At 31.7% G+C, this 260,153-nt stretch overlaps 11 protein-coding genes and 2 long non-coding RNA genes across 14 annotated transcripts; 8 read left to right on the top strand and 5 right to left on the bottom strand.

Annotated features, from left to right (window-relative positions):
• Window positions 1-42,526: 42,526 nt before the first annotated feature.
• On the bottom strand, window positions 42,527-145,207 carry LOC121131882 (uncharacterized). Its single transcript, XM_040727279.2, has 13 exons — window positions 144,731-145,207; window positions 120,077-120,233; window positions 59,611-59,732; window positions 58,653-58,755; window positions 57,812-58,350; window positions 57,565-57,705; window positions 46,673-46,797; window positions 46,480-46,608; window positions 46,073-46,420; window positions 45,819-45,986; window positions 45,512-45,754; window positions 45,105-45,239; window positions 42,527-45,039 (listed from the first exon to the last, which is right to left on the bottom strand). Exons 1-13 carry the CDS (start codon window positions 144,828-144,830, stop codon window positions 43,141-43,143), a joined length of 4,209 nt encoding a protein of 1,402 aa, XP_040583213.1. The 5' UTR covers window positions 144,831-145,207; the 3' UTR covers window positions 42,527-43,140.
• A 2,168-nt stretch (window positions 145,208-147,375) lies between these two features.
• Psf2 (DNA replication complex GINS protein PSF2-like protein) lies at window positions 147,376-149,215 on the top strand. Its single transcript, XM_040727277.2, has 2 exons — window positions 147,376-147,927; window positions 147,997-149,215. Exons 1-2 carry the CDS (start codon window positions 147,542-147,544, stop codon window positions 148,190-148,192), a joined length of 582 nt encoding a protein of 193 aa, XP_040583211.1. The 5' UTR covers window positions 147,376-147,541; the 3' UTR covers window positions 148,193-149,215.
• Window positions 148,169-150,355, bottom strand: LOC121131881 (methionyl-tRNA formyltransferase, mitochondrial). Its single transcript, XM_071894056.1, has 4 exons — window positions 150,008-150,355; window positions 148,987-149,110; window positions 148,744-148,922; window positions 148,169-148,696 (listed from the first exon to the last, which is right to left on the bottom strand). Exons 1-4 carry the CDS (start codon window positions 150,324-150,326, stop codon window positions 148,278-148,280), a joined length of 1,041 nt encoding a protein of 346 aa, XP_071750157.1. The 5' UTR covers window positions 150,327-150,355; the 3' UTR covers window positions 148,169-148,277.
• A 984-nt stretch (window positions 150,356-151,339) lies between these two features.
• On the top strand, window positions 151,340-154,553 carry Epp (Ecdysteroid phosphate phosphatase). The gene has a single exon (XM_040727276.2). It carries the CDS (start codon window positions 151,752-151,754, stop codon window positions 153,654-153,656), a length of 1,905 nt encoding a protein of 634 aa, XP_040583210.1. The 5' UTR covers window positions 151,340-151,751; the 3' UTR covers window positions 153,657-154,553.
• Window positions 154,554-164,257: 9,704 nt separating this feature from the next.
• On the top strand, window positions 164,258-167,526 carry LOC121130707 (uncharacterized). The gene is made up of 4 exons (XR_005868793.2): window positions 164,258-165,200; window positions 165,329-165,408; window positions 165,587-165,880; window positions 165,956-167,526. It is a non-coding gene; the product is annotated as an uncharacterized lncRNA (long non-coding RNA).
• Window positions 167,527-167,999: 473 nt separating this feature from the next.
• On the bottom strand, window positions 168,000-169,146 carry LOC121131878 (uncharacterized). The gene is made up of 2 exons (XR_005869186.2): window positions 169,040-169,146; window positions 168,000-168,988 (listed from the first exon to the last, which is right to left on the bottom strand). It is a non-coding gene; the product is annotated as an uncharacterized lncRNA (long non-coding RNA).
• A 1,945-nt stretch (window positions 169,147-171,091) lies between these two features.
• Window positions 171,092-172,304, top strand: LOC121131877 (uncharacterized). The gene is made up of 4 exons (XM_040727275.2): window positions 171,092-171,315; window positions 171,419-171,532; window positions 171,592-171,994; window positions 172,061-172,304. The coding sequence occupies exons 2-4, from the start codon at window positions 171,421-171,423 to the stop codon at window positions 172,194-172,196; spliced, it is 651 nt and encodes a 216-aa protein (XP_040583209.1). The 5' UTR covers window positions 171,092-171,315; window positions 171,419-171,420; the 3' UTR covers window positions 172,197-172,304.
• Window positions 172,305-172,370: 66 nt separating this feature from the next.
• On the bottom strand, window positions 172,371-174,624 carry LOC121131876 (uncharacterized). The gene is made up of 4 exons (XM_040727274.2): window positions 174,319-174,624; window positions 174,154-174,248; window positions 172,990-174,087; window positions 172,371-172,932 (listed from the first exon to the last, which is right to left on the bottom strand). The coding sequence occupies exons 1-4, from the start codon at window positions 174,487-174,489 to the stop codon at window positions 172,422-172,424; spliced, it is 1,875 nt and encodes a 624-aa protein (XP_040583208.1). The 5' UTR covers window positions 174,490-174,624; the 3' UTR covers window positions 172,371-172,421.
• A 9,390-nt stretch (window positions 174,625-184,014) lies between these two features.
• On the top strand, window positions 184,015-186,246 carry LOC121131875 (uncharacterized). Its single transcript, XM_040727272.2, has 2 exons — window positions 184,015-184,763; window positions 184,828-186,246. Exons 1-2 carry the CDS (start codon window positions 184,103-184,105, stop codon window positions 185,196-185,198), a joined length of 1,032 nt encoding a protein of 343 aa, XP_040583206.1. The 5' UTR covers window positions 184,015-184,102; the 3' UTR covers window positions 185,199-186,246.
• Window positions 186,247-202,738: 16,492 nt separating this feature from the next.
• Window positions 202,739-204,473, bottom strand: LOC121131874 (homeobox protein engrailed-1-B). Its single transcript, XM_040727271.2, has 3 exons — window positions 203,716-204,473; window positions 203,170-203,645; window positions 202,739-203,079 (listed from the first exon to the last, which is right to left on the bottom strand). The coding sequence occupies exons 1-2, from the start codon at window positions 204,104-204,106 to the stop codon at window positions 203,260-203,262; spliced, it is 777 nt and encodes a 258-aa protein (XP_040583205.1). The 5' UTR covers window positions 204,107-204,473; the 3' UTR covers window positions 202,739-203,079; window positions 203,170-203,259.
• Window positions 204,474-226,446: 21,973 nt separating this feature from the next.
• LOC121131873 (uncharacterized) lies at window positions 226,447-229,400 on the top strand. The gene has a single exon (XM_040727270.2). The coding sequence runs from the start codon at window positions 226,690-226,692 to the stop codon at window positions 227,986-227,988; it is 1,299 nt and encodes a 432-aa protein (XP_040583204.1). The 5' UTR covers window positions 226,447-226,689; the 3' UTR covers window positions 227,989-229,400.
• Window positions 229,401-248,051: 18,651 nt separating this feature from the next.
• On the top strand, window positions 248,052-251,512 carry LOC121131871 (uncharacterized). 2 transcript variants are annotated; one of them, XM_040727269.2, is made up of 4 exons: window positions 248,232-249,044; window positions 249,101-249,193; window positions 249,305-250,412; window positions 250,666-251,512. In XM_040727269.2, the coding sequence occupies exons 3-4, from the start codon at window positions 249,318-249,320 to the stop codon at window positions 251,245-251,247; spliced, it is 1,677 nt and encodes a 558-aa protein (XP_040583203.1). In that variant the 5' UTR covers window positions 248,232-249,044; window positions 249,101-249,193; window positions 249,305-249,317; the 3' UTR covers window positions 251,248-251,512. The 2 variants fall into 2 exon arrangements, with proteins under 2 accessions (XP_040583202.1, XP_040583203.1); XM_040727268.2 differs by lacking the exon at window positions 249,101-249,193 and having other exon boundaries at window positions 248,052-248,342.
• Window positions 251,513-255,764: 4,252 nt separating this feature from the next.
• On the top strand, window positions 255,765-257,887 carry LOC121131870 (3-galactosyl-N-acetylglucosaminide 4-alpha-L-fucosyltransferase FUT3). The gene is made up of 4 exons (XM_040727266.2): window positions 255,765-255,910; window positions 255,978-256,207; window positions 256,329-257,279; window positions 257,560-257,887. Exons 1-4 carry the CDS (start codon window positions 255,890-255,892, stop codon window positions 257,576-257,578), a joined length of 1,221 nt encoding a protein of 406 aa, XP_040583200.1. The 5' UTR covers window positions 255,765-255,889; the 3' UTR covers window positions 257,579-257,887.
• Window positions 257,888-260,153: the final 2,266 nt, after the last annotated feature.

Genomic DNA, 260,153 nt, shown 5'->3' with positions numbered 1-260,153 from the left:
AAATGACATTAATTGTCTCGAGAGCGTGGAAAGATATTCATATACTCGAATTTCATATTATACAATTCAATTACAGGTACTTAAAAATATCATCTTTTCAACAATACTGTGTATTCATTCAATTCTCTTGATGTTTAAGAAAGTTGTATTGTTTTATTGAAATATCATATTTTTTAAGATCACAGATTTTGGTGTAGGTTATTTCATTAACAGATTTAAAGCTACGAAAAAAAGGCATAAAATTCTGATGATAAATTGGTCATAATTTCCTTAATATTGAAGCTAGAGAAATGATTTTGGTATCAAAATGTTTTGTATCAAAATGTTTAAAAGGAAAAAATTGAATTTGAAATTTTTTGAAACAAAGACATCTTTTACTACAGGAATTGAATATTAATTTTATTGTTGTAAAATTATTATTAAGTACTTATAAAATATGCTGATACTATTGGCTTAGAATCAAGCAAACAAGATTATATTATAATTATGTGAACAAAATTTCTTAGGATGGTTTTTTCCGGATAAGTTTTCGTGGACAAATAATGATTATTAAATAGAAAAGAGTAATTCCAAGAAATTAGGCACCAGGTATAATTCTTGTTGTATCACTTACATCGAAGCTCATTAATGAAATTACTATAAAAATACCAAAAATTTGAGGTCACAGGATGGCATGTAGATCTTAGCCTTCAAATTATTATTTAATTATATTTATTGTGTATAATATTATAATAGCATGTGTTAGTTATTTTTCAAACGACTAATATTTTCATCTAGGACATGTCTATATTATCATTTTTGGAGTTTAGATATCCACTGTTATTGATAAAGCCTTCGTTTATTTTTTGATGATTTTTTATTGCTATACTGTCATTTGACCATCTTCTAATCTCTGATTGCATTTAAAAAGATCCTTATGAATTTGTACAAATAGTGAAACAAGCGCTGCCTAATATTGACATCAACGACACTCATAAAGATGTCAAAATGTAAAGGAGTCGCCTTTTACATATCAGGATATACGTAGCAAGGTCCGTTATATAAGTCACAAAATGCCACGCATGTTATAAAGTTCTACCCCCTTTTTATTTATCTAATGATGTGTGCAAGTTGATAGAGCTCAACAATTTAAAAGAAATTTGATAAAATATACATAATAGACGTTGATTAGTTTCACCTTCTAATATAACTTATTTATCTTGTGTCTTCACTATAAAACTTTGTATGGAAATAATGAACGATGATGAAACATGGGCATTATTTGTTTTCTTTGAGTCAGTCAAATGACTTATCTTAAAATATATATATAAATCGAATTCAAGACCAAACGGAGTTCAGTTCCATATTAGCAATTGTATCAGATAAGGATCATCCTTTTGTAGAATTATTTCGATACATATCAAATAGAAATTCTAAGTTACAAGTATATCGTAAACGAACCTGTTCACAAGTAACTGTTACGACCACTAGTAGAATTTGAATTATTGAGAAATAAGCTGCAGATCACCTTATCAGAGTGAAGTCTCAATTTAATACTCAAGTAAATTGAAAAGTCTTATTAAAAAACATTGTCGTATATCTGACCTGAAGATTTCTAGTCGAAATCAAGCCTAGTCAAATCTGAAATTTATTTTTCTAGTCAAATCAAATTTGAAATTTCTTTTTTCTAGTCCAAATTGAGTCCTCCTAGAGTTCGAAGTCCCAATTTAATGACAGTTAACTACATCGTGTCTGAGACTCCAATTCTGATTAGTGAGTTATAATTATAATTAATTGATGACCAAATAAACTGAATAATATTTCCTTCACTTCACTTCTATGTATTGAATGTAGCTAACCCATTCAAGTCCTAAAGTAAGAGAGTATTTGCTACATAAAGAGTCGTCAAGTTCAAATATGAGCGAAAAAATCAGCACCGCCCATTTTTCATTGAGCGAGTGCGGGAGCGCGCTCATGCCTTAAATTGGCCATTTTTAAAGAAAAACAGACTGATTTTATATTTTTATTTTCTCAAGCTTTGTCAATCTTGGGAGATGCAAATTACACACTTCTGGAAGATAAATGAATGCAGGAAAATTTACGGTTGTGTTCTTGATAACAGCAAAGCTGTGACTGTTTTCAAGTGATTGCAAAAACTGTGGACGAATATATAATCATATTATACACCCTTTTGTTGACTATCCGATTCTTTCAACAATAAAGTAATTTCTTGACTATCCGCTCCTTTCAACAATAAAGTAATTTGTTATGCTCAGTAATATGTACATAAAAACCTTTCAAGATATATAGAATATAAGAATCATAAGATGTACCGCTGTTGCAAGAAATGGTGCACTTTCATTGACGATCCCTACCTTCCATGATTATCGTGGAATTATGCATCGGATTTTTTTAAAATACTTCCCATAGATGTCGGTGCGACATGATAAGGCATTATAATTTAAAATTTGTCAATATAAAAAGAACAGAAATGAATGAAATTGAATGTTATTCTGTTTTTATTTATTTTATTGTTTTGTTGTAGTTTTAATTCTTTGTTTTTTTGATAAACGTTTTATTTAATTTTTGTTATGAGTAATGAGGTTGTATTAGAGGTTATTAATTTTAAACAATAATGTATCATGTTTATGTAATTATGTTTGTATGTGAACTCACATATTCTTTAAATAAAACCTTGCTCATAATTTAAAAAAACAAAAACAAGATCAAATATAAATAATCTAGCCAAATTATTTGATGTGAATTTTCAAGGGTATTTTTGAAACTCTTTGTACAAAACTGCAGCTCTTAAAACTTCCTGAAAAGAAAAGTCATGTCTATAAAAATATGTAAAACCTTACCAATCGTATTTGGGAGTGTTTATTCACACAAAAGACTAAAATATTCATGTAATACCTTGGGTGTATCAGATGTTTACTCCACTTTCTCAGTAAATTCTTAATTTATTATATACTTTGATCTATTTCCTTAGTTTCTATTTTATTGACAAATTTTGAAATTAATTATCGAGTGTTAAAGATTTTTTTAAAGCACTTTTATTACACACCTTCACAAAAAAAATTAAATTAAAACAAGAAATGGAAAAAGGGGAGTGGAAGATGTCTTAAGGTGGGTTATCTATCATACATGTACACTGTGCGCGGAGAGAGGGTTATTATTAGTGAGAACCGAAAACCAAAAAGTTGGAAAATCGAATGTATCTAATTATATTTTATTGTTATGCATAAAAATATGCATAGATGGCAAATTTCAGATGGATGGGAAAACATCTTTAGCTGCCCACATAGATAACTTGCTCACCCTGTACTTACAAAAATACTTTGTCAAGTAACAAAACTTAAGTAACTTATAAAATATCATTTCTTTTTAATATGCTCTTTTTGATTATGAGGCTGTTTCTCGTCACTTTACTACAAACTATGAAGTTTTTCATTGGGATCAAAAATGAGGAATTTATTAGAACTCCACAGTAAAATTTTTTTTTCCTACTTTTTTGTAGTTACAGGAATAATTATAACTTTTTTTAAATTTGGCAATTTAGACCGACAAATTATATAACATATATGCTCTTTTCTTTTGTTTAGATCTTTCAAGGTAATAAAATACAATAAATCTTCTAGATATATTATTTTTTAAAGGAAATTTTCGGATTTAGTTTAAATAGGTAAAACTTAAAATATATTGGGATATTCTTAACTTCTAACTCCAATTACGTCATTATATAGTAACACTACGAGGAGTTACTGTCCTCATTTCTACTGCAAATATCCCATTACATAGACCTTGTTTTACATCTTTCAAACTTCGTTACCTTTATTATATCTTGCAAAAGTGACAAACTCAGTTGTTAGTTAGACAGTTATTCCCCACGGGGGATGAAGTAAGACTTTTTAAACTACTCCATTTGAGTTAGAATAAGTCAAGGTTAATAGAAATACAAGTTTAGACCTTTATATACTTGGGGTAGCTAGAATTTTCAATTTGATGTATCGTACCGACTGCTAGACAAGACACACAGCCTTCGACGTCATACATACTAACAGCGGTACTCTAATAATAATATTCAAGATGGGCGATATATAGCTACTCTTGATAACATTTATTCTCTATGACGTCACCATTAAAAAGCGTCGTGGAAGTGAAAAATCAGTCGAAAAAGCGTTATGGTATAACCTTGTCTTTCTATTAATCTTGAGATTACGTAACAAAATATTAACAAAGATTAGCAATATACAATTTAGATTTAATTCGGTTCTGGTAATTACTTTTGATTAAAAGGCTTGGATTTTGATTCGTATTATTGCTTATTTATAATGATCTAGTCAGGAAAAGCATTCAGACTGAAAACAATAAAAGAATAATGATTTCCACCGAGTTTCAAAAAAGACTAGGTAACAAATCCATTTGCTCAAAATGGTATAATTTAAACAATTGGAGTTGCCAGCTAGAATTACTTTAGAATATGGGATTGCAGATCAAAAACTTAAAGGCATGAGTTCTTCAATATAATTTACTACACATCACTGCTACTTAATGATAGTGTTGTCATAGAATGAGTTGTATAAAATATGAGTTGGAAAATGCACAATACTTTTGGTAGCGGCAACGTAAGCAGGGTTTGTTTGTTTTTTATTCCAAAGCTGTTTTCATAATTCTTCAAAGAGAGAGCATCCAAGTAATTATTATTGATATTATTACAGCATCAACTAATTAATATACATTAATGTAAACATTATACACACAATTTATATATATATTCAGGTAGTAAGTACAAAAACCCTTCTTCCATGATAATATTACTTTTATCTAGGGCAGTTTCCCTCTGCCCCAATTTTGGGGAACTATAAATATTCATAGTCTGGTAAATTCTCGCAAGTAGGAGGGTATATTCGGGGTATATATATTTTTTTAAAGGAACGTCGTTTTTAAAATATTAAGAAAAATCCAAAAAAGTCAAAAATGTTAAAACAGAAATGAAAGTCACAAATATTTGGCAAACTTTGAATGTACCCTTTTACAAAAAACTGTTTTATATTATAAGGGTCAACACATTTGAATGAATAACAGCAGCGCCCTTGATAAAACCTAATTTTGTCCGGTGTTTACACAACCATTTCTTTAGAAAGAACTCTTTTTTTTTCAGAATTCGTCAATATAAAATCACAATTCTTCGTCAAAAATGCTAACATTCGAAAGCAAAACCATTAAGTATTTTTTTCTCCATGAATAAAGAATATTATCATTTATCCCAATACATAACTATGAATAAAAATGACTTTTAAGAGTTTGAATTATAATTTATTAAATACATATACATAAAGTTTTGAATCATACACATTTTTCTTAAATATGCATGATAAACATTCCTCAATGTTCATATCAAATAAATATAACAGAAATATCTCCTTAATGTTCCTAGAGTCGAAGCCCTGGAAACTCTTCTGAATGATCCTTAATTATATTTTCATTTATTAAAAGCACCATTTTACGAATCTCCTTATCCTTCATGGTACTTCCCTCTTCAACCTAAGTACATAATATATATAAATATAATCAATGTTTGTAAAATCTCAAAATTGACGTCGTTTATCAAATGTGTGTAAACAAATCGTACTGCACCAATCCGTGCTCCATAGAGCTTGCAATCGATGTTAGATTATAAAAAAAGATTTTATTTTTTTTCAAAATTAAATAGCTTTCATACTCTTGTATTATTGATTACAATACGTCAACAAGCCACCAAAATGGAAGCAAAAAGGCCACGGATTGCAGATTTTCTCCGCACCAATAACTTTTTAAAGAAGAGCGTAGACATTTTGCTCTGTTCAGCTTGTTCGTAAGATCAGGAGGTCATTAACATTGGCGAGAGCCTCTTCAGGAAGACAATAAGTGAAAGATACAATCAGAGTGTCACTCAAGACTTTTTGATCGATGTGGCCTTTGAAATTGAAGCCTCTCTAGCGAGGACTGTTGGCAACAAGACTCAGTCGTCAAAGTTCTTAAGAATTTAAAGATTAGTGTTGTATGAGTCCCTATTACGGGACTTAAAATACATCTGGTCCCACGTAGAATCCAGTTGCTATGTCGATAAAAATACTAAATTACTTTTTACATGACCTATTATTTAGTTTAAAATTTGAATTTGTTCAATAAAACTCTAAGTATCTTTAAAACATGTGAATATTTCGCCATTATTCATAATTAATCCTAATTAAATTCTAACTGGGGCTTATTAAAATTGTAGAAGATTGGTTTATGATGACGTCAATTATCAGGGATTGTGCAAGGACGGATTTGCATCCAATTTGGATACGTCTTTCAAATTTAGGATGGGTGGTCAAAAGTTTTAGAATGATACACCCCTAATAAAGATACTTAAAAGAGTAATTTATATCCATGCAGAGTTTGGAATGAATTATGAGTTTTAAGTTGAGTCGCTAGTCTTATTTTTTGAGTCCAAGGGGAGTCCCAAGTCTCGAGTCCAAGTCCCCACCACTTATTATGGCCCTCGTTTGGTAATTAATCCTAGACTTGAGTACCTTGAGTCTAACTATCCCAAGTCCTTAAAGATCGACTCGAGTCGAATAATTAAAACAAGAAATAAAAAGTAATCATTAATATTCAATCAAATCCATTCAGATATCATTTTTGTATTATTTATCTAATTTTCATGTCATATTGTTGTAAAAAGAAATGCTCCATGAACACTTTTACCAACTGTGAAATCGTGCAATTTGTTACAAGACCGTTGTACATGCCTAGTTTGTTTCGTTATAGATGATTAGAAGAACTTCATTAGAAACTGTGATTGGTAAGAGTATCCCTTATAGCTGCTGAAAAAGTTTGCTTCCAAGACTTGAGAATACCGAAGACGTTTCATCCAATCCCCTGGAAGCTCGTTGAAAGTTGAAATAACGACTGAAAGGTGTGAGAGAGTGAAGCTACTAGTTTCTTTTGCCTTTGTCTCTTCATAGGTTAATAAATATAAGTACATATTATGATAGAGTTGAAGGATAAAGGCTTTTTCAACTTACCAATGCTGACTTGTTATTCATATTCTACAGAATGGGGAGTCAAAACTTGCAGTAATTAAGATTCTATCCCTATTTTTTTTTTACTACGAGATTTAATTACATAAACAAACCACAGCTGAAACCAAATTAAATAAGTTTTGTTTTTATGCCCTGTCTCCAGTGTCTATATGGCTCCAGATTCCGTTTTCATCTCCATCCGGACTGGCTACATCATCAAGAAGTACATCCCATTCGGTCATAGCAGAAATCGAAGCCCTTTGGGATCTGAAGAGGAAAAGAACAACAAATTGAGGAAAATAATGGAATACAAAAACAAGGGTGATTTGATAAGAGCAAAAGCTGAGCTGGTTTAAAGCAACAATTCTGGTAATGGCTAATTTAAAGGGATGGAAAAATACTCTCAAAGTAGAAAATTAGAAATGTTAAGGTTATCCGTAGGCTTAGTATCCAACGATCCAAAGATTGTCTCAAAACTGACGAACCAATTTTTTTCGAACTTGTATTAATGCAAAGACTGCAACGGAGACAACAAGTACAATTTCTTCGAAAATTGACGACAAAATAATTTAAGCTATTGGTGGCAAGTTTTTTGGCAGAATAAATACTCTAATTCAGGGAGGAAGACTAAGATAAATTTTGAGGGAATAGATGACCCAAAAAAATTGTGCAATGGAATTTAAGAATACTTTTTATATACAAGTAATTTAGACAATAAAAAACACTTTTTTAAGTTTTGTTAGGTTTCCGTATTTTCCCAATGCTTTGACATGAGAGAAGAAAGAAAATCATTTTTTGGGGATTTTGAATACACCATAGACCCTCGCACTTTGTGCTTAAAGTTTTGAAAATTGTCGTTTTTTTCGAAAAATAGTACTTTTTCGTCAATTATTGGAAAAATGGTTGGCAGTACAGTTTTTATGAGTTATAACTTTTAAAGACGAGACAGTTTACGTTTAAATTTATTATTGTTTTGTTGCGAAAAAATTAGAGTCAGTGCTATTTTTTTGGCAAGATATTAGCTAATTTGTTGAAAGCTCAAAATATCATCCGTTTTGATTGCAGGCTCTTAAATCTACAAAAAGAAGAAATCACGGATTTTAAGGTTTCACACACTGTATTTCTAAAGTAAATATTAACCAACAAATTTATTTGTCCGGATAACTCTTCCGGACTGTCCTGGTTTTTCATGTTGAGATATCCTTATGAAGTAAAAGTTATTTTCTTATAAACTAAAATTTAAAAAATGTAGAAATAAAAATTATTATTTAAGATATTATAAAAGACAGTAATTCATTATTTTATAAAAAAAAAGTGTTCAGTTTGTAAGGGAGGATTTTATGGAACTGCCATTTTACAATAAAAATGTATAAAATCCTAAAAATGTGTAATTTAAATACACTTATACGGGCTCCAGATCCTCGAAGTACCTAAAACACAAGCTCTTCAGCTTGTTTAGAGAAATACGAATGATAATTTCAGGAAAAAAAAAACCTATTTTTCACGAAATAATATCAAAGACTACACTTGATTCATTGATAGGCCCGGAATCTCCTCTTTTGTTGGCCACCCTTAATTTAAAAATAGATTGGATTAAAAAACCTGTTAAATCATGGCCCGGTATCAATAAATATATTGAGGCAAAAAAATATATAAATACTCATTGCGTTGTCAATGATATTACAGAGAGAGGAGTTAAAATGATATCAGACTACGCAAATGATCCGAAGCAAAGAAAATATATTTTACAAGCAGTAGAATTAAATAGAAAAAAGAGACTGAAAGTTTTCAGAAGGATATTCTTAATATCAGTATGAATAAATAAAGTTCGTATAAATAATTTCAATGATTTAATAATGTTATAAAACCTTTTTTGTTATAACTGTTTGAGAATAAAGAAAATATATACAGTCAAAAGGAATTATTTTGATAGCTTTCAACAAATTTGCTATTATTTTGTGACAAAAAGAATATAAGAGTATCATTCTTATTTGTCTAAACAAGCTAAAAAGCTTATGTTTAAGGTACTTTGAGGATCTGGAGCCCGTATAAGTGTATTTAAATAACATATTTTTAACATTTTATACGTTTTTATAGAGATAGGAGGTTACGCCTCCTGGTTATATAATACAAGAGGCTATAGACAGGGAGATTGCTTCTCCCTTTCCTTATTCCTACTGTTGACTAATAACCTACACAAGGAATTAATGAATAATTACCAGATTAAAGGTCTCAGATATTTAAACAAAACTTACAAATCATTATGGTACGCAGACACACTGATCTTTGAGGGTACTCCAGAGAGTCTCTAATGGCAACTTTCCAAATACTAGTTAAATTTAAAGTTGACTCAGGCATAAGCATAAATCTCGGCAAAACGAAGGTCCTTCCGTTAGATGAGGATGTATTCAGAACTAAATTTCCACATCTGAAGGTTTCGCCATTCTCCTCTTTTTTGGACTTAAAGATTGACATCTCAGGGGGAGATGCTGCTATAGAAAGAAACGAGATACAAGTCATTTCAAAATTAGAAAATCTGAAGCATTTTTACTCATCCCTGCAGTTGATTCTCATAGACAAAGTCAAGGTTTGGAAGACAATTGTTATTCCAAGGGTTGCACACCTGCTGAGATTCATTCCATATAACGAAGGTACCTGTCGAAAAATAGATCGTATTCGTGATGACTTCTTCTGGAGTAAAATAAGACCGTACATATCAAAATGTAAAATTGAGGCCTCCATTCACGATTGGGGGTTAGGATGTTTTAACACTAAATCCTTATGGAATTCCTTATGACATTTGTGGTTTCTAAGCCTGTTAAAAAGTTAGGCCCTTTGGGCTCTACGGATAAAAACTAACTTCTTTATGCAGACAGGATATCAGCTGAACGAAAGAACTCATATGGATCCATTAGAACTCACAAAAACAATAAAGACTTCAGACTCCTTCTGGTCCAAAATAGTTTGCTCTTTGAATTCTGTTTTCCCGTCAGTCCTTCCACACGAACCCTTAAATTATAATTTTAGGATACATAGTAATGAAGAACTATACATATCATGTCAACTCACCTCATTCGGAAAATTAAAGGGTAGGAAGCCCTCCTTGACTTCCAACAACTTCTTGTTGAGAGGTTGTGCTATTAAGCAACGACGTGAGACACATCGGACTACCTGAAAATGCGACCCTACACCCCAGGTATTATTGCTTTGCCGATATTGAGCATCAAGAGAGTCAGGAGAGCCTTTTCTGGAAGAGTCCTGGAGAATAACTCGAGATATTTAATAAAAAGACGTCTGGAGCAGTTAGGAATATGCCCTGTCCACTCTATTCTAAATCATGCGGGATGCATTCTTCAATATCCCTTCAAAAACTCGAAAAAAAAGTGGTTTAATTAGTTACTGGATCATTATTTATAAATAATAAGTCCTCGAACCCACTAGAGAAATATTGTACATTCTGTAAAATTGAAGTAGAGTCCTCTCGCCATCTATTTCATAGTTGTCCTAGGGTGGTCCCCTTCTGTAAGGCAACAGAAAGTTTAGAGTTTCTGTGCTTTTGGAGAGAGATTTTGGAGAGCGACTGGCTCATAATGATGAACCCGGCAAGGGAAAAAAATATAAATTGGATTGCCTACTTCCTACTATTCATTTATGACCCTAAACAGAGTAGCGGCTGCCCCAGGCTCCTTTTATTAAACACATTAGAAAATTATATTAACATGATGACCATTCTTTGATGCACATCGCTTGTTCTGTCATCTGATTAAGTTTATAATATTTATTTTACACACATTCTTGATTACCTGTTGTTTCTTACTTGTATTTTTTTATATCCTCGCATAGGAGTCTTTGAAGTCTTTAAGGTAATGCTGTATTGAATTATTATTATGGTTCCACATTTAATATAATTAGAGTTGTTCTATTCTTACTTTACAATTATTAATTTATTTTATCTGTTTTGTATCAAGTTAATGATGTACCTAAATAAATAGTAGTTGTGAAAAAAAAGAAAGAGTAAATTACTACCTTATGCAGCCAAAAAGAACCAAAACTTATACCTGACTTCAACCCCTGGAATTTTCAGGGAGACAGGGTTAGATAAAAATGTCTGCTGAACCTATAATCCAAGTTTAGATTCACCCCAGCTGCTATCATCACAGCGTAGTATGCAATGGGCATGGCCTTCATCGTCATAAACCGTTTGTCAGCGTACCAAGGCTACTATAGTCTGTGAGAGAGGACATATTGAATAAAAATATATTGTTTAAACCTATCACTAATTGGCTTTCCATTTGCTTTTCTTGATGCCATAAAAATCACGTTATTTGTAATTTAGTCATGCTGATTAAAGTTTTGGGTCCCCACTCTGTGTATTAGTTTTTCGAGCACCAAGTTTGAACATTCTGGATGGTATTAATAGACACTCCATTCTGTTGGAGGCTAACCTCTTGGTTTAAGAAGGCTTTACAGACCTAATGCAATATATTTGTCTTAAAAAAATATACGATGATTCCGTGGAAGATCTGAAAGAATTTATGTATAGGACGATTATTAACGAGATCAGAAGTCACTAGTGTCAAGACACCTTAATATGAAGCGGTACCTGCACAATGAACGATCTTTCCATTAAAGGAGATGAGATCCACCGAGTGTAACACATGTTCATTGGATCTCACCTTAAGAGTGGAGATCCCTTGACCAGACCATGACATTCAAGAGCGTTATATCATCCACCACCTTGATAAATTCTCAATTCACGTTGTTATATAAATATTATTTTTTTCATTTTTGAGTGAATGCAACATATGTGCCGTCACTCAGCTCAGCCAATCTGAATCCAGACACTAAGCGACACACCTATATTATCCACTACTTTGCTTTATTTTAAATGTATAAAGCAGGGGTCTCCGCAGAGGGAGGGCTGGAGGGCTGTAGCCCCCCACCCCCAAATTAAGGAGTTTGTGATTCTGACTAGAAAATTTAATATTTGAAATTTAATTTAATTTTTCAATTTTTTCCCCAAAAAATTAGGTGTAATATTAAATGTAATTTATGAAATTTTATTTTAGAAAAATTTCATTATTTAGAAACAACACTGGATTTTTAAATTTTTTTTTCGGAAAATTTAATTTTTCAAAATCCAAGCCTCCCCTCCCCAAAAAAAAAAAATATATATATATATAATCCTGCGGACGCTCTTGCAAAGTTTATGTAAAATGGTCGAAATTGGCCAGGATGGTGATTTGATCAAACGTTATGCATCTCCCCACACTGTTTTTTTCTGGTAATATTTCCCATTGGGATATAATACCAGAAAAAACCTTATACACTTTAAAAATATTATATACTCAAGATAATTGTGGGCCCAGTTTGGGAAAAAGTGTTTAGTTCAGTCTATAGAAAATCCCTGGTTTAATCACTACAAGAACAAATGGAGTAATTTGAATAAATACCATACAAAAAACCTCACTATTAAAAGATTATGCTTGAAAGGAAAGACGGTAAATTATTTAAAGAAGATGGATAAAATTTTGAAATCAGACACATCTCCAAGAACTCTTTATCAAATTAAGGCAGAACTCACTATAATTTTATTTGGTCTCTAGGTACTCACTGGAAGAAACTAGGAGCAATTCATCAAGCACGATGGATGACCATAAATATATACTCGCAAAAGATGCTTTTATTAATTGAGGAAAGCCAATATGTTAAAGGTAGAATGAAAATGCTGGAAATGATGAACAAATTCCTAACTTTCTTTGTATACCAATGTGGATGACTTCAGCATTTGCAGGGGAAGCTCCTGTATATGACTTGAAATTTTCCTAGAATTGTTATTGTTCAGATGAATTGACAAAGAAGTTTCATAATCACATGTGGTTTTTGACCCAGGAGTTGGATCTGTTGGCTTAATTCAGCAATGTTTTAGATGATGATCAAAGAAGGAATATAGCCCTGAAATTATATTTGACTAATAAACGTAACAATTTTATGAAAGGCAAACCTATATTTTTGGATATATTGATTGTTTGAAAAATCATGTCTTCAATAAATTAATTTATAATAAAAATAATCACTTTTTTGTGATTTTTACGTTTTTTAATAGAAGTTTAAAAGTTTAAAATATACAAAATGTATATCACTCTGATTTTTAAATGGGTTTAGAAAAATTATTCATAAATAAGAAATTGATGTAAGTGTATAATCTTGCGAAAATATTATAATAGTTTCCGCAAAAAAGGCTAAATATAAGAGAAAATAACATTGATAGATGGGAGTATACAATTTTAGTACTGCGGTCCGCTTAGTTTAATGTTTTTTTACTTTTAATTCAATATTGTGTTTTGTCCAAAAACTACGCAAAATCATCAAAAAAAGGGAATTTGGAAAAACGTTAAAGCCGATTAAGCAGGGTATAGGACATACTTAGATCCCTGAAAAAATGATTTTTGAGCTTCTCTTATCTTAAAGCATGGGAAAAAAATGGGGAAACATATCAAAATTCAAAAAAGTATATTCTTGAATAGTTCTAATGTCCAAAATAGCTTTATATAGACATTTATTCGCCCAGGGGTGCTATTTTTTATGAAAATATAAAATTATTATTCATCATTCCCATTACTTCTTATTAATATTAACGTTTCAGCATTCTATCTATATATTTAGGCTCTTTCAATATATAGATTTATCCATCAATATAAATATGTATTGATTGATGTATTTTTTTCGGCATTAAATTCATTTGTATAGTATTTGACGATTCAGCTCTATTCATATTTTTCCCATTAAAATATGCTCCATTAAGGAGTTGAGTTACATATTTTAAAGTCAATTTTTACACAACTTTAATTTTGTGTTTCATTTTGATTTTAATATATAATAGAAGGATTCATAAATTTATACTGTAAATCCAAAAATAATTTTAAATTAAGTTATAATTACAACATTTCTAAAAATAAAATCAGTTTCAATTCAAATGCTTATTTTATTTTGGAATATGTTTGATGATTGACATCCCTGAACATGATGCAGAATGTGAAAAATATTATAGAATATATGTGATGTATCAGCATAAAAACAATCCTGAAGAAAATACACGAAAAGAGAAAATCACAATTAATTTTTTTACTTCATATTCCTATACTTAGAGTGTTTGCTATTTTGTAAAGTATACAAATTTCAAAATTATCGTGGATCAAGGGATGTATTTAGGTGTTGGTAATGACCTCCTAAAAAAAAATTATGTGCCATCAAAAACCGTTATCATCCCTCCGGTCAAAGTTCCAGTGTACCGAAAGAACTTCAAAATGATCTTTACAATTTACAATCTTATTACAATTATGCCATATGAAAAGAAAAAAATATTCCATAACTTTTTTGATTTTGTCTGTATTTTTTTTTTTTGTTTTGACTTTTTATGTAGACAGCAGATCTGTAAGTTATTGACGGTATACAAACATAGATAAATATTTATAGATTTTCTCATTATTCAGCAATTTATATTATTAATTTTTTTCAAGATCAAGATACAAATGGGCATAAACAAATATAGTTTTTATTTTTTTTTTTTTTCCTCCTCCGGGAGTTTGGTCTTTTGACAGAGCCCTTCTTCCTCTCCAACGTTTTGGACTTACTGGCGGCGTAGACAGGGGTCCTAGAGACGCCCGACGGCTTGGAGTGCGCGAATAGAAATTTGTCTATCATGTTCAAGTGTCATTTTCTCTACTTGTATATAAGATTAGGTTTATGTTGTTTTGTAACTAATTGTTTATAATTTAATATATTGAAATATGAATTAGTTTCAATCCCTCAACTTTAATTAATTATTGAATTAGTAAGTGTTCAAATTTCAATGGACCACACGGTATTTTGAAATTAGTGTAATATAAAGGGCATTTAGAATAAGGAGTGTTTTTCAAGATGTAATTATAAGTAACATATTAAGGACCTATACAACATTAGAAATTGTACTTTTACGTTTCTGAGTTTTTGCATGACCCCCATTTAAAAAAATTCAAGACCTTATTATAATCTTAAGAGTAAACTAAATTATGAGTTTTAATTATATTTTTAGAGGTAGAATCTCCTATTACAATTGTTATTTTTTTCTTTCTGTCCACTTCTCATGAAAAATTAACTTTTGGAAATGAATGTTGATAACTGAAAATTCATTCATTTATATTTTACAAATCAAAATGACACATAATCACAAAGAATATTTGATCAATTACAATATAATGACTGTAACCTCCATTATTATTCAATCATAATAATATATACTTGTAATCAATCCTTAAAGAATAACAAGGCTAGTAGTCTAACTTTCTTTACTTTCAAACGACTTTGATCAAGTATAACCTTGTTTAGATCTCAAATTAATTCAGTGATACTTCAAAGTATTGCCTATAAATGTTTAAATTTTGATTGAGCCGTATCTTCATCATGGAGCATTAATTCTAAATTTAAAAAATATTTTTCAAATTTGACACCCTTTTTTAGTCATGAGATTCGTTGCAATACCTATTTTTACTGACAGCAGAGGTCTAAAGCACTGTTTGGTTGTCAATCTATGATAATTTCTTTATTATTTATGATTAAGTTGATCTCAAGAACTCAAAGGAAAGTGAGTAGAGATAAAATATGAAGAACAACGCCATATATCAAATGGAATAGGGTCCTCATGTATAGTGAAGAAATTTGTTTAGCATTTTGGGCATGTTTAAAATAAATTTGATCAATGTTTCAAAGGAGTGCAGATTAGATGTCATTACGTTCCATTAGATCAGTTACAAACAGCTGTAATGAGAAGAGGAGAGGGAAAAAAAGAAAATTAACATAGACATTGCAGCAGAAAATGACCCCAGTCAATAAATTAGGAAGCGGGAATGAAACACAACACAAAATCCTCAAAGTTAAAAAGATAGTTTATAATGTTAAGGTTTTGAATAACATCGACGATATATTATCATGTTTTCAAAGAAAATTCAGGCCACGATGGCTGGGCAGAGAGTTTGTTTTCCTGAATATTGTGAGAAGTCTACGGCTCCTGTTTTTTTTGTTTTTTCATTACAAAAATAACTTAAATGACAAGAAAGCGTCTGGCCCTGATGGAACAGGAGGAAAAGTGTAAGCTTCTGTATCAACCACAGAGAGAAAAATAGTATTAAATCCAAAAAAGGGAAATGGGACTGACATTGGTCACTGGAGGTTGATAATAGTACTAAATGAGACATATCAAATTATATCTGGAGAAATTGCCGCCGATCGATTCAGTCAATATTGAATAAGAAGATCGGTACACATCAGAAAGGATCCTAAAAGGAAGAAAGGTGTCAGATAACTCTCGAAATATCCAAAGTGCGATCCATTCTTCAAAATGTATGGAAAAAATTAATCGCCATTGATTTTTGTAATGCATTAGATACAGTAAATCATAAACACATTCGCCATACTACGAAGAAGCTTCTTCCCAAGCGTTTTTACAACCCTGTTTGATCTTTACTTTTTAACGGGACCTCTACAATTGATATAGATGGAGAAAAAGTTAACCATATAATCCTAAATATAAGCTGTCGTCAGTGATGTCCAACGACTCCCCTATTGTTTGTTATTAAAGTATTACCCATAAAAATTAAGGACAAGTATGGTGCCTGTGGTATTTTATTTGATAAAAAATCCTATATAATTATTATTTACGCCAACGATGTGACTTTGTTTATAGAAGCTAACTCATTAGGATGATTGAGGCTATTTTGTCAAAGAAAAACTAGTATTCTTCCAAGGTGAATTGAGTCCAGTTATAGGATTAAAGTTTGTGAGGTGCACTATCAAAGGAGAAACTAATATATTGGGGATTGAGTAGGAATGTCAAAGAGAATTTGATTCAAATTGGAGTACACTTAGGGCTTTAATATATAAAATAATGTCTTTTTGTCAAGGTTTGAATCTCCAGAAGCGTATTAACTTATATAACACATTTATTATTCCTTTAGTCCTATATAAGGCATCACCTCTAACGTTATTGGCATATTTGACAATCAAAGAAGACATCAAATGGATTTTGTGTCTCTTTCACAAGACCTATATTCCGTCTTTTAAAAGATTCAAAAAACAACTTGGTTGTGGATTTGTACTCTTAAGCTGAGTTTTACCCAATATATATAAATATAAATTATAAATTGAAATGTCTAATAAACTAGATCTTAAATGGAGATCGCCTGTGTCTAATTTTTGTGTATATTCTTGGAATTTGCTCAGCTCTGACCAATTAAAAAGTTTTTTGAGTTTATTTTTCAAGTTTGGGCAGCTGTACAAATAATTATATGGCACCGAGATCCCTTCTTAAATTTTACATCATCAGTGGATATCGTGAGACAAAATGAATACAAAATATATTTTTCAGGGGTATAGAAAATCCTATGGACTTAGAAATAGAAGCAATAAATGTTAATATAATTACCGTTCATAACCTGAACATCACCACATATTCAATATTAAATAATGTAAAAGATCGGTTTCACCTTATAAAATCTGCAAGACATCATTTACATTACAAAGACGAAAAAGCTTTGAAAATCGCACAATACATTTCACTCTTTTGAGAGCCAAAGCTCTTATTGCCAATAAATTGGAATGTTGAGAACCAATTCTTAGAGAAAACTTAAAACCAATAGTTTTGTAGCTAAATGTTGTGTTTTTGTTTGAAAATGCCAAGGATGGGTGATGATTCCTGGGCTATTGACATGGTCAAATATAAGTTATCAGATTCATCTAGATATATGACTAGTTTAAAAGCAATTGTTCGGGTGTACGAACGCTTTCATCAAGGAAAGTCAACGGATTGATTGTTATGTTTTGAATTGTTTAGCGTGTGATTGTTTATGTTTATTTATTTTTAGGTATATGTCTTGTCTAGAAGTCTAGAAGATCTATTGTTAGGCTAAAATACATATTTATGTTAATATACACAATTCCTCTTTGCAATTTCATATTGTAATATTTTATATTTTGTATCAGTTATCATGTTGGTTGGAGTCTAATGTTTACATTTGACGGTATTGCTCCATTCTTTATATGTCTTTTGGAAAGCAAAATATTTTTATAAACGAAATTCTTAGATACCTTAAGAGGATCGATTTTTTACAATGCGCTACACATAAAGCAAATATTGGCTAATTATATTGAATAAGGAAATTAAGGGTTATATATACTAAATAGAATAATTTACAATTGAAACAAGTTGATTTACTATATTTTTAAAGATTAATTCACATAATAAGTACTTAAGTAGAACCAAAGCTCCTTTTTCTATGGAAAACTACGAGAAAAAGTATAATTACTGAGATAACCTACCTCATCTTTTTGTGGAAACCTACCCAATTTCAACTTTTCAAACTGTTTTGCAAATAAGTGTCAATTTAGTACATTTTCAGCAAAAAAGTAATTCAAAAGAATGAAGAAAAAAAACACTTCTTCTCCATATTGAATGAATTATGAAATATATTATTTAAAAGATAAATTAAATAAATATTTCATCCTATTTGAATTAACCTATCTGCATTATTTTATACAAACACAAAGTGAAGTTGATACTTAAATTTTAAAGGATAAATTCATCCGTTGAAATAATTAATTTGATACATTTTTGAACTTATACGTACTTTAAAAAATACTTGAACAAATGTCTATTTAAATATGCTGTGAGTTGTGGCTCAAAAGAAATTTTGGGGGATTTCAAGTCGTAAAATAGAATGTTTGATTAAAATACAAAGTGATATTGATATTAAAAAAATAATCGATAATATGTATCATCGAAAAGGATTTTTTTCATCACAAGAGGTTCTAATCTACTAATCAAAGTGTCTTTCATCATTTTTTTTTTTTTTATAAAACTGTATTGCATAATTGGCATTTACTTTCTGTAATGCCCTCCTTTCTATATACAATTATTATCAAAAACAATAAGGCTTAAATAAATCTTGTGCATTTATGAAAAGCAAAAATTGTTTTTGCAACTATTTATTTTTATTATTTTATATCAAATCAAATGCCTAAATCCTTAATATAACTCCATCTCCCATCGTTTATTTTCATCATTTTGATGAGTTTGACTAGGATCAATGATTGACAAAAAATATTTTATTAATACTTTTAATCAAAAATGTTACTAACTAGATGTACCGGCTGATTTGATATATAATTGAACATATAGCAATACAGGGTGCAACCAACACAATTTTTTTTAAATGGATTTTCTTCTACACTGACAATCTTAACTTAATAAAAACCAATGCCAAATAAAAGCTGAATAATAAAAAATACTATATTCAATATAATCTCCTTTGGCTTCAATAACAGCCTCGACTTGACCTCAGGAACGGGAGCAGGTCCTGATGACAGTCTCCATTAACTGATTCTGAAATTCCTCCCGGACTCTAGACATCAGCTCAGATTTTGTTTTGCAGGAGGATCTGTTGTTGTGTCTCTTAACAGTACCCACACATAGAAGCGCATGGGGTTTAAGGTTCGGTGAGCTTGCAGGCTAAGCACTGGGTTGAACAAACTAAAAAAAAATTATGCCAACAAGTCTTCTTCGGTAGAAGTTGAGCTCTTCACATAATGTATTATTTGTATCGCAAATCATCTCCCACATACTTCCTGATCAGCTTTTCAGAAAGTCGATATCCCTGGCAATGGCTGGCCCAGACTTATTTTGATGGATCAATGATTCTTTTTGTAATTTTATAATTTTGAAATCCTGATACCTTTGACAGTGTGACATCATCTACTCATCAGCACGCTTTGCTCTTGATTTGCAATCCCCTCCAAACTCTCCCAATTCATTCCTTACTCCAGACAAAGTGTCTGTCCAGGCTTAATAAGTTTTGCAATCTTAACACTGTTTCGTCCGGTGCCAATCGACAAAGATATTATGCCTTTTCCAAAATTCGTTGATCCATGTGATTTTTTTATTGTTGTACGTCTATTTATTGAAGTCTAAGAAAATATATTAACTATTACAATAGATGTATCATTCTCATTTTCAAATTGCATTGCAAAATTATAATAAAATAAGAGATTAAGGTATTTAAGAAATCTTTAGAAGGCATTGTACTTTTTTCCCAAGAAACGGGTAAATATAAAGGAAGGTAACATTGATATGACTACATTTTTAGTACCACTATTCGTGTGCCTAGCTTTTAATCATTACCTATACTGTACTGGGAAATTTCGAGACTTAGATAATAAAATAATTGCCAAGTATAATTAAAAAATAATCTTGTTTTAGTTTAATGTCTTTTTTGACATACATTCGCGTTTTTTATCTATATTTTTTTGTTAAAGACAGGCCAAAATCATCAAAACTATCTTTTTAAAAATCTATGAGGGCGACGTGGCAGATTGCTGGACCTATTTAGATCCCTAAAAAATGATAGTTGAGCTTCTCATATCTTAAAGCATAGAAAAAATGTGGACAGATTTCAAAATTCAAAAATTTAATTTTTTGAAAAGACATTTACTACACTTGTAGGTCGACCTATATTACAGCACTACTAGTGAGTCTAACGGGGCAGCTGGTACAGTGCAATGATAAGAAACTTCTAGAAATGTTCAATACAGTCCTATATATGAGACAAAGATGGTCGTTTCCTGTATCTAGACTAAAATATGTCTCTTTTTTTCTTTTCTTTTTTTCATAACTTAGAAAAGTAATTAATAGTTCAGTAATAAATAATAATGCATAAGAATCGGAATAAGAGAATCGAAATTACAACTTATTTGCCAGATGCCGATTCTAGAAAAAATACCTAATTCTCTGATTCCGGTTAATTATTCATCACTAATAATTAGAGTTGTAGAAAATATTAACTACCAGTATGCCAAAAATTACAAAATTACCCAGTCACCCATACAATTTAAAGACTATTTGGGAGAGGAGCAGATTAGTTGTTACGATGCTTTATTAGATTGGCTGTGAGCAGCTATGGCAGAAAGAGAATAAACTCATAAAAATTATCCCTTGTTTAAAATTTTAAAAACTTGTCCATATTACAATTCCATAAACCAATTGCCACCCATTATTTAATTAGAGGTTACAGATATTGGGTTAGTAAATATATAATTTAGAACAAGTATTTTTTTAAATGAATTACTTAAACTTAGCCATTCACCCACTTTACCCGCCCTATGAATTGGGGAGTGGGCTACAGACTGAAAAAGAATATCACACTTAATGTTTTTAGACTAAATACTACTTATCTAGTTGAAGAAAAAATAAAAATATGTGAGTTGGTGCTCTCCTATGACCGCTAGTGCGAATTCACACTGATTCGGTCATAAGGAGGCTAAAATAAAATAATAGCACAAGTTTGGGTATGGCAAGTTTGTGTTAAAATATGTATAGATTGGCTTCTGCCCCTGGCTAACAAATTTTATTTACAAAACTGTACTAAAATTTACTGTTATTTCTCCTCCCCCCGTTCACATCTACACTAGTGTACTGGGTGAGAGCTAATATGAATAAAACCCACGCTTGGGAATACATAAATTCACTTTAAAACAGAACATATAGAAAAAAAAATAGAAAAAAAGGAAGAAATATTTTGTAACTTTAATATAACTTAATTAGAAATATTAGTTACTTGTTCATAGACTTGGGGATAGAAGGAGAGGAACTCAATGTACGTTAATCAGTTATTCTAAAATCCTGGCCTCTGCATCATATTATGATCCATTCTGTATAGAGGTTGTTAGGAGTATTAGTTTCTATCCATTTAATGAACATTGAAGGGATGCCCATAGGCCTTTAAAGGCCTGTTTAGACATTATTCCTCTCCAATTTATTACTACAGGTATTACAATTATATCATTAGGGGTCATACTTGTCACTGAGTTCAAGATGCGCAATTATTTATTTTTTAAACTCGTCCGTCCCGTACTTTTCTCTTTTTCTCGATCTGCAAGTTCACACACATCCGATACAATGGTCGGATCCGCCAAGTAAACCTTCTCACCCTTAAAAATTATAATATCTTGCTTCAAGCACGATCCCTCATTCGGCACAATGTTACTGTTAACCCCCACTGGCTCAGGGAGCTCACAATCATTCTTTGAATCAGATTGTGTCTTTCTGTCCGTGGATTATTTAATTTTGGACATGACAGGAGGATATGAGCCAAGTTTTTTTACTTTTTCCGGGCATAAGTTGCATTTATTGCCTCCTTCCAGTGTCCCGAATCTGGACTGCATTGCTTTAGTGCTGACGAACCCAGCCATTATTTGCACACCAGAGGCAAATTCTTTGTCTGAAACATTCATATTTATATGCCATGTTAGCAAGAAAGATAAGTCTTGATGTATTATAAATTGAAAACTATGAACTGTCTTCCATACGTTTACCTAGGAATTGGAGATAAAAATCGCGTGTATTTTGGGCATGTTAAAAGAAAAGAAACCGAGAATAAATCTGGTAACCCTCACAATTTGAAGAATGTTTGGAAGAAAAACAATTTTATCTGTCAATAACTCTGCAACAAATTTTCAGAGTAGCTCTCAGTCTTTTATGATCACAAATGAATGTTCAATCCAATTTTAAATATAATTGAATGTAGTGAGAAAACAATTTCACTACTTAGGACTTAAATAATAATCACAACAGCTAAACAAAAAGATTACCAATTCCAAACAAAACAACCTGCACTTGTGCTATAAATACACATTTTTTACACGTGCGCCGAAAATTTCCCAGGGGAAAATTGCACGTGGAAGATTGTCATGGAGTAATTGTATGACATTCATTGTATTGCAATAATATTACTTACACTTGAAGGTACTGCCTTGGGGGATGGAACAAACAAATATGTTTAGATATTTGTCCTAAATAATATTAAGTGAATTTATAATGTGTTATTTATTATTTATCATAAAGTTTGAACATATAAAGGCAATTTTTCTAACTGGAGATTCTCCTCCACGGCAATTTTCTCCAGGGCAATCTTCCTTGAACAATTTTCCCCAGGGTAGTTTTACATCATTACTGAGAATACCATGTCAAACCTTGGCATACTCGTACTAATACAAGTAAGGCTATACATATACGATTGATTGATTTCACAAAGGATAATAAAATAAGTGGAAAAGTATTTTATTGAAGTAAAAGTTTTGTTTTTACTTTAAGGTTTGTTATACATGTAAGGCGAACATTTTACTTGGAATTGATTAAATTATATTAACAGAGAACTAAACATTAAATGTATGTACTTAATTGATTCTAGTTAAAGCACAAAGAAGGTGGAAATGGCCATTAAGTATGAAGAGACGCAATTAATCCTCTATACCTACCTTATATTTAGTAAGATACAAGTACTTAGGTATGCAGATACTGAAATACCTGTATAGATAATTAGTTGAGTGTCAATCCATATGTAGTCAATATTATATTTTAAACTTTTGGTTGGTTTTATCCGCAAATTTGTTCAGACTTGTTGTGTGAATCTGAGTATCAATGGAAAATAAAATAAAATTTGTAGGTGTAGTAAAAAGAAATCTATTATTTATAATGAATCATTTTTTTCCTATGATGATTATTTCCTTGGCAATCAAAATGGTGTAATGCATCTCTGACATCAAAATTACCGAAACAGAATCAGCAAAACCGAAATGGTGTCATTGGACTGTTGCTATCAGGACAATAAAGACTATTCATATTTTCTGCCAAATTTTAATTTTGCTGATGTCCATCCTTAATGCACGCACAAACAAGACTGTTTAACAGGTTTTTTAGTACAAAATATTATGTATAATACCATCTAGCGTAAAACGATTGCACTTATACAACGCAAGAAACACATTACAAAAGACATCTTAATGGAAAACTAATGGATTTCTGTTTCCTACGTCTATTATTTTGAGCTAACTCCACTTCTTATAAATTAAAAAAAAGATAGCCATAATTTTTAAAGTTTTATCGGTTTCAATGGCGCCAAAATTATACGGATAAAGGGGCCACTACCTCCCCCCTCCCCCACTTTTGTGCCAAACAAATTAATAAAATCATGAAATAATTTATTAACTAAGAGGGAACGTGAAAATAAAAATCATAAATAACCATTATATTAATAAACTATCCTCTCAATTATAGCCCACCAGGCTATTTGTATTCCTTTGAAATATACAACATTGTTTAAGAATGTTCATAACAATTTTCTAAAAATTCGTAACGGTTGTAATCATTTTTTTAAATTTAAAAAAAAAGTGATTTCTTCAAATTGTATCCCTTATTTCATCTATAAATTTTTTCAAAAAAGTGTTTTGCTTCTTTTTGACGTCCCCATTATATAATATGACGAATAATTTGCAAAATACATTCCGGCGCTTATGATTGGTCCTTAATATAAGACTTAAAATTGGTTCGTCTCGCATACCATCTTCTCCTCCTATTATTATTACTTGAAAAATTCACAAATTTTAAAGTGATAGAAGAACAAATGAAATTTGACCTTCAACCTATCATAAATAATCGACAACTTATAAATCCCTACGCTTTTGGTCCTTTTGAAAAATTTAGTAAAAGGCATTGTTTTGCCAGATAAGGACAGTATAAGAAGAAGAATTTTCATCCCTCTAATATTTCACTAAACGTGGTTGGTTAATTTTCATTTTATAACTGATTATCAAGAAATGGTTAGATTAGACAAAAGGGAGTAGATCGATGGAGACTGTGTTGTGTGTAAGGGAGAGAGAGAAGATGCTATTCATCTTTTTCAGAAGTGTATTTTCTTGCAAAAAAGCAAGAGAGGAGATAACATAACTTTTAGGAAGCCCCCTTGATAGCTGGACAACAAATTGAAGGGTAGAAAATGATTTGAAACAGGAACTGTGTATATACTGGGACAACCATTATTATTTGCTCGTCTTTATTACGAAAATTTTGACTGGTTAAGAGTTATTTTTTCCAATTTTCCAATGAGCAATGTTGTAGAACACATAATTCACTGTTGATTGCTAAGAAAAATATTATCTTAGTCCCCACCATGACACAAAAGAAGTGGATTGAGATAGTCCGAGAAGGCCATCGGGGAGTAGACAAAAGCCTCGAGGAAGACGATTTACAATGTATCCATACATCTTTCATGGAGTCCTTCTAAATATTTTGATTTTTAATTTGATAGATTTCTGCATAAATGTACATAATAAAATAAACGAATATAGGGGGTAATACCAACGGAAATCTTAAATGAATACTCACTACAGTGTTCAGTATTAAAACGAGAAATTGACTTTCAATCAATCTAGATTACTTTAGGTGGATATTTTAAAATAATAAGTTGTGTTACTAAAAGAATGGACTATTCCAGTTAAAAATAAAAAACTTTCAATAATCAAAAGTTGTTAGTACTGTTGAATCGGTCCCTATTTATTAGGTTCATTCCAGTCTAAGGACCGGTCCTTAAATGTCGATTCTTAGAATTTTCCCTAAAAAATGTCGATGGTTTATTAAGCCAAGTAACATATATGGGATATTTATCAAGATTATTGCACATATCTTCCAATAAATATTAATTTTTTCATTATAATACTATATTGTTGTATAGTTATAAAATGTAATCTATTATATTACTGAATAATTAAAAAAGGAAAAACCACTTCAAAGGGTCGATTTTACTTTCATTAAGGACCGAAAAGTGGTACTGAACTGGACTGGACCGTGGTCCTTGGTCCTAAATAAGGATTGACACTGCCCTAGTTGTGAGTATGGAGGCGAAAAATCAAAGGATGTCTGATTTGCTCACGCCCAAGTGAGTGTCGAGGAGATCATGAAGGCCACAGGGTGCTCCTGGAGTCTTGTTTACAAGATTTTAGAGGTTAGAGCCTTGAAAGATCCTTTGGCAGCGATAGACATCCTAAAATCGGGATCATAGAGGACGTAGACAGTGTGATCACCAGAAGTCCGACCAAGTTTATGAGGCAGCGATCCAAGTAAATAATCCCAGTGATTGGACTGTTTGGAGGTATGTGAAGGATTTTGGGAAAACCTCTTTGGTACGACAACATTTGCCACTGCTTTTAACAGCGACCAAAAACAGAAAGGACAGAAATGTATGAAGTGATTAAAGTATAAAAGTCAATTTGGTCAGTCTGTTCTCTCTTCAACTATGTATTTTGTGACGTAGTCGAGAAGAGAGCTCCTCACAGAAATTTGGATGACCTTAAGGTTTCCGTTGAGTAGGAGTGGTGGCCATGTCCGAGGACTTAATTAAGATGTACTGTGGGGCCCTTAAGCCTAAGACAGAGGCCATGGTAGCATTCAAAGAAAATCATTTTGAAAAATAAAAAGATATATCGATAAAGAAGTCTGTGATAAAAATAAATCCCCACCAGAATAAACACAGTTTTGAGAAATATTTATATTATAGATAGATAAATCTATTTTAATCATTTCTTATGTTGATATATTAAAGTATGTTCAAAAATTATTTTATTCTAGAAATATGTAAGATCTTCTGTAAAGTAAATTATAAAGCCTCAATCTTGTACTCCTTTTCATTCTTGAAAAAGTGTATCCTATTTGATTGTCATCAAAAAGTCCACACTGTTACCTCGCACACTATACCTAGGGGTTGGCATCCTAATACATAGTTATCATACCATTGGAGTATTTAAATACGAAAGGTTTTTTTTTTAAATACATATATTCAACCCATCGCAGGAACGTCCTTGAGATATTATCAATAAATACATAAATATTTATAAACTGCGTTTTGAAACAGTTATTTGTAATGTAAGTCCCTTTAATTAGTCAATTATCATTAATCATGTCGTGAATGTTGACGTGAATTTTAAGGTTATAATATATGTATTTATTGTCCATTAATAAAAAGCCCCTAGGTTATTAAGCAATTATATAATTGTAAAAATATGAGATAGCACATCTATCCAAAAATCTGGAACTGTGAACCTCGATCTCTGCTCTACATAGCAATAGCACAACCTGGATTATTGTAAGTATTTTTTAACGTGGGGGTACTTTCTATTTTCCAAAGCCATTATCCTTATTCTTTCAATCTTGGGAAGTGAATATCTAAGTATAAAGATTAATCACGAGTTTTGTGCACATCAATAACAGAGAGTAATGCTGATAACCTGTTGTGGAGTTATAGCTATAAGTCCCTGTTGGACTCAGAGTAGGATTAAGGATATAAAACAGAGTAGTTCATGCCAATCTACTTTCTTGATACAAAATTAGAATTGTGTTTATCTCCTCCATCTTTCAGCTGTTCACAGGTAATTTAATGAAATGCCTAGAAAGTTAAGCTACTCTCCTCACATACATTATTTAAATGGTATGTGTGACAACGTTAATTTTCAGTTACTTTCAAATACTTAAAAATTTAAAGTCCTTCTAATACTTATGGACAATGATGGAGTGGCTCAACTTTCACAGGGACCTCATTACTATTCTCTTATTAATAAAATACATTTATGGATTGTTTTCGATAAGCCTAATACTCACGGCCTTCTAAATTATGGCACTGTTCAATATTTAGAATTTTTAGCACTTCTAAACAAAGGATTGATACAAATGTATGCCTCCTTTTCTTCTAAAAATCCATTTCATTTTTTATAAATATAGAAAAGTAGAGATCACATCATTTATATAGATATGAATCAAATATTGGCTACATTGTAAACTATGCCAATTAATGCACTTCAGTTTGATATTGCTGCATAAGAATTGATTGCATAATATACTCTTGAAATAATTGCAGTAATTTATTAATTATCAGAAATGTATCACGGGAAGCGGAAAACGCGTTTTATATTCAAAGGTTCAATCATTTATATTTATAAAATGACAGGCAATATTTGAAAGAGATATTACGGTAAATTACAGGATTTGAATTCAAATTTCTGCGATGAAATTGTCTTAGAGATATAATTTATTAATTTACTAATTCTATAAATGTGCCGGTGAATTTTGGCTACTTTAAGTACAATTTGTGGTGCCTCCAATGGATTAATCAGAATCATTTTTTCATTTAAATGAACTATAATTTGTTGGAAAATGTATTCCATGTTCAATTTTGAGAAAAATTATCTAGATTCCTTTTGGGTGGACGTACTACAAATATGTAATTTTATTATAATGACTCAGTACTATTATGAGTTGGTCATAAGTTACATATATATAATAGATTTTAATAATTAATTATGACTTAATTCATCTATATTTACATATATGATTGGTGGACGGTTGAGTAAGGTTTTTTTTTTGGGTCCGCTGAAGCGGACAAAGCGCAATACTAACGTACGGCCCTGCTAGTGATTGAGAGGTATTTACTGATCCTGACCTCCAAGACTATATGACAAGGAGATATGTATGGCACTATCCTAAGCCATGGAACTGTTTTTTCATTACATTCAGAAAATAAATCGGAGCCAAACCATTCCAAAGACCTACTTTTTGTCAATTAATTCCTGATTGGGACCATCAATGTCAGCAGCAAATACAGTTTTCATGTAATATTAAAAAAATGGAAAAAACAAATTGTTTACTTTTACAACACACAACACAAAGCAAAAATCTCTTTTTATTTGGTTACTTATTTAAGGTTTTTCTTAGGTATTTTAGGTTAAAATCATGTATTTATATTCTACAATACAAACAGTGTAAATAATAATGAATACACATAAAAATAAAAGTAGATAAATAAAAAGCAACAGGACAATTACGTTAAAAAAAAACATAAATGAACATTATAGTTCATATTTAATGTCCTGAAGTAAAATAACCTGATATAATATTTTTTGTACAAAATTCTAAACATCAGCTAAGGTTAATAAAAAACGACGATGACTTCTTATTATTGACTTGATTAGATTAAAATATTGCACGGACCTCGAAGGAACAAATTTGAGGATATTTCCGGCCCATGCCTACAACGAAGATGATGACAGAGGGATTTTGATAGAAAGTGCTGAATATCGAGTATCTCCGCTCATCATTATAGCTCTTAATTCTTCCACATGTAATGGAGAGTTAATAGTTAATTTTTTAGCAATCAATGATTTAATATTTAATAGAGCAAACTCCACGGCTTTGTGAACAGAAGAAGGATTTTTATTTCTCTTATGGCCTCCAAATAATATATTTGCCTTTATTAAGTTAGAAGTAATATCTTTTGTCACACAAACGTTGAATGGGATAAAATATTTGACTCCTCTCAAAACTGAACAATCAGCAAAAGCGTGTAGGGTAGAGTTGAACATAAAACCGCAGTCTTTGAACGGATAATAAAATTTGATATTGTCAGTGGAAATTTGAAATTGTGCCGTAAATTTGGTCCTGTCTGAAATTCCAGAAATTGATCGGTGAATTCTTCGTTCCCATGAAGGAGGAAGATCGAGTAGTACCATAAGTTTATCTGACACAGACTTCACTTCCACCGATGAATTGTGACAAAAGCTCATTTTTAAAAACCCTGGTTTTGAAGGAGTAAAATATTTAAGAGAGCTCTCAAGAGGAAGACGGAATCTTCCACCCCAAAAGATAGATTCCTGGCTTAAGTCATGATAACTTAAAATTTTATGATGGAGAGCAGTCTTCTCTAATTAAAACGGATTCCCACATTTATTAAAAAAGGCATTTTAGTCCTATTTTCGTGAATTATATCAATCGTTGAATCTGAATGATAAGTAGGTCTTCCTTTCCATAAATTTATCTAAATAGATGCTAGAAGTGGTGAAAAAACTTCCAAATCCCGAATAGTTAAGGGTGTTCCCATTTGAATCCACTCATAATATTTAGAGGACGTGAAATTCGGCCTCAAGTCTCTCAACGGGTATACATCTAATTAATCCACAACCTTTTTGTAACATTTTGGAATTATACTAGATAAAAGGCAGATCCCACCGCCGAATTTATCCTTTGGACGCTTTTAAGCAGGAATATAATTTTTATGGAAGAGACCCTTAAACTATACATCATCTTGCATCATTGCAGATTCTGCTAGAGAAGGAATGAAGGTAGCTCTGTATAATACAAGAGGAACAACTCTCAAATTGTATAAATCAATTCGTTTTTGTAGAGACAAATGACGCATTTTGTTGATGCCAGCAACATATTAGGAAGGATCAAAAGGGTGAATACAAGATTAGAGGAAACATGTCCTGCCTCTGTGGCTGTCCATTTCAAAAATAACCCCGTGGATTTAGTGTTATAATAAATGGCCAAAGAAGTGTACCTTGTTACTGATATTCAAAACTTATTTCCAGAAGTCACTGTTATCGTTCATGTTTAAGCAAGAAGACATTCTTATACCAGTCTTCTTTTGTAAGTAGAGTAGAGTCAACAATCAAGCACAAAAACGTTTTTATTTAGTCTGGTAGGTTTTCCTCTATAAGGACCATTATAGAAATATTTTCATTCTGCCACCTAAGTCTTCAATAATTAGTCCTTTTCCGTATCTTGCTCACTTGTTTAATTCTCCTCCTACTATTTAATAATGAGTACTTTTTCATTGTTATTTTGATACCATACATGTATGGGTATAGTAGAACATTCGTGCTGCATCCTGTAGTATATGTCATTAATATTTTTTAACGTTCGTGATAGGTTTTTTGAAGATTAAAGAAAGGTTTTAGAGGCTCTTAAAAACTCCTCTGGACATTCTTATAAGATTTGCAAAATATTTTCAGGACGTCTTTAAAACGTCAAAACCTTTTTATAAAAAACGTGAATAAAACATATTTTAGAAACGTCAAGAGTTAATACTAAGAACGTACTAAAACGCTTAGAAAAAGTCCTTTTATTATTTAGGAAACCTGCTTTTCAATTAATCTATTGACTCGACACAAAATCCCTTCCCACTCCCAAAAAATAGTTTTTACTAAAGATATTATAAAGGCTGATTCATTCATAGGCAGTTGCCTTTCAAAAAAAAACCTACTATGAGCATATTTCGTAAGGTTAGTTCTAATTTTTCCTGATGGTAAACATCCCTCAACCTATCATCTAAGTAAATAAGTAGTAAGAAGATACTGCGTTCATTTTAAAAAGGGTTGTTGGTGGTATACCGGAAAGGCCTACGGGTAACATGTTCCTAGTCATAACATACGATGTTCAAGTTCGAACCAATTTCAAAAATCCAGTTCAAATAACAATGAAACAAAAAAACATTTATCTCAATTATAATCACTCATTCACGCAACCTCGGACAAAGAATAACTAGGGGGGAAATGCGGGGAATATAAACTCCAAAGTTTCTCTAGAAAATCACAATTCCTAACAATGATGCTAGTCAAATAAACAAATTCAATCTGATACCTTTTTTTTTTTAAATATGGTTTGAGTGTCTCTTTAGTCCTTACACCCTTGCCTGAGATACAAACGTTTGAGGAAAAAGGAGTTTAACTCTAATAATAAACTCAGTTTTACTTTCAGATGTGATTGAAAGTACGCTTTAACTATGTACCATGTAATATTAATATACTACTTAAGGCATAAAATGACTAATTACTGATGAACTTGTATTTTATTAAGGAGGTTAAGTACTCTTACGCATAATTAGAGGGTCAGAAATCTGGGAAAGGGGTTTTAGATACCAGACAGTGTCAATACAACAAGGGGAGGGGGGTAGATTATGGATCTACTAAGCTTGTCAGGGCCCTATTCTATGATAATTATAATACTTCAAAGGGCATGGGTCCCCAAACTTCACAATGCAAAGCTCCCCCCACTAATACATTTTAATCACAAGCCCTTTTATACGAGTTTTCGAGACCCCTGTCGGAACTTGGGGTATTACGCACTCTTCGTATAATGTAGCTGTGGCTCTTTTTGTATAGAGTATCATTTCGTGAGCCCTCATTTTCTAGTGATGCCCCTTGCTTAAAGTGGATGTTACCAAACTGATCTCGCATTAAAAAGAACCGATACTGAAGACTGGAACTGAACAGACAAAGCTGAACCGAGACCAAACCCGATGAAATGAAAGAACCCTGCCAGGGCCGATAGAACCACTGAACCTGAACCAGTCACAACGGCAATTATGTAAATCCAGTGTGTTTTTTAGCTGTCCCGTCAATTTGTAATCGTAAATGGTAATATAAAGAATGAATTTTCTTTCCCTAAGCAGTTGTCAGTATCATTTAATTCCTGATTAGTGAACCTCCTTACCTGAATAGATTCAAAAATATTCAAACCCTGACTAAAAGTTCGCGTGTACTCATAAAAGACGGACCGTAACCCTGAGGATTTTTTGCGGAGTTATAATTGTATGTATGTATTGGACTCCGAGTAGAATTGGGGATCGACATCGTAAAAATTATAGTAATGTCCTTTTTTTTTCTCCTTCCTCTCTTGTCACAGCTGATTGTAGGTGATCTAATAAAACGTCATGAGCATTATTCTCATATATCCCGCCCACCTTTCTCCTCACACTCTTATACAAATCCCATCTATAATAATGTCCAATTACCTCTCGATCATAAAATTAAGATTTTGAAAAATCATAAAACATCGAACTTTGTCACAATAATTATTATAACATTTTGTTAAATTCATGACAAATAGTTTTCGTTCCCTTACCCCATAGAGGAATGTCTTGAACTATAAAAAAATCCTATGTATCTACTTTACCTAAAGAGAAGAAGTCACCTACCTTTTTAAAGCTGAGAGCTATTTTATAGTTCTAAGAAATATATATATTTAAATCAGGAAATCAAACCCGTACAATATGTTTAGAACAAGTCCACCGGGCGTCTATGAAGAAGCCAACGGGTACCATTGGGCATAAGGTTGATGACCTCTGATTTAGGATGTATTTTATCGTTCCGGACAGTTTATTATTAACTTTAATAAATTTACATTTTTATTGAAATAAAAAGTTACTATGTTTATATTTATACTTTGAAATTATACTACATTTGATGATTGATTATGTTTCAATTTAATGGATTTATAGTTATATTTATTGTATATATTTGCCAAATATAATACAAAAAAATAAGAAAATGCCGATAAAAAATAAATTGATAGGTTTACCTTTTTTCCCTTAAGGTAAACGATGAGTAATTTGTTGTAGAAAGAAAAAATAAAGTTACATTCGCAAAACTTCACATTTTATTAATTTATTTTTCCCTCGATAAAATTATCCATTTGCCATAGATATATTTCTGTTTTAAATATATCTCCACGAACATGGTACCAGGTGTCAAGGATATGTGGTATACATTTCGTGATATAATTCACTCCCTTATTGATAAGTATTGATAATTGCACATCTTTTTAACGACTTCTTTCACTCAGTTTACTCAAGAGATTCTGAGACTCCCTACATTGATCAACCACTCCCAGATAACTGTTCTCGCCTATCCAAGAATTTCTTTGCAGAATCAGTTGTCGTAAAAGCCATTTCCTCACTCAATAGTTCTTTCTCATCGGGTCCTGATGTTGTTTGTGCTTTTTTCTTAAAGAAGCTTAGTAACGTTATTTACTTCCCTCTTATAATCATATTCAACAAGTCGACACAGGAGGGAGTGGTGCCGTTTTGCAGGAAATGTGCCAATATTCTCGGAATACACAAAAAAAGTAAGCTGTAAGGATGTTCGTAATTAACGACCAATTTCCATCACAAGCTAATCAATTCTGAAGTGAGAAACTTTTTGACAAATACAATTCCATATCTCCCAGACAACACGGATTCCGAAGGGAAGGGACAAAGGTCTTGTGACAAAACCACTGGGTACATATGTCTTATACTTTGACAAAGTCCTGCATGGTAGGCTCGAACACAAACTATATTGCATTGGGATTGGGGGCGAACTCTTACAGTGGATTTCATCTTGGCTCAGAAATCGAGAACAGCGAGTTCTGATAAACAGTATTGGATCAGCTTCAAAAGGTGTCCCATCTTCTGTACCTCAGGGGAGTGTCGTTAGAACTACCCTCTTCTCTGTCTATATTAATTATCTTTGTGACAACCTCAGATCCAAAATATATATGTATCCTGACGATACAAAGCTTGTTTGCCATTCAGAAGATGGGGGCCAAACATGACCTCAGAGATTTTCTGAGCTGGTGCGACCGTTGGAGAGTTCCTGTAAATCTTGAGAAGAGCTCCTTTATGATTTTTCGGGGTGATGCTATTGATCTTGGAGAAATGAAGAATGTGGGTGTTTTTAAGGATCTTGGAGTGCTGACATCTTCTAATATGAAACTCAGCACTCACATTTACAGTATTGTTAGAAAAGTAAACACAGCGGTTGGATTTATTAAGAGGTGTTTTAAACCCGTAAATATGAAGCTGATGAAGAAGCTTTATGAAGCATTTGTTATGCCTAATTTTAACTACGCTTCTGAGTTGCGGAATCCAATGTATAGAAAGGATATCAGAGCTCTTGAAAATGTACAAAAACCTTTTATTAAGATGGTATGCGGCGATATACATATCCTATGAGGTTGGTTTACATCTAGTCGGGCTGTTGTCGCTTGAAAAGAGGAGGAAACTTCAGGATGTGGTTATGGTGTTTAAAGTTATTAATGAACTGACTCATTGTATTATCAAGCCCAAAGTATGTAGTAAGGTTTTTTAATCAAACTATATGGATATAGAACAGCCTCCCCGAAGAGGTGAGAAGAACGTCTTACCTTTGCAGTTTAAAGAGACTATTAAATAATGAACCACTTGTAACTCCATTGATATGACCTAGATTAAGATGATTAAGATCTGACATAAATTAGTTGCTCTTAAGTTATAAGAATAAAAAATAAGTCGGTTTATTTCATTTGGGAATACTTGAATTACCTACATCCAGTCATATTAATTGAGTTATAACTCATAAGTTCCAAGTCTGATATTGTTATTCGAGTCTAATGGCTTGCTAAATCTAATACTTATATTAATCTCTAAAATGGAGATGATAGGTTTTTTTCCTATTTAACTAATTATCAAGAGTTATCAACTCTTTAGTAACATAAACAATAATTTATTTATAATCCAAACAAATTCGGAACAATAGTTTTTGTTCATCACTCAACCTTTCAAACGTTCTACTATTAAGGAAGTATGTACAGACTAATTGTATATACCATGTAAGAAATCCAAGCATTTTTGAGTGTTCCCACCCAAATATCCTAACTGTATTTGTGTATGATGATGATGAGTCCATTAAAAATACTCCCTACATTCTTCTTTATAATATTAAAACATGTAAATAAAAATATCTAACGACAGACAGTTAGATTTGCTAATTCCTTTTCACATCTCATCTTCATTAATTACTATAGAATTATCGTTATTTTTCTATCATGAGACAATATAAACGTGGGAATGGTTTACTTGCTTGTTATGCGTCGCAAATAAAGTCCCTTAAAGCTGGAAAATTACCAACAGCCAAATGTGGGTAACGAGGGGATTTTTTTGAAAAAAAATGCAAAAATTAAAAAAATTCAAGAATCTATAGAAATTCTTAAAACATTACATTTTTTGAAAAAAAAAAATCCAAAATGTTCGCAAAATATTAAATTTTTTTGGCAAACAAATTCAAAAATCTAGAAATATTCACAAAAAATTAAACATTTTGTAAAAAAATTTCAAATATTAATGACGACATTGGAGAAAAATATCAAAAAATCACGCAACCACTCATAGTCTATGACGTCACTATTGCTACAATTTTCAATTTTAATAAAACCACCTGCTGGGCAAGAAAAACAGATTTTGAGAAAACATACAACCACTCACAACTATGACGTCTATTTTTAAAAGCGTGGTGCAAGTCAAACATCAGTCGTACACGCGTTACGGTATAAGCTTGTGTTTCTATTCACCGTCCCTCTACTACATCCATTGATTAAAATAATAATATAATGAAAGAGGGGCGGCTTATTGTAGTTGCTACCTGAATATATGTTAATTTTAAAATCCACAAATATTATCATTATTCTTAAAAGAAAGTCCTTGTTGAACTCAAAGTAGAATTGTGGATTGATATCGGAGTAATGCCTACCTTGATCATTGCTATATAGGTACAGAGTGGGATTTGAGGTTATTTTCAGCATTTCATATTTACTTGCAGCTAATTTAATGGAACGTCATAACAGCTAAGCTGCTATCCTCCCAAGCATTCTTCAAATATTCAGGGTGACCATATTAATTTTTTTTTTTCTTTTTATCATACTATTAATGATTAATCGATAAGACTATTTTCAACGAAGACTATATCCATTTGGTCCCATTTATGAATTCTTAGTTTAATCCAACGCAGCAATTAAACTATAGAAACAACTAAAGGAATTAATGGAAAATTTAAGGGATTAAGCGAAAAAACGACACTGTTCATATATTCCTTAGTTTTGTTTTTTCCAAGAAAATATTTATTATTTTTAAGTATTTGAGTGCTTGAGGGGCTAGACCAGGCTTGGACTCGGTCAGCCATTCTTTGCTAATTTTATTAGACCAAATGTCCGTTAGATTTCAATTCTTGTCCAAATTAAGCTACCTACGAAAAAACTTTGAGGAACCAAAGATGACTTCGCTTAATCATTTTTTCCTTAAGGAATTCATGAATGTTGTGAAGTTGTTTATAGAGTAATTTATGATATCTTTAGCGACTCTAGCGGAAAAAAGTATTTTTGTTGCCAATTAAACTTTGGAAAATATAGATTATGTAGTTGTAAAGCGTCACTTGATTTTTGCTTTGGTGAAAACGTTAAAATATGTATTTCGAGACTAATAACAAAGGAACTAATAAATGAACTCTGTTTAAAGATTTTTCACGTGCACACGTTTAAAAGTGAACGAAATGCATGAATGGCACTCATTTTTCTCTCAATATGAAATCTTGGACTTAACGGAAATCTTCTTTGAGCGGCATTCATTTCTTTACTCCTTTTAAAAAGTTAGGGACTTATGTACATCTTGAAGTTCAACCAATCAACATTTATAACACTAATTAGGAGTAGGGTAGGAGAAAAATCAACAGCTTTTTATTTTATCAGGATAACACCGTATTAGATCAACAAAACACTTTTCTTTGTTATCTCAAAACCTCATAACTTTCTTAAAAAAGAGTTGCTATAGTATATATTTATGCATATCAAAAGCCCTTCAAATGATAAAATCCTCAGGGTCGTTTCCAAAAATGACGAACCCAATGACCAAATAGGGGTAAACGATACTTTACATACAATCATTATTATTAATGCCTTCAAATATATTTTATTTGCTTTGAAAAAGATAATTTCTTTCACAGATATACATAATATCTTGAATAAGCGGCAAATTAAAAATTCAAATTTAATCACCACATTGATGAGTCATAAAGAAATGTAAAGTTCCTGCAGTGGTTACAAAAAACCTAGTCTCATTGAACCATTAATCTACATATATACCACAACCATAGGCACGTAGGTTGTACGCGTATGTCTACCTCTGTAAAAATATTGAATTTGTATAAATAAACAAAAAAGATATATTTAAACATTTATTATGTAGATATATTGATTTTCAATACGCTTTCACATGTAGTAGGTATAATATGGTGATTGAAATCAAGTTGATTTAAAATGAGGTTTAGATTTTCAAAGTAAGAAAATACAGTTAGTACGAGTATATACATAACTCTTCCAAGTAAAGATTTAGATAAAGCTGTATTTTATACATACTTTAAAATGATCATCATTACCTCGATTCCACCTCATTGCATCGAGTTCAATAATGTCTTCGTTTTTTAAAACTATTAATATATGGAATATTTGTGGCTTCGAGTGATTGAATAAAATGGGATTATAATATGTATTGAGTCACTATTTCTTTATTCAAGCATAACCTACACTAGAGTTGTTACAAAAAATGTGAATTAAAACGAGCACAATGCTGTCAAGAGGTACAACCAGAGTTGTGTCGGTCCTTATTTATTCGTTCAAGTCCAGTCTTATGTCCGGTTCTATTGATCCTGAAGTGTCAGTACAGGGGTATCCGCAGGATTAATTAAATTTTTCTCAAACAAAAAATTGGAAAATTTTATTTTTTGGGGAAAAAATATCAATTATTAAATTTTAGAAAGAAAAAATTTCAAAATTCACAGCTATTGACAAGCAATTAAATTTTTTGAAAAAAAATTTAAAAAATTGAATTTTGCATGCAAAATTTTTGGCAAAAAAATTTCATTATTAAATTTTTTGGAAGAAAAACTTAAAAAATCTATAGCTATTCACAGAAAAATTGGAAAAAAATTCAAAAATCCACAACTTTTTCCAAAAAATGAAAAAAAAATTTCCAAAATGAAATTATATATATAAATTTTTTTAGAAAAAAATTTCAAAAATTTATATCTATTCACAGACAATTAAATTTTTTGGAAATAAATTTCAAAAATCCAGAGCTGTTCAGAAAAAACTGAAATTTGAAAGAAAAAAATTTCTAAAATTAAATTTCAATTATTAAATTTTTCGGTGAAAAATTTCAAAAAATCCATTGCTATTCACAGTCAATTAAATTTTATTTTCTAAATTTGAAAAATGTAATTAAATTTCAGGTATCAAATTTTCTAATAATAATTAAAAAAAGCCTTAATTTGGGGGGACGCTACAGGCCTGTACTACTTGGATTTTCCGTTAAAAAAGTCGCTGGTTTATGATGTTCTTGACAAGGTTGCTTGATTGATGTCACTGTTGTAAACAAAAATATTGCATATGTCGCGATGGAGGCAAGAAGAGCCATCATAGGCAATTTAATCCGCGCCGGGAGTACCTTGAAGGCCTTTAACGTTAGCAAGGCCACAGTCTGTCCGGTCAGAAATCGTTTTACTGATAGGGACTGCCTTAAAGACAACCCAAGAGTGGAAACCCCACAAAAGTGAAGCCTGAAAACATCAAAGAGGCCTTTAAGGTCACCCCAATGGTGAAGATGTCATAGTACGCCAAAACGAAAAAGGTGCATCAGTCTACTATGTGTAAGGCAATCCGAAAAGCTAGAGGAAGGTTGCATAGAAGAATTGGGCGATTACTCTTGTCCCAACGCCAAAAAGAACTCCGTCTTCACTGATGTCAACAACTTTAGAATGATCTAAAGCACAACAGCAAATGGGTATTTTTTTTTTTTTCTGATGAAAATATTTTTACTTTTGAGCCCGTCCACAACAAGCAAAAGGATTGGGTGTTATGCTTTGGCAAGGCTGACAGCAGCATTAGGACATTCACCAAGACCATACATCCGGCCTCTGTGATGATGTTGGGGTATGAAAGTTAATGACGAAAGATTGATTTACCTTCTTTATGGACCAACAAGTGGGATTAGTTTGGATGAGGCCAGAGTTGACAACAGTCCTCCGTCCTAAATAATGACATAGTTATAACCTAAACAGTGTGTTGTTTTTTTTTTGAAAGCTTATTCTTTAACTCTTGAGAAGGGATCATCTTAGTGTAGAGTGTGTGTATTCATGAATAACGGAGAGTAACACTAGGGAGCTGTTGCAGAGGGATGAGTGTAAGTCTTGGTTGGATTCGAAGTACGTAGAATTGACGATTGACATTGGAGTAATTATTGTCTATGAATTTACTGGATATAAAAATAGTGCTTATTTGGTCAAAAAAAGAGACTGTGTTTCATGCATAAAGTATTCTTTAGATATTGTGTAGTACTTTGTATGTAGGAATTTTGCGTAAGTGAGTCCGGGGGCAAAGATGCAAGGCATTTTTTTAAATATTGTCACTTTTTTAGAAAATAAAATGATTACCCCTAAAACTAGCCCTGAGTGAGGGATACAATTGAGATAATATTATGATATTCATATTGTAATTTTTGTGAGATTGTTCTCGTGATGAGATTTATCTCTGTTGTGACCATTATATTTATGTAGAGCAACAATTAACATTAACTTGTGCTGCAGGAATAAATATTTCATTCTGTGTAAACATGCTATCTCAATTCTCCTACATGCAAATAAGCTATGAACATTCAATCGATAATTTTATTATATACTAAAAAGGTTAAAGAACATTTATTTGAAGTATAGAGACATCGTTACTATTCTCTAAACAGTAAAAAAGAAACGGATCACGGCGTTACTCCACAAATTTGCACTCTGTTTTATGTCAACAGTGTTTTCCTCTTAATAGCATTCTGAAGCTTGATTGGTTGAGCTCATATAAGCTAAATTTAAGCTACTGCATACAATTTTATTTTATTAACGCGTCCTTGAAATTTTTGGACCAAAAAGGGACTGGGACCGAGTACCTATATCTCAATAGAGAAGGGATATATGTAATGAAAAAACTAAGTTTAATGATAAAAAAAGAACAACGGATGTTGAGCGCGCTCTTATTTCTTTTTTGTTCATTATTTAATCAGTTTTACAGGGCTAGCTTATTTTGGGTTAGATTTAACTTCTTCTTTTTTTAATTGTTTTGCAGGAAAAGGGTTAGTCTTCAAATTTAATCTCTCCCAAAAAACTGAACTCTCTTGCACTCACTTCTTTTGTAGACAGCCTCACGGATTTTCTAATATTTTTAAGCAATAATGTATAATGTTTTTCGGAGCAGCACTGTTGTCCCTTTACAATTTTGGAGAAAGATAGATATAAAATTTAAAACCCCTTAATCTATATATATGTATATATTTAGCCGATTTTTTAGCCGTTTGTTGTTTAAAACAGACAATTATAGCTATTTTAGATGTAAATATAACCGATTTTGTTTCAACCCACCTGACAACACTGTATTAGGTTGTTGTAGTTCTAAATTTTAATTCTGAAGTAAGCATTCTTGTCTATCTTTGCAGTGAATTGTTTAAAAGTGCAATTTAAAAATGGTATTTATCATAATATTTTCCCTCCACTTATGCTATTTTAAAAGGAGTAGATAATTCTCTTCATAACAGTAATTTATTATGTCTCGCTCCCGCCTTTTCCTCGCACTCTTACAAAAATCTTACCTCTACTCATGAACGCTTGGGTATTATTTTGTGAAATTTCGGACACTTGCTAACTATAACTAATTGATTTTGGGAACTTTTCTATTTTATCTTATTGAAGGATAGGTTGTGCGATAGAATGCAGATTAGAAATGTGTAATTTAATGTCAGCTATTTTTTCTAATAAGAGTCATCTTTCATTTTGTGATTCGTGCTTGATCGTTGCTTTTCCTAAACAAAAACTACATTTCCTAAAAATTGATGCAATTTCATGACTTTTTTTCTAAAGTTTTATTGATGAAAGGTTGAATATGTAGCAAATAATTAAGTGACTTACCTGGTTTTCCTTCTATTCAAATACTATTGCCTAATAAAAATTGAATAGCTCTCTTTGATTTGATAAAAATGATTATTATAATTATATATCTATAGTTCACGTTATAAGTAGATTATAAACTTCAAATGTGGTTTTTATTAGCTGGTTATCTCTCAACCTCTCACGTCACAGCGTTGAATCACAAAAATGTCAATTAAAAAAAAAAAGATAATTTATTTATCAGCCCTGGATTTTTTTAGCATTGGCATCTGTAGGACCCCCCTCCACCAAATTGAGGCTACATTCCATTTAGTTGATGACGTCACTAATATTTAATTTGTTGAACTCAAAATAAATCTTATTTAACAGTGAAGATACGGATTTAGAGTCAAATACAGAATAGTCCAATAGTTGGGAAGAATTAATTTTTTAACTAACTAGCTAACAATTAATTTCGGACTTTTTTTTTCTTTTTGGAGTATTTCCCACAGAAGGACACTTAATACACAAGGATCTATTTTAGAAAGAAAAAAAAGACCACACACACCTACATTTTTTTCTTTATTATCTGTAAACTCTGTTTTCTCTACAAGAAACCCATACCTATAAATATTGTTCTCTCTTTTCTTTTTAAATATGACGTACTGAGATTTAGCTAATAAGGATCGTTTTTATATTGTTATTTATTAAATCAAGTAGTCCCGCAGTTCTAAGATATTAAGCACACACTCAACAAAAGACGTGCAAACCATGTTTTATTAGAAAATTTTAATATAGATCTCTTAATTTTCATCTTATCTCCCTACCACTCGTTACAACAAAAGTGCACTAGAAGCTTTTTTATTCACTCGTAAACTCAACTAGCAAACATCGGACTAAACATATGTTATGAAATAACTGGCTTTCTGTATTTTTCTTTCTACCAACTGCTGCTTACGATGAGCGGATTTGTAATTTAGATATTATCTCACAGAATAAAATATTTCATACTCAATTAATATTGGATAAATATTTATTGAATTAAAGTTCTTGATTTATATATATTAATATAAAAATCTCAATTAATATTGCATAAATATTTATTGAAGTAAAGTTCTTAATTTATATTAATTAATATAAAAATGAAAATCCTAGATAATATCATTTTTGAATTCATAATGGATAGAGACAGCTGCTTCAAATCATTCACGATTCGTCTCCTCATGAAACAGCTGAAATATTTGTTCATTTCTAAAAGCCAATCCATTAAAAAATAAATAGAGAAATTTAAATTTATTTAAATATTTTTATTTGCAAGAGTTAATGTATTTTTTTTTTTTTTTTTAACTTAGAGTTGATTCTGTTTATTACAAAAATACACGACCTTTGAAAAAATATGGTTGATATAATAATAAAAAATAGATACGAGCGAAGGTGACACAGGGATAATGGGAGACACATTATAATATTTACTTACATGCCTTCCAGTCTATGCATATTGATAAAGGGGTTACAAAGAAGGGTAATGAAACGGCGGATTGAGAAATGAAATTAAATAGAACAAAGGCTAATAATATGAATATATAATATGTATATATAAATGTGAATATATGTATGATAATAATAATAATTAATTAATTATTGAAAGTTATGAAAGATTATTAATAATAAAAATATGCTAAAGAGAAATAGACACTAATGAAGAGAAGGAGGACACAGCATCAGGATTGATTCTATACCTATGTATCACTAATAAAAAATATATTTATGAATGTATGCATGTATAAATGTAATGGATCATAGGACCTCGGACGGTTGGGCAGCATTAAACACATAAAGCTCTATAGAAATAAAAAAAAATGAAGGGGGAAGCCCCCAGAAGATTTGTTGTAATTGTTTTTTAAGTAGGGGATTCACAGCCTATAAATGCCACAGTATCTTCTTGAGAATGTTGATTCTCAACGTTGCTTTCATTTTGTTGTTGTTGCTGCTGCTGCTGCTTTGATGCTGTTTCTAATGCAGAGCGCAGTTTTTCGGCTTCCTCATTAGCAATACAGGTTTCAAGGATGCGTTGTCGAGATATACTCCTTTTGCGTTTCACTTTTTGTCTAGAGTCCTCTTCTTCATCCTCTTTGAGCTCCATAGAGGATGAAGACTCCTCACTCAAGCTCTGGACTTGAGTCGGGGGAGACAGTCTTTGTTTGGAAGAAATGTCGGATAAACTTATGGAGGTAGAGGATGAGGAAACTTCTCCATCTTCTTCATCATCGTCATTTTTCATTGTTTCGTATTGGTTGACTTTAGAACCGGAGGAGGCACAGACTCCCTTTCCGCTGGAAGTGGAATCGAACAATTGCTTCTTGAGTGATGAAGATAATTTAGAGAGCTTATCTACGGGTTGAGATGTATTTTTAGAGCCGCCCCCATCATAGCCTGGATTATCAAAAACATGGGTTGATGGGGTCTCAATGTTTAGAAGGAGTGCTTCCTTATGAACGACCCCTAATCTTCGACTCCGTGAAACAGGATTACTCTCGTCTGGTGACCGCTTTTTGGTGAGGTTATTGGAATGTTTAGTGGTGCTTAATTGAGGGACGATATTATCAGATACAAAACTGTAGTGTCGCTGTTTAACAGGAGCTGAAGATGGGCCATTTGCATCTAATGCATTTGAGGCCATTCCAGGCTGACTTATTGAGCGTGTAAATTTAGAATTGGCTGCATTCAAATCTAATCTATAATCCCTTTTGGGACCTTTAGCAAGAGGACGATCAGGATTTGGCTTTTTTGAAACAATCACTTCGTCTTTTGAACGATTATGAATATCCTCCAGGATCGGGGGGGTAGGCGGATTTTCTGGAAGCTTTGGTGGAGAAACTGTATTATCAACACTTAAACTTCTAATATACGCTGCTACATCCTCATTTTTACTACGACGCTGCTGTTTTGCACTCAGAGGGGGAGGAGGTCCTTTGACATCTAGTTTGTGCTTGGAGGATTTGCGAGCTTTGGTCTCAGTTTTTGATTTATCATTTGAGGCTTGTTTCTCGGAATTATCTGCTTCAATCGTAAATTTAAATCTGCCTATTTTGGCAAGAGTAATTTCTTTTGAAGCAGAGCTTTTTCGTTTGTTTTTAGACTGATCTTTATTAGTGGGGAGGTTATCTATAGTTGTTTTACGCCTTGTCCTCTTTCTGGCAGCTGCTACAACCACATCCAGTTTTTCAAAGCTCTTGCTAAGAGATGTAACGGATGCAGCTAGAGAAAACCTCTCAGGATTAGCTTTTCGACGATAGCGAAGATTATTCCCTGTGAGCTTTTTGCCTCCAGTGTATTTGGCAAATACAGTTGAAGAAGAGAGTCTCTTATTTTGAGTCTTTAATCTGGAAAATCTCAATTGCTGTTGAACTGCTTCGTCATCCACCTCTTCTTTATCAACGACTCCTTCTCTATCCTCTGTTGGATGATGGACAACGAGTCTTTTACCAATATTGGCAGCCAGGGTTGCAGCAGCATAACCTAATGCTGATTCAGATCGTTTAGAGGATATGGGTCTTGATCTGCTTCTTTTGGGTCTAGAGGAGGATTGTTTTTTCCTTCTTCGACGATTTTCACCCTTACGAACTTTCTTGCCGATGGGTACAAAAGGCTCTATTGCCTCTGGATGAATCTGCATTTCATTTTCATCCATACCAGTTTGACGCACATTATCTTCATTATCATGATGAATTGTACGTTTCCTTCGACGAGGACGATGAACAAGGGGAGTTTTCTTACCACATATTCTCACAATGATTCCCTTGAAAAATTGATAACATAATTAAAATATAACTTAGGACATGAAAACCATAAATCCCCTCTTACCATTAGTCCAAGAACAGCTATTCCCACAAAAATGACTGTATACCAATGACGAACGAGAAACAATCTTAAAGTCTCAATGCTCTCTTCTGAGAGCAATAATTTCCGCAGTGTGGCTAGGGGCCCAGATGGATCAACCTATTAAATGATAATTATATACTTATAATGATATATTATTCATCTACAAATTACACAGTATGAACTTAATATAATTATAAGCAATTAATTCAGAAATGACAATCAAAAATAAATCCTACTACATAAATAAATGCAATGGCGTCGTCTTTTGTGAATAGCTAGTCATTAAAATATGATTAGCGAAATACTTAAATAATATTAAAAACAGTCGAATAACAACAGTTACGTTTTAATTAAGTACATAAGTTTGCTTATTCATGTTTGAGACATACTTCACGACACTTTTGAAAAACGTCACAATAGCCTTTATATTCATTGCAAGGTGTTCCTGGCTTTGAAAACATGTCTGGGACGTCAAATGGAGGATCGTTCAGTTCAAAAGAGGATAAACAAGGGTTTCCTTCTCCAGGCTCTTTGCAACATAGCTCACAAGCCTTTGTATCTGGGTCATCAGGACCTTGTTTACATTGACAAGATTCCATTCCATAAGCTAAACAGATTGACCCTGTACATTCCTAAAAAGCAAACGACCTGCATGAAGGCTCTAAATGATATTAATAATCAAATTACAGTACTTACTCCTTTATAACAAACAAACTCCTTATTGCAAACAGTCTTGTTTGGCTTCACTATGGAATCTGGGCATGTAGAAGCAGTTCCATCGCAGTAGCTCTCAGCACGACATCCATTGTCATCCCTACATTTCATTCCTACTGTATATTCACATTGATTATTACAACATGGTCCCTGAGGAGAAAGGTGAAGGGATTTGTTGGGGTTATTTGTATATAGAGTTATCGAACGAAATATTAAAAAGTAATATTTGTACATACCTGTGTAGGACTACACATTTTATGGGGTCGAAGGGTACATGGCTTTTGATTTGGACTAAAGTTACTTCTTTGAGGCCAGCAACATTTTTCTTCACAGTCCTCTTCCCATCCACAATCGCATTCCTCTCCTTCTTCCACAACTCCATTTCCACATAGAGCCTCTTGAGGCTCTCTAAAACATCCTTTTTCGGTTTGAGCTTTTGTTTTTAAAACATTTTTGACTATTTTCAAGCTACAAGGACTAAATGCCCTATTATTTTTCTTATCCCCTGAGGTGGCACGAGCAAACATGATGTAATTACCATCCTCTCCTCCAGGAACACATTGCTTATCATCTTCAGGATCATGCTAGGAACAATTGTTTTAATCAAATGCAGACACTCGTCCAATATAATTATTATAATTACCGGTGATCCAAAATTGTGGCCCATTTCATGAGCCATGGTAACGTGACTCACGGCAGGAGGAACATGCTTTCCGTAATTGAGTAGAGTGATAATCCCAGTGTTTAAACTCTTTAGACTTCCTCTATAGTGCTATATTTATGGAACATGGATAATATTATTTATTTGAAAGCATCTGCAATTAATAATAACTTACGCCATTCCGCTCACAAACCCCTCCAGCATTCTTTAAATCGCCTGTCCAGGCGAGTCCAAGGGTTCCTCCTTCAAAATCTCGATAGGTAAACATGTATGCCAGGCAAAAGGCATCATAGTTCTCCTCTGTAGAAAAAAAAGATTGCTATAAATATATATAGGGTATCGTATATTTTGTCTATTTTTAATCATGAAAGATAGCACACACTACATGCATAAGTCATGAACAGAAGAGAAATTAGAAACATAACTGCATAATGAGACTCGTATATACAAGTATGTATAATATATGTACTTGCAAAAATGAGTGGTATAAAATGTATAGTATATATAAACTAAACAAATGCACTATAAAAAGGGTGTATGGTCGACATACACTCATTTGAATATTTAAACTTTGATGATAAAAGTATATTAGACTGTTCTGTTGTCCGGATAATATTTTTCCCCCTCTGCACAAAGATTTTTTCTGCTGGGGGCAATAAAAAAAATGACTTTGGCAAAGTTACAAGCCTCTCAGGCCATTTTACGCGTGGTGCATACCATTTTAGCTTGAGGGAACAAAATGATTCTTGGGTCAAAATAGGCCGTCTTGAAGATTCATCTACCATCCCAATATGATAATAAGAGTATAAAATTGTACTTTAAATATATTTTTAGTATTTAAATATGAGTTAAAAATATTGTGCCCCTTGTTTTCAATATTTTGTGGGATCTAAGATGTGCTTAGTAATGATTTGCAGTTTTTCTATTTTATCAAAGATAACGTTCCTTCTTTTTCTTCAATAATTACCACAGCAACTAGTGGTTTGAAAAAACAAAGGTATTTTTGCAGGGCTGAAAACGGGACAGTCTAATGCACATTGTGTAAATATAATATATATATATATATAAGTAAATACTTGTGTTTTTTTTAGAATATATTTTTATAGTCATTTCTGCGCCTCCTTCCCCCCTTCCTCCCTCTCTCCAACGACTGAACGAAGGAGAAGAGAAATGTAATATATGCTGGCACAATGCACTTGCTTGTATCACATTAGCTATTACCAAAATGGTAGTTACTTTTTCCTTATTCTGTATAACAAGTCATAATATACTACAATGTAACTACTGATGGGTTGTAGGTAATTTTGCCGCTAACATTTTCACCGTATGTTATTTAATCCGTTAGAGATTTTCCCATATCACGTATGATTTGATCTCAGAAGCTCAAACTTTACCTTTTACTCTTGAAACAAATGTTATGTCGTCCTTATTTAAGTCTGAAAACTAAAGTTCCGTCCAGTTAGATCTCGGTCCGGTCAAGTTAAGTCCTGTATATCAGTCCCTAAACTTATAAAGGTATGTCCTTGATTACGTCACTCCACTTTATTTCTTTTTTTTTTTAAATCTCTAACATTTCGATGCCTTTTTTATAGTACGATTTGTAAAGTCCCTCAAAATAGGCTTGAGTTTCGGCAATCTCTTCATCGTTCGATCCATATCTTTTTCCTTGGAGCATTTCTTTGAGTTTTGAGAAGAGCCAGTAGTCGCTGGGTGGCGGATCTGGAGAATACGGGGGGTGCTGCAACAACAAAGAGCAATTCGTGTATTTTTGCCATTGTTTTTAGAGACTTGTGACACGGTGCATTGTCTTGATCAAACAGCACTTTTTTTTTTCTTCATTTGGGGCCGTTTTTCCACGATTTCTTCCTTCAAACGCACCAATAACGCCATATAATATTCGTTATTAATGGTTCTTCCTTTCTGAAGGTAGTTGATGAACAAAAGTCCTTGAGCATCCCATAATATGGAGGCCAAACCTTACCAGCTGACCTATGCGTTTTTGCTAGCTTTGGACAACTTTCTCCAGATGCTGATCATCGGTTTGACTCTGGTGTGTAGTGGTGGATCCAAGTTTGATTTATTGTCAGATAACGCATACAAAAATCCTTTTTATTCCGGTTAAACAGCTCCAAACAGCTCTCGGAATCATCGACACGTTGTTGCTTTTGGTCTACTGTGAGTAAACACGGTATCCATTTTGGAATTAGCTTTCTCATCGACGAATGTTCATGCAAAATGGTGAAAACACTGCCTTTTGATATCTTTAAGATGTCAGCTTTATCAATCAACTTCATTTTACGGTTTGCCAAAATCATTTTGTGGACTTTTTTGATGTTTTCCGGTATAATCACCTCATTTGGACGTCCAGAGCGTTCAACATCACTGGTGCTTGTTAGGCCACGTTTGAAGTCAGCAAACCAACGTTCCACTTTTGCTTTCGATGGAACAGTTCCTGGATAACACTTATCAAGCCAAGTTTTTGCTGTGACGATATTTTTTCCCATCAAAAAGCAATGTTTTGCCAAAACACGAAATTCAGTTTTTCCATATTTTTCGAAATAAAAAAAGTAGTGGCACTTAGAGCACTGTAATTTATAAGAAAATGATCAAATTTTCTTTCAATTTTGACACATGACGTATGAAGGATGGATATTTCCAGATATAATATGTATTTTGAATTAGTAGTCCCATCTATATGCCAGCCTTGGGACTTATTATTAATTTACATTTTTATATTTAAAAAATAAATAAAAACAAGAGCATTTTTTTTTCTAAGGAGGCCTTTATCAAAAAATTCCCTCATGCATTTATAAGTAAAATCCCAATGGAATATAAGTAATCGATAAAACCCATGGTTGTTTTTTGGTTTTTTTCTTCTTTTGTACAAAATATTTTTTTCAAAAGCATAGGCTTTATTTCTGTTAGTGATGGGTAAAACTAAAAGAAACCCTAAAGAAATAGGCGACAAGCATATCGATTGAGCAAAAAAATGTCACTTTGAATACTTTTTGGATGGTCTCCTACAGCAAGTTGTTCCATGCAGACACTATAGCGGCCTTCAAGTCGTCGACGCTACGGTAGGAAGTCACACTAACTTTCCTTTCTAGAATGGACTATATAAAAAAGTCCATTACGTTGAGATCTGGGGAAGAAATGGGCCAACCGTCCTTGCTCAAAAAGTGCTCGAAAGTGGTTTGGCAGCACTCTTGCTCAGACTTTGCAATATGTGAAGGTGATCCGTCCTTTTTGAAGCACTAAAACCCTATCTAGTGCTGGCTTTGGACCCAGGGAAGTACTTGGGACTGTAGCATGTCCAGATATGCAAGTTGATTGACCTTCACACCCTCATGAATGAAGATCAAGGGCGTCTTCATCCCGCAAGAGGTGACGCCCCCCAGACCATAAACAATGCCGGCTTTTAGCCCCTAAAAACGCTGGACTTATTCAAGGGAATGTCCTCGACACTTCTACCCAGCACTTTCCTAGATCAACATAAGTATCCTTATGGACCTCCGGCGACCACTCCTGGTCATGTCATCGGCTCTCCCGGTCTCCTTGTACGGCTTGATGGTGTAGTGGACCGATGATTTGGACACATTGAGGTCTTTCAGGGCCTTGACAATGGCCCTACAGCTCTTCGCTTTCAAATGAAGCGAAATGATGGTACGCTTTGGATTCATGATGTCGTCGTTAGATGCTCAAGAACACGTTTTTGAAAAAAGCTTGTTTTACAACAAAACAAATATGTAGGTTGCATGAACCATATGCAACAAACTCGCTTAAAAAATATAAGAGAAATATAAAGTTGAAGTTGTGGTCCGAAGACTTAAGGGTCACCTTGTACAAACCACAGATTTATGTTTTCCACAGGCTCCCTCACGCTAAAACTGATCCTAAGCGGGCATACTTAGGGTTGAGGAGATCGTAAGCATCTTCAGTATTTACAATATAAAAAAACGAAAAATGACATGTAAACCCTGGCAATTTGAAGAATAATTATGAAGAGATAGCAGCTCAGCTGTTATGACGTTCCATTATATTAGCTGTAAACAGCTATGAGTAGTAGCTAATAAACGCAAATCACATTTCTTAAGTAGAAAGGATATATAGGGTGGAATTACTCTAATATCGGTATTCAATTCTTCTCCCGAACCTACAAGAACTGACAATTATAACTACTAACCAAACCCACATTGTTACTCTATGAGCACGCGCACTAGGGATAACTTAATATTTTGTATTTCTCCACGCAAGAATTAAACAATAATGTTAACATTAAATGCCTAAAACTTTGGGGAGTAACTCGCAACAGATGCTAGATAGATTTGACTAGCTTTTAGTTACAAGTGATGCCATCTTCATGTTGAGGACGGAAACAATACCAGACCATCCTCGTATACGAAGTAAAATAATAAATTGGAATTATAATATATTGATTTTCTCCTTTTCCAAGGTTAATAGAATTACAAAGTTATACCCGAGGTTAATAGAAATACAAGGTCATACCATCATGTAATCGGACTTGCTAGAATTTTCAATTTGATGTATCGTGCCGACTGCTGGGCAAGAGAAGGAGATTTTGACGTCATAGAGAAAGAAAGGGTACCAAATACAAATTCACAAAAGGACAAAATTAAGAACCGGGACTACGTTGTGGGCCAAGAGAGAGAAGTTTGGCATCCTCGGAGTATGATATTATATCTTATTTACAATTAAACCAATGTAAAATCAACTCAAACACTTGTGTTAGAAAAGGTTAACGCATCAAGCATGTGTATCCCGGATTATACAAATTAGTAGGGCTTCTAATACCAGAAAAGATCCACTCATTCTAGAACTCGAGTCACTAAGGAAATAGAATGCAGATTTACACGAAAAGTGAAAATCCTTCAATCGGAAAATAGATTATTAAAATCCAAATCTAATTTTAAGGAAGCGATGAAAGGAGAACTGGAAAAGAGATTTACTAAATCTCAATGTGAACTCATTATCAGTGGGAAGAGGTTTGGGAAATGAAATTAGGAGGATTTTGATAAAGGACTGATACTGAAGTCTCTTTCCTCAAAAGCCTACTGTTACATTCAATCCAGTGGTCTACTTCCGGTTCCTAGTGTAACAACCCTCAAACGGTGGATCCGAAATTTTAAAACAGCTCCTGGAATACAATCAAATATTATTAAAATTATCGCTCAACAAATCAAATCCAACGAAACTCCAAATGGAAACTTAGCTGTCTTGTGCTTTGATGAGATAAAGCTCCCGACCAATATCAAAAAATGGACTTTGGATGTGCCTATGGAGTAAATTTGGATATACAAAAGGATATTCTCCAAAGTATGATAAATGTGATTTGAACAATGAAGCAAATTAAGAGAAATAAAAATGGTGAAGTGGTGTTGCCTAAGTCATCTACTTTGAAGCCCTACCAAAAGGGCATAAGTATTTCTTCAAAATCTTAGATATCATTGTATCAATACATAAATAATGAAATTGGCCTCCCATATATATTGACATCTGTTTAAATCAAGATTGTCTTGAAAACTTTTTTTCAAGAATAAGGTATATTGGACGAACCCACTGTCATCCTAATGCAGTAGAGGTCATGGATCGATTTCGGATACTCGTAATAAGTGGCTCGGGAAAAATGGTTGTTGAGAATGCTCCCCTCAGATCTGAAGGAGACCAAAGTTTTGTTTCAACAAATTACAGTATCATTAATGCACTAATGTATATTTCCAATCATGCATCTCCTTTTAGGCCTATTTTGAGCGAAGCAGAATCAGAAAATAACATAGAATTTTATCAAGACTTTGATGACATAATTTATCCTCAAATCACTAAGGGTGAGATTGAGGAAGATATAAATAATGATGAAAATACAATAGAACAACCGTCTAAAGATTTACATCTTCCTAAAATCTGTGAAGATGAAGGATTTATTTATGTTGCTGGATTTGTGGCAAAATCGTTACATCAAAATTTCTCACTCTGGGGTGTAATAATTCCAGCATCCAAGTTCCTCCAAGTCTTAAAACATTGTCAAGAGGGGGACTACTTCAAATCGGAATCTTTTTTGGAATTTTGCAAAAAAAAATAGAGAAGCATTTCATTGTTTGATTGGAATTTTTTTGATACCGAACCATATGCTGATGGATTGACTCATCAGCATAATTGTGGAAACGTATTCTAAGGAGGAATATGAAGTTATAAAAAAAAATTATCTGCACCCGTACATTCATTATTCTGAAATATATTAATATTGTAAACAAAAGTAGCATAAAAAGAAAAATAGCAAGTAAAGTGCGAAAAACTGCTCATTTCATTAGTTAAAAAATAGAGACGGAAATTATATACACTTTTTTAGGCTCATTATTTAATTTTAAACAATAAACTTTCGAAATGTGAGTGCCTGTGTTCTATCTAAGTTTAAAAACATTGTCAAGCAATTCTTCGGAAATTGGATGGCCAACAATTTTTTCGAAGTAAAAGAGTTCTTCTTTAACACAACTGTAATGCTATTGGGAGGGAAGTTTTCTTCTTGTGTCAAATCCACAAAGAGTCCATATGGGAACTGTTTGACTGTGGATTAATCAGTTCTATTTCAATTAAGTATTCATTTTAAGATACTAAAGTTTAATTAAATCATTACATAACAATGCATATTATGATGTTTTTTTAAATTATGATCCCTAGTATATGTAATTATGTTGCACTTTATCACAATGACCTATTCTTTAATGCCAGGAGTGACGAAGTAACACGATCTTTTGATAGATTAAACTCCATACATTCTCCAAGGAGTTTGCATCTAGTATCTTCTATTTGATGAAGAATGCTTAAGATAATTTATAGCCATCCTAACAAACGACAGTCAATAGAAATAACTTATAAGTAATTATAATATATATGGATTGATTATATTGTTCTTGGATTGTATGATAGAATTGATGATGACTGAAGAGTGAACACAGAATAACTAATAAGCCTTCAATTTTATTTTCCTAATGGATATGAGTGAAATACGACAATCTTCTTCGCTCCTCGCTGTAGTCCACTATGGCAAAGTAATGCTCTGTAGAAACTGAAACTTAGCTTCATATGCTTCACTACGACGTGGAAGATCCTCAATGGCTTTGAATGTCTTTTAATAAAATGAAGAACTTGTCAAATTGTAGAATCAAGAATGTAGATTGTTTTCTTTTTTTATACGATGGAAAATGTAAACAAAACACGCAACTACTTATACACTATGACGTTAAAAGCGTGGTGGAAGTCAAACATCAGTCGTAAACACGTTATGGTATAACCTACTATTTCTATTAACTTTGGTTATACCATAACACGTGTACAACTGATAGTTGACTTCCCCCACGCTTTAATATTGACGTCATAGTAGATGAGTGGTTGAGTGTTTTGTCAAAATCTGTTTTTCCTGCAAAGCAGTTGTTACGATACATTAAATTGAAAGTTCTAGCAATAGTGATGTCATAGACTATAAGTGGTAGGGTGTTTTGTAAAAATCTGCCTGTCTTGCCCAGCATTCGGTACAATACATCAGATGGAAAATTCTAGGAAGCCCGATTACATGATGGTCTAACCTTGTATTTCTATTAACCTTATCCTTTTCTTTATTTATGTGTATGATTGTTTCAGGCAATCTACCTAATGGCTGGAGTTATATCATAGGATATTAGAAGGGTTCTTTATACTTAGGATAGCGGCGGCGATAGTTTTTGATCCCTCTTGGGGACCAGCTGTCCAACTACCCAACTTGTTTGGCCAAGGTATATTTTGCAAAATAAAATGGGATGTTAAAAGACCATTTCTTATTATACAATAGTCTCATTGTCAGAATACAATATAAATTTAAATGACAATGCACATGATTATCAAATTACTTGAATTGAAATTGTATGATAACACTATCCAACAAAATTACACTTTTTTTATGCACTAGAACATCACATGCTCAACTTTGTACAATTTGATCCCCTGATTCCAAATATGGCCTCATTTTTTCTCTCATAGCCTCGTGTCCTTCAGAAAAAGGCCATATATATTTCTTTTTGTTATTTTTGGCTACTTTTTTGGTTCAAAGCTGTTTTAAGCCCTCGGTGTTGAAGATAGGGATAAATTATGTTAATATACTTTAAAGCCAAATGTTAAAAAAATCTAAAACCATTTTGAAAATGTCAGCATTATACTTATAACTCGAGTTATCTTTGTTCAAAGTGGAAAATAGGTACTTTATTTTTAAGGCTCATAGGTTCAAGACAACTAAATTCAAAAAGTTTTCAAGTATACCATTGGATAGTTGAAAGTATGAACTTTAATTTTTTTTTTGAAAGAGCCTCACCAAAAACACTCTATACCGTTGTCAATTTGAGATAAGGCCACTACAATATTTCTAGGATAAAACTCATTTTTGAATTGATCTCATAATAAAAGTCCATATATATTGGTATGCCTCAGCTAGAAGAGATAGAAATTATGAAAGAGAAGAAGATAAGTGATAGAAACAAAGAGAGAATCAAGAAAAAAGAGGGGTGAAGAATAAATATAGTACTAAACTTAAGGATTTGATTATAGTCAAATCCTTAATGATCAAATTGCTTGCAATGAATTATTTAACAATCAAATGTATCACTATCCTTTTACCTGACAATTTCAATGAACGTAAATTCTATTTGAATTTTTTTAGATCGCCCAGGCATTTTGTAGATCGCCTGGGCATTTATCAAAATGTACGATTTTCCACATTGTCCGTAACATATATATATATATATAAACTATTATGCATTTAAAGGACCCATGTCATACATTGATGCTTCACGATGGTATGATCATGATGTAGCAGGATTAATGGCATCAATTCTGTTTTTTTATTACTGTTATTGTTGTTTTTATTATTCAATTATATTTACAGAAAATAAGGACGTATATACATTATACATACATAATATAGTTATTGCAATAAACAATATAGAAAATATTATGTACAGCACTTTATTTTGCACTCATAAGCAATAAATTTTACTTGTGGTTGTTTATAAATTTCTATTCTAAATCTAAAAATCATTTTATTTACATTATGCATGGAGGAAGATAATTTAGGAAAGTTGAAATTACTATTTGTGTATTGTATTTAACTTCTTGCTCAGATAGCGAACAATAATTCACGCATTCGCCTTTTTCGAAGGATAATATTGATAATCATTATCAAAGGAAAATGTTTCCTTTACTTATGTGCATGATCTGATGAGTCAATCCCTGACGGAGCTCCGCGACTTTATAAATAACTATACTTATAGGGATTATAATAGAGGCAAGGTCACCGTCAGCGGCCTCTCCAGGGAGTTCAACGTCAGCAGAAGGAACATGGACCGGCTAGTTAAGAAATATCTTAGCCTTAAGGTCTACGAGAGAACCCCTCGTCAAGCCCTCAAGCCTGTGGACAAGGAAAAACGACTAAAATTTATCACTACACAAGGAGAACAAGTCCCTTTGAAAAGCAATAGGGAAAATATACTGTCCAACAAATCCAAACATCGACAGCTGACAAAAAAATACACCTATATATTTGTATTAGTAAAGTAAATAACCCCATACAATGTATTGGGCAATTGTCTTTATTTTTGTTAAACTCTGTTCTAACTATGGCTTGACCCAATGGTTGAAACATCTTCATAATGAAATAAATCAATGAATTATTAATGAACACAGAATCATTCAATTTGTGATAAATAATTAAACAGTTCACTAACATGGACCGGAAACCTAATTACATGGTATTGTAATCATCATGAAATGTATTCTTTCCGGTAAAGTGTACCACATCAATGTTATCTGCAAAACACAGCTCGTAAATTCACAGTATTGTAAACATATGTAGAGCATTATTGAGGCATAGTCTAAGTTTTTGAGTAAAAAGTACATTTTATGTACATAGTGAAAACATATTAGGAAAGTACTTTCTCTTACACATAATATGAAAAATGTACATTTATGTACCTATATGAAAGGTAAATTTTTATTGAAAATAACTGTATTTACAAAAAAACGTGGTTAAGTTAATTTACGCCATATCAATAAGACAAAGAAAAATTGCAAATAACTATTTTATGAACATTTTTATAACTTCCTATTACTTTTTATTATTAGATTAATTTCCTGGTATCCAAACAGATCTTAATTAAGAGGGTGGTAGGAATGTTACATACATACAATGTACCAAAGCAAATCATACCGCGTCAATTAGAGCTCCATACAGACATTATTACTTGTAATCTCTGTTGGGTTATTAAAAAGAAATTGTCCCAAAATGTATCAGCTTTCATAGGATGTATTCATTTGGTTGCAAAACAACAACAAACAATGACAATAGAGGAAAAAAACACTCTTCGCACCCATTACTCTGTAAAGGAAGTTGCGGATATTGTGCATAGCTCTGTTGAACTTGTCTGTATGGTCAGGAGGCTCCTTTATAGCGGCGAGAGCCTTTCCAGGAAGTGGAAGACACAACTAGATAGTCATTAAAGACGCCTGGTTCCTCAAGGAGATCAGGTTGGGTGATGAAAGAGAATGTGAAGCCCTGTTTGGATGCCCACTACCCCAAAGAGTATGACTGTTGCAACAAGACCTGGCCGTAACAACTCAAACTTTATGCAAGGAGAACGTCACCAATTTCTGGGCTCTAAACTTGTGGCCCCTCTCATCACAGGACTGCTCGCCACTAGACTAGAATATGGGGTTTCGGGGATAACAAGCCAGTCCCCACAGCAATGTTGATTCTTTAAGGCCTCTGATGAGAAGGAGTGGGCTAATATGTCAGATAACTACACCATAAACTTGTATAAGGCCTTCAGACCCAGATAGGAGCTCTATGTGGCTGCATATGTAGGACATTTTGGGAAATAACTGTTGATATTATAAGGTATAATTAAAATAATAAAAAATACTCCTGTCGATATGCACATGCTGTTCTTTATTAAGTTGATTTAAATCTTACTATCAAGTACGGTAAGATTTGTTTTAGTTAAAAATGTTAAAAAAGAGGAGAAGTCTTACCTGAAAAGAGCTCCAGAAATTTTTCTACACCATAGTTCTTTGGAAATCTATATTTTGGATCCTTTAGAGCTTCCAGGGTGTGTACTTTGATTCGTTTAATCATAAAGGATATGTTATCTGCCTTCCCATCCTGATCGAAATCTATAAATAGAAAAAATATTTGCAAATTAAATATCACTCGAATATTTTATTATATATATAGAATAAAATAGGAATATGTGTATTGGATGTCTGTCTAGATACTTACCAACAGGTCTATAAATAGAATTGACTCTTTGAACATGTCTGGTCATGATTTCTATGGCTGCTTCCTCACTTCCAACTTCTTGATAAAACAAATGATCCGCTTGTAAATACAACATACAAGTCGTTTTCTTGGGATCAATCTTTCTTCGTGCGTGAGATCGTCTACGAAAATGATGACGAATGTTCTCGGGGATGTCACCCCAATTCTTTACTTGATATGTTGTTGACAAAGTTTGTTTAAGGGGCGGTGAGGCTCTTTTGGGAGGTGATTCATCAACCCTTGGCAGTATCACAGATTCAAATTTGAAAGACTCGTTCATCATGTCCTCGCGTTTATCACGATGATGCTCCTTCAAGGAGTCCAACATCCTTTTGAGATGAAGTTCATGGCTTTTACAAAGTGTTGAAGGTGAAGAGAATGGAGAAGAAGAAGAAGAAAAAGGGAAGGAGGCACCTTGAGGATGCTCCACATCGGACTCTTTGTATATCACAGAATGAAAATTGGAAGAAGTGTCACGTTTGAATCCGTCCTTGGTGTATCTGAAACAAAACAAGAAAAGGCACAGAATATAAAGAAGTAAAGAGGTACTAGTTATAATGAGGGGTCATACATTTATGAGGTCTAGCTGACGGGGCGATTTAAAGATTTTTTAGGATGAGGGAGGGGATATGGGAAATTTCAGAGTTCACTACATAGAGAACAGATAACTGTTTCACTGATCAATAAAACATTTTAAATATTTTGTACATCACCATGGGCTTCCACAGGGTACGGCTGTCAAAAAATGTGTTTTTTCTGGACTTCATAAATGTATAAGTGACCCTAAGTGAGTCAAACCTACCGACTCAAAGGCTCTATATAATAATTCTCTGACGGAGTAACGATATGCCCATCAAAATATCCATTTGATGTGATGATTCCATCAACAGATGTTCCAGGTGTATCTATAGAAATAAACAAATAAGTTGCTATACTTTTGTAATTAGATATGTGACCCGTCAACACAAAAACCAAGCTTCATGACTTTTCTCAAAATTGAGGCAGGATTACATTTGTATTTTTCAAAGAATCATCATCAATTTTTATCAGCAAAATATTTCAATATTTTGTTGGAGACGCTGCAAATTTCATTTTAAGTAGCAAAATGAAATAATTATAATTGATTGACTCTATTCAATAGGGACCATATCGAGGACAAATTAATCAAATCAAAATAATCAATACAGATTTTTAACTGTCTTGAATATATCATGTAATCCCAGAAATTTGAATACAAGCCTTATAATTGATCAAAATATGTCAATGAAATGTTGAACTGTCAAAGGGTATGTATACTGAGTGTTCGAAAAGTCTGGAAATGTCATTACAATGAAGAGGTTTCGTAGGCTTTTTTTAAGCATCCGGTTCAAACTTTTTCGCCAGATGTTTAGCGGTAAGATCAGCTGTTTAGGTCAGATTAAGTAATCTGAAGTAGAAAATGGAAGCCAAAAGAAAGGAAGTTGCCGTTCTAGTCCGGCTGGTCACGCCAATATCATGAACATACTCTCAATCAGATTCCAGACGGTCTGGAGGTTCAGGAAACGGGTTTTTCTCTCGCGATTCTCCTTTGTCCGGAATATATTAAGATAAAATTCACTACGAAACATCATTAATTTTCAACTGAGTAACATACCAAGACTTTTCGAACACCTGGTATATGATGTAAAAAAAATTATAAAAAATATTTATTTTCTTGATTTTAGATCAAGATTATTTTTGTGTTAACTCACCACATATATAAATGTTAATTATATCCATACCTGCAAGATCCCCAGAGTAAATATTATTCATAGAATAAGAAAGAGGGCCTTCCGTGCTCTCGAACTCTGCATCTGGTGCGAATACATTGTGAGCATCATTACGTAGACGAATTTGAAATAACCTATGGAAAAATATAAAATATTTAAATTTTAGGAGTTCTTCCTTTGTGGAGCATAAACAAATCAAGTACATAATTAAATATTTAAGATGTTTGCAAAAACCCACAAAAACAAAGGAATTCAAAGAAGAAGATAAATGAAAAAAAAAAAAAAAACAACGACGAATGTAATTTAAGCAAAGCTTATAAATAAATAGAAATAAAAAATTGCATACACTTTTTAACAAAGTAAAAAGGCTGTACACGTGTGATATCACATATCATTATTAATAATGTAATATAAATAATCTATAAATGAGTTATGAATTCATATTAACTAAAAATTCATTATTTTACTGATATATATAAATGCTTATACGGTTTTTTTAGTTTTATGAATTAGATTGAAGGAGTAGGGTAGAAATAATATTAATAATTAATGATAAATATGTCAAAACTTCAATATTATTCCTAAAAAAGATGGAAAATGTATCTACACCGTCAATAACGAATGCCAAACTGCATTCCATGATTGCCCAAACATGCAAAATAATATGCATAACATTCACCAAACACGGCCTTACATCACAAACATAGAAATGTATATGATATTTTGTTGTCAGCTCTGGGTTTTTCTACTTTTGAGGAGTTATTTATCCGTTTACTGAATTTTAAATATATTTATAAGTCTATTTTTGGTGTTATCACACATAGAATCCAAAACAGTCGAACAGATCCGTCTGAAATTTAGAAAGTAGACGTATAGAATAACCGATCATGTTCCTATTGTATTTTTTGGGGCCTCCGAGGTCATTTTTCTATATCTCTCTCCTTCTCTACCCTCTTCTCTTCTGTCTCTTTCTACATCCCTCTCTCTGTTTCTTTCCTTCTACCTTCATTCTTTGTTTTTATTGAACCCAGCTACGCGGGCACCCTCTGCTAATAATTGATATTATTCAAATTAACTCTTGTAAAGCTCTAAACAATTTCCTACTAAATTGTGACAAAATGATTAGCAATTGGAAAAAATTGCCTATTTACATTGTTACACTCAGTCAAAGACCGAATATTTAGTGCAGTTTGGTCGTAACTGTAGTGCCGTGTCGGTCCTTAATTCGGTCCAATGCAGTCTTAGGACGGCTCCTATCGGTCCTTAGGACCGTCAGTCATTGGGACCGGTTCTTAATTGTCGGTCCTTGGAATTTTTCATGAGCATATCGATGCTCTATTAAGGCAAATAAATTATATGAAATATGTATTAAGATTACTGCACATATCTCGGAAAAAATATTATACGTTTCAGAACAATGCAATATAATACGAACATATTATATTGTTACTTAGTTATATAATTTATCTTATTATTTAACAGAATAATTAAAAAGAGGAAAAAATACCCATTGACGTCACGAAGGATCGATTTTACCTTCTCTAAAGCCCTACAAGTGGGACTTGATGGGACCGAACTAGACTACGGTCCTAAATAAAGACCAACAGAACTCTAGTCGTAAATGATTTTTTCTATATTAATATGGACCTTTTTTTCTGTACAGACCACGGTTTGAAACCGTGGACCGAAATTTCCTTTACTAAAAAAATCAATACTATGTGAGTTTCGATATCAAGACCGATTTTTTGTATAGTCCGAATTTTATCACAAAATTCGTCCAGGCCGAAACTTGGATATAACTAATTTGTTCTTACAAAAATTATATGTGGCTCACTGATTTTTATACCAAAATCCAAGACTACTATTTACCAAGGCTGTGGACTCGTGGTTTTTTTATATTTTCTTAGGACTCGTATAAATTTAGTATAATTCCAGAGTCCTTCCTTCTGTTTTGAAAATATATAAAAGTTTATTATTTTTAGTTTTTTTTAAATTTACTGTACCTCAAGGTAAATAGAAATAAATTTTAGACCATCATGTAAGCGGACTTGCTAGAATTTTCCATCTGATGTATTGTACCGACTGCTTGTCAAGACAGGCAGATTTTGACAAAGCACGCAACCACTCATAGTTTATGACGTCACTATTGCTAGAATTTTCAATTTAATGTATGGTACCAACTGCTGGGCAGGAAAAACAGATTTTGACAAAACACGGAACCACTCATCTACTATGACGTCAATATTAAAAGCGTGGTGGAAGTCAAACATCAGTCGTACACACGTTATGGTATAACCTTGTACTTCTATTAACCTTGCTGTAGCTCAAGAAAAATAGCATTGAAGGATGCAATCATCAATGTTTAGAACAGACCTCAATAATGAGGAAAACCAGCCTTTGAAAAAGATCCTACCAAATATTCTTCGAACGTGCGTGCCCTTGTGTATACATTAGTGCGAATGGTATCTTAAGAAGTGAGTGTCAAACGATTGTTCTCTGCGTTGAAATTCTTTTCAGTGACCAGAGGGCATCTATGAAGAAGGATCTTCTGAATGCAAACCTTTTCTAAAGAGCAAACTGGGATATCTAAATCCTTGTTTGTTGTTTGTTTCTTATATAGTATTTGTAAATATATTTATACAATCGAAAGGAACATCTTTAGTTTTGAAGATAATGGTGAAAATCAAAACTATATTACTTAAGTTTCCATTACTCATATACTTTTTCATATGTATAGCTTTGCAGAGTAAGATAGTATTGTAGTGTTGTTTCAAGACAGATATTGTAATATACGTATATATATCCAAGGGTGTGACTTGCCAAAATCGGTAGACTCGGGACTGGGTCTTGAAGTTCAAGTCGGACTAGGACTCACCCTGAAATTTAAGCAAGTCTACGGCCCTACTATTTACCAACGGATTGTGGGACTTTTTTTATATTTCTTTTAGAATGAAAGGTTGCAATATGCAATATAAGTAACTAGGTAATATATATATTCCTTAAAATGAACGAGGGTTCCTAAACTCTTTAAAATAAAACCTTATAAATAGCCTACTTTTTTAAATTAATAAAACAACTACTTATTCACGACGCCTTTAGCAACGAGCATTTCCTTGAAGTTCGTAAGAAAAAGAACTACTGATTTTAAATTTATAATAAATGGGTGGAATAAAAAAACCATTAGCTGGGCCGGTAGTGAGGTTATGATTATTATGCATTGCTTTGGTAACCACTCTAAAAAGACAGAGGTATAAATGTGTAATAGACTATAAACATTAATTGGAAGAGCATTATATATTTATCCAACAGAGAGAGAGAGGGCATTAAAAAGAGGAGGGGGGGGGGAGCCATTAAAAAATTGATAAATTAATAATGGTATGATAGCTATCTATCAACAGCAATAACAAAAATAAAAATTATGAAAGAAACGCATATACCATGGAGGCACATCTATAAATATGTACATATTAAGTGTCTATTATTTTATTGAAGAGATCTCTTCAATTTTGATTGGAGGGGGAAAGTTTTGAAGTATACAGAAACTATATTTATTTACATATAAAAGGTGGAAACACATAAAAGCAGGCCAGAATTGTTCTTGTGAAAATTGATTTTATGCTCTTTGATTATACTAACATTTTTTATTTTTTTTTAATGGGTGAAAGGCACAGTTTTTAACTGTGTTATTACGTGTGGGACCAAAATTAATTATACAATATTAATGTTAGAAATATATTGGCTTTGATTTTAAAAATTGCGACTTTTATTACCTTAAATTTAAATGAAAAAGTTCATTATCTATGATAATCCTATAGCAACAAATAATATTTATCTGATATACGGCTGCATAATGGCCTCTAACAACTCATATAAAGTAAAATAACTAGAAAAGAACAATTCTAATTTCTAATAGGCTCCTGTAATGTTGACAAGTCACACTCTTTTTAATAATAGTTGTAGTAAAAATAAAATATATTATTTCTCCAATAGATGTATTTACTAGTGGGTATCTCGTGTTGTTTAAGTGCAATACGTTTACGCTAGCTGACGTTGGGAAGATAAGATTTCGTACTAAATTTTTTTTTATTACTAAACAGAGTGTTGTGATTGTTTCACTACATATTGTTTGAGCGCACACGTCAAAGATGGACACCAGCAAACATAAAATACGCCATATTTTACAGTTTTGTCTTCAAACAAGGCAAAAACGCAAGCCAGGTGGCTAAAAATGTTAAAAGTGTTTATGGTCTTAATCAATGGCGTCGCTGGTACCCCTTTTGGGGGGCTCAATCCCTCTAAAATTTTCTGATGCCCCACTCCCAAAAAAAAAATATATATACATATAATAAACCAATTTAAATAAGTTATTGTATAACAGTGTTGATAATCTTTGGGATGAAAAATGATTAAGGTTAGCAAGGCCCCTGGTCCTGACACTGCAACAGCCAATCAAGTGCAAAGGTTATTTTTGTCTATGTCGGTCCAGTAATTTTGATTGTCAAGTAATAATGGAAAATAAATCCCAAAAAAAAAATCCATTAAAAATAATAAATTACTTCACCTTATATCAAAGTAATTTTTAAAATGAATTCAATTATTATTAAATTAATATGCCTGAGTATTACACAAATGAAGTGTTAAAGCTTCAGAGTTCTCAAAACAATCTTATAGGTTTATAATTAATCACTAATATATGTACAACTACTGTCAGAAGATAGGCGGAACTCTTTTGTGACTACAACGTAAACTGGTTTTATTTATTGTATCTATGAGAAAAAGATGCCATGTCTCTCCTTCTCTGGTCATCATCCACTACACCGTTTATTACCTTTTATCCTCATCCTGAACATTGTCAATATGTAGGATATATATTATTGACAACACTGAGCAGTACTCATGCCTACCTGCATATGGAAATGCCATTAATTTGTTCTATAAACATATTGTATTAAAAACGAGCGCCCCCTACTGTGAATAACACAAAATATGATGTTGAGTAAATGAGTTCATTTATTGATTGAAGATATATGTTATAGGAAGCTAAAGAATACATTATATACCCATATATCCTTGAAAGGCAAAGGGTTTAACTAAAAATACTTTAAGGAAAGAAACGGCAAGCACATTAAATTATGATAGGTTTAAAATATATTTCTATGCGCTTGTCATTGTTAAAGAGAGGATTTATGTAGATAAATATTAGAGGTACATTAGCTTCAGACTCTATACAAATTTTTGTTACATGATTGCTTTCTTTTCTGAGAGTATCTTTAGTTTTAATTACTCCTCTAATAGAATTTCAGACGTTGTTACTTTTAATGTATCTCACAATCCTTCTACCAAAAAGAAACAGATAAAAAGGCAATAAATGCGTTGCTACCAACTTATTAATTATTTGCAACTTTGCAATAATTATTAACAGTAGTATAATGAGGGCCAATTCGAATTCAACCAATCAACGTTCGGAAAACTGATGAAGGAGGAAAGAAGCATAAAAATCGACAGCTCACAGCAAAGTACATCAAATTGTGTTGTATTTTAATGTATGTAATTTATACAAGTCTGTAAATCCTAAGGATTTTTTAACGTCCGAGTTTTTGTTGTTGTTTGCAGGACGAACAGTGTTTTTCAAGCTTCTACATATATCTGCTATCTTTACTTTTATATTCTTGAGGAGAGAGAGAGAAGAACATCTAAGTGTGATTTCGTGTAATGTATGTGCTCATGAAAGGCTGAACGTAAATACTGAAGATTTGCTATGTGGAGGTATAAGAGTAAATCTTCGTCAGACTCAAAGTAGAATTGAGGAACGGCAACGTAGTAATTCTTCCCTATGTACTTACTATATGGGGAGTGGGATTATTGTTTATTTCCTTCATCTGACAGTTGCTCGCAGCTAATTTAATGAGGGGTCATGAAAGCTCAGCTTCTCTCATCCCCACATTCTACAAATTGTCAGGGTTACCATGTTAATATTAAAGGTTTATTTTATACATACCGAAAATGCTTACGATTTACAGCCCTAAACATACAAAGGAATTCCCTTCCTACCCCTCTCCTCCGCCTTCTTAACCGAATGGATATGAGCTATTCTAACTCTTAGTCCCTTTCCCTCATGCAAAGATTCCTTTGTCCTCATAAGATAACTACTATTATATATGCTAATTAATCATTATAATGCGTATAATAATTTGAATAAATTATGTTGACTCTCCTACATTAGACATTTTAACTTTAAGTACAATACGTTATAAACTTCCTTCCTTCTTTTTTTATTCTTAGAAGGAAATCCATAAAAAAAAAGGTCAGTCAGTCAGTGAACAAAATATTGGATGATTCAGAAACAAACCACTCGGAAAGGATAGTACATCTTTTTATATATTTTGCATGACATATGTACAGTTCAAAATAATGGATGAAAAAGATGGTTGCAAAAATATGTCCTTGTCTCATATATGTATGTGTATATTAGTATAGTCATCACTTCATTCGTGCAAAACCAAAGTTATCAAAGCATAAAACTTTTTCATTTTACTGAAACCAAATATTGACGTATAAATGTATACACAATATGTATTTGAAGTAGAGTACCTAAGTAGGTAAATGTCGACTTTATTTAATCGTATCTCAAGGTACACTTTCAAGTGTGGTTATATCCAAAAACGCGAAATTCATCTTTGAAAAATTTGCGTAGGTAAGAGCAAATAATCTAAAATACAGAACCGTGGGTGCAAACATTTGATACATTTGCCATCAGGCGGTTTAAGGGGTCAAGGGCTAGAATAACTTTGATAAATGGTAGAGAAAGAGGTTTGGTTTGCCTCCATATTCGGGATACACATTTATCAGAGGGGATTTCGGTTGTGAATACTAACAATTGATACATCACTGGAAAGTAGTGGTTTGCCAATGCTTATTTATTCGGACCAGTCCAGTCTTCGTAGCGGTCCTTCGAACAGTCAGTACCAGAACTGATTAAAAAAGAAGAAATAAAGTTGAGCTACGTCAGCAGCAAGGACCAAACTTTATAAGTTTTACGACTGATATGCAGGGCTAAACTGTACGGGACATTAGTCTTCAGTCCTAAATAAGAAACAACACAACACTACTCTAGATATGGGTTTTAGTGGTCGAGGGTCTGAAGAACTTTTATAAATGGGAGACAGAGAGGTTTGCCTCCATTATTGTGATCCTCATTTATCAGAGGGACATTTGGTTGTGAATAATAATAATTGATACATCACTGAGTGGATAAACTGTCGTAGATGGGACCCCAGGGATTTGTATTGCCTCCATCAGACTCAGTGGTGGAGTGGCACGACTTCGACAGGAGAGGCCATGTGTAAACTTTAGAACCCTTGCGTAACATATTTTTCAACAAATTTAGGATAATCTTGTATTTACTTTTGTTTAGGTACCTCTACATCAAATAAACATCATATTTTTTGACGGGTCACAGGGAAATTGTTTTGAGTTTTTTTTTCTTCAGAAAATAAGAAATTTCGAATCTTATTCTTGTTTCTTTAAGTCTTTGTCGCCCTATAATAGTAATCTTAGAAGAACCATATACCTTGTGCCCCTACCACTGAGATCACACTCCCCAACTCTCGTATATTCCGATTATGCCTTAATAGCTGAAAGTAAAATCAAATTGAGGGTTGGGGTAGATATCCACATTTTCGGATTACAGATTCAAATTCAAGTATTTATTTCAGTAAAACATCAGATGAAATTATTGTTAATTCAGAAACAAATGTTTCTAAAATGGAGATAAGTAATTCGGGGATGCAAATATTGTATGAACCATTATCACTAGAATGTATGTTGCAGAATCATAATCGAAACATGACTTCATTATTTAGAACACACTAAATGATATTTATACACAATAGGTCGATTTTGGGTAGAAGAAAGGGCAAAGTAAAACTATGCCTTATTGTCCTCTGGACCGATACCGACAATTGGGAAGATCCATAGGGCAATGAGGGATAGTGCTACTATTCCCCGTTGATCCACCAAAAATTGACCTAATATGTTATTTCGCTAGCACAAGAACAAAAAAATAAACTGTAGTTTTTCTCAGCAGTCGACGTTGATGTTTTATTTTCTATTTATCTGTTCGAAATGGTGATTGGTTGAATTAGAGTTAGTATTTATTAAGATGTGAACAATTTCCAACAATTATTGAATAATCATTCCATAGGTAGGAAGAAATGGCGAACATCCACCCACTGATTTTGGTCCTTTTCCCTCCGATTTCTTTTTAGATGAAAGGTTGTGTGATACAATCAAGGTGAAGACGTGATATACGACGTATGTACATGCACATGTGGTACCTCATTCCGGACCTTGAAGACTGTATTGCTGCATCCACGTATTTTCCATGTACGATGAAAAAAATAACAACAATTATTTAATAGAATTGTTCAATCCAAAAAAACATGTTTTAAATATATAATTTCCACAAATTATATTATGTACATCAATACATCTGTCAGAGAGCGTTGTCCTTCATTCTGGTTCACCCTGAGTATACTTATATATGTATTATATCATCATCATCATCATAAGTAGTTATTTAAACGCAAGCGTATTGTTTCATGTGCATAAAAAAGGCTTGAAAAGAAGAAATTGTGAGGAGCATTTCATACTAGTATGAGGACCTAATAACTGAGCAACTAAGATGGAAGAGGAGGGGGAATAAACGACGTGCATTTATTTCTCACTGCACTTTCAAGGTAAGTGTGTAGGTGGCGTACCCTCTCATGACATTTGGTTTAAAAATACATACATAGTACATTCGAACCACGGAATGATATACCTACCAATATTTATCCCGTCTATTCAAATACCTCTTATGCTAGGGGAACAGTCAACAAACTCACATGTGCAAAGTTCCAGGACAAAATCCTGTTGTTGTTTTTTTGTCAAAATATGTCATTTATAGGCCTCTTGTATCCTTGTTCCAAATATGAGACTATGAATCAAAAATTGTACTCAATATATTTTTTAATATTTGAGTTAATAGTTAAAAATATTGCGCACATTGTTTATAAAAATGTCCTCAATGCAGTTTCTCAGTTTTATACAAAACCTAAGCAAGAGTTATTAGGTTCTGTCTAAAATACAAATTTTGCTTCAATAGTATACAAGATAACTCCGCAAGAAATCCTGGGTGTTAATCTCCGTTTTTCATGAGAACCAGAAAATGTTTTTGTGCAAAAGGAGACAAATATAAGCCCAAAAACGGGACAGTCTACATACTATACTTATGTTTAGTATGAAGCAATAAACACAAGAGTTCAAGGAAGAAGTTGGAAGAGAAGATCCATGACTGCTGCAAAATCCATGTCGATTTCCTTATGGATGCACATTTAATTATACATCAAAACATGTATTAAATGTATATAAGTTCCAAAAGAATAGAAATCCATTACAATTACTCTGATGCAAAAACATATACTTGCATGTAAGAAGAAGATGATAGTACATCCATATATTGCATCCAAGGTCAATTTTGCAGCCAGTGTATGACGTAATTTCAGACTATGTTTGTGTAGGATCATTGTGTTATAGAAAAAGTAACCAAGGACTAAGTTACTTATGAGTAGATAGATTAAAACTTCCATTTAATCATAAATACATATGACAAAAATCCCTCACCATTAAACACAAATCCAATCTACCTAAAGATACCATTATTTATGGATTTAAATAGATTTATTTACATATATAACAAAGGTGTTCTCGAGTTAGCTGTCGCTGGTGGTACTACATATACCAACAACAATAAATATATATTATTAGTAGATAGAAAACAATTGGATCTACATATCCATAAGTTATCATTAATTAGAAAACTTCTCAAATCAAAGGAAACTTCCAACTTTTTTAATTAAATATAATTAAAATAGTACAGAAGAGATCATGATGGACAAATTGATTATTTAATAATTTACAAAAAATGGGGAGACTGTAACAAGAGGAGAATTCTCCAAAGTCGATACTAAATTCTACTTAGAGTCAAACAAGGACTGCAACTTCTAACTCCACAATAAATCCTCCTTGTCTTTCACACTAGTGCTTACTTTATATTTATTGTTTTCTCTTCAAAAATAAAATGATAACGATGACAGCGTTGGAAAATAAAAATCCTCTTCAGGTTGCAATTAAAAAAAGAGGGCGATCTTAAACTTGGATATTTTTAACTTATGCATTGACTTCTCCACTTTCAATAACGGTGCACTGGGTCTGATATATGTAGATAAAATTAAATTGGTTCTGAATAGGAAATACGTAATATAATGTGTGCAAGTGGAAGGGAAGGAAACCCCTCCCTTCCAGAGTGCAAAGAAAAACACACAATCATAATGCATTAAACCTGGGCTATAATAACACCACAAAAATAAAAATAAGCAAACACAAACAAAATCCAAAAACACTTGTGGCAAAATTACTTGCAAATAATAATAACTTAATATTTACCATTCTAAACTAAGTTGATAAATGAACATGGCTTAATCAACAAACCAACTGTTTTATGTTCCTTAGGATAATGACTGTTTTAAAATTTAATATCCATATATTAAGTTCTAAAACAGTCATTACTCTAAGCAACATAAGATATCTTTGAATGAGGTTTATTTAGAATTTGAATATAATCTTATTTGAAAAGTAATTTGAGCAAAAAACGTCACGCATGAAATAATTTTCAAAAATTCATTACTCTAATGGTCTGTTAGAGTACATTGCTTTTTCATTACAAATAAAGAATCATGAGATTATACTGATGGAATTAAACATTTTTACATATAATATAAAGTAGGTAGTTCTACGTGAAATGTATACAAAAAAAAGTTATGAAACCTTTTTCCTGCATGTATATACATATCAATCAATCAATTAATTGAAGAATACAACAGATTATTGGTCCAATCTTTCAACTTTTAATTATAACAAGTGATAAAAATATAGTCTGTACTAAATTTCATTGTGCTACGATGGTATCATAAATGTATTTTTCCTTCTCTAGGAGCAACCGTGAATCGAACCTACGATGATTCACTTTGAATTGAAGATAATAATATCTCCCAAGCGCGTTGTCTACTCAGCTACGTTGCTCTAATAGAAATTCTTTATTAATTCATTAAAGATGAAAATAATGCATTATTTCACACAAAATAAATATTATAGACATTTTTCTAATGTATAAAAAATATTATTGGTTTTTTGTTTTGTTTTTATTCCCTCTATGGAGCAAAAAGGAGAATAACTTGAGGAAATGCTCACTATATGCAGTTAATCCAAATTTCCTTATGTTAGTATCCCTTTTTTTTCTCCACATAGGGACTTTAAAATTTAAAAAATTAATCTGTATTAATATTTTTTTTTAAATTAGAAAAATCCCTATCAAAATAATTTAATGCAAAATAGAAACTAATGCTTTATTTTAAGCTTTATGTACTTTTTCTTGTTTCAAACTTTGACCAAGATGTGCCATCGTAATATAATATCTGAGAATAATGAAATTTTGCGTAGGTTAATTTCTTGCGACGTGACAACATTTATTGGAAAAAAAAGTTAGAAAATAAATCGTTTAAAACACCGGTACGACTTGTCTGTAGTCAGCGGTGCTCGTATTGCAGCAAAACTTAATAGAATTTTACGCGATAATTCTGTGTGAAAACATTATAAAATGTGAGAAATCCACGCTCAAAGCAAAGATAATGATGCAAAAGAGTAATTTAAACTTTTCAACGGAAATTTCCAACCAATTTTAGTATTTAAAATCCTGTCAAGTTTTGATTGGATAAAGGGCGCTCTAGAGGCTATTCTCGTACATCAAAGGGTACCTATAGGGAAGTATAAATACACTTATGTACAAAGAACCATTGTTTATAAACATTGCAATCCATGGTCACTTAAACGAGCACGTGATCATGAAAGGATAAAGAGGAATACTCGGCCGGTTCTTGGTTATTATTAAGCTGATTATATGTTTTGACTAACACATACATTTTAACAATGGAGCTAAGTGCTAATAAAAGTTTTTTTATAATTAATATAAAACACTATTAGAATGGATGTTTCATTCATAGTTAGACAAAAAAAGCCTTTTAATTATACTTTTTTATTCGTTCCTATATACATCATAAATGTATTTATAAAATAAAAGAAAAAACTTATTGAATACTGTATAAAGTACTAAAAATAAATGCTTTATTCGCAGAAATAATTTTCAAAAAACTATTTATAAGAGTTTTACACTTATTCATTTCCTTTACAATCTACTTTAATAATGTACGAGCATCGTATGGATGAAATGAAAGTATTAAACTTGAATTATCTTTGCAAAAAGGAGCATTTGCTATACATGTAGTTTATTAATAAAGCAAAATTTGTCAGTTTGTTAATTTTTTTTTAGCTAAAGCTCAGCACGTTATATTAAAAAAGAAAAGAGGAGTACAGATATATAAGATTAATGTTACTTAAGATGAGGCTTAGCAAAGAGTTTATGTTGCTTAAGCTCAGCGCGTCATATTGGAAAAGAAAAACGGGGAGGGGGTTCATATACAAGGTTGTAGAAAATAAAGTTAATAAAACTCAAGGAATTGTTCCACAGCCATAAATTTATCATTGATTAGACTTTTGAATTGAAAATTGGTAAATTGAGAGTTTAATATCTATTATTTTAGGTATACAACGGGTTGTTTTTTTTCTTTCAGCTGCAATGACAGCCTCGACACATCGCCGAAATGAGAAGCAACCTGAGGCAATCTCCTCCATGGGAGGAACCTCCCATGCCTTCCATATGGCTGACTTGAAGGAGTCAATGTTGTTGGACTTGCTCTCCAGTGTTCTCTACAAATAATAGTGCAGAGGGTTAAGGTCAGGAGCTGAAGAAGAACCAAGCCTTTCTCTAGACCCGAATTTGTCAAATCTGAACTTGAGAAAGAGTAGCAAGGCTATTCGATTTTGTTCTTCTGAATTCATTTTCAAGCTATTTAAACGAAACGTGGCAGAAAGAAAGAAAAAAAAAACCAGTACTCTATGTGTTTACTTTAGCAAAACTGGAAAAAAGGTTTAGCAGATGTCGTAAGTTAGCATCAAACTCATTTTTGTTTATTTAGTACCACCCTACATATGTATATTATTTAAGCATATTTTATCGACTCCCTAATACCTCGGAGCAAGATCTGGACTCCCGCTAATTAAACATAAATAAAACTTTCTTGGTAGACAGGCAACCTTTTTAATTCGTAACAAAATATGTTGTAAAAGTATTATCGCAACCTCTTATGGCGAATAATTGGATTACTGAGACAAAAAAATATCATAAAACGAGAGCACTCAGCAATGAAATAATTGACAAAAGGACAGCTGATTTTTTATAAAGAAAAGAAAATTTGAAATTAAAAGATTTTATTTAGATGCGAACTAGACAAGATAAATCATTGTAATAAAAATGTATGGATACAAAAATTGAGTCTTAATTATCCATTTTAAAACCTTTTAATCCCGTTCTATTAAAATGCAATCGCCTATATCTATGACACAATATACTTTGCCCCTGCTGACGTGCTTTTGGAAGAGATCCATCTATGTAGTAGTTTTTCCTCGAGACGCTACTAATTACAGCATACCAATAAACATAGGTAGACGTCGTTAATTTTACCAAAAAATTGTAGGGCTGAAAATAGTATCACTCATTAGGAACCAGAAGATTGCACATGACATTGAATTTTCTCAAATTTAAAGTATTTGTTGGAATTCAAAATATAATTAATTGCCTCGTCGTATTTTGTTATACTCCAGGAACTTGTTCATAATTATATTTTCTTATAAAATTAGGAAAAACTTGTTAGATGACTTCTACTCTAAGGTATTATCTCTATGAACGCTAACCCCATTTTTTCTTACGCAATAACCTCGTATTCTTATTATGCAATAACTCATTTAGCAAAAAAATCTTCAGTAAGTCCACCAAGGGTTACACAAAATCCAATTATATAAGTGTGGTAACAAAAAAAAAAGGTGCAGTCAAGGAAAATTAAACTATGTATATCTAGGTATATATTTCAACTGAAATACTATCAACTATTATGGCTATATAATATATAAAGATGTTATGTATTTTAAATGAAGAAAGAGCCTCCTGATGAATAAAACAAAAATAGATCCATTCATAAATGTACTGATGGACTTGCAAAAAATAAATATGCAATAATGATAGTTATAATATTATATGATAAAATAAAAAAATGCTTCAAATCCCCCCCCAAAAAAAAAAGAGAATAGCGAGTTCTAGCTATAATTCATTATTGTTTTCGTTTTGATATTCTTCAATTCTAGCTAGGAATGAAGAAAATAAAAAGATAGCAAGGACCGAGTAATCGGTCTTTTTTACCATTGATTGGTAAAAAAGATTGGATTGATAAAAAAAAACTAATTAAGAATTCAGTACTAGGACTGATCCAACACTATCGACGCCTAATAACTCCGGGCAATGCCGGGTACTACAGCAAGTAATAAATCAACAAAGGTGGAAGGTTAGCGAGATATCATCCTTAAAACTTGAGCACTCCTTAAAAAATTAAATGGGAGATTGGAAATGCATTTACTTTTTACAAAAATATCATTTGAAAAGGACATTTTCAAAAGAAACAATTAAAGAGTGCATCCATGTACTGAATAGATCCTATTTTATAATATGACAACCACTTTCTACATACAATAATATCCATCTCCTTCAACAGAGGGGATCTATTTCCTACTTATTTTCTTGATATATACATTGTAAATGAAAAGAGGATTATGTACATACTACGATATTATTTCAGTCAAGATGCCTTAATTATGAGGAGGAAGAGAGTTGGATCACTAAGTATATGTATGTATGTATTTATAAGCCTATATTTTTCTTGACAACTAAATGATAAGCCTGTTTAAAACACATTCAAATATAAACACTCTTTCGCTCTTATAATTCAAGATAAATTAGTTAGGGGATTCATCATAGCATGAAAAAAAAAACATTTCCTAATTCATCTCAGTGATGGGCTATTGGTTAAAACTGTGTTATTAAAGATTTATGAACTATGAGCACATACAGGAATTGATTTGGATTCAACGTAAATGCTCAATATTCAAAGTTCAATAGTATACAAATACCTCAACCCCACGATTTTCTATCTAAATAAATCGCATTCTTCATTGTATTTTTCATTGTAGAGAAGCATTACATGCATATCTATATACCTAAAACAGGATTTGAGTGGAGGTTGAGCTACCCATGACTCACTCACTCACTCCATGTATTGGTGTACATAGGTATATTTGATCACCTGTAAAGAAACTACCGTCTAAATATAGTATTTTTCTTAGAACAAAGAAGGACTATTAAATCGCTGGAAGTTAAGGAGACGTCGTTTAGGTTAGAGTTACAAATATTCATTACCTAGTGATCACCAAATATCCTTTTCTACAGATGTGGTGCGTTAAAAGAAACACAAACACTTGAACAAAAATCAAGAAACCTGAAAAATTGTGACAAACAGTCCAATATTTCAAAAACATATTTTTCAATTGTAGTCTATGTATTCAAATTTATATTAATTTTTTTTGGAAAAAATTAACATAAATCCAAAGCTACTTAGAGAAAAATGAAAAAAATAAATTCCAAATATAAAATTTAAAAAAAAAAAAATTATAGCTTTCTATAGTTTAAAATCTTCGTTTGATTGATGCAACTGAGATTGGCGCCGATATGGCCTCGATTAAATACTTATAATCTATAAAATTGATTATTCTTTCATTAATAATGGTAGTTACCATTAGTTAGTTCCTCGGCATGCTGGTCATCGTCTCCTTGATGGCATGAGATGTTTGCTTTGTTTTAGATTCAACGTAGCTCAAAAAAATATTCCATCAGATTAAAATCCGGACAGCTGGGGGGGGGCGTATTTCCTTCCTTCCTTTCATTCCTATAGCTTTTACATATCAGGTCCTCCAAAACTCAGGTTCTCACGGTAACTTTGCTGGACACAAACACTTCAGGAATGGAGTTAAAGCTTCTGAATAGGTTATCATCGATCATAGTCCGTACTTTTTGGATGAATTCACTTGTCCTGATATTCTAGGACTTTCCTCCTGATATACTTTTTTGTGGCTAATGATGGATCTGGGATCATCAGTCTCCTAAGGAGACTGAAAAATCTATTGCACGGTACAGATTGGGACGCCAGTCACATTTGAAACTTCCATACTCTTGTAGGAAAAAACCATCCTCGCGGCAAAACGCCATTCCTCCTTTGTAAATTCAATCATCTTTATATCTGGAGCAGCTGTTGCCATGATGATACAAAATCGTTTTTACGGCCAAAACAAGAGATCCATCATACAGCTGCATTATAGCAAAATCGACGGAGCACACAAGCTCAGATTTGATCTTAACGCACTGTAGTTTAAAATAATTTGGCCTCGACATACATAGTATACTATAATTATTTCGTTAATATGGAAAGTTGTCCTGCTTTAAATACAATTTGCGACGTCTCCAAAGGAGTAATCGGAATCATCATTGTCAATAGAAATGAACAGTAATTTAATCCAGGATCAATTAATAAAAAAAATCATTCTAGCTTGCTTTTGTGAGATATAAGATGAAGCATACGAATAGATTTATTTTATTCATTTAAACATTTTGCAAAATCCCCCATCTGATTATTATTATAGTACGCACAAAAGGATTTGATGTATGGTCTTATAGATAAAAACAGAGGTAAGTAAAGAATGTACGTATGATGTGTGATATTTGGGTTGAGCCATCTTTTAATCTATTAGTCAAATGTACGTACATATATAAGAACCTATGTAATTTATTGCAATATATTATTTAATCTCCTTCTATGTATGTTATTTCGGCATCAGTTCCGTATTGAGAACTCCATTATATAAACAAATAATAGATAGATAGATAGTATCTTCATTTCCTCGTGGTTTTTGACACTTGTAGAATCTTAAGGTAGATATTTTCCATTTCAAATGTTGATTCCACTTAGGTTTTATATTTTCCTGTTGTCAACCGCAAATGCGAAGGCGGAACTACAGAGCAACATACTTATATACATATGTATACCTATATTATTAATTAAATTGAGAGAGGAATTTTTTTGATCTCTTTTGCAAAAAGATAAAAAATATAATTGACCCCTTAAATGTATATTGTAGCCATCTACTGTGTGAAAATATGGGAAATAAAGGAGTAAGGCACTTAGATTAGTACGTACATATCTATCTATTCTTGTCTATGGTGTCTGTTATTCCCTTAATAAAAGTTTTATACTTAAGCAAATTTCATTTCTGAACGGCGTTTAATCACTATCTCCAACCCACGCTCACTTGTAGTTTGTTGACCTTCTCAAGACTTTATGAAAGACTACATAGGTAGGTTTTGACGAGGGTATGAGTCTTAACGGTTCTTGAAGAAGAGAATAGGAGTGTTTCCAAACTAATTCACTAAGCACAATACTAATTATTCATCCATAATAAAAAACGTTACAAAGACTATTAGGATTTAAAACATTAGGTTGAACTAGTATTGGGTTCCTCCTAAGACTGATTTCCAAGTCAGTCTTTTTTATCATTGAAGGACACGATTTTAGCTTTATTTTTAAGTTCTTCAATCCTAGATAGGACTGAAGTTCTTAGTAACTAATTCAATTAAGCTGTCATTAGTCATCATAATTTATGAAAGAATGCTAAGGACCCGTCCTAGGACTGATCAATTTTACCTTTATTGTATCTTGCAACCTCTCATCTGAGAAGAAACCGGGGGGAAAGGCGCAAAATAAGTTGGTAATTGGTCAATCCTTCCCAAAGATGGAATAATTATTGATTAGTTGTTAGGAATTATTCTCAGCTTAACAATAACTAATTAGAATTCGACCAATCAACGTTCAAAACACTCATTAGGAGGAAAAAGGAGAAACATTGACAGCTGACAACCAAAAATAGTACTAATTTTTGTCTATGTCAGCTAACGCTCTGAAAAGGAATTATAGGACTTTTTAATTTTTTTAGACCGATCCAAAACTAGGTGGTCTAACACACCAATGACTTAAAAATATATATTAAATCACTAATTTATTTACTGATTGATTGAAAGAGTTATTCCTTTAATTGATTTCTCTACTAGTATAAATTCATCCCAAATAGGAGCAAGTTCGTTATCGCTTTAAGCAAAAGGATATAATACCTCATTTAACCTAAGAAGGTGTTATAACATCGAAAAGCCTTGGAGTGTATCTATACATATATGTATCCAAGATTTAAAAAAAAAGGAAAAATAGAGGCAGATGAGATGAAAATCTTCTCGAAAGTATGTACTGTGTTGCAATCTCCATGTGCGTTCAACGTAAGAAGAACGTTCAAGCGTCTTCCTCTTGCATATAGATATATATAGATTTCATTGCTATGGAGCAAATGACAAAAGATGTAGGCTGATACTAACGAAGCATAGTAACAAAACGTGGGCACCACTCAAATCATAAATAAACGATCTTGATAATTTAACCTTATACTAAAAACAAAACAAACATCTGACACGTCTTCAAAAGTATATTGTATAAGCATATATATATATACATACATATATAGAAGCCTACCAGGGACGTCCGCAGGATTATACTTAAGGGGAATGGGGCTTGGTTTTTAGAAAAAAAAATTCGAAAAAAAAAAAAAAAATGAAAGTTAAATTTTTTAGAATTTTTTTTTCGAAAATCCATAGCTATTCTCAAAAAATTTCAAATATCAAATCTTTTAAAGAAAAATTTTAAAAATCCACAGCTATTCAACAAAAAATTAAATTTTTTTGAAAATAAATTCAAATATTAATTTTTTTGTATAAAAATTTCAAAATCCACAGCTATTCACAAAAAAAAAGTAATTTTTTCGAGAAAAAAATCCAAATCCAGGGCTATTCTTAAAGAATTTTTGGAAAAAAATTTCAAATATTAAATTTTTTGGAGACAAATTTAAAAAATCCATAGCTATTCACGGAAAATTAAATGTTTTGAAAAAAAAATTGTATATATGTATATATATTTTTTTTTTTGGATAAAAAAATTTGAAAATATCAATTAATTTTTTTGTGAAAAAAAATCAAATATTAAATTTTCTAGTAAAAAATCAAAAATTTCTTAATCAAGGGGAGGCTACATCCCCTCCAGCACACCTCCTGCGGACGTCCCTGCCTACTAATCCAACGATTTATCATGACTGTAGGAATTAATTAATGTATTTTGTGACCTTCTTAGGATGAATTATTGTTAATGATCCTTTGTAATTCATAATAACATGTTATCATATATTAATAGAAAACAAAAAGTATTACAAATACTGTTATTATCAAGGTCCAATGAATAGGTCGATCCTTCAAACCATAGGATCTGATGATCTTTGAAAAGAACCATTTCCTGACTATGAGAAATTATTTTTCATTTCTGTTATTGTATGAGTGTGAAATATGGAACAAAAGGCAGGAGAGGTACAGTAATTTACTCTCAAAAAACATTGCATGAATGGGAGGACATGCGAGAAGGCTCAAACTTTCATTAATGTCATACCCCAGTACATAATTACCTACCGCAATGGCTACAGAATTGTAAGAAAATCAACAACATAGAAGGTGAACCCTTTGTACTTTTTGACATCATCAAAACATTGAAGAGATATCGAATGGTATATAATAGACCAGCTTTTCTCAAAGTGGGTGCCCCTTACTATGTCAGGGATTCCCCCAAAAATATGTATTCAACACATAATTTTAAAAAATCTGACATTAAATAAATTTGAAAGGATCAAATTTAAATTTAGATATACAAAATAAACTATAAAAATCTGTCTCAAATACCTATTGCCAATAACGTGTCATGTCAATGGACCACCGAGGTGAGCGTGATCTGCAGTGCCCAGCATATTTTTTCCCCATTAACCCGTCATAATTTAAATACATTTGATTCCAAAAGGAGGAGGGACAAGCAACAATATCATGGATCGTTTTATAAAAAGAAAAGTCCCATAAAACATGACTGACTCTTAAATGGAGCATCAGAGTACTTCATACGAGCCTTCGTCCACCAGTTCTGAGTCTGCACCAAGGGTCACAAGGGTAGATACTAGTCAGACTAAAAAGAGGACATACAACGACAATTACCTCAAATTTGGCTTCATCAGTACTGGGGATGCAGGATTTGTGGAGGAAACATCCCGTATGAAATTGTCAAACCAAGAAATGGTTCCGAGCAAACTGAAGCTCATCATTATTATTATCAGTTTGTATTATGCTCTCTTCATTCCTGTCTCCTTTAAATAAACAGGATTTTGCACTATGCAACCTCATTTTCTGTAATATTTTACAGTACCTTGAGATTTTGTGCACTTATAAAAGTTGAGTTGAGAAACACTGCAATGGACCATAATGATTATGTAGTCAAAGAAATACACTACCTTTATTGTCTAAAAGTGGTTGGAATAGAAGAGGATACTGCTCATAGGCCAGTAGTGAGGAGACGTCTACTATAGACTACAGTACATATTTTAAGGAACAAAAGAAGAATACCTACGTCTTTACTTCAAGTACCTTTCTGTCTTTCTTAATAGCAGCTCTACTGTCTACACACCTCTTTTCACTTTTTATGAAGAGAAAATATTAAGAAGAAAAAGATAATATATATTATGTAGAATTTTAATTAGGATAAACTCTTTTAGTCCATACAAGACACAAAAAAAAACAAATGGTAAATGATTGTGCCTATTAATAATGATGATATTAGTATTCTCTTGTTTTATAGGGGTTGCCCCTCTGCCCTTCTTCTTCTCGATCAATTCTCAGAAGAAGAAACAATCAATTATGGATGGGATCGCTCCTGATTACATATTCTCTGGTTGATCATTTACAATCATAATAATGTATACTTCACGCATTTTAAATAAGTGCATTTTGAGGAGCTCACAATAACTTTTCAAAAATAATAAAAGTATGTTAATCGTAAGTGTATTATTCAAATCCACATATCATCATCACTAATAAATGTAATTTAAACGCTACGTTTACAGTTAAGAAATCAGGTAGTGAGAGGGATTTTACATGCGGGCACATACAGCAGTACTCGTGTGTACATAGGTAGACTCATGCCTTTTTATATATTATATATCATTCTTGTTGCTCCGGTAATTTCTCTTTGAAAACATGTACTTAAACGTCTACAATACATGTACGGTTATACCTATCTGATCATTAATACAATAGTATGTACTTACATCCATATGACGTAATCCATTTAGCAACAGCTTAGTCTTACTATAGCCTGACTAGCTTTTTTATCCACTCTCAACCTCGACTTTCAAAAGAGAAAGGGAAAATTAGAATAAACATATGGCCTTCTGTATTTTTCTTATTACCAACTGTTAATTATTGATTAGAGAATTATCTCATAAGGGGATGGTCTGGAAAGTTATTTCTTAGGTTGGAAATTTTTCAGACCACCCTCGTTCATGGGATTGAGAATTTTATCAAGATAAGTATCAATGGCAGAGTATAAAATGACACGAATTCTTAACAAAGGCCCTTGATTGATTATAAATTAATATCCAAATTCTATGTAATACCTTTTTGAGTTCACATTCAGCTCCGTACAATTATACAAGAGTCAACCATACAGATGAAATAAATAAAGTGATTATGCTCAGCAAAATCAAGGGGAATTTTTTTAAACCGAAAGTTAGTTTTTCAAAAGAATGGAAAATATAGTTATTTGAACATCAATCACTCCAGATATTGTACCTATGTAGTCGAGAATTATCCTATACTTCTATCAAAACTGAAGAGTTTTATACAAAAATATATTATCAAATGGTGAATGCAGGAATATACACCAATTTGAAGCGCCCTCTATGAAGTTAACATACCTATTTATTACTACTACAATTTGAATGCATTTGTCAACACCAACGGCGTTAACTTCTTCTTTTTATCATCAATCTATATTTTTCATTTCTATGGAGTCAACTTATGAAAATTAATTAAACCAGGTTAGAGGAAAATGTGCTACATTTATTTCAAAAATCGAGCCGTGTATAGCTATGGAATAAGCTTTAAAACAAAGTGCCCCCAAAAAAAAAAAAAACCAGAAGGCCACGTGATCAATATTCGTGCAATGTAGTGGTCGTAGCAACAATTTTTTTGTCTGCTACGGGTGTCAAGTATATTTGAATAAAACTGCATAATCTCCATGAATTTACCCTTTGAACTACATTAGCAAGGTAGAATAATAAAAGTATAATACGTCATGAGGGAAATGATAAAGTGACATCATTTGCTACAACATAAAAAGTGACAAGTTCAGTATGATCAGGAATCTACTCAATTTAACAGTTGCGTGTCCCCACTTTATTTTAAAACATTAGCTATGGAGGGATGTATCTGTGTTCCCAAGAATTGGGCAATTTATAGCAACAAATTTTACAGTATTAAGGTGAAAATATGTGAGCAAAGAAGTGGACAAGTAGTCCTCCAAGTACTTTTTCGAGCCCGCCAAAGAGCTTCTATGAAGCGTTATAACACTTACAATTCTATAGTTGATTAATTTTCAAAATAAATCAATAAAACACATAGTAAATTGTATCTCTGAACCTTTCTTTATCCAAAACGAGAAAGAAAAATAGCTAAAAATTAACGGGTTATTGGTCAATTATCCACAACTATAGGAGTATTCTTCCCTTAATAGAAGAGAATTGTGTGAAAGATTAAACAACAGCTAATTTTAGTTAAACGAGTAAGTGTTCAGAACAATAATAAGATTAATAAGGTATAAAAAAAATAGCAAAGGATAATCTGGGAATTATATTGTAAAACATCGCATGTTCTTATCTTTAAATATTATATTATAGTTATTTTACATATAAAATGATTTTGTTAGTATAAGCCGTAAAAAAAAATGTGATCCCTTACAAGTTATTATTTAATTAATAATCTGGTCCTTTCATTGAAAATTTACTAACTCTTTGTCTAACAGCTTAGTGTTTCAATAAAATAGAGCGCCCAGATGCGCTTTAACATTTATATTATAATTATAAATATATATATGAATAATTCTTGAGCAATTTTTAGTTATGCGAATTGAAATAATTGATTAGAAACTTATTAGCATTTTATTTATATAAGAAATAAAAAATTAACTATCACGACTTTTGAAGGTTAGACTTTGAAATTTTATTCATTAATGAAAAAGACATTTTTAATGAATAAGTTAAATTGAATACATAATACTTTGGGGATCAAATTTTGAAAAAAATTCTACTCTAAAACATAAACCATTTTTGCTATACAGATATTGCGTTTACAGTAGTATATTTAGTATCTATAGAATAGAGGCTCAAATTAAAAAAAATAAATATTGAGAGGATTAAAAGAGTTTTTTCTAAAAGACATGTAAAACAGCAAAACATTTATTGATCATATTGTGTTTTATTGTGAGAAAAAATATTTTTTTTGCTAAATGAAGGAATCCTCTATATATGAAAAGCAAACCCTTTTCTTTGACCTACTAAAAACAAATTTTCAATTTTTATTAATATTTACGAAACGAACGAGGGAATTGAATTAAAGTAATGGTGTAATTAATGTCTTACGGAATTAAAAAACTTTATGTATTATTATTTTGATTTAATAAAATAAAGATATTAACATTCATTAAGAGATTCATGACACGATTAACTATTCCACTAACATAAAAATTAGGATTTTAGACCAACACTAATGATCTTTAAAAAAAATATTGTGTTAAATGATATTAAATTAATGTGGTAAACATTTTCAAGACGATATTATATACATTCAAATCCGGATATAATAAAAATACGCTTATACTCAACGTTATCTCAAATACCAATTTTAAACAACATAAAATATTTTGCATAGAAGAAATATGAAGTATCAAATCCGTAGATAGTCAACTTTTTATTCAATTTTTTGTATCAACTTCATGGGAATTCATGAGAATGAAGATTTCCCATGAAGATTTTTCCTCTTTATAGGATATAAATCGCAAGTTGGCGGCACCAACATTTATGTTCTGTATGTTTCTTCTAAAGCCATTTCACTTTTTTTTTTTTCAATCAATACGGTTAATTGTCACCTCCCAAAAAAAAAACACTTTCACTGAGAGATAAGCTAAAAACCCTGGATTATCTGTCTAAAACATTATTTAATCAGCCAATGGTTGCCTCAAAAGAGGGAGCTGACAAATTACTAATTTACATAAACATTCAAAAATCCGGTGGCGTCCGGGGGAGGAACAATTAAGGATTTTTTTTTTCGTCATCGGGAAAATTATGCGCCAGAGCAAAAAATTTAATTTTCTATTAGTTTCAAGGATTTTTTTCAAACAAAAAAAAATAATAATTTTCTGTGAGTTTTTATAGATTTAAAAAAAAAAATTACATAAAATTTTTTCAATTAATTTTTTTTTTTTTAATTTAAATTTTAGGATTTTTCTCAAAAACCGAATCCCCTCCAAAATATAACCCTGTGTACGCTCCTAACTTCGTATATAAGAAAAATTCGGATTGTTAACATATTTGATTGTCTACGTATAATGAAAGAAATAATAATGATTTCAGCGAGTTTTTTAGCCATTTACTGATAAGATAAGTAATAACTTTGTGCCACTTTCAATTCTTTTCATAATCCATTCTTCAAGAACAGAATGACTATCCGATTTGATGTCATTCACACAAGGATAAAAGAAGAGAAGAAGAAAGAACTCCCACAGCCACCAAATTGGAATAATAGATATATTAATAAATATACACTTAAAATTTAATATTATTATTGTATTTTTCCAAAAAAAAAGGTTTGCACGTTTGTTATCATTAAAGTAGATGTTGATGATTATCACATCAAAGTTACATTTTAAGGATGTACATTCATAAGGAAGTACATATAATTTATTATTCCTACTCGAATGATTTGAAAGAAAGAAAAAGATGAAAGGACATTGCTAAGTGAAGCGAAGCGACGCGTTACGAAGCGAAGAGTAAGAAAATACTTTTTTGAGACATTCAGAAAATAAGCACTTTGGGAGGTTCAAGAAACTACATAGATAGAAGGTCTCATTATGTGGAAAATTTGTGTGATTTTGCAGGGACGTTTTCTACATAATAAGGCCTTTCATCTACTTTTATGATCCTCCAAAGTGTCTTAATATCTCAAAAAAGTTGAGATCATTCTTCGTCTACTTCAATAGTTTTACAGTTTGCTTCGCCTCACTACGCTACCTTTGTATTAAAGGATAGAAATAATTGAATTTCAACTTTCAAATATCGTTCTCTCTCTCTTTAATTTCGAAATAGAAAGTATGACGTCCCGGCAAACTGATACAATGTACCAAAAAAAAAATATTTTAAGTCTATCATAAAGGAGACAACGTTGTCGTTGACTAAATATTATAATATTTCCGTGATTGTATAATATTGTGTGTACATATTTGATTCTGAGGGGGGGAAGAAGAGAGAAAGGTATGCAAAACTTCCGTATCCCATTATAGTATATTTTAAATGCTTAATTGATTTGATGATATTTAAGAGTCCGTCCGTCCAAAAAGGATGACTCTTTCATATGATATAATAATTTCAATGTAACCACACGCCACAATACAATTCAAAGAGGAAGAAAAAGAATTGAGGAAAAAAAAAGACAAAAAAAGAGACGGACATGATTTCATCCAAGGGAAAATTAGACACAATATATTATAAATAATGTCTTGCCACAGACAACCAAGATATTACATATGTTTATGTACATATAAAGAAGAAAACTGTACGAGGATCCACTATTTCTTAAAGAAATTTGTGTAAAATAACGGTAGATAGTATAAATATATGGAGATGGAGATTCAAAAGAACAAAGAGAGACCTTTTTTTTGTATTATATATAAGTAGAATGTCTAATCCATCCAATGATCATCAGGCATACATACAGAAAAAGACCATTGTATGAAAAAGTGAAAGAAAATGGATGTATCGTATGCAAGACATTTTTTCCCCGACTCAAATATAATTTGATTCATTTTTAATCAAATGACTTTTTTTAGAAGATAATGTTTTACTTTAATTTTTTAATGACATGTGACCAAAAAAATCGGTAATTTTGACCAGATTTAGCTGATAACTATGATGCTATCATTTAGCAAAGATTGGTTTTGCGTCCAATTCGGACACATCTTGAAGATTTAAAACGGGCAGGACCGGATGTCAAAATAGTGGGATCTATTTATTCACTTAAGCTAAGTCTCCCCTTTTTTGGAAGTCAAAATATGGTCACCCTAATTACAATGTTTTCTGTTATGATGATATAAAATGTATTGTAAATTTATTTCTCATTTTTTCACTTATTCAACATACCAAATAGGCGAATATTGTAGGTGTCGTACATGTGACAATACTCTTTACACCTTGTGAACAATATACATTAGACTGTCCCGGTATGGGGTTAAAAGATCTATCCCCTTAACAAAGAACTTTTCTCCCGGGAAGAATCGTATAATAATGATAAAAGATAATGTTCCTACTTTTTTGATCAACAGCTACAAAACTCACTTGAACCAGGGCAAGGAGAACGTTCTTGACAAAGGTCAAATTTAGATTATCTAAATCGATAAAGTAAAGTTTATCTAAGCACACATATGAATAACCCCTCTTGGGAATTTAAATATAATATGTAACATGAACCCTTGCTTCCTTCAATAGAAATGGATGTTCTAATAGAAGAATTAGGGCCTATTATTATGTGGTCATGAGATGCAATTTGAGTATTCAGTGAGTGAATACAATTTGACTGAATTGAGTGAAACATCTGTTCTTTTGCAAAAACTCTTTCTATTTAATATGAAAAAGTATTTACAAGTAACATTGATTCAACTGAATAGCCCTCTAACGACTAAAATATAATATGTATTTATGTTTGTAATCCATTCACTCATTTTTACTCATTAAAAAAAAGTATGAGGAAAGTACATATGTGTGTGCTCTAAAAAGATTCCGAACTCATTGTGAAGAGGGCAGCACTCGTACATAAAAGCTAATCCAATCTAAAGGACTCAAGGGAAAGATCGGTTATGGGGAAAATAAACAATTCAATCTAAAAACAAGGAAGACTAGCACCGACCTATAATATCGTCTTATTGTTGTGACGTAGTCGTCCTTATTCTTCTCTTTTCACTAGGGGGAAAACGGCCGGTTCAAACTGGTTAAATGCCTAGAGGAACATGTAGCAGCTTCTAATTTTAAGCCAATCAGAATTGAGAACTACCTAATCCTACCTTCCTTGCCTTGAGTGTCCACCCTCTGCCTAGAGTCCTTTACCTTCACATCTATTTGACATCTGTTGAGAGTTACTCACCAAAGTTTCACCCATTTTGGGCGTGCAGTTGCTGTTAAACAGTAGATACAATTCTGAATTATTATTTTTTAACATAGTTTCCTTGTTACACAACAATTGCGAGTCCAAAATGGCTTAAACTTTGTTGAGTAACTATTAATAGATACTAGATGGATGTGACTAGATTTTATTTACGAGTCTTCCATCTTTACGTTGAGGTTAAAAACTTTTCAGACCACCCTCGTATAAAAAATAATAAATGTGACGTTAGATTTCAGCACAGCCAGTGAGCGCTCTAGAGACTAAAGTACTCCCTAGTTCATCACATCAAACTAAAAAAAAAAAATAATCCCTGAAGACCATATAGATAGATTCCGGAAAAGTAAAGAATGATATTAGAAACGTCTTTTGGGTTATTTTTAACTCTACAATATGTATTAATATTATATGAATGATCATAATATAAAGTTAGAAACGTGGTAACTCGTCACACACACACACATTATTTCCTACCGTTTTTTCACAAGCTTAGAGTCATTTCTTTGATCATCAAGTGACATACTACTTTCTAATATTCCACATGAGCCAAAAACAGACAAAGTTATAGAGAATATCTATTTTAGATTAATAACCAATTTTCAAACGTTGACATATAGTTTTTTTCCACCATAACGATAAATAAAGTATTGGCGTACCGCGTATAGCACTCCCTTTTTTAGTCCTCTATGTATAAAGTCCACTCCGTATCAAGAATTCTACTTTACTTTTGCAGAATGCATATTTAACAAAAATGTAAAATAATTTTCTACACTATTAATAAAGCAAAGTTCATCTGTTTGTCATTATGGTAACCAGTCACGAGGTGCACTGTATATAGTGACCCTTGATGTATATCATAAACATATTTTGGTCTAAGAAATAACAAAGTAGTCGCATTAATAAACTATTGCAAGCGTCTGAATCGAAAGTGTACAATATATATTTTCTCAAACTCTTTTTATTGATAATTCATTACTAAGGACGGAAACCGTCATATGAATGGATATAAGTATTGAATAGTTACGTGTGAGCGTGCTCGGTACTACCACTAGTTTATTATAAATTTATTTATTTTGACTTTTGACTATTGCTAAATAAGATATCTATTTGTTTTTGTGCCTAAAATTGTAAAATTTACAACTTCAAAGACTCTGTGCAACCTCTAAACATTGATCAATAGCGCTGAAACCTTATATTTGTCCATTATTTATCAAGGGAAAAATTGATGGACTACATATTATGTCCCTCCAACATGGGACTGTTTACCATACAGACAGACAAATATACTTTGTTTTATTAATAATATAGATAATTATTTAACATTTAATAATCTAAGAATCAGTTTATTGTACATGGTTCATCAAGAGGAAATCCAAGATTGTTCTCAAAATGCGTCTTGATTACTAGTTTTGTATTCTCCAACTAATTTAACTTCCATTTCTAATTATAAACTATTCAAATTAATCATTTGGAAGTGTTGCATATTGCACTTAAAGGTCGTACAAATTCCCAGTCATAATAATAAAAAAAAAATATATATAATTAAAAAAATATATATATTTGAAAGGCGAAACAAAGTCTCATGAAAGGAATAAAAGCTCTAGTGTATTGTTTTTAAAACTTTTCTATCCTTTCCCGCATTAATAATTAGATAAACTTAATTTTTTTTATTTAACAAAAACAAAAAGTTTGTTATTACATCCGGCCATTATTCCATAATCAACCGTTTTCAGAAATATGTAAACTATAGCTAATCTCTCTGTTTATATTAATCCATCCCTAGGTTTTGAATAAATAAGTCAGTATTGAACAAAATATGAGTTTATGCCGTGAAAAAATACATAAGCATAGTTTTTTTTTGTTGAAGATTGTTGCTGAGTTGATTCATAAAGGCAAACTAAAGGTGTATCATTTCCCGGATAAACATTTTTTTTAAGTAATACATCTAAAGTTGAAATATTTATTTCCATACTTTGTAACCAGATCCGACCCGTAATGAAAAATAATTAAATAGAAAGTGATGAACACGCAAATATTTGGTGGATTATATATAATTTAATGAAACTTACTCTAAGTGTAAAACCGCAAAAAGACCCCCGAAAAAACTAGATCCCAAGATACTTTACTAGTTACTATATTAATAACGAGCGGTAGTAACCGGCATTGCCCGAAGTAATTAGGCATCGACAAACAGACAAACATTGCTATACTATCGAAAATAACTTTCCAACAAATCCTTAGGGTAACTCTCCCTTTTTCATGAGGACACTCACACGCTGTAACTCAATACTCAGATGTTCTCTCCTCAAGAATTAAAGAATAATAATGATATGATGGGGATAAACCAAAGATTACTCTAGTCTCTTGTGCGCTCACTGGCTTGACTTTACCTATACACACTCTTTACTCAACCTCATCTAAAGTAACATTTTTTATTTTATAAACAGTGTAAAACAACGAAATACGGTGCTTTTGATCTATCTACTAAAATGAACATGAGATTGTCATTTTTTAAGATTTATTCAAAAAATAAAAAATGAGTAGCAGATACAATCATTTAATGTACATATATCTTACTCAATTGGCCTCAATAAGCGCTCGATTCGGGTCTTGAACCGTGTGTAGGCCCTGGAAACTCGATCCCCATCTTTTTTTTTTTTTTTTTGGTATTCCAGTACTACAAAGTCCTTGATGTTGTGAGGACCTCTGTTGACCTTTGACTCCAGATAGCTGCAGACAAAATAATACATCAGATTCAGATTGAAAGAGCTAAGAATCCAAAATTTATTTGGACACCCAGTCGTAGCAATGCTCCTGAAGCCGATCCAGAGTCATTAAAGAGGTCAACTCAACTCTGCAACACTTTTCCAGTCAATCACTGTCATCTTTAAGATCTCAGCGTTCCTTACTTCTAGATCGTACTTCACAAAAATCATCACTACAGCAAACCTATGCTTTCCCTCTGAATATGTAATAGGCGGTAAATTTTCTGTTGTTGACTCAATGGCGGATTTTTGGATACTAAGTGAAAGGCTTTTATATATATTTGACGTACAAGTTAACAAATACTATTTATTAATATTGATAATATGAAAATATTCTTGTTCGGAATTATGTCCAACGGGAATCTATTATGTGTGTTGTTAAATTAAATTATGGTGAGATATCGGTTGGACAATACGTACTACAAATTATATACAATAAATAAATATATATATATATAATATGTATTTCATAAAAAATTGAAAGTGGAGGATATTTGAGAGGAGGATACTTGTTCCCACGAATATACATTGATAGATAGGTAGGTAGAAGAAGGTATGTACTATATACTTATATACACACATTATGTATCTGTATACATAAAAGGTCACCTCCTCTTGTTATATTATTACCGCCTGATATTTAAAACTATTTGTTAACTAACTCTCGTTTATTCAAAATCCATCTAATGTAGTATTAGTAATCCTGATTAGTGTAATAAGTAGAGAAAGAGGCCAGCTCAAAAATGCAATTTGACAAAATATATTTTATTTAAGCAAAAAAATTAATATTTGAATTTTTTTTTCTAAAAATTTAATATTTTAAATTTTTTACCAAAAAATGTAATTTCTTTGAGTAGCTCAAGATTTTTGAATTTTTATTCTAAAAAAATTTACTTTGTGAGAACAACTATGAATTTTTGAATTTTTTTCCCCCAAAATTTAATTTTTTGTGATTAGCTATGGAATTTTGGAATTAATTATTAGATTCTTTTTTCCAAAATATAATAATACAATTATATATATATATTAGAATATAATCCTGCGGATACCCCTATTGAGGAGTCACTAGGCGGTTTTTGTTTTCTTTTTGACAGAGCACCTAATGCTGTCTGAATATTTCGATCTACGATTTTTTTTTTCTTAAAAAAGGCATTTATTGATGACCTTGATAATCAAGTAGAGTCTTAAAATCTGCAAACCATATATTTATATATATGTGGGTACTTGCCTTAGAATTATCGGGGCTTTATACCTACAAATCCCCAGGAAATATTTATTTTCCAGGGACATACCCATATTTAATGATTTCATAATACAATCACATACGGACAAAAGAAACTACTATTTTTCAGATGGAAAGTAGACAATATCCGGATTTTTCTTATATCCAAAGTATACAAAAACTACAGTTTTCGGATGCTTATGTAAATTAGTAATTTCGAAACTCTCCATTTTGAGGCAACCAGTCTTTGATTAGATCATGTTTTTAACAGATACTCCATGATATAATTCCGCATTGATTGAAAAGCAATGTGAAACGACTTGAAAAATATACATACATACAAAAATTATTGGGGCTAGCTCACGATTTGTCCCTATAAAAAGGAAAAACGCCCATGCAATTCTTGTGAAGTTGATATAAAAAAGAAAAGAAAAAAATAGTTGACTATATGTGGATTTTTTACTTCGTTTTTCTTCTATGCGAAAAATTTTATAATATATTATTTAGTTTGTATCTGAGAGAACGTTAACTATAAACGTATTTTTAGTAGGTATATATAATTTTTATATTAGGATTTGACTGTATTTCTATCTAATTCTAATAGTCGTATATTTTATTCTTTTAAAGAGCCTTGATAGACATATTTTTTAAGTTTTAAGTTTCAAACCGGGACCTCGACGGCAATATCGAGCTAGCAAAAAAAACTCACCTAAGACCAAACTGTGTGAGAAAATCTGTGTAGGACCGAGTCTTAACACTACTAAAGAGTAGTGTTGTATCGCTCATTTTTTAATCGGTCCAATCTAATCATAATTAAGAACCGACACAGCACTATTAAAGTGTACATTTGAAATAGGTTTTATTATATTTATTTAAGTAAATAAGTACGTAGGTAATACCTACTTAAGTAAGTAAAACATAGTAGTACACCAATCCGTCTTAAAAGTTTGTAAGTTCATAAGTTAGGTTAGGCACATACTGCATACATACACATTAAATTGCATAAGAAAAACTCTATCGTTTTTTATTTATTTTATGACTTCATATCATGATGCACCATGCCTGCCTATGATTACATATATAAAATAAAGATTTATTGTTTGCCTATCATCATCTGCTTGACTTTATATATATATTATATAAATCTAAGTATGCAGTGTGTCACTGATGAAAGCCTGCTTTAATTATAAATAAATAAATACATAAAATAATTTTAACTATAATATAGTTAATACGACTTCCTCTTAAAACCTTTACTTTTTTTACATAACACTTGACATGTTATTTATGAACGTTGCAGTTTGATATGTCAAATAGTAGGTACCTACTAGGGTGTCTCATTTCCCGGGAAGTTGGCTTTGGTCGGGAAACCGGGGAATAGTGAATATTAAATACTATGATATGTAAGCATTTTTTTCATATGTAGAAAAAAAAAATAGGGCCTGAGTAGATTCATATATTTTGTCCTCTCAGGATGTTGCTTTTTATTATACCACAGATGACGCCCCTTGATCCTTTCGCATCATACCCAGGGCACGACAGACATGCTGAGAAATTGAAAACAAATATGGGTGATTTTTAAGTAAAATGTACTTTTATAAGACACATTTTGCAATATTTCACTTTTGGTATTCTGGGCTTATAGATTTTTCACAGGGCTAATAAACTACTACCACTAGCTTGTACAAATATTGATCATATGGTCTTTGTTTCGCCATTTGGTTTTATCCATCATATATTCTCAATTATCGAATTGTCAAATTTCCATATAATAAAAATTAATACATTGAACAACTTACTACATAAAATACTTGGCATAGAAGAAATAATAATTAAAAAATCCGCATAACGTCAACTTTTTATACTCTTATTGTTATCAACTTCATAGGAGACCATAAGTATTTTTTTCCTTCTTATTGGTACAAATCGTACAAACACTTATGTTATATATGACTCATGACATACATATCATGAGCCTCCCCCCCCCCCACTTAAAAAACTCAATAGAAGAAACACGATATAAAAATCCTGTATCTCATCTGTTTATTAAAAACAATATCTAATGGTTGCCTCTAAATGGGAAGGTTCAAAATTAGTTAATATCAAAAGCATCCAAAAACTGTGGTTCTTGTATAGTTTGGGTATAAGATAAATCCGGATATAGTCATCATATCATATGTGAAACATAGAAGTTTTCTTTGTACGGATTTGACTGTTTTACGTTTAATACAATTAATAAATTACTTGTGAATAATGGGACCTGAGAGTTGTTTAATTATTTTAGTTTGTAAATAAAGCAACAGAGGGTGGTGCCGTCTTTTAGGAAAATAATACAACTCCTTGAGTGATGATATGATTTTATATAAATTATATATGTATATTACTCACATAAAGGACGCTGTGATAATTCTTCTCAGCATGCGCTATTTTTTAATCAACAAGCTACATATTGTCACGCCACCATACGGATGATATATTATTTTGATTTGTTCAAGACCTATTATATTTATACTAATATTATCAAATAATTAAATGTGGGCTTTCCTTGGGATGTCCCGTAGCTGTAAAACCCCGAAAAAAAATCCCGAGAGAGAAATTCTAGTCACAATATAATAAATTTATCCACTTTTCTTTACAGAATAGTCATTTTTGAGGGATCGAATACATACAATTGTTTTTCTTTTGCATGCAAATGAAATTTTACAAAGAGACTGGTCCAGACCGAAGTTGGGCCGAATTAGTTTTAATTATAACGATCTCAAACCGGTCTAGGAATTAAAGACCGAAACCCAACACCAGTACTCTTTTTGAACACTCGTGTGAATAGTGCTGTGTCGGACTATTAATGACAAAGGACTGCGCTCCAGTTCAGTCACGTCTAGTCAAATCTCACTTTGTAGTCCTTAAAAAGAAGGAAAACTCAATCCCTCGTGACGTCATTGAAGTGTTTCATTAAAATTAGTATGATTCAGTTGTATTTAAGGACCGGTCCTTGAAACTGCAATAAAAAAAGGGAGAGGGGGGAAGAGTAGAAATCTTTTAATTAAAACTTCTTTGTCAATTCATTTATATGTTAAAATAATTTCGAACGGGTTTTATTGCGTGTATAAATCCTATAGAACATACATAATAATATGTAATTTATACCACACAAAAGCAAGCTGGAATGATTTTTTTTTTTAAATTGATTGAGTACTATATTTGTAATCTTGGGCGAATCATCATATCGATCGACAAATTATCCTCATTAATCCTTTGGGCGTATTGCAAATTGCCCTTAAAACAGCCACAGTTGATTGTCACAATATAAGAATGGTACTTTTATTTGAAAGATCATATCGGGGATAATAATAGTCTTCTAAATCAAATAAAGGTTTTAAACTATAGTTAAAATTCTAGGGTATCTTATCTCAGCCCATAAATTTGAATACAAAGCCTATAACTGAATCAACTATGTCTATGAAATATTGGACTGTATATGAAGTAAAAAAAATAATTGGGAATTTTATTATGTTGAGACACCACATATTTAGTAGTCGATATAACAGATATTTACAGCTCATTAGTTTAATTTTGTAGAGTTTTAAAGGGAGGTCATAGTCCTTTTGAAAGGCCATATGTGGTCCCTTAACACAAAAGCAATAAGTAAAAGAGTCTGAAATATACATTGATTGTATTATTCTAATAACTATATTTTTTACTGCTCATATCAATCAATATATTTTTCTAATTAATCCTTCGGAAGTGCCTCAAATTATACTTAAAGGTCACAAAAGGGACTAATTTAATTTTTTTTTTTAAAGAACATATTTGAAAGGCCACGTATCGGAGTCCCTAGATCAGTGCTTTTAAAACGTTTGACAGTATTAACCACCTCTGAAAATATACATATATCTAGTCCATGTACTGCCATTTACTTTTTGACCAAACTTTTAAAATTTGACAGTTTTTGACAGAATATTATGCAAAAGTTTATATACCTTTTTCGGATGACTTCATTTTATATAGAGATATAAAATACATGTTTTATTATGACTTTGTCATCATTTTAAAAATGTATTTGAAATTTTGACAAAAAAAAATCTGTTATTAAATATTGTCTATTTAAAAATAGTGCTTTTAAAAATGAAAAAAATATATATTTATCAAATATAAGGAGAGGGCCACAGGTCGTGAACAAAATATTTACCAAGAGCTACTCCTTGGCTTCGAAAACTCTTTGTAACTTGTCCAACAATACCTTTACTCATAATAGTTTAGTAGATCTGTCATGGACTAATACTCTTTGCCCTTAAAAGTTGAATATTGACCCACGTAATATGTCTCTAATATATTTTTGTTCAAATTATTGATGAAGTAAAAAGGGAAATGGTAATTGAGAACTTTTTATTTTCTCCATTTTTGATCAAGATGACATTTGTGTTTGTTGAGTGCTGACACAAACAGATATAATATGTTTGCTATAAGCATCAATGGATCTAATCAAAAACTTGCAGTAGCATGGCTTAATTACGAAAAATATGATTTTTATCAGATGTACTATGAAGTATGTCAGTTGAACTTTTATTTTAATTTAATGTATCTACTTTTTCGTCAAAATGAAGAAACTATTGATAATGGTGATATTCTTAGTTATGTTCTAACATAACTTGTATGCGTTATTGATGGGTAGGTAGCTTTAGATGGATGTATTTGCCTCATGCTAGAGAGTTCTATGAAGAACTTGTCACAAAGAGAGAGATTCACTCTTTATTTCTGTACAAATATTAGGGATGTATTCGTTCACAAATTTTGACATTCCGCCCAGTCCATAGTTTTAAGGACAGGTTCGAATCGGATGTAAAAGTCATATCATTAAACAATCTTTGCTTAATGACGTCATGGCATATATCCTCCAGTGAGATCATCATCATTCAATCTCGACAATGAAGGATCCAATATTGATCAGAATAATATATACTTCTCTAGTTTACTTCTATATTTGGCTATATTTTTAAATACTATAATTAGCCATATTTTTAAATACTATATTTAGTTATATTTTTTATTCAATATGTCCTCCTTTACAAGAAATAAGAGCCTCGACACTCCGGCTAAAAAATGGACAACATTTGACAATGATGGTCTTTATTGGAGGGAATCCAAATTTGAATGAGAGGTCCGGCGGTTATTCTTCTCCGATACATTCCAAACTTTAAAGTCCAGGGAGTCCAAGTCAGGGCTTGAGGAGGTTCACATGGAGGCAGAACATTCTTGGCACTAACACCGGTGCGTAGGAGATCGCACTCCCGTTGCCTTTTGATGTTGTTCGTACATTTTTACACTTGTTTATTTTTGTTTCTGCTGTTATTTGGTTGAATAAGGAATTAAATTACGAAAAACGTGATTTTTAAATAATCAAGAAAGGACAACTCCAAGTCATTTTGTGATATGTTTAAATACTTTATGAAGCTTTATTTTTTATTCAAGATCTGCTGTAGACATTCTTCTCTAAAACGCCCAAACTGTAAATCCAGGGGTTTAGGTAAGGACTGAAGGAGGGCTACATGGAGGTAGGCCAGATGCCATATTATTGCTGAATAAGTTTTGTTCTTCTTGTCTATATGGGGCAGTAATGAACTTTTTGATGTTATAGGTAGTCCGGAGGAGGGAAATGCCAAAAATGACACTGGCGTGAAGGGATAAAGTCGAACATTTTTACACTTAGAGACATGGGATACTAGGGAAAATTCTTTAATTTTGTTTAAGCTGTCGTTTCCTTACGTAATGAAACTTTTTAATTAAAAAATAACGGGGATAAAGTCGTAATTCAATACTATTGCAAGTCTTGGGTGCCGACTCTGTGTACTTGTCTTGGATATAATAACTTTTGAGTGCGTATAATAATATGGACAATGTACAATCATACAATATAAAAAAACTTGAGAGTTGTAAGCCTTCAATCAACTTAATTGTATGAGAATCGCACCATTACTTACAAACAATATATTATACAATATACATAACACGAATTATTCCTCATGATTTATGCTGCCTTGTTCTCTATGAAAAGCCACATGTGTACTCCGTACCTTATAGGTATAACATGAAAGTGTGTTTAATGTAGGCATATATACATACATACATAAGCATTACTACTCAAAGTTTTTTAATACTAACATGGCCTCAATATTGCTACGTGAATACAATGTGTAAATGCAAGTAGACGTGTTGAATACAAACAGTGCATGTCCCAAAGTAGTTTGAAGTCATTTTCTACATATATATAAGAGCAATAACACCATATCAAGCAGCATATATATGTGGTCCATCAAAACAAAACAAGGTAGAATATTTTTTTTTTAAATTGAGCCTATATTTATATTCTTCAAGAATAATCATCGCTTCTCTCAATCAACAAATTATTCTGATTAGTCCTTTGGCCATCTTTTGTGCATAATAAAACTATTATAAATATTTCGTCATCATGAGCTAGCAAGAAACCAAAAGGAAGCAGATCTCAGATCTTCAAGGTGCTGACGCGTTGAGGTAGTGAGGATTATGGAATTGGGAAGTTGTACAAGTTGAGCCTGGTTTTGCTAGCCAACCTTCTTTTTGATGATGATTCATGCTCCAATACAATGTAAATATTATTCACATTCATATTACTCCAATTTTACAAAAAAAAAAATGTTTCATTTTTTGCCACGTATTTCATTGATCCATTTCAATATAAGGATACTTTAAGAGTTAGCTCGAACCGCTATTAGAACAGTTGTAACAAAAATCATGATAATCGCCCAAGAATTAACGGCATTAACTCGCTTACACAAAAATATACAATGTATTTGGTGATCCTTTAACAATGTTTGGATTTTTGGGTAAATATTTATGTATTCCTTTTCAAAGGGACTTGTTCTCTTTGCGTAGTGTAAGTCTATCATGGAATGACGAAACCATCTTGAGAATGATGGAGTCAGAGACGATTATTGATTAGTTAAGACTTAACTATAGTAATTCGTGGAAAATGATTAAACATTTTATCTTGGAGTAATATTAATGGAAATCATAAATTATCAAAAAATTTCCTCGTAAACAGTCCGTTTAGAAAAATGGCCTTTGGCAAAGTGTTCTAGAACCCCTTTGAATATTGGTAACTTCAGTGGAAAACAAGTACTTTTCATCGTCACAATGGAATGATTATATTATTTTATTTAAAATCCCAAATCGGGGCCAATATAAGTCCCCTAAATCTAATATAGGCTTTAAGTTAGTGCTAAAATTATTGTATATCTTCAATCATCCCAGATATTTGAATACATGGTCTACAATTGAATATTTTGTATTTTCTTGACTTTTTAATCAAGATTGTTTTTTGCTTACACGCCACATATTAAAATTTAAAACTTGAAAAATACGCGTAAAAATGATGTATATACATAAAAAGTGGGAGTCAAACATCGCCATATTTGATATAAACTTATTTATGAGTGCAAATAGGATATTCATTATTTGACAGCAAGGATGATGGGGTGTTATGTTACAAAAATAAGGATTCCAATGCCCTACACATTTAATCGTTAGTGCCTTCTGTTACTTTATTTTTCTCGTTTTATAACTATTTAAAACATTAAATAAACCAACATTGTTAATTTATCTTCATTTTCGTTCAGAGGTGAAATGAGAAATAATATGGAAATTAGAACTAGATAATTCAACGTTTCATGTTGAAATTACAACAACAACTTGACGGAGATTAATATATTATAATATATGTAATGTAGGTTAGAATGTCCCTTTTTTGGGTTAGTATTTTTCTCGTCCTGCACTAATACCTTTCCTGCTAAGGAGAATAAAAACAACTTATATTGACAAAGTTTGGGGCCTCAGAGACCATTTATGACGTGGTACAGGACATTTTATTTTGGCAAAAATAAGATGTGCTCAATGATTTGTGGTTTCTCTCATTTATCAGACATATCGTATCAGAATACAACCTTAGTATAAGTGATATTTGTTGAACAAAAAGAATGGACATTATTTTTTGTTAACTTTGATAGAAACCTCAAATCATTGATCACATCTTAGGTCCCTTTAAATGATTAAAAAACAAAAGTCACAAAAAGCCCTATTTGACCACAAAAATACCATTTTTTTTTTTCCAAATTAAAATGGCCTGTACTACCCCAAAAATTGCCTGAGTGGCCTCAAACTTTGCCAGGATCATTTTTTTGATTGTGTCCAGCAGATAAAGTATTTGTGCATGGAGGGAAAAAATATTAGCCCCAAAACAGGTCAGTCTAATGTAGCTAACCCCTATATAGTTTATATATGGTATAAGAACTCTGAATTATTATTTTAGTGTATATATTCTCTATGGGTTTACTTGGCAAGATGAACGCTTTAAAATCATGGATTATACCAATTACATAGATTTAAGACTCTCCTATATAGTATGTAAGACAAAATGACATCCATACCCATTATATAATAATTAATGAGGTTTGAACATAGGAGAACATAACTGTAAAGTATTTCGTCTTTCGGGGGAAGAAGGAAGAGTACAACACTCTATGCAAATCATTGTAATTTGACCCAAAACTAGTGTTGTGTCGTTTTTCAAATGAGTCGAATTTATATATTATTCAGTCGGCTCGAATTTTATCACTACACCTCAACCAAAAAAAAAAAAAAAGAGTTTTGTACTGTTGTTCTTATTATTTTGTTTTTTCTTTATCAATCTACATTTATTATCAGGTTCTATTCATCCCCAAGGAGGTAGGCTAGACCAGTGGCATCTTAACCTGGGTTAGGTGGAGGTCAAAATAAACATCCAACTCAACAGATTTGGAATGACACGCTCCGCTTGACCCATTAAGAAGGGTTCAATTAATTTTCATATGAAACTGGTGGAGTTGAGTACCTTCTCCAAGATTAAGAACCACTCTACTACACAATATACACCATGGTTTTGTCACGAATTGCACGATTTCACAATTACTAAAAAATATTATTTTATTACTGTGAAAAAAAAAAAAAAAAAATATCGCCACAATATTACATGATTTGTAATTAAGTAATCTACACAAGTACACAATAAATGTATTTCATCAAATATAAATTAATAAACGAGCAGTTGATTCGATTCAATTAATTCAAACGACTCAAATCCACACAACACTACCCAAAACAATATACGCATCAACATTGAGCTGTGTTCCTTCCTCTTATCAAAAATGGGATTAAAGAATCAATAATTATTGATTCTTGAATTGAACTATAGTCAGAATAATCTTCCAAATCCATCATTAATATTTTGAAAGGCTAAATAAAATTATATTTAAATTAAAAAATATATGTACGTCATAAAATAATCTCTTTACTTTATTAACCTATTGACATCACTAAATTCATATAATTATGGTTAATGCATATTATTACGCATAATAAATATTTGAAGTGCCCTCTTTGTTATTAACAAATTATTTTATATTTATCAAGTAGATACATACTAAATTTTATTATGAATAGTGAAATGGCATAATAATAATGTATAAAATTAAGAATTAACAATAAAAATGTTGCCTTTCAAATAAAGTGATTACTGCCTTATGTTTGACACTAACAGCAGCAACTAAACATGGTCTTACATGCAATCCAACAATCACTTTTATTCACCCAAAGTAAGTAAACAAACAAGCAACCACCACAACCTTCTTGAGTAGTCAGTCACGAATAAGTTTTCCTGAATAAAAGTATGATAGATTCAACTAAGTTAAAAATTGTTATTTTATTCTCTATCTCTTTGTTCTCTCAAGTAAGGCACGAATACATACATAAATATTAGTGTTGAGACTTGGTCCAAGATCGAATTGATTTTTTGGTTGAGTCTTTGGGGAATTTATCTAGAGCCATGTGGACTGGTATTTTGGTCCAGACGGTAGGCCGAAATGTAATAGTTTTCAAATCGTGGACCAAATTTTTGAGTTCTACAAATATGACACATTTAACTTCATATGACGTAATTGTAACAAGGGTAACAATTTTAAAACATGCATGACGTCATCAATAGGTTTGTGTCCAGGGGCGTCTTAAGGGGGGACTGTAGCCCCCCCCAAAAAAAAAAAATACATATATAATCCTGCAAATGCTTCCGGTGTCAATCCTTATTTGCTTGCTTTACTCACGTATAGTCTTAGGACCGGTCATTAAGAATGTTGGGGCTTGGAACGGCATCACAGACTATTAGTCTTTTGTCCCGGTCCTTGGAATTTCCCGAAAAATGTCGATAATTTATTAAGTCAAATTAGATAATAAGAGATATCTATTAAGCGCATCGCGCATCCCTTGCAAAAAAGAATCATGTTTTCATTTTAATACGAAAATATATTATTTTTACTCAATTATATAATGTATTCGATAATATTACATAATTATTAAAAAAAATTAAAAAACTCAATTACGTCAAGAGAGATCGATTATCAACAATTCATCTATAGGTTCGGTATTTTTGGTTGTACAAGTATGACACATTTAACTTCATATGATGTTATTGTAGGTGGACGTTCATACAATTGACGTCATCAACAATTCATCTGTAAAATTGCTCTAGACCGATCCAGAATATTTTTTCTTTTGGATTGATCTAGAAATAATTTTTGGTTTGAAACACGTCCACCCCGAATTTCTTTAAGAGACCAAATTAGTTGGGGACACTAAAAATCATCTGACTAGGATTTTTATAAATAAACCCATCCCAACCCTTTTATGAGCATACACAAATCAGGTTTTGAGTTTAATTGATTCTTCATGTTTACATGGGTATATCATCATCATCAACCAATCCATGGATTAGAGGGGAATACAAAAAAGAAATTGACATATATGTGAGTATGTATTGTATTAAGTATATATCCGTTATAATAAATTATATCCACCCACCTTTAGCCTACTACTCTTGTCATCAAATGTATTCGTTATGATCAATAACTTGAAGAAGAAAAAAAATGTATATAATTTATGAATATAATTTAATAGCTTAAAGGCATCAACTTCTCTTAAATATATGTACATACAAATGAAATCATATGGGTAGGTACATAATATATACGCTTTTAAAATTATATACATAATATTTAAAACATAGGTTAACCAACTGCCTATATATATGTGTGTGTACAATGTACATTGATATATGGTTTATGTACCTATACTGTACAGTGGGCGCAAGGATAAAGGTTAACATAGTGAATTTTAGGATAAAAAACACAAAATTACATCATATGTTTATTATATACATATATACCAGGATTAGTACCCGGCAACTTCCCTAGAAATTATGAATTTTACTCACGGTTTTTCATAAGCAAATTCGCATGTAAGTAATTAGTAGATGTTATCCCTTTAAGAAAGAAATTATAATGATAACTGCTTGAGAAAAAAAATTAGTCATGTTTTATGCAACTCCATGCAGTAATGAGTTGACTTAAACGCCCGCGAAATATCATTCATATTTACATACTCAAATTTTATACAATTCTTAACATATACATTAGAGAGCACTGTATACAGTGCTCTATGAATACATATTTCCTTTTCTTTTCCTTTTTATTATGACACAATCAGTAATAACGCTCGTTCTTAAATTGAGTTCTTTTCAGAAAATCCAGCAATTAAATAAACTGACAGGCAGGCAGGCAGACAAACTTTGATATATTAAGTACTAGCGGTAGTATCCAGTATTCCCAAAGTAACTAGGCATTGGCACAAAGATTAACTTTTCTTAAATAACGTAGAAGAACGTTCTATACTCAAAAACAAAATAATAACAATTTGAGAAAAAAAAATTCTACGTTGGGATGACTGCACACTACTTTAGTCCTTAGAGCGCTCGCGCTAATAAAAACACCCCCACCCCCCAAAAAAAAAAAAAAATCATATTAACACATCAGCGTGTATATTGAATTCAAATCTTAACATAAACCGAAAATGCATATGAATTATAATTTATATAACCGACCAATAAGAAAAACGAATAGAAACAGTCATCTTGTTTTACGCGCATGCCTTCGATATTTCATTAATACGACTACATTATCATTTATCATATCAAAAATATTTATATAATTTACATCAGGGAGCACTATATGCAGTGCACCCTGTAGACAGACACTTTCGACGTATATACGCACGCCTGCAATATTTCATTATTATGACTAGATTGACATTTTATAAATCAAAATATTCTTATAATATAAATCATAGAGCACTACATATATGCAGTGCACCAGGTGACATGATGTCATATATACAGACAGATAAACTTGATGTTTTATTGCTTTATTAATATCGAAGATCAGTGTAAGTTTTGACTATTTTATGAAAATTACAAGGGATGTATCGATTCCAAACTTTTAACGTAGCATCAGGTCCCGTACTAAATATTAAGGACACGTCTTTGAACGTAAACGTTGTCCCAGAGAACTCGCCTCTCTAAATAACCTCATCATAGATATCCGCCAGTAACGTCATCATCAATCAATTTCAACCATCAGGGGTTCAATGATTGTAATAAATATATTAATCAGTACTAAATTACGATCAACGACTAACTATTAATTGACTATAATATTAGTGAAAAGGATAGGGCCCTTTAAAATTTGGGATCTTTTTAAAACTGATAAAAGGGGTGGGACGGATTTTAAGTCCCATATGAGGACTGACACAACTCTGAAATTACTAATGGATTTGAATACTGCGGTACATTATAAAGCATACATAATGAATGAGTAATTTTTAATTGACCCAAATGAAATAATCAAATAATATTCGGTAATTAAAATGCTCCCTGTTAAGATCATTTTAGTAGAAAGGAATTGTAACTTGTATATTCAAATTGTGAAATTTGCAATTTCTTTGTCTTGAAATGCATTACTTAATTACAACATTAGTCATTCTAATTATCAATTATAAATTGATACTATCATTTCATTTTGATCTACTAAAATTAGATGGTTATTATATATTTATGAGGTATATAAGTTATAATTATGGGCTTTTAAACTGTAATACGTATCACGGAATACTTGTATTTTAGTCATTTGTATTAAACTAGTCAAAAATTACAACATTAATATATCAATCATCCATGGAATATTCCATTTTTGCATGATCCTCATCCAATACACTGTAAATCCTTCTTTTAAAATTATTCCTCTATTTGTTGGTTGCATCTTGTATACAATATATATATATATGTAGAAATTAGTGTTGGATTTCGGTCTGGAAATCCTAAGCCGGTATGAGACAGTTATATTTTTTGTTGGACGGAACTAATTCGGTCTTACATAAAAGCTCGGTTTGCATCGGACTCATAAAAAAATTCGGTTCAGATCGGTCCATAGGAAAATTCGGTCTAGCTCGGTGCCAAAAAAATCGGTATCAGCCGTTTTTACAGATAAATTGTTTATAGCATGACATGCTATAGTTTTTTTACAAGTACGATGACGTTGTACGAAGTGTAAACAGAGATATCCAATTTTGACCCCGCCGTCTCTTATATGTAAACAGTATTTGTTCTATAACTTATCGTGTGCTTTTGAAATTTTTTTGAAAAAAATGAGTGACAGTGGATCTAGAAAAAAAATGGTCTCTCACAAAAAAATCGGTCCATAAATTGAGACCGAATCAAAGTCGGTCTACAAAGTGAGGGAGAAAAAAAATCGATCCACAGTCTCAGACCGCGGTCTGGACCGAAAAATCGGTCCAAATCGGTCTAGATAAAATTACTTAAGACCGAACCGAGAAAAAAATTCGGTGCTGGATCGAGTCTCAACACTAGCAGAAATAAACATATTATTTTAAATAGTGGAATGATGGTTGGTGTCATATGAGGAAAGAATGATTTCTTCATCACACCAAATCAAATAATCCTTAGCACTCAAAGACTTTAATTAAGTCTAATCACCTTAGACAAGGAAGGCATATTATCCTCACAGAAATAAACAACATATACTAGGGACTGGGAGTGCTGTGGATGAAATGAACAAACAAGTAATGATGGCATTATTAGAATATTCACAAATAAGATACCGTTAAAACAAGGCCTGGCTGGATACCTCCTCACCAATTAAATTTCATGAGAAAAAATCCCTATAAATCCAAAAAGATTTCATAGTATTACATCATATCATAATATTATACATACTCTGTTTGGCAGGGATCAAAGCCACTCATCATGACGTGGTTTGATACTCTCTCAAGGTAGATGCAATCATCTCCCTCTCTCGCTCACACATACACATCATTATTCAAATGGCCATAAAATAATTAATTATTAATAATAAAGTAAGAAATCCTTTCAAGGTTAATGTAATATGACGCTCGTTCAAAGTGTTTATTTCTCCCTTAGAAGGAACTCTCTGTGTATTCAAACAATTCAGAGGCATTCAAGTAAGTATTATGCATATGTATACAGGGTCGTGCACTCCAATTGTAACAAACTCTGACCTCATCCAGATCCTGAATAAATGTACGTATATGATTTTTTTTTTTTTTTGGTTTTATTTAATAGCATATTAATTTCCAATGAAATTTCCATGGGCCTCAACTCTCCCACGGAGTAAACATTCTACTCCATAAAAAGACATTAATCTTGCATAAACGGTTTCAGAGTTGGTAACATTGATTTTACAGCCAGACATCACATTTGCAGATTTTTTAAATATACATAGTTTTGAATAAAAAAGGTTTGCATAGTCTGATCTAGCTTTCCATTTTTCTCTGTGTGTCACTTTTTCAAAGAATAGAATCTTACAATTTCAAAACTACATTAGGCCATGTGGTACCATTTGAAACTATTGTTACTACAGACATTTTATCATATTTCAACTCTTACATGTCGACATCTGAATTTATATATATTCATAAGTAAAAACGATACTTTAGTTTGTTCCAATTACTTGATCTGTATCAACTGCGCCAATTTAGAATGATTGAATAACGGAAAATCGGACAATTCCAATTATGGAACGCAGGCATAATTAATTCTGAAGTTATTTGCGTTCAGATAATTTTATAAAATTCAAATTAGCAAAACTCTACTTAATGACTGATCGTGTTTCTCCATTTCGACAACTGACTCAAAACAAAAACAAAGGATATGTGTTGTGTTAGTCACCCAACCTCTTGTATGAGCTATGGAATAGATACACTCATACGGGATCTGAATGATATCAAAGTGTGTTCCATTTGTACTGCACGCCGCTCTATAAACTATGAGTCGAATGGGGAACTCACAAATAGTTACACGATGAACAATAGCCTATCTTCATTAAATAAAAATAATTCTTCACCTTTTTTTAAAAATTATTGAAAAAGCAAAATTACAACGAAGACGAGAAAAAGTTTGTAAAAGGATTTATAGTTAAAGTTAAATTTCTAACAATGAACTTAGTTTTTCTTTCTTCATTCTTCTTTTTCTTATTTCTAAGGTGTATTGTATGTATATATTAATTTTAAGAAGATAAATTGTTCAAATAATCATGATAAAATCGTTGTCTGTGTTGCAATAAATATAATTTTACCTATATAGTGCATAGCATGTCTATTGATGAATCTTCAAAAATGGTTCTATGTATATAACTTAATATTTAGATAAATGTACAGGGTGTAGCAACATAATCTTCTTTTTTACAAAAGGTATTTTATCTCATAATGATAGTACACATTTAAAGGCTTGCTTTACACAGTTTTGAACCTCGTATAGATAGCTGATGTTCCCCAGTGTCCGCACACTGAAGAAACCGAACTTTGGTATTTTGATACCAAAGTTTCATATTCATTAAAGCCAGTCATTTTTTTATTGTTGATAAAGTAAATACTATTGTATTTCAGAATTTTTTTTTATATCAAGATTTAGGTCATAAGAAATATAGATATTCTACTTTTTAATTTTTATTTTTTTTGCATTTTTTGAATCCTCACACTTTAAAATAGTTAAGTAACAAATTTCAAGGATTAGCTCTTTTGAAAAAAAAAATATACAGGCAAAAGTAGTGTCCGGTAATAAGACATTAGAGCGACGTTGAAAATTTTGGCCTGAGACGAGTATCTATATCTCAAAAACAACTCAAAATGATGTGCTGAAATTTTCCACACTTAATTAATTCATAAACTTGAGCTTGTGTGCCAAAAATCATTCAAATCTGACAGGGTCAGGTGGCATTACCTGAATTAACATTGGAAACATATCTTTTTATTTCATAGTAGATGATTAAGTTATTAGTTATTGGCGATTCCGTAAAGGTATTTAGAATGTTTATTTTTCCTTAATAAATCCGGCTCCAATTACTGCATTTATACAAATGGTGCCACTTTAAAATTAAAGAGTTATTTGCCTTTAAAGAGTTTTGCAAATTACAAATTATGGAAATGAATTTAAAAAATCGTCAATTTTTTTCTATATTTGAAATTGAAGTAATCAAGTGATTTTCATAAATTGAGAACTAATCAGAGCTAAATTGCAATTAGTTAAACTTAAAAAAATTAAAAAACAATTTTTTGGCAATATTTATTTTTGACGCTCCGAACTCAGCCTTTTATTAGTGATGTACCATTGTAAAATATATACACCCTTACCAGGAAAAAGCATTTTTAGCTTAAGTTCACAGGATTATATTTTGGAAAGGGTTTTTTTTTTTTTAGAAATCCAAAAATTCAATGGAAAAAAATTTCAAAATATTTTCAAAAGAAAATTCAAAAATCCAAAGCGAATCACAAAAAAAAATAATCAAAAATCCATATCTATTATCAAGAAATTAAGTTTATTTTTGAAAATAATTTAAAAATCGACATCTATTCTCACTTTTTTTGGAAATCAAAAACCACAGCAAAAAAAGAAAAATTTCTTAATTGATGGGGGCTACAGCCCCTCCTGCCCACCTCCTGCGGACGAAGACTTATAAAATATTCTTTCAAAATCTCAAGTACCTCTTGGAGTGCCTCCAAGTACCCCAAGGGGTACGCGTACCCCCATTTGAGAACCACTGCCTAAAATAACTAAAGGTAGACGTCCACATCTATCATCTGTGAACACGTATACTCGTGAAATGAATTGCTTGTACACCCATTATAGATGTGATAACCCAACATAAGACCTATTAACCCTTTACCTCACCAAGATAATTTCATACCCATGATAAGTTATTTCTAGTCAAATCAAAGTAGTTTTTCAAATATTAATTGAGATAAAAAGCTGAATCGTGGAGACAAAATTATAATGAATAATTAGTCAATTAATTCACACGACGTACAAATAATGGTAAATGGCTATTATACCATTTTGACAATATCAGAACAATGTAATTGTTGTTAAATAGTTTCTAGTTAACTTGAATTCTCTAGAAAATAACTAAAGTTAATAAAATATCCAATCATTATTTTTAGGGGTAAATGTTCAAGGCAGAGCCGGCTATAGTCACTTTGGTGCCCTATCTAAGATTTTAGGTTGTGGTATATCCACTTAAATTTAACTTTCATTTTTTTAAATTAATAAAATATAATTTTCCTCCTTTTTTCTAAAATAAAAACAATATTTTGCACCCAGTAATTTGTTCGGTGCCCTTAGCATTTTCTTTTACTGCCTATGTATACGACTGGTCACCTTGACAAATTTGATTGATGAACGTACATCAATATAGTTAGTAGTTAGGTATCGTACATGTTATGTACAAATTATCATTTGTATGTCATTTAACGACTTATTTAATTACAACATCAGTCATTTCAATTACCAAAGTATTAATGGCTGATATATTTTCATTTGGATATATTAAAACGTACATTATTATGTACTTAAGAGAGTATTTGAACTTTATAATGATGGTTCCACAGAATACTTTATTAAAAAAGTCAAATATTACATAATGAATACATCGACCATACAAGGAATATTCCATTATTATTCTCTTTTCAACCCAACTTTCAAATAAATTCTTTATTTGAAGTGATTTATCTCATTTCTTTGGTTGAAACTTGTACTTGGAATTCCTTCTTGATCCGACTGCAACAACAAAGACTGTTTGTCTTTGTTGTTGCAGGGGGTTTGGTTGGTTTGTCGTGCGAACACAAAAATCCATCGGATTTAGATCCGGCGGATTTGGGGCCAAAGGTCAGATGAGATGAAGTCGTCAAAATTGTCCGGAAGCGAGTTGTGACTCATTTTTTCAAGGTGTGACAGATAGCCAAATTCTTTAGAGGCCTCAAATTATCTCTTAAACTTACGAACTGAGTCACAGAGCTCGTACAACTATTATTCTCTCGCTCCTGGTGCGGATTTCAAGGAGGGCTTCGTGCCTTTTCCAAATTTTTCGGACCGCAAATTTGTCAATTGATTCAGTTTCTTTGTAACTGTTGAAGGTTTGAACAAGCTATCTAACAAAACAAAACAAAAAGTTGCCCAAGTGCCAGCGTTGGCCAAAGTGGCAGCATAGATAGCTTGCTCAAACTGTACATCCATGGAAAGTGATAGATTTTGTTGCCCCTTGGGCAGCTTTTGCAAATGTTACGTAAAAAAATACATATATCATTCACAGACTGAGTAATAATGTCTAGGATAACATAAGAAAATTAGTTCACATGAACAATTTTTATATTTATATTTTGAAAGAAGTTACCTTCCTTCCTCTCTAGAGAAATAATGATGCCCCAGGGCTTTATGTTACCTTGCTTTGTTCCCTTTAAAGTTATACACATAGATAAATATTTTACAGTGGAAAAGAAACTTGTCAAAAAAGTACAAAAAGCGTGTCCCCAGAGACCAAATTTTGGTTGTAATGAACAGAATGGGTTAATATCATTTTATCATACATGACCATATTTTTAAGCCCTACAATTTCCTTTCTTCTTTATTATAGTTCATGAAATCCCTCGGAAAGAATTAAATATTGAGTACATAAGACTTGTATCAAGTCAGTACACTGTCGAGTAGAGCGGTTTGTTTTTCAACTTTTTTCAAATTTATATTACAGCTAGAATGGAAAAGTTGCTATATGGTATGACAACTGCCAATGCAAAATTACATTGTCCTAAGAGGTCCTATTTAGGTAGCACATCACGATCAAATAATGAAAAAAAAGCAAACACTCTTTACTTAGTGATTATAGAATCTAACAAGACATTTTCAGTTATTTTGCATAAAGTAATTTTGATAGACATTTTTTTAAACTAAAAAAGTGTTTAAAAAGTTTTTTTTCTAAAATTGTTCTATGGAAAAAATAGGAAAATTGGATGATGTATAATCTCTCTTTATGCTCTACAGGGTAGCTTTAGGAAAATCTTTATGCTTTTTAGAGGTTAGAATAATGTTTATCATAGTCAATTAATGTAAAATAATGATTAATGTTTTGTTTGAATCTTTATTGACGAAATAAATTATTTTTGTCACCTTTCAAACTTTGAGCAAGATATGCCATCAATAGATAACATCGCAGAGTAATTGAATTTTGCATAAGTTATTATCTAACTATATGAAAACTATACCAAACCAGCCGTAATCGAAATACGAAAAAAATGAAAAAACAAACCACCCTACTCTACAACTCTGTTCAAAAACATTGGCACTCTTAAATATTTATTTACATAAAGGCTTAGACGAAAATGTTCGTTTAGAAACTTTTTCCTCGTATAAAAAAATAGATGAATATAAAAAGTTGTTCATACCTTAGTTATCTACAGTTTATACCATTTATATTTAGATCGTTGACAATCTTGAGTGCATGTAGAGGTTGTGAGATATTTTGTGTGAATGGTTGGAGAAGGATACTCAAAAACTCATTCTGACAATGAATAAAGAGCAGTTATAATAAACTGTAACTACATACATAGAATGGGTATTTTGTAGAGCGCAAAACCTCTTTTATACAATAAAATGAGTTATGTATATTTTATGTGAAAAATCCAAGCTTAAAGCTAAGTTTATGTCATAAGAAAATGAGCCACGGAGTCATTTGAATATTTCGACAGAAACTTGACTTCCTCTTAGTACTCATAAAGCTAAGATTTTGCCAGGTTTTGATTGGATAGAGGGCACCCTAATGGCTATTTTTTTTTACAGAAAATAGCGATTGTAGTTGTTGGGAATATTGCAGAGCTTAATATAGGATAATTCTAATTCAACCAATCAATGTGTAGAACAACACTGATTAAGAGAAAAGAAGTAGAAACATTGACAGCTGACAACCAAGTACACTTGATATTTGTTTGTTAGTGAAGTAACACCCTGTCATCTAATGAATAGGAAATTAAGTCTCTCATATGATAAAGATCTTGAACGAAATATCTGTTCAAACAGATATAGAAACAATCAGTTAAAACTGAATTATGGGAAAAGAATCGGGCTCGGACCGAGTAACAATACTAATATAAATATATGTAAATTGGCATACATATAAATAAATAATATATAGCTACATAGTACAAAATTCAAAGGCCGCCTATGGCTCTCACATCTTATGTAGGTATATACTACAATCATTTGTATTTTGTAGCACATATAATATGTAATATAGTATGATGTCCTTGAGGCATTCAATAAGATGAGGAGGATGTTGAGAGACCCTTGTCGTTGTCCTCCAAAAGGGTCCAATTTAAAAAGTATGTTTGTATATATAGAGAAAAAAATAATAATAAGGATAATTTAATCCTTAAATTAGTTTTTTATCCGTCGTTTTCTCATTACAATTACGTTCAAATAAATAGCATTTCCTTACAAGTAACAGAAAAAGGCATCTTTATTACTTATGTATTTATAGTATACATACATATATTGAAGTATAATTAAATTGGATAGTGTATTTATATATTGAATCCCGTCCTTGGTAGTCTCACGAATAGAGAAGAAACATTATAATGATTCTGTATTGGAATGAAGGTGAAAATTTTCATATACCCTAACTATCAAAATTGGCTATTAACTATGTAGAACCTTCCTCCAATTACCTAAGTTTATTCGGGAGAGTCTATCAGAGATTGAGTTTAATAAAAAGGACCAGAAAGGTCATGGAATCTACTTCGTCTTTTGAAACAAAGACTTGGCAAAGACGAAATATACGTAAAGTGATGGTGATCACTGGCAAAGAGGAAGAGAACAACTCTATTGTTAGGTAAAAAGTGTGGCTTCTCTTACTTTACTGGGCATTTGAAGGAAGCAGAAATACTTCTATTTGTGCTGCATTAACATAAAAACGTACTTGGAAAAAAAAAAAAATCAAGTACACAATAAATATATACAAGGGTGTTTTGAAAAGTTTCCGACCTCAACGTGTTAGTAGATGTAAATAAAAACTAGTCACATCTATCAAGCATTTGTTGACCGTTACTCACGGAATTTTCAGCGATTTCGGACGCAACGTTGTTTGAGGTAGTTGATGTGAGTGTTTTTGTAAAAATGGAGTATCGAGTATCAAGAGTAGTCTCCTTGTAGCTCTAATCACTTTTCCCAGCGATGCTCCCAACTCTGTGACCCGTCTCAAGAGTACTCGACTTTTTTTCTCTGCAAAATAACTGCCTCGTATTTTGACGAGAATTTTTTCACAAAAACACTCACATCAGCTCACTCAAACGACTTTTACATAACGACTGTCTGTCCAAAATTGCTGCCCCTTTTGTACATAACTGTCAATTGATGCTAAATAGATGTGACTAGCTTTTATTGACGAGTGCTGTCATCTAGAGAGATGCGCCTACAAGTATAGTTCATATCGTATTCAAATATTAGATGTATATAGTAACTACTATATACATAGATCAAAGCAACAACAGAGAATAATCTTCCTTTCACCGTTGTTGCTTCTTCCTCCCACGGAACACTAAGTATCATGTTATGTACTAAGAAAAAGAGAAAATGACGTGAAACTACATACATTCATAAGACCTGAGGAGTTGCTACTTCGCCTACACAAATGATAATTACTATTATACTTATATAGGAAGGTAAAAAGAGCAAATATGACCATAAAAGGTGAAAGAACCCACGATAAATGAAGACTCTAACAGTAAGGCAAGTAGAATCTATGATCAAAAGTCAGTCATATTAGGTACATCATTGTTTTAGGGCTTTATCAGTCCTTAATATATAACTTAAAATCCGTTCCACCCCTGTTATTAGTCCTGAAAAACAGTCTCAAATTTTAAAGCACCCTCCACAAGACATCATTTTACCAATTGAATTAGTTAATAGAGTGGGAACTCAAAATACTTAATTATAATTTTGTCCTCCTAATTTTTAATTACAAAGTTTCATTACTAAACCAACGACAGCAGAAACAAAAAAACCTATAAAAATGGAGGAGTAACATCAGGCAACGCGGATGCGATCTCCTCCGCGCCGGTGTTAGTGCCAAGACTGTCCCGCCTCCATGTGACCCTCCTCTAGTCCTAACTTCAAGTCCCTGGACTTTACAGTTTGGAAAGTATTAGAAGAATGTCTGCGCACCTCTCATCCAAATTTGGATTTGCCCACATAAAGACCATCATCGTCAAAAGTTGTCAATCTATTAGGCAGAGTATCGATGCCCTTATTTTTTGTAAAGGAGAACATATTGAATAAAAAATATAGTATTTAAAAATATCACAAATTCACTTTTGGTTTGGTCTATTCATGATTCCATAAAAATCACGTTTTTCGTAATTGATTCATGCTACTTCAAATTTTGGCTCCCACTCTATAAATAAACTTTAAGTATCTTTCATGGACTAGAATAATTTGCCGTTAATCTTAATTTAGGTCTAATAAGAAGTAATTATTATTCTGATTCAATATTGGATCCTTCATGGTGGAGATTGAATGATGATGATGCCACTGGATGATATATACAATGACGTCATTAGGCAAAGATTCTTCAATGATATGACTTTTACATCCGATTCGAAACTTTTGAATTTTGAAACTTTGTCAGAGAAAAAAAAAAACTCAATGAATCCTCCTCATCCTCCCGGTTAATTTTAGAATTGAACTACTCCAAAACATGGAAACCATTTAAACTAATGTTCAGGTATGTATCATCCGAGAGTGGGAAGGCAAGCCATACAGTAATTGTAGTGGTCAATTGACTAGCATACTTATTCTCTAAAATTACTCTTGATATGGTCTAAAAGCTCATCCAATCCCTTGAAGGACAAGTTGTAGAACTGTCAAAGTAGACCCTTCTCGGAAGACTCCCATTCATTCATCTTATCACCTCACATAATTTATTACTAAAATGACTAAACTATAGTTAATAGTTATTTATTAATACTAGAATTAGAATACATTCACTATTCTACTTTCTACACTTATGACTCAAATCTAGCTATTTTTATAAATACACGAATACATTCTAGTTTATAGCTAGAGTTGTTATTATAGAAATAATAGTCAAATAGTGCCCCTGGTGGATAAAAAAAGTAAATTCCGACCAAGACATTTTTCACCTGTTTATTGTTTTCTTGCTCGGTTCGTTACTTGGTTTAAAGCTTTAGGACTTTCTAGCATGAGGGAAGTAAATCCATCTAAAGCCACCTTCCCATAAATAATGCATTAAACTTATTTTACAATATAACTAAGAATATCCTCATTATCAATAGTTTCTTCATTTCGACAAAAAGTAGATAAGTTAAATAAAAATAAAAATTCAACAGACATCATACCTCAAAGTACATAGTTCTATATACGTTTTTTGATAAAATATCTTCCATTCGATTATTAGGTATGTATGTCTCCTTTGTTCCAAATATATTTATAGGTATATTTCTTTAAATTTATATATGTATATTGTAGTTTATGTACATGAAGAGAATGAAAGGCAAAATCCTTTAACATAAAATACATTTTTATATATGATATAGGTATATGAAACTCTTTTCTGCATGAATAAAGCGAATTATCATGCTGTATAACCCCTCCTTTCCATCTACGTCTATATATTCATTCACATGACCAAGTGTGAAAGTTTTACAATATGTGTATATTTTTTTCCTATTGTCATTATTAGATTCCTTAGATTTCTTCTGATTTCCATCTCCCTAATAGTAATAATAATAAAAAGGCCTGAAAGGCCTTTGAATCCCTGTCACTAATATGTATATTTGTATATATAAAGATATATACTAGTGTTGGGTCCAACAAAAAAGCTCGGTCTGGACCAGCCTCATATAAAAATTCGGTATGCCAAAAGGAAAAGTTCGGTCTAGATCGGTCCAAAGGAAAAAATCGTTCTAGTTCGGTTCCAAAAAAAAATGGTCTCGTCCGATTTTACAGATAAATTGTTTATAACATGATATCAAATGTTTTTTCAAGTACAATGACATTATACGAAGTTTATACAGATATAGCTTGGATTAATTTTGATCAAACCATCTCTTATACAGTTGATCTAGGAAAAAAAATCGTCTCTCATAATATATGAAACCGAAAAAAATGGGTTCATTAATTGAGACCAAAGAAAGAAAAAAAAGTCGGTCCATAGAGTGAGACTGAATCCAAATGGGTCTACAAAGGGAGACCGAAAAAAATTGATCCACGGTCTGAGACATCGGTCTGGACAGAAAAATCGGTCTACAAAAAAATCACTTAAGACCGAACCGAAAAAAAAAATTGGTCAAGGACCTAGTATCAACACTAATAGATACAGCATACGTATCGCCTTAGAGATGGTGCATAGACAAAGTCATAGGTGAAGAAAAAAAAAAGCCAAAGGGGTTGGTTTCCATTGGTAGTGTGGCAATTGGCAAGAACTGATCATACAATTTTCACAATGCATCATAATTTTATAATAATTTAGCTGAGGAAAAGGGTGATAATTGTAACTGTACAGGCATTGTCTAAACAGTAGAGACACTACTAATTTTAGGGGCGCATTGGTAGTGTTGCCCAGGTTCTTATTTATTCAATACAGTTCACTCAAGTGTTATGCCCGTCCAGTATGTCCTTGGAACCGTTCCTTCAGCCTTACGTTCTTTAGGACTATCAAACAAAGAAGAAATTATATTGAGTGACGTCTTCAAGGACCGAACTTTATAAGTTTTTAGGATAAGCAGGAATGAACTGGATCAAACATTTACTTAACTGGAAAGGCCTGCAGCTTTAGGTCCTAAATAAGAAAAGGCCCAACACAAAGATTTGGTAGATTTGTATAAAATAGTACCTGCCGGAATGTTGAACACAAAGAAACTCAGTGTTACTTTGCTTTATCAATTAGCATACACATATTTAAATGTACTCTCTTCAATAACAAAAAAATAATGATAACAGCTTTTTTAAATAAATAAAAAACTCTACAGATTGGTCACTATAAAAAAATATCTTGCGCGTTTAGGTGATATTTTATACAATTATAGATCCTTAGCCCTGCATATTGTACATATTCTGAATAAAAGGCCTAGGTCCGTAACTTCGGTTGTATATAGGTATTTCAAAATAATAAACGTCAAAAGGAGGAATAAATTTTGTCAAATTTTATTGATAGAATAAAATAGAGGAAAAAATTGACAGTGTTAAAAAAAATCTGTCAAAAATGTCAAATTTTCTATTATAACAACAAAGTCATTCAAAATTTTCTCCATACAAAAAACCTCTAACTCACGGCTCTAAAAGATACAACATTTTATCCTTAGCCGGATATGTAAGAGATTTAGTTGGATCATGTAAGTGCTACCAACTAAGATTGTATCCATTATTTTTGGAGGTAAGTGGTGGATTGTATTAGTAAAAGAATCTTGAAATGAAAAAGATTGTACTTTAGCGAAACTTAGACTGTTGAGATCTGCTCGATATAACTGGCAAATTTATTTATATCCTTGGATTTGAAGCATTATTGAAATTTGTATTTTATATTAAAAAAATAAGATAATTATGTCTTTCTAAACTAAATATCATTTTACAATCCTGATCCGTTTAAACTATGGATTATCAGCTCGGATTTTTAAAACAGACTATTAATAGCTCTGCCTTGAACATCCCCTCTCGTCAGGTGAATTCAATGGCTCTTCCTGGTAAGCATCTTATATCCCATAATCTTTATCTTTTATTTTTCTTTGGTTTGAGCTGATAGAAATCTCTTGTAAAACCATAGTAAAATGCATTATAAATGAAACACCAATATCTGCCCCATTACATAGGTATCACATTCCAATTCATTTAATCAGATAATAAGATATTCGTGTAGCAGTGATTATAATAATATTATTGTTATAATGTTATTATTAAATAATAAATTTCCCAGAAAAAAAAATGAATTAATATTTTAAATTAAAGCAAAATTTCTTTTAAAATAAATGTTTATACTTATGTACATATTACTCTTATTTTGCTTCAGAATAATGTATGTGTGTACTTAATTGGAAAATTGCATTAATGGGACTTGAGGCACATACCTAGGAGGTAAAAGAGAAATCTACATATGTACATACAATTGTTACTGTGCAACAACGGCTTGTAATACCGGCAATCAAATTCGTTAATTATGTAAGGCCAAAGGCAGGGGCATCCGCATGATTATATTGTTCTTTTTTTTTTTAATCAAAAAATTAAAAAATTTTTGGAAAAATATTTTTTTAATACTTAACTATTCACGAAAAATTTATTTTTTTGGGAAAAAAATTTAAAAGAACCATAGTTATATACAGAATTTTTTTTTTTTTAAATTAAAAAATCCACATTTATTTACAAAAAGTTTTATTTTTTGAAAAAAAAAATTCATAAATTAAATTTCAAATATTATATTTTTTTTATGAGTAAGAAAAAAATTCCTTCATTTGGTGGGGGCTATATGACTTGTAATAGTGTCCATAGGCATTTTTTCCCCCTGCCCAATCAAATTACAACTTCAATAATACAACATAAATAATACAAAATAGCATAAAACACCCTCTAAAGGATAACATCATCCACTAATATGCTTTTTCTATTGACGAATAATTAACTGAAAAGTCTTTTCATGTCGTACGAAAATTTGTGGGAAATATTTCATTAAATCGGATGCCCGATCGGAGGTTGGTATCTTCAAAGAAAATTTAGCGTACTTTACAGCAGCGGCTATAAGTATAGATCTTACATCATTAAGATGAACAGCCCGGTATACAGTACTGGGTTGTGCCATAAATGACTTATAATTACTAAGAGACGTGTTTATTGCCTTCTGTTCTTGAGAAATTTAAGTTCTTCGAGAGGAAACACACAAACTCTCATGGCTTCTTCTTCTTCATAGTTCTTGATAAATATTTGATTAAGCACAATAAACTACTTAATATAATTATTGAAAGAACTGGACAACCTATTTTTTTTATTTTTTTTTTCTTTCGGTTGGGTCTTAAGTTATTTTTATTATACAGATATTTGGCCCAGGCCACGATCTCAGACCCTAGAACAAAATGTAATCCTTTTCAAATCATGAACCGTTTTTTAGGGGGTCTCCACTCCTGATTTATGAGTTGTACAAATATACTTTGTGTAACAGATTTAACTTCCTGTTTTCACGTTATTGTTGGTCTATTTTCATCATTTTGCAAGACAGCTCAATGTTAATAGAACAAGGTTAAGCAACACGAAAATCGTACAGCAAGCATAGCAGATTTACTAGGTAACTTTTCCTTTATTTTTGGTATCGGCATTCGACGGATTTGTTTGTATGAATGAATTATATAAATAAATATCCCTTTAATTTTTTTCCCCATCGATTCCTTATTTATTCACGCCATTTTTAAGTTTTTCAATAATTATTTATCATTATATCCCTGTATTTGGGATCCCAATGACGTCATCAGTTATACTAGTACGTTTTCAGGGGGAATTGAAAATCGTGCCTGACTAACTTTGTTCTAAAAACATTGACAGAACTGACCTCATCAACAATTCACTATAAAATTGCTCTAGAACATATTTCAAATGAGACTAATTTTTTTCTTTGAGACCGGTTCAGACCGGACTTCTTTTAAGAATCAAATTATTTTGGTCCACAAAAATCATTAACAGTCTTAGATCGGTCTATGTTTTTCAGACCAAAGCTTAATAGTAATGACTATATGTATATTAAAGTTGAAATTTGGTCTGAGACCAAAAAAAAAAAAAAATCGGTTCGGTGTTAAGAGATTTTTTTTCAACCGTAGAAATAATTTCAGGAGAGTGAAATTCAAAGCGTGGACCGAAATTAAAATTGTAGAACAAAATTTCCGATTTCTTTTTATTTTAAACTATTATTTATTCTACGGGACCGATATACATCGATTTTTTCTTTAGAACCGGTCAAGGGAGAAATTCTGTAAAGGATCAAATTTGTTGGATACGCAGAAAACCATAATGGTCTAAGACCAAAATATTAGTGGTGTTGAGTTTCGGTCCGAGTTCGTTTTTAGTTCGATGTTATGTCATTTTTTACAATGGTAGATATCAATTTTCGTAGTGCAAAGTTCAGGCCGTGGACCGAAATTAAAGTTGGTGAAGGATTTTTTTTTTAAATTTATTTCTTGTCAAAAAAATATCATTTTTTCCCCTCAAATTACATTTCAAAAATTGTGGAACATGATCAAGACCAATTTTTTTTTTATAAAACAAATTGGACCGTCCCAGACCGAGTTGGACCACCGAATTAGTTCAATATAATAAAACACAACACTGATGTATATATCTATGCCTTGTTTACAATGCCATATATGGCTATATGAAGGTACAATTTATATATTTACTAATATTTACTCAGGCGTCTAAGAAAAAAAAAAGTAGAAAGTTTTATGATAAAAAAAAATCCCATACTTCATATTGAAAACCAACAACAAAAAACCAGTGAGAATTGAATCAAAATCCATTAACTGAAGCCTTAAATAAAGTAATTAAAAATATCTCCCTTTAAAAAAAATATTCTATACGATCCTAAGAGTTTGGCCATCTCTTCGATAAGTAAAGGAGAAAGTTGAAAAAGATGAAGTTAATGGATACATTGAATATTTACATATTATATAGCTGTTATAGAATGAACGGAGTGAGAAAAATGATTTTGTTCTTACCTATTATGCGCTGTGAAATTGAATTTAATTTCATGTGACACTTTGTTCTCGCCAGAGTCAAGTGATCGTTTTATTCGAAGGTGCTGCGTGTTTAAAAAGTCTAAATTAAAATCCGCGGGTTCGAAATGTCGTATAAAATCATTTAATCTTAGTCCATCTGCAAAGGAAGGATATATATAAATATGTTATTTGGAGATATTCAAAAAAAAATAGTACCTAGAACAAATATAACTATTAGTTAACAAAATAAAATAAATATATTTTTTTTTGAAATCTTCCAAATTTAGAGCGTTTTAGTTCCCCGAAAAAGAATGATTTTTATACATAAACACATGAGGAAACAAATATTGTTTAGTTAAAGAAAATACTCAGAATGTCTCACTACCCATTATGTTGGAGTTTATTTTATAAATGTTAATATATTTAAGGTTAATTTTGAACAATTTTGAAAAATAATTGGAAGTAAATCAAGGCCCCTTAAATTATTGAAAATTAGATAAAATTTAGTTATTTAAGTACTCTACACCTTTGAATAAAAGAAATTAATTTAATTTTAGAGCCATTTATCTAACTCTAATTATTTTTCCAAATTGTTCAAAATTAACTATAAAGAAAAAATTGTTGATCTAAATTTGTTATTTTAAACTGAAATCTATAATGTGTACCATAAATATTTTTTCCTGGAAGTGTAAAATTTCAAAATTTAGGGTTGAGGAGGAACGTCCACAGGGGGTGCACTAAAGAGGCTGTAGACCCCCCCCAAAAAAAAAAAAAAAAAAAAGAATTTTTGCTTCTTGCTAGAAAATTTAATATTCGAAATTTAATGTAATTTTTCAATAAAAATAAAAAAATCAGTGAATGCCTGTAAATTTTTGATACTTTTTTACAAAAAAATTAATACTTGAAATTTAATATACTTGAATACTTGAAATCTTCAAGCCTCCTCCCTAAATATGATCCTGTCATTGCCTCTGTTAAGCTACCTCTAAATATTTTTCAAAATAATTCAAAAATAGCCAATGATGTTAATAGACTACAAGGAACATTTTAAGATCTTAAGGGTCATATTTCGAACATTTAAAAATTAGCTCCGCCCTACGTCCCATTTAAAGACAATGAGTTACATAAATACCTATATATCTAAGCATGTGACTTGGATATGCATGCATATTAATATGTATATTATTCACAAATTAAAGACAAAGGGGCTCCTCTACGCGCATTCTCTTTAATCAGTCATGTTTAACAAATCTATAAATAGTCTCATACTTTTATCGCATGAGGGATCTTTGTCAAAAGCAATGATGAAAAAATATTGATGATACATCTCGTAATGATCCCTAAGAAAACATTCTTCAAATGCACTAATGTACTTTGAATTAGTACCTCCAAATGTCGAAGCAACGCATCTGCATAAGATATATAATTATTTTTTTTGTAACTGGCAAAGATCAGGATGGATATTCGTTAATTTATTCATAGGTAAACAGACAAGGAGTGCATAGTTGAAATCTTACAAAAGCGAGCTATAAGAAACACACTTGAGAGGAATTGATCATTCCTCGGTTCAGCTGACAAACTATGTGTGCTGAAAAATTACATAATTAATCTAAAAATGGCCTCACAAAGATACAAAAGAATCGAGATTGCTGCACTACTTGGAGACGAACACGCATCAACAGAGATCCGAAACTTGACTTAGGCAAGAAAGCTGACTAATTTCTACGCTAAGAAAGTTGACTAATAACGGCATTGGTATCGATTCGAGCTTCAAAAAGATGGTACAATACCACACACACAGCAAACGTTCAACAGGTTTTCTTTGTTTTTTTAAACAAAATTCTGTAATGGTGCAAATCCATGTGACCTCAGATGGCAACCCGCTAGAGTTTTCTTTTTGGTGACATGTTGAGACCAGGATCTGCCGAACATCTCAATGAGTCCCAATGATATTAACCCTTGTACCCCCTGTCAAAGCTTGCAGCATACATCAAGGCCATTACAAAAATTATTGGAGGCTAAATTGAATATTAAAAATGGCAACACATGTGCCAACCTCTGTACAAAGCTTAGTTAATGTGGCTCCTCATGTTTCCGAAATTAAACTTATTCAAATTCCAGATTCAAAAATAAAATAAAATAAAAGTTGTGAAGTTATATAATTTACCATTGATTAAATATATTATATTATTTTTCAACTTCCCATCACGGATCACATACTTTAATATTGACTTGTGATTATTTTATATACATATATATTTAACATTAGAGACACGTCCGCATAAGCACGATTATTCCTGAGAAACAATTCTTTAGCATCATATAAGTGTAATAATGTTTATTATTAATATATTTTCTTGATAAGAGCTACTTTAAAGGTTACCCTAATATACCTACATTTTTTTGAGAAAAAAGATACATTGCTTGAATAACGTTCATATAATATATGCGTATCAAACTTTTTGACTTGCGTCTCTCTTCCTCCTCAGATAGCCTTTGAACATCCTTTTAAGAAAAAGAAGTTTCAATATTTGGATTTGTTAAGTAACCTGTTCAAAATCGTTTCGTGTCAGTAGTACGATTTTAAAAGAGGAGATTTGTGTAAATTTTAGTGTATCTACAACGTCGTTATCTTGATTGTATCATGCAACATTTATTCGAAAAAGAAACAGGGGAAAAGTCCCAAAATCAATTGGTACATAACCAGTTATTCCCACCTATGGAATAAATATTCAGTATTTGTTAGGGATTGTTCACAGCTCAACAAGCTAAATTATATCAGAACGATAGATAACAAATTACTCGAACGGACATTTCACCAAAAAGGATATTAAATTTGTTGATATATACGATTCCATATTTTAATTCAATTTAAAATAATAATATTATTTAAATAAGGATTGCTCTTTTATTATAATTGTTATATAGGTAAATTAATGAGTGTTCTTTTGCAGAAAAATAATTTAATATCTCATTAACTAAATGCGAATGTATATGTGTGTCCAGGAATCATTGATAAACCAATCTATGGATTTTGCTGACATTTTTTATGTAGGTCCTGAAGGATGAAGAAATAGTTCTGGTAAAAAAATGACCTTCAAGGCCATGGTGGTCTTACAATAGCATTTTTAAGGGGGGGGAAATGTTGACTAACAAAGGATTACTTCATTTAAAACATAAAATAGAGAGCTTAAAATTATAAGAATTATTTTGATACCTTTGCATACTTTTTTCGAAGGAGATTAATAAGCTTATAGAAGAAAGAATAAGACAAAGGATTTTTGTCAATAAAATGAGTCATGACATATGAGCTAACAGTTCAACGGTTATCTCTCATTTTTTTTCTTATCGAAACCTCGAAAATTTTACAATCTTTATTTTTTGTTTTATATAAAGCAGAAGAGTTCAGAGTTTAATTTCTTAATGTATTCTAGTATTCAGCTAATGATCGTTTTACTATCACAACACAGTAGTATGTGGTTCGAATATAGTTCGAATATATACCACTAATCTTTAAATAATAAACAGCGATTCGAATGGAAGAATTGCTAATCACTTTTGCGTTATAAATTAGTTATCATTCGACATGATGGATTATTCATATAGAAAAATACTCATGGATTAACGAACAAAGAGTTTTCTGATTGTTTGAGCGATTGTCCAACAATGGACACCAGCAACGAGAAAATATTCCATATTTTACCGTTTTTCTTCGAACAGGCCAGTTTTCGAACATGGGGATAAAATAATAAAAATGTCGAGTCCAACAGATGACTGTAAGCACTGCTTTGATTGCCAAGAAGATAAGAATTAAAGGGTAGGAAAAAATAATTGATTTCTTTTTAATACACCTATAATATTATTGGTTGAGATATTATGAAACCAATCGTGGAATAATTGGGCCATCCTTTGAAGCCAATGACTTTAGAAACATTGGTAGTGTTAAAAGGGATCTTCAAACAAATTCCAGCCACTTCCCCCTCACAAAAAACAACAAAGCACCTTAATGAATGATTAATGAAGTTTATCAGTGTCAAGTCATTTTCAGTCTCGCTATGAACTGCCACATAGATCCCTCTCCCTTAAGTCAAAGGATATACGTACATTTTACGTAGTTATATTGTATACTTTTAATAAGAAGAAGAATTGTTTGTTAATTATTATTTTACTATCAAACAGAGAGTGTGGGAGGACGTGGCATGGAAACTGTGCTTGATGTTGTATGAATCAAAGCAACAGAGGATGTACCTATACCTAAGTAATTGTTAAACGTGGTTCCAAATATTATATTATATTATATTATATAATCAAATCATAACTCCAAATTTAATGACGTGTTGTCTGCTTTGTTTCTCATTTAAGCAAGGCTTAGTTTGAAGTAAATTCATGAAAAAATAGCTGTTATTCTATAATAATTAGCATGTTATATTTCTGAGAATATTTTTATGTACATACTCTTAAATTATAAAAAAACAAAACAAAATTGATAACAACACCCACAGACTTTCAAACGATTTATGTAATCATCCATCAAAAACATGTTTACCTCCCTTCTGCTGTTGCAGTAAAGGTAATCCTGGACACATTATACCAAAATACTAGTAATACTAGTTATAGATAATCCACGATATCACCTTTAATTTAGAAAATGGCAACCTGTCCTTTAAAAAGATAGAAGAAATAAGTTGGTAGTTGAACAATTCCTCATTTAATATGAGGGAATTGCTAATCAGCTAAATGACAGATAATGAATTCAAGTTTAAACATTATTGTGTGAGTCCTTATTCATTGGGTTCAATGCAGTCTTAGACCGTTCCTTAAGACTTTCAGTCCTTCGGCCTGTCAGCACTAACACATTGGGTGAAAAGTATCGGCCTTAACAAAGAAAAAATGCTGGTTTTTTTAAAATTATTATTATCATTCGCTTTATAGAGCGGAGTGATGATGAGACTTTTCAAGCCATTGCTCAGCTTGAACAGTAGTTTTTTCCCATCAAGAAAATAGTTTAAAATTATTAACACAAAATTGATTGTTTTGAATCAATTGTTTGGAAAATATCAAAATAGAGTCACACTTAGTAAAATAACTCACCAACTAAATAACAAATTGTCATGAAATTTTAACAGCTGTCTTTTGAAGGTTGGTACTAACTGAAAATGAGATGAATTGAAAAAAATAGCACCATCTATGTGATAATCCAGGGAATTTTCAGCAAATGGAAAGTAGTGTTGTGTCAGTCCGCATTTATTCGGTACAGTTCAGTCTTATGATCGATCCTTCGTACTGATCCTTAAAGACAGTCGATTCTTCGTACTGTCAATACTAGAACAGATTAATAAAGATCTAGGACCGAACTTTATAAGTTTTAGGACTGAACTGGACCGGATCGAGACTAAACTGGACGGAACTACAGTTTTCAGTCCTAAATAAGGACCAACACAGCACTTATAATAAGATTTTTTTTTTCCAGAGAAAAATATGTATGAGATGGTAAACTCAAAGTCAACTGGCAATAAGGCAATTACGCCATTTTCCCATAGGGTTTGACTATTGACTTCATGTCTAAAAAGCTAAATATATGTATGATTTTTAACTTCACTGTAAACCAATCCTCAAAACTCCAATCTGAGGTGAGTGATTATAAATCAGCAACCGACAAAAATAAATTGGAATTGTTGATGTTGTGCATAAAATATGTGTAGGGATGTCGTTTTTGAAATAAAAAAAAACTAAGTTTAGAAATTAGAATAGGAAAAACGGTTGTTGTGTGTGATCTTTCTTCTTCTTTTTTTTCTTCATTATTTAACAGATGGACGTGGTGTTAACTTCTCCCTCTTGAAGTAAGCATTCTTGCTTATCTTTGGTATAAATGGTTTCAAAAACGCATGGTGAAATAAAAATATATGAATTTAAATATAATTATGATATTTTCCGTACACTAATGCTATTTTAAATGTAAAATATTATCTCTTGAGAGCAGTAATTGATTTTCCCCTCCAAAATCCTATTATCTATTAGATGATGGAATGGAGCCATACAGCCAAGAAGGGTTTTAATTCAGTAATACCTGGCCAAGTATCATACCCAGCCTGACCTCAGCCCCCTAGACTTTGCAGTGGGTTTTTAGAGAAGAATTTATCTCACAAAATGATATCCTGCCATCATACAGTTGTGAGAGCAAAACTTCATTAGCAATTAAGCGTCAATCTGTTCGCCGGCGTGTCGAACTTGTTCTTGCTTGTGAAGGAGAACATATTAAATAAAAAATATAGTACATAAACATATCCCAAATTGGTTTGGAGTTGTCTATTCTTGGTTCCATAAAAATACCGTTTTTTGTAGTTAGTCATGATATGTCAAGTCATTGGTTCTCCCTCTGTATTTGTAACACATCTACGTATAAAGAGGTTACAAGATGCAATAAGAAAATGTTTATACTTTTCTAATTGATTTTTTAGTCTAGAATAAGGCCATTAGTCGAACCTTCATCAAAGAGGAATGATGGTTAGAAGGCAATGTACATTATTTAATTAACTCATCAACTTTTATTTGATTTACACATTAACTAACTAATTATCCATTAATTAATTAAACTCCATAAACAAATAAAAGAATTAATTAACTTTTTTTTTTTTTTTTGGAGTGATCCAACTACTTTCAACATTCAAATATACCTATGTATGGATAAGAAAAATAATTTAATGGTAAGCAATAACAAGGAGCATTGCATGTTATCATTGTAAATTACACAGCGTCTGACTAACTAGGGTTGCTGAACCCTTATACCTATCACGAATGTACAATATTATTAATTCACATTGATATATCAACCCTTGAAATATTTATTTGACTTTTTGGGCGTGGGGAAGAAGAAGTGATGAGGTAATACTGCACCCATTAGTTTATGGTGAGTGTAGGTAGAAGGTGGAATTCAATCTTTATTGAATGCCATAGCAGGAGAGGGAGACTGAAGGATAATTGTAATGTGGAAAAACAGTGAGCCTTGTTGGGTTGACCTGACATGACATGACATGTATATTACATCTCTTGTATTATAAAAATCGCAAAGAACGAGGAATTGCTCCAGGCAATGCAGAGTATTTATTAAACTTACAATATACAAACATCATATTTAGGTATGCATAACTACAATCATCGAATTACTTTGCATTGTATTTATACTGGACATTGCCAAAAAAAAACAAAAAAAAAACCACCAAATTATAATATCTATTTATATATTGCAGTGGTTGTAGCATTAAAAACCCACAAAAAACCTGGACGATCAATTAATCTTAGTTGAAATTCTAAGAAAATAAATTACCAGGTTACATATCATGCAACTATATGATATATTTCCCATCTTTAGGCATATGTGATGGAACTGCTTCAATTGACGTTTATTCTGTAGTTTTACTTTTGAAAGGAGTCAAAAAAAGGATATTGCAACCCTTTGGGAGACCTTCTTAAACATTAGGGCACAGAGGAACTCCATGATCATCAAGTATTTTTTGAAAGAAATGGAAAATGTATTTTGATAGAATGAGGCAGGAGTTCAGTTTATGCTCAAATGCTATCGAGAGCAATGTTATTATAACATAGGTTAGTAATCTATGATTTTCAGTAGTGAATGAAAATTTACTCAGATAACAAATGACGTCATTGGGACAAAAAAAAAAGAACATAACGATAGAGAATAATTAAAAAACCTAAATATAGCATGAATAAATTAGGAATCAATAGAAAAAACAAATCTAAATGACTCTCCTTTTTTAATTTTTATGTAGTACATTTACCCAAACAAATGAGCCTAATGACGTCACAATAAAGAGAGAGATAGTTAGTTAATAAATATGTTGTGTTAGCCCTATGTTTTTCTTGTTGCCTAACCTTGCTCTAATAACGTTGATTGGGAGGGAAGAAGTGAAAAAGATTGAGAAGCATTGCTCAATAGTAATCTAGAGCATAATTTCATTGTTGTGGAGCGAATTCATAATTTCATATGATTCTTTCATAATCTTAGGGATTGTCCACCTTCCTTTGACGTCTGAGAATCTTTTAAACTAGTGACATATAATTCTGAAGTGGGGAATTAGGTCTTGTTTAAAAATGTTCCATTAGAAATCACTTTATATACCTATACGAGTATATATTAAAGGATAAAAATTGTCATTTATAAATAAATAAAAAAAGAATTTGGGTAGGGATAGCTCTATCGAGATCTGAAATTGAGTAATGGAGGTAAAAATACCACTGTCTCAAACCAAACCAAAAAAAAATAGAGATACTTATCACCATACAGATAGGAATGGTTTGAAAAGTGTGATTCATTAAACCTGGTACATGAATAATAATTAATAACTTTGATATTATTATTGACATATCCACTATGTGATCTCACTTTATCTCTCAACCTTTCCTCCCAAAAGAAAAAGGAAACAGTAGACTGAAATTCACTCATAATTTATTAATTACGTATTTTTTCTCATTTTTTGGACTATCTTTCCTTTTTTCCAATAAAATGAATATATCGATAATTTAACAATATTTAATTCAACTTTACACACGGTTTTGCCTATCTACCAGTCAAATTTGCACTGTATTTTCTATTAAGCTATAAATTTTTCTCCTTCTTTTCCCCTTATAAGTGTTGTGAAAGTTGATTCGTGGAATTAGAATTAGACCTTCTACAGCTGCTGAGAATAATTCCATAGTTGGAAAAAATTGATTAACAACTGAGTTGTCAATTTATTGTTGTAGTCTTTTAGGAGCCAAGATTGCAAGATACAATAAAGGCAGCAACGTGACCAGTAACAAGTAGAAAGAGGAGAAAAAAATCGAAAGCTGGTAAAAAAATTTAAAATATTAAATTTTTTGAAATTAGCTATTCATAAAAAAATACATTTTCTCGGTCTGGTCCAGTCCTGCATAACTTGATGACGTCACTCATCCGTTTGTTTTGTTTTTAAATCAGTTCTAGGAATGAAAATCTGAAGGACTGACGGTCTTAAGGACCAGTCCCAAGGCTGATAGAAGCCGTCTAAGGCTGGACAGGACTAACAAAATAATACAAAAAGGGTAATACAAAGGATTTGGAGTTATATATTAATCAAGGACCTTCGTTCAGAATTTGCGTCATTATACTTATTTTGATAAAATTATCAATCTAATATATACAAGGTGGAACGTTAAAATTATTGCCTTAAAGAAAACAATACTACAGCTTTAGTTTAAAACTTTTATTGAAAAAAAAATACGGGTAGCTTGATAATGTAATAGAGCTAACATCTATTATATAGCCGTCTTCAGCCTCAATCACAACACCGATACGGTTCCGTAAGCAGGAGCATGCTTTTTCCACAAGCGTCGGTTGGAGATCGGCGGATTGCGGCAATCAGGCCGACTTTGGTGTTGTGGGAGGCCATGGTGATATTCTCGACGTATGGCCAAACAAAGTAGTTCAGTAGTTCAGGTCAGGGGAGGAGGAGGCCAGTGAGAGAAGTGTATAGAGTCGTAGCTTCACCACCTCCAAATGCATCCGATGCATTGAGCTGTGCCCTCAAGCGTTGAAATGTCCAAATTTGCATTTTGAGGGTGCTGGTAATGGTTCATTTGTCATAACTTGGAACGGTAGAGAGCATTAGTTGTACAGCGGCGCATCTTTGATCTCGTTCGTTGAACATTGTGTCTATTTTAGACATGATAGAAGTCTCCTATCGACTTTGGAATTTGTATTTTTTTATTATAATTTATTTTAAAAGCCGAGGCTGAAAGTTGAAAAAAAGCTAGTTGGGATTTGGACTATAATGTGATTCACGCTGACAATTTGTAAATTATATGAAATAAATTAAAGCTCATTTTCCAAACCCTTGTAAAATAGTCATAAATGTATGTACATTTGCAAACATATGTGGCCTTCAATAAAGGCTGTATAAACAAAGTATAATTTCTATATGTAGAAATAGATAGTAATAATAATATTATTTAAATTCAAAAAAGTTTTGCGCATGTATATTTTCAGTCGTAACTTTTAAGGCACATAAAAAAGCCTTCCAAAAAAAAAAATTTTAATAACTTTATTTCAGAAGAGATTACATTTTTTTGTAATACTTGGCAGAGCTTAATGTTTAGTTATTACCATGTTCCCAGGAGGGTAAAAAGTAATACTAGAGGGGATTTAAACACACAAACAAAGGAAAATATAGAATCATAACTTTGATTCTATATAACTCCATGATTAAAATAATTTAATCATATTACTCTCATCGTTTTTGTACATATATTTGTACTTCTTAAAGAGACTCCCAACACGTTGTTACCTTTATTTATCGTGCAACCTTGCCTCCCAAAAGAAACCAGGAAAAACGCCCAAAATCGCATTATAGTTAGCAAATTCTTCTCAACTATGTAATTTTTATATAACAAATATTGGAAATTGTTCACAGCTTAAACAAGTGATAAATCAATCAACGTTCAGAACAATGATTAGGAGAAAAGAAACAGAATAACATATCAATGGAGAAAACAAATTATCAGCTTGAATATATTGATACATGCTCTACCAAAATTTTAAAAAAAATCGATTCTGCTGCATGGCTCTACATACTCTAGTTAATGGGGATCCCATTAAGATCATTTTGAAGGCTGCACCAGAGCCCCAAACTTTTATTTTTGATTAAAATAAGCTTATGATTGAATATAAATTATAGTTTATGTTCTTGTTCATCCTTTGACGTAATTTTTGCTAGAATCAGCCACTATGAAAGTAATTATGGCCTTCTGAACAACACTGTTCCAACACATTAGGCCCAACTTTGAGCGGGACTAGAACGGCCGAGATGAGTCACAGAACCCTAATATTTTACACACTCTCTTTTTTCATATAGAAAAGCCAGCTAACCAAAATCATCAAAATCGGTGATGATCATGCCGTGAATACAATTGACGTGGAATGACCCAACTGTGAAATATTCTGTAGTTTATCTTTGCCGTTGTCCATCTTTGACGATCGCTCAAATAATAACACAACTGTCAAATAAGTTTTTTTAATACAAAATCTTTCTAAAACTATATAGCGTGAACCGATCACACTTATACAACACGAGATACACAAGACTAAAATCATCTATTGGAAAACTAATTGATTCTTATTTAATACACCTATGATATATCGACAATGCTTATAATTTCCAACTCTAGGAGACAACATATCTGAATCATTTTTCGTTTCGTTATTATTGATAATTCAATTTAATGTATGACGTGAGTAAAAATACTCTACATAATCCCAACTGGGGAAATTATAATCCAATATGATGACGTTATAAAAAGTGAATCAGAGCTTTTGGAAAGATGGAGGTAGTCAACAAGAAAAATAGAGCCAATTTGGCCCAATAATGGTTTGGAGAAATGTTGAAAGGCCTCATTTGACCGAACGACAACAATAAGCATGAGGATACTTGAGTAAAAAATAAGTTTGATCCGATTTATTTTGTCAGACTGGGCTATGATAGTGATTCTACATCAAATATACCACATATTATTTCAACGGTTGGATCCTACTTTATTAAGTAGAAGTATTTGTTCATTCCTAAGTTCAGTAGATCAATATTTACAACTCTAACACACAAACATATACAATATACTTTTGCCTTGAACTATATAATAATAAAGTAATAGACAAACTTGAGTAATTTGTATGTATAAAACTTTGACTAGTTTGGATATGTTAATTTATTATTTATATCAGAAATTGAATTAGTAAAAAATAGTCTAATTATGAATCTATATTTCGCCATAGCCAATTGCTTCTTCCTCTGACACATACTGAGTCATAACGATGTGGAAATATCTGATCTTGCCTGATATTATGATTGTTCGTCAATCAATATACTTTAGACAAAATGGCTTTAAGGGGAAATGTAGTGGAAAGCACTCATTTTACACTCAGTATCCAAGCCATTTCCGTTCTTATTATTATAAGAGGAACGTTTGAGGGATACAATAAGACTCCTATTTGTAATCAGGGCACCAAGGAAATACAATTGTAATATCTATTCGTGGAACTGGAATAACAAGTCTGTAGACAATTTGTCGCATAATGCCCATGTCAGAAGGAGGTCCTCAAAAAGGGAAGTGATTTATTAATAAACATAAAAAATGTATAACCAGGTGCTAAAAAATGCGTGCCTCCCCCTTGTAATTATAAAAATGAACAATGAAAATAAGTAGGTATATTCATATAGTAATTAATCATACTAAAGTCACATTGGTGACTCAAATGGAATGGAATAAAACAAAAAGGAATGTTGTAAAGCATAAGAACAGTTCATTTTAGTTGTTCTAATGCGTCCTTTTTCCATCGATAAGCATAGATTGCTTGAGGAGCTGGGTTCGCATAAGTTCTCTTCAACTGGTGTGTTCTCCCGCAGTATGATATACTTAGAGATGGGGTTTGTGTAAGAGGGCATGGAGAAGACGGAATTACGACATATGATATGACCATTGTTAATATCAGCTGCTTGTTACATGATTTTGGAGAGGAGAAAATAAATTAGTGCTAACCTTCTACATTTAAAATAGCATTAGTGCAAGGAAAATATTCTAATTAAAATATATAGATAAATCCTATAACAACAGCTGACGTCAACTTAAGTCGATAAAAAAAACTTTGTCGCTCTATATGTGCATTATTATCTATGGGACTATGGCATGAACGCATATAATACCAGGTATGCGCCTATGAAATAAGACTTGAAAAAAACAACTGAACGTTTATTGTGAAAAAAAGGTTACAAATTTAATTTTCTAAGTATGCGCCTTCGCTAGCCAAACATTTTTTTCCATCTTTCAGGCAATTTATGGATGCCTTGCCAAAAAAATTGTTCGTCGTTGTCTGCAAACTAGTCGTCTATCCATTTTTTGGGTTCAGCGTGAGAATCGATGCAAACAAGTGATAATCGGAAGGCGCCAGGTATGGTGAGTAAGCTGCATGAGCAAGAGGTTCCCAGTTGTACGCTTCAACATGCTAGCGGGTGGCTATAGAGCGATGCAGTGGTGCATTGTCATCAAGGAAAATATTGGCTGGCTTCATATTTTGGGGGTTTTTGGCGTATAGTATGGTTTAAATCGGCCAATTGTTGTTGGTAGCGATCACCATTAACAGATTGACCGTGTTGTATGCTTGCAATTTGGCATCTTCAAACTTTTTCGGTGGCCGGCCGCGCCCTTCATTTCTCACATCAAAATCACCACTTTAGAATTTTTCAAACCACCTGAAGCACTGTACTTTGCTTGGAACATGCCCACTGTAAGCTTCCACAAGCATTTGATGGTCTTGAGAAACGTTTTTCTTCAATTGGTAACAGAAAATCAATGATGTCCGCACATCGTAGTTTGTAGGCACAAAATTAGACATTTTTACAAGCGAAAAAAGCGCGTTGTTGAATGAAACTATAGCAACAATGAATTAAATATTGTTGACACATGTCGAAATAAGCATTTAGATTTTTGGACAGGTTTATCATGTCTATCTGGCGACACCTAGGGACCAATAGCCGAAAGTCTCATTTCATAGGTGCATACCTAGTATGTAGGTTAACGTGACTATTATGACTTCAGAGAGGACGCTGCAGTGCGATTTTTGGGAGTTGCCTGATACGTCCAATTCTAAGAAGAGGCAATTTATTTCTAAATCTAAGTTAGCCTTTGTTTCTTTACCGTGCAACTCATCGTGACTTCAGCATAAATATGTAGCACGTAGTTCATATTTAAATTTGCAATTCACGGAACTCAATCATTCTCCTTTATCACAAATAATAATAGCATCATTACTATGTAAGGAGTAGATAAGAAGTTGAGAATAGCGAATAGGACAATAGAGATCAATTAAATCAAATCCATAGAATATAGGTATGAGAAATCAGGTGGAATGGACAATGGTCATACAGAGCATTTTCACTTGATCGAAGGAAACGCCATATTGGAAGCTCAAAGTTGCTATTTTTAAGAAATTAAATGGACAAATTTCCGATAAATCTTGATTAATCTCCATCAAACATCGTTAAGAATAAAAAAGACCTAATAAATCTAGATGCCAATGATAAACAGTGATATTTGAGTACAAATATTAATTGTCAATTAAATTAATAGATAAGAAATGTCTAAATTTGTAGAATATATTTTCTATTTTTGATCGATTAGGGCCGAAAAAGTAGGATAATTATAGAAAAATATCTTATTATTTCCATTGTAATAGATAATTTTTATCTACTTTATGGAAATTAAATTGTGTAACGATGTAATAGCCTATTTTTAATACATTTTATGATCAGATATATAATCAAACTAGTAGGGAATAGAGGGATATATTTTTTATAGGCAGTAAGGTGTATGTCCTTACTATTTATTGGTCCCATTTTGACATCCAATGGTAAACAGTTTTTCTTAATATTAATATAAAACTAGGTTGTTTTGTCCCGAAAAATGGCGGACATCAACAATAATGACGTCACATAAAAACGTGTTCTGTTGGTATGGTAAATCAGGCAGAGTAGGCATATATAAAATGTTATATGTATCATGCATCTCACCAAATATACCTACATTTTATGACATTTTGTGCTCTAAGCCTATGCTTTTAAAAAGGTGATTTTAGGGGGAGGGGATCAAATTATTTATTACTTTTTAATAGCAACAAAAGACATTTCGAATAGAGGGGATATGGTATACATATATTTAGACAAAGAAAAGGAGCCATGATACTATAATATGAGATATGTAAACTTAATCACACTAAATAACTAGATCATATATAATAAGTTATCATGTTGCCCTTACGTATTATATAAATATAATACGCAAAGATGAGTATTAATAAGTAAGGGAGAGCAGTTTCCAAGAAAAGATAGCTTCACTTCCATATGTACATCAAAGTAATGAATTAATTAGTTATATACACAAATTGTATAAAATCATCATTGTAATGTATAATTATTACAAAAGGAGCTTTCAAACTCAGACCAATGAAGAATTTTTTGCACTCCTTTAGAGATGGAAGGTATATCTAATAGATCACATATAAATGAGGCTTTCAAGATACATTTCATCCACTGAATAATCACTCATCTCTTTCCTTCCTTTCTTCAAGGATAAGACCTAGCACATCCATCATCAGGTAGTAGACATTATGAGTAGTTTAGCTTGTCTAAAAATGATGCACGGAAACGAATGGCTCTTTGAGCAACAAAGAGTAAATCATACAAACATATTGTACAATATCCAATCCTGATGTATTCCTACACTTGGATAGTCCTGCATTTACAGCATGCATCAACTGTAGATACAATAAATTAATAAAAATGACTTCCCTCTTTGCCATTAAGTCGGAATCCTTCTACATAGTGCATTTCTGTATCATAGGCAGACATTATTGGTTAAGAATTATGAGGTCCAAAGCACAAGCTCATACTTACTAATACACAATCATCGACTAATCAACGTAGTCTAAATATTATACCTATATGTATAGTATAAAACAACTCTCTTTAGAATACTTAACACAATGCAAATTTACATCTATTGTGTGTGTATGAGAGTAAGAAGGAAAGTAAGCAAGAGTATGAAAATAATGTATTTATGAGAATTTTGCATATGAATTATTATAATGACTTTAATAATAATAGAGAAATGATATAATAGAAACCCAATTTGATTGATTCATTTACACTTGATAGATGGTCGAAAGAATTACTCTTTAAAAAGAATTCCCATGGGATCTCTTGAGCAATTTATGAGTATCATTAGTGATTAAAATCGTGTGTATTTTGGCTATGTTCAAAAAACCGAAAATCAATATGGTTACCTTGAAAAATTGCAGAAGGGAGGAGAGAAGCTTAGCTGTCATGATATTTCAATATATGAGCTATAAGCACCTGTCACGAGGAGGGATAAGGATGGAACTAAACAAAGACATTGACAACAATTACTCCGACGTTGATCCTCAATTCGACTCTGTCTCCAACAAGGAGATACATACAATTATAACTCCGAAACAAATCCTCAAAGTTACTCTTCGTCTTGTTAGGAGACCACACGAATGAGGCTTTGAATATAATTGAATTGAAAGGAAGTACAAAATCAGTTGGTAGTCGGGCAAACTAAAGAACTATTCTTTATTTAATAGAAAATATTTATTCAAAGCTTAATAAGAACTTATTCGAATTTAACGTAAAAAAAGAGCTGATAAAAAAGATAACTGCTGTCGTTACCTCTATTGTATCATGCGAAAAGAAACAGGGGGAAAAGGCCCAGCTGACAATAAAATACTCTACATTTTTGTGTTTGTGAGGTAATGCCGTGGGAGCTGCACGAACAGTAGAAAAATCGACAGCTGCTAAATAATACAGTCTAAGTTTTATTATTAGAGGTATAACACAGTGTTAGATAATTAATTCAAAAAATTAATAATAATTGTTTGAATGCGAGATTTTTGCGATATATTAAGTGCAATATCATACAAAAGTAATATCGAGTAGTATATACAATGATTAGTATTAAATAAAATTTAAGCAAATCATGGCTTCAATTTACTCCAGAGTATCATATTCTGCTTAAGTAAAAGAAGGGTTAGTAAGGGGGGAATGATTGTGAAGCGCAATTTGTAATCCAAATCCTTTCAACCCATCTCCAAATATGGAAGATAACGATTCGATATACATTCCAAGGTATAGTAAGTTCCATTCACATACTCGGTATGTATATGATAGATTATATGGATTACATAATACGTATTATGTAGGTACTTAAGCCTGAAGAGAATTTACCTTAAGACGATCTCACTTTTTTTCATTTTGCTGTAAAAAGGATGATGAGTAATTGCGTTACCTTGTTCTTAGTTTTATAATAATAATTATTATTTTGATACTTTTCGGAGTATAACCATACTAATGTACTATAATATAGGCAGCTAACTAAATAACGTTACAAGCCTTCACACGCTCACACTAAAGAGAAACACAAAGTTCCTGTATGTTGTGTGCTTTTGGCGTTTTTTCCATTTGATTTCTCGGATTTTGACCTGGTATTTCTTTACTTTCTTAAAGAAAATAATTATGCATATGTATAATATATAATTTGAAAGAAAAACAAAGTTTGGACTTTGTTAGTTAGTATGAAGCGGATTTGTAAAATGTAATTATTATTCTTATTATTTGTTGAGCAAGTTTATGTTCCAATCGTGACAGTCATTTATTTAGAAAGTTTCTTTCTTTATATTTCATATATTTGATACTATGAATAATTGCAAAGAGTCAAATTATGCAAAATAAAAACGTCAAATGAAATTCAAGTCTAAGTTACATACACCTATCGAATAAAAGCATCGAGGAAATATTGTACTAATATATATGGGCCAAGGAGAGAGTTATTGGCCAAATTAAGGGACCAGCTCAACATATCTAGGTACACATGAGTAGTGATAAAAATCGTGGGTATTTTGGGCATGTTAAGGAAAAAAGAAATCCAAAATCAACATGGTCAAATTTCAAGAATGTTTTGGAGGAGAGCAGCTAGGCTCTCATGACGTTTCATTAGATTACCTACAATCACCTGTGACTAGGTAGGAGGGGTGAAATACATAGGCAAGAATTACACCGGTGTCAATCCCCAATTCTTCTCTGAGTTCAACAAGGGCTTACAACTATAACTCCGCAACAAATCCTCACTTGGTTACTTTCCGAGCAAAGACGAATGTTCAATCAGATTTTGAATATAACGGAATGTAGTAGGAAATAAAGTTCATTAATCAGGAGTAAAATAATAATTACGACAGCTTAGGAAAAGAAAATCGGTTACCATAATATGGGACATCTTCCCTGTGATCAGCCCTTAAAAATTCACAAATTTTAAAACACCTTCTACAATGTATTATTTTTACTTAGAATATAGTAAAGCATCTCAGTTTACAATTAGAATTAATTTAGTAAAACGTATTAAAGTATTTTTTAAACACAGCAATAATTTTTCATTATCCTTACATAATCTAGGCAAATTAAAGTAAATATTATTCATATACAGCGTGCGGCCGTTGTTTAACAACGTACTTTGAGCACATGCGCAGGTTTTGTTTTGTTTTGAAAGCTAGCCAGAAGTAAGTATTTGGCGTCAATTTAAAAAATATACCATTGATTAACAAAGTATTTATTCCAAAATCGTGGATTACAACCCGTACCGGACGAGCAATGTAGAGATTACAAAATTCTTAATCCTGAGCAAGTCCTTTGTTTCGGTCGGAATTAAGCGACACATCAACAGATCCTCCTGCAACTCAAAATCTTTGCAGATGTACAGGATTTGGAATGAATTCCGGAATCTGCCAAAGGAGACGTGTTACTTGTTAAATAGAGGTCCCTGTACAAATTGGTAAAGATGACGTAAATTACCAAATATTGTTTAATAGGACGATTTTATTCCGATTCAGGCGTGTCATTAAAATTAGGGGTGGTATGTCAAAAATTTGGTAACAATACAACCCCACAAGCTGGCATGAGTTATTAATAAATTATTCTGATTGATCCTTCAAAGCTACCACCAATCACACTTAAAAAGTCACAAAAAATCAGTCACAATTAAAGAAAAGGAACATTACGGATTCTACATATGATTTGAAAGGTAATGTATTACAGTCAAATAAAGTCTCATAAACCAAATAAATACACTTTATTATATATACATATATATAAGATTCCTATACATCTCAGCTGATACTAGATGACTGAATATAAATCCCATAGTTGATCGTTATATTATGTCTATGAATAATTATAGGGTTGTTTATATTATATTTATGAATTAAAATAATAATTTATAATATTTTTATATGCTGTATGTATATATTTACTTGATTTTCATTCAAGATCTTTTTTATTGATTTATTTATATTTCATATATCCTTTTAAAATAATTTAAATAAGATAAACTTCAAGGTAATAATTAATAACAAGACGAATAATCAGAATGACTATAATTTTATAGATGATTGACGAAACACTTGATTTATATGACGTCATTAGTAGATAGATATAAAATGCATAGAGATACTTTATTAACCCATTCAAATCTCTATGTTTCTAACTAATAAAATTCGAATGATTAGGTCAAATATTTCTGCTTTTTTGGCGGCCTCAACTACTTTTCCACAGCATCACTCAATGTATTTTATCTCTATGGAAAAACCCCTTTGTCTATTTGTAATAATAATGTAACCCAGTTTACATATATTGAAGTATGTGTATAATAATAGCATGCATATAAATGACATCATGACCTTCAATAATACAATTTAAAAATTTGTATTTTTTGGCAACTAGTACACTTTTTCATTTTCACTCATATGTGATGCATTTTGTAGTTATTTTAATTAGCTCTTATTGATGTGTATTTTAATAATTACTATTAATTATTGGATATATTATGAGACTAAATGGATCTATACTTTTACCTATGGGTCATTACCAAATATGTACATTGGAACACATGCGTACATAAATAGAAATAATGCCTACTTATTGAATGGGATTCAAGGTCAGCTTATAGAAATATGCATTTTTTGTAGGACTATACACTCTATTTAACTTCAATGATATAAACTATACAATACGAAAGTGAGAGTACAATATACATACTTTAAATAATCTGTAATTCAAGAAGGATAATAAAGATTTCAAATAGTACCTAAGCTAGTATGTCTACATATTACTAACTCTTATAATATGCTATTATCATCTACATATATTTAATTAATTCCTTCACATTGCATTTTGGTCAAATCTATGTAACTGCTGACACAAGATTGAAATATCATTGTCTCCATTTTTTTTTATACCTCATTTTTTAGCATACATTCCATGGTAATTCAAAAAATGCTATTTTAATAGTTAATAAGTTATTTAATTATTAGTTGATATCTTGCTTAGAAGACTTTCAAAAGTATAGACCAGTCGTTCTCAAACTTTTTTCATTGACTTAGTCCCTTCCAAGTATACCCAGATTAAGACAACGTCGTGTGAATACATATTTAAAGTGTCAGAAGAAAGTACAAATAAGAAAACGAATAATAATTCTATATTATTTTATTGCCATCGCATATTCAACAAATCATTATAAAAAGCTTTGTTAACAAGAAACAATGATTTGAATAATGAACATACTATTAATCAATAAGATATTACAATATAACTTCTGGATAAATGGTGCAACAATATAGGGTCATTATGCCTTTTCGAAATCAGTTACTATTAAAAAACTGACGATCAAGTGATAATTTATTTTAAGATTTGTATTAGCATAGAATCGTTACAACAACACGTGTAAAATACAATTTTCCTCTTTTTGAATATGTTTGTGACTGAAGCAAAACCCAACTGCACTAAGATATTAAGATGTGATCAAGTGGGTGTTATGGCATATAAACTAAATCCTTAACTACAAAAGAACCTTCTGTAAAAGAAATAAGCAAAATTGTAGCGACCAAAGTCATAAATATCTACCAGACAGCTTCAATCCCTATATTTTGCGTAAAAAGAGATGCAAATCAGATAGGATTATACCAAGAAAAATATAGAAATTACATGAAATCTTTTACTAAGAAAAGATTGATTCATTTATGGACGAAACACATTCTTTATTCCATATTTCATCAAGAAAATGTAGATATTTTACAGTGAAAGTCTATTGACTAAAAAACTTCCTGTTATGGAACAAGACTTCCTGTCTGATCCAAGAAATGAAGGAAAAATATTTATTGGTGTTCTAGAGAAGAAAGCAAGCCCTGCAAGAAAGAGAATTTAGGAAAAATAGAGTGGAACATTCCCAGAACTCCCTTCAATTAATAAAATAAATCCAGATTATGCATTTTCTATCGAAAGTAATAGTAGCAGCGAAGATATTTTACAACCAAAAATGACTCTTAAGTGTATAATATCCATTTCAATAACGAAAAGTATTTTTTAAATATTGTTAAATGTATAATATATGAATAGAATATTCCTATAAGTTATTAGAATTAAAGAAACTTCACAATACTAGTACGAATAATAGGTTTTCTTTGATCAATTCTCATGAAAAGGGCTGTCGTCAGAGCCGGTTTTACATTTTATAGGACCTTACATAAAGATAAAGTACGGAGATGCTATATTTTACGTAAAAGTGCGAGGCCTAGGTCATGTCCCCCTTAAAACCAGCACTGACTCTAGTAATTGTTGTTAAAAAGCACTAAAATCATGCTTCCCAAACAGATACGGGTATTACTATATAAAGTCAGAAAAATATTCGTTTTCGGATTAATTGGGGCTTAAAACGTATATTGTTGTCGATTCTATTTGTTACTAAATTAATAAAATTTTATAAGAATCTACTTATGAATATAATTAACAATAAACCTTAAAAATACAACTATTATTTTTGTATATATATATATATAATAAAAGTCCTCATTTTTGTAAAATTAACATAAGGAACTTAAATCCAATGCTGGCAGCTAAAAAAATAATTTTTATGAAGTGAAATTTTGCATACTGTTTTTCAACAGTACGTATCATCCTTGTATAATTTGCCACAAGGCTTTGTATCGCCACAAAACTCAATCAGATTTTAAAGGATTATTATGACAAAACTTTAGGAAATGTGAAAAATCCAAGCTCAAATCCAATTTTATATATCAAGAAACTGATGCACCGGGGAGCAATTTTAATTTTTCAACATAAGTTTGAATTGCCCTTAGTGTTTAAAATTTGAGATCCTGTTAAATTTTGATTGAATAGAGAGGGCCCGGATGACTATTCTTGAACATCAAACAGTCTCTATAAATAACTATATTTCCATTTCTTGGTCAACGAACTTTAGGCTTCAAAAAATGGGCTTTGCTTTTACTTAGTATAATCATTCTGTATTTCATCTCTGAGAATTGTTCACAGCGTACAAAAGCTTATACAAATTCAACTCATCAGCTTTCAGAACACTGATTAAGGGGGGGAGCAAATAAATCAACAGGTGACAACAAAAGACAGTTTAATTTTTTTTATGTAAGTTATATTGTATCATGTCGTCGTTTTGGGACTTTTTAAAGGATCGACAACAGCGATTTTAAGTATCTTATATCATGATAGAACCCAATATTTAAGGAATTTCAATCATGGAAGAGAGGCTCTATATTATAGATATATTTAAGATATAATATTTGTATATTATGTACCTATCCAAGTAACTAAATATCCACTAAATATAACAAAGCATCTTAAAATACAAAATATGTTAGTACAAGAAGAAGAAGATAAGTGAAAAGTCAGTCGGAAAGGCAATGGGGGGAAAATGTAATAGATATTGATAATATGAAGCAAAAGGAAGTTATTGAAAAAGAAAAAAACAACAGAAATGCAGAAAAGTATCTCTTATACTTTTGGACTAACTCTATTTTACTTTGTTTTTTGTTGGAGGGATATTTTAGATAGATTGAAAGTAGTTACAATGTACATACATTTTAAGAAGGTAGGAAGGAAACAACTTGCTTAAGTGAAACGTTCGAAAGCATTCTACATGATATCTACATATATAATTTGTAAAATAAATAAATAATTCATTAACTTTCAATTGCTGTACATGTTGTATAAAACATTTTAAGACTCGAAGATGAGATGAGTCACTTCAATATCGATGTATTAAGAGTATGTTTTGTAGGTAAACTCGGATAGGCCATATATTTCTTATTCTAAAAGGGAAAAGACATCAATTCTAACCAGAAAGAATGAGAACTTTAAATCAAAAAAAAAAATGTCATGGTCTTAAATTGCAATAAAATGATGGGGGGAAACTCCATTAAAGTTGCTTTATCAGATTTAAAGGCTATAACAAACGTTATTTGATGTAGCCTTTTCTTCCAATTTCAGTGATCCCAATATTTCCTTAATTATTAAACAGCGACGAATAATTTAATTTTTTGATAGAAATAACTACTTCATTTTCTCGCCTTCTTTAATTCTATAGTATGATTTTTCAACATATATCACATAGATGGATCATGTCAGCTTGATAGTTGAAACATTTTATTATGTGAGAAAATTTAAAAAAAAATAAAATACTTCAAAAATAAATGGAAATATGTAGGGAAAAAAAAATCCCTATCTTTCAAGAGACCTAAATATTTGAAGCGCCCTCTATCTTGTTAACATTCGTACTTAAACCTACTAAATATTAGGGCTAAAATCCAGAAGAAAAAACTAGCCTATTGAATTTATGCTTGTTTCAACGAAATTATTTCTCCAAAGCGTGCAAAAGTTCACAACTGAAGGCAATATAACAGTCTTTCCAATACTTTGTCATCTCTATATTTTATTTATATATATATGGGTGTACTAATTAAGTTTCTCTCCTGAGATCCTGGGATTTTAGACCTGCAGGAAATCTTGCATCTAATTACATCATATTATAAGCTTCATTTAATTGTATAACACCCATTAAATTAAACTTTACATCGATATTAAATGAATTATCACTCAGTTTAAAATTTGGACGATTTATAATTTTGCAAATGATGTAGTACATGTATCAATAATAGCTCGTTTATCACTTCGCATTTAAGTTGGGAGGTTTTTGCAAGTTGGATCGGATTACAGAATTAAATCAAACGAGATCAGTGGACTCGAAAAAAACAAGACTATTAGTTATAATGATAAATATTATAATATAATATGGCTAAGACTAGCTTAAAATGATTTCTGTCTTCTTTAAGTATGAAAATAAATGATTCAATAATAGAATATTTATTATTTACTAAAAGGATCCCGTTATTTCATCTGATCCCGCTCAACGACTATTTCCCGGGGAATGAGAAACCACCCTAGTGGCTATGTATACCTTTCTCTATAGAAAAGTAAGGAAGATGTTGAAATGAGTATGGTTGGGTTTTAAGGGTATTTTTCTAATAGTAGAGAAATATGTACAGATTTTTATCAGATGCCTACATATGTGTCCTGCATACACAAAAGTTATAACTTATAATATTGCTACAAACAAACTTCATCTTTGTGAATATTATGTAGGGATTTAAGTACGAAAAACACAAATGTATATATTTCATACTACTACGAACTATGTAGGTACATATATTATTATGTAGAATACCAACTAAGCTAAGGTATGGAAAAGTAGAAAAAGTAGATAGAATCATAAATAACGGGGTCCTAAGTATTTTTTTTCACATATATTTCATTTTTACGTTCCATATAATATTATAAATAATATGAAATCATTCTAATTAATCGTCGAGAAGGAATTAGAGTGTCTAGAAATGTTTTATTAGTGATTTAAAAACAAGGCTAGATATAAATTAGGATTATTATACTTAATTTGCTGTTGACAAGAACAGATCATTATGACTTGAGACATAGTTAGTTGATACATAAATAATATAAACACACCCAAAACGTCTGCGGAACGAGAGTGAGTGAAAGATTTCAGTTTTTTTATACATATTATATTGTATTAAAAAGTCAGCAATCAACAAGTTTGCAAACTTTTCTGCATAATATCTTATGTACATATAGGAGCATAAATTTCATATAAAATGTTTAGTTAACTAATAAATAAAATAGCTGCTCTGACCCTTGTCGGTCGCGATTCCAGATATGGATGGCGGAAGACACCAAAGGAAGAAGAAAAAAAGGAATGTAGTTTCTACTAAGATGTACTTCATGAAAGTCATGTCCTTGCTCTTTGAATCTCAAGCAATCCTGCATTTTTTCATTCTCGAATCTCTTCGTACATGACTTTGGATCGAAGACGTTTGTTTATTAGTACTAAACTAAGGAAGTTTATTGAATTTAATTATAATATCTTCCTTTGTTAACTTTTCAATTCAAGGAGGAACAATAACTATTACTCAGACAACCCAATGAACACTCTGATCATCTCACCACTAACTCACTCACACTGACACAACACGGAACGAAAAGCGTGTACCTCACCCTTAAAACTCTCCACAATGACTGATGTAGTTGTAGTAATAAAGAAGAAGATGTGGTTCAAGAAATGAAAAGAAGAACGAGGGAGGGAGTGATCGCAAAAGAGCGATACTACAATACACACAAAATTGTAAAATGTTATATATATAAGGTATATACTTGTAGTCTGTATACACATATATATATATATATATATGACAATTACAGAGCCCCCTCTACGTTCATGTATCCAATGGTTGGCTTATTATAAACCTTGAACAAAGTAATGTATACATATTCTTTTTTTAAATATATATATTCAACTGTAAAGGAAGGCCTGTTAAGGCCCAAATACATTTTTACTACTACTACGAAAGAAGAGTAAAATATAGGGAGAATTATTTTATATGTAGTAGTAATTTCTTTATTTTTTGAATAGTAGTTTTTAGTTTAGAAGTTAAGCATCACTAGAAAGTACACATCCTATTATTCATATACACTTTCCCACCTGTTTAAAAAGAACATACATATTATATAGAGAGTCATGGATTTTTAGGTTCTAGTAGTATGAGTTGAATATTGACCTTTTGGAATGGGTTATATTTAAAATGGTTACATATATATTATATATGTTATAAGTAATAACTGAGTACACTATTATATAAATGAACTGTTACCTTCAAATACCGGACAAGCCGTATGTTACACAAATAACTTAACCTACTCCTTATTTCTTAAAATGTGCACTATGATAAATTAGCAAATATGTAAAAATTTCATCCATCCATCTCGTACAAATTGTGAAAAGAAATGTTTATATAAATAATTTATTTGGATACATTATTTTAGCAGGATTCTTTAAGGAATTTTGATAAACTCTGGCTTAAGAAATATAATAGTTATTATTGGGGCCCAACATGCTTAGTAGCGGACCTGGATCCATAATCCAACCCACCTATTCCTTCTATTATTTACACAGTCTGGTGCGTATATAAACCACTTTTCCAATCCATAAGAATGCATTAGATATTTGGAACTCAGATACAACTGTATCACCCTGGCGATGTAAAAAAAAAAATCATTCGAGAACGCTGTAATTACACACAAAAAAACTCAGAAATTTGACTTATTGATTAAAGCTAATTTATAAAATATAATATATATACTGTATTTTCTTTATATATTCTATATAGGAACAAAAGCATAGGGACCGAGACCGATAAACAATATATTACGGTCTCGGTTCGACTTTATCGGTTCAAGAACCGGAATCCCTAGACCGATAAGAGCACAACCTTGGAACTAATTATAATTCGGCCAATCAATATTCAGAAAGAATGAGAAACATCAAGAGTTGACAACCAAATACAGTGTACACTTTTTGTGTATTAGTTGTGGGACTTTTTCAAGGATCGATAAGGGCGGTTTTAAATCTCATATTAAGGACCTATACAACCCTATATTTAAGGAACTTGAAACAAACATAATATGGGCTCCATATTATGTACTTAAGTTACCAAATATCGACTACAGATACATTCAGAACACTCATAAGGGGAAAATAAGGAGAAACATCGACAATTGACAACCAAATATTGTTTAGATTTTTGTGTTAGTGAGGTAACAAATTTTGCGCTCGGTTCGGTCTTAAATGATTTTTATGTGAAGTGGTCTGCAGAGGGTGGGGCTTGATCTCCTCTCCATATCGAGAAATTTTTCTCGTACCACAAAGATATTTTTTTATAATTAAAGGTTGACCCAAAAATTTTAACTCTAAATTTTTCCAAAAAGGTTTTTGTCTCTTTTAAAAAAATTAAGTCCCATCCAAAATAAAATAATGTGAATAAACCTGAGACTATTTTAATCCGATAGTTTGGTTCAGATTGCGACTTTAGACTGAATCTATAGACCAATTTTTTTGGGTCACAATCTATGAATCGATTTTCCTCCGCTACTGATTTATGAGCACTACAAATATGATTTATGCAACACATTTAACTTAATTGAACGTTATTGTAGGTAGATGTTCACCATTTGACGATTATTATAATTTTATAATAAAAAATTATTCTTTTTACAAAATAACTATAGATTCTATATAAGTAGACTGTAAAATTGGTCTAGAATTTGAAATGAGACAGATTTTTTTTCTAAGACCGAATTAGTCCACTAAATATCAAAAAAGATCTCATGGAGACCGGTCTAGGATTTTCAGATCGAACTCTTAACACAAATATTTTCCCTATTCGTATTTTTTAATATAATCTATTCGAGGTTTCGTGTATAACATAAACGTAGGCAACAGCTACTTATTATTAGATTTCATTCCATATACAGCTGCTAAGAATTTGTAATTTTTGGCGGATTTCTGCTCCACCGAATAATACGAAAAAAACAACTAACAATAGGGTTTCCTTTGGAGGAAGATGTGGGTTGATTGAGGTGGATTGGAGTCTATATGAATGCATAGAGTATGGATTCAGCTGAGATCGAGTTTCTTGCTGAGACTGAGTCTATCAAAATTGTGCCGAACTTTAGTCATGGCGTCATTTACTTATTCCAAGGAGATATTGGACCTTTCCGAGCGGGCATTCCCCTTGAAGTCCCTGTCTGGTTGGGACTGAATCTCCGACAGCGACAAAAGTGTCGTTTAGTGCAGCCCAGTTGGATGAATCCTCAAGAGCTGACGGAAATCAAGGAGAAGGAAAAGGAGAGTCAATTCTTCACTCCCATGCCCGTTGCCAATGCATTCGTTTTGACGCAGCTCATATTAGACGTTGCCACTTCGGACTTGAGTGAGTCGGATGAAATACGGACCATTCTCAAGGACATTTGGGACATTCGGCAGTCCAAATTGAGGTTCCCAAAACACTCATTTAAACCTTCATCTTTACATTTCTCATAAAAATCGATTTTTTATTTTTACAGAAAGTCCGTGGATGCTTTTGTCAGAAGTGGAATGTTACATGCAAAGTTGGACCATCTCCATTTAATAGAACTCAATACCGTACGACCACTCCTACCCGCTACACTAGATCAAATAAATAGATTGGAAATGGCATCCGCCATTGCTCAGTACAATTCAGACAGCAGTCGAAGCTTCTCAAATAATACACTTTATTAGCAGTCAGGGCGGTTATGGCATAGTTTTATACGCATACTGCATATCTATATTTTTTAGACACTAATATTTAATTCATGGATTTTTTTTATTTCATAATAAGACTCTTGAAATAGAAGGGATATTTGTGTTGATTCAAATATCCATTAAAAAAGTCCCTCGGTGTAAGGCCTTTTTTCCCGATATGAAGCTCTGAAAAAGAAATCCAATCCTCTTTTGCTTTAATGGCTATGGAGTTGATACTTTGAAGATATAACGCTGCACCAGGTTGAACTAGGCTGAGATCCTTTGCTGCCCAAGGAATCCATTGTAGAGGAATTTGTGAGTCGTTAAGAATCAAAGGTCGATTTTTCGAAAATTTAATTATAATGTCTTCTTTTCGCCTGTTCTTTCCAATGGAAAGAAGCCTTCCTATATCATTGAGAGCTCTCCACTGATTGTATATTTCTTGGGATGTCTTGTTAGGCCAGTCAATGAAGAAAATGTCTTTTGATTTAATGACAGGTGCTGAAAGGATAATTAATTATTTGAGTAGATTTTTTTAAACCAAATACCTTTCGTGGCATCGCATTGTGTTTGAATTTGAGCATTGGCTTTGTAGTGGGCATAGTCATTTAAAACCTTCACGACCAAATTTCCTCCAATGATCGCTAAGCTACAAAGCAATTCTTTTGATGTCATATCTGGACCAATTGTACACCTCTCGTTCGCCAACATTCTTCCTTGATCAAATCTGAGTGCATAAAGAAAGAAAAAAAGTTAAGTTATCTGAGATTACGTCGAGTAAAAATATTTGCCTATGTGGCTCCACGTTCATGATTGTAACGCCTGACTCCTTGTCACCATTGAGAATTGCGTAGACAACGGGTGAAGCACCTCTCCATCGAGGTAAAAGACTCCCGTGTACATTGATTATTCCGCTATAAAGGAATAAGTGGTAATGGATTTACGAAGTAACTATCAAGACATTTTCACCTACTATTCAACTACTTATGGTATTATATATATAAATATTAAATCGAAATACTTCTATAAATTATTAGTTTTTCTTTGTCAATTATATCCAACAGATGAATGTAGTATATCTACATAACTGGCGATATTGGATAAAAAATGACTCATTATTTGAATTAATTCTCTCTTTTTAAGATTTTTAAACGTCTATAAAAAATCAATCAAATTTTAATCCATGACTTATGTAAGACAATTATTTTTAAGAGGATTAGAAATTAAATATGCTGTTTCATTTACATATTATGTTGCCCATCAAGACAAAAGCAAGGTAGAATGAGTTTTCTCAAAATTGAGGATGAATTACATATTTCCTATTATGACGAATTATTATCATCATTTTCTTTCAGGAAATTGAGTGTTATTATGAACCCTCTAGGTGTGTCACAAATGGCACTCACATTAGCCAAAAAAGATCTTCATAATAACAAAAGGGGTAATTGATATATTTTATTAGAAAAATGTAATGCCAAGGTCTCTTAAATCAAATAAATGTTCTTAACTATAATTAAAATTCTTGGGTATCATAACTCATCCCACAAATTTGAACAATAAGGCAACAACTGGCTCAAGTAGATTTATGAAATTACTATGTATACATAACGTAAAAAATGAATTGGAAATTTCTTCCTTATTTGCTTTTTGTTCAAAATGGATGTTTTCATGTTGACGTACTCCACATACAAAGTTAGTCAAAAAATCGACCAAAATGAAAGATTTTAGAGGGATTTAAGGAGTTAAGTCTCCTAAAAGTCATGATTGTATATCCCGTGGCAATTCATATTAAATAACCTTAATGATTTTTACAGGGAAATTTAGCGATGAATGTCTTGGGAAGGAGATGTCCAAAGGAAGCCACTACCCCCAAGTCGAACTCGTTTTTCTGAATGTATGAGCAGGGCCAAATATGAGTTTTGAGTCCAGCCTGCTTTGCATAGTCTCTAATGGGATGACGAGATCGATTCGAATCAGCATAAGTCACTTCCAGATCTTTGTATTGTACATGCTCTTGTATGGCTTTTAGGGAGGCAAGAGAGAACTCATCTGTCCCTAAGAATAGAATCCGTCGTTTAGAGAGAGATGAATAGGCTAATTGACGAAAAAAATACCGAAGTGGTATCCACATGACGTCATAAGTAATCTTTGTTAGTAAATAAATGACGTTGAAGGAGGAATAAGAGAAAAATATACAAAGGGTCAGCTGATACTATAGGGTAGACCCCAGCAGGTTGTAATAATAAAGATATAACATAAAGGAAGTAGGTCATTTATTTCAAAGATGTAATTTTATCTTTCTATAACGGACCTCAAGCCATACTTTAAAATATTCAATAGTAAAAATAATTTAATTTCGTCTTTTTCATTGGGGAAAATCAATGTTACTGGAATATTTTGTAAAAATATTTTCCCTAAATATTTAGTATATTTCATTTTAATAACTTTTAAAAATATTGATACAATGCGTTATATCTATGGAACTATTTCTTTAGGAACATATTATTCAACAACATATATTAATTATTTATCAGTAGTCACGCATGTTATGAGATAGGACTAGTGAATGTCATAATTACATATCTTTTGCAACTAAAATCAATATAATTTCAATATAGACTTATCTGAGTGACTATATTAATTAGTTATTACTTATTTAAAAGCATAACACTTCAAATGATAAATTTATGGATTACTGCAAACCCCTGCCCTGGTCTTCCCTAATGATTATTTCATCAATTTGAATTGCATGTTTGATCAAGTTAATTTAAATATATTTTCTTTGGATGCATTTTGATTAAATGAAATAAATTATAAATGTTTTTTAGCCTTCAAATAAAATTACAGGGAATTTATATAAAGCTGTGATGATGAGCGTACATATTATTGTATTATGTAGAGAAGATGATTCTTAGTTTTACTATATTTTTGTGAATCCCATACTATTTGAACAATGATAATATTATGTAGGTATTTATGAATGAATTTAAGATGGTAAGACATAATAAGAAATGATTTCTTTTCCAGGTTACTATCATAATTATCATCCTAGGTCCTAGAGTAATGAATGTGCTTACTGCTTACATTATTTTGTACCTGTAAGCAATGTGAAATGTCTGTACTCCGTAGTTTATTTATTATTCAAATAATGTAGAAGCTAGGAGGGAGAAGTTTGCTTTTAAGGAGATAATAATATTCATGGAATTTGTTCTCTCGCTATCACGTATCGTACTATATTGAGAAAATCATACGAATTACAATATTTATATAGTAAATGCTAATACATGGATATAGCTGGGCCAAGTGAAATTCAAGTGTTAGATGAAGTCTAAAGTGCATGATAAATTGTTGATATGATGGACGATGATGAGAGAATGCGTGCGTGAAGAAAATGTGCCCTCGCTCTTGTTAAATAGAGTGAGTGGTAAGTCCTACTTTGCGAAGAGGGCGAGAGCTACACAGTAAAGGGGAAGGGAAGGAGTGAGCTGCGAGTCCCTCTTGCGGAGCTCAGAATAAATTCAATGACGTTATTATTAAAAAATAAATTAGTGGTGTGATGAGAAATAATAATATAACTTTTAATAGTGAATCGAACATGGAGCCATCGGAGCCTCTTCCTCCAAGAGACACATCACGTCGAATGAGTAAAACAAAGAAGGAGAGTCCTTCCTCTCTCCAGACACTCCTAGCTATGGGTTTTCCTCGAGCTCGTGCCGAGAAGTCCTTGGTCGTGACAGGGGATCGTGGGGTTCAGGTGGCATCGGATTGGCTCCTCTCTCATGTTCATGACCCCAGACTGGATGATCCGAGTCCTCGTAAGTTTCTTCTCTACCTTGTTCCTCGAGGAGAGTTGGAAGATCGCCTACAGACATTTTGGGACGGAACTCGAACTCAGATCGGTCGGAATGGGGTCCATGAATGTTTTCCACATGTGACTCTTGTCAATCCCTTTTCCGTTCCCTACCACAAGGTTCATCACTTGAGATTCATCCTGGGTAAATTCAAATTCCCTGTTGACAAGGACACAGTATGGAAATTTGAAAAATATACGTCGCACAACTTCATGGGATTGTTCTTTGCGAAGCCACAAGAGTCCCTCCTTCGGAACTGGGTCCAAGACATTCAAATCATTCTCAAAGACAAACTAGATTTACATGTCACTCCCATTCCCAATGGATTTCACGTCTCTTTAGCCTATCAATTTGCAACAAAACACTTCTCTGCACTCGAAGATCTCCTTTCCGCTGTAGATTTAGAAAATGTTCCTGTGGACATTTCCTCTTGGGAACTACGTATCTATTCCTATGATCCCAAGGCTCTTAATGCAGATACAGGTGTCTACAAGGTCAATTATCCACTTGTTCCTCGTGAGGAAGATGAATTACCCCTCCTATCTGGCGACTACGTTTATATTGCCCATGCTGACTATGCTGCTTCAACAGATGGATGGGTGCCAGGTGTGTCTTGGTTGACTGGATGTTCAGGATATCTACCAAAGAACTATGTTCAGAAAACTCAGGACTCTAATTCATGGACACTTCATTCCAGCATTAAGCTACTTGATACTCTTCAAGACAATGAGGAAGAGGAAAATGAGAATAAAGAGTCGTCTTCGTCGTCAGTGGAGCCGATTCAGATACCTTCACAACCCCGACAAGTGTATATTGTACGGCATGGAGAAAGAGTAGACTTCACCTTTGGTTCCTGGATTCCATTTTGTTTCGATGCATCAGGTCGTTACTCTAGGAAAGATTTGAATATGCCTCGAAGCTTGCCAATTAGATCAAAAGGTCCTGAAGGCTTTACTCGTGACTGTCCCCTAACTTGTTTAGGAGAAACTCAGGCTAAATTAACGGGCGAAGCAATGCAATTAGGTGGCGTTTCAATACATCATGTGTACTGTTCACCCTCTCTTAGATGTATTCAGACATGTCATAACCTATTAGAAGGATTAGGATTGTCCCATCTTAAAATACATATAGAGCCAGGTCTATTTGAATGGCTAGCCTGGTATCAGGATGGAAGCATGCCAGATTGGATGACTAAAGATGAATTGGTTGAAGCTGGGTTTAATATAGATCTGAGCTATAAGCCTTACATCTCTGAAGATGAACTCCAAGACACCCAAGAATCTGCAGAAAATTTTTATGTTCGTAATTGTTTTGTAACTCAATGCATTCTACAGGCCACAGAGGAGGTTGGAGGAAACGTTCTCGTAGTGGCACATGCTCCTACTCTTGATGCTTGCTCGAGACAACTCGTGGGCGGCGAGGCAAGAACTGTATCCGAAATGATGAACATCATCAAAAAGGTCTCATATTGTGGTGTAGCTTTAGTAACTCAAATCCCTTCTCCTTCGGAATCTCAAACTCCCAAGTGGAAATTAGACAAACCTAATTTTCCTCCCATGACACATTGTAGTAGTAATAGATTTGATTGGACTATTTTGTTAGATAAATAATTATAGTTAATTTTATGACATCATTAATTGTCCATCCTCATCTATCATTATTACTCTATGGCCAGATGAGTCGCACACATTCAAAAAGGGTTATACATTCTTACTTATTTATACATATTTGCTACTCTTTAAAAGACAAAAATTCATTGTAGTCAGATTACCTCGCTTCTCTCTAGCAGTGTTGTTGTTTTTTGAACAATCCCCAGATACTTGTGATGTTTTATTTTTATTTAAAGCACACAAAATCCATCCTATAAGATATATAACATTATATATACATATACCTATATTAAAAACCATATTTTATTATTCGAGCTTTAAAGCTTCTTAAATCGTTAATATTTATCAAACAAAAATGACTCCTAGGTTGTTAACAATTCATACAAAGTTATTTATTTTGAATATTGTATTTTATTTGTTTAAGTTGATGCAAAATATTTTTAATCCTTGTAATTTGACTACTTTTTTTTTCTTCATCTACCATACAAATGGTACAACTCATTATTTTTCTGTTAATTTAAAAAATAAATATCTCGTGAAGGAATTATTTAAGTTGGGCTCTTCTCTTTCTAAGAAATATCTATCCCCTTTACCAATAGTTAATATTCCAAAATTCTACAATACAGTATTATTGCAATTACATCTTTAATTTAGAAATAAAGCTTGTTGTACTATTGAGGCTCATACTGCTACCTACTTCCATCTTCTTTCCCACTATGTTTTTTACTGTTATTCATTTTATTTTATTTGCAAAGATTTTTCTAAAAAGAAAAATGAAATACATATAACATTTAAACTATATGAACTAATTATATTTTTTAAGTGATATTTTATTTTTAATTCGTTGTATAAAGTATTATTGATTTTAGATATTATAAATAAATTACATTTATATAATATTATGTACTCAAAAATCAAATGCATGTTAGTTAGGGGTACTTCAAATAAGTCCTCATTATTGGTCTGGAATTGATTCATATAAAGCCTTTTATTATTGATTATTTCATCATTTTACTTAAAACAAACTCTCATATAGATAAATCAAGGTAGTCCGGATAAAAGCAACGCCACGGTTTCAGCAAAATTGTTGCTTTTATCCAAAGTAATGGGGGAACTATTTTTTAATTGTCTAGGTACGTTGATGACATATACACATTGAAATAAGGTAGTTTTATATTCATTTAAAACATTATTAATGTGTATTATATTACACAGTCAGTTATTTTGCTTAGGAAGATTGATTAATTATCAGGCTTGTTGTCGTTCATCTTTTTTAATCGTCAGTTAACTTAAATCGTTCACTTTTAATTATAATCAAAAAACGACTTTTCGCTTTGTTTGACCAATTGCAGAAAAATAAAATGCTATCTTAGTAAATCAACAAATTTCCAACATCTTTTAATAAATATAGAGTTGAATTTTAGTTAATATATTATGAGTTATGAGTCTAAAGTTGATAATATTGTAGAGAAAAACGCGTGCAAGGAGAAGGGGGAAAAAATACATATGGTATCATTGTTTAAAATACTGATGTGATTATCAGCTGCCTGCTTTATTATGATTTTTGAGGGTATAACGAAAGTATTTATTAGCAAAATGTATAATGAAGATATACTACGTATAATTGACTTAGACGTTTTTTATCCTTTACAGTAGATTTGATAACGTCACACTCCATAAAATTGTAATTCATTATGAACCATATTCTCAGAATAATAACGAATGAAACGACAAAGTAGAGTATTTCGAAATATATTTGAAGTTCCAAGTTTAAAAAGAAGGCTTAAATTAAACATAATCTACATACTAAAAAATAAACGATCATACATTTATGTTAAATATACAAAATTAAACAATTTTAATCATATAACTAATAATAATAAATTATAAATACAGAATATTGAAAAAATAGATTGATCTAAATAATATTTTCTTGTTCTGATATGAATTCAGTTAAATATGTCATAACTTTAAGTTGCTAAACACAAGCCAGACGTGGAGTTTAATAAAAAAGATCATCGCCCTTTTTTCCTAATGTGGAAGTTGCTATATACAATTGTGCACATGATAGATATATCTCACCGGATGAGATCTAAATAATTATTAATAATATAGTAAATGTAAAACTCATAAAATTAGACAATAAATATACTAATAAAAAAATGTTAGAATTAAATCCATCGTAAAGATTTAGTGCAGAAGCTAATTATGTAGTAATGTCCGGCGATATTACTCCTTATTAAGGGCATCAAAAAAGATTTTTTCCTCGTTATTTATGCTTGTATTACAGCATACTATTATCATGAAGGATACGCACAATTGCTAATTCTAATGCTACACCCAATGTAACTACCCCCGTTGTTGGGACTATTTAAGCAGTTGTTTTTGCCTTTAATGAGTTTTTTGAACACCATTTCTTGGGGCTTATCAACCATAGCTAATCTTTAAGTGATAAAAAAGTAATATTTATTGACTATGTAATATTGGAAAACCTAATGATCATACCCAAGTCTTTAAGAGAAGAAACTAATGTCAGACAAACTAGTTGCAAACCATCCAAAGCTACTACTCCCGTTGTTGCGACCTATTTAAGCACTTGTTTTTGCCATTTAATGAGTTGTGTATCATAATTCTTGATAATTTAAGCTATAAATAGAATCATATTTTATGATTACATTTTAAAAAAAATGAATACTTACTGTTAGATGGTACCAAATTCAGAGTTCCATTTCGTAATTTGGTGTGGATAACTCTAAACAGGCTGAAAATTATCTTAACTTCACAATTTACAATGGAGGTATTTCTATAAATGACATCATTACCAACATCCTCCGTTAATTAATGATGGTTCCTCAGGAAGGGAAGAATTTATCCGTGTATTTCTCCATAATTTTTTTGAACGTAGGATGATTAACAATGGATAAGGTTATATTACATGCAATAAGCATCTTTGTGAGATCAAAGTTAAAGTCTGACTTGATGTATTCATCGTTAACTTGATTTTATAGATATCCATACTCTTGTTATGAGATGAGGATTATGAGTGGCGTGTAATTCTAGACAGGGGACTAAAGGCACATTTATATCAATAAATCCGACAAACCATCTGTTTCTCATCCGGTAAGTATTTTCCAAATTCCTGGGCCTCCATTTTCAGAAATCCAGACAGAAATCGACGTTATTTTAGGCATTTTATTCAGTTCTCTATCGACTATCAGCATCTAATATTATATTAATATTGGCTAATAAAGGCGGGAATGATAACATTCTTGATAGAAGATGTATATTATTTAATCAATCTTGCCAGAAGTATTTCTTCTCTTCTCCTCGCACGCTTTTGTATTCTTACCAAAATTATCAACCTTATGAACATACTCCCATTCAGGGAGGAGAACAATTAGCACAAGAACCTATAAATATAGGGTCTCTCCTAACATCAGCAAGCTTTTTAATGAAAAAATAAGCTAAATTTTTCGTATATGGGCTTTAAACTTCTTCCGCACAGTTCATTGTTATCACGTAATTTGACTAAGATTAATCTAATGTAATTTAACAGAAGTCAACGTTTCGGACAAGGTTATGTATTTTTCTTAAGATTTAACTAGAAACCTAAAGTATTAATTAAAAGCATAGTTTATAGTTACTGAAACATAATTATGATCTAAAAAATTTTAAAAGTTATTTTAAAACAAAAATACATTACCTTAATCATTCTATTTATATTTGTTGATCGAGGTTACGTGAATCCTGAACTTAATTCATATACATTGTTTTTGATTACTTTTTATTTTAACCATCTTTTCTTAAACAAAAAATATAATATAAAGAACTAAAAGGGCAATGCGGGCAGTCCAGATGAATTGACAGTCTTCTTTTGTAGTGCGTTAAACAGCTGACATTTAGAACAACAAATATATATCATGGACGTCTCTAAGCTTCTGGACTGCACTCTTCAGAAGAAAAGACGCACGCCGGCTCCATCAAGCGACTGGATGTTTTGCCTTGTATTATTAAAATTATTCACCGTATAGAAGAAGAAGTACTTAGTTTTGGTGTGACGACGTTATTGTTTTCAATAAATTATATAGTGATTTTTAATTATTTAATTGTTTTTACTTGGAAAAGAATGGGATGGAAATGCTGTGCACCAGGATGTAGACAGGGGTATGACGGTACCCCCAAGAACCCTGACATTAGTTACCACAAATTTCCTGGTTTCAATGTACCCCCTAATCCTCATCTTTAGTCATGCTGGGAAAGGGTAATACCAAGATCAATCACGGATCTTCAAACCAAAACAACCATTTAAACAATAACAGAAAATTCAAGGATATGTTGCCTACATTTTAAAGAGGAAGACTTCATTACTAATTCCGTTGACAAGCGACATGGCAAAAGCCGGGAGTATAGAAGGCAACTTCGTAGTCGGCAAAGCAGCTCAAACTTCTCATAATTGTAGTACTATTTGTTAGTTTATGACTTGCAGACGCTTGAAAAATGATGATGTCCCCTCAGTTTTTCCAAAGCAAAGCAATGCCATCCTTAAGCCTCCGGACTACCTTTCCTTCTCATCACCACCACCAAGGCCAACTCGAGCTTCCACTAATAGTCAAAGACTCCAACTTGAACACCAACGTCAAGAGGCCTTGGAGTCTGAAATGTTCAATGAGGAAGAAGTGCACACGTCAACTGATATGTTTGATAAGTTATCACGGGAGACATTGCCATCAGGATTTCTTCTTATAAAAGCACCCAAATTGTCGTTCGTAAAACTTGAAGCTACTCAGAACAAGGGCCTAGAAATCAAAGCAGGTTTGGAAATCGAGGACAACCTCACCTTCAAAGTTTTTCTACGACATGAGAGGATCAGCAACACTTCAGTCTCTCACTGTCTTGGATTAAAACCGAATAAGATCAATTCCGTGACTGAAGCTATTAATATTGCTGCATATCTTGGATCAAAGGAACAATTGACTCAATATGACACCTGTGAAGTCATTATGAGCTTGTTGTATAGATTGAAAGAATCCCATGACTTGGAGACACGCCAAACATCAAAGTTGGAACTTTTAATAGAGCAGTTGACACTACTCTTCAGAACCCAAAAGCGAGGAGGTACAGTGCAGGCCTTCTTTCTGTTGCAAAATATGAGTACTGCCCTCTACGTCTAAATTTATATATCAAATACTCTCACAATTCCATGACCCCAGCATCTTAGTGCCCTTTCAAGTACTGTAACTGTGGAGGCAAGTTTGCCAGTTTCAACTTTAGAATATTTAAGTAACAGAATAAAAGACCTGAACAGAAGAGAACGAAATGTGACTCTCATAATTGATGAGGTCTACTCTGCTCAAAGAGTGGAGTTTGTGAGAGGCAAGTTTCTAGAAACTGAGAACAATCAAATCACTAAAACGGTCCCACCTTTATGATAAAGTCTCCTGGGGAAAATACATGGATGTTGCATCTCTTATCCCCGTGGCAAAATTTGAATGCCGAATTCATCTTTATTCAGTATATAGTCATCAGGCAGCACTATACCAAATTGGATTTATTGTTGTAGCCTTATCTGTCGATAACCACCCAGCCAACAGGAACTTTTACTCGCAGCTTCTTTGTGCTGGTCATATACAAACATCCATAATTCATCCTCACAATAATTATCTCAAGGTGCATCTCCTCTTCGATTCTGTGCACAATTTCAAAAATATCTATAACTGTTTTCAGCGGCAAGAATACTTCAATATCCCCTGAACTCTCTGGGTGTCAAAACGTTTTTACGTCCCAATTTTGCTCACATTAAAGAGATCTATCACAAGGAACCCACGTATAAAGTAAGACATGCTCATAAACTTACTCTCAAGTCTCTTCATCCGACAGCAATGGAAAAGACGAACGTGCAGTTAGCTGATTCTATTTTTTATGAATCAACCATTGGAGCCATTAAGTTTTACTTCAATGAAAGACCTGAGTTCATGGACACAGTTGAGTTTCTTGAATTTGTGCGGACCATGTGGAACATCTTAAATGTAAAGACACAAACAGTTGGGCTGAGGAAAAATGACAATATTAGAAAACCCATCACAAAAGAAAATCGTGCTGGTTTGTCCTTCCTCAAAGAGTTTGCCATCTTACTCACTGTTTGGGAAGATAGTGGTGAAAGAGAACTCACGAAAGTTACTTTTTTGGCAACTAAGTATACTTGTTTGGCTGCAGCAGATCTTGCTGAGTACTTGCTGGATACTGAGAATAAGGACTTCGACTATATATTGCTTGCCATATTCCAGTCTGACAGTATAGAGGGAAGATTCAGCTCGTATAGACAACTATGTGGAACTAATTATTATATTAGTGTTAGACAGATATTGGAGGCAGAAAAGAAAATCAGGTTAAAGTGTCTCGTAAAATTCATTTGTATGACTATCTTTGAGATTAAGGCTGATGTAGACGGGAATAAAGTTGAAATACTTCCCATTGATTGGGATCCTTCAGACCTAGAGAAAATGAGCAGTATTGGAGAAAGTAATGGATTGTATTTTGTTGCTGTTTCCATCACATTCTCTCTCAATAAGAAAACGAAGTATTCATAATGCAGTTCTCTTTTGGTTGGCAATGACTCTCCATTTAACACTGGCATAAGATTGATGGCTGAATCCGAAGAGGAACAAGTTAATTTGGATTAGTTGATAAAAATTATGAATAGAGGAGGTCTCTCAACTTCAACCGATATCGTATTTCTTACTTGTCGTTACACTCATTCTTTATTTAACTTCATCACCAACGTACAGAAAAGAAAGGATTCACTTCTTAACACCTCGAATCCAAGAGCTTCTTTTGTAATTACGTTTCGGGGGGAAATGCTGGATAGTTCTGATTCAACTATTGAAGCTATGAATGCTATTGCTTGCAGACAAGGTCACAAATGGAGTAGTTTGCACGGCAAGATTTCCCTAATTCTCTTCAATGTGATGGGCAAGAATTTGGTCAGTCAAATAAATGATAGGGTCCGTCAAGGGAGCAGAAAAAGGACTCTAAATCAGAACACAGCTAAGAATGTCAAGGCCTCTTCAATAAAGATTTCGAAGCTTCAATCAGGCCCCACTTAATTATGTACATGTTAATATATTACTTGAATTCTCTTTTATTGTCTAATAAAAACAATTACAATTATCATATTAGTTATAAAAACTTCCTATTCCTTTTTAAGACTGTCAGCCACTTTCTGTAGCGCGCTTTTACAGTGAGGTGTCCATAGAGAAGAGACGTCCGTGTGTATTTAAAAGATTAAGCAAGATTAATAGATATACAAGGTTAGACCATAATGTAATCGGGCTTGCTAGAATTTTCAATCAGATGTATTGAACCAAGGACTCCTTTAAGAAGGACAGAACACTGCGCTCACGCGTTTTCAATATGGGTATTTGTTTATTCTATATCAATATGGAATGTCTCTCTTAAAGTGTTTTGCTACAAAATAAAGAGTTTTTAAAAGTATTTTGCTAGGGAAAATCATCAAAATAATAAAAATGAGGCTATATATTTCTAATAGAAGTGGTATTTTATTTGTACTTTAATCAAAATAAACATTAAAAACATATAAAAAAGAAAAGGCACTATCAACAAGTAAAAAGTTGGTCCAAGTCTAGAAGTCAGAAGATTTTGATTGAAATCTAGCTTTTTTTCTATTAGCTTCTGAATTCGTAGATCCCATTCTCTTTTTTGTTAAGAATCGGATGTCATCATTCAGTTAAGCACTTTAATTTTTACCCATGACATTAAACAAAGCGAATGAAATTCTTTGAAGAAAAGCTGACCAGGAGTGTCCTTCCTTGCACTTTACTCTCACAACGGCGATAATGTCAGAGTTTAAACTGGCTTGCATCCTGTCAATGAATGTGGTAACAAATGAAGCTCTAGGATTTGGGGTGCGAAGTAAACATTAATAATTAAGTATTATAAAATATCTACCATTATGATTACGTCGTATTTATTATATAATAGATTATAGTTAATAGTTACACCGTATAATAATTTATGTTGTATTGATATAGTCTGATAGAGCTTTATATATTTGATATCGTAACAAACACTTCACAGGAGCCACTATACACATAATAAAAATAATCATTATTACAATCACGATACTAATGATTGCTGTAATAATATTGTCGTATAAGTAGTTACTAATTACACCATTATTTCCTTTAAAATCTTCCATATAGCTTAAAGTTAAGCTCTCATTCAAAAATCAATTTATTATTGGAGTTTTTTCAGTAAGTAACTTTGTAATATAGAAGGGGATTTGATATGAATTAAGTGCTGATTTATTGCTTCAAGAATTAATGTTTATAAATTAATAATGTTTTAACTTTTATATAATTTACATTCCCATGTGTGAACCACATCTACAAATGCATATAATATTTAATATTACAATCAAATTTTCTTAATTAATAGTTCCATTTTCGCTACTTAACTTCATCATTGCATTTTTAAGTAACTTGTTTATTTCGTTATCTCTCATTATTTTGAATGTCTTTAGATTATAATTTTTTATGCTCTAACTCAACAAGATAAATAGTTTGTAGAAGCCTTATTAGTGTAATTATTAATATTAAGTTTTTCTCAAAATAAGTCATATTTAGTTTTAAGTAACTAATTATTATGATATGAGGTATCTGTTATGGCTTCATAGATTTTGGAAACATGGTTTTCAACAAATCCTTGTAATAGCTCGGGCACATTGCTAGTGGGAACTGAATTTAAATGCATTTATAGGCATATAAACTTCAAGATTTATAATCACATTTTTTATCCTTATTTACAATGACAATTGAAATTAAAATAAAATATACTTTATTAGTTTATAAAATGTTAAAACTTTTAATATGAACAATGTCACTAATGTAAAATGTTATTATAAAATTAAAAATATGATAATCATTAATATAATAAACAATGTTTTGTAATTAATTAATAATCATAATATGTAAGAAATATTATATTAATTCAAATTAATTTACAATTATAATATGTATGAAATATAAAATAATTAATTTTATAATTTTACAACAAATTTTTTTCTTCGCATCGCATACATAAAAAATATTAAATAATAACACTGTCCAACAGAAAAAAAAACAAAAAAACAGTATATGCTCTATTTAATAGAATTTGATCCCCTAATTCCAAATATGCCTTATTTTTTCTCTCTTAGCTTCGTGGCTTTCAGAAAAAGGCCATCAATTTTTTGTTATTTTTGGCTATTTTTAAGGTTCAAAGGTGTTTTAATCCCTCAGTGTTGATGATAGAGAAAAATTATGTATGTATATTTTAAAGCTGAATGTTAAAAAATTATAAAACCATTTTTAAAATGTCTGCATCATACTTTTAACAAAGATAATTCGAGTATATAAATTATGGTTACCAGCAATATATTTTGACTCACAAGATCCCGTAGAACTATTTTTTTGTGCTTTATGTTGCAGATTGGGACAAAATAATATTCCAACATCATGTCAACTTTAAGTAATTTTATAATACTTCTTAAATTTTAAATATTAATTAAACAAACACAAATTTCTTCTTAATTTTAGGCAAGTTATAAAAGGCTCTTTGTCCATCAGGAAGACAAAAGAGGATATGGAAACTGATTGACTGTGGATGACACTATTATACTTGCTCCTGGAAACTGTAAGTAGATGGACTCTGGAGCAATTTCCTTAATTAAGTAGTTAGATATTCCTCCACTTAAGGAAGAACATGATTTGTGTGAGATTCAACCTCCCTTACTTCCTACACTCTCTTCATTTAAGGAATCTGTGATCAGCTATATCACTGGATTTGTTATCCTCGAATTACATAGACGTCTTTGTTGCATATCTTGCAAATGCAAATCAGCTTTAACAGATTCATCCAAAGTTGATCACAGCAATTTAGCATTGATTAAAAGAAAAGATTTAGGAGGCCTTATCTACCCTTCACAAAATGCAATTGCTGTGTGTCATGAAACTGAACAAGTCTATTTTCAATTGATTTTAATTGACAAAGCTGCTCTTTTTAATCAAAAATGAATTCATCTTTCAATTGACAGCCAAGTATTAAAAAGAATTAGTTAAAAACAGAATGAGATTTTTAATGTTCTTAATCAACATTTATTAGATGGAAATCCAATGAACAATCACATTTTTCTATTGATCAAGGAGTTGGCATCAATTTATTCCAGGATCCGACTTTTTCATCAAGGGAGAGTTGATAATCTTAAATTGCACTCGAAATATGCAAGGAAGACAAATTGCAAGGCAGTTTTATTCCGTGGACAAAAGTTGTATTCATTTCACTATATACGAAATTATTATATACATTAAAAACTTGAATTTTATTTACGCCAAAATAATATTATAGAACAGAAGTAGCACTTATTACATAATACTTAAATAATAATATCATAAATAACTAAAAAATAATTAATAAATATGTTTACAGGACCCCAATTTAAAAAATTATAACAAAAAATAAAAATGAATAATACAGAAATGTTAACACTTAACTATTTAATTCGGGTAGATAATTTCTTGTTCTCTTCTGTTTCTCCTACTCTTCATTCGGGAGACGCGTTGCTATTCTAGTTCTTTGATATATTTTTGTCTTGTCTCCTCTTTCCATTTTAGTCTCTTAGATGTGTACTACAATATTGCTAATCGAAACATTGTAAAAAAAAAAAAAAAAACTCTTAATCTCTCAAAATTTACATAAAAAGTAGAGTATTTTTGAATATAAGAACGGGGCATTTCTATGCAAACAAAAATAAATAAATCAATTGTGACGTCACGGACGGGATACAGCTATATTCTTTAAACGTACAAAGTATATAAATTATTGTTCTATTTCTTTGACATTTTTCTACTTTTCAAGCAAGATCCTTTTATGACATAGGTGCAATAAGTTAAAAAATATTAGGGAGATGAAGTAACATATCAGGGGAAGGTGGCAAGATTCTCCTTGGGGAGGGGTTGCTAGCCATTTTAAGGATTTCAAATTTCCTGTGTCACCGTTATTGGCTTCCTAATAGTTACAAGTAATAAATATTACTATGAAATTCTTGGGAGGGCCTGGGCCCCATCGGCTCCCCAGTTCCATCAACTATAAACAATATATCAGTATATCACTAATATGAAATTTAGAGGCTTGTGTATTATACTAACGATTATATAATGAACAGCAGATGTGCTTCACTTTTTATTGAAGGATAAATTTATAATGCAGAACATAGGAAATAATAAGAATTGGTTTTTGCCGTAGATAAGTTATATACTATACATATATAAAATAATCTATTTGGTAATAATTCATATTATATTGAATATTTGGATAAATTATAATTAAACTTAAAAATGGCCGATTTGCTTTTTTCCTCTTATTTTTTCACTCCCTCCAGTATAAAAATTCTAATTGTGCATTGAGGCATCTTATTCGTATCATTGTCCTTGTTTTGGCAAAGAGATTCAGAACAGCCTTGTCATACTTGCCTCCAACGATCTAATAGAGGTAAATGGAATTCACTCTTATTTCCCCTACCAATGACCTTAAATGTATTCAAAAACAATTCAATTTTATCCAATGCAATAAATTGATCTTCTTCCTAATTTTTTCTCTCTTAGCCTCGTGGCCTTCAGAAAAAGGCCATACATTTTGGGTTATTTTTAAGGTTCAAAGCTGTTTTAATCCCTCAGTGTTGATGATAGAGATAAATGATGTAAGTATATTTTAAAGCTGAATGTTAAAAAATTATAAAACTATTTTTAAAATGTCTGCATCATACTTTTAACTTTTAACAAAGATAATTCCAGTTAAAAGTATGATGCAGACATTTAAAAAAATTTCAATCTTTGGCTGCAGCAGATCTTGCATGAGTCCAGTGTGGTTCTCTTTAGGATACTGGCTAAAAGCTGATGAGTACGTCCAATTTTTGGACACCAAAATTCTCCCATGGATCAAATCCATTGTTGGAAATTCTCCTTGGGTATTCCAACAAGATGGAGCACCTGCACACACTACAAAGAACCCTCAAGAGTGGCTCCAGACCAAAATGCACTTTTTGGCAAAGGAATTCTGGCCACCGCAGAGCCCAGACCTTAAACCCCTAGACTATTCCATCAAGCGCCGAGTAAATTCAGAGTGTCTGCTGCAGCTTCCGCTACCACCTAGAACTCACCATCAATTCTGAGGTCGGATACATTGACTAAAACATTTTCTTTGGGTTTCAATTAATAATTAATAAACTTGTTTCCTAATTCACCCAGGATCCTGCAATGGACTTGAATACTTAGTGTGTTAAAATGGTTAAATAATAACGGTATGTATGTGAGAAAATATATTAAGCAAGAAAAATAGAAGGACTTCATGAAAAAACTTATTTAATAATAGGATTATAGAAGATATTGAAAAAACTAGGGATCTGAGTTAATTTATTCTAAATAGACCATGAACAATTTACAAGTGTATTTTTTTGTCGTTCACTTTTTTTAATTCATTCATGAAAGATTTTTGAATGATGAACGATTAGCACATTTGAACTATTATTAACATGCCTGATTCTTATTTTCAATATCTTCAACCTTGGGATTGTCAAGCCAATTATTTTGAAGGAATCTTCTTCCAACATTATTATAGAATATAAAAACGAGACTAAAAAAAATATCCGTGCAAATCAAAACATAATTTTCTATTCTATAATTTTTGAGTGTTTCTATGATTAAATTACGACCAAAAAGTTGCACTTTTCCAGGTGTTTTAAGCATCATGTTACTCTCATGCAAAGTATTTTACAGAGTGACAGAGAAAAAGTAGCTTTTTAAGCAAATTTGACTGTAATTATAGTTAAAGGAGCTGATTCATTTCAACTGTTAAATAATACATAGATCATAATATAACTGTGAATCTAGAGCAAAAGTATAACAAATACAATAGTTATTATTGTTGAAGATATCGGCAATTAATCTTTGCAAAATCAATATTTATTAGGTAAATTTTTACTCATAATTACATCTGTTACACAATTTGTTAACGTAAAATTTAAAAATTAATATTATTGAATATTTCAATAAAGTATTCGTCTTTAATATTAATGAAAAAAATACTTTCATCGTTGTAAAACTTGATTGTTCAGGCCCCCAAAATAGCCGATATCAGCAATGTTACAAGAACAAGGTTAGACAACAAGAAATTTCAAACGATTTTGATACCTGACATGATTTTATAAGTTTTAAATCATTTAATATTTCTTATGAATCAATCTGGGGGTTGAGCTCATCCATATATAAATTATCATCCATTCAATTCTACTTACTTCATTCTTTAATAATTACGAGTATTTCATTTTAAAATAGTTTCATTACTTATAAGGAAGTACTTCAGGTAAGAGGGAACAAATTGACTAAGTATAATTTTACAAAAGAGCGGATGCTCCGTGCTCGAATGAATGAGCCAACTGGATCCAAATACAAAAAAAAAAATCATGGAAACATACAGTTCTTTAGAATTCCTTTTCCAAAAAATACAAGATAACTAATTAGAAGGAGACAATGATTATCTAACCTTAAATATTCCTCTAATTGGAAACCAGCTCCGACCTCACTGATTTGTGAAAAACATTTTGAAGACAAAATGTTTCTTACCACCGGATAGTAAGAATCGTCAATCCAGCGTAGTAGAATTAGACTTGTCAGCCTTTAATTCTGAAGACCAAGTGATATGAGTTCCAATGGAAATGTTCAGCCCTCTAACAATTTCATCAAGTTTACATTCAATTCCATTTAATTTTAATATGCAATAAGTTGAAGTTAAAAGCATATGCCATGACTGGCATTTATACTTAAAAGAGATAAAACATTTAAATTATTTTATATCTTCAATAAAATAAAAAAATTGAAATTATGAGTAAAAAAATTAATTGTCTTGAAGACGAAAGTATTTCAAAACTTAATTTTTCAATTCTGATTTTCTAAATAATTTGAAATTTAAAAATTCAACAAATTCAATTATCACAATGACTTGATCTTTAATGCTGGGATTGACGAAGTAACATGATTTTTCATAGATTCAATTCGCCATGGGGTGACAGTCAATACAATTTACTAATAACAATACATATGAATCGACTATATTTGGCATTGGATTGAATTATAGAATTGATGATGACCAGGCTAAAGAGTTAACATAGAATAATCCTTCTATTTCATTTACCAAATGGGTTTGAGTGAAATCAAACAGTCTTCTTCGTAGATTGTATTGACAGACTTGGAGGAGGGGGAGGAGGTACTGCCAATTCTTTGAAATAAAAGAGCATTTTTTCTTTTGAAAGTCTTTCATTTTTAATATATGTTTAGTATGATTTAATAGAAGATACAATAACTATTTATATGTAATAGCAGAACATAATATACTTTACAGTCCAAACTATAGAGAATAGAGTCCAGCTTTTATAATTGACCTTGTAGACCGTACATCATGGACTCAACCTAATAAATGGAATTAATGTAAATGTGGTGAAGATAAGTTATTTCTGCGTGATCTACATCAAGGACACCGAAGGACTCTGATGATTGAAATAGGTTTCTTAGAGACGAAGCAGTGTGTACTTAAGTAGGAATGGGCACACGGATTTCAATGAAGGAGTTGAGGATGGAGGGAAATAGTAAGTAACTCTTTCTGTTTCTGAGTTACACACAGTCTTTAATTAAGTTGGAGTGTTTTTATGGAGCTTCTTGTTTCTTGAGAAGTCAATGATAAGCCCGTAGGAGATCTGTAGGAAATGATGTATTCTTGAAGATAAAGACAATGAGTCAATAGGTGAGAAGTGACACAGATCGCAGATGTTGATGTGTAGGGCATCTGTCCTCTCAAGGATCCTTCTCTACAAGGAGATAATATCCCATCCAGGGAGTGAGGAAGCAAGAAGGAATATCCCTTGAACAAAAACAGACGTTGTAGAAAGGAGATGAAGGCATTTGACTCGCCTGAAACCATTTGAGGAATGTGGATCTCTATATCATATATGTGAATGCTTTTTAGGAAGATCTATTGTATGAAATCCCTCTGAAAACAATGTCTTTAGGATCCAGGGAGTTCTCCAGTTCTTTTAGCTCGCATTCCTCCTTCTCCTGAGTAATAAATAACTAATAGACAGTAATAATAGTCGCTATAATTCCAAGTCGTAGCTACTAGTGTCTATAAATTGTGCGAGGGAAAAAGAAGTCGTAATCCCTCCATTATATAGTTCGTGTCCTAACAATTACTCATTAGTATTACTAGTCTATTACACAATTAGCCTATTACTTTTAAATTTGAAAAATTAAATTGGTTTTTCATATTTATTAATTATTTACCTACTCAGCTGTTGCTTCATGAACGCACCCTAGCGGGGGGAAATGCATCTTGTTTCGACTCAAATAATAAAAAATCATGACGAAATAGTCTTTAATACGCTACTTTCTTTTAACGCTTTAACCTAACCTTGTTCTAGTAACGTTGGGTCTCAGCCCTGGTGACGTCATTAGTAAACGTTTTATTGGATGATGGTTTTTCTATATCTTATGAATGTTATGATACAATTTTTGCCTCATGAGGGGAATACTGATTGAAGCGGTGTTACTGTATGCAGGGAACACTGAAATGAATATGGAATGCGCTCTTTTTTGTTTTTATTTTACAAGAGTGCAAAGAAGAAATGAATCATTCATTTTTTACATACATATAGTCATTCCAAATGATTATTCTAGTTTTTACTGATATATCTTATATTTATGTATAATTATGTATGTACATTTTTGTAAAGATGTATAATTACCAAATAAAAGTAGATATATAACAATTAACAATTGTTGAAAACAAAAATACGTTACTAACTTTAACCACAAAGTCTCTAAGTACAATAAAATGATATATTTATTATATTTTCACTGGAATTATTTAATGAATTTATTAACTATTTCATGTAATAAATTGATATTTTGCATTTATTATTTAGACATAATTATTTATTGTTTTCCAGGTTGTAGGACTGGTTATCCTAAGAAAAAAACTCATCAAAATCATAGTGAGGAAGAAATTGTTGAAGAAATGCATTAGCTTCATAAGTTTCCAAAAGATTCTGAACTTAAATTATTGGTCAATTCCATCGAAAGAAAAAACTAGGAGGCAAATCAATAATCTGTAGCAAGCATTTTCCTACTTCAGCTTTTATTCATGAAAGAACGGATACAAATTCAACTCGGCAAAAATATTTAGTCCACTTAAACGACATAAATTAAAATCGGATGCTGTTCTAACAGTATTTCCAGATATTCCAAAAAACTTGTGAAAACAAACTTTTCCTGAAAAGACAACAACCTTATCTACTTCTACTAAAAGGTTATACTTAAGAAAAGGCATATTAACATTTTAAAGTAGTTTAAAGTGCATTGTATCTTTTCAGATTTGAGTAAGATAGACTTTGTCTTAATTCTCAAATTGAATGTTTATTTCAAGAAGATGAAATAAAAAATTTCACGGATATATAAAAAATTCTGGATAAATCGTGTTTACCCAAAGGCATTAATTTATTATATAATGAAGACTTCCGTCATGTTTATCGTCTTATCATCACATGATCTTGTACCTTACATTTTTTTTTGGTTTAAAAATGAATAATGACCTCTCTTTCTCAATTTTTTCAAAAGGACTTCCTATACCTATTGTCGAAGTGAATCATATATGTTCATCAAAGAGTCTGAGCTGTTATTCTGATATCAATAACTTTTTAGCATATCTAAAAAATAAACAAAATGAACACAAACTAGCATCAAACATAAATTATGCCATTGAGATATTGCAAGGAGCCGTACATCATTAAGACTTTAATTCGAAAAATCATATTAGCTTTATTATGGAACAACTTCATCTTCACTCTGTAAGTGCGAAAGGACGAAGATACTCTCCTGAATTTGTAGGAATTTCAATACTTTGGTACAATACAAGCCCAGCTTTATATAATCAAATTAGAGAATCTGGAATTCTTCTAATATTAAAAAAAATTCAAAGCTGAAATCAGATTGTATAGTGAATTAGGTCCTTTTTTTCTTCTATGTCATTTGTATATTCATATTGTACATATTATATTAGTTTCATTATCAAATTAAGTTCAATTAAAATTATGTGTTAAGTTTTCAATAAAAAAATTAAATTTTTAGTAGTTTAAAAAGGGTCATTTATGACTTATGAGCTGTTAAAGTTTCAATTTACTGCATTTACATTATTAATATGATAAATCTATTTGCACTCAAGTAAAAAAAAAAGCGGACGTCAAAAGAAGTAGTAATTTCAGTGTTCCTGCTATAATATTAATATGTATGCTTCTAGCTGTTTCCCCTTAACAGCTCTCACTCGCTTCATTCACGTGCATACAGTGAGTGAGTGTCAGACGACATTAGTATCATTTTCATTGTTATTCATATCGGTGGTTGTCCTAAGGAAAGTGTATTGGTCCTTTGTCATTTTGTTAATCTTTTTGAGAATAATAGTGTAACTTTGTTTTCAGTTTTTAAATCTTCTGTTATATAGAGTGAATTCGCACGATATCAAAATGAAAGGGTTTCATCATTAAGATTATGAAATGGAATTAGAGGCACGAAATATATTAATAACTAACATTAACATATAATAAAGTCTCTCATAGAACAAACTCATTCAAATTGAATTTCACTTATTTATTTCCTTTCTTTAAAAAGAGATGAGCAATTTTATTAAACTTCCTCCAAACGTCAAAATCATTCCAATTGATGTTAAGGAGTCCACCAATCGGAGCAAAGGGGATCGCGTCTCAGATACTTCCAGTGCCACAAGTGAGCGGTTGATTTATGAGGTTCAATATTTGAGTTTTCTAATTGTTACATTTTTTCAGGTTATAACTTCGTAGTGGAGAGGCGCTCCGAAGTCTTGGAGGATGTATTTAATAATACAAATGAACTTGATGGCTCGCAATTATCATTAGATGAAGATTCCGGCAGCAATTTGCGGAAAAAAATCATTCCGGACATAAATTTAACCTATGAAAGACTGGTCTCCATAAGTACAAGAGAGCTCAACATTCTTCTGAAGGATCTCTCGAAGAAGCGAAGGATGGAAATTAAAAATACTCGTCGCACCTTAAAGAATCGAGGATATGCTGCGGATTCCAGGACAAGAAGCTTGATTGAAAAAGAAAAAATTGAAAAAGAGATAGAATTAATGAACAAAAAAAAGAATGAAGTATCTGAAGAGATGAATGTCTGCAAATATCGACTAAACGTTATCGTCGAATCCTGGTAAAATTTTCTTATTTGGCGACTCTAAAGTTGTTATTTTTTGCAATTATTTTTCTCATATTATAGTGATCACTTACTCCGCTCACTCGATAAGTATGACGATGCCGAAGAATTAAAAGCTGAGGTAAAGGCAACTGTTATGAAGGAATGCCCTTTTGCTGACAAAGAAATGGAGAAAAAGTTTCTGAGCCTGGCCACCTGATACTTAATCAATAGTTGAATTACAATATATGTATAATTGGAACAAACCATAGTCATGTACATACATATTTAATACTCTTATTCCTTATTATACCCTTCTATACTCTCATATGACTTAAAATTTCTTTTTTTCTTCTCTCCAAGACGTAACAATCATTCCCCCATTGTAACTTAATTTTAGGTATTAAATATATATTTATAAAAAGAATGTAAAATGTCATCTACATTATTTAGAATCAGGATTTGAATAGTTGACTCGGTGAGAGGTTTTATCAAAATGTTGTGCCAAAGAATCTTGTGTTGGGAAGAAAAGTTCACAGGATGGTTCCGTACATTGGAAGTGAGGAGCCACATCCTCGCCTTCTGAAATGTCTGACAAGAATTCATCGAGATTATAGGTTCCCTCTTCACTCTTGGATATTTTTTTCCGTGAACCAACACTGATTTGACTTTCCTTTTCAAAGATAGAATTGCAAGTGTGTAAAAGTCGATTTTCCTTGGAAGCAAAAATTTCTTTGCAGACGATACACTGTTCAGAAATTTGGTCATGTCGCTTTCGGAGATCTTTAAAACTGAAGCCTTTCGAATCCAAGATAGGCTCAAGTAACTTATGAGTGACCCCAACATGCACTACATGACCGAAAGGGCTCTTTGATAGAAAATTGCAGGGAGTGCCCTTGTTATCGAAACTGCACATAAATTTCTTATTACAAGGAGCCATTTTCATTAATTCTATCCTAAAATTAAGGCAGTATAAAATCTGTACTAACACGATAAAACTAAAATATTTATACTTAAAATGTATGCACAAATGCCGCAATCGTCCAAAAATGGTTCCTGAAGTGTGGGAACAAATGGGGCATTCGTAGCGTTGTGTAGAAGAGTTGATGGAGGATTTAGATTGAAGCCTCTTTAAAAAAAGGACCAAGGCCTCGTTTTGAATTCTTGAATCATTGCTGTTTAACATGATTGTGCTCAACAAGGAATGACTTATACCAAAGTGCAACACAGCTCCTGCCTCGTCTTTAATAGTAGCTGAACAATAAGGTTCCGGACAGTCTGACGGAAATGTTGTCATTTCGCTTGGAATAAGTTCGGATTTAAAATGTATTTTTGCATAGTGAGTTTTAAGGTTTAAAGTATTACTAAAAATTGACTCTTCATCTTGACATAGAATACATGTGTAGAACGTGGAATCTGAGCACGTACTGGATGAATCTTCTTTAGGATCACTTATACTTATATGTGTAGGATTTTTAGTTGACTTTGTGTCATCACCAACTTCTTTATTTACTTCTGGAACGTGAACGTCTTCAATTTCAAAGAGTTCACTCAAATAACATAATTCTTCGTAACTCATATCCATTTTATCAAGTTCCTCAGGATGCTGATTAAAAATATGTTTGACAAATTGGCTTCTCCTTTTAACATCCTCCTTTCGGTTCAAAACAGTCTCAAAGCTATTACACTCTATACATTCTTTGCCTATGATTAATAGTTTAGCAAGGCAATCCCCTTTGAAAATCTCCTTTGTATTTGTGGAGGACGTAGATTGTTTTGAACACACTTCCATGTGAGTTTTGAGTGCCGTTCTATGTAAGAATGATCCTTCACACCAACCGCATTTAATTATTTTGGAAGATAAAGCAGACTCCTGTGATATTTTAGATATGGATTCAATTCTCTCACGGCGTATGGGCTCTCCACAGTCATAGAAATGATCTGAGACCCAGGAACGTATATTTGAGGCAACCAATTCTCCTTTCTCGACGTTGTGTACGAATGAGGAATGGCAAATGGGACAAGTAATAGGGGAGGAGTTTTCATTTGGATCTTCAGGGTTATTGACATAGTATTTTTTAAATAGTCTGTATACATCTAAGTAATGCTGACTGGAAGAAAAAAGAAATTGAGAATAAGTAATGTATAATCCAATAATCCAAGGAATCATTAATTACTTTAGATGCTCCAAATATTCGTGAGTAGTAACGAAATCTGTGACTGAGCAGAAACTACAATTCACGTGAGCAGGTTCCGTACTAACAAGATGTATCTAAATAGAAGACAAATGAAAAAATGGGTTTAAGTACTTAATTTAAATTAGTATTACAAGGGATTCTTACATCAAAGATACTCTGAAAGTCCTCGACTCGATGATGTGCATTCTCCAAAAGACTATGTTCATGATCCTTCAATATCTTTTTTAATTGGGGAAACAAAGAACAGGACTCCTGAGGATATGCCTCTAATAGAGCAATGAGTCTATCACAAAAGGAACAGGATTCTTCAACCATATCCAGTCTTTTTACCGATAGTTAATTCCACAACTCATCGACAATGAATGAACTAAAAGTAAATACTAATAGCAAATATTAAATAACTTCAATAATATTTTGGAAGGAAAAATGACGTCATAAAGAGGTTGTGGGAATATATTTGATCAAAACTTTCCGAAAAATTATGAAAAATAGATTGATAACTTACAATGCTCTTAAAAAAGTTAATCCTGAATCAAGATTAATAGATATATACACATATATTCTGAACTAATGGATCAATTCATTTCTTGTGACAATAGATGAAAATAATATGATAATGGAAGAGGCTCTTTGTAATTTCTCCCTGAATAATTTACTTTTATTTTCCAAAGCTGTTATCATTATTTTTTTCTTCATAAGATATAACATATCAGTATAAAGTAGGTAAAAGACGAAAAGTAACAATGAGGATTGGTTGCAGGGATATAAGTGTAGGTCTGTGTTGGAATAGGAGTAGAATTGAGGATTAGTAAAACGTCATGACAGCTATGATGCGCTTCTCAAATCATTCTTCAAATTGTCAGGGTGACCACTTTAATTTTTGTTTTATTATTTTTAATCATAATATCAGATCTGAGATTATATTATTTTAAAGTATACTCATGACTATAGAGGGTTTTCAAATTCGATAGATATTATAATCAATCAATGAATAAGATCGACTCTCTTTTCTTTTCATATAAACTATAATTCCTAATACATGCCTACTACATTAATTAGATGTAGCTATATAATATAAAATATTGATGGAAATTTAAAAAAAAAGTATCCTTGAATTACATAATATTATGAGTAGTACATATAATATAATCAGGAACTGAATGTTGTAGAAATACTCCCATCCATCAAAAGGATAGCAAGTAACTCAACTTACTACCTTGAGAATGAATACATCATAATTATTTCCTTAAATAACCACAGCCTTCATTATATCTCAAAGAATTAATTCCTTCAATTTTTCATTTCAACTATTTCATGATTGAACCCATAAAATCCTGCCAAATTAATATTCCAAGTCAATATTATACCATATTATATCGTGGCAAACTGCCCCAAATTTCTACCTCGTATGGTGGCTGGAGACAGTCATATTGAATCATTCTTGCCAAGATTGATTGTTAAAAGTTTTTTCGATAACATTTTTCATTATACTTTTCTAATAAAAAGTTATAAAGGTTTTGGTTTTCCTTCTTGGTCCCGGTAAATTTCCCTGTCGCACTCTTTTTGTAATTCATTTTAAAAATTGTGAAGAAATATTATGACAATGATAGTTTGGGAGTAAATAAGAGATAAATAACAGTTGGTATGGCTAACTAGTAGATGATTTCGGTCCTTTTTCATGTTTCTTTTTGGAAAAGTGCTTATGCTTTGTAAAATCAAGGGATATCAGAATACATCAATCGCTTCAAATCTTCTATGGAATCATCCTATACTTCTATATAAACTCCATAAAGAAATTATAAAATATATTATAAATTATAATGTACACATACAGTCAGGAAGACGTAAATATATTCGAAGCGCCCCCTATATTATTAACATATCTCACGGTGGTACCTTTCGAACCAAATCCCCAAGTGCAAGTTCAATAGGAGTTTTGACATTAGTATTTTATTTATTTGCTGGATTTTTGTCCTATTATTCGCCAAATAAGCGCTGTCTGATAATATGAACCAAATAATTGACAAATTTATATTATTGGACAGTTTTAAATTGAATAAAATAAGAAATAGCTCACTAAATAGCCAAATAAATAGCTAGATACCAAAGTGAAAATCATTCAAATAGCTGTTGATCAGGAAGAAGAAAAGGGGAATGAGAAGTACGGTATATTCAACTCCCTCGCGCTTTACATCAATTATACTAATAATTAATAAAAGGGGTCACGTCTATATCCGTACATCCAATTCCGTCTCGGGAAGGAATATAACGGATCCACTTTGGCAAGATAATGTCATTTATCCCATGAATACCTCCAATACATATTTGATTGACGGTTAAATTTCTCTCCGAATTAGAACTATCCCAGTATCGTACGGAGTCTCTGAGAGTTCAAGTAGTTTTACGTCAACTCATCACCTTGGGAAATTATTAACATTTCGTTTTCAAGCATAAGTAATTATTGTTATGAATCCCCTAACAGGTCTTCATACCAACATTAAACATTAACGACAAAAGAATCTTTAGCGAATAATATGCTCCACCTTTGCCAATGTGTTATTACCCAATTAAGGCGATATATTCGAACTAATTGAATCAATTAAAATACAAATTAATTAATTCATGAATTGTATATTATAATAATTGATGAATAAAACTTTAGATTATACAATATGAAAACAATCTTTAATCATTGAATCAATGAGAAACTGAATTTAGCAATAACGGAGTGGCAAATTGTAATTTATTAGTTCCTTAATCCTGTAGGAGGTCAGTTCCGTTTGTATTCTTAAATGAATTAGAGTTATCGAGGTGTGAGGTAGTCCATTGACTTCCTTGCTTATTAATAAGTCGAACCAAATTGAACATGAACCTTCCAAGTTAGTGAATGAAGCCTTACTCAAAAAAGAGGATAACTTAAATTTTGTAGAACGGTCTAGAGGAGACAGTGGTGTAGTAATTAATAATTAATATTATTAAATGAAACGAAAGAATGTAAAAGGCTTATAACATCAACATCATCTATCGGAATACAAATGATAACTCTTGATCGTTGAAGTAAATGAAGGATTTGGAGTTACAGAGAATCTCTCTTCATAATTTATCCAACATATTATCAGGATAATATAAATTTCGACATGTAAAAGTCTCAATGAAATATAGGATCGTATTAGAAAAGAAGATTTAACTTTCTGGAGTTGACGATAGGAGCAAACAAGACACGATAATTATAGCACATCTTTGCAAAGTTGATTACTTCCTGAGGTTCTATGAGCGACTCGGACTCCGAAAGACTCCCTACATACTTGGCTAGAGTTAGAATCCGAGTAGATATTTAACGATAAATCGGATATTGTAGGTATTCCTGGAAAACATTGTTTCATACCGCAGAACTGGGTCCATTATATTCCTTCCCGAGACGGAGTTGGAAACACAGACATGATCCTTCATAAATTATATTAATACTGCAAAAGGACGAGAGAAGATTTTTTTTCTATTTCTTCTTCTAATTTATGTACCGTGAGTCTGTTCCCCCCTCTATTCGTTCTCATAAAATAATATGAAATCCTTCATCTCAAGGATTGCCAAATAATTAGGGATTCCCCTGTGTACTAGAGTAGGTTCGTTGTATTTTGAATTTTATCTATCCAAGTGATAAATTTTCAAACTGCATTTGCACTCTTATGTATATTTTTCTCCTATATTTTTTCTATTTCATGGTGTCTGAAATTAAGAAACATGATTCGAATAACATCCGAAATTAATTTTTTTGATTTGAAACTTGTCTTAAGTTGTGAATTTTGGGCATTTTTTGATAGTGTTTTTTAAATCTGTAATGACCTCTTTGTTTGATCTTTTAATGAGAATATTTTGATACAAAACTTCTTACTAACATATTTATCAATATGTTTATTTAAAAAAATCTCAAAAATAACGCATGATGTCTATATAAAACATATGAAACATAAACGCCTCTTCGATGTGTCCAACGATGCGTAACTTTCCCTATATAGGTTTATATATAAAAAATAAACCTATTTATATAAGTAATTATATCACGTTGTTGATCATTTTTGGGGATACGCCCCCTCCTCCCCCCATGATGAAAGTTAGCAAATACCCCTAGTTCTAAGCTTTGATTAGTTTATTGGAATTAGCTCTTGCTAAGCTATAATAAATTTGCAACAATTATTGAATAATTAATTAATCCATAGTTTGGAAGAATGGGGTGGGGGGAATCTCATTTAGGAAAAATGACAAGAGACGGTGGTTTGCACTCTACTGAGTGCCTATAATCGTTATAAATATAATCTTCTCTATTTTAACAGCTTTAGATTTGATTTATTCTCGTTTTATTAAGCACTTTTTATGTTTAAACCAAGGTGTTTTACCCAAAACAAAAGAAGAGAAAAGCTTAGTAGAAGTACCTTGTTCCTACTTATACCTATAATATTTGCTCGTATCTTCATTCAAATAACCTATTATGATATAATGGATGAATATGAGAGAGTAATCCAAACGCGCTCCCTTAAAAAAACGGCTGGATGATTCAAAAGCCAATGCTATTAATAACTATATAAATAGATTGTTGCACTATCAATAGAGAGTCCAATATAATTATAGTGATCAAAAGACATAAAAATGATTTGGGCCCCTCGAGTAAAGTTAGTGTTGGATTTGAGTATTTCTCGAACTAAAAAAAAACTGCCAATACAAAAGAGGACAATTTTATGTATATGGCTTGAACTCTCCCGATATACTTTTTTTTTTACAAAAATTGACTTAAATTGAATTCTAATGATAACAAATTTAAACCCCATCCAGATCCTGCATGAATGGATCACGGTCAATTTTTTCCTCTGCTCATACATTCAAGAGTTTAGGTGACCACTGATTTTCTGTTAATTTTCATTTTGAGGTGGTGAAGCCTTGGATGGACAAGAAGATAAATGGAAGGGCGTACCTGATCCAACAAGATTCTGCACCTGCTCATAAATAAAAGAAGGTACAAGCTTGGCTGAAAGACAATGTAGCATCCTTTTGGGACCCCAGACGTAGTCTTCCAGCTTCCCTGATAAGAGATAAATATCAGTTGGTTTGATTGACTTATTTGGCTAACTACCAATTGATTTTGGGCCTTTTTTGTGTGTTTCTTCTTGGGGGAAAGGTTGCGTGATATAATAAAGATAACGACGTGAGTACTGACAAATTTTATTAGTACCGGATTGATAGGACATTTCAGTTTTTTTATAGACCGATCCAACACCTCTCCTACTTGCGTACACAGATTTTTAATGTGGAAACTCTCTAAAACTCAAACTCGAACATTAGTATACATACTGTCATCCTAACTCAAATATGATGATTCGAAGCACAACTAAGAAACTAAAAAGTCGAACTCGGCCAAGATCCAAAATCCAACATTAATAAAAAGGGAGTGACGTATAACTCTGTGAACAATTCGCATGGGAGAAATTATTTTCTTGAACGTAAAGGGCATAGGTTCGATTCCCGGTGGCTCCTAGAATGGGAAATATGAATTATGCATATGGACTTCAAAGAAGATTCCTAGGTTAGATGGAGTAATTTTAATGTTATAATGTTTACCTATACTTAATCAGTGCAACTCCATCTAACCAATTAAGGAATATGAAAAAAACCAAAAACCTATTGATTTATAAAATGCATTTTAATCAATAATTAATTGTTTTGTATATATAGATACAAGATACCAATTTTGTATTTCAATTAAATAAATAAACTATCAATAAGGAATTAAAGGATTTATTTCTATGAATTCAGATCTTGCGTTGATGAGAAAAAGAGATAAAAAAAAGACAAATTAATGACTAAATGTATATAAAACTGGAATTATAACTATTTATACTGCTAAAAGACATGTACCTACTGCATATTAATATATATGTACAATTTATATAGATACATTCATATAACAAACGTAGGTACAATTATATCTCATCATAAGATTTTGGAAAAAAAATCAAAAATTAGATTTCTAATAAATTAATAAATAATTTAACACCATTAATAAATAATAGCAAATTCAAAATCCTTTTCCCGATATCGATCACAATTTCGAATCCAGAAAAAAAAACCCGATTATGATTTCGATTAATCGTCTAAACAATTATACATACTTATTTCATTGGCATATTTGAGTTAATTATAGACCTATTATTCAAATTTGTGGGATAAGTTAAGATAGCCCATAATTTTAGCTATAGTTTAGAAGTAATATTTGATTTAAGAGTCTTATATCAGGGGCGTCTGCAAGGGGGTTGGAGAACAGTAGCCCCCTCAAAATGAGAAATTTAAGAAAAATCTCTTCTATGGGGAAAAAATTAGGCCCCCCCCCCAAATCAATTTAAGGGTTTGTTTTCTAAAAAAAGGCCATTCAAGTAAAAAGAAAAAAAGAAGGTTAATCGAGGAGGGAAAACATTTTTTAGGATTTTCTAGAAATAAGTCATTCGTTGTGGAAAAAAGAAGCCAAGCTCCCCCCAAATTAAAAATCCAGCGGACCCCCTTATATTGCTACCAATACGACCAATTCAAACATTTTTATCAATTTACTTTTAAAGTTTGACGAATAATTTTGTTTATAGAAATTGACGATAATTCGTCGAAGAATACAAAAATTCAATTTAGCTAAAAATCATTGTAGCTTACTTTAGTGTTGACGGGTCACATAGAGGAGTAAAAAATGAAAATATTTTTGAAATGACTTTTACTGAAGGCCCAACTTTCAAAAACAGTGCTCGGAGCCTCAAAAAATCAAACGAATTTTGTATGTGGAAGTAATTTTTTTTTCAGAATCCAGGTCGTATCTAAAATGAAAAACCTAGTATATCAAGGTATGACTGTAAATTTTTATTTATTTATGTGTAATGTATGTATTCTGTATCTATCATACATACATACATATATACGATATAAAAAGACACAAATCTTGATAAAGGCACATCCAATTTAATTAAAAATAATGATGCGTAGATCTAATATTTTGATGATGATACAATCTATTATTTTGATTATTAGAACAACAATAAATATTATATCATCAAAGACTACGTACATTGAATGATATGATGAAGGGAAGAACATCCCTTGAAAGATTTAGTATATTTATGTACGGCATCAATACCCTAATTAGCCCTATAACATCGCACAATGAGTTTTGCCCTATTCTATGTATCTATCTCGCTCAATTCTTCCCTTTTCTCATCTTTATAATTAAAACCTCAAAAAGAGATCTAGTTGTACAAAGCAGCTATGCCTTGAATACTACTACTACCTGCCTTCCTCACCCTGCTTACATTCATATGTATATTTTGACAAGCTGTGGACAAGAAGAACCATAAATATATGTATGTACGCAATAATAGCAAAGAGCCAGGGAGGAACAACAACAAGACTTAACGGACGGATGACATGGACGTCTTATTGAGTGAATAAATATTGTATTCAATTTGTGTATTTTGACTTCTTCTATTGTGCTCCGCCTCATTTATATATCCCTATTCATTGAGAGGGAGAGAAGTTGTAGGGAATTTACACCAGATGGGATATGATGATAAAAGAGAGCTGCGAACCAACAGCTCTTCAAAAAAAAAAAAAAATGGAAAAAAGGATAACCATAATGAAAAGAGTAGGCATCATCATCATTAATGGCCATTCTTAGACATACCCAAGGATATAAATAACAAATCCATCAAGGAATAGTTCATTCACATATACCGGGTGCGATCTCTATTTAACTACCAAATCAATTTTATATAATGGATCTTCTCCTCAACTAATCATCTGATGCTAATAAAAACCAATGCCAAATGAAACTTGATTTAAAAAAATATATTATTATCTCCCCTTTGGCGCCAAGAACGGCCTCAAATAAACCACGGAAACGGGAGTAGGTCTTGATGACATGGGCAGATTCCGAAATTCCTCCTGGATCGTGGAGATTAGTTCGAATTTTGTGTTGTAGGAGGATCTGATTGTATGTCACTCAACTGTGTACCACCCAAAGAAGTCCTGGAGTTGATGTCCAGTGAGCTTGGGGTTCAAACAGGGTTTCCCATTAAATCAAAAAATAATTTGCTGTGATTCCTAATCTCCTTCAGACTCTTGCAATTCCTTCTTGACTCTACAGAAAAAGGACGTCTCCAGGTTGAAGAAGTTTGCAATCTCAACAATGTCTCGTCTCGGACGTCACCACTCGCAAATACATTCCGAATCAGCTGGTTATTAGAGTTGAAATTCATCGCAATTTAAATCTTTGATTCATTATTTATATCATTTATTTAATCGAACTACACAATTGGTACTTATATATTATATGAATATATAAATAATTAATTCATTATTGATTAAAATCCAGTTGATGTAAAACTAATAGTTTTGTTTGTGTGCGGGAATTGAGTAAAAATATTCGAGGTCGATTTTCAGAATGATGCATCGAGTCGAATTGTTCGTTTTAAGCAACAATAAACAAATTTTCGAATTCAGTGAAGTTTAATTATTTTAGAATTTTCACAAAACATGTTGTAATATGGGTTTCCCGCCTTTTTAATTCAATATCATTGATCAAATCTTCTTTTAATTAGAAAGGTGAGTATGGAGGTGTTTTTTTTTTTTTGTATTACAGTCCTTTTGAGAAAGGATGTATATCACCGAGTGCTCCCATAATTTTGTTGACTATAGTATTTATTGCTTTATTAATAGTGAGTCATCCCTAGTCACTCCAACCAGGACCCCCGAATAATAAATCCATGATTACGGCACTTTGAGCAAGGTTGTGTCTGTCCGTATTTATGACTGAAGACTGCAGTCCGTTCCAGTTCAGTCTCAGTAAGGACTGGTTCAGTCCTGCATACCAACCCTAAAAACTTATAAAGTTCGTTTCTTGATGACGTCACTCAGTTCTAGTATTGACAATGAAGGATTTTTTTTTTCGAATGGAAGAAAATAGAGAAGATTTATATTCTAAAAAAAAGTGATTCGATCAAATTAGGCAATGGTCACCATATAATCTTGCAAAGGCCCCTGAAACCGGTCGAAGGACTGGATCGAATAAATAAGGATCGACATAACACTCCTTTTGAGTTATTTTAGAACTTGGATGAATCATTATTCGAATGTTTGATTATAATTCGAGTTGGAGAATAGTCGAAATATGCAAAAAGTATTTGATGGGTGTCCAATTCATTTTGAAGGAAGTCTTTTTTAATTCGAATTCGATTGATACTCGAATCCAACACTAATTTTTAGCTTTTGTTTATTGATTATCTTTAAATCTATTTACAAAATGTGATTAATTTAGAAGTTGAATATGAGGAAACCTGAGTAATTTAAGACATTTTGGTTTACAGTTATTTGAGTTATGATTATTTGGTCAAGAGTCAAAGAAGGCTCTTCATAATGCCTACTACTATGTAATAATATATTCATCGTTATATTCATTCTTTCTTGCTTCATTCTTTTATTTCTTATTATTTAACGCTCTTGTATAATGTATATATGTACATATAGTTGAGATGTCAGGCAGTGCCTCAATTAAGTTTAAGCATTTTATTTAAAAAACACACAAAGAGAGGTTTTAATTTGTGTGTGTATGCTTCTATGCCTTTGCTTGTGCTGTGTGTAGAGAGGAAGAAAAAGAAGAAAAAAGGAGGAAGCAAAGAAGCAATCGCGCCCTTTTTTAACAGCTTTATTGAGGGAAAGACGTTGTTTTCTGATTGGTCGCTGAACGCGCCGCCATTATTTAGAGTATTATTTTTATGTTCTTCATTATTGAAGAAGGGTGGGTGAAAATCTGTAAATAAAGAAAACGAAATCAGTTTGTGATATAATACAGCCCCTACTAGAAGGCAGAGTCTGTCGTCTTATGTAACGAAAAGAGTGGGTTAAATCAATGGAGGAGGAATCCCTAATTAAAACTGAGCCTCTGGACCCGGAGTCCCCTAGAGCATATACAGGTCCACCTGGGGGTGCAGTAACGAGTCCATATCTCATATCGGATATTTTATCCTCCCATCATCATGCTCCAACGTCTACGACACGGAGTCCACCCAACATGTCAATGCTTGGCTCAGCATCCCTCTTTCAACCTTTTCTACAGCATCTGGCCGTTGTGGCCACCGCAAGAGCTCTTCCCTTTAGTATTGACAATATTTTGAACCCTAATTTTGGGGGTATTTCAAGTGGTGGTAGTTCACCGCCGCCACTGCCGCCGCCGTCAATTAAAAATGAACGCCCCGTGGATCTCAGTGGAAATCCCTCTAGAGACTCTTTTTCCACCCCTTCATCTCCTGGAGGAGATGTTGTGTCCTCCTCGCCCTCTAAGACTCTTATATATTCGACTAACAACAATAACTTTGTCAAAGCCAAGGAACCGGCATTGTCCTCCACAACTTCTCCTCTGTCCTCCAACGAGAATCCTCCTTCTAGTGCAGGGGATGAAAGCCCCAAAAAGGACGATTCCGACGTTCCACCAGGGATGGTTCGTGGTCCCAATGGACAACTTTGGCCTGCTTGGGTATTTTGTACCCGGTACTCGGATCGTCCCTCCTCAGGTAAGAATCCTCCGAGACAAGATAGTCTCCTCAAAACATCATCCATCCTCTTGATCTTCTTCAGGGCCTCGATTACGCAAAATGAAGAAAGGAGAGGGAGGAGGGAGTGGGGGAGGCGGACCCAGTGTGCCTCCACGTGCCCCTCGCTCCAATGCAGAGAAACGTCCTCGAACAGCCTTTAGTTCGGATCAACTTGCACGCTTAAAGCGGGAATTTGATGAGAATCGCTATTTGACAGAGGAACGAAGACGAAGTCTTGCCACGGAGTTGGGTCTTGACGAAACTCAAATCAAGATTTGGTTTCAGAATAAAAGAGCTAAAATAAAGAAATCCAGTGGTCAAAAGGGAGAATTGGCGCAAATGCTGGCAGCACAAGGACTTTATAATCATTCCACCGTTCCTATGGATGATGAAGAATCCATACTTTTTGAATAATATCATGCGTAACTGAATAAGCAGCGAGAAATAAGAGACTCTACGCAGCCCTCTCTAAAAATTATCACTTGTTTATTTTACTTCTGCTTCTTTTCCTTTCCCTCTTCATACAAAACCCCCACAAATTTATTGGATTTTCATTCTATCAAATCATATTCTCTGGATCAATGATGATCCATCTATTTTATCATTCTTACTATTATTTGAAATCATTCTTCAAGAAGCTATAGATTCCTGTCTAGTCAAATTAATATATTTGTAATATGTTGCGTACAAGTTGTAATATGTGTGTACAAATTGAAAATCATACGTGGCACAGCCCCAGATTCAATTACATCATCAATCATTTTAATTATCAAGCATTTAATCCATCAAAATTACATATTAAAAGCTTTTGAACTTTATAGTAATTAGTCATCAAAAGATTCAAAAAGTAATACATTAATAACTATGGACCATCCATGGAATATTCAATTATTCAGCTGTCCCTAGCACAAGTACTCTAAATTATATATTTAAAACAGTGATTCTCTTTACTTCTAACACTCAATATTATTTACTTTTTTCGTACATAGATGGCGTTGTATTCAAGAGCTCCTCAACTCACCAAGGGAATACCGTCCCCTTTATGAACCAGGGATTGATTTGAAATAGGCTTTCTTTCATTCTCGGGATATTTTTCAACTTGTACAACATCGCAACTTGAACACAACATGTATACAATATACCTTCATACTTACATTTGTACATACATACTAAAAAAGTTCTCCCGCTAAATACAAACCAAATACTCAAAAATAATATAAAATATTACATATAACGAGCAGGGTTGAATCATTATGACGTTTTATCAATTGTTTTTATTACCATTATTTGTTTAAATACATATATTATCATATTTTCTGTTATTATTATTAATATTGTACCACAACCCTGTGTCTTATATTTATAAATAAATATTTTATTCAGTGCAAAATGCAGACATGGGTGGAGTTGTAGATATATGACCTGCCGGTATGCTAAATAAAAATAAACTTATAATCAAAAAGATATCATATATGAAAATAATTTTCAATTTGATGTACCGTACCGACTGCTGGACAAGTCAGACATATCTGAACGTCATTGAACATAACAGCGGTACTCTAACAGTAATAGTCAAGGAAGGCGATATATATAGCTACTATTGGCTTACAGTTATACTCTTTGACGTCACTATTCAAAAGCCTGGTGGAAGTCAAAGATCCGTCGGAAAAGCGTTTTTGTATAACCTTGTATTTCTATTAAACTTGATTCCTACCTTACTTTATTTTTTTTCTAAAGCTTTTGAGGAGAAAACATACACTATAAATATATATTATATAAAATATAAAGTGAACCCTGATTGTATTTGCTCGTGAATGATGGAGAGTAACGCAAAGGAATTATAAGTGTAAGGATCTTTTTGGACTCTGAGTAGTTTAGATGATCGCCATGGGAACATCGATATCCCTGCTAGATTTGGAGCTAATCTGATATAACGTCATGACAGCCAAACTGCTCTCTTCTCAAGCATTTTTCAAATTGTCTGGGATATCAAGTCATTTTCGGTTTTATTATTTTTTCTAAATATAATTAATTATTTCCATCTATGATGGTAATTCTAATTCTATATAAATCCCACTCTTTCCCCACTCCCGTTACTACAAAGGTTGGGGTTGTTGCCCCCCCCCCCTCCTCCATAGTAAAAGTTTGGTGTTAAATTTGTCGAAAAAAAAAAAAATTGACAATTTTTTTTTGATGTCACAATTTTGTATCTATGAATTTTCTGTATTCAAATTTTTCATAAATTTATTTTCTTTCAAACAAAATTATCTGGCAAATTTAAAAAAAAATATTTTCTTCTCAAATTTGCTTTTCTGAAAAAAAAAAAAAAAAAAAACCCACAAACATTTTGTCAAAGACAAATCCTAGTAACGGAATAGGTGGGAATTTTTGGACCCCGATCCTCAATTTCCGAGTCCAACATGGACTTACATATTACCACAAATCCCCAGTGTTACTTACTATTGATAACTTTATACTTAGATGTTGTCTCTTAAAGAATAATGATATCAGCTTGAGGAAATAAATTTAAAAAAACTGCTCACATTACAGCCTAATGTCATGTTTTTAACAACTCTAGTCATAGGATATCAAAACACATTTATCTTGTGTTATTATTATTAGTAATAATAAGTTATAATAACTAACAAGTAACATACATTATAGGACCGCATGTGTGGTCTTATCACTTAGAAAGAATGGCGACACCTATACATATAATATGTGCTATTGCTATTGGAGAAGAGCATCTGCTCCATCATAACTCATTCTTCATAACTGGGAAAGGAAGAAGATAGATCTGCCACACTTCTTGGCAGTGGAGAGAGAATTATGTTGATGATTTATTCAAATAGATGTTAGATAGTTGAAATTATATGTACATTGTACAAACAACATAATATTGTATTTAATATTACTTACATATAAATATAGTCCAGCCCTTCCGAACAGAGATCCTCAGAGCCCTTGTCCCTCAAACAGGGCCTAGGGGAAAGATAGATTCAATTGCGTCCTTTTCTTTCTATTTATTTTCGAATTTGTCTTTTAGAAAATAAATTTTGAATCTTTTCTATTTTAAGAAATCCTCGGTTTTTTTTTAGAAATTATAATGAAATACCCATCATATTTTTTTCAAGATAAAATTTCTAATTAAATTAAAAATAAAAAAATTTTAAAACAAAAAAAAATGAAGTTTAATGACCTTTTTTAGATCACAAATTCGAATTTTATTTCTACTTTATTTTAGAATATTACGAATTTTATTTCAAATGACTTTATTTTAGAATGTTTAAAATTTTATTTCAAATAACCTTTTTTTTATAGCAGAAATTCGAATTTCAAATGACCTTACTTAATATCAAAAATTCAATTTTTTTTTTTCAAATTACCTTTTCGTTAGATTAGAAATTTGAGTTCTATTTTAAATTACCTTTTTCTGGAAGATAAATTTGAATTTCTCTACCTTCTTGGTCAGAAATTTGAATTTTATGTTTAAAAAAAAAATCAAAATCAGAAATTCAAATTTTATTTCAAATGAACGGGACACCTATATATTGCTTTAGACCCTATATACAAGTGCCTCATAATACGCAGCCTGGCTCCAAGGAAAAAATTACAATAAATAGTATAATTCAACATTTGTTTGAACACATTTTATACTATATAGCACCTATATATATAAATGCTATAGGGATTCAGTGATGAGAAAAGGTTAGGAGTCACTTGTCTATATGTACTTTGAAGAAGCAGTCAAGAAAAGAGAGAGATAGAGAGAAATAACTTCTCTGATGATCTTTTCGTATATATTATTATACATAGTCAGTTTCTTCTACGGAATAAAAATATATTAAGGCATTGTGCAGTAGGTTTGATCTTCATTGGACTACAAGTAACAATAACAGGGACTTATTGAATAATTAGTGTATCAATTAAAGATAGAGGATGATCCTATAATATATTGATTTTCACTCTACTCAAAGCAGCTGTTGTCTAAATACATTTAATACCTATGTTATATATGGATATTAAGATGTTTCATGAACCTGAAATTAACAAATTTGGAAAAATGGGGGATGTCAGAGAGTCTCAAAAGTTGCCTTATAACAAAATAGGTCGAATAATAGTAGTTTTGTACGGGATTAACTAAATCAGAGTACTCAAAACTTGCATTATTGCTTAATTAATATTTTATCCCCGTTATTTTTAATGACAAGGTTCTATTAACCAATCGAACGACAGCTGAAAGAAAAATAAATAAGTTTTGTTTTCATCCCATCTCTCTATGTTTAGAAATGCCGGACCAACTACAAAAAAAGACACGCTTGGCATCTCTACCAGACAGCCTATAATATCAGGAAGTATATTACAGCCAGACAGGCAAAAAGAACCAAAGCTTCAACAGCAATAAGCTTCTGTCCTGCCTCCATGTGTCCCTCCTCCATCTCTGACCTTAACCCATTGGCTTTGCAGTTTGGAATGTCTTAGAGCATAATACCTGCCGCACCTCTCATTCAAATTAGAATCCCCTCCAAGCGGCCATAATGACAGTGTGGTACACCATGGGCTTCAACGTAAAGAGCTACCAGTCTGTTCGACTGCGTATCGAAACTGTTATTGCATGTGAAGGAGGGCATATTGAATGTAAAATATAGGATTTAAACATATCACAAATTGGTTTTGAGTTGTCCTTAAATGATTAAAAAAAATATTATTTTTCCTAATTAAGTATACTACTGCAAGTTTTGGGTCTCCACTCTCTAGTCTTTGTTAATAAATTGATGCCTCATAATAATGAATTAAATTAACAAATATTGAGGGCTAGCAACGCGTATCCCCCTCTAGAAGATATATAAAAGACGATTACTTCTAGATTACTATTGATTTTTTTAACTGAAGTTTAACATTATTAACAGATCTATACTAAATTTTAGTAAAAAATCCCCTTTATATCAACATAATAAACTAGATTGAGCACTTGGTAGATCGCAAGACCTTCCCCTAAAAACAAATGGAGTTATATATCTAAATTTCTTCGAAAGTTATGGTCAATTGTGGATTTTGTACTTACCTTGACCTCTCAAAATTTAATGGGCTCTTACTGTGGTCATATATCTTCTTCGTAGCCAGTTAAATCAAAATTGATGTGTAACGTTTGGTGTAATCTCGTTGATTAACAAACAAACAGAATTAAAAACTGAACCTCCGTTCCACTTTGTTGCAGTGGTAAAACGTGTTATTTCATATGGACACCTTCCGTCCAAACCCAGTGTATTAAGGAGCAGAACCCCGGGCAAATTTACTCTTTTGAAATCTTTATTTTAATAAAAGCAACATTTGAGACCCATGGTGTATCTAAATTTGAAATTCATGATGAGCCTTAACGTATATGTTCATTTGATATGCTATACATAAGAGCTACCAGCTATTTTAAGTTAATTAAAACGCCCATTTTGCAATAAAGGTAATCATATACGCAGTATAATGAAGGCATCATCATCATCCGAGGACCTACAAGAAAAGTAATTACTGTTTATAGCCTACTTTGAGTGTGTGTCTGTATCCAAATAAATGGTTTGTAAGAAATGAGCGTATTCCCCACATTGTGTACACACTGTCTGCGTGATGTTGTTTCTTCTTATCTAAGAAACACACATTCTTAAATGGATTAAATGGTTTGTAAAATGAAGAGGGAAGAAGGCGAAGAAGGAACGACTCAGTTCATTATTTTATTTTTACTATACTTAAATACATAATATCATATGATGTTCTTAGTAGTAGAGTACATTGTTACACATAGAATCATCAGAACTTGGCCACGGAGCGTTTTGTAGAGTATTGATGATAGGAATAATAATGAAAACAATTTTCGATTTATATCTTTTGACGAGATTGTAAAATATTTTTTTCCCTCTTCTCTTTTTGAAGACAAAATCAATTACCTTTTTAATCCAGTTAGAGAGACTCTTTTTTCTTCCTCTGTTTTTGAGCATCAGACCACCCAAATACATATCTTTTCCTCAAAAATAAAAAACACAACCAGAGTCATTTAATTACTCCTTTTAAATGAGGACCCCGTCGACGTCGGAGGGGATCATAAAAAGAATATGAATGGTAACCAACTAATCCACCTAGATAAGAATATAAAATAATAAATTATTATTTTTTATTATCTTGGTTAAAAGTTGATGATAATTTGACAAATTCTCAATGAAATTTTATTCATTATCGATATATATTATATATAGATTATAATGAACGCCATGGGATTTCGTATAGGGATATATATATATCTATAGGTGTATTTTCGTTAATTATGAATAATTGGGAAATGGGTTCACAGAGGGTTTGAACACATATATTCATATAAAATTAAAATTACCCACCGCAGATCTATTATTATGGAGGAAAAAACCACAAAGAAACAATCTGTTGACATTTGTCTCCTGATCTTTGGTATTTGGGTTAATTAATGACAAATGAAATGAATGAGACTCGGATACTGAATGCGAAATAATGAAGGAATGTTTCGGAAATAATGTTGACTTCTTAGATATAATAGCTAACTTTTAGCTTATTCAGCCTCCAATAATCATTGCAGCTTGTAATTAGGGCCAGTTTTAACTTAAGGGAAAGAAAAAATTCAAATTCATAATTTTTATCATTATAGAGATGACTTTTTATATATTTGATTGAGAGAAAATTTTGAAGTTTAAAATTTGACATTCTTGACTAAATTTGTATTTTGTGTGTTAATGAAGCATAGCTTTTTGGTGACAAAAAATACTGATAAAGCCAAGGATTAACATTATTTGAACTCTTGACCATCGAAATCAACTGTTTAAGTGAAAGTTCATACAATAAATCTTGAGGATCAGAGAGGTCCAACCCTTCCTCAAACTCCGCCTATGTGTGGTTCCCATATTGTGCGAGCCTGCTAGGAAAGTGCCTACAATGCTTCTACCCAAAACTGACACTACATGTAAAGAGTTACTAAGACATATTGGCTTTATGGGGATACAACCGTCAAGGATGATTTTGTTAGCTTTAAATGTAGAAAAATGTAAAAGGGTTAAATATTTTGATCATTGGATGGATGATACGTTTTCGATCCATGCGTTAGGAAGAGAAAAAAGTTGTTATATTAGAAAAGGAAAAACGATATCGGGTTTTTTTTTGTTTTGTTTCATTCTTTAATAGATCGTCGTGGTGTGAACATTTATTTCTTAATGATGAAATCCTCCCTAATTTTGTTGTAATTTAAAAAAAAAAGGCATAATAAAACAATAACGTGCACCTTTAAATATAATTTGGGCAATAATTTCCCTTTACTAATGCTATTTTAAATGTAGAAGGTTCTCCTTACTAAAGCAGTAATACACTTTTTCTCCCACCAAAATAATATAAAAGACAGCTGATGTTAAGAAGTGTTTTAATTAATTTTTAGGTGTAATATAAGTCTCGCTTCCGCCTTGTCCTCTTGCTCTACAAAATGCCTATCCCTCCTATTTATGTCTTATAATATGAGTCAATTAAGTCATGATGGATTACTTTGAAATATAAGACTGCCAAGAATACTTTTGAAGTCTCTACTAAGGAGTCAATCAATTATTAGTATCTGATCTATTTTATATCTAACATTTTTTACTTTGATTAGAAATAATCAAATTGTTTTCCCTTTTTTATCAATTGTTCTAAAAAGAAAACAACCTTTCAAATATGAACTAATCACATATGTATCATAGGAGTACATGCCCCACTAATTAAATTAATTAATTGTATTGTTATTTTTCTTTTATTAATGAATGGATTATTTATCTGTAATTGATTTTGTACTAATTGTACAAAATCAAAGTATGTACGTTATATTGGACTAGAATCGACGACATTAAATATATTGTATATTTTACAAAAACATGATTTGATGTTATCTCTCATTCTAGGAAGAATATATCAATAACTAATATATAATTGTTGCTTTTTGCAACTGCGGTGTACAAGTTGCAATTTTGCAGAAGATACATACAATTTGTACGTGAATATTGTACAAGTTGAAAGTTGGATTTGCAGTAGATGCTGGAATATAGGGTTGAGGCTATATTTCGGACCGATTTTTTCCAGTTTGGTCTTAAGTGGATTTTTATAATGATATTTCGGTCCAGACCGACCGTGAATCCCAATTTAATTAGATATACTCCGAAACCCAAATTTCAGCCGACTCCGATACCATTTTAATGTCCGACTCCTTATTAATATTATCTATAAAGGAATTACATAAGTAAATAACAAAATGATTTACTTTTTTTAAAGTTTAACTTTGTATCATGATTATGATACATATTTAGTTGTAAATCATTTGAAATTAAAATTATTTAAAAAGTTGGTTCTTCCCCGTAGTCAAGAGTCAATTTATTACTGGTTGGTTCATATATATTGCCGCCCCACTGAACAGACTTTTATTTTCAATTGATGTAGCTAAATTTGATTGTGCAGGTCTATTAATACGTTTAAATAAAGATTAAAGAAAGAAAAAATATCCAGGACCATACAGGTAGGAGGCCCTGGTCTTAGACCAGGTTAGTCTATACTATCCTTTTTAGTTGACAATTTGAAATGATAAAATTATAATGTTTGTTTTTGCTTAATAATGAATATAAATAAATTAGCAAAGGTATCGTTATTATTGAGACGATTCTGATAAAAAATACTTGAAAAAAGGACGATTCTTGCCGATTCCAATGCAAACACTCCTAAGTTTAATCTTTTTAAATCTTATTTATAAAATTCCTCCCATCATTTTGATAACATTTTTTGTACATCAATTTTACTTTCTATGGTTTTTTTTAAGATAACTAGTATATATTTTTGATGATATATTATATACTTGCTTACCATTGCTTTGGTTTACGATATTTTGCTAATCGAATATTTATCAAAATGCTCATTTCTGTATCTTTAAGGCCTCATAACTCAGAGTTGGATTGAGTTACAGATCCATGATTTCAATTGTAAGCTGGTCTACTGTCAAATATAACAGATGGTATATTTGAGTGAAATCCGTTTCCTTATAAAATACCATGACTGAGTGTATTAATGATGTAATTTTTGATTTTTTTTTTTTTAAATTTAAGAATGACTCATTGATCAGTAGTGTTAAGTGGCAAAATATAAAGTTTAAGTGCTAGCAGCTATATGATTATTCATAAATACATATGTAATTTAATAAAATTGCAACTTGAACGAGTTACACCACAACTTGTGTACATATATGTATTACTACTGAGTGAAGAGCAAATATTTCCTCTTTCAAAAAGAAGGGGAATGTGAGAACAAAGTTGAATCATCATCACCGTTAATTGCATTGTAAGCACGTACGTTCTTCTCTTGTAGCATATACATATTATATTGTTATACGGTCTATCAACTATTTCAAACGAAACCTTTTTCCACCTTATCAGATATCTTATAGAGTATAGTTATTACATGTAGGATACAGGTCTGTCTTAGATATCTACAACTACTCCTGCAAAGCAGTGGGGTCTGCTTTTAAATTTGCCAAATCATTGTAGAAAAGGCCCTGCATTTTACTTTCTGTCAAAAAACGTCATTTGAAATTCCCGACAATCCCTTCCCAGATTGGTATTTGCACCCTATGGAATCTGTTTTTCAGAGGTGTTTGTTATTTTTTGACAAAACTTTTTAAATTTAAAATTTTTTTAATAACTTTACTTTAATAAATGATTTGTTACCTTTATATAGGTATATATATTACTGAGACAGGTTTTTAAAAAAATTCCCAACATAAATTTTATTCGGATGTTTTTTTTAAATTTGTCAAAAAAAAAAAAATCTCTTATTGAATATCAAAAATTTGGAAAACATTGTTTCATCTTTTGAACTAACTATTGCTGTCTTTTATATCAAAATATTGCAAATTTGACATAGTTTTTCGGGGGGATTTTGAAATTCTTTTGAAAAAACAAATCAAAAATTAGTATTTTTTGGCAAAAAAAAAATGAAAAATTAAATTGTTCTGAAAATGTTATGGCAACAAATTTCAAAAATTGATAGTTATTCTCAAAAAATATGAAAAATCAAGAGCTTTTACAAAAAATACATTTTTTCTAAAATCAAATTTAAAATATTAAATTTTTAGAAAAATATTTCAATTATTAAATTTTTGGGACAACAATTTCAAAAATTGATAGTTATTCTCAAAAAATATGAAAAATCAAGAGCTTTTACAAAAAATAAATTTTTTGCAAAAAAATTTCTAAAATTAAATTTAAAATATAAAATTTTTTGGAAAAATATTTCAATTATTAAATTTTTGGGACAACAATTTCAAAAATCTTAGCTATTCACAGTCAATTAAATTTAAAAAAAAAAAATTTAAATCCATTACTGTTCACAAAAAATGAATTTTTTTTCGGAAAAAATTCTAAAATTAAATATCAAATATACAACTTTAGCTATTTACAGACAATTAAATTTCTAGGAAAAAAAATTTCAAATGTTTAATTTTTAATAAGAATCGAAAATTCCTTAATTTCTTTTTGGGAGAGGGGGGGAGGCTACAGCCCCTCAAGTCCTCCCCCTGTGAACACTCCTTGATGTGTACTGGTCTGAAAGAGAAATGAGCGTTAGATTGGCCCAAAAAAGCTCGATCTGGATGTGTCTTACAAAAAAAAAAAAAAAAAAAAAAAAAAAAAATCTTTCTAAATCGGTGTCATTTAAAATTCTACATTGTTCATCTTCAAACTGCTCAAAATAAACCAACAATAACGTCATATGACCCTAAGTATTTTGTATAATTAATCATATTTGTACAACACAAAAATTGAGACGCCAAAAAATCGATTCAGGGATTGAAAACGATTAAATTTCAATTTACAGTCTAACTTTACCAAAATATCGGTACAAATCGCTCTATAAAAAATATCATACGACCGAACGGGAAAAGCAATTCGATCTTGGACCAAGTCTCAACACCAAAGTTCCTAGATAATACACCTTGATGATGATAAATGTATTTACTAGGAATAAATGATGGAATATTTAACGAATATATGCATTTAAAAACAAAATAAACTCACATCAGAGGAAAATATTAAAAAAAAAAAAAAAAAAAACTTTTCTTATCTATCTTTTTTAGTTCCATTTTATATACATAGAACTCCTGTTACTTTGTTTTTATCTCTAAGCAATGATAGATTTTATAGCTCTCAACAACATAGGTAGGTTAACTTAACTCTTAGTTAGTTAATAGATTTTGGGACTTGACTTTTTAATGAACAAACAACAATAATGAATGTTTTATTTACTAATTTATAGAGCCACATGCGTCCTGAGTCCTGATGTCCTTGACTAATTTATTTAATTAACTATTACATTCATATATTAATTAGATAAGTAAATATTTTGCATTCCTTTTTTGCTTTAATGTATGTAGGTAAATTTGCAACAACAAAAAACTACATACTACTAATACGATATTTTAATTAATTTGTGAATTGTGTTTGTATAGTATATGAAAGGGTATTCTATAAATATATTCGAGGAGTTCTCTTCCAAGATCCCGGCAAGTACCGGAAAATGATTTGTCAAAATGATTAAAAAATTTATACCGAGTGGGGACTCGAAACTTTTAATAGCAATACTGAATTATGAAAAACATGGTTTTATGGAATCAAGAAAGGTCAACAACTCAAAACCAATTGTTAGGTAATATGTTTAAATGCTATATGAAACTATATTTTTTATACAACATCTCAACAGGTAGAGACAGGCCAAAAGTCTGTTATATTGTTGTTGTAGAAGTTTTAGTTCTTTTGCAGCCTTCTCGTAGCTGAAAATAATCCGGAAAGAGATCGGATATGCATTGCTTTTTTGTTGTTGTTTTTGCATTGTTGTTTTGTTGCGTAATGAAACCTTGTCATCTAAAATAAAAAGGATAAAATCGTAATTAATTCCTCCTGCAAGTTTTTTTTTTTTTTTGGTACCCACTCTGGAGTGGGCCTCTAAAAAAATTAACTGAACACTAAAGAAAAGTAAATTCAGTCAAATTTTGTTTTACTGTGAAAGACAAAAAAGATAATTTTTTTTTATTCTAAAATTATTTTATTTTTGTCAAATTTAGTATTAAAAAAAAGATTTTGTCAAAGATATTTAGTCAAAAGGCCCTCTCCCTCTCAATGACACTTTCCCGGGAAATGAGAATGCATTGTTGTATTTTTTGCGCCTAGTTACGTCTACATAGCAAGCAATTCAAAAAAGCCTCTCTTAATATAATGATAATGGCTTTTACATCTTTATTTATTGGCTTATTGTTATGTTCAAATAAACTCACGAATTGATTTTTTAGTCTCTCTCTCTCTCTCTCTTTCTGTATACTTATTACGTTGTATAGCTATATATATAGTATACATATATATTAACGAGGAATACAAAACTTGTGCAGTAGGTTTGATATCCAAGGAAACTATTTTGAACTCACATATGTATATAGCAAGATATTTCTTTTTTATTCGTTTATTGTATATATATATACATATATAGTTTCTACATAATATATGTATGTTTAGGTACATTGGAGGGTTCGAAACCCTCCAATGTACCTACTCCTTTGGGATGACTGGCTTACATAATAATAGATGTATTGTATATAAACATATGGCTCACTCAATTAACTCAATTAAAAACTATGCGAATTGACGTTAATATACATATATGTATATGGTTTTGTGTCCGGAGAGGATGACTCTAAGTACTACTTCAAATATTCTATTTATTTACTATAATCAGTGGAGATAAGTAGTAGTATTTTGGGCATGTTTACAAATAAAAACCCAAAAATCAACACGGTAACCCTCACAATTAGAAGAATGTTTTGGGGGGGTAGCATCTTGGCTGTTAAATTCTTTCATTAGATTAGCTTATATCAGATGTGACGAAAAAGGAAGTGGGATAATTAAATAAACAAAGACATTGGCAAGAATTACTCGAATGTCGATCTCAAAGTCGACTTACAATTATAACTCCTAAGCAAATCTTCAAGATTACTCTTCGTCTTTTGAGCACCCACGAATGTTCAATCAGGTTTGGAATATAAATGAATAAAGAAGGAAAGGAAGTTCACTTACTCAGGAGATAAATAATAATGATAACAGCTGAAGAAAAGAAAATTCTCATTGGTTGTATTTTGGACATGTAAAAAAAATGAAAATCAAGATGGTAACCCTGTTATTTTGAAGAATATTTGAGAAGAAAGCAGCTTTGCTGCCTAATGACGTTACATTAGGTCAGCTACAATTAAGGGCGTCCAAATCAAGGAACTTGTTCCAAAATTAACAAAAAAAAAAGATCGTTTTGAAAAAAAAACAATAATGTGAAAAGGATTTCATTTCTAAAAACTAAAAAAAGGTTATTTGATAAAATTCAGGGGCAGAAGATAAATTTCAAATTTTTAATAAAAAACTCCACTCTAAAGAACCAAAAACAAATATAATCTTGCAAACGACCCTAAACCAGCTTTGATTAGCAGGAGAAGGCAATAAACAATTGGTTTGTTGATCTTCAATTCTACTCCGAGTCTAACAAGGACATACACTTATAAACTCCCTATGAAATCCTCAATGTTACTTTTTGTCTTTTATGAGAAAATTGTATATCTTCCCTAGGATTATTGGGGTAGTTGTGGATCACCCAACTAAAAGTATGTTGTCAAATGTCTTGGAAAGGAAATTTTTTTGGTCAAAAATTTGGAATTTGGAATTTTCTATAATCAAATTTTTGTCTGTCAAATTTGGCATTTGTATAAAAACCATTCTGTCAAAATTGGACAAGTTTTTACGAAAAATACCCCTCCCCCCCACAAAGAAAAATACTATTAACGGTCCTGCATAGCGCAAATGGTTTTTGGGGCGGATAAGGGATTAAATTTATGGCTTAATTAGTGTCTTACTAGATGTACGCACCATTTCAGCCACATGTTGGTTGCTAACACATATACTACTACTTGAGTCAAGCGTTCATTCCAGGGGCGTCCACATCTCTATTTACTTTTAGCACCATTTCTTACGATTGAATCATAATCATTTTCCGGGGGTTTTATTTGAAAAATTAGAAAAGAGGCGGATATGACTTCCACTTTAAACTGCACCAGATTTTGTTTTAGTGGAGTGCCCATTAAAAAAAGTTAAACGTCTCATGTACGTCATGTTTTAACTTGTATACGCAAATTGAAGCAGTTGCAAACCAAAATATGTGATGAATAATTTTGGACGAAGAAGGATGTACAGGCCAGCTTGTGAGAAAGGTAATCCAATAATTGAATATTCAATGGTCCGTTAATGATATATTAATAATGCAATTTTGACTTTTTTAAAAATAATTTGACAAGTATTCTGTAGCACATTATAAAGTTCAAATCCTCATAAATACGTAGTACCTAATAATTGAGTGCATCAATGAATGGTTATTTATTAAAATGAACAATGTTCCAATTAAAAATCCCACTACGAGACGGAGAAATGGTAACTTGTACAATCTCCTTATACAAGTTACAACTTGCACACTACATATATAATAGAAATTATACTAAATTAAACGATTTCAAGTAATCCACATCCCTCCTACCATAGAACCGCTCCTCTACAGTGTAAATTGTGGTCGTATGCATTGCCTTTATGGCTTCATTAGAAGCATCTATGCACTTGTTTGTGAATTGGCATGTATTATAGTACTTACATTTTACAAAGTTATCCCTTAAGGTGGGTTACCATATCTATCACACGCGCAAATGCTCATAATTTGCATATACATAATAATCATCAACCCCCAACAATTTTCGCTTTTAAAGTAAATAGGTTCTGTGATTTGAAATGTTTCTTGTTATGGGTCTAAGAAAGCCCTGTAAGAACAAAAATGACTAACATGACAACAGTTTCTCTTCGTTAAACAAGGCACATTTTAAATTACAAAACCTCTTTATTGTGACTGGAAGATTTTTTGAGTTTTATAGATTATTCAATATTAAGTCTTTAGAAATAAATTGTCCATCACGCCTCAGGTGTAGAGGCATGATAAATGTTTCATACAGCTGTTATGTTGGGTCTACTTATAGATATTTCATGGCATTATATCACGAACACAAAAATATACTCTGTATTTTGTTGTCAGCTGTCGTTTTGTACCCTTCTTTTCTTCAAATCAATGTTCTGAACGTTGATTGCTAAAGTTATAATGAGCTTTTTTTTTTAGACTTTGAACAATTTTCAATAATTATTTGGAGAAATTTTTTTAAAATAATAATAGTTCTTTATTTGATTTAATAATCACTTAAATTTTTTTTTACAGAAGCGATTTCTTTTATTGTAATCCCTATAAATTTTATGCAAAAGCTGTGAAGGCAATGAACCCTATGGTTCCGGCCAAACTACTAATTAAAGCATACCAATGTCAAGAGCTGAAGTTAAAAGAACAGTCATTTGCATGCTTGCCACCTCTTTAATTTTCTTCGTCTATAGGGACTGTTTGATGTCCAAGAATAAATACAACCTCTATTCAATCAAAATCTGACAGGATCTTAAATTTAAAACACTTAGAGGAAGTCAGAATGTCTGTCAAATATTTCAAATGACTCCTTGGCTTCATTTTCTTCATATATAAACCTTTGCTTTGAGCTTGGATATTTGACATTTCATAATTTTATTTAAAGTTATAATTATCCTTTAAAATCGTTATATTTTGCCCCAATATTAGCAACTTGCATCAGCTGATAATGTAGTCCCTATACCCTACTTCAACCAAATATGCAATCCTTAGAAGTTAGAGCACAAATGGAGAAGGAATCAATGATGGAGGATAAGTGGGGTGGAGGACTCAAAATCCTCATTTGTCAGTTTACCTACCTCATAATAATAGTTGGTAAGTTAGTAGTAACAAACAAGAGGTGGGGTAGGGGGGTACTAAACCATCAATAATAAGTACAACGATAATAATGGTTTGTTGTAGCAAAGCGCAGAGGAGAGAGAAGGTAGTGAGTGATAAATAAGTAGAATCTCTTCTGACACTCTTGTTATATATATCTATGTATATATTTCTATTGTTCCGTTCTATCTCATTGCATTGTATGGTAGGGGGGTTTGTTATTCTTCATTTCCAACCAGGGAGAGAAGAGAGAGAGAGCAAACCATATTATCATAAAGTAATAAATGGTTCCTTTTCTCTTCTTCTTCCTTCCCAACATGTGGCATTCACGGCCCTAATAATAAGAACAGCAATCATTTCTAATATAATTATTCATCCGACAGCTAACTAACAATGTATTATTGTATATATATTTTGTACAGGATTCCTTTTCTTCATCTTGAAATCCATTATTTTATTAGGCAAAGTTGGTTATTCTAATTAACAATTATAGATTGATAGTATACTTTCATTTTAATCTAATAAAATTAAATGGTTATTATATATTTATGAGGCATAAATAGCCCCCCCACCCCTGAAATTCAGGATTTTTTTTTATTCTTACTAGAAAATGTAAAATTTAATATAGTTTTTATAATTTTTTGTTACTAGCTATGGATTTTTAAAAATTTTCTTTGAAAAATTTCATATTTGAAATTTAATTTTTGAAATTTTTTTGGAAAAAAAATCCTTTTTTATGAACAGCTTTTGATTTCTGAGATGTTTTTTTTCCAAAAAAAAAATAGTTTTTTGTAAATAACTGTGGATTTTTGAAATTTTTCTCCGAAAAATTTAATATTTGAAATTTTTTTCATACAAAATGTAATTTCTCAAATTTTTTTTCCAAAAAATTCCAAAAACCAAGCCCCCCCCCTGAAATTGAGGAATTTTTTATTCTTACTAGAAAATGTAAAATCTAATTTAGTTTTTATAATTTTTTGTTACTAGCTATGGATTTTTAAAAATTTTCTTTGAAAAATTTCATATTTGAAATTTTTTTGGGAAAAAAAATCTTTTTTTATGAACAGCTTTTGATTTCTGAGATGTTTTTTTTTCAAAAAAAAAAATAGTTTTTTTGTGAATAGCTGTGGATTTTTGAAATTTTTCTCCGAAAAATTTAATATTTGAAATTTTTTTCATACAAAATGTAATTTCTCAAATTTTTTTTTCCAAAAATTCCAAAAACAAACCCCCTCCCCCTTATATATAGAAAAATTTCTACACAAACTATTTACATGCTTTAATTGGTGTTCCAAGTAACACATATTATAAGGTATTATTCCTACGTAGCATGAGATCAAACAGTGAAAGACCCAAAGCCTTTACTTTCCTCCACAATCTAAATAAATAAATAAATTATTTTAAAAACTTGTTAAGGAATGTATTATTATTACAATATATATATATATAGTGTATGACTGGTCCGTCGAGAAAGACCACCATCTAGCAGCTAACTACATAGGTATGAGAGAGGTATTTTTATGACTTCACCTTCAAAGACAGATAGGACTATCTCTGATGATGATAGTCCTATAGAAATGATCTCTCCACTCGAAACATCATGCTATTTGCAAGATTCCTTTTTTGTTTTTGAGCAATTCATTAAAGGGATCTATAAATAGAATTTGCATAAATTAATTAACAAACTTGGAATTAATTAAATTGTATCCATTTCTTAGTTGTTGTTATTGCTTGGTTAAGCGGCGAGTGAGTGACGGACCTAGTGTGTGGTCCGTGGGTGAAGAGTGTAGATTGTTATACTGGAATAAGAGAGATAGATTTGTGTGGTCTCTTACTTCTACTCCTTCTGAATGTGACATTCACTTCCGCCTCTTATTCTCGGGTCACGAGCCAAATGTTATGATTTTTGATGGATTACATCACCCCAAGCTGGAGACAGCAAAGACCAACTCATATTATAAATAGTAGTTAATTGCAGCAAGAGCTACTATTTAAAGGAATAACAATGCCCAAGGGAGTAATTATACTCATTTATAGGAAGAAATTATTGATATTTATTGAAAACATAAATAATTCTAAATGACATGAGAGCAAACTTAAAATAATAATAATGAATAAAGAAGGTCCATGGCTGTTTGTGTGTAGTGCTAGCGTCAACTACACCATGGACAGAAGACAATAATAGTAATGTGTTTGTAATAGGGAGACATCTTTCTGACAAATGGAATAATAAAAATATGATACTAAAGGAAATATATAGGTATAATGTGTAGAAATAATAATTAATAATTTGAATATGTTGATGATCATCATTAACTTGAGTGGAGGCAGGATTGATTCTCTAGGTCTGAATCAAGTTTGCTGAGGAGATCTGTGGAATATAAGAGAATTAATTCTATTAAATATGATCATCAAGTTTGGATTTAAGATTGAAATATTAATGAGAACTAGGGATTCTTACCTGATGAGAGAGGGAAAAAAAAGAAGAATGGATGAATGTGTGTAGACTGATATCACAGAAAGAGGTAAGTGTTAAGAGGTGGCGGACACCTCAGACCTGAAGGAGTTCTTCTCCATCCTCATCCACAGGAACTGTGGCATGATTGTAGAGTCCTTGTGCTTCCAACATTTTAGCAAGATCTCCCTTTCCACCAGTGGTCTTCTTTAGTTTGGCTCTCTTGTTCTGAAACCATATTTTGATTTGTGTTTCATTGAGTCCCAACTCTGCTGCAAGGGCACGGCGCCGCTCTTCATTCAGGTAGCGGTTCTCGTCAAACTCTTTTCGAAGGCGGGAGAGTTGCTCTGAGCTAAAGGCTGTTCGAGGTCGCTTTTCATCCGAGTCGGATTGAGAGTTGGATGTGACTGTGGCGGAGGGTAAGGTTACGACTCCCACTGAGGGAAGCTTGTCTTTCTTTTTGATCTTGCGTGCTCTGGGGCCTGATAATCAAAAATGCATATTTAGAACATAGGTCCAAGACATCGCTATATGATTGAGTCAGGTACTTACCACTTGAGGGACGATCTGAGTAGCGTGTGCAAAATACCCATGCAGGCCACAGCTGTCCATTGGGTCCACGAACCATGCCTGGAGGACAGTCATCATTATCTGACGACGGCGTTGATTTGGAGAGATCCACAGGGCTGGATTTAGGAGGACTCACTGAGTGTTCTCTCTTCGGACTACTTGGTGACCCAAAGGATGGCTTAAGGATGTTATCGATGGAGAATGGAAGTGGGCGCATGAGAGAAGCTGCGGCGGCTGGGAGAAAAGGTTGAAATAGGAAGGCATTGGGTTGTGTCGGTGAGGGAGAGTCTGTTACACGGATTTCGGGGCTAGCTGGGGGGCTCCGGGGTTGAACAATTTCCACATTATTTGAGGGAGTCTCGAAACTAATCATTTTGATGTAATATGTCTGCAGCTAATATATATTATTAAATATTATTATATAGATAAATGGAGAAAGAGCGAGAAGTGAACGAATGAAGGATATTTAGAAAACTGAAGAGAACATCATTCAAAGCGGAGCGCATTTCTTTTTCTTTCTCCTCTATGACTATATCGTGTGAGTGAGAGAGAGAAATAAGAGGGGGGAGAGACTCCGCCTTTGGTAATAAGAACGTCAAGACACGCACTCTCGACCAATAAAGACATTTCATTATGATTATTTGTTTGTCTGCCAGCAGTGAGCGTTCCCTCACTACTCTGGAGAATAGTTGAAGCACTCTACACAGCACCTTCTCCACCGCTTCTTCCTTCTCTCTCTCTCTCTCTTTTCACTTCACTTACAGAGATGTAAATAGTGATTATGATATAACAAAATAATCATAATAAGAAATACAATAATTATGACTTGACATCCTCACTACAATTTAATAGAAGGAGAGATGAAAAATATAAAAACAGGTTTTAACTCCCTGACTCTTTAACAAGGGGAGAAAAAAAAATAAGAAGAAGGATTTGAAATGATATCCAAACATTATTAACAGAATTATTCTCTTCTTTTTTTAACAAATTTATTTATGAATTATCCTTTATATAATAAGTGAGTTAATTTCCTTTTCCTCTTTGTTGACGAAATAATATAATATATATTATATTTATGATTTATTTATTAAAGCAACTTTATAAAAGTTCTTGCTTCCAGCCATTTTATTTTCTAGATCTACCTACTTATATTTGAAGTAATAACAAGTATTTTGTACAGATCTGCAGCTTCTTTTTGGGGGATTTTAAATTATTTGCAAATAAAGTGCGGAGGTTATTTTATTTTTTTGCAGATATATCATAAAATATCTTTATCTGCTATCTTTTTTTAACTCGCATACAATTTATACATGTATACAGTTAGTTAGTTAAACCTCTACATAGAAGAAGGGAACCAAATCACTTCACTAACTTCATTTTCTTCTTTCTTCAAATCAAGAGATGATTATTACGTTCATCCCTTGTGCTGTGGGCTTGATTGTATCTTCATGGTATACATGGTATGGTAGATGGTGGAAGAGCAATCATTGTATATATGTATACCTTAATTAGCTAGAGGTTTTTTTTACTTTTTCCCCATTTTTAGGAGCATGTCTTCATCTCCTCTTGGGGTTTGAATTCCACGTAGAACATAGAATGACTAAATTTCCATTTGTTTGTTTTTGTTTTTATAGCTTAAGAGCCTTTGATGAGGTGTGGTCATGGAATATCATTATAGATTGATTTATATTTTAATCAAACGGCTGAATATGTAGCTGGATGACCTTTTATAGTAGTGACCCATTTTAGCTGTTGTTTTGTCTTTTTTTTTTTTTTTTGTCTTTTTGTCAAAGCGACGAGGGTTTTGTCTTTGAATCTGTCGTCTTCAATTCTTCCTTTGTCCATCTATCGACAGTACAACAAAAAGAAGTCAAAATAGGGATTCTTTTGATCCCCATAGGAGGGGATCATCCTTTTGCACACATCTTTTAGCCCCTTCCGCGACTACATGACATACAGAGAGAGCGGAAAGAGAAATCTGCCGGAGATGATCTTTTGATGGGTTTATCTCCCCCCCCCCCTCATATCACCTACTCGCGTGTGCTGTGGCCTGCTCATTGCTTATCCACTCAAACATTATTCGACTCACTAGGAATGTTGACTTTTTACATTCTCGAATTAACATTATTCAATGGAGTGGAAAGACGAACTAAACAGCACATTTTTTGCTACTACTACTACTTAAAAGGCGACTTGAGCAGCCTCAGCAAGTGAATAATAATAATGAAAAAATAATAATAATAATAAAATTCTTTTCCTTTAAATAACTTAACAAGAAATTAATCTAATTAAATAAGCATTCCACTTATGAAAGTTCGTGTGTGGTCCCTCCTCGGGTTTCTTACTTACTTAAGCTATGCGGCTATGTTGTGTTAACATTCCTTCTTATCGCGATTAATAATAAATTCAAGAAAGAGAGAGAGAGATTGAAAAAGTTACTTATTTTTATTAATTGTAAAAAAAAAAAAAAAAGATTATTTCTTGTTAAAGAAGAAGACAAGCAGCTGCTCTTACGTCATCATTGTTCATCACCATGTTCAAATTACAACACTCTATTATATTTGTGACAGATTTCACCCTCTAATTTTAGATTAGAGTAGTTTTTGCTCTTATTAAAAATTATTCGGGTAATGTGCCTAATCTTTTCGGTTCTTGAATTCAGAACATAGAAAAGTGCTGATTTTATTACAATTCTCCGAAATATTCTTAGGCTCTCTTTGGTTCAAATTGAGGACTGGGACCAGACATTACGACGCGATACAGTTTATTTTAGATGCAGTTTTTAGACTTGTTTGGATTTTATTTTATTCTCAATTATATGGAATCAGAACCGAGTTTTCGGTGCGAGCCTTTTAAAAATTTGGAGAAAGGTGCTTAAGATTTATTTTCCCTCTTCAAGCCCCTCTTGACTTAATTCGAAAGCCCAAACCAATTATTCCATGAAAGTACTATTTAGTGCCTTCTACTGGACATTTTATATTTAAGGTAGCAAGTCATATCAATTGTATATATTCAAAAAAATTACTCAAACTATTCTAGGTGTTAATGTTTTACTGATTGTGAGGCATGAAGAAAAGGCAAAGGGTTTCAATTTTTGCAGGACCAAGATGCAACCCCTCAATGAAATACACTGATTTAACTATAATACTATGTGGCTTTGATATGGAAAAAAAAAAAAGAGTTCAGGAGACAATTACTTTGAAGGAGAAAATCCTTCAAAGCCGGACTAAGCTGAAGATATAATACCCAAACCAAAAAAGAATGACATTTTTAACAACAAAAAATGAATAATAAGGTTATCAAAATATATTGTTTCCTGAAAAATACCTTTTACTGGAAGGATATGACTTGAGACTGCCTTGTGATTGCACAAAGCGACTTGGTCCCATCTCTAATCTAATCTTGAATGTACATGTATGTATGTAGACTAAACCTCTTTGAAATCTGGGAAAATGCAATGTCCGAAAGGAAAAACTACTTACTGAGTATGTATTTCTAAAGAGAACAAAATATGTCATAAAAATATCTGAAAAAAAGTCGGTAACAATATTATGTCAAAAAAGAAGGAGCAAAAGAGGTTAGAAAAGAAGAAAAAAAGATTAGAAAAGAAAAACGTTAAGTTGTTGGAACATGGAAGGGGAGAAAAAAGAAATAGTTAAAGAATTACGCCAAAATGATAATAACTATTATATATGGAGAGGAATCAAAAATTTGAATTCTCTTCGAGGTCATCTAGCCTCAGTTCTAAAAGTCTTGACAATTTTGGACTAGGCGATATTCCAACAGTTACAATTTGATGTTTGTTTTGTTTTTCAATAATGAAAAATGTCCGAGAAACAAGCAAAAAGACGAGGGTGTGCAATCTCCTCCGTGCACAAGTCGATCTCCTACAAGAAGATCTTCACAGTGGACGCTGTTCTGAACAGGAGAAATGATCCCTTCTTGGCTGAATCAAGAGCTCAGGCTGAGGGAACCTATCAGGACCAAACCAGCTCAGGTTATGATCCTCGGCGTCGTGGCCTCCGACGGCAGCAAGATGCCTCCCTATTTCTTCGAGGCCAACGAGAAAGTCAATACGGACGTCTACTACAAGGTCCTCAGGGACTATGCCATGCTATGGTTGTATAACACGTTCCCTATTAACAAATATGTGTTTACCAAAGATGGCAGCCCGGCACACATGTCCAAGAAGGTGCAGCATTGCCTTCTGGCCGGCATACTTCTGACCTTCGTTCTCACCTGACATGAACTCCCTGGACTTTGTTATTTGGTGTGTCTGGAGGCAAGACGAACAAGACTTCTCATCCGAATGTTGATGTTATGAAGATTGTGATCACGGAGGAAGTGGAACAAATTGATATCGGACTATATCAAAGCCGGTTGTTCTTCTGTTTGTCCCCGTATTGAAGCCATCATTCAGAATGGAGGGTGACATATTGAATAAATAGTGTAGATAATTCTTGATTTACCAACTTTTCCTACAAAAATTATCCATAAAAATGGCACAAAATGAAAAATTAAAATTTTCTAATTTTTGAGCCATCACCCTGTAGTTATAAAAAATATGACCTAAGACGAAATCTAGACTTTTTGTAAATGCTTCTTGAACAGTGTTTTTATTTTACATTTATCTAGCATGAGAACATTCATAGCAGAGAGTAACGTAGAGGATTTCTTGGGGAGCTATAAATGTGTGCCCCTGTTGAACTCAGCCTAGAATTGAGGAATTCTCCCTATGTACCTTGCTTGTGGGATTTGAGTATATTTCCTTAATCTTATAGCGAATTGCAGCTAATCTAACGAAACGTCATGACAGCTTTCTTCTACCGAAACATTCTTCAAACTGTCTGGGTGACCACCTTCATTATTGAATATTTAAATTTTGTCATTTTTTTCGAAAATGTAATATTTGAATTTGTATATACTAATAAATATCCTGTTTAGTAGAGTATATATATATATATACTAACAATAAGTATGTAAAATCATTTAAAAAACCGTGAAAAAAGTGATAAAAATCTTTACTTTTTTTTTGTCAATAAATACAAAACAAGTAAAGTACATTTACAAAAAAAAATAAAAAAAATGTCGGTGTAAATGACAAACAGTGAGAGAGAAAGAAAAACAAATCAATTTCGGGAACACATATGTATCATATAAATAAAGAAAGAAAAGGAAAAAAGTAGTAGAACGGTTCCTAAGAATAAATAAATAAAATGTTCCTCCCATCTTTTCTTTTCTCTTTCTACATTTGTACAAAGAAGGAGCGGAGGAATTTGGGAATTGATATGATTGACTAAGTGACTGACCACCAACTAACTAACATGAGTTCAGACTTTAATCCAATCAAAAATTTATCATAAACCATCGTAGGTACTCTTCTCCAATACCAAGGGATTGACGGGTGATTTACTACAGTATATGTATATATATATACTACGATGGATTATGAATAGGGGACAAATCCTTGGAGGATTTGACTGATTAGAGATATATTTTGACTTTGAGAAGATTCCAGAGAATTATTCATATAGTTTTTCGGCAAAAATCTTTAGTCTATATATATATATAAATATATGCTGTGAACAAGATGCAATTATGTATGGAAATATGTAACAAATACAACATGGACACAAAAGCAAGTGTAGATTACATCTGTATTTCTTCGACAAATTATCGTCAATTTATATCAAAAATTTATTGATATCAACCGCTGGTATGGTTCGCAAATTGCACTTAAAAGTAGCCAAAATTGATTTTCACAATAAAATAATGATGAATTCTATTAGAAATATGCATATATCGGCCTCAATATAAGTCTCTCTCTTAAATCAAATAAAGGCTTTAAACTTAATTCATCCCAGAAATTCGAATTGTGTCTATCGAATATTGGGATTTTTTTTTCCTTTTTTCTTTTTTGAATTTGGTTACGATTGTTTTTATGCTGAGACACAACAAATGGTGAAATTATTAATTTTGTATACTGAAAATCCAATATTGAAATATGTAATCAGAGGTGCATTATATTATTCAAATGACCACAGTTCTATGACTTGTAAATACATGATAAATAATAGTGTTGGATTCGAGTATTGCTCAAACTCGAAATAAACTATATTTTACTCTAGCCGATTTTTTATAAATATAGCAGCTACACCCCCTCCAGCTCACCTCTTTTGGACAAACCCTGATCAATTAATAATTGATAATTCAAATAAAAGATGTTGCAATTAAATAAGGTATTTTAAGATGAAAAAATTGCTACTTGTACACAATATATAAGTAGGTATCATTTCACGAGAAATGTTATCTCATATCTTCATTTATATATTTAAAAAAAGTAAATAAAGTTTCATCACAAAAAATATTATATACATCAATTAAGTTATGATTTTTATTAATCAGACCACTACTCCTAATTCCATGATTTTACCACTCAAGACTTTTTAACAAAATTTATGTGTGTTCAATTGTTAGACAAAAATTAAATAAGTTATAAAATGCATTTTATCACGCTCACTAATTGCTTTTTAAAGATGTATTATAAGTACTTGCTTATCACTCTTTTGGTTTATGACATTTCAGTAATTCAAAATTCATAAAAATCTTAAGTTTTTCATCTTTAACACCTCAGAGATCAGAGTTGGATTGAGCATTTCTTAGAAGAGCCACTGTCAATAGTACCATATACATAATTAGAGTCAAATCCGTTTTCTTGTGAAAATTTAGTCATATCCCGCTGTACTATACAGACAGAAAAGGACTGGCGATCTAATTAAGTCACCTTTTGACTGTAGTCAATGAACTTCATTGATCATGATTATTTGTGACTTTCTAAAAGTTAAACAATAACAAACAAACCCATGACAGTAAAATAAGTGATTAATTGAATTCAAGGACTGCAGTCAACAGCTGTATTCAACCCTTCTTTCTTGTAGTATTTCCTCATATATATGTATATATATATTAGTCTAGAGGTTTTTAGTAGACAAAATAATTCGGTCTATTAAAAAAGATTGGTCTGAATCGGTCTCAGAGAAAAATTTGGCCTAGATCGGTCCAGAAAAAAGCGGGTTGCCTCTTTCTTATATAAAATTCGGTCTACATACAATAATTTTATAGAAGAATTGTTGATGACGTGATGCATGTTTCAAAATTATGAAATTCGTTAAAATGAAGGTCAAGTGAGGTTAAATGTGTTTCATGAATCATATTTGGGCAACTCATAAAACTGAATAAGGTAGAAAATCTGTCCATAGATTGTGACACACAAAATTGACCCACGATTTGAAAATGGTGAAACTTCAGAGGCGTCTGCAAGTGGTGGGCTGGAGGTGAAAAAATTAAGCAATTTTGCTTTGAAATAGAATATTTAAAATTCGATTTGAAATTTGAAATTTAATTTTATTTCCCAAATTTTTTTTTCAAAAAATTAAGTTTTCAAATTTTTCTTTCAAAAATTTTATATTTTGTGGACACTTGTGGATTTTTGAATTCTTTTTTCCAAAAAAATATTATCTGACATGTAGTTTTTGAAATATTTTTCCCAAAAATTTAATTTTTTTTAAAAATAGCATTGGATTTTCGAAATTTATTTCTAAAAAATACAATTTTTTTGTAAATGGCTGTGGATTTTGAAAAAAAAATTCCAAAAAATGTAATACTTATAAGTACATTTTTGAGCTTTTTTCTACAAAATTTAATATTTGAATTTAGTATTAAAATTCCAAGAAATTATTTTTTTGTAAACAGCTGTGGATTTTAAATTTTTTTTTCGAAAAAATGTAATATTTTAAACTTAATTTTTCTATAAAATTTTTATTTTGAAATTTTGTTTAAAAAATTCCAAAACTAATCCCCAAAAAAAAAAAAAAAAAATATATATATATAATCCTGCGAACACCCCTGAACTTCGGTCTACGATCTTGAGCTGGACCGAAATACCGGACCAAATATGTAAAGAAAAAAATTACTTAGGACCGAACGGAAAAAAAAAATCGTTTATGAGCCAAGTCTCAGCACTAATATGTATATAAGACTATCATATCATCATGACTATCCATAGATGTCATAGAATATTTATGCTGAACAAAAGCAAAAAAAACCAGAATGGGCACTCGGTAGAGGACAAAAACTTCCGCCTAAAATCAATTGTAGTCATTTATCTCAATATGTTTGAATGTTTGGTTGAAATTTATGCATTGTTCTATTATGTTAATATACGTAATTATACCTTTATTACAATTTGATTGTTTTGGCAACTAGGAGGTGTCAATATCCCTCAATGTATTTTATCTCTATGATTGATTTACAAGAGCTGAATCTACCAGTATCCCTAACAATAAATGTGATTTGTAACTCATCATCATCATCAAAGCTTCCCCCCCCCCTTTTTCTTCAAAATATATGGGGAAGAAGAGATGGAGTAAAGCTTCGACTATTACTAATAAGTGTGTTTTCACCCCTTATTTAATTAGAAGATCTTTTCTTTTTTTCCTTCTTTAAAGACAAAAGGAAAAAGACGACGGTTTGTAAGATGTTCTTTCTTAGTAGTATGATTATCACTCAATATTACCCCACAAATGTTTTTACTGTCTTAAATATACATTATCAGTTGAGTGTCTTGTTATTTTCTTCTTTTTTCCTTCTTCCCCCTTTGCCTTTGAAGAAGTAGCAAAGAGATGAAACGTTAAGACATTGTGAAGGGAGAAGAAGTCGATCTCTAAACATATATGTGTATATATAGTTAATTAGAAATTACATCCAATTAAAAGAAATAAGTCAAGAACTATGTGTAAAAAAACGAGTAAGTCTATAACGATTAACGACGACAAGGAATGAGAGTAGTAACTTGAGGATCGCAAAAATGAAATGTCGATGACGACCTGACCCAAATTTGATAGGAGGACTACCTCATTCATTCAAAATGAGAAATATTTGACTCGACATCTATCTACATGGGAAATAGCCGGAAGTCAAATCATATTTTAATATGTCAATTTTAATTAGAGTTTTCTAACTCTATGTAAAGGAGTTATTTTTGAGAGTGTTTTTTTTTTTTTTTCTCTTTATTTCATGCAGATGGTGACATCGTTGGAGGTGGTTTTTTTTAATTCTATTTTTTTTTTGCATGTATGACTTCATGGATGATATATGTGTATCACTGTTTCATGTCTTTAATTGATATATGTGCGAGTCTTTTAGTCCTTCCCAAAGACAATTACGATTTATAGTTCCTTTATTTCTATCAAGGACTTTGCTTGGTACAAAAATGAAAAATGTAATAAAAATTTATCTCACGTTTGGAATATGGATGAGTCAACCCTTGGATATATTGGATATATGTATGTATATAGATACTGGATATTATTCCTTTTTAGTCACTTGTTCACTACATAAATTACCCATATGATATTATAATAATAATTATTGTTTTGTTGTCAATTCGATTTTTTAATTAGTCAACTTCAGATTATTATCAATCTTTTTTTTTTTTTTTTTTTGGGGGGAGCCAAAAAACCTAAGACTTTTACAGCTAGTGTTTAATGTTTTTATTTGTTGGATGAGTGTGAAAACATGCTATTCGAACAAAAGCTGGAACATAGATATTTGACTGTCAGTATTTGGGAGACTATATTTTCACCCCAATATTGAATCTAGGGCATTGAAATATCCCTATCATCCTTAGTATAATCTAGTCACTAGATTCTAAGTTTTTTAATTATTTATGCCTTTAACAAATATATCAAATAAAAATAATGTACTTATCAGATAGTGCATTTTTGACGGGGCAAATATCTTCAATTCAACGTTAAATTCATAGTTCTTCTCAAGAAATAATTTTTTTTTTTGCGATACAATTACAACCTCCTTAGCCGATCAGAAAAAAATGACTATCGATTCGACTCTCAAAGCATGACTCATGGTAAACAGCTCTGAACACATGTTCAACACCTATATATTTATAAGTATCACTTATTAATAAAGATTACACAGATAATTAAATTGGCAGTTAAATCTTTTCTATTTTTATAATAAATTAAATCTAGATGACTTTGGACGACACGCCCCGAATGGGCGTCCGCAGAGGATGGGCCCTCCTCCAAATTAAGGAATTTTTTGTTTTTTTACTAGAAAATTGAATATTTGAAGTTTTTTTCCAAAAAATTAAATATTTTATGTTTAATTATATATTTTTTTAAAGTTTAAAAAAATCATATATTTGAAATTTAATTAAATTTTTCAAAAATTATAATTTTAAAATTTAGTTACATTTTTCAAAAATTATATATTTAAAATTTAGTTAAATTTTTCAAATAATTCTACAAAAACTTACATTTTTGATATTTTTTTTCAAAGAATTTGATATTTGACATTTAACTTTTCAGTCTATTGAGAATTCCTTTGATTCTTGACCTTTTTTTTCCAAAAATTTTAAATTTTTGGCATTTTTTTTTTCTTTTAAAGTCCAAAAACAAAGCCCCTTCCCCCCAAAAACAAAAATGAAATCCTTCAGACGCCCCTACCTCGATTCCATTAACTCAAGTTGACACAGCACTAATTCTTTTGGAAATAAATCAAAATAATATTCAGCTTGGGTTTACTTTTTATTATCCCCAGTATTTTATTTTGATTATTTATTTAGCACTCCTCTCGTAAAAAGAGATTATTTATGGACGAATTCAAAGGCACACACACACACTTTATTGCAGTTTGAATAATAATAATAATTTGATGAGTCTAATTAATTTTCTTCCTTCTCATAAAATTTTATGGGGATTTTATAGGATTTTTAAATGATAACTCTCTCTCTCTCTCTTTCCTGGTTCTTTAATAATAAGATGATAATAATTCCACTTAACGATGATAAACGTTATATTTTTCAGCTCATCTCGTACATAAAATATAACTTATTTCTTATAAGGGAATTGCTCTTATCAATAATAACATACTAGTGGTTATCCGTGATTCTTCATTCAAACCACGGATTAAAACAAAGTGTTCCTACTATGATGTATGTACTACTATAATAGGAATGATCCATATAATGCGTATTTAAAAATTAATCGATATAGTCCAGATGGTGAGTGACTTTATGAATCATTATTATAGCATGACTACATTAAGAGTAACTAAGATAGCCAATGGATGAAGGACCACAGTAATATGTGTACATAATATATACTTTGTGATGAAAATCGTGTGTATTTGGGGCATGACAAAAAACAAAAAAAAAAAAACAAAACATGGATCATTCCAAAATGATTTAAAGGAGAGCAGTGGAGCTGTAAAGACCTTCAATTGGATCAGCTACAATCAGCTGTGACAAGGGAGGAAGGGGAGAAATAAATAAAAAAGGACATTGGCAATAATTACTCCGATGTCGATCTTCAATCCTGCTCTAAGTCAAACGAGGACTACCAACTCCTAAAGGTTACTCTCCGTCCATAATGAACAACCAACAATATTGAATCAGGTTTTGAATATAATTGTATGTAGTAGAAAAGAAAAATTCACTACTCAGGGGTTAAATGATAATGACAACAGCTGAGAAAAAAAAATCATTTCTCTGATTACAAATTCCAAAAAAACGTGGCAGTTAAAAAATAAAGACGATATGCATAATTATATATACTAGTGTTGGGATTCGGTTTGGGAATCCTAGACAGATCTGAGACCCTTATCGTTGTGTGGGAATCAAACTGGTTCGGTCCTTTAAAGAAGAAAAGTCTATATTGGGCACATAGAAACATTTGGTCTGTATCTGTCTTAGAAAAATGGGTTTAACAATTCGTGTTTTAAAATTGGGATCCCTTTTTTTTTTTTCATTTTACGATCATCTTTTTCAAGTTTTATTATCTAACGATCAATTGATGATAGTTAATTAAACTAGAAATGGGTCTGGATAATACTCCTAAGGCCTCTTACTATGAATTTGAAATTGAATTGAATTTTTATTTTATTGTCATTACTAGAATTAATTCGTTATTGACATCTTTTTTGACAATATATTAAATTAATATTGTCATTTATTCCTCTTATAAAAAAATAGTATTCACATTCTATCAAAAACTGTCATAATGTTTGTCCAAAAGTAACCCTTCTTCCCCCAAAAAAAATTATAGCCATGGCCTAGCATACACGTGGACTCGATCACACAACATCAGGGATAACTGTGCAAGAACAGTGACTCATAGTTTTTGTTACGTCATCAACGTTCTTACAAATGATTACAATTTTGCATACAGCTTTATAAATTACTTGCTTCCAGTGATCTCAAACGAGTTACCACTTAGAAATTTGTGAGTATATATATATATGTAAAACAGGTCGAAACCCCAGTTAGAGTAAAAACCGCGCCTGATATAATGACATTTATGTTTATATGGGCCTCTTCGGTATTCTTTTCATGCTACTAACATTTGAATTTTCAAAATAGGGAAGAATTATTAATGAGAAAACAAGAATTTTGCAGAATACCAATATTTTTTTATTTTTTTTAATATAAAGAAAATGCGAATTTCTTACTTATAAGCTTTTAGAATAGGTAATGATTTTTCTCATCAAAAAAGTACTAAAACCACGTGTTTTTGAAATAATTCCAATTCCAATTTAGAGGTGCTTTAGCCAGAAAAGTCAAAAATCTTTCATTGACTTTGACTAATTAAAAAAAATGAATTAATATTTGTAACATAGGACAACGATTCTAATTTCAAACTTGAATGGGTACACAGTTGAGCGCAATACCTTCCCTACAATCAAATTGAGTATGTATGTCAATTTGTTCCAAAGTTATATTTGATTATGTATTTTTTATGTTTTATGATACTTTGTCCTTGACTCATATAAAAATTTAATCGCTTCTCACTGTGACCATTGAGCCTTCGTATCAAGTTTGATCAAAATCTATCCGTAACTTTTCCTACAATCCTGGTGACTAGCAAATAAACGAAGACAAAACATAACCCATGTTATATGTACGTTATACATCAAAAGCTAGTTGCTTTTTAAGTTAATCAAAATACCCATTTTGATATATATATGTAGTACAATGAAGGCATCATCCTCATGCCAGGACATGCAAGATGACTAACAAACAAACAAAGGCTAAACATAGCCTCGTTTCAACTTCGTTGCAGATGTAAAAATCTGCAAATTATGACCACGACTTAACCTAGTGGGCGTTACAAGGTTAAAGTTATATAGTAACAAATTACTCAAAGATATTCAAAAACCCAATTCTACTCGTTTTTTAAGTTCAATCAACCTTTTCAACAGAGATCCAACAAGATAAACACCAACTCATCCCTTATTTAAACATAATAAATATTACATAAACAATTAAAAATATAGATTTAAAACAAGCATCATTGTAGATGTGATCAGAATCCCATTTTATTAACTCTTTCATGATGTTTTTTTATTGGGTAGAAATCATTTATTTAGGTAGATATTATATTATTATTTTTTTATGACCCAAAGTAATAGGTACCTACATACCTATAAGTTATAACATGGTGTGTCTTGTTATTGACTTTGTACGTATATTGTGTATTGATTAAAGACAATTAAAAAGGTAGTTGGATTTATTAGTTATTATTACAATTCTTTTTGGCTATGTTGTAGTTTTTATGTATTATGATATTTGGAGGAAAGAGAAAAGAAGCAAAACTGGGTTTGTTGTGACTGTGAAATAAGCCCAATAAAAAGAAGTCACATGAGAACGAAGAATAAACAGCTCAACTAAATGTACCTAACTTACCTATAGAAGTTATTGTTATTGTTAAAATCTGATGTAATGAGTACTAAAGAAGGTAATAAAACTCTCAAGACAAGGACATGTTTCATTCCATTGCCAATGATTCAAATTAGATTTGTTCATCTTTAAATTCATAAATATACTGTAGAAGGGGGGAAATATGATTTTATAACGGGGCTCTATGTATATTGTTATTATTAACAATTATATTTTTTAATAAGGTAAATTAAAAAAAATCAAAGAATAACCTTTTAATAAATATATGATATATAATTTCGAATTAAAAAAAAATTCAATGCATACTTTTTTAAAGAAATTGTATTATGATCTTCTAATTTTTACAAAAAAGGGTGCATATTTCCATTTTGAATGTGTCAATTCTTAATTTTATATATATTTACCTATAAGTCTGTTTTTAGTGTTATGACACATGGAATCCAAAACGGTCAATTAGAAATGTCTTAACTTTAGCATAGGCATATAAAATAACCAAGCATGTTCTTATAATATTTTTTGGTCCCAGAGGTCATTAAGAGACTGTTTTTGACTTAAATAAAACTTCTTGTATCTGTCTCTTCCCCTTCATTCTTTGTTTCTATTCCTCTCTATTCAGCTCTGCAATGCGGTAACTCTGCTCGTATTTTATATAAAGAAAATCCTTCCCTCTAACAGCAGACATGTATTGTATTTAATAGTTTAAAACACACAAAAAAAATCGAAATAATTGTATCAATTTGAATTATATATGATTTAAAAAAAAAAAAAGGATATTTCAAAATTTGAAAGTATGTTTAAAACTGTTTTTTAAACAATCCATTTTTTTCACAGTGTCAGTTTGAAGTACTTATGATCTACTTTTTTGGAAATGGTATTAATATTTACTTAGTAGGGTTGTGTAGGTCCTTCAAAGGGACTGAAAATATATCTATTTATATAATCGGTGATAAACAAATGTTTAATACAATTGAACTTTTGTACAGGTTTGACATTTAGTGATTCGGTCCAGACTGCAATATCAGAATGTTGACCGATATTTAACTGTTTTCAAACCGTGCACAAATTTTCTTAGTCTTAATATATGAACCTCTCCCCACTTTTAATTTATGAGCTGTACAAAACTGATTTATGCTGATTTACTTCATATAACATTATTGTGGTGGATATTAACAACTTTGAAGCACAACTAACGTCATCAACAATTCATCTATAGATCCAAAAGCGTCTGCAGGGTTATATTTTTAAAAAAAAATATCTAAAAACTTAATTTTTTTCCAAAAATCTACAACTATTCACTAAGAAATTATATTTTAGAAAATAAGTTTCAAAAATTAAATTTTTAGAAAAATAAGTTACAAAAATTAAATTTTAAATTTCAAAAAAAATTTTTAGAAAAAAAGTTCAAAAATAAATTTTAAATTTCAAAAAAAAAATTTCAAAAAAAATATTCAAAAAAATGAAAAATTTTGGAAAAAAATTTCAAAAATCCAAAGTTATTCACAAAAAGTGAGATTTTTTGAAAAAAATGTCAAAAATTCACAATGATTTATAAAAAATTAAATTTTCAAAAAAAATTCAAAACTTAACTTCAAATATTAAACTTTTGGGAAAAAAATTCAAAAATTAAATTTAAAATGTTATTTTTTTTGAAGAAATATTACAATTAATCAATTTTCTAGTTGTAACCAAAAATTCCTTAATTTAAAGAGGGCTCCAGCTCCTCCAGCCCATCCTCTGCAGACGTTCTGAGAATCTGTCTAGGTCTAATTTTAAGTGAGACCAATTTTTTTTGGAAGACCGATCCAAAACGAATTTTTCTTTGACGGATATAAACCGATTTTTTTTGGGAACAATATATGCCGAACTTCTTTAAAGAACCGAAGTTTTTCGGTCCACCGAGATTCATAACGGTCTGAGACCGTTTCGGATGGTCAGACTCGAACCCAACACTAGTACCTATGTGTAATTAATTAATTTAGCTTTGTTAAATATATATAACATGGAACTACGTTTGTAGGTATTTCCATTTATTTCACACTCTCAAGGTGCTACTTTTCTGTTGTGTGTCTTACACATTATGTTACATATTAAATGGACCGTTAACTCGTGTGTTAAGAGACTTGTAAGTACATAATTTTGACATCAAAAGCAGGAGGCGGATCTTACATACATGGAGCATTAACTTTACAAAATATACACAGACATATTTGTACAGTAATTAAGTAGATAAATACTTTCCATATTAAACATTTTTTATTAGCTATAAAACTAGCTGAAGTACCCAAATTTTTAGTTTAATTAATTAATTAAACTTTGTGCCCATTTTAAGGACTAAAAAATTTCATTTTTCATCTGAATAAAAATTCTCTTTTCAGTTTAAGATATTATGGTTTCTAATCTAACCTGCTCAGTAGAAGACAATAAACAAGGACATAGGCACGAATAAGCCCCATGTTGATTTTCAATCCTCAGTGTTACTCTCCGTCTTCTATCAGCACACGTAAATCCTCTATCCTATTTCGTATACATCAATGATAACTTGTATATATTAGGAAAGGAAGTTCAGTCCTCAGGAATAATAATAAAAACAGTATAAGAAAAAAAATCCCTCTTGAGTTTGCCAACTCCAAAAAACGGGCTAACTAAAAAATACACTCCATCTCCATCACTAGGTATTAGATTAAATGCAATATTAGCAGTGATGAAAATCCTGTTTATAATAAGCATGTTAAAAAAAGGAGCCGAAAGTCAACGTGGTAACGCTGACAATTTGAGGAATGTTTTGGTGTATATCAGCTACAATCGGCTACGACAAGGGAGGAGGGGGAGAAGGAAATACTGAAGAACATTGGTAAGGATTATCCCGATATCGATCCCCAATTCAACTTTGAGCCCAAAATAGGACTTACAATTATATAACTCCTCAGGGCAACACTCCGTCTTTTATGAGTACACACAAAAGTTCAATCAGGTTTGGCATTAATGTTTATTAATATGAATGTATGTTCAGGGGCGTCTGCAGGGGGATGGAGGGGTTTTAGGTCCCCCAAATGAAGGAATTTTTGTTTTTTTACTAGAAATGTTCTTCGATTGGAAAAAAAAACTTTCTGAGAAAATAGGGGAATTTTTTTTTCGGGATTTTTTTTAAAAAAAACTAAGCCCACGCCCCAGAATATAATCCTGCGGACACCCTTGATATAATTTATAATTAGAAAAACTAACGTTTTTAAACTACATTTATTTTTCCATATTCATTCTTATAGAGAAGAAATTGATTTAAAAACTTTTTTTTATTAAGCTATATTCAGATTGAAATAGATTCATCAAGATTCTTAAGCGGCTTGGATTAAGGAGATTTATTAACCATGTATTAAATTTTTTCAGAAGAGAAATTTGAACGAAAAAGGAAAAAAGGATTTTTTTAAATTGTGATCATTGTAAAAATTCTGCCAAAGTGTGTGTGGGGGATCAATGGGCTGTTGTTCCCTATGGTTCTGTTTATGCCACTAACTGCTAGTACAAAACTATTTGTAGTAGTACTTATAAAAAAAAGTTCCCAATTACCTAATTACTTTTGATTTTTTTTACATGTAAATTGCCCCTGAACAACATTTCTGTTTCTTTTATTTTTTTAGCCGGAAAAAACTACTGCCATACCTCTTTTTGTATGTGAATCGATGCAGGAACATTTATATTATGGAAAGACTAGTATGTATTATAGTTTATTTTTTCGAGTTAAACTGCGCCAAATGGATGAACCGATCAGCCTACAATTTGAAAAAGTGAATACTTGACGTCGTTTTTTGGTAACCTGTTAATGAAAATTTATTTATTATTATTATTTTTTCAATATATCCCTTAAAATAGTTAGGATATTAGTCTTTGACCTTTTTTTTATTTTATTTTATTTACTCATGAATAATTATAAGTCTAATGAATCTTTCTCTGTAGATACGAATAATCTCAGGAAGTTCAAACAATCTTATATTGATAGAGTGTAAATATGAATTAATAATTTGGTAAATTTTAATTAATATAAAACAAATTCCAGACAAGTTCGAGTACTGGCTGTTAATTTATGAAAATGAGCAAATTCAATTTTAGCCTTACGTTTTTAATCACCAATACTCAATAGTATAGCACAAAGCCTCAACCCTTATTTTGAAGTAATTTGAAAAAACTCGTGAATGTCGTGATTATTAAAGCCATTTTACAATTGAAGCAATATCTCTATAAAAATGAAAATTAATAAAGTATAGTTTTATGGTCATATTAAAGGTCAAAGGTAACAAAAAAGGTCAACTTCTTCGAAATTTATATTTGAGCGTATCTACTGGAGTGCCCCATTTTTAGAGTCATCTATTAATTCGATTTTTTGTTGAATATTGATGAAAAAATTTAGTCTTCAAAAGCCTTTTTGTCACCTATTGCCATTAGACAATGACTTTTTTACGACATTCTCTATTTGTTAAGGGATTCAGAGGATTCAATTTTAAAGTTTAAAGTGATAACAGAAATATATAATTCCGATTTACATTCATAAATTCAGTTCATACGAACCAGACAAAATGTAAAGCAATACTAATCTGTGAATAACTAATATAATATTCTCAAATTCCTTTGTTTAATTAACTTGAGATACGATAAAATACTCTATCTATTAACGCCTTATCTTTTTCCAAATGGTTATGGCCCATAGGAGAACATAATCCCATAAACGAGTATAATTGGTTATTAATGGCAGTAAATATGGTAATTAATTACCGACATATCATCCTCCATTATTATGAGTATGTAAATATTTGGTTTCATAAATTATATCTACTTAATTACATAAATGACTATTTGTTCGGACATATTCAATCTAATAAATGTATCATGTACCTGGTTCTGAGGGGGGCATGTACCAAAAGGATCATCATGTGATTCCTTACTAACGTAGGTTCATAATCCAATTACCACATAATATATCATCATTTAAGAAAATAAAATAAAATGAAATGGGGTTTCTTATCTCCCTCTAAAAAGTAAGTGGAAGTATTCCGATGGTGGTCTAATTTTATCTGGTTAAAAGGTTGTTATTCATGTTTGTATGTACCTATGATATAGCTATTCCTTTGTAGACTTTGTAGATTTACATACTTAGGTATATGAAAATAAATGGTGTGTACAATTTGTGTTTTGTAATATTCGCAATATAAAAGCGAGATAAAGCATTTGAAATGAAGAATTGAGCGTTGAATCTTTGAATCTCCACTTGATGGTTGATATAGGCATTAATTGTTGTATTTTATCCCTTTTCTAATGAGTATTACAAATTGCAAATATGTGTATTGCTCTACATTAAATAATTAATCTAAGTTTCTACAAATTCCTCGTAAATAATGACATTTTGTCTCTTCCTGACAACAAATTGTAGGGTAAATCATCAAATGTAACATTGCATTATGAACTAGAATGGGTACCCGGTAGAGCCTAAACCCTCCCCTTAAAATCAAACTTAGTTATGTATTTGATTTGTTTTAAAGTTATGGTCGATTAAGCATTTTTTACGTTTTGTGTTGCCTCTCAAAATTTAATGGCCTCATATTGTTACCATAAAAAATATTTACACCAAGTTGGGTCCAAATAGATTTGTAACTTTTGCCGTAATCCTGGAGATTAACAAACTAATTAACTAACAAACAAAAAAAGGCAAAAACATAGTTCTAATAAAAAATAAAGTTCGGTGTGGAGGTAATAATCGGAAAATCGGAGGAAAATGTAATTGCTCTCATTATTGGAGTAATTCTTCAATATATGCTGTATAATAGGGTAACTAACAATTCTCTTTTCTCAGCCAATGTTTTTTTTAACTTCGCGGAGATTTGTTTATAAATTTATAACATGTCGGTTTTTTTTTGACAAAATTTATGAACATCGAATAAAATAAATGGAATTTTAGAAAAAATTGCTTTTCTAAACTATAATCTAAACTTTCTTAAAACATGAAATATTACGAATTTAAAAATATTGTCTTTCGCTCCTGGCCTCATTGATCAGTAAAGTTTATTTTACACTACTGTTTGTAAATAAGGTTAAGGAAAAATCCCGTTAAAACTATTTATTTTGGTTTAATTATATAATTAATTGTTGGATTAGTTTAAAACTTAACACTGAATTAAGAAATTAAAAATGACAACTGTATGAATAACGCATTATTTTTACTGACAGGCACTAAACTTGCAATTTAAGTCTTCCATTCTTGCTGAGAGTTGAAAAAACTTTACTTCTAAGAATAGGTCACATGTAGGAAGATGCCTTAACATACAAGTCTGGCCTTAATGGAGGCCTTGTTCCAGAAATCTCTCTTAACTACCATCATGGATAGGGAAATCTTTTTTTTTTATTTATTTGTTTATTTTTGCTTAATATATACTTAAAAAAATCAATAACTCTGAAGCAACTTTAGTATAATTATATATCCTTAGGTATTGGTTTAAAGATTTATGCACAACTTATAAATGTATTTAATATAAATATAATTTTTAAAGATAAAAATAAAATAGGGAAAACATCAATCAATTGTTGCTAAGTATAACTGGTGATTCATAATTAACCCCAATTTTATAAACAAACAAATTGCAACTAGGACTAAGAAACATTAGGAAATCATTTTGTACAAGTTGTAGCTTGTATAATGTAATAATTAAATATTTAACAGATGTACAATATATACTGATAATGTAATTTTTGACTATTTTGATGAAGATAAATTATAAAGTTCAAATGTACACACTTATATTATTCATAAATACATTAATACATGTAATAGATCAACATGAAATGAGTGGATCAATCAATAGTTAGTAATTACTTATTAAAAATAGTCTTAGAAATTGTAACTAGTAGCATTATCTTGTACAAGTTCTAACTTGTACAAACCTCAGCTTATACTCAATGTTGGAGTATATATTTTTAATTTTTTTATCTTTATTTTCGTTCTCTAATTGATAAATAAAATATATTTTTATTGTTTTGTGGTAGAATTTTACAAAAAGGAAACACATATTATAAATGTACTATATACATAGGATAGAGAAAGAGCTATCTGGCTAGCTGATGGATCCCTGGGTGGTATAACAAGATCATCATCGTCTTCGTAGTCATCATGAGTAATCAAGGTAAGATATGTAATATCTTTTTTGGATTTAGGAAGAAAAGAGAAAAGGCAAAGAAGAATCAGAAAAAAAACATTCCTGAGTGATATTGTTATGACTTTTGACCATTCTTAACTCCCCCTGTCGGTAGATACAAAAAAAAAATATAAAATAAAAGTCAAAATACCACATGCCCATTTATGAAAAAAAAAGAAGCTCATTCAATAGTTTAGATAAATTGATTATTTCTTCTTTTGCTTCATAATTCCTTGAAAAATCTCCATGTGAGGGCTCATCACCAGGACTTTCAATCTCTCCTTTTTTATTGTTGGCTATCAGCTGTAAATACATATATAGTTAAGCAAGACAACTTTTCTGGCTTTATTTGAAAACACTAATGATCCCTCCATTCAATTATGACAAACATCTTTTTACATTTAGGTACAATAATAATAATAATAATCTTTATTCTTCTTTGATATAATTACACACAAACGCAAAAAGTTAGGGAGGGAAAAGGTGATGGAGAATAAATGAGGCATGGCGTGAAGAAGACACATCTTTGGAAAGTGGGTCTCACATTTCTTTTACTGTGTGGTCTGTGAAAAAGGGATAAAATAGTGAGAATCTCAAGGACGGACAAGGGATTATTATTACATCATTTCCTTTTTTAGTCTTATTTTAAATATGGTTAAATGAAGCCATTAAATGAATAAATTGTCAAATTGGCTTCTCATTTTATGAAATTATGTCGGCAACTCTTATTACCATGTTATATGATGTATTATCGTCATTTTTGCACAAATAATGTAATGGAGTCAATGAACTTGAATGCTCCTTTCCTCCCTCTCTATTGCCTTACATGCATTTACGAAGTTAACTTATAGCCTATAGGTCTTTATTAGTAGTTTTAGTAGTACGGGTATTAATCAACTTTCGCTCCTTACTGCGAATGAAGAATGTTACTGCTGTGTCAATTTGCAAATGGTACATACATGAATAGTAGGAGAATAAAAATAATACAAAGTAAAGGAGAGCGAGCGAAATATACATGTACGTACATACTTAAAGCCCAACGACCTTTAGTGTAATTTAAAGGAAGGGGTTAACATTCGATAATTGAAACATACATTTAACGTATGTATTCCTTTTTTAATACAGCTAGGGAAGAGAAAAAGAGAGAGAAATACGTGCCAGTACGTACTACTACTACTTCTACTACAACTACGCAATGTTATTATAACAAGGTTAGTCAGTAACGATTTTCAGTTCTCACTGAAAATGTACGAGAATAACGTATGACGTCATTGGGATCCCCAAATACAGGAGTAAAACGATGTAAAATAATTTTAAAACTTAAAAATAACGCGAACAAATAAATGATGAATGGAAAAAAATATTTACATGACTAAAGTTTTTCTTTCTATTTACTACATTTACTAAAAGAAAAATGCGCCCAATGACGTTCTTGTAAAGAGAAACAGAGAGAGTAACTGAATAAATCTCCTGTGTTTAGCCTACGATTTTCTTGTTGCTTAACTTGAATAACATTACTACTACTACTAGAACTCCATTTACATGTCACTCAGTTATACAAAGAAGGAAAGCGTACACTCCCAAAAGCATGACCGCTTCTCTTTCTCTTATTAAGCTTAATATGTTGAAGAGGGAGGAAGGGAAGAAGAAGAAGAGAATGACGTCACGTTATTCTTTTTTTCCCTTCCTTACTTGGTCCTTGGTCTGTGACTCTGGAGTGATTGAGCAGGAGGAGATGTGTTATTTGCCTCACTTTGGGTCTTAAAAAAGGGCGTACGTGTTGTGAGGTAGATGTCTCTGCTGTGGAAGAAACCTTCTCTTGTAATGCCTAGACTGCCTGAATCGGCCTTAACCTGAGGAGTGAATAGTAAGAAGAAGAAGGAAGGCGCAGCCCGGAGGAGGGATTCGTTGTATGTACTACGAGATTGAAGAAGTTGAAGAAGGGTGGGTTGAGTGTTTCCTTAGTTTGTTCCCCTTGGAGAATCCTGGAGAGTGAGAGGATTGGATCTTAATTGTGGAGACGTGATGTTGGATATCCGTAACTTGGTGGTGGATCTCGGGACCTGCACTACAAAGATAGGATGGTGCTCTGACTCTGAGCCACATATGATGCTGCCCACGATTGTAGGAAGAGGCCGGCATAAGGGAGCCATGCTGAATCTGGGCCTCAAGGATCGATACGTGGGAAGACAGGCCCAAAACCTTCGAGGGATTCTGAATTTGGAGTCTCCCCTCAAGGATGGAAGCGTCCAGAACTGGGATGATGTTCAAGTTTTGTGGGAATACATTCGTGATCGGTACCTGGGAGAGGAGAGGAGTGCTCATGTCCTCCTCACAGTCCCTCCCCTGAGTCCCAAGGAGGATTGGAAGAAACTGGGCTCCATTCTCCTGGAATCCCAAGGTGTAGCAGGGGTCTATCTCGCCAATAAATCTGCCCTTGCCATGTACGGAGGGGGGCGGACGACGGGAGTGTGTGTGGACTCTGGGGAAGATACAACCTACATCGTGCCTTGCTTAGAAGGCATCCCCATTCCTGGTGCAACCCTCGTACAGCGCCTAGGAGGCAAACACGTAACAGACACACTCCTCAAACAACTCTCCAATGGAAAATACAGCTTCATTGATGACACATTCCTTCTATGGAAAAGAAACACTTCCAAGAACGCTAACCACACTGCCAAAAATGCCAGACTCTCTGTGGCATCACGATTTGAAGTGGTTAAAGAGGCGAAAGAGAAATACTGCTGTGTCTCCCCCGTGCCCCTCAAGCCTGGGGAATCAAAGGTGGAGGAAAAGGTACTGCGATTACCTGATGGAAACATTGTGGTTGTTGGAGAAGAGGCCCTTGCATCACCAGAAATCCTCTTTACACCTCATGAGGGACACGAGAGTCTACATCAGCTTGTCTACAAGAGTGTGCAGCTCTGTGATGAAAGCCTTCGCTCTCGATTAATGTCTAACATTGCTCTTGTGGGTGGTAACTCTCTCCTTCCTGGTATGGACGAAAGGCTCAGCAAAGAATTAACGGCCCTCTTTCCGTCCAACTTTCCTGTAAGAGTTCAAGCGCAGAAGGGCCGCGAATTTTTCTCGTGGGAAGGAGGAGCACATTTATCCAGTCTTAATTCCTTCCAAGAACTTTGGATTTCACGATCCGACTTCTTAGAAAGTGGAGCTATCGATAATCTTTTACAACAGCCCATCCAATTACTCAATACCACTCACTCGAAAAATAACAGCAGCAACAACAACACTAACAGCAACAACAACAATGCCGGTGATGATATTAACAACAATGGCATGCCTATGCTATCCTCGGAAGAGTAAGGAATGATATTAGGATACATAAATCGATAAATAGATGATATCCCATGGAAATGCTTCCCTTCCACCTTTATTTGTTTTTTTTTTTTTTTTTGTTTTTTACTTAAGAAGAAGATGTAAATTGAGCGTATCATCATATCCTCCATCATCAAATGAATATTATGGAAGTTTAAGGAAGAAGAAATATCTTTTTTTTTTTGTTCTAGTCTTTCAAGGCAGTTTTGAGATCATATATATATGTATATTTATATATTATTTTATGAAGTCAAATAATATTGAAGGTAGCTCCATGGCATTATAGTTTATAGACTGACGTTTCGAAATAATAGTACATATATATATATATATATTTATTTATTGTGTGTCTCTCTGTATGTATGAATCTTCTATTGAGAGTAAAAGTTATTATTATTGCTTTCCCTAGAAACAATTACATTATGAGGTATATGAACACTACATCTGCAGAAATAGGAGACTATACATATATATATATATATATATACTTGTACATAATATATAAGCTTTTTTATTATTAAATTATTTTTTTGCCAATTTTTATTATTAATATTATAAGCTTTTGATATTGTGGCCGCATGAGTAGCTAACTAAGTGAATCTAAAATAATAATAATACAAATTAAAAAGTGTGATAGTTGGGCTTGAAAAAAGAAAAGAAAACAATAAAGTGTAAAAAAAAAAAATATTTTTTACTACTAATGTGTATATTTTATTATAGAAGAAGAAAAAAATGACGTATATTTTTTTGTTAAATCATTTTAAAAAAAATAAAAAGCACCTAGGGAGCAATCTCTTCATTACTGGTACATAAACAACAAAAAACGCATATTTTTGCCAAATTAAAACAAAAACAAGCAGGAATCTGTCACATACAGCACTTTTATATATTGATTTTGTTAATGATTATAATGACTATTATATGTTGCAATAACGTTTCTTCATTTTTTGCCTTATAGTGATTTATAAACGTATCCGTTTGGTTATGTTGAACCATGAAATATGAATTATGTACCAATAATATCTTATAATAATATAATAACCGCAAGCTGCCTTTGTTATGATTTTTGTATTTCTTATTGGAGATGGATTATTGCAATGTATTTAATATAGAAATAATTATAATGAATTCGAGCCATTTTTGTTGTGTTTTTAAGTTTTCTCTCTCTATCGCTCTCTCTCTTGTTCTTACAGTTACATAATATATATATTTTTTTGTTACATTTGTGCTATTATAATGATTTTTGATATTATGTTTTTTTTTGTTGCTTATGTTATTATTATGATAATTATATATAATTTAGCGGTGGAGACAAGGTGCGAGCCAGCAAGCACCTCTATCTCCACACAATTTCTACTTATTAAATCTATTATTGTAACAGTAATAAATATTTCAAAGAAGTGGTTGTTATATTGTAGTCATCTTATACATACATTAACGACTCTCAACCCCTTTCCCAACGACCATCACCCTTAATAGACAGCCATCAGATTGGAATTTAAATGATTTTTCCTTCTTCAGTTTTCAGCACACGTAAGATTGAAGGGGACAATTTCATATTACATATAGCTAGTAATATATGTATGTATTTTAAACAATGAAAATAGGGTGAAGACGAAGGACCATTTAAGAGGAACATGAGGGGACGTTTTCTTATCAGAGGAATCCAGACGAAAAAAAGGGGTGGGGGCACACACTTTTAAAACTACATAATATAAAAATTATATGCTATTATGAAAATGATTATTCATTAATAAATTTATACATAATAATTCAAAAGGGGTTGAATGAGAGTTTTCTACGTAAACAAATCCAAAGAGCAATCATGGAGTAAGTGATTGAACGAGGAGTAAGTAAAAGAATGAATGAAGCAACTGCCTTGAAAGTAAAGGAAAGGAAGTTACACTAATATTAATATGTGTATATAAACATTATACATATTAACAACAAATTCCAATTTATTACGAGCCTTTAATATCCTATTTGTGACTTCCGTCCTTTTTCCTAAATGTATTTATGTAAGTATTGTATTAGTGTTGCGACTCAGTTTGAAATCGATTTTTTTCGGGCTCAGTCTGAAATTACTTTTTTTATACTCATATGTATCGAAATTTAAATCATAATTCATAGGTCAACATGTGTACCGTGAGTCGAAATTTCCTTTTCTGACAAAAAGTCATAGAGAACATCATTTTTCTGGGACCGATTCAGAAATGGTAAAAGTTATTATATATACAGTGCACCCTGTATACACGCTCAATGCTAAATTTGAAACGAATGCTACAATTTATCAACAATGCCTTATTTTCATTCATTCATGCAGAAAAACTTTACTTAATTAACATAGATAACTTGAAGAACAATCAAGAAAAATAAATTTTTGTTTTGAAATTATTTTGGTCCCACAAAAAAATGACAGTTAGGAAATACGAAATTGAGTACCAAAAAAGTCCTTGAACTTTTTCTCCGCATTTGAAAAATTTTAGTCCGATGTTTCTGTAAACCAAATTTTTATGACAAAACCAATCCAGTTCAAACTTTAAGTGAATTAGCATGGTCTTACAAACGTTATAAGGCCTCACACCGGTCAAGGATAGTCGATAATGTCCTTTTAACGTGTTGTGCAACTTCGACCTCTCAAAATTTAATGGCCTCTTACTGTGGCCACATATACATACAATCTTTGTACCAAGTTAGATCAAAATAGATCTGTCACTTTTGTAGTAATCCTGGTGACTAATAGACAAACAAGCAGAGGCAAAAACACAACCGCCGTTCAACTTTTATTGGTGGAGGTTCTTAATTTATAAGCTGAAAACTGGATTATTGGAGTGAAAACTTTTAAAATATGTGAATACGAATAATATATGATAGGATGATCATATTTTGATTTCCAAAAAGACAAGGCCTGGTCTGATCAGTGTCGTTTTTAGAGGGGAAATTGAAATTTGTAAGAATAAAATACTATTACATTTTGATTTATTATATTTTTAGGATTTTTGTCATTTTATTTTTAATTAAATTATATGTGATGTGTACAAGCCGGTATTTTGTATAACTTGTAAGTTTTATTAGGTAATTGTACAAGTTGCAACCAACAAACAGATGAATAATTTTAAATGAAGGATTTACAGTTCCTAGAATGATGATAATGCTATAATTAAAAATATTCTATGGATGATCCATGTGTATGAATTGAATTCATTTTTGACTATTTTAATACAAATTACAAAAATATAAGTATTCTGTGTTCAAATGACTAATGTTTTATTATTACTCATTACTTATAGTATACGAATATTTCTAAAACACGGATTATTTTCAAATGCGTATATTCGGCACATCAATAATAGTGTAAGACAAGTATATAATATTCCTAGTATCAAGACGTTACTGAATTAGTAATGAATTATAGAACTAATAATAATATATTGCGATAAGAGGAAAAAGGAAATTAATTATGTTGAAGAAATTAGCTACGCTCTTCAAGGAGGAAGCGTGAAAAAATATACATATTACAGTGTTATATAAATGTACAATATACATTGGAATTTTGTCAATTACAACAAATAGAAGAGTCATCATCACGACAAAGATTTCTTTTCTCATCATTAAGTCTAAATTAATTTCTCTTATAATATACATACATATTATATGAATTGTGTATATCTAATAATAAAGATATTGAGCCGATTGTGCAACGGAGTAACTTTGTAATGGTATATATATATATATATATGTAGGTATAGAATATAATGGGCGGTATATAAAAGTAAAAGAAACAGAAAATAAACATGTTAATCCTGATAATTTTAAGAATGTTTGGGAGGAGAGCAGCTTAGCTCTCATGACTTCTTATTAGATTGCTCCAAGTAGTCGTCAAAGTAGGGAGATAACACAAATCCAAAGAAAATATACAAAGAGCCTGAAGAGCAAGGCATCAGCTGAATGAAAGACGTGATTAAAGGAAAAATATAAGAAAAACTATGCATTAAAGTAGATATTATGATAGATATTTATAAATAATTTGTATTCAGGTTTTAACCTGAATTTCAGCTGTTTAACACACTCCAAAAGAAGGCTCTCAGTTCCTCTAAACTCCCCGAATTGCACTTCTTGTTCTATGTATATATCTTGGGCTGAGAGCCAAATTGTCGTATCTCAAAAATAGAGTTTACAGAATTAAGCTTAGAAACTTCATTCTTTCATTGTGAACATTAGTCTTTTCCAATTTCAATTCATTTCAACAGTCTGAATGTCTCCGCTTTTAAGCAGGCTTGTAAGCGTTCCGGTATTTTGGTGTTCCCTTCATTGTTGAGCGGTCAGCCATTATTTCCGATTCGTTCCGTGTTCCGATCATAAGGTAATACCATATACACTGTACGACCGCATATCCCGACTTTAACTTTGATAGTGTTACGGAGGTTTCAGTTGAGAACTAAGCTTCAAGATTTTGTATCACAATAATTCGGTTAATTTTAGCGTTCAAATGAGCTATAATTGACTAAAATTGGTTCATTCATTGTCGAGATGGAGGCCAAAAGGCAAAGTATAGCCGATGAGATTGGCACCCAGCACAGCAACATGATAAGAAAAACTGGACCCTGTACTAGTCGAGAAGCTTCAGGAAAAACTACCACCTCACCTACGATGCTGAGGAGGTTCCGCCGATCAACCAGACTATGTTCCCAGCTTCTCCAATGATATGGTAATCGTGGTATCAGAGGAGAAGAGGATGCCTCCGTATTGGTTCCTGAAAGGCCTGAAAATCAGGACTAAAGAGTTCGAGGACGTCCTCAAGTAAGTAGTCTTGTCCTGGGTGAATTTTAACTACCCAAAGGGAAACTATGTGTTCCTGCAAGACTCCTCCCTGGAGCACGAGGACAGGACCACGCAGCAATAGCTGGAGGAGAACTTTGGCAATTTCTGGAAACACGATTTGTACCCTCGCTCCTCAGCCAATGTGAATCCTCTCGACTATGGTATCTGGGGCTATGTCAAAAGTAGAGTCTGGGCCTTCCCTGTACCAGTGTTGATGCATTAATGACCCCATCCCGAAGCATAGTGGGCGACCATGTCCAAAGGCCATCAACACTATGTTGTTCTTGTTGAATTCGATTTTTCGTAACCTGCCCTGAAAGGCCCCGTCTTGCTATTGCACACTCTACATAAAAGTTTTCCGACCAAAATCCCATCCCTAGTTAAATTTTAGGAATAGTACATATCAAATAATAAAGATATTGACCCAATTCTGCAACGACTAACTAGTAAAAGCCTGGGCTCATAGGTACCTATACAATATAGAAACATTAATATGAACCTAGCTACAACATAAACCCAAAGCACAAGGCACGAATTCTCTTCGTTCTTTCCCTTCTAATATAGACTTTAAAAAAGAGAAGAAAAAAAGAGCTGGGTACTAGTACATAGGAAATAAAGTTATTGGTTCCTGGGTTTTTATGTGTTTTTTTTTAATATATATATACATATATTTTTTTCTACCAAAAAGTCAAAAATATTTTAACGATTTTTGAAGAGGAAAATATAGTAATGATCGTTGTTTAAAAGTCCATGGATGGGGGGTGGAATCAAACCTTCTGCACAATCCTCCTCTGGTTTCAGAAGAAGAGAATAAGAAGAAAATCAATTCGTCAAAAAGCTTAATTATAATAATAGAGTAACAACCAAATAACAACCATCGAACCAACTAAACAATTTGCTCTGACTAAATGCTGATTATGTAGGTACATAATATGTAGAGAATGGAATTCTCATTTCTTTCTTGTAAGGTGTTAATATACTATGTACTATGTAAAAGTGAATCTAACTAACGAGGTGTCGTTAGTGTAGGAGAGTACGCAATAGGAATTCCTAATGAAAGTTTTTTATTCAAAAAAACAAAAACAAAAAAAAAACATTTATAAGTTTTATTTTTATTTTATCAGAAAATAATAATTAAATAGATAGGAGATTCTATAAGATCGCTACTACATACATACACACATATATTGATTGGTATGTGGTCTCTGGTCTGGTCTGGTCTTCTTCCAACATAAATACTCAATAGAAAAGATCGAGGCACATAAACTTTTTGTCTGCATACAAATAAAACAATACTCATCACTAAACAACTACATTACACGTACATATCGGGAGGAGGGAGTCCTCTGAATCAATATATCATTTATAAAAAATCCTTCAAGATTGAAAAGAATTGATATCCGTTCCGAATTTCTTATATTTATTTATCACTTGGATTTCAATAAAAGCTCTCTTTTTTTTTTGTTGTATGAGTTAAAAATACTCCAATATCAAAAGAAATTGAATTTCGTTAAATAATTCACATTCCTTGTCCGAAAATAAATACGGATGTATTCTACGTATAGTATATCAATAATTAAAATTGATTATTTTTATAGTATGATAAATGATATTATGTCCTCTGCAGGCTGTTTTTGTGGCCTATACTTTGTATATATTATATACTTTCATAATGATAACCGAATCAATTAAAATTCCAGAATAACCTTCTTTTCAGGGTTGTTTGATGATGAAGACGTTTCATTCTGCCCATCTATGTATATTAGAATAACCAACCGTTCTTTTTATCCCGGGCATGTCTTCTTCCTCTTTTTAAATTCTGTTCAGGCTGCCTGGATACTTTTTCATATATGTACATGAACAATCTGGTGTTATGAAGAACAAATGGGGTATAATCTTATAAAAACACACACAAAAAACAAAACAACAACCAAGGATCAATAGGACTATATGCCTAAAAAACTAGGGGTAGTTCAAAATATTAGCCTTCTAAGCCAAGTCTCCTTTTTTGTACATTAAAATTTGGTCACCTTAATTCGTGTTAAAGGTATGGATCCGTCTCAAAAATGTTGACATCCCGGGGGCTCATTTTAAATTTTAAGAGCACGCCCGAATCGGACGTAAAAGCTGTGCCCTAGAACTAATGTTGAATTGGTCCTAGGATTGATTTCTTAATCTGTCTTTTTTTTTATTTTATTCGTATTATCTTTTTTACCATTCTACGGCCATAAGGACGGATTATTCGGTCCCAGCTATCTTTTTATTTTCTTCACTCTTAGCTAGGACTGAAGAATATAAAAACGAAATAAATAACGAATGTTAGCTTGAATATATAATCGTAAGTTCTAGCTAGACAAGTCCTACTATAAGCTTCAGGTATCTTGTCTCATTGAAAGGGGATATGAGGAAACGTCAATACCTGAAATAACATAGTTAGTAACTTCGTTATTTCAGCAGTTGTAGTTACTATAAAAGATCGATAAAGACCGGTCGTAGGACTGCCAAATTTGATTAGGACTTGAAGGAAAGGACTTTAGTCTTTTTAGTTGTTTTTTCAGACCAATCCAACATTAACTAGAAGTGAAATTTTCTAAAATGGCATAATAGTTATACGTAGCAGATAGTGACGTTATCATCAATCAATCTTGACCCTCAAGAATCCAATATAGATACTAATACAATTAATAGATACTTCAATCAGTCCTAAATTAAGAATAAAATAATTGATTTATAGTGACATCCTATTACGTAACTTACAATTTTATCGTATAAAAAATACACTTACTCTAAAATAGGTTTGGAGATGATGACGCCTTGGCCTTTAGCCACTTCGTCGCCACTGCCTATAACCTTGTGTATCATTTTGGTGACTTTATTTATTTACATCAAATATATTTGTAGCCCGTGTTTAAACAGACGGGAGAAAAGGAGGTGGACATCACGATGAAAAGTCATTTAGTGGATTCATTTCAAGAATCAATGGGCCCTTGATCTTAATAACATTAATTTATTCATTAAAAGGAACAAAAGACATTCTTGTGTGACAGAACGCGGGGTGAGTGGCTGGATCTGTGGGTGTAACAGGGACGGAGTCATTCATCATTGTCAATCACTCACTCACTTAGGTCTAGGAGGATCCATGGAAATCATGATGATGACGGAATATAGATATCAAGGACGAACTCATTATTTTTGACTATATATTTAAATACAATTTGAATTTGGCGCGGATTTTGTATTCATCCTTTGAGTCCAGGAAATATAATTATGTTTATTATTTTTGTTAGTTATTTGTTGGTAGATCTTGGAATGTGGAATGTGGGTTTAATCATCTTATCCCGCTGATTTTCCACCTAAATCTGTGCCCTGATCTGACCAAACAGGGCTTATATGTACATATTGTGGTCACACAATTTATACCAACTGAGATGTTGTTGCGTGTGGGGGCACGATGTGTGAGGTGTGAAATTTTGAGCATACCTTGAGAGAAAGAGAGTGCCTGACTGCTTGATTCACTCACCCAAAAAAAAAAGAAAAAAAAAGATAGAGTAAACCATAAAAATAAACAAAAAAGTACAGAAAAAAAATAAAAAAATGAAATAAAATTTTGTAAACAAGGAGGCAATGACTTAATTTGAATACAGGAATTTTTATGAGTAGGAAGGGGGGAGAAATGTACCAGATTCTTTGTTTTGTTCGTCTTAAAATAAATAATAATATTCATAAGAAAATCATAATAAAAAAGAATCTAAACAAAGGACAAGAAGAGCCTATCTACATATATGTACTAAAAATGTCGTTTTGATTTATGAAGAAGTCCCTGTCACGCCCTTCCTCCTCCTCCATCCATGCCTCCATTCCCCCAGGAGCCTTCCCTTCCTTCAACATTCAAATAAAAGAAAACTATTTCCTTCTCTTAATCAAATATAATTTAATAAATTGTCAAATAAGAATTCTTAATCCCCAGCTTGATCCACAAAAAAAAAATATATAAGAGGTTTCGTGAAATTAATATAGAATTGATATGAGGGCGTAGAACCCTCATCCACGTAACCGGGAGAGCGATTATAAAAGAAAAGGAAAATAAAGAGCTCTTTGTAAGTATATCATCGACCAATGGGATTTTGTTGATGATATATACCACTCTCTAATTAAAAATTATATATGAATATATATTTCTTTCTTCAGGTATAATATTATTATTATCATAATATTACTCTATCATGACAAGATACCATTACAGATTGATATTAATATTACTTATTAAAGTGCGCGCGCTCTCTTTTTCTCTCTTGAGCGTGAATGACGTAGAAGAAATTATGCATTCAGTTTAGATATATATAATATAAAAATATGTAACATGGAAATACCAAATGAAAAATAGGGAGGATTTATTCCTCCCTTCCTTCTTCCTTTTTCTCCCCTTTTCTCTCTTCTTTTTTTTCAATAAAGAGAAAAAAATGGAGAAGAGGAGATATCGAGTCACGAAATCTTCTCATTAGCATATATGTAATGTTTTTATATAAGAAAGAAAGTTTTTTCTTCTTTTAACAAACATAATCACTCAAAACAACACAATGGAATCTTTTTCCTCTCTTTCCTCTCTCTCTCTCTCTCTCTGACACTTTACAAATTACCTTTCTAAATAAAAACAAGAAAAAGAACATTACCAGCTGGTTTTGGTTCTCACACAGATGTTGGTCATGATTTTTATTGGTCGAGAGGAATGGTTTTATATAGGAGTAATATTATTATACTTTTTTCAATTAGTTTAAGAGGTTCTTTTTGTAACATAAGTAGACTGAAAAAATAATTAACTCACTCTGTTTATACTTTTGAGTTGCTATGAAGTGGTGATAAATTCTCCACATTTTTACTTCAGTGTTCTCTTGTTTGACAAGTTTCTTATGTAAATAAGAGGTAGTAGAAGAATACGCCAAAAAGAAGAAAAGGAGAGGGTCACTCCTTTTGGTATTTATAGGTCATATGTCAAAATATGAGGTGTTTTGGGTTTACTGCTTGGGCGATGTAGGTTTTTGTTCAACGAAAAGAGGGGAAAAAAATCAACTATTTAAAGTAGGGAGGAGGGGGGAGGAGAAAAGAAAAGGATTCCCAAAATGAGTCTACTACTCAAAAAAGCTCCAAATTATTTTGACTATCTCCCTCCCCCTCCTCTTCCCCAACGTTTTGTCATAATTATGATAATGATAGTAATTACAGAGTGATGAGAAAAGATAATTATGAATTATGGAGTTCTAATCATAGCCCTTCCTTCCAATGCTTTCCTCCTTGTTATGAGGACATGAAGAAAAACAAAGCAAAAAAACAACAACACACTAATTGTTTTTTACTAGAAGAGGTTGCGTGATTTTATGAATGACGTTCTAATCATATGAAATAGAGTGTTTTTTCTAATAAATCTTGATAAAACTGATATTATAATTATGTTAAAGTTAACTGCACAGAACTACCTCTAATTAGCGAGATTCTTACAATCAATTTTTTATTTATTGATCAATTAAGGACAAAAATAGTGGAATAATTAGATATTTTTCCATGTTAACTATTAATTTATTTTTTACTATGTGGAAATGAGATTGTGTAACGATTTAATAACATATTTTATACACTTTTTATTTTCAGATATATTATGAAACTAGGGATTGGAGGGTAGAGGTTTTTATTCGTTGGTCTCATTTTGACATCCAATAATTCACTATTTCCTTAATATTCATACAAAAATGGTTTGGATTGTTATACAACTTGGTTGTTCCGGCATCCAAAATGCCCAATATTAACAATACTGACGTTTAATGAAAACGCTCTTGAGCATAGGAAAGAAAAAACCTTCAAAAAAGTTGTTTTTTTGAACAAATTGTAGAGTAACTTATTATTAATTAATCGTGTTTTAATTACTTATATAATAATAATTATAAGTAGCATATAATAAACATTAATTTTTTTTTTTTTTTTTTCCATAATAAAAAGTTGAGTGAATTTTAATTTTGATGTCTAATCGTAGATATTAATTTGTATATGAAATTGCACGTGACATTTAATAGTATACAAAAAAATAATTATTTTTTAGAATAAGAGGTTGTGTGACTTTTGCATTGGTTGATTTATAATCTGTCTCTGTTCAAAAAACAAACATTTAAAAAGATTGATATCTAAATGAGAATTTGAGTGATTTATGATTAGTATTTTATTTACTTTTTTATTAATAGCAAGGAATAAATTTTATTAATAATTATCAATTACAGCACTACCTTCATATACGAATTTAATTTGTTAATGTGCCCAGTTCGTAAGTCAGAATCTTATATGTCAAAGCCATTTATTGTACAAGAAATATCTAAACAGAATGAGTCATTTGCAGCTCTTGTGCTCAGCGCCAAACTTTTGACGTGCTTGTATCACAATAAAAACTAATATGTCAATCTAAATTTTGGCTCCGAGTCCACTTCGTATTTAAACAAAAATTCGTAGGCTTGAACACTCGTATCTCTAAGCATTAGTAAGTTTATCCATAAATAAATGGTTAGTTATATCTTTAATAATAACACCTAGATCAAGCTCAAAGACAGAAATGAAATGTGGGGGAAAAAAATAAACCTTCGTTTATACAATCCTATTTCTACTTAGCTGAGAACCGCTTAAAGCCATATGGACATTTAAAAAAATCATCAGGATAGTAACATAACTATGACAACAAATGAAGTTTTGAGATCTTTGAGTAGGTTGAATGTAATACATAGATGCAAGACCAGTGCACCGGGTGTGTGTTACCCCCTCCCCCGTCGGAAAAAATGTGATGCTAGTCTATATACCTAAATGGACCCAAAAAAGACTTAATCTTTTTCAACAAAGGTTATTAAATAAATAAATCAACATTTTTTCTTAAAAAACAAACAAACTGTCATTCGATCAAAATGATATAAAGCCCCGTTTCTTATACTAATGAGATATCAGTTCTTGCAAAAATGGAAATAGAATAAAAATATATTCATTACCGCCCTAGGATACTTGAGGTGGATTCATCCTAAAGTTAAATACTTGGATCACTCGTATGAGTTTATTATTTAAAAAAATGAAATTTTAGATGGATGATGTTTATTATTGTTTATTCACCTTTCTTCATTTTTACCTGCAACATACAAAAAATAAAACAAAAAAAAATTATGAGTAAATTACAGACCATGTATTCCCTAGTTGTAAATTAATTTTTCATTAGGATTTTTTTAATAACCCATAAAATATGATTTCATTGTAAATAATCATTAATGGATGAGTAATTTTGAATTTGAATGAATGAATTATACTAATTAATCAACAAGGACCCGGAAGATCCTAAACCATTCACAAATCTCCAAGGAACGATTATATACCTATTCTCAATCATCATTTATTTTATAAAATAAAATAAAATAGGTTATTTCTAATTCTATTCGTGCACGCCACCTATATAGCATAGGTGGAACTGACACTCGTCCATTAATTTATTTACCCGTTAGATGTCGTTACTTTCCCCTCAAACCCTCTGCACTTAAAAACACATGCCGGAGGTTTCTTGAATTTAATAATAGCAATGATAATTGATAAATGATGAATAAATTACGATTCACTACAATATCATAGTGGAGGGAGTCCCTTGAGACCCTTGAGGGGATTTCCTGCTGTCTTCACAGAGGGCGTTTACGCTCACTTGTTTTTTGTTCTTTCTCCGCCAGCGGTTTTCATTAATTGCGCTCGGCGGTGGGGTATACAAAATAAAAGTATGTATATAAAACAGAAAAAAAGTTGTCAAATATATATATGTATGGTACAAAAATGTAGTCAAAAAAGGATTTGCCTAAATCATTTTGAATATAAATATTTATGTGTATGTATGGGACACTAATGTGCCCTATTGTTGCTGCCTATTGAGTCCGTTAGTCCGTCAAAACATAGCGTTGTCTATTTGAATGATTCCAATGATAATTTGGCACTATTCAAAAAGGAGAAGAATCGAACAATATAAAAAAAACATACTAAATATTATGTGAAATGAAAAGTTAATGAACTGTAAGAGAGGGAAAAAACATAAATAAAATTAGGGAAAAATGTATGTTGTATTTTTTCAATTGAAATGAATTCTCGTTGAATGTTTGTATACACACTATTAGGCAGGGAGGGGGGAAGAGAAGAAAAGATTTAACGCAACCTTACATATATATGTATAAATTGCAATTTGTACATGACTCATATTTAATTATAGTCTTTTGAATTATTAATTAATGGATGATCAGGGACGACCTCAGAATTAGATGTGTTTTTTTACCCCCCTAAAAAAAAAAAAAAAAGCTTGAGCATGTTTTTTGGAAGAAAAATCCAAAAATTATAATTTTTCGGAAAAAAATGTGAAAATTCAATTTTTCTAAAAAAAAAAAAATGAAAAATTGTAGTTTTTGGAATTTTTTTTTGAAAATCTAGAGCTGTCATCAAAAAAGGAAATTTGTTTGAAAATACTTTTTATAATTAAATTTCAAATAGTATATTTTTTGGAGAAAAATTTCAAAAATCCATAGTTATTCACTTAAAATAAAAAAGTTTATAAAATTCATAGTTATTCTCAAAAAATTTATAAAATCCACTGCTGTTTAGAAAAAATCAATTGTTTTTGAAAAAAAAATTGTAAGATAAAATTTCAAATATAAAATTAATTGAAAAAAAACACGTTAGTGGACTTAAATAATTCAGTCCTTAAAAAGAAGTTCCAAAAGACCAAATCAGTTTGGATCAGTCTTATTTAAAATTTGGTCCAGACCGATTATATAGATGAATTGTTGATGACGTAGGTTGTGGTATCCAAAATTATAAATATCTACCCATGATAACGTCATATGCAGTTAAGAGTTGGATATATCATAGTTGTACATAAACCAAAATAAGGGACAATATCTCTACATTGACTGAGATCGAAAAAAATAAGACTATATATTGAGACCGATAAAATCGTTGCAGGATATCAAAATGATTAAATTTCAGTTTACTCCTTGAAATTGCAATCTAGAAGAATATATCTTGGAATGAGTCTCAGCACTAATGGAATCACTTACACTTATCACTTACAATTTGTATACCTAAGCTATTATTTAATTATAAACTATTAGTTGACCATATCATTCTATTTTGATCAATTAATATGTCATATTTGGGGTGTAAAATGTAGATATATGAAAGTGAATGAACTGTGAACCCTTGGATTAATTATATAATCCTTAATTCTCTTTATGTATATCAATTATTCCCTCAGTTCACATCGATTGAAAAATCAATCATTGCATTAAAGTTATTAAATATACTCTAAATTATTCATTATAAAATGTTATGTCTCATTTTTGAGGTCCATCATTTATATTATATTGAGATATAAGTGTCTAAGTATCATTAGTTAGTTTTGCATAGTTTTGAATGTCATATAAGTTAGATGAAATCCCCAATCGTTGAATATACCCAACACTGGTATTTTTCATTTTTTTCTTCTTCTTTAAATAACTATTCATTGAAAGATTTTATAGATAACTATTTTTGTAAAAAAAGATAAAAAATGTAATAAATAACATATCTTTTTTTAAATGTGGATCATATAATTAGTTATTCCAATTCTACAAGGTACGTAAAACTGTTCGTTTTTCCTGAATAAATCAGGTTTCAATTAACCGATTTCGATAAATTGCACCAATTTTGAATTCTTGCATCACACCAAATTTAGTGATTTTAATTTTAGCTCTCTAACAAATTTATCTGTGGAATTATTTGCGTTCAAAGAATTTTGCAAATATCAAATTATGAAAATGAATTGAAAAAATAGGGTTTTTTTTGTGGAATATATGTAACTGAAGCAATTAACTGATTTTCATAAATCTCACCAATAAAAACTGAGGAGTTGTTAAATTACAATTTGTTTAATTTTATCAAAGATTATGTCAAACCATTTTTCTCTTAGTCTCTATTTACCCTTCACTCTAAAAGACTACGTGGTTTTTGAATACCCCCCCCCCCACTCCTTGATTGCAACTTCTACAAAGTTGCAAACTGTACTAGAATAAATTTATTATTTGAAAAGACATTGTAAAATCCAGAGACAATACGAAAAGATCAAAAAAGTACATTACAAAAGAAAACGTACGCCGTCCATTCAATGAAAACCCCTTTTTATAGAATAAAAATAATAGTAATGATTATATTTCGTCAATAGCTGCACGTCAATAAACCAATAAAATATACATTTCGGTAGCCTTTTTATATCAGTTTATGATCTTCTACAAATAATAATAAAAATAATAGCAGGACAAAAGCAATGTAATTGAGAATCAGGGAAGGGAAGGAGGAGGGATAATAAGTGTGTGTGTTAAGAAGAGAAGGAATAATAACTACGATTTCCCCCTTTTTTTTTTTCTTCTTCTTCCTTTTCTCATGTTATTCCTTTTTTTTCTTTTCTCTTCTTTAAATTGAAAAATTTATTTGACAATTTCTTATTTTATATTATTTAATAGAATTGGATCAACGCTCTCGGAATATTTTATTATCATATATCCATACTAAATGATCAAATGATGAAGAGATGTGGAAAGATATAGAGAGATGTACATGTGTTAATAAAAACAGCACAAAAACGGAGTCTCAATAATGTGTTTTTATTGCATTTTAAATTAGATTAGTAGTCAAATGTCGTGTTTCTTTTTATTTCTTTTTTGGAGCTAATAAAATTGTAATAACGAAGAATATATGGGGAAGGAATCAATATGAACCAGAAGAAGAATACATTTTCAATAATCTCTAGCCCTCGGATTGTGTGTGTGTGTGTGTGATACTCATCTATAAAAAAAAAAAAAAAAAACGAGAAAGATTAAAACACCGAATAAAAAGATTAAAAATTCGGCTAACGAAATACACTTATGTTATAAATATTTATAACTTATTATAAATAGGTATATATTAGTGTTGGGGTTAGGTTTGAGAATCCTAGACCAATCTAAGACCGCTATTATTTTTAGTGAACCGAACAAACTTGGTTTACTAAACGAAAATTCGGTCTAGATAGGTCTCAAAGAAAAATTTGATAGATTAATTGTACAGAGTGTACTTCAAAACTGTAAAATCAACACACTATCATCATATGTAGTTACGTGTGTTACATAAACGATATTTGTACAACCTATGAGAATAGAGGAGAAAATTGTCACACAGATTCAAACCGAAAAAAATGATTCTATACATATAGTGAAATTGAAAAAATTGGACTACGGTTTAAAAACGACTAAATTTTGATCTATGGTCTAAAATATCTGTCCAAACCGTTCTATAAAAAAATCACATATGACGGAATCGAAAATAAATCTGTCTTGCACTGAGTCTCAACACTATGATGTATGTATTTTTAAAAACTTTTATGGAAAAGAGAGAGAGAGGATTAAGTCATTATTTGTTTGTTGAAATTAACGGATTTCTATAGGTAGATAAATATTTCATAGATTAATTAAAAGATTCTTAATAGTCTTCATAGCCCAAGGTACGGATTTTTGATAGTTGATTGACCTTAAATAAGATCCTTGGTGTATGGTTGTGTGTATATAGGGATTCTATTTAATGAATTAATTTAAACGAGTCAAAGAATCAATCCAGTTATCATTATAATGAGTAGATAAAACATTCAGGCATATTGAGACCAAAGTTAGGACCACAATATGATTTGATAAGGACGCAGAGGACCTTAAATATATATAGCAGGACAATTTTTTCCAGCTCAATTAATCTGTGTATTAATATTTCTTACCTGTTTTGCCGTTTAAATTATTCCTGCAACAACGATTTCACGATGAGAGAGGACTTAAGCCTTTACATTCTATCCCCTGCTAACATATTGTAAATAATAGTGTTGAAACTCGGTCAAAGGCCTAATATTTTTCTGGATTAGAGCTCAAGTGATTTTTTAAAACGGATCTGGACCGATATTTATTATTATACCGCAGACTGAAACCTTGGATGGAACACTATTAAATAACCTTTAATGTGTCATGGATAAATCCTACTTATGAAAAACACGTCAACAACCCATATGTCGGTAATGAACTCTTAGAGGTCATAAAATGACCCCTAATTTCGCACCTCTGTGGGTTTATTACGTGAAGCGTACACCATTTTATGGAGCCTTCCCACCAAAACAAACAAAATGATTTCCTAATAGGTACAATAATGATATTTAGGTAAGTACAACAACCTAAGATTATCCAACTTAATGAATTTGTCCATAAAGACGTACCGCAAAGAGGCCATTAACAGTCCTTTAACTTATTATTATTAATGGGTAACAACAACAGAAAAGAATAACGATAAAAAAGGTTTTTTTTGTCTTGAAAAAGTCAAGGGTTTTATCTCATGAAACAAAATAAAAATAAAATGAGCTGGGAATTAATCCAAGTTGTCCATTAATGAGTGAGTCAGTTGGGAAAGAGAGAAAAGGAAGGTAGTGGAATGCGTTAGCTAACGATAAACGATAAGCATCAAGGGCTAGAAAAATAGTTTTCTGTTTTTCTTATTTTTAAAGTCAATGAGTTCAAATATGCCACAAAATGATATTCGGAAAAGGGTAAGACATGAACAGTTTTATTCTTAATTTCATAATATCAAATCAGCTGTTGAATTATATCCGAGGCTCTAGAATCATTATTATACATGTTACATTCCCTTAAGATCCTCGTTCTTCCTCTGTATACAAAACAGCTTTCTATATGATTATTACTGTTGAGAATCGGTTAAGCACCGATTTTTTTCTTTCGGTTCTGTCTTAAATTATTTTTTCTATACTGATTTGGACCGAATGTTCGGTTCAGACCCTGGGTCGATTTTTTTCGGTTTCACATTATGGACCCATTTTTTCGGTTTTATACTATGGACCGATTTTTAAATTTCTTTTTTTTCTAGATCAACCGTTATTGATATTTTCAAAAAAAATCTCAAAAGTAAAGGACATTTTCTAGAACAAATACTTTATTCATATAATATAAATTTATTTATTCGATTATACAAGCAAATCAGTGGAGTAGCACACGTAATAAGTCGTATAAGTAATAAGAATCCGTTTCCTCACACATTATTTTGTTTTATCATTTTGTTATTACGTAGATTTCAATGTTCTCCAAGATTTAGGACCAAAGGCAGATTGAGGGAATCGAAGGAAGATACTTCTAACTAGACCATCTATCTCAAGATATGCCCGAAATCGGAATTATGTATCCTACGAGAGAGGAAGGGATTAAAATTCATCTGAGCTATCTCTCTTTAAAATTCGTATGGCGTCATTGTACTTGAAAATACATATGATGTCATGTTATAACCAATTTATCAATTTTTCCTTGGGACCGATCTGGACCAAATTTTTCTATGATACCTGTTCAGACCGAGCTTTTTTGTTGGCCCAAACTAATTCGGTCCAACTAAAAATATAACAGTCTAAAACCGGGCTACGATTTCCAGAACGAAACCCAACACTAATGATTTTCCATGTTTGTGAATGTCAAGTTAGGTAAATACTTTAAGTTTTCTTTTCTAATTTACTTTTCCAACAGAGAGTTTAGGGGCTGGATAGACCTACATTTGATCAAGCATATAGTCACAATCTTTGAATCAAGTTGATCAGTGATATTACTGGGTGTGAAGACATAATCTCCCTTTTTCCAAAAGGCAATAAAATATACTAAATTAAACGAACTGCATTTTAATACCCAATGATTTTTTTGATTTTTTTGTTTAACTTGTCATTGAAAGGTTTTAGAGGAACTATTCTTAAAAAAATGGGCACAATTTCCAAGCATTCTTCAAATTACTGGGGTGAGTCGTGTTGTCTAGTCCTTATTTAGGACTAATTTATTCTAAATTAGTCCTAAATAAGTAACAAAGTAATTTGCTCGTATTATATAGATTATAATGTAAAATATGATATATTTTGCAAGATATGTGGAATAATCTTAACACATATTTCATATATTTTATTTGCTAAAATAAACCATGGATATTTTAATGAAAAATATTCCAAGGACAGACAGTTAAGGACCGGTCCTAAGACTGGGTGCACTTTTTTTTTTAAAACGTATTTCTACAACTCTCTGTATCACGTATGGAATTATGTTCCTGGACGCTTTAATCCTTCCACATATTATTAGTTTTCATAATCAAATTTGTAGATTGAACAATTTCATTTTCATGTTTTAAACTTTCAATAGATTTGAAATTCAACAGCTGACTTAAATATGGGAAAATATCAAATTGGAGATTCAAATATTAATACTCTTAATTACAATAGCTTTATGGTAATATCTCTTTTTTGAGGGGGGGGGTTCTCATTTAAGACTATTTGGCTTTAAACCAACAATATCTACATTAGACATGTGTAGTGAGTGACCAGTTACACCAAAGGAGGTGTGAAAAGTGGGTTTTATGATCTCTCATAAAATTTCAACATAATACACACTATGTATATACACCTCCATTAATGACCTCATTAAAATACTCCCTCCAAAATGATATCCATCTATCCAAGATGTACTCTATGACTGATTCCAATCAGAAATGATATTCTTTTTTAACCACAACCAAGAATATTATCCAATGTTGTTCCTGCCTCATAAAATCATTGATAATAATAATAATTATTATTATTCTAAAGGAACAAATGGTCGCATGTTCTGAGGTCAAAGGGCAGCATTTCCGGTTTTCGTACGGCCTTTTCTCCTTTCCTCTTTTGTGTTTGAAATGAGAAATGAAATATGAACAGTTTGTTTTTATATGTATGTAAAAACTTTTTTATATATATTAAATATGTCAAACAAACTTTTTAAATAATAAAAAAAAATATATATACACAGAAAAAAAGGAATTAAGAATCAATCTTTGAAACTTTTTTTTTTTTTTCTCCCATAGTTGAAATTAAAAGACAAACTTTTTATAAATTTATTGTTATTCTTGATATTGTTACTTTTAATTCTTTGATTTTGAATAATACATTCATTTATATAAGAACGACTTAAGTAATTTACAAATGGAATTTCAACAATTTCTTTTGATTCTTTTCTTTCCCTCCTACTAAAAAATACAACTATGGAAACTTTATTCCTTTGATGATCAAAATATAAGGCACGCAATCTCCCCGATAATCATCTCTCACTCTGAGGTTGGTTTTTTCTATATTCATATACATTATACATGTATTCAACCATGAAGTGAACAAATTGAGGTGGGGAGAACTGATTAACACACAAAGATGGTGGTGTCTCTGCCTTTTCTACCCCCTCTCTCACGCACACACTGGTTGTGCCGAAACCAGCCCCGGCTCTATGCCTAACTATTCTTTTTTTTTTTCTTCCTTTACTAATAGCCTCATACATACTACATATTATGTTTATATCAAATAGGTGCCTAGTGTGTTAGACTCATAGGTGGTGTTGTTGCTTATGTACTCCTGGAGAACCGAAGATATGAAGGTAAGAAGAGTCCTTTATTCTGCTTTATTTATTTTTTACTTTGGGGCAAGGAACGGATATCCGTTGCTCTGTATTCTATTCTGTATTGTGAGTACTTCCTCTTGGTCTATAAAGATGGCTTTTGACCTCCTGGGCTCTTGTATAATTATTAATACATAACACATTATGTTAGTAATCTATTATTTGCTATTTATAAATGAGGGGACCTCTCTAACAAGAGGACAAGAGAAGTATGTGGAAACGCCCGGATTTGCAGTAATTTTTGTTTGTTTGTTTATTTAAATGGGTGGAATTGATGGATGGTCAAATGATCAACAAGAAAAATTCTGTTCTAGTGGATCTATCTCTCTCTGTCTTTCTATGAATAACCCTTGCACCCACCCAGTCAATACACAACAAATATCATATTTAATCATTGTCCATCCTGGATTGTATGTCTTTTTTAAAGTAAAAAGGTCTTGTTTTGAGATCCCGATGACGTTAATCCCCGAGTCTCCCGCTGTTTTTATTTTATTATATTTCTTTTCTTAAACCATAAATGGCCGCCAAAAAATCGACACGAGTTTTTTTTTCCCCCAAGATGAACGGCGAATGAACGCCCAAGAAAATTGGTGGTTTATATACGCGCGCGGGTTATTACCACCTGTGCGTGTCTTGCGCGCGTTCTCTATATTTGTCTCTTTTGGAGTGAGAAAGAGGAGGGTAACGAAAAAACGAAAAAAAAATACAAAATGGTTTCTTCACCCCATGTCATTTAGATCATAGATAGGCACTCATCACCATCTCAGAGAGAGAGAAAGAAAGAAAGAAAAGGGGGAAAAAACAGAAAAAGAAAAAAGTGATATCAAAAGGTTTGTTTAACCCCAAAATTTTTGGTTCATTGGATCATGGATATCCTACATTTCCATACATTGTAGTAACTTTGCTCATCATCACGGTTTTTTTTTTGGTTTTTTTTGCAGAGTAAGAATCGCAATGGAGACCCTATTTCCGCCATCCTCTTTGGTTGAACGCTTTTTATTCCCACCGAGTGATCTTCCCGTCCTTGGCTCATCTGCTCTAGAGTCCATCCTGGAAGAAGAGTCCTCTTCTTCATCATCAAGTTCCAGCTCCTCTGAGGAAATGGAAAATCGAATGTCTCCTGACTCAACAGAAGATCATAGTGGACTCAACACCATGGACCCAAGTTCAACTTCATCGTCATCCCACCTTCAAGCTCTTCCAGATTCTACTACATCCTCTCTCCCAGACTATGACTCAGATGCCTTTGACTCGGATGATTCACGATCCTCACTCGCTGAGCTCAATTATATCCATCCATCATTCCCTCCAGAGTCTCCACTCCTTCTTCCACAATCCCATCCAGCACTCCTTCCTTCAACACCTGTGGTTGAGGAGCCACGGATACATCATCCAGAGAACAATCTTCCCGCTGCACCATCCATTAAGCAAAAGAAGAAGAAGAAAACGAAGCGAGCCGGAGAAACGGTTCTTCACTGTGATCTCTGCGACTACTCAACTCGCTACAAAGAGCATCTCACATCTCACATGAACACCCATGTCTCAGAAAGGAACTTCATGTGCTCCGACTGTGGACAGACATTCAAATGGGGACATAGCCTTAAACGCCATCAACGCACTCATCAAGCAGACCACTACAAGAAGTTTGCCTGTCGCTTTTGTCATAAATCCTTTAGCCGAAAGGATCATCTTTCCATCCATGAAGGACTCCACTCTGAGTCCTCCTCATCTTACCCTTGCCGCATTTGCGGAGCATCCTTCAAGAACAAAAAAACACTTACAGGACATGAAAAGACACACAATGGAGAAAAGGGCTTCAAATGTCAGGAGTGCGACTCTGAGTTTACTCGTCGTGCCAGTTTAAATAGACATGTTCGAGCATCCCATTCCGGAGTCCTTATTTTGTGCCCACTTTGTCCAGCTACTTTTAGCTACCGCTCAACCCTTGAGGATCATAAAAAGGCCGTGCATAATGAGGGAAAGAGAGAATTTGGTTGTGAGCTCTGTGGTGTTCAATTTGCTGTCAAGGCGTATCTCACCAAGCATTGGGTAAGGAACCTGCATTCATCATTTCTTGATATATATAGTATTGTTCTTCTGGTTTTTTTTTTCAATTTCTCAACTGAATGCATCTTTGGTATTTTGTTCATTTTGAGAAAGTGATGAGAGGGATTGTTCTTTAATGAAAAAATATAAGTAGGGGAGAATGGAGGGAGGGGGGCAAATCCAATTACATGGTCTTTTAATCCTTACATAAAAAAATCATGGAAAATCTCATTAACTCAATTAAATCATTTTATAGGTGACATGTAAAAATCGAGCAGAGGGGAAATCCTTTTCTTGTGACTCATGCTCCAAGTCTTTTCCAACCAAACGCCACTTGACGGAACATCTGAAAAGAAAACTAAAAAAAGACGATGATCCTCCACAGGCCAATAACAGTAACACCACCCAAATCCATCCAACAGTGCAAACGCCAACACCAAACAACAACAGCAATGCTACCTTAATCCAACCCATGAATCCAGGTCTCTATTTTGACCCTCTCCACACAAACTATGGACATTACAACTCTGGATACGAAATCCCAAAGGAGCCAAACAACACAGCCCATCATCACCCTCACCACCAACAAATCCATCATTCACAGGATCCAGGAATGAATATTCTCCATCAGCAACCACAACAGCCATACAGCCTGCCCTCACATCCCGATGATGAAAATGTGGGATCCCTTCTCCGCTCCGTATATAATACAGTCGAATCCCATCAAGGCTATGCCTATTCCTCGACAGATGTTGTTATGGACTACCATTCCGTACCATCCGGGACGACGAGTACGCAACATCATTTGTTAGAGGGATTGCCACTGGATTGCATCTAATCCAAACAAAAGGGGGCTGGGATCTTCTTTGTTCTTTTCATTATTATTATTCATTCAAAATTTTATTATTAGATACATGTAAAAAATGAAATTTTTTTCTTGTTTGATCTATTGTTGTTGAGACATATTAGAATCTATATTTATAATACCTGGTTTTAGTTATATTTTTGGGTCATGTACCTATGTAGTGTGTGCGTCACCACCCAATAATACTATGAGGAATTATCTGTTACACATAAATAAATAAACGGATAAGGAAAGACAATGGAATGTGTTATGATTATTTTTAAAGGGAGAGAGAGGAAGGAACTCAAAGGTTGTCAATTACTCATATTATTAATTAATTAGAGCACAAAAAGATTATTGGAATGGTAGAGACAGAGAAGGAAACGACATTCCTTAGAGATTTTCACATACTCAAACCATTTCGTTGGTGATTTTTTTTTTTTGGTGAGATATGCCAAGAGACAAGATTTCTTATTCTTTTTTGTTTTTATTCTTAAAGACCATTTAAGGAGGCCAAAATAAACATCAACTCAAAAACAAATATGTTGTCACATATTATTATCAAGTAATTCTCCCCAAAAAAGTCAAATAATAACAAGAGACTCTATTAGCAAACAGAAACAATAAAGCAAACAAGAAGTGAAACTCCTCAAGGTTGGAAGTGGGGGAGGGCCCCCTCCCTCCACTCTCTTTTTATTCTTGAGAGGTCTCGGATTTCTTATATATATTATCTTTTGCAGGTGTTGATCTATTCTTCCCTGATAAAAGGTTTTATTTTTGAGTGTTGCGTCTACATAGGTAGTTAGATTCGGTGGTGTTGTTACGACTCAGTTTTGTAATGGAATTTTGGTTTTGGTTCGTTCTTGAGTGATTTTTTCTAGACCCTCTCTGCACCGATTTTTTGTAGAGCCTGTCTGTACAACTTTGTATTTCAAAAAATATATTGTCACAATTTAGAAGAATTTCCAGTCAAATTTTGTCTATTCGAAAAAAAACAAAAATAAACTACTCAATTTTTTTGTTTTTTCTTAAATTTGTCTCCCCCAAAAAAAAAAAACGTCATTTTGAAATAGATCAAAAAATTTTTAGGTATATTTATAAAAAAAAGAAATTCTAAAATTGTCTGCCCCCCCATTTTGAAATAGATCACCTTTCAAAAAAAAAAAAAAAAAAAAAGATTCTCCCCATACCCAGGGATAATGTAAAAAAATCATAAATTTATTTTCTAAAAAAACAATAATTTATTGTGGGACCGTTAATGGAATTATAACTTAGATCATTCTTTTGAAATATACTTTATACACTTACGGTTGTTAGTCCTTAATTTGTATTTAGATACATTTTTTTTAAACATTAAACATATCAAGCGATATCTATGGTAAGTTATAATTTTTTTACTTATAATTTTAAAAATTACTTTGATATTTTTTTTGTAAAATAATATACATAATTTGCTTCAAAATATAGAAGATAACTTTGCTAAAAAATCTGCAAAGTTACTCTCTGTTTTTTATGAGCACACTCACACGTAACCACTTAATACTTAAAGATCAATTCATATGAGTTATCTCCTCAAGAATGAAAGAATTATAATAAGAGTTTGAGAAAAAAAAATGATATGATGGGATAACTGATTAGTACTTTAGTCTCTCGAGCACTCACTAACACAATAAACAATCCAGTGATCCCCATATGCTACATATGTACAAAATGCATGTGAGAGTTAATTCATTTTTAGATATCAGCGTTTATGTTTTATTCCATTCTTAAAATGGACTGAAAATGCATTTTAATTATGATATATAACAGGAAGCACTATAAACATTTCATATGTACACGCCTACAATATTTCATTAATATTGTACATTGTTATTTCTTAGATAAAATATATATCAAAGTCTCAATGTCAAGCGTATGTCACATCAAATAGCATGTCATCTAACATCTATGGTCTGCAAAGGAAGGATTTAAAGGGGCATTCCAGGAAGACTTTATTTGTCATGTAATGTCCACGAGTTGAGTTTGGTGATTGCAAATGCCAAAATGTGCTGCAAATTCGGAATTGCATCACATTCACATGATTAATGGAATATCCATTTTCTTTAACTATTATGCTAAGGGGAATATATATCTTTAAAAAAGTAATTGGCTTGCTGCCTGAAAATAAGAATAATGTGTAAAAGTTAATGTGACTCTGACGGACGAGATGATGCAAGATAATTGATAGAATACAAAACTCCCCTGATCTCCCAGAGAGAGTCTTGTTTCTGTGTTAGAAAATATGATACTATACTGGTAGTATGAAAGTAAAAAATATTTACTGGATGAGCCCTACAACTGGGATACAGAAACTCCTTCCGTGCCCAGGTAATAGTTGGTTCCATCAGAAACTTTACAAACTGCGCATCTTTATAACTTTTTACGTCGTTGAAGGGTATCTCAGTGAAACTGAAAAAAAGAGATCTGGATATTTTCTCTGGCGAGTCAAAAATAGCTAATTTGTTGCATGACCTGAGAAAGATGAGAAGTGGGATGGAGAAGTTGGAGAAAAATAATGTGTAGCAAGAAGGACTTCATTAAAGAAATATAGGACCAACACTCTTGCTTCAAGTCCAAAATAATACGTCAGAAGGACATTCTTTATTGTCATTTCAGAAATGAGTACCAGGTTCTCCAAAATATCAAATGATGTTATATTGAGTCTTTTTGAGCTCCTGCCGACCTTATCATCAGAATAAACTAAGGTGATCTTCCTGATCTCATCCAAACGACTGTGCTGAGATCAACCATGAAGGTCTCCATACTGACAACACTTTCCCTGATGAACAACTTTAATAAAAGTATTATGATAGAAAAGGAAGAAGTTGTGAATAGATTTGTTCAGAAGTAGTCTAGGATACTTTTTTTAGCCTTTATGGAAAACTTGAATAAATTTGTATTAAAAAATACGTCAAATAGCCTTGTTTTTCTGTTCTTATTAACTCATGTACCCAAAAACTTGAAATCGAATTTGGAGATAATAGACTTTACTTTTCAGATTTCATTCGAACTTATCTCTCAATAATTGAGAGTCTACTAGGGGGTAAAAATTGTTTGTGAACGGATCTGTTTGCGAAAATACTTGTATAGATATACTCGTAACCTTTGAATTTTCATTTGATAAATGTCCAAAGAATTCTACAAAAGAATGACCCTCATCACATACAATTGTTAATATGGAACTGAACTCTGTTTGCTCATGAATTCCATTTATATATATATTTGAAGTTAAGTCATTTGAGAGACTGAAAGAAAAAAATAATGCCCTTTCTTTTATAAATTTTATAAGGGGCCACTATATAGTGTGCAACTCATCATACAAGCAAACATATGTACTTTGCTTTAATAATATACATAATAAAAGAAAAATGACTGATTTGGAAAAGAAGAAGATCATTCTTTATTCCGGATATCTAGAGTTCCATGGACTGATCAAGTCACTACACCAAATTTTACTACAAGACCCCTCCAGACCAAATCTATTGGTCTGAAAATAAATGATAATTGTATTAGACCGATATATAGGATTATCAGATCAAATCCCAACACTCATCATTACAAATCAATTGTTTTCACTCTAATACTAATAATTTATGAGCTAAAGGTGTTCTTTTTTTTTAATTGACGTTAAGGAACATAAGTTCTCTGCACTATGTAAGGCATTTACTTACATTTATTCTATATAATTTTTGATAATCGTAAATATCACTCTACAATGTTATATCAAATTTGCAACAACTAATAAAAAAAAGTAGACTGATACGAGTATTTTTATTGACTATGCACTTCTTTAACCATGTTTGGCATAAAATATATATATGGTATTCCCATATCTTGTCAAACATCAATAACCAAATACAGACACCTCCTTGTTGCTCGTAGAGTTAAAGGAAACGCTGAATGGTGTTTTGGGGTTTCATTTCTGGATCAACTGTATTTCAATTAGTGTTGGACTAGCCCTAGGACTGATTCCTTAATTAGTCCCCCCCCCCTTATCCCTTTCAGTCTTTTTTGTTTTATCAGTCCATCTTTTTTACCATTATATGTAAGGCCTTCTGTCCTATCTATTTTTATAGCTATTCTTAACTTATAGCTAGGATTGAATAATATAAAAACGAAGGAAAAAATCAATGATAGCTAGAACATATAATAATAAGTTCTAGTCTCAGATATCCACACTTAAAATTTCTGCAATCTTGTCTCTTGAAAGAGGTTATGTTGAATAACTAAAAGGATATAGTTAGTTTTACTTATGATAAAAGATAAGATTAGGACTGGTCTTAGGACTAGCAAATTTTATTAGGACCGGACTTATAGTACTACTACAGATTCCCATTTCCATATGTTTTTCAACTATACCCCTGTTATCTCTTTCTGCAATATCATCAATTGTTAATTTGGCTTACTTCTCTCATAAAATTGATTTGTTGGCAAATATGATAAATCTGACACAAATATAGGGTTTCAGTTATTATACACTTATTGATTACGAACATATGTTTTGCAAATTGTACAAGTCGTTTTAGTCCTCCATTCAATTGTTTTTTGTGAAAAGTGTCATCAACATCAAGGCTCTGCATCTATAGTTTAAAATATCATGACGCCAACTTTCATTAAAGTAAATATTAAATCAAAAAATACATTTAACAATTTAATATATATTATGTTTTTGCTTACGTATCTAGATTATAAAAATACTAGTTGTAGTCGCTATGTTAGGAATTATATTATGTAGTTTGAATTTAGAAACATTTAATGAGCAGGAATCCAATTTTAAAAAAATTCTGGTCAATGATAAGCCACAAAAGAGAGAAGAAAATGTCAAATTCATTTTTTACAACTCCAATATTTTCGGTGGAAGTTGGGAACTGGTATTTGGTTACGGAAAGCGGCCATTCGAGAAATGTGAATACAGGTATTTGAAATATTGATGTAATTACAATACATATCTTAAAAATGCATGTTTAATTTCTATACATATTAAGCCTTCTACAAAGAATCAGGATAATTATAATTAAATTGAAATATAATTTTAGTAACTGCTATCTCTCCATGGACAACACAAAACCTATTCCATTTAATAAATATTCAGCAGTTATTGTTCATGCCAGAGATAATTGTGGTCCAGAAGCTGCTCAACGCGTACGACAAAGTCGAGGTGGAATGAAAGGCCCTTTCATCTATTATTTAATGGAGAGTGCACACTATGATTGTCAGTTTGATTTTAGTCTATATGATGGCGTATTCAATTGGACAATGGGGTATCATCCAAATGCTGACATTCCATCAATGTACGGTAACACCTATAAGGTGAAAGAGAAACAGCCCGTTCCGAACATTCAAAGTATTTTGCGGAAAAAGAATAAACTTCTATTTTGGATTTCTACACACAGATGGTCAAGGGGGAAAAGAGACGATTACTTTGGTCTTCTAAATAAACATATTTCTGTGGACAAATATGGAACATTTGGTCCTAAATACTGTCCTGACTCACCCAACCCTATGCGAATCGATTGTAAGAAGCATTTGGCTCCATATTACAAATTTTACTATGCCTCTGAAAATTCTTTGTGTAAAGACTATGTGACGGAAAAGTATTTTCAAGCACTACGTCTCCCTGTAGTGCCTGTGGTATACGGTAAGGTCAATTACTCAGCAATCTCACCTCCACATTCCTTTATCAATGTAAGGGATTTCAAGAGTCCAAAGGCTTTAGCTGAGTACCTTACGTATCTTGATAAAAACGATACTGCCTATGCGGAATATTTTCAATGGAAACTAGATGGTCATTATAAAATTAGCAGTGTTCCACAAGAAAATCAAAAGACTCTTTGTCATTTATGTGATAAGTTAAATAATTTGGAACATAGACCTGCATATACGCCAGCTCAAATGGATAAGTACTGGAGAGGAACAAAGGAAAACCCTGTTTGTAGCACACCTGAAGACTACATACCAGGTTTAAAAGAAGGATTATCAAAAAAAACGTAAAACTTAGTTATATTATTTCTAGAATTTATAGATACCAGATTTAATTTATTTTTTATTTTTGTGTTCCTATGAAAAAAAATATAAATGGATAATAGTCTTACTATTATCAGTATTTTTATTTTTTTATATAAACTGACTAAATTGAAAGGAATAATTACACCAATGAACAATGTAATTTTTTTGGATATTTTAGTAAAGGCTGTCTGTTGTATGAAAATAGCTAAATACATACAGATGTATAAGTTTATTTAAAGTGTTTTTCTATTTCATGCCAAGAGTGGAAGTTACTTATTAAGTTGAACTCTCATTTCATTTATACGTTCACCGAAGTATAACAAGTTGTAAACCCAAGTATTTTCAGTATGAAAATATCAGATATCTGAAAATCAACATAACATGGTAACCCTGACAATTGGAATATTATTGAGCTTTTTTATCAACCTCAATTGATAAAGGGGAAGGACAAGTCTACGAAAACATATGTTAGCAAGCCTTTTTTTTTTGTTCCCAAGTGTAAATTATTATGTGAGGATTTATTATGCAGATATTATAATTAGATAAATAAATTTTAATTATAATCAATATATATATATTATACAATGTACGTGAAATTGAAGCCCTTCATTGATATACAAATCAAAGTTCTATGTTATACACATTTTGAGTTTGTAAATTTTCAGATAAATTGATGTAGTTTAAAGCTAAGTATGATCAAATTAGAGAGGATTCTTAAGATTCTTTACTCGACTTTATGAGGCCACATTGGGTGTGCGGATCAAAGATGCTGGATAACTTCCACTTGCACATAAAATTTTAAAAAAATCAAGCGATAGTCTTTTCCTCGGAATTGCAAAAATACCTTGTGGAAATGTAATTTCTGTGAATTAAAAAGGGGGACTGTTTTAAAAATTGTGTGAGTATTTGAAGTATACGAGGTTATGACTCGATTCTTGTACTTCCTCCACATATATGTATTACAATTTGTTGTTAAAATGTGTATGTATATAAAATACATACGTGTAGACAAAGGATTTACACACTTGAGACCGTTCCTGTATTAGTCACAACTTGCAATCGACGGAACTTAATGCAGATTCCGTCCAACCAGGTTTAAAGTAGAAAATAAAATCGGGTTTTTTAATAACTATTATTTATTTTCTTTTCTTTTGAAGAATGGACATGTACATGCTTTTGTCTATTGTTTGAGTCTTTGAACCCGCCGGAATTATTCAAAGTGGGTCAGATATAATAATGAAAATTGAATAGACGAGGTCTGATCAAAAAGAAACTGTTATTTTCTGATTCCGAATTCAATGCTCATTCCATTCTTAAATTAATTTTTTTTATTATGTTAGTACACATGTTCAGAACACTTGCATTGTTGGTTTGTTTTTGCGATGTAAGAAGGTTAGGCATCTTTTGGCGTGCTCCACGATTTTAGGGGGAAATTCTTTAAAAACTTTTATGGAACGACGTAGCTCAATGGACAACACGATTGGGAGAAACTATTTCTTGAACTCTATAAGTCCGTGCCCCAGTCGTTCTTAGAGTAGGAAATATACTTTATGTACTTATATGAACTTCAAAGAAGATTCTGGTTCAGATAGAGTAAATGTTATACTATAAAGTTTGCTTATACTTAATCAATGCAACTTCATCTGACCAATTAAAGGAACATTAAAAAACAAACATTTGAAAGATTGTTTATACAACAGTTTCTTTTTGATCAAAGAAGTACATAGAGTTATAAAAACATTTTTTTATATTAAGTTCCTGTACTTTTTCCTATACTTGATTCTTGCCCTCTCAATATGCATCTTATAATCTCTATTTATTTAAATAAATTTTGTATGTATGTGTGTCTCTTAGGGGTACCCACAATGAAAAAAGTTATGGGTAATAAAGAAATCTGTGAATATTACACTCTTGTTTTTTCGCAAATTTCGATTTGACAATCTGTGATAAAAGATGAACTTCTCATCTAAACAAATTTTTTCATCCATAAATATTGGTATGTTATTTTAAGCTTATAATATTTTTTTTTTTTTTTTTTTAAATTCATAATAATACATTAGAATGCTTATAAGAATACCCTAACGATCGCCCGCACCGAAAACCATTGTTCTCGTTTGGAAGTAATTAGAGGAGGTTTCAGATGCATGTATTGACAAATACATATAAATAACACTATTAAACATTAGAGCACTTCAAATTTCAATTTTTTCAAATTTCGATTAAGGTTAGTGTGGAAAAAATGTCAAATGATATGAAAATTACATTTGCGAAATTATGAAAATAAGCAAAAAGTCTATACTTAGTGAAGTTAGATACTGAGAATACGTTTTTAGTTATTTTGCATTAAATAGATTTGATTTTTCTAATCTATAAAAAATATAAACAATTTTATTTTTCTAAACTTGTCTTGTTGAGAAAAAAAAGTAAAAGAAATTAAAAAAAGTAAGGAAATTTTGATTCTCCATTTATAGCCGCATCGTTCTTGTACATTTTCAAAAAGAAAAAATCAATTTTTTCTTATGTAATTCTCTCCTTTTCCACTATAGGGTAGCTTTAGAAAAAAAGTTAATGAATATTTTCTATAGGTTAGAATAACGTTTCAAATCATTAGTCAATGTAAAATAAGGATTAATACTGCATTTTATTTTGTATTGACGAAGTAAATAACTTTGGTCTCCTTTCAAACTTTGAACGGGATGTGCTACCTAAAGATGACATCGTATGGCAATGAAATTTTGCACAGGGGATTGATTGTCTTAGCAAATCCTAACTTTTCTGACAATCGAAATTCGAAAAAAGTTGAAAGACAAATAGGCCTATGAAACATACTTTCAAACAAGTATTTATGTAGCTAG

This window comes from Lepeophtheirus salmonis, chromosome 1, assembly GCF_016086655.4.
Source record: "Lepeophtheirus salmonis chromosome 1, UVic_Lsal_1.4, whole genome shotgun sequence".
Taxonomy (NCBI): Eukaryota; Metazoa; Arthropoda; class Copepoda; order Siphonostomatoida; family Caligidae; genus Lepeophtheirus; species Lepeophtheirus salmonis.
Note: the sequence above shows the minus strand (reverse complement) of the source record. Positions and strands in the feature narration are given on the sequence as shown.

Bases quoted from the DNA above. Each gene is read 5' to 3' on its own strand.
- LOC121131876 (XM_040727274.2), bottom strand. From the start codon at position 174,489: ATGGTTGAAGAATCCTGTTCCTTTTGTGATAGACTCATTGCTCTATTA. The intron at 174,249-174,318 runs GTAAGAATCCCT...TCTTCTATTTAG, and splicing joins ACTTTCAGAGTATCTTTGAT to ATACATCTTGTTAGTACGGA. The intron at 172,933-172,989 runs GTATAAATATTT...CCTTAATTTTAG, and splicing joins CATTTGTGCATACATTTTAA to GATAGAATTAATGAAAATGG.
- LOC121131871 (XM_040727268.2), top strand. From the start codon at position 249,318: ATGGAGACCCTATTTCCGCCATCCTCTTTGGTTGAACGCTTTTTATTC. The intron at 250,413-250,665 runs GTAAGGAACCTG...ATCATTTTATAG, and splicing joins CGTATCTCACCAAGCATTGG to GTGACATGTAAAAATCGAGC.
- LOC121131874 (XM_040727271.2), bottom strand. From the start codon at position 204,106: ATGATTAGTTTCGAGACTCCCTCAAATAATGTGGAAATTGTTCAACCC. The intron at 203,646-203,715 runs GTAAGTACCTGA...TTTGATTATCAG, and splicing joins CTCAGATCGTCCCTCAAGTG to GCCCCAGAGCACGCAAGATC.
- LOC121131870 (XM_040727266.2), top strand. From the start codon at position 255,890: ATGACGCCAACTTTCATTAAA. The intron at 255,911-255,977 runs GTAAATATTAAA...TTACGTATCTAG, and splicing joins TGACGCCAACTTTCATTAAA to ATTATAAAAATACTAGTTGT. The intron at 256,208-256,328 runs GTATTTGAAATA...ATATAATTTTAG, and splicing joins TTCGAGAAATGTGAATACAG to TAACTGCTATCTCTCCATGG.
- Psf2 (XM_040727277.2), top strand. From the start codon at position 147,542: ATGGATTCAGCTGAGATCGAGTTTCTTGCTGAGACTGAGTCTATCAAA. The intron at 147,928-147,996 runs GTTCCCAAAACA...TTATTTTTACAG, and splicing joins ATTCGGCAGTCCAAATTGAG to AAAGTCCGTGGATGCTTTTG.
- LOC121131873 (XM_040727270.2), top strand. From the start codon at position 226,690: ATGTTGGATATCCGTAACTTGGTGGTGGATCTCGGGACCTGCACTACA.
- LOC121131875 (XM_040727272.2), top strand. From the start codon at position 184,103: ATGGAGGAGGAATCCCTAATTAAAACTGAGCCTCTGGACCCGGAGTCC. The intron at 184,764-184,827 runs GTAAGAATCCTC...GATCTTCTTCAG, and splicing joins CTCGGATCGTCCCTCCTCAG to GGCCTCGATTACGCAAAATG.
- Epp (XM_040727276.2), top strand. From the start codon at position 151,752: ATGAGAAATAATAATATAACTTTTAATAGTGAATCGAACATGGAGCCA.
- LOC121131881 (XM_071894056.1), bottom strand. From the start codon at position 150,326: ATGTGGATACCACTTCGGTATTTTTTTCGTCAATTAGCCTATTCATCT. The intron at 148,923-148,986 runs GCAAATATTTTT...TTATGCACTCAG, and splicing joins ATGAACGTGGAGCCACATAG to ATTTGATCAAGGAAGAATGT. The intron at 148,697-148,743 runs GTATTTGGTTTA...TTATCCTTTCAG, and splicing joins ACAATGCGATGCCACGAAAG to CACCTGTCATTAAATCAAAA.
- LOC121131882 (XM_040727279.2), bottom strand. From the start codon at position 144,830: ATGACTTTCATGAAGTACATCTTAGTAGAAACTACATTCCTTTTTTTC. The intron at 46,421-46,479 runs GTAATTATAATA...AATTGTTCCTAG, and splicing joins GCCACAATTTTGGATCACCG to CATGATCCTGAAGATGATAA. The intron at 45,240-45,511 runs GTATGTCTCAAA...ATCATTTAATAG, and splicing joins TTTTTCAAAAGTGTCGTGAA to GTTGATCCATCTGGGCCCCT.
- LOC121131877 (XM_040727275.2), top strand. From the start codon at position 171,421: ATGAGCAATTTTATTAAACTTCCTCCAAACGTCAAAATCATTCCAATT. The intron at 171,533-171,591 runs GTGAGCGGTTGA...ACATTTTTTCAG, and splicing joins AGATACTTCCAGTGCCACAA to GTTATAACTTCGTAGTGGAG. The intron at 171,995-172,060 runs GTAAAATTTTCT...CTCATATTATAG, and splicing joins AACGTTATCGTCGAATCCTG to TGATCACTTACTCCGCTCAC.